The sequence below is a fragment of the Bombus affinis genome, chromosome 13 (genome assembly GCF_024516045.1).
Source record: "Bombus affinis isolate iyBomAffi1 chromosome 13, iyBomAffi1.2, whole genome shotgun sequence".
NCBI lineage: Eukaryota > Metazoa > Arthropoda > Insecta > Hymenoptera > Apidae > Bombus > Bombus affinis.
This window is the reverse complement of record NC_066356.1, coordinates 3249801-3500452: the sequence shown is the minus strand read 5'-3', so window position 1 is coordinate 3500452 and position 250652 is coordinate 3249801. Positions and strand designations below refer to the sequence as shown.

The 250652-nt window shown below is 36.4% G+C and overlaps 7 protein-coding genes and 3 long non-coding RNA genes across 24 annotated transcripts; 4 read left to right on the top strand and 6 right to left on the bottom strand.

The window, feature by feature from the left end:
* Window positions 1-14288: 14288 nt before the first annotated feature.
* LOC126923720 (uncharacterized) lies at window positions 14289-21978 on the top strand. The gene is made up of 4 exons (XR_007713282.1): window positions 14289-15123; window positions 15212-15269; window positions 15378-15551; window positions 16582-21978. It is a non-coding gene; the product is annotated as an uncharacterized LOC126923720 (long non-coding RNA).
* A 79608-nt stretch (window positions 21979-101586) lies between these two features.
* Window positions 101587-108520, bottom strand: LOC126923700 (zinc finger protein ZFP2-like). 5 transcript variants are annotated; one of them, XR_007713267.1, is made up of 13 exons: window positions 108281-108520; window positions 107385-107617; window positions 107138-107311; window positions 106219-106407; window positions 105808-106136; window positions 105103-105344; window positions 104846-105026; window positions 104550-104787; window positions 104320-104460; window positions 104122-104241; window positions 103856-104011; window positions 101985-103789; window positions 101587-101887 (listed from the first exon to the last, which is right to left on the bottom strand). XR_007713267.1 is itself a non-coding variant. In XM_050737411.1 (12 exons), the coding sequence occupies exons 2-12, from the start codon at window positions 107604-107606 to the stop codon at window positions 103556-103558; spliced, it is 2226 nt and encodes a 741-aa protein (XP_050593368.1). In that variant the 5' UTR covers window positions 107607-107617; window positions 108281-108520; the 3' UTR covers window positions 101587-103555. The 5 variants fall into 5 exon arrangements, 3 of the variants coding, with proteins under 3 accessions (XP_050593368.1, XP_050593369.1, XP_050593370.1); XR_007713266.1 differs by having other exon boundaries at window positions 101587-102634; window positions 102746-103789; XM_050737411.1 differs by having other exon boundaries at window positions 101587-103789.
* Window positions 108521-108987: 467 nt separating this feature from the next.
* On the top strand, window positions 108988-112132 carry LOC126923701 (glycerol kinase-like). Of its 4 annotated transcripts, none has more exons than XM_050737416.1 (10): window positions 108988-109417; window positions 109685-109943; window positions 110058-110275; window positions 110350-110562; window positions 110649-110759; window positions 110830-111086; window positions 111193-111398; window positions 111510-111647; window positions 111696-111795; window positions 111864-112132. In XM_050737416.1, exons 1-9 carry the CDS (start codon window positions 109337-109339, stop codon window positions 111761-111763), a joined length of 1551 nt encoding a protein of 516 aa, XP_050593373.1. In that variant the 5' UTR covers window positions 108988-109336; the 3' UTR covers window positions 111764-111795; window positions 111864-112132. The 4 variants fall into 4 exon arrangements, 2 of the variants coding, with proteins under 2 accessions (XP_050593373.1, XP_050593372.1); XM_050737415.1 differs by having other exon boundaries at window positions 108992-109417; window positions 111718-111795; XR_007713268.1 differs by lacking the exon at window positions 111864-112132 and having other exon boundaries at window positions 111506-111647; window positions 111718-111776.
* LOC126923714 (uncharacterized) lies at window positions 109518-109990 on the bottom strand. The gene is made up of 2 exons (XR_007713274.1): window positions 109843-109990; window positions 109518-109775 (listed from the first exon to the last, which is right to left on the bottom strand). It is a non-coding gene; the product is annotated as an uncharacterized LOC126923714 (long non-coding RNA).
* Window positions 112133-112191: 59 nt separating the features above from the next.
* On the bottom strand, window positions 112192-114062 carry LOC126923712 (testis-specific serine/threonine-protein kinase 3-like). Its single transcript, XM_050737434.1, has 6 exons — window positions 113690-114062; window positions 113434-113603; window positions 113079-113228; window positions 112735-113008; window positions 112444-112623; window positions 112192-112373 (listed from the first exon to the last, which is right to left on the bottom strand). Exons 1-6 carry the CDS (start codon window positions 113846-113848, stop codon window positions 112215-112217), a joined length of 1092 nt encoding a protein of 363 aa, XP_050593391.1. The 5' UTR covers window positions 113849-114062; the 3' UTR covers window positions 112192-112214.
* Window positions 114063-114346: 284 nt separating this feature from the next.
* Window positions 114347-115524, top strand: LOC126923711 (RNA-binding protein 8A). The gene is made up of 4 exons (XM_050737433.1): window positions 114347-114582; window positions 114732-114878; window positions 115021-115282; window positions 115363-115524. The coding sequence occupies exons 1-4, from the start codon at window positions 114522-114524 to the stop codon at window positions 115391-115393; spliced, it is 501 nt and encodes a 166-aa protein (XP_050593390.1). The 5' UTR covers window positions 114347-114521; the 3' UTR covers window positions 115394-115524.
* A 438-nt stretch (window positions 115525-115962) lies between these two features.
* Window positions 115963-117978, bottom strand: LOC126923705 (26S proteasome regulatory subunit 6A-B). The gene is made up of 3 exons (XM_050737421.1): window positions 117742-117978; window positions 116269-117402; window positions 115963-116196 (listed from the first exon to the last, which is right to left on the bottom strand). Exons 1-3 carry the CDS (start codon window positions 117781-117783, stop codon window positions 116086-116088), a joined length of 1287 nt encoding a protein of 428 aa, XP_050593378.1. The 5' UTR covers window positions 117784-117978; the 3' UTR covers window positions 115963-116085.
* A 10860-nt stretch (window positions 117979-128838) lies between these two features.
* LOC126923699 (alpha-catulin) lies at window positions 128839-213162 on the bottom strand. Of its 4 annotated transcripts, XM_050737409.1 has the most exons (13): window positions 212941-213080; window positions 202353-202413; window positions 178782-178971; window positions 147710-147987; window positions 141909-142151; window positions 139055-139318; window positions 138131-138382; window positions 137686-137845; window positions 137384-137502; window positions 136919-137248; window positions 133586-133792; window positions 132376-132866; window positions 130726-130861 (listed from the first exon to the last, which is right to left on the bottom strand). In XM_050737409.1, exons 2-12 carry the CDS (start codon window positions 202365-202367, stop codon window positions 132459-132461), a joined length of 2466 nt encoding a protein of 821 aa, XP_050593366.1. In that variant the 5' UTR covers window positions 202368-202413; window positions 212941-213080; the 3' UTR covers window positions 130726-130861; window positions 132376-132458. The 4 variants fall into 4 exon arrangements, with proteins under 4 accessions (XP_050593367.1, XP_050593366.1, XP_050593364.1 ...); XM_050737407.1 differs by lacking the exon at window positions 202353-202413 and having other exon boundaries at window positions 212941-213162; XM_050737408.1 differs by lacking the exons at window positions 202353-202413; window positions 212941-213080 and adding an exon at window positions 195129-197080.
* A 2825-nt stretch (window positions 213163-215987) lies between these two features.
* Window positions 215988-241453, bottom strand: LOC126923696 (myosin-IIIb-like). 5 transcript variants are annotated; one of them, XM_050737399.1, is made up of 17 exons: window positions 229309-229475; window positions 227950-228284; window positions 227504-227785; window positions 226805-227389; window positions 226355-226746; window positions 225932-226260; window positions 225283-225789; window positions 224926-225212; window positions 224506-224780; window positions 224017-224384; window positions 223770-223880; window positions 223437-223690; window positions 223151-223359; window positions 222959-223039; window positions 222325-222489; window positions 222071-222092; window positions 217026-217143 (listed from the first exon to the last, which is right to left on the bottom strand). In XM_050737399.1, the coding sequence occupies exons 1-17, from the start codon at window positions 229322-229324 to the stop codon at window positions 217132-217134; spliced, it is 4230 nt and encodes a 1409-aa protein (XP_050593356.1). In that variant the 5' UTR covers window positions 229325-229475; the 3' UTR covers window positions 217026-217131. The 5 variants fall into 5 exon arrangements, with proteins under 5 accessions (XP_050593354.1, XP_050593351.1, XP_050593353.1 ...); XM_050737397.1 differs by lacking the exons at window positions 222071-222092; window positions 229309-229475 and adding an exon at window positions 241308-241453 and having other exon boundaries at window positions 215988-217143; XM_050737394.1 differs by lacking the exon at window positions 222071-222092 and having other exon boundaries at window positions 215988-217143.
* Window positions 239891-242756, top strand: LOC126923717 (uncharacterized). Its single transcript, XR_007713279.1, has 2 exons — window positions 239891-240188; window positions 241338-242756. It is a non-coding gene; the product is annotated as an uncharacterized LOC126923717 (long non-coding RNA).
* The last annotated feature ends 7896 nt before the right edge of the window (window positions 242757-250652 follow it).

Here is a 250652-nt window from a genome sequence, read left to right as displayed (position 1 = left end):
GGAATCTTTAGAAGGCACAGCAGTTGCGCATTGATACTCTGCGTTTAGCCTTTGGACCTTCACTACATTCCTTTTTGGTCAATAATTGCTAGCATGCGAATTTCTCATTGCATACATATTACTCTAACTACGACCAACTTGTATTGCTTGAAAATTTTCTCTTCTCACATTACTTCTGTCGATCAAAATAAATTTTATATTTTATGTTTGGGAATAATTAATTCGATTCCATTATTGGAGATATTCACAGAATTATAGATAGATATAAGTGTAAAGAAAAAAGTAAAAAATAATTTCGCACGTATGAACAATCGAAACGAGTTTTAATATAGGAAAGATAAAATCGTTTGAATCTTTCGAAAAAATTAATGGAGATGGAAGAAAGAAACTTGAAATAAGAAAGAACACTATTGTAAGTTTAAAATAACTTTGTAATTCATTATATTATATGTAGAAAAATAACAGCGAGTTAAAGCAGCAGAAATAGAGGGAGTTTCTCCTCTTTTATGGAACCACCATGGAACACCAACGAACCTGATAGATGGCGATTTCATAAAACTGTTAGACGACACCTTGGACAAATCTTTTCCAAGTAGACAGGAAGTTTCAGGCTATCCTCTCGGTGTATTTGGCTCACGCGAGTCTGATTAGGTATCCAGAAAGTTGTAATCACATTAGGCCGTCAAGGGCTGTCTCACTGTTGGCTGAAAATTAATAGACGCCAAGCTCCGTCAAGTATACGCAGAGCTCTCTAGGCGTTCTTGATGATAGATTTCATGAAGAAGCCGAATGCTTCTCAGAACGTCGCATACTATTGATAAAACGTGCTCGGTTTATAGGTAACTTGAAATCATTGATTTTATATTGGTTATACAATGAGATTAAAATAAATGCATATTTTAAACACTCATTTTATACATTTTTCTATATCGTTCTCCGTTTTAACGAAATAGATAATTTAATACATTTGTTAGACGAGAAAATTTTAGATATTCTTTGTTCATTGTTTAACTTTAGACTAGTATCGTTGGGTCGTAAACTGTCTACGATACTCGAGTTAAATATTCAACGAACGATACAAAACGATTATGTTGATCAAGGTTATTTCATATCGATACATTAGAGCATTTTCCTCAGAAAAGATATCCAAATGACATGAAAACTACCGTCTGATGGATAACAGCCAAGGAACAACTTGCATGTCATTAAGCAAGTTAGGCAGTGCTGAAACCTAATTAATTCGTTTCGATACAGCAGGTTCGTGTTTCGCAATTGTTACAAAGAGTGTAGTAATTTCAATCTGCGACATTTGCTCGTGAATCGGATAACATAATTAAAAGTTGAGCAGTTAGAATTTTCAGTGAATTACTCAAACGATATTTCTTTCACGATTAGCATTCACGAGTTTTGTATCATGGATTTCTTCACCCAGGTAATAACTTGGCAACGAAGACACTTTCCATTCGAACAAATAAAAATTCTGTTATGATACAAATAAACTTTTCGTACAAATACTTTGATATTTTCCTACATTTTGTTTCACATTTACATACGTAATTGGTAATTTTCGAAAAAATTTCGAAAAATCTTGTGATAATTCGGAGTATCATCCTAACTAACTTTAAAGCAGGACAAGTTTTCAAATTTGTCAGTTTCATCGATTATCACTATCGATCCGATTCCGAAATGAACATGGAAAATTCGGCTATATAAAATAATATCTACCAGTTCATGTATTCCTCTAGAAGAAACTGTTGGATAAATCCGCCAAGTTCAACTCGTTCAATCCCCGAAAATAGAGTTGAACTTATTCTGAAATAACAAGAGAAACGTCATGCGCAAAAGATCTTAGCTTTGGTCAGTGAAACGCGCCCGAAATACGTGAGAGATTGTTCCTACTCTTTGTACGAGCCAATTTATATTAATTCAGTTTCGATATTACAGGAACAAAAATTGATCAATTGATGAGAAGTGATTTTTTCTTATACAACTCAATATAATTAAATTGATTAAAATTGGCAAATTCCACTCTTGACGTTAAAACATGAATTCTTTCGTATCGCTTCTTTTGATTGTTGATGTATTTCACATGTAATGGAAAATTATGAAACATCAGATACTAAATTAGGAATAACCAACAATCAAAGATCTAATCGTCCCAGAACAAAATGGTTTCGTTACCGGTAGATCTGTAATAGCGAACTTGTAGTACTACCATCATCTCATCAATTGAAAATGGCTATCAGGTTAGCTCTATTTATGTCAATTCCAGAAAACCCCCTATCTCTATTTGCTATTCCATTTTACCTAAAAAATTAAAATCAGTTGACATTCGAGGTTGTTTACCATCTTGGTTATGTAGTTTCGTTAAATACAGACGTTCAAATTGTTAGATATAATCACTCTTTTCCTATAACAATTAAGGTTAGTTCTGAAGTATATCTGAAGGATCTCACCTTGGTCTTCTTCCATTTGATATTTTCATTAATGATATCGATTTAATACTTCAATCTTGATTCTTTCTCTTATATGCTGATGATTTAGAAATATTTTTTAGAATTAACACTCGTACTAACCAATTATCATTGCAAAAAGATTTTAATAGACTGGAACAATGGAGTATACGTTTATTCTTGAATATCTCTAAATGTAAAGTTCTTTATTTCTATCGTAAAAGATCTCCCCTAACATTTAGCTGTACTCTCTGTGGTATCAACTTAACGTGTATTCAAACAATTTGTAACTTAGATACTTATTTTACTGACAACTTAGTCTCTTTCGATTACCGCATTCGAGTTATTATAGTTAAGGATCTTACAGCTTTTGATCTCACAAATATTTAGAATATCAAAATTAATTTATAACACTAATACTTGATTTGAAATCTGGCTCAGTAATTTGGGCTATGCTACAGTAATATGCTCGACTGAGTACAGCATCGTTTCCTTTGATTAGCAGTTACTCATATAAACTCTCCCATGCAGACTACATCTCACAACTATAAGCCTATTCTATTCTAAGACTGAAGCTTATGACGTTGGAAAAGAGACGAATTATGTCTCATATTTTATTGATTTCTGCACTTATCCGTAGAATCATACTTATTGCCCGAAACTGCTGTATCTTATAAAACTTTATGCTTCGTCTAGAACCATCATTCATCTTTTTTCATACATATCAATCGCCTTTGTAAACTGTGCAATAAGTATTGTAAATCATATTCTTCGACAACTCGATATTTTAAGGTATTTCTCTGAGTACAACTGCGCGCAAGAACATAGGTCATGATGCGTGAGAAAGTGCATATCAGCACACGTAGGAAGAAAAAAACTTTTCGGAAAAACTGAATGCTTTACCCTGTATCTAATGTAGACACGCGTGGAAGTGTTATATCTGTGCACACGCATATTTTATATTCACCCAAAACTACATCGATGTGTATACCTCGTACTTCTTTTAACACAATTTCACGTTATATATTAATTTTTTGAAAAGTTGCTAAGAAAATTTTTGCTTCAAATAAATGAGAATGTCGCCTTGGCGGCGGCTTAATATAAGGATTACGCATTAAACATGGAAACTTTGAGGATCAATATCTCGATTTCTGTACCGCTAGATTTCCTTAATTTTTAACTACATGTGTATTTTGAACACGTAGTTAAAATTTGAAGAAATTTTTAAGGAACTCATTTCCTCGAAAAAATACCTTAAGAACTCGTTTATCAACATCCTGAACTACTAATGTTATTCCAAAGGACTTTCCCGCGTATGCGTAGATGTATATTCATACACACATACAAATAAGAATGAAATTTTTCAAAGAAATTTTTTTTACAAAAAATCTTGCAATTTTGTAATTTTCCGAGCGATTAAAATTTCAGTTACAATATAGGGACAAGGCACTACAATTAACGACGATTAATCGGTTAAGCAAAACTGGAATAAAATCACCACAATATACATAAGTTTGGTGAATAAGATAAGAAGATAAGAAGATAGAAAGAAAGAGTAAATAAAAGAAAAAGGGAGAAAAAGAGGAATCGAGTATAGACAAAGGGAAAAAGCAGATAACTAGAAGCGGGTGCGCGCGGTTCGTACAATTGACGACGGGCACGGAAACGAAACTCCATTTGCTCTTCATTTTCCTGGGTTGCGTGGATGATACACACAGGCCCGAATGAATACGCCGGACTATAGCAATTACCACCGCTGCGAGAATGTACGGATCGTCGCAACGTGTTAAACGACACCGATCCCAGTAAAGTTTCTTTGATGTTGCGCCCGCGGATTAGCCCGTGTACGCGCATTTAGGGGCTGCTCGCAAGAACGCGGCTGTTCGAAATTTCGTAATGCTCGTGGAACTTGAAACCAGGACGTTATCCGGCTGTGAGTCCTATTCCAGGAGAAGTAGTTTCGCGTTGATTTTTGTCGGTGAACGGATGTTGGAAGTTTAAGGACTCTCGGAATTGATGACAGAGAATCTCGCTTTGTTGGGGCGAGAAATAGTCGAGATAACAGGGATGGAGAAGAATCCTTTGGAATACCGGTGAAGTCGACGTTAACGTGGAATCGGGATAAAAATGTAAAAAGGTATTTTCAATGTGTTCTTCTGGTTGGAGAACGCGTTACTTATAATAACGAAATTTTATCGAGACATTTTATCTAATATTATCAAAACGTTGCTATAGAAATTTTAGGAAAATTGTACGTACAGCAGCGTATTTGTACAGAATTATTGTTTTATTAAACAGTATGCGTACTGTTCGTTCCGTAACCTTTAAAACCTCTTATTTTACTATAAAGCGTTAATTTAATAGTTTAAATAATGGTACTGATGGTTAAAAGAGTAACGAGAATATTACGCGAAGTGTCGTGAAAAATTGTGCCAAGCTTTTTTACAGCGTTTAAGGATCCCCTTGAAATTTAGTAACTACAGCAATTATCGCGTATGATGAAATACACGGGCAGACAGTCGCGACGAATTAAGCGGGTCTCGGAGTTTTCTTTGATGTCGCACGCACAAACTGCAACGGAACTTTAATAATAACTAGAAACGGTTGTGCGGTTTGCTAATGACAATCACCGGTTGTATAATAAGAAACTCATAGAATATTAAATATTTTATAATTATATATTAGATACTTAACGCATCTAGGCTGCACAATTTCGTTACGTTATCGACTAATTTTTCATCGATTAATTAGTTTTCATTGTACGCCCTTTCCTATTTCCACAGACTTATACTCTGGACTATGATATTTCGAAAGTCACCTCACATTAAAATTAAATATTTTAACTCGATTATATAACTGTTCTATCTGTCACTTAACATTAACATACCAATGATTTTAGCCCCTGGAAAGCTTGACGAATCCTCGTAAAGTTTCTTTGATGCTGTGCGTGTCTATATCCGTCGATTCGGAGGCATTTATGCGCGTGTTTACGAGCAAGGTGTTTTCATAAAAATTTTACGAGAATACAGTAGCAACGGGCGGAAGTAACAAAGACGAAATATTTGAAGAAATTGTCGCGGAACGATTGGCGATCCCGTTTCGCGGGATTAAAGAGTGTTCTCTGATTCTCTGGGTCCAGAAAACGAGCGACAATTAAAACTGGAAATCGCGTTTACCGGCTCCCGGATTGCTAATGATAAAGATATTAAATTTAAATAAGCTTTCGCCGGTTTACGAAGTGAACCGATACGAGGTCCAGAAACCAAGAGGATGTTTAAGCGGCTGTACTAATTGGACACAGTTTCCAGCGGCCACTCCCTGTCCGGCCGTTAACAATTTTTCTAATTAACTTTGAAAATTCCTGGAAAATTGACCCGTCATTTTTATATATGATGTTAAGATAAGCAATGTTTCCCAGACTACCGTATTAGCTTTCTCTGTAAAGGGACTTAGCGTGTGCGTCTATGTAGAAACAGACGAAAGGAGGTTCAAGATATCACGTAAAATCTACATACATCGTCCTCCTGCAGACGAGTTTTCGGTCTCTAGGTGGTGTCAACGAGTAAAACTTCAAATATATTGTAGCCCGTTAAAAGCGGATGAAATTGTCGTACACGGTTAGATCCGCCTCCTTACAATGGCAAATGTTATCGATTTAATTTCCTTTTCCAAGCCTTCTTACGCCTTTCCCCAGCTCACCAACCGCAACACTTACTCTCGTTTTCTTCAATGGAAGGAGGGTGAACATTCCCTCTATTGTTTCCCTTCGCTTTTTATTTTTTCTCTCTACTCGCTACATATTCAACAAGACTGAAAGCGACTTGTGGTCTTTGAATATCTTACCAAATTACAGGGAGACCGATAAACAAGTTTGAACGGTTGCTCTTTATTATACCATATTACTTTAGTCTGATTATCATTTTGCTGTCTTTGCTTTTTCTTGTTTTAATGAAATACAATAGTTATATCTATGTAATTAACTATCCTCTTTCTGTAATACGATATAGGATCCCCTAATTCATTTTCGTTATAATCTAAATGTACGTCTTGCGTTGAAAGATGCAACTGCGGTTATTTATGCAAAATTAATATTGCTAATGTCGTCTAGTACCGTGTTGCTTGATGCACTACAAATCTCAAAAGAAGAATTATACAAACTATGATACATTACACGAAATTTGCATTCGATCCAAGTATTATCAGGCCAAATTTTTCATTTATCGATGTACTCAGAAGGTTATTTCAAACATACTAGAATGAAGCGATGAAATATACATAATAAGAGGACGGTTGTCCTCCGTCAGTTTCAAGTACATGCCTATTGATTTTCTCACAGGGAATTACATGGTCCAAAATTAAATCGATAACAGCTCGAAATATTTGTATATTTTAAAACCGTGCGAGACTCTTATTATTTTGTAACTTCGCAGTCGCATCGTTTCGTTTACTAACGTTCGATGGTAAATGTTAATTAGAAAGCACAGAATTCGAATGATAAATTTTGTAGAAACATCATGAAACGGTTCGAGCAAGTCGATGCAAGATACGATCCTGTTTAATATGTTATTAGTTAGTTATAACCGAATTCTCCGGTTTCGCAACTTTCATATGTCTGCTTAAGTTTTCTTCGTTTTTCTGCCGGTTCGCCAACAAAAATTCCTGATGCACGGGAAAGAATGGAAAGAAAAGACACGCTTACCGTGCTTTTTGTCCGCGTTATATTCTGTTCCATGTGCGACAAACTCCGACAGCGCATCTGAATTTTCGTATGAAAGGAAACACGCGGTCAGACCTGTTATGTCCTCGTTACTGGGTTAGGACTTTAGAAATTTGCCGGAAGCCACACCGACTTTTGTACTACCTATGCGAACTAACTTTTAACAGAGAGTATATTTCTATAAGAGTAACGCAAACGTTACAACTTAATAACGCTAATTTTATTCATTCGATTATATTTAGAAGCAGATTTTAATAGTTTCTACGTTTTTATAGTCGATATCTTTCTTCCTTTACTAAATACACATAAAGCATATACACAGTGTTCTATTTTTGCTGTTCTTACAAATATCACACAGTTTTCTGAGAATCGCAATAAGAACAATATCTTCATTCCTTTAAGGTTAATGAGATTAAAAGATCGATTTGGTTTCTTTAAACGCAAAACGCTAACATATACTCATTCGTATTCTATAATGGTTTCGAAAATTTCGATCTGTGTAGAACTTAACGATTCTTCGAATAAAAAGTTTCTGGAGAAAAACTTCTCCAAGGATTGAATATGAAACATCGTTTAACATCGTTTAATCGACGACAATTGTAATACAGAAACTTTTTATTCGAAGAATCGTTAAGTTCTACAGTAAATGATATGGTGAAAATGACAAATGTTAAGAACGAGTAAGTTAGTATAACTATTTCATAATACTTTCAGCCTGCTTCAACGATATAAAATAGAAATGCAAGTTTTATTTAATCACTGAATATGGTAGATATAATTAAGGGGGCATATTCCAAGTCGAAGGAATTCTCGAAGCTTCATTTCCAAACTTTGTCGTACAAGATACGCGAAGGGCGAAAACTTGTTCCGGTTGATAATTTTCCAATGCTTGTCCCTTTTGAAAACTAATCGTAAGTTTAACTAATAAAGAAGCATCGCGAATATTTTCTATCGATTGCCTTCGACATTTCTCGAGAAGATCATTCGACCGAGCTATCTTTTGGAATTAGTTTCCTCTCTTCGCGAGTTCCAATGGCGATCGTAGGATATTATTTTTCCCGGCACTTCGGGATATTATTTAAATTGGAATTACTTTTCTCATTATAACCCACCCAAGAGGAAAATCTTCCTTCCCACTGACTTACTTTTACTATTTTTCATCCTGGAAGAAAAAAGTTTATCTGTGACAGTTGACAACGCTGCATGGACTTTTCATCGTCCCGACGCGACGCGACGTGGTCGACGATTCCTAACTCTCTCGGGAAATCGATTGATATTTCTACGAATTATTACTAATTCTTATGTTATCTTGTTAATCAATATATTTTGTCATTTACTATTTTTCTTTCTTCCTTTTTTCTTCTTATAGTTTCAAAGTTGTAGATCATTTTCAATGTGAATGAGAAACTTTGCTCAGTGTACGTATAATTTAATTTTCTTACGTCTGTTAACGTTGAAAAATATTTAAAGTTGTAAGGTTCTTTAGTCAACTGAACTCAAAATTTCTTCATCGAAACAATTTCTTTTTACCGTTTTTGCATCATGATTCAGAATAAATGTTTTATTCCAAATATTTCATTTCGAGGATTTTTTCTTAATTTAACATAGTTCAATTATTTTATAATTATACTTTATTAATATCTTCCCGAAGTTTTCCAAAACTTGTGTATATGTATGAGAAATTAACAAATATACCTAATAAGTTTAAGAAAAATCAACTTTTTTTCTATGAATCAAAAGTATTTCAAATATGTGCTCCAAATAATTTGGGGATGAACTCATGAAAACAACAAAGTTGCAGCACTCCATTTAGCGAAATGCGTAAAGTTCGAAATGGCAAGAAACGACTGAAACAATGGATAAATTTTCTTAGATATATTCAACACTGTTTGAAGCCAATTTAAAAACACTTATCCAAAGGACATCCGTCAAAAAGATATTTAAAGAAAAAATTTTTTCATTTTTTGTTTTTAAATAACTATGACAGATGATAGAATACATGTCGATAACAATTACATCCTGCAAGAGATTCATAAAATTGTATAGAAAGAATTGAAATGAAAAAAGGTTCATTCTTTTAATCAAATAATTTAAGTAATTCAATTTTATGCTTTCTCAAGAAATTCTTGTTTAATATTTTCAATAGTTTTCTTAAGGAAAGTTCTTAAAAATCTGAAACTGTTATCTCCTTTAACTGTTGTGCCGTTACTGTGTAACTGTGTCATCAAATAAATCAATTCTTTCCATTCCGCATAGATACTTAGATACATATAATACACATAATAAATAATAAGTACATATAATACAATACAAATGCGCCTAGGAGAGAATCATGTAGTACTGATCAGCATACAGAACCGACCCAAAATTAATTCTTGCTTTTTCGCCAAATATTAGCATTTTTATTTGTATTAACAAATAGCTATGACAACTCTTTGTACGTAATACGCAACACTGTATCAACGCCGCGATGTTATTTTGGACGTAATATCTCTATTCTACCTTCAATATGAATTTCAACTCGAATCGGCTGGTACAAGCGATATCGTCGCGAGTTTTACAAAATTTATATTTAATGGAATCATTTGTTGTTATCATTATTTATCAATGTATCATTATATAATAATTATTTAATTAAATCAAAATTTAATGATGCATTACGGAAATAGAACAGCCACATATCGAGCAGCGTCTTACGCTGCATTCTCTGTAAATGAATCTTTGGCCAACAAATGTATTCTTGTGGTTCCACAATTAAGGTTCCATATGACCTTTTACCTTCCCCAAAAATTAAAACCCATCTTAGGGGACATCATTTTGGTTGTAATCGACCAACTGAAAACAATTTTAATAGAAGAATTCTAACACTGCATCCAAGAGTGGAAGCATCACTTCCGGTGGTGTATAGCTGCTTAAGGGAACTATTTTGAAGGGGACAGTGTACATTTTTCATTAAACGACATATAAATATTTTTATAGGACCAGCCTCATTACTTTCGTGACATACCTCGTATTTCAGAGCCATTATGTTAATTCCATTATTTTTGTTGTTTTAACACAGTTGTTAAAAGTTATCCTCTACAGTTAATATTTTTCAGGTAAATGATTTTTTTCTATTATGTATAGTATATATATTAAATATAATTTCCACTCCCCAGTTTTGTCATTTTCTTAATATGTTATATACATTATAATCTAAAACGTTTCCACGTGTTTATCATGCAGTACTGACAATCAGTACAGACCAAATCTTCTTTATCTGTAAGTTTAATCTATTGGCAATCGAAATTAAATTAGCTGAAATTCCACAGCAGAAAAACAACAAATGGATAGGGGAGAACACGAATGCGGCTTTGGAACTCCTCGAAAATAAGATGACCCAGAAACAGGATGCTGTGGCTTTCAATGTTCCAAAAACGACGAATGTAATAGCTGGGAACGTGTTGAATGCACAGATCTAGAAAACATTAATTACTTTATACTTGTGATATATGTATAAATAAAATTTGAATGAAGATGTGTATTCTAAACTCTAAATTTTTTCTTTAACATTGCTAATCACTGAGATCGAAAAATCTACTAATTAAATAATTGGTCGGTACTGGATGACAATTTTTCATTTTTACTCTTACAAATTATCAATTCTTATTATTGAATCTCACAAGATTAATTTATCTACTTTTAGTATGTTCCATTTATATTATAAACTTATTTCTTTTAATTTTGATTTTTACCGACTTTAGACCAAGATATAACAAAAGAACACACAGTGGTCGGCACCTCTTCTGTACTATATCTGACTCTCCTCTACTATATTTCTCATAATTCCCGCATGTATATTCCAATGTTTCAACCAATGCTTGCAATTAATACTTGTTCAATGTATTTCGTTGATGGACTGCGTACTTCTATCCTCCTACTGTATCTGCAAAATATACCGCGTAAATTACCTCCAGAAACAAAAAATTTGACAAACATTTTCGACAGCAAGCTTTCTCGCATAAAATAATAAACTAATGAAACCAAATTTCCATCTGACTGTTCGCATCGTGAAAAAGGAAAGGAAAGAGAAATTTTCTCGCCGGCAATCGCATATTCATGGCGAATCAAAGAACGTGTCATGTCGCGTCACGAAGAAATGACGGTTGTTGCTTTTGAACGTTTTGCGCAACTTCTTGATCAGCGTGGTGGTTTGCGGACCGAGCTTTCGCGTTTTTGTGGATTGATATATGAGGTGACGTTAACGACACTACTAAAAACCTCCGTATATTAGTAGCAAGTACGCACTGATGTACAATATAATATGACGGCGCGTAAAAACAGTGGAAGTGGCTGAATGTGGATGTGAATGTATCAAGTGCAACACGGTACACTGCGTTTGGTGAATACGAAATTAGGCTGTCATGGGGTAAAAAGCAAACAATCTTACAACCAACCGTTGCATCGCGGCCACACCGGCCGCTAATTAGAATTTCAAGAACGATCTCAGATTTTCACATTAACTGGAGAATAATTGACGAAAAATTTTATTAGTCTAAAAAAATTACGATTTGTTTAACAGAACATTAGGTAGGATTTGAAAATGCCCCTAATACGAAAAAGAAAAAGTGAGAACGATCGTTTTCAGCATTAATAAGTTTACCTGTAGCGGTACATGAGTCATAGGGCAAAGCTAATTACGTCGTTGTCGCCTCAAAGTACCTAGACCGCTAGGCTACAGTTAATGTAAAAACAATGTCACCGCTACCGGCAATTGTCGTCAGGTAGGCAAATACGAATTCTATTACCCCCTCCCCCCCCCGATTAATATAAATAGACCGACACGATCGCGAGCGAGACACCTTCGTATCGAGTACGTACTGAGTTTGTAGCAAGTATTTAGCGGCATCCTTTGTTTGCGAGTATTCATCCCGTGATTTTATATCACGATTTATACTTCGTAGTACGATTAACATTTACGTTTATATTTAACTTATTGGTCTCAAATACATCTGACGGTTACAACAACAACGACTCGTTATTAATCCACACGACCTTCGTCCTCTTCACATACGACAACAGCTACACCACGTAAAAATGTAAGGAAAACATCAGTGAAACTAGACCTACGTCTAAGTAAAATGAAAATTAGCAGCGAAAATATTATTTTTCCAGTTTTTCCAGTATAGTTGCAGCCATATGTATCGTTGCTATTTATATCGGTCAACAAAAATCGATTACAAAGTTATGACATTTTCTGTGTTCACTAATTTGTTTATCACGTAAAAACTTAACAGCTATAGGCGATATTTGGGTAAATGCTTTTTGATATAAAGTACGACCTTTATTAAAAGGTATATATTTCTTTTTATTTATTGTATCATCATTGGTAATTTGTAACATTTGTAAAAATTGTATATCCGAGCAACAACGGTGTATTCGTTCATAGATTGACAAAAATAATTTTCTGAAACTTTCTCAACTCCTACAATATTCAACGAGATTATATAATATTTTGAAAATGACAAGAAGGTGGCACGACGCAGTATATATTTTGAAAAATATTTCCATGCTCGTGGTGCGGTTGATTCGCGGCGGGTAAAAAAGCAGAAAAAGGAGAGAGGAAGAGAAAAAGAGAAAAAAGGTTAAAAAACAACGCCGAAAGGGAGAAATATTTCGACGGTCTTTTTGGTATCGCGAAAAACACCGGCATTCACGGTGAAATCCAGCCGTATTAATGAACGTATCACGCCGGCCGCGTACAGGTGTGATCATTAATTCTGTTAAACGGCGATAAATGACGAGGACGTTAAGTGACGTTGACCCTGTTTTAATAATTGTCACGTGCATCGTATATCGACCGAATCTGTCCGTATTACGTTACGAGAGAATAAAATGGGTAAAGTCAGGTGTTTTGCACGATGGCCAATTTATGGATAATTTCGATGGAATAACTATTTTAAGTGTGCTTCAATGATCAATTAGCGACAATAATAATCTCGTTAAAGGCCGAAAGTGACTGGACAAAAAAACAGCTGCAATCGCAATGACTACTTCTCTCGATAAAACCACAATTGAACGAAAGATAGAAAATCATATTGCGACAAAAGATTATCATTCATATGTTACGGTAAATATATTGATTTATTAAATGTGTACGCTTCTTACTGATGCAATATTGCATTCGTAGATAACGAATATAAGCATTGCGTAACTCAAATATGGTTCTAATACAAAATTAAGAAAATGATCGGTAAACGACTACAATATTTACCTATCTATTTCTTAGGTGAATGGCAAGTTTGTTGAATTATTTCTATAGCGAAAATAATATCGTCGAATATTGGAAAACAATAACCGTGCAATCTCGCGATCAATGCGACAAAAGAATTTTTTTGGAAGCTGTCCGAATAATAGGTTTATCGATGCGTAAATCTCATCATCCCACTCCAATGATTTTATTTTCTACCAAATCAATCGAATTATTTCTGTTCAATCGGTATATACACACGTATATATACATATATCCATACGTTACGTTTTGCCATTTCCACGAACAGATCTGTGACTCTAATCGATTAACTCTACTTTTCGTAAACTTCTCAATTTCATTAAGCTTGTACACAATTAATATTTAATTCTCAAAAAGTACAAGAAAAAAGAAAACAGATTACTTACTTCCATAAGTTTATTTATCGTAGGTTGTTGACACAAATAATAAGAAATTCAAGAGTTTGTAATGCTGTAATGCGATATGGCTACGATTGAGCGAAAATATATTCTTATTCCTATCAAATATCTTTGCTTCTAATGTTTATATGATTTTTCGTTTCATAAAGTTGTACCAGTCTATCGCCAATTAAATTTATCATTAGCAATGCCTGCCAAACGCTGTCACATTCAACTTAAAAGGAGTTCAAGCTGCTTGATCGTATTAATAGATTCCCGTGCATTCAACTTGAAACAGCTGACTTAACGCATTAAACGTTGTGTCTCGGTTTAACCAACTTTGCGGAACATTCGATAATAATCGGTAAATTTCTCTCGCGGCAGGCTGAAAGTTCGTATCAACCATTATATTTCGTAATATACCAACTAGAAAGATGTTTTCACTATGTGAATGCATGCTGTAACTGCATACTATAGCCTTTCTGTAATCCCCTGTAATTTAGTAGCTCCACTTCCATATATCTACATATATATCTCTTAAACTGCAGAGAAAGGTAGAGTATAATGAAGAATCAAACTCTTTGATGAAACGTCTTTTTACGATGAACGTGGATGTGAATGTGAGAGGTGAACAGACTGATTAGTGATTAAGTTATCACGATCGTTTCTCCTTTTACCGTTTCTTCTCGTCGCATGGCGTAAACCGTAAACATACATACACGCGCTTCGATCAAAATCCACATTGCAGTGTGATATCAATCTACAAACATTTTTGTCGAACCAACGGACGACGTCGACTGCTAAGACAACAAAGTATGCGCCATTTACTTACAAAATCTTACTTAATTCGAAAAAATCGAAGCTTGTACGGTTTGGAAATGCACACTGTTGTCAAAACTAAAAATTTTAAACGTGAATACTACGGTCGAATGATATTTGATTCAAGTTCGACATGTAAATATGAACCAAGAACGAAACACCCAATACGCGTCAAGTCGGTATAATAACGCGACAAAAACACGTAAGTACCATTTTGGTCCGCTTCAGAGAGACGCGGCGCCGCGTATCTGTATGCCAGTGACGGGGATGACTAGTACTGTACTGTACGTTATGGGGCCGCTGATACTCCGTCTATAATTCATCGGTGTTCGAATGCCAATCACCATTCACGCACAAATCACTTAATAGAAGACCGAGCTCCGTTCGTTCGCAGATGTTGACAGCGACCGCAAATCGTATAAAGAGTCATAATGCGAAAGCAAATTTTGACAACTAATTCTTCGCATCATAGTTTTTTTTTTCGAGGTTTTGTTACTTAATTCGAGGCCATATGTTCCATGTTATTTGTAGACGGTATTCGATCAATTAAAAATGTAATCTGTTTGTTGAAAAGGTGAAACGCAGTGAAACGAAGATAGAAAAGCTACTTCTCCGCCGATTTCGATAATTTGGTAATATGTCATAAAGCTCAACATTTTGAACAACTTTTTCTGCACATGTCACTATTGATTGGCCATAGTTTCCGAAATAATCGCAAAGAATTATCGATACCATTACAGTGAATTCTGTTTATATATGGTGACACAAGACATATGGAACCCCTTTCAGAAACAGACTGTATACCTAAAAACAATGAAAACAGTTCATATAAATATAAGGAATTTTCTTTGTGATTTCGTGTTATCTGATCACATTTACAGAAGATGCTCAAAATGGCCAACTTATATTTCGAGGTAAGCCTTTATCTACACTCTGGATGATTCCTGGTATTTACTGAATTTGTTGGAAAACTTGTTCTATTCTGAACCTTAGTATTTCAACATTTTCAATAGGTGTTTCGTACACAATAGATTCGTCATATCTCATAAACGAAGACAGAGCATATATTTATATAAATTCTTTATATTTATTTATATGAAACGAAAGATTGACCAACAACCAATTTTAAGAAAAATTTGTCCCAAACCTGGAAAAAATCTCATTTTATTTATTGCCACATTGCAAAAAACAATGTGCAGTGAGCCCGCTAACACGGACTTCATGTCGTACGCATCATAAAACTGTGACACATTTAGACAATTACAGGTAGAATTCAAACCGATAGTTATATGTACTGAAAAAGGTTGTTCAAGGTGTTGATTTCCGTAATATATCACAATAACGGTTTCACCGTTGAAGAAGGATCGTGTGCACATTGCGAATTCCGGACAACTTCTCGCTACATAAATCTAAAGAAATTAAAATTAAAACTGTTTTCGTTCCGCGCAATTATTTTGCGCGTTAGATTGTATGCGACATTCTACGCGCTCCTCCGCACAGAAAAACGCTCGTATCTTTTCCTGGCAAGTTTTTGTATTGTTCACCCTCGAATTACAGTTTTCACTGTCGTAATATAAACCGCACGCCAGGAATCACACAGATCCTGTAACAATACTTTCTTATTAATTACGATAACAATTATTTATCCTGCGTTATTATGATCCATAAAGAATGACAATGTTAATTACTCTTGACTGCGCTACGCAGTTAACTCATTCAAAGCTAACCGGTGGCATAGTGCGTAAAACACTATCTCATATATATCGTATTGGCGCGACTATTATGTAATGCTCTCCGTTAACAGTGCTTAATAGCCAAAAAAAAGTAGGAATTTTTTCTTTTTACGACGAATTTCCGTTTTTAATGGAGTCGATACGAAGAATGAGGTTGCAACAAAAGTTATGTACAATACTATATACAAATTTATATGTATTTTGTTTCTAGATTCGAATGTCATAAAATTAAAACAGCAAGGATAGGGACGTCAAGTCGATGTAACTTTCGACCATCGATAAGTACTGATTACCGATTATTTTATTGTTTGTTTATTTTATTTAAAGTCGGTTGGAAGACCAAATTTAATTTTGTATTGGAAAACGTTACTACAATTACAAGGATGATCTACAGGCAGAATACAGCTACAGTCACTGCACTTATTTGGCTCATTTTAATTGTAAGATAAGAGTGTATCAGTTTAGTATGTCCAATCTTAAGTCTCGTGAGAATAACTTGTTCTTTCCTATTACAAAGAAGTGCTGGACTTTTATCAAGTATTTTTGTTACGCACTCTATGTATATTGGATGGAGGTGCATTCTTCCTATAATCGTTTTTAATGTTTTTTATCCTATATTTAAAGAAAGTTTAGAAATCTCTGGAAGGATAACAACTGTTGTACATTTTTCTGAACTTTATTATTGAAACATTAGGACAGCGATTGTTGGAAGTATTTAAATAAGTTGACGAAGTTGCAATTATGACATCTTTAGATTCTAACTATAAGTCATAAGTTTCCTCAATAATATCTTGTACTAGTGGATCATTTATATTGTTATCAAAGAGAATGAGTTTCGAGTTAGCATAAATTACAATTAAAAATCTTTTTTGAATATCATATTTGATATAGTTTGTGACTTCTTTAATAACATAAAATATACAAGACCGTTTTGAATACTGTTTTGATAGATTGAACTGACTATATCAAATAGGTGTAATTGCAACCCATTGAATTTTCGAATCTGGCACATATAATTTAGTGTAGCATCAAAATTAATTAGTTTAATGATCGAGGTACTTGGTTGAGTTATGAGAATTGACTTATTTTCAGTATTAGGATCGATACAAATTAAAATATTTGGAACGTGAAGGATTCGTGAACATATTTTGTAATGCCGTTTTTTGAGAAGTGGAGGCATTTTGATTTTGAGATCATTTAGCACTTTTTGGGCTCTAATCCTTGAAGGTTGCGGATAAAAGTGTTTTTCGCAAGAAGAGTGTTTCTGTTTTACTAGAAAAGATGATTTGGTATATGCTATCGTGTTGCTTCGTAGATATTGTTACAAAATTGAGAGCTAGTATCATTTGACGGAACTCGAGAGTGAAAATTTTCTTTGCTTAAAAGATTACAGATTTGTGATTAAAGCAAAAAGCACCAGTGATTACCCGTCCTCCAATATTATTTATAGGCTATAGTATACTTAATATCCATTTTTTTACATAATAGTAAATCAGTGAATCATAGTGCAATTTTGGGCGTATTAGAGCTTTCGAAGCGATGGAGAGGACAGTGTAATCAGCCCTTCTTCAATTCCTTCCTGTAAATATTTTTGATTAATATAACTAATCTTTTAGCTAGTACAGCTGATTTAAACTTTTTAATATGAGAGAAACAAGTTACTTCTGACTCAAAGATCAAACCTAAGACTCTAAATTCTTGGCTTTGCTTTAGTTCTTCATTGTCTAAGAAGAGCTTAATTTTGCCTTGATTGCCGACAGTTCGCAAATGGCTAAAAATTAGGAAGGTAGATTTTGTCTTGGAAAAAAAGAATCTAATGCTTCAGAAAATTTTTGGAGATTATCAAGAGCTTTCTGCATCGATGGTTGAGAAGTTTCTGAGGGATCTTCTAATTAATAATAACGTAATATCATAAGTAAATATTGTCATTTTTAGCGGTTTTGGTATTATAGTTATTACTTCATTAATAATGATCAGAAATAATGTTGTGCTCAAAACCCACCCTCATAATATATTATTTAAAAATATTATATTATTTAAGACGAGCTCTAATAAATCTTTAATGTAAAACGTTGTTGATACAGTTGAATATATTACTTGTAATTTTTTAGTTAAAAAAATGTCTGATAATCATATCTTTCCATATTGTATGCTTTTTCGAGATATGTAAGCATACAACATGATCGTCTTTATTTTCTCGAGAAACCATTGTGTACATTAGATCCATTTCTTATGGAGCATATTTTCAATACTTCTGTCTCAATTTCTTTTAATTGTTTTCTTCTTAAATTGTTTGATTGTGTCGGTTTTACATAATAAGCATATCTTGATTTGCGATTGTATCGTTGATTTTATCGATGCTAGAGAGGTTATTGGAGTTTTCAGTACTGTCAAATCTTGTCCGTTTGATAGACTTTGGTTTATTTCTAGTAGTATCAGTTTCAAGGAGTGTATCTGTATTTTCAGTAGCTTGATTTGATCGAATGTTGTGGCCTATATGTTATTGATTTTGTAGATTTAAAATGGTTGTATGTACTTACAGTTTCTTCTGATGCAATACCTAATAAGTTGATGTTATCGCTCTCCGTATTCGTATAGTTTCTTGCTAAATGTCCCTTTTATTTGCATAACAAACATTTGAATACTTTAAAGGATGAGTAAATTCAATAAACGGCATTTTCGTGTTCCATTTTGATTATCTCAGGTAGTTTGTGAACCTGCTCCGGATAAATGTAAATATATCTATGAAAACTGAGAATGTGTGAAGAATTTTTCTCAATCATGTTTGCTCTTAGGAATATTATAAAGGAGCCTTGTGCATATTCAAATTGCAATAATGTTTCTAGTAGTATATGTGGATATCGTTAGATAGACATTGGACAGTATGATTATCTTGTACTTGTTTAATAACTGTCGAACTTGAAGACTCAATCTATTTATTTCGATGATAGCGTAGTTGTTGGTCATTTGTTTAGCTATTCCTTTACCAGCAATAAGAACGTAAATTTTTTTATTGGAGATCCTTGAAATAAAACGTACATTTCTTGGATTTGTAATTTTCCTGATTGCAAATGCATAATTTTTTATTTGAATTCTGCCTTTGGCTTCGATAGCTGTAGCTTTATCTTTTTTGCTAAACAGCCACCTTCAACGACGTTCTTGTAACCGACGATTGACTGTAGGAGATTGAATGGAAACGGTGCCTATAGGTAAATGACTTCCGTAGTCAGAGGCCATTTCACAATTTTCCTGTACCGAGGTGCAATTTATCTAGTGAATGTATTATTTTCAGCCACTCACTGATCACTAATCACTAGTATTTTAAATTCACAAACCGTATATTACTATGGAATCACTTCGACAATTAACCGAATGCACAGAACTTGTGGAAAAAAGAGAGTATTACTATTTAGTTAGTATTATTATTTAATAGAATAAAGTATTATTCCATTAAAATCTATGAAATTCTGTTTACGATCAGTATGCACAAATCTGTGTTATATTAATCTGCGCTATAATTTATCCTTGTTGTTGATATCACTAGTGAGCAATTTGATTTAACTAAAGTCATGACGAATTATTTAATCAAACATAATGAATACTGGGTAATAGGATGGGAAGGTAATATGAAGGAAGATGGCTACAGATAACAAGGACAACTTGAGACGAGGCGACGAGCGACGAAAGAAAGACATAATCCGGATTACGCTTTCGTTTCGAGGATGGTAGATTCTTAATTATCGGATTTGAAAGTATATGAGTATGTATGTATATATGCCAGTTGAGTCTGACGGAACTGGGACTCAATTAAAAATTACATGGTCCTGGATTAGAATTTCAATAAAGTTTCAAATTACTGTTCAGCCACCCAGATACAGAAACGATTATATGTACGTACTATGTATACGTATATATATAGCAAATATCGTAAAGAAGAAAGAAAAGTAACATGACCGAAAGAAAAGTCAATTTTTCAAGAAATTGATCTCAAGTAGAAAATGTATCAATTAAATTAATCAACCATTTAACAGTGAAAAATCTATTTTCCTTTACGATTTAGCTGAAAAGTTTTGAATTTCGGGGGTCTAATAAAATATCGTTTACGCGCTTTGTTTAATATTAAGGAAATGATTAAAATATATATTACTCTCTATGTATTATATAATCGTAATTTTATATAATCGTATTATTACCCATCATTCGTAAGACTCGCGTAAGGACTTAATGGCTAATATGTACATTAATTTTCTCCGGTTAAAAGTACTCGAAACTTTCAGACTACAAATTCAGATATATTCCCTAGTCTGCCATAACAAGAAAACTAACAACGAATCAACCATTTTTCCAACCATTCCATTCGTTTTAAGCGATGTTCAACGTGGTTATTGAAAGAATTAATGGTTTGCATAGTTAATGTGATTAAGAACGAGTCGTAAATTATCAAAACGAACAAACAGTATTGTATAACAAATTATTCCTGATTTTACACATGTGCGCAGATTGTACAAAGTAAATATCCGTGATTTCATTAGTCATGATAAAGAGAAAAAGCAGAATTTTTACGCTTTTAGATTTTTTCATCTTTTTCAATTTTCAAGAACAATGAACATATATGTGTATACGTGTATGCACAGTAAAGAGCATAACTGAAACATTGTTAAGAAATTTTGTATGAATCGTTATTTATCGTTTACTTTTTATAAACACTTACATAGATCTGTCCAACTTGGATAAAAGGATAATTGATTTCTCTCCTAAAATAATAGATATATTATTAAGGATATAAGGACGACCGATAATATTATCACCGCAAGACGAACGAAGAATTGTGTGTCTTATCACATCTGATAATGTTTCATGTATCAGTATAGCTGCAAAATTATTGAAACAACAGGAATACGGATAAACAAGTGGACAGTTCGAAGAATTTTTATAATGAAAAAGCTGATTTTAAAACTATTGAAAGAAAGAAGAAGTCAATGTTGTCGAAGAAAAATATCAAACTTCATTTGTCATTTGCCAAAAAATATCAAAATTGGACAATTGCTGATTGGGAACGTGTAATTTGATCGCACGAAACAAAAGTTAACAGAATTTTCTCCGACAGAATCTCGTGGTACTAAATTCGCAGAGGCGAATCTCTCAAACCACGATATGTGAAGCAAACGGCAAAATATGAAGGTGGTTCCATTATATTCTGAGACAGCTTTATAGCTTTTGGCGTTGATTCACATTACATCGAATTAGTGGTATTATGAACCAATACACATACAAAGATAGTTTGCAGCAGTGCCGTTTACATGCTGTTGAGAATATGCCAATTGCTGAACAATGTGTAATATTCCAACATGATCGAGATTCGAAGCATACAACCACAAGCGTACAAGAGTGGCTTAAAGACGCAAAAATTTTTGGCGTTGGAATGTTCCGCTCCAAGCCCCAATCTCAACCCAATTGAGAATCTATGGTGATTATTGAAGAGGCGTCTGCGAATACGATGTACCGTCGACGTCAATTACAAAATTAGAAAACAGAATTCAGAAACACTGGAAAAAATATCTTCAGAATATCATGAAACAATAGAGCATTCTAAGACGAATTAATTAATGTAGTATCGTGGGCAAAAGGCCCAAGATATCGGCCGAACCGTATACAAAGTGGCGAGAGCCGTGGCGCCGTCGAGTACATCAATGTGTTGTCGGTCCTTTCAAGTGGACAGTTTTGTGGAAAGAGCCTGCGTGACCCTGGCCACGGGGTTTCGGGACACGTGTTCGATGGGACGAGAAAAGACAAAGAGACGCTAAGGGTAGAGTTAGTTGAGACGCCAGCGAGAACGAATGCAAGAGGCGTGCAGTATGAGTGGAGAAGCGAGTGCGTGCGAGTGCAGATGCCGAAGACGAGAGTTGTAGAGTTGCTAGCGTTGTAGAGAGATCGAGTTGTTAGTTATAGAGTTATAGAGAGTGATTTGAGCGGAATAAGACTTTTGTGTTTTAGTTCAAGTTGAACATTTATTGTTCTCTGTCCAATTAATCTTTGTTATTTTTATTTATCTTAATAAATAGTATTAGGAGAATTTTACAAACCTAAATTATCCTAATCCTATCCTTTTTCCGATACTACATTAATATATTAATGTTGTTCTAAAAGCGAAAGGATTATGGACAGGATATCGAGAATATATTTGAAATGTTGCATCATTAAAAAGGTAGTGTAAAATCGAACCATTAATTTTTTTACAAATTAAAAAAAGCAGATTATTATGTCAAAAAAACGTTTACATTTACCGTAAAAATGACATTGTACATATCTTTTCTTTCATTTTTGTTCCTAGTTCCGCCTGGGCAGGCGACCTAAACGGACGTGCGAAACAGTGCTCCAGTAAAAGTGCGACAAGAGGGAAGAGAAAGGGACAAAGTAAATGCCCATCTACAAAACGTGGAATCATGCAGATTCCACCAATAAAAATAGTTAATTCAGGTGAAACATATTTCATAAATAGAGCTACAGACTTTACATATGTAGAGAAAAAAGACGATATTATGGAAACAACCCAATCCGACGGGGAGGAAAACATACCAATACACCAGGAAGAAAGCTGGACGGTGGCAACCTCCAGCAAAAAACGGAAGGTAACCCCACTCGCAAGCGCGAGGAAAATTGATACATTTGAAAAAAAACAATGGCTACAAGATATCAAGCTGCATAATCCATTCAGCGCACTGCCAGAAGAGGCAGCAACGGACCCAACGGAAAGTCCGACAAACCGCATTCTCAAACCACCACCGATATACATAGATGCGAAAATAATCGATCCCCTCATCGAACTCCTAAACAACACTGCAGGGAAAGACAACTATGTTATCAAACAGATAAAAATAGACCAGGTGAAAGTGCAAACCAACACCCCAGAAATATTCAGAAAAATTACAAGATCACTAAAGGAAAAAAACGCAGCATATCACACTTTTCAACTCAAAACTGACAAAAGCTACAAAGCAGTAATCAGGGGACTACGCCCAAAAACAAATACCGGAAAAATAAGTGAAGAACTGGCAAAAATCGGACACCACGTAAGGACAATAAATAACATCAACAAATACGATACCAAACAACCATTACCGCTATTCCTAGTTGAACTAGAACCTAGAAACAACAACAAAGAAATATACGATATAGAAAAATTACTAAACACAATAGTAAAAGTGGAGCCACCTAGACATAAAAAAGAAATCTCACAATGCATAAGGTGCCAACAATACGGACACACTAAAAACTATTGCAATAGAACCCCGGCATGCGTTAAATGCGCAAAAAATCATCTTACGATACACTGCCCATCAACGGGAAAAATAGAGGAGGTTAAATGCTACAACTGCAACGGAAAACACCCAACCAGTTATAAAGGTTGCGAAGCTAGGAAACAATTACAACGCAAACTGTTCCCGCCCCTACGAAGCAGGACAATCACCAACACACAAGCCCAACAGGACAGCACAAAACCCGAAATAATACCAAATACAGAGCAAGCAACAAACACCAAACCCATCAGCACCAACACCATTGGTAGTCGAAGCTACGCGCAAGTAACCAGCCAATCGACACACTCAGACAACCAATACCACAACAATAGTAACAACGACACTACAGAAATCAAAGAACTGCTCAAACAATCCATAAAGAACACCGAAATGCTAACCAGAATGATAAGCGAACAAAACGCAGTACTCAGACAGCAAACCCAACAAATCACAGTAATGCTACAACTAATTACAAACGTGCTAAGCAAAAAATAAAAACGGACACTCTAAAAATAGCAGCCTGGAACTCAAACGGCCTACAACAACGGGCCCTCGAAATTAAAACATTCATATACAATAACAATATAGACATACTACTTGTCTCAGAAACACACTTCACTACAAAAACCTACATGAAAATACCATACTACACCATATATGATACCAAACACCCCTCAGGAAAAGCGCACGGAGGGACAGCAGTGATAGTCAGAAACGATATCAAACATTGTCTACACAGCCAAGTTAACAAAGAATATTTACAAGCAACCACTGTTACAGTTCAAACTAGCAACAACTACTTCCAGTTGTCAGCAGTATATGTGCCTCCGCGACACAAAATAACATCACAAATGTGGGAAGAATACTTCCAGGACCTAGGGGACAAGTACATCGCAGCGGGAGACTACAACTCAAAGCACACGCTATGGGGATCAAGAAACACTACACCTCGAGGCAGAACACTGGAAAAATACATTAGAAATAATAACCTCAATATATTATCCACAGGAACACCTACATATTGGCCGACTGACCTGAACAAAAAACCAGATCTTCTGGACTTTGCAGTTACAAGGGGACTAAACACAAATAAACTAAAAATGACAACCAACCTCAAGTTCAGCTCCGATCATACACCCATAATAATTGAATACAGAAACAAACCAATACACTATAGCAAACCAGAAACACTATGGAATAAAACCACCAAATGGCAAACTTTCCAAGAAATAATAGAAAGCAAAATAAACTGCAACATCCCGTTGAAAACTCTTGAACACATAGAACAGGCAGTAGCAACATTGACAGCAACTATTCAAGAAGCAGCAAGGACAACCTACGCAACTACAAGGACTACACCCGAATCAACCAGCAGACAAACAATAACAATCCCGCAAGAAATACTCGACAAAATTAGAGAAAAAAGAAAAGCGAAAGCAGAATGGCAAAAACACGGAACTCGAGAAAACAAAAAACACCTAAACAAACTTGCAAAGGAAATGAAAAACAAAATAAAGGAGCACAACCATAACGAATTCGCAAAGTTCATAGGGACACTCTCCACACAAGAGAACACCAACTATTCACTATGGAAAGCCACGAAAAAAATAAGGAAGCCAATAATACCCGTCCCAGCAATCAGAAAAGCAGATAACACATGGGCAAGAAGCAACGAAGAACAAGCTGAAGAATTCTCCAACCACCTTTGCAACACATTCACACCACACATTATGAACAACAGCAACCTCAAAAGTCATACGGAGGAGGATCCACAAACCACTTTGGCCACAACCGACAAGGAATACACCATACCTAAAACAACAGCACAAGAAGTTAGAAACATAATTGATAAAACAAAAAACAACAAAGCACCAGGAATCGACCTGATCAATGGTAAAATCTTGAAAAACCTTCCGCCAAAAGCAATAAGACTAATGACAATAATATTCAATGCAATTCTAAGAATTCAATACTTCCCCAAACCATGGAAATTGGCACAGATCAAAATGTTACATAAACCAGGCAAAGACCCGCATCAAACTGCATCTTACAGACCAATATCACTGCTTCCAGTATTTTCCAAAATACTGGAAAAAATAATATATTGCCGGATAAAAACAATAATAGAGACAAAAAAACTAATACCGGATCACCTATTTGGTTTCAGAAACAAACACTCCACGATAGAGAAAATGCACAGGCTTATAAACGAAATAATAGTAGCACTAGAAAACAAGGAATACTGCACAGCCCTCTTTATAGACATAGAGAAAGCATTCGATAAAATTAACCATGAAAGTCTACTACAAACAATTAGGAAACAATTCCCGGAGCAAATACACGAATTAATAAAATCCTACCTAAGCAGCAGAAACTTCGTAATAAAAATCAAGGACACATATTCTCAAGTTAAAGACATCAAGGCCGGGGTACCACAAGGAAGCGTCCTAGGCCCAATACTATACACATTATACACGGCGAACATACCAACAACTACCAGCAGCACAGTATTGACATTCGCGGACGACACAGCTATACTAGTCAGGCATACTAACCCAGAAACGGCAGTCAAAATACTACAAGAACATATCATAAAAATAGAAAATTGGCTACAAGAAAAACAAATAAAAGCAAACCCCAATAAATGCAACCATATCACATTCACGCTACGAAAAAAGGTACCACCAAACATCCTATTGAACGGCACGCATATAACACAAACAAAGCATGTCAAATACCTAGGACTCCACTTAGATACACAACTCACATGGAAACTACATATCAAATCAATAGTAGAAAAAATGCAGAAAACAAGGAGACAAATGCATTGGCTAACAAGCCGAAAATCCAAATTATGCATAGAAAATAAATTAAAAATATATAAAACCATCGTAAAACCAATCTGGACGTACGGAATACGATTATGGGGGACGGCAGCAATGAGCCATATAATCAAAATAGAGGTAATACAGGCTAAAATCCTTAGAACAATAGTAAACGGACCTTGGTACGTCAGAAACGAAGACATACGGAAAATACAAATCAAACTACAAATACAATAAAAATACAAATCAAGAATAGCAACACACCCAAACCGGCTAGCTGCGGAAACGTACAAAACCATAAACATGGACAGAAGACTAAAATGGAAGCACCCAGCAGACCTTATAAAGGACATAACCTAGCATACACGAGGATGGTACCCCGCTGGGGGTAGCCACCAACATGCTAATTTAACTGTTAAAACATTCCACCAAATGTCCAAATTGGACAAATTGTGAATTTCAATAAATAAAAAAAAATTTTTTGTTCTTACTTATAAGAATAAAAAAATTACGTATACAGAAACTGCAATTATTGGTTCAGTTATACTCTTTACTGTATATCTTTTGTGGGAACGAAAAGCACTTTATTTTTTCTTAGAACGATAATTCATTGAAGTTTAAAGATAACGTTTCTGTTCACAGTTCAAGTTCTAAATTTTGCTTCAATGTGCCGTCGGTCCTTCAAGTGAATAGTTTCGTAGAAAAGGCCTACGTGACCCTGGTCACGGGCTTTCGCGGAACACATGCTTGGTAGGGCTAAGAAAAGACAAAGGGATGCTAGCCCATGGGGTATTAGTTTAGTTAGAAGTCGTACAGTGGGAGTTGAGAAGCGAGAGTGAGCGAGTGCAGAAGCCGGAGAGTGTGAATCGGCAAGTTGAGAGCCGAGTATGCTAACAAGACGTATCACAATATTGTAATCAGTTCGTTGTTTTGAATATCATTTGTTAAACCAAAACATCATTACTTGTCCTTTCTCTAAGACCCATTTTAGTTACTACATATATAACAATAAAAGATGATAAATAGATACCAAGCGGATTTTAGAATGCGTCACATATACATGTGTGATGCAGAGATAGTGGAAAGCAACTAATGTCACACATATGTGACGCGTTAAATAGCTACATAGTTAAATACCTACATTTGCCAACTACGCAACGTTACGGTAAAAAAGTTAATAATGCACCATGCAAATGAAACAGGAATAAAAACGAAAAATGCACGGTGAAAGCGAACAACAGAATTTGTTGCATATTACGTACTGTCTTTAAAATGCTTGAATTTAAAAGTTTGAATGGGAAATTATTGTACCGTGAATATTGTATCAGGGTAAAATTCGTCTTCCATTTCCCATGCATTTTAAATAAACTTTTTCTCTCTTTTCTCTCTGCCTCTATTGGATTAAAAAACTTTTTTAACATTCATTTAATCAAACCGAGCGAAATATTTTCCAAAGTTACAGGGATATCGAATTAACGTTTAATTATTTTAACGGGCAATTTGCAATTTCTATAATACAATGCAATTCGAGTTGATGATACATTTATGTGTAATTTTCTATGTTTGCGATACAATTACTATACAGCCACTTGCAATATGGAATACAATTGTCACGACATAAATGTGCTCGATACCAATTACTTAACAAACAAACTGAATCCTTCATTTCATTTCTTTTTCTCGGCAGTATCTTTGCCGAACGAAACATTTATTTGAGAAAACAAATAATGTTACAAATACGAAAGATTTCGAACATGCTTGCTGTTAATAGCAACGAAGAATTTCGACAATTTCGAACAAAATATGCGTTATAGATAGTAAACGATGAACAAAATAGTAAAAGAAAAGAAACAAAAAACTTTAATTTTTCAATGCACTTACTTAACATGACAAACTTACAAACTCCCCAGGTACTTCACACGATCCTAATAACAATGAACTTCCGTTCTTGTGAAGCGCGGCAAAGTAGAAGTAATGAATCCAAGAAGGCTTCTTAAGCTAGTTGAATGTTTATCCTAGTCAACTAAATATTTAATAATACTACGAGCAAGCTTTTAACCCGTAGGTACACACCGAGCATGGGTCATGAATCTGCTGATTTATAACATTATACTATATGACTAAACTAATTTTCAAATGACTGGAAAAAATGGCATGACTTCGCACGTAGTATAATTGTATGATGCAAATTATTCGTTATTTTATTTTTTAAATTCATGGAAATAAAAATGGGAAACTCTTCTTCTCGAAAAAATTTGAAAGAGAATCTTTTCGTTTCGTTTTGTTCTTCTGAAAGAAGTGCATACTTTGGGAAAGAGACAAGATTTTCAAAAATAGGATAAGAAAAATTAAAACTGATCATGTGGAATCGAGTAAAAGCCATAAGGTCAAGTCGTAATATATACATAGTAGCTACTTGTACAACGTAATGTAATAAAATGTGTTAGGAGGTTGACTATGCCGGCAAAGCACTCCGTGCGTTGAGAATCGAAATAAGTTGAACTTGTTGAGTAACTGTTTGATTGTTCATTCTGAGATGAACAAAGAACTAATGGAAATGACACATAAGAGACAATATTACTTTCCACAAAGAATTTCCTACTTTCTCAAAAGATTTATGAAAATAGATCAGAAGACATCAACACGATTAAAATTGATTTTAAATCGCGATTGACTTTATATCGATTTGTTGAATGTGTTGTTGAATAATTCTAATCTTCTTACAAATGATAAAAAAAAATATTTTATTACCTTCGGATTTTTCGTAAAATTACACCCTACACAATCTAACGATAGAACCAATTCGATGGAATGGTATCCAAGTATCGAAATACTTGAACAAGGTGCTCCTTCTTCCAGTTAAACAGTTTCTGTTTCAACGACCGGAGAAGTAGAATCGGCCGTTCCTCTTGAACAGGTAGATAACGCTGAAAACCAGTAGGCGAAGGTTGGCCGACAATTTTTTGGAGAGTCGGTCCGGTCCCGCAGCTCGTGAAAGGTGTAAAGATAACGGGTCGTTCGAAATGACATACGCGACGCGTACGTCTTATGGGTCACCATCGTCCCACGTAAGAACTCGCTGCGATAGTTAGAAGCTGACGGGTGGCGTTCGTCCGCGCGGCCGCCGACTCAATGTACCAGAGGAAATCGCTGACTTATGGCTTGAAGTCGTAGCTTTTTTCATAAACCCCCAGTCAACCCCCAACCTCGCGTCTCTTTTACATTGTACCCAGATTTCAGCGATTAATTTTGCCCCATTGTGTCGTGGCGCATCTCTTGCCACCGCCAACCTGTCCACCCACCGCTCTCCTTGCTCTATATCTCTCCCTTTCTTGATCGCTCTTTCCACCTAGAATCCCTCTCTCTTCGTTTTCCGCACTGCTACGTGGTAGCAAGCATTTTCAACCGCGGACCAACCCTCACCGACACATCCTCTCGACTCTTCCCACTGCCGCTGCGATCTACAGCCTATGCCTACTTGCTCTCTACAGCTGCACAGTCCGCATTGTCATTGGCAAACAAATCTCAATGGTAGTATTAAAAGTATCCGCTCTAATGGAACCTAGTATCCGTTCTACAAAAATTCTCGTTCCATCTGTATGTGATTCCCTTTCCACCATCTCTCCTTCTGTCTGTCTCTGTCTGTCTGTCTGTCTGTCTGTCTGTCTGTCTGTCTGTCTATTTGTCTGTCTGTCTGTCTGTCTGTCTGTCTGTCTGTCTGTCTGTCTGTCTGTCTGTCTGTCTCTCTCTCTCTCTCTCTCTCTCTCTCTCTCTCCTCTCTCTCTCTCTCTCTATCTATCTATCTATCTATCTATCTATCTATCTATCTATCTATCTATCTATCTATCTATCTGTCTATCTATCTATCTATCTATTTATCTATCTATCTATCTATCTCTCTCTCCACCTTTTGTTTCGTACGCTAACCGTTTCTTCCTCTGCAGCACACAGTGCTCTGCAGAGATCGTGCGCGTGTCCGTCTGTGAGTGCGTGTTACAGAGAGTGGGGGGCACGTGCACGCGACCTGAGTCGAACGCATGCGAAAATTTCTGCTAACGTCGGGATAATTACTCACTGATAGTCGCGTGGTAATTGTCTGCTGTAATCTATGGTTAAACGTAAGTGGTGGAGTAGCGGATAGTACGTGGGCGTCGATAGACAGCTCGATCTCGAAGGACTCTGTGATTATTACGTCGCCGTTGACTGTTTCGCTTCCAAGCTGCCGTCAGACTCCAGAGAAATCGATTTTCTAAGGAATCGCGTGTTGCGGAAGATTAGCGATTGCGACATGTACGACGCACGTTTCCAACGAGTTCTCCATCTGCGTGTATTCTTTATCTCTTTATTACCTTTGTTTTCACATTAATCGCGTCGCTTCTTATTGTAAGTTTTATTAATACAATTATATATGTTGCGGTACAATCGAATTTCAATGAGTTGTTAAGAACTGTATCCCGTTGGATGAATATCTTTCTTTTCTCTAAAATTGTCCACACTTATTTTATATAAAGCGTAGAATGAAATCTCTTTCCTCGTCTTAAAAACTCTTAGCTGGTGCTTCCACCGTAAATTAAGATAAATTACGTAAATGATTTACATTTTTTATCTACTTTCCATATACATATGTATATAAATACATAAACATATGCAGTCTAATAACTACACAGTTTCATGTTTAAATAACATTGTGCTAGAATTTAGAATGACTATCATCAATTCAAATAGCTTGGATATTAATCGACGCTTTAGTACCCGTAATATATCTGACGCACAAGTGTAAAGACTCTTTGATTATGGCGACTTATTGCTCGCGGGTGTAATGGCAGTTGTCCGTAACCATTGTTTCCCACCCCCTTCTCCCGAAATGTCGACCCATTGTTTAGATTTTTACGCGAGAATCGAGGCGATCTCAATATGGGGAAATGCTTGACGTGGTTTGAATGCACGAAGGAAAGCATTCTTAGCTCTTCTACCCCTGCCTTGTGCCGTTGCTTGTCGTAAGAAAACAGAGAACAATAATCCCTGTTTCTTTCTTTTCTACGTTTTACGAGCGAATAAGTATGAATCTTTTGAAACTAAAACGCGGTTTTTCTTTCGACGAATTCGCTACAACTCCACTCAAACATTATTCACTTCGTTGGATCTGTGATAAGAATTGTGTTAATATCTTTGACATCCCGTTTTCCGTACTCTTTATATTATGCCACATGATAAGAAGAGAAGCATCCAATGTTCTGGCGGCTTATAGTTTTCACCGAGAAAAGTAAAAACTGCTTAATTTGCAAGCTTTGAAAGCAATCTTTTCGGTGTAAAAGTTACCATTGTGCTTATGAAAACCTGAAATATGAAATTGAGTAAGCATCCAGAATTGAATTATTAGAAATACGTCAAACTGCCGGATGACGCTTATTCATTAACGATAACCTATGTTGATCGATTATTTTGCATTCGTGCCAAACGGTGAACGGTATCATAAGCTCGTTTAATCTTCCAATTTATACTTCCATATAAGTATTTTATTATATAAATATTATATAACATAGTATATATAATAAGTATTATACTACATAATTCTTATACTTTGAAGTTAGTACTTTATCTTTTATCGTTTTGTATATATGCATACGCTTTTAGCATTTTGCAGTTGTATTCGTTTCAACTTTGGATTTCAAAACTTCAACATCACCTTCCTTCGTTCTCACTTCTTCCCTTTTTCATAGAAGACACACAATATACACGGGTAAGAATCATTTCATAAAAGTCCCTAAGAACAGAACGGACAACAGGAAGTAAAACTTACTCGGGGTCGATTATCGAAGTCTCCGGGAAGCGAGTAAATCCCGAATGGGTCGTTCAACGACAGCCATAGTGGAACCGATAAATAATGTAATTGCGCTTCTGTCTTCTTGCTCTTTCGTATATGCGGCTAGGTACAATATCCATCCACGGGAATACAGGCGCAACCTTCCCATAAAACGTCAGGATCTCACCAAGATTGAGATCGTAAGATAGCTGACAGTTCTACCGAACTGATGCGATGCACACGACTTCAGATTGATATCACGTTCGCAATGTTTCTGTATAAACATAAATACCGTAGATATGTTTTGCCACATTAAAATTTATCTGACAATTTCTAAACATCGCGTTGTTACTTTCATTTTAAACACTTTATTTATTATTGACTAAAATCAATTTATTAGTCACGAAATCCGTTATAATATTATAATAAAATCGTTCGATTTCGAATGCACTAACCAAGAATTTTCTACAATTGCGAAAGTGCAATAAGTGCCAAAAATGTCACGTAAAATAAAAAGCAGGAGGCTCGAACGAAAAGAAAAAAATTAAGGTAACAAAAAAAACAAGAGAATTTATTTCTTGTATTCTGAATTTACACTGACTGCGATTTTGTTCTGAGCTCCAGCCGTGACTTTCCAAGACTTCCGAATTCTGTTACCCAGTATCTATTTGTTTCGTCACTTTGCATAGACAAACGTAATATATCCTCTTGTAAACGGGCAATACTCTCTTGCTGTTTTTGAATGCTATCCAATATTGTTCGCAACGTTGGATCCGTTGAGGTAGAAGTTTGAGATTCGTTTGTCTTAGACATCTTCCTGCTTTCGGGCGAAGATGAGTCTTGGCTACTGAAGCTAGATTTTCTTTCACGGTAACGTACGAAGGAATCCAGTTTACCTTCCTTTGTCACTTCACTCGGTTCGTGATAGTTACTTCGTTGTTGCGGATGACCGTAGTCCCAAATAATTCTATCTTCCGTAGATGATGAATGTCTTTTGGTTTCCGAACAAACACTTTTCACTATCCTGGCAGTAATCGCAAGTAAAGTGCAATAAAAAATGGAAAATTCGTTAATACAGAAATTATCATGTTCAAAACTTAACTTGTCTTCAATATTTTTTAAACATTTCGAGTTTTAAAGTTATTGTGTTTTTCATATTTTTCCTCCATGATCCTCAATCGTAATTCCAGATATAAAACAAAATACTATAAACCACAAGTACCTATATCCACGATTTAGCGTCTACGTGAAATAACTTATTCATTCGTATTGTATTAAAAAACATGAAAGTAATAACAATAATTATGAATATCGTGTTTGTCTTTAATTTTTTCTCAAAGACGTTACTCTTTAACATTCCAAGAGAATCGAAACGCTTGGACAACATTTTTCACGAGAAACTACGGAACATTTCCAGAAACGATGATAAAGGAACTCAATTAAGCGAATCCAAGTTCCTCAACAAAAGTAGTCCGGTAGCGGTTTGAGTCGTCGAATTAAAAAGGAGTCTAAAGGATAAAACATTCCGCGACAGAAAATCCGAGAGAGTTCGATCGCAGAGAAACGGAGAGGAAAAGAAAAAAGAAAAGAAGAGAATGACGTAGATATTGGTATTGATTCGATCGGCTCTCTATTGTTCGTTCGTAGTTTTCAGGCCGTTCTCTCAGGGTTGATCAGACGACAATGGGCTTGTTAATTAAACAGGACAGTCCTTCTTACGCGTTACCTGAAACCCTCAGACTTCATGGGTGTCCTTTAACTCACCGCGACACAGACAGAAAGCTCTTATGCAAACCGCAGAGTCCGAGCTGCTCCGAGTCGGAAGAAGCTTATTATGGTCATTTGCCTTCCCATTTAAGTGGGGGTACTGAAAATTGTCGTCAACCCTAAAACGACGATGTTGGTACTCGGCAATGACAAGCCAACTACCCCGTCGTACAATGTACCATCGAGTTTCTAGTAAAACGAATCCGTAAGATTATATATACGAGTTACCGCCAGACACGCCAGGTCTTCGGCGGTTGCTCCCCTTTCCAGATTTTAACTCAATCGTTTACCTACATTATCCAGCACACTAATCGTTGCTTTGCTTGCTATTTAATCTTTAAGGAGCACAAATTTCAAAATGAACAACCAAGTTCTTAACAGAAGTCTTGGAAAAATTATTTAAATTAAATTTGAAATTTTCATTTTAGCGGTAAACTTTACATATATATCACTAGGTTTACGGGACCCCACAATTTGACGGATTTCGAACTTTGAAATGAAATATCTCAAAACCCATAGCACCAATTTTAACCATTTTGCATCGTAAATTAATCATTTCATCTAAAGAATTTATACACAAAATTATTTTTTCCTAGGCTTTCTAATTTTTGAAATCTGTATGTAGTATAGCTATCACTACGGGACCCGTCAAATTGACGGGTAAACGAAAATACGCATTTTTCATTAAAAAATCGATTTATTCAAATTAAGTCTGAATATTAGGCTTCACGTTTAAATAAATTATTAATAAATAAAAAGTCTTTTTTTTAAATTATCACTAAAAATATAACAATAATTTTAAAGGTACAGGGTAATCATATCTATTTTTTCTTTTTTTTATTTATTTATTGAAATTCACAATTTGTCCAATTTGGATATTTGGTGGAATTTTTTTAACAGTAATATTAGCATGTTGGTGGCTACCCCCAGCGGGGTACCATCCTCGTGTTTTTTTTTTTTTTTTTTTTTATTTATTTATTAAAATTCACAATTTGTCCAATTTGGACATTTGGTGGAATTTTTTAACGGTTAAATTAACATGTTGGTGCTTCTTGCCCATGTGTTATCTGCTTTTCTGATTGCTGGGACTGGCATTATTGGCTTCCTTATTTTTTTCGTGGCTTTCCATAGTGAGTAGTTGGTGTTCTCGTGTGTGGAAAGTGTCCCTATGAACTTTGCGCATTCGTTATTGTTGTGCTCCTTTATTTTGTTTTTTATTTCCTTTGAAAGTTTGTTTAAGTGTTTTTTGTTTTCTCGAGTTCTGTATTTTTGCCATTTTGCTTTTGCTTTCCTTTTTTCTCAAATTTTGTCGAGTATTTCTTGCGGGATTGTTATTGCTTGTCTGCTGGTTGATTCGGGTGTAGTGGTTGTCCTTGCTGCTTCTTGAATAGTTGCTGTCAATGTTGCTACTGCCTGTTCTATGTGTTCAGGAGTTTTCAACGGGATGTTGCAGTTTATTTTGCTTTCTATTATTTCTTTGAAAGTTTGCCATTTGGTGGTTTTATTGCATAGTGTTTCTGGTTTGCTATAGTGTATTGGTTTGTTTCTGTATTCAATTATTATGGGTGTATGATCGGAGCTGAGCTCGAGGTTGGGTGTTATTTTTAGTTTATTTGTGTTTAGACCCCTTGTAACTGCAAAGTCCAGAAGATCTGGTTTTTTGTTCAGGTCAGTCGGCCAATGTGTCGGTGTTCCTGTGGATAATATATTGAGGTTATTATTTCTAATGTATTTTTCCAGTATTCTGCCTCGACGTGTAATGTTTCTTGACCCCCATAGCGTGTGCTTTGAGTTGTAGTCTCTCGCTGCGATGTACTTGTGCCCTAGGTCCTGGAAGTATTCTTCCCACATTTGTGATGTTCTTTTGTGTCGCGGAAGCATATATACTGCTTACAACTGGAAGTAGTTGCTGCTAGTTTGAACTGTAACGGTGGTTGCTTGTAAATATTCTTTGTTAAATTGGCTGTGTAGACAATGTTTGATATCGTTTCTGACTATCACTGCTGTCCCTCCGTGCGCTTTTCCTGAGGGGTGTTTGGTATCATATATGGTGTAGTATGGTATTTTCATGTAGCTTTTTGTAGTGAAGTGTGTTTCTGAGACATGTAGTATGTCTATATTGTTACTGTATATGAATGTTTTAATTTCGAGAGCCCGTTGTTGTAGGCCGTTTGAGTTCCAGGCTGCTATTTTTAGAGTGTCCGTTTTTATTTTTTGCTTAGCACGTTTGTAATTAGTTGTAGCATGACTGTGATTTGTTGGGTTTGCTGTCTGAGTACTGCGTTTTGTTCGTTTATCATTCTGGTTAGCATTTCGGTGTTCTTTATGGATTGTTTGAGCAGTTCTTTGATTTCTGCAGTGTCATTGTTACTATTGCTGTGGTATTGGTTGTGTGTATGTGTTGATTGGCTGGTTACTTGAGCACAGCTTAGACCACCAATGGTGTTGGTACTGATAGGTTTGGTGTTTATTGCTTGCTCTGTATTTGGTATTATTTCAGGTTTTGTGCTATCCTGTTGGGCTTGTGTGTTAGTGATTATCCTGCTTCGTAGGGGTTGGAACAGTTTACGTTGTAATTGTTTTCTTACTTCACATCCTTTATAGCTGGCTGGGTGGTTTCCGTTACAGTTGTAGCATTTAACTTTTTCTATTTTTCCGGAATATGGGCAGTGTATAGTTAAGTGATTTTTTGCGCACTTGACGCAAGCTGGGCTTCTGTTGCAATAATTTTTAGTGTGTCCGTATTGTTGACACCGCATGCATTGAGGTATATCTTTTTTGTGTCGTGGTGGTTCCACTGTTACTATTGTGTTTAGTATTTGTTTGATATCATATATTTCCTTGTTGTTGTTTCTGGGTTCCAGTTCTATTAAGAATAGTGGTAATGGTTGCTTTGTGTCGAATCTTGTTATATTGTTTATTGTTCTTGTTTGATGACCAATTTTTGCTAACTCATCGCTTAGTTTATGTATGTTGGTTTTAGGATGCAATCCTCTTATGACAATTTTATAGCTCCTTTCGGTTTTTAGCTGATACGTGTGATAAATAGCATTTTTTTCTTTTAATGCTTTTATAACTTAAGTGAAGAACTAGCAAAAATCGGACCCCAGGTAAGGGCAATTAATAACATGAACAAATACGATACCAAACAACCATTATCGCTATTCCTAGTTGAACTAGAACCTAGAAACAACAATAAAGAAATATACGATATAGAAAAATTACTAAACACAATAGTAAAAGTGGAGCCACCTAGACATAAAAAAGAAATCCCACAATGCATAAGGTGCCAACAATACGGCCACACAAAAAACTATTGCAATAGAACCCCGGCATGTGTTAAATGCGCAAAAAATCATCTTACGATACACTGCCCATCCACGAGAAAAATAGAGGAGGTTAGATGCTACAACTGCAACGGAAAACACCCAGCCAGCTATAAATGATGTTAAGTAAGAAAACAATTACAACGTAAACTGTTCCCACCCCATACGAAGCAGGACAATCACTAACTCACAAGCCCAACAGGACAGCACAAAACCTGAAATAATACCAAATACAGAGCAAGCAACAAACACCAAACCCATCAGCACCAACACCATTGGTAGTCGAAGCTACGCGCAAGTAACCAGCCAATCGACACACTCAGACAGCCAATACCACAACAATAGTAACAACGACACTACAGAAATCAAAGAACTGCTCAAACAATCCACAAAGAACACCGAAATGCTAACCAGAATGATAAGCGAACAAAACGCAGTACTCCGACAGCAAACCCAACAAATCATAGTCATGCTACAACTAATTACAAACGTGGTAAGCAAAAAATAAAAACGGACACTCTAAAAATAGCAGCCTGGAACTCAAACGGCCTACAACAATGGGCCCTCGAAATTAAAACATTCATATACAGTAACAATACAGACATACTACATGTCTCAGAAACACACTTCACTACAAAAAGCTACATGAAAATACCATACTACACCATATATGATACCAAACACCCCTCAGGAAAAGCTCACGGAGGGACAGCAGTGATAGTCAGAAACGATATCAAACATTATCTACACAGCCAATTTAACAAAGAATATTTACAAGCAACCACCGTTACAGTTCAAACTAGCAGCAATTACTTCCAGTTGTAAGCAGTATATATGCTTCCGCGACACAAAAGTACATCACAAATGTGGGAAGAATACTTCCAGGACCTAGGGCACAAGTACATCGCAGCGAGAGACTACAACTCAAAGCACACGCTATGGGGGTCAAGAAACATTACACGTCGAGGCAGAACACTGGAAAAATACATTAGAAATAATAACCTCAATATATTATCCACAGGAACACCGACACATTGGCCGACTGACCTGAACAAAAAACCAGATCTTCCGGACTTTGCAGTTACAAGGGGACTAAACACAAATAAACTAAAAGTAACATCCAACCTCGAGCTCAGCTCCGATCATACACCCATAATAATTGAATACAGAAGCAAACCAATACACTATAGCAAACCAGAAACACTATGGAATAAAACCACCAAATGGCAAACTTTCAAAGAAATAATAGAAAGCAAAATAAACTGCAACATCCCGTTGAAAACTCCTGAACACATAGAACAGGCAGTAGCAACATTGACAGCAACTATTCAAGAAGCAGCAAGGACAACCACTACACCCGAATCAACCAGCAGACAAGCAATAACAATTCCGCAAGAAATACTCGACAAAATTAGAGAAAAAAGAAAAGTGAATGCAAAATGGCAAAAACACAGAACTCGAGAAAACAAAAAACACCTAAACAAACTTGCAAAGGAAATAAAAAACAAAATAAAGGAGCACAACAATAACGAATTCACAAAGTTCATAGGGACGCTATCTACACACGAGAACATCAACTACTCCCTATGGAAAGCCACGAGAAAAATAAAGATCCCAATAATACCCGTCCCAGCAATCAGAAAGGCAGATAACACATGGGCAAGAAGCAACGAAGAACAAGCTGAAGAATTCTCCAACCACCTCTGCAACACATTCACACCACACATTATCAGCAACAGCAACCTTAAAAGTCATATGGAGGAGGATGCGCAAACCACTATTATCACAACCGACATGGAATACACCATACCTAAAACAACAGCACAAGAAATTAGAAACATAATCGATAAAACAAAAAACAACAGAGCACCAGGAATCGACCTAATCAATGGCAAAATCTTGAAGAACCTTCCGCCAAAAGCAATAAGACTAATGATAATAATATTTAATGCAATTCTAAGAATTCAATACTTCCCCAAACCATGGAAATTAGCACAGATCAAAATGTTACCTAAACCAGGCAAAGACCCACACCAAACGGACGACACAGCTATATTAGTCAGGCATACTAACCCAGAAACGGCAGTCAAAATACTACAAGAACATATCACAAAATGCTTGGAATCCTTTCGCCAAAAAGAATACGCATCCTTTTCTTGTTACGACACACTTTCAAGAAGTGTTCCTCTTCACTATCCGAAGATCCTTCTATCTCTCCACTTTCAATGTATTCAAAGCTTTCACTGTCAGCTTCGCTTTGGCCTAATTCATACTGATCTTCTTCGGAGGTATCCTCAGTACAATCTTCATTGATGTTGATATTTTGTCCAATATCTTATTATATCTCTTGAATTTACTCATGATTGCTAGAAAAGGGGGATTGTTCAAAATAAGAAAATACTGTGCCCAAATTCAATTATCCTATTGTAAATACTTACAATAAGTGGAGACAATAATGGGAAATGTGTACAATAACTGAAACTTTTGCACACTATCTTTGAAAAACGGATTGTTTATGAAATCAGCTAAGCAGTCAATTTGAGGGGTCTCGTAGACATAGATATACTACGTACAGATTTCAAAAATTAGAAAGCCTAGGAAAAAATAGTTTTGTGCATAAATTCTTTAGATGAAATGATTAATTTACGATGAAAAATGGTTAAAATTAATGCTATGGTTTTTGAGGTATTTCATTTCGAAGTTCGAAATCCGTCAAATTGGCGGGTCCCGTAAACCTAGTGTTAATGTTATTGTTATTTTTTTAGTGATAATTTAAAAAAAAGACTTTTTATTTATTAATACTTTATTTACACGTGAAGCCTAATATTGTTCCTTTCAGACTTAATTTGAATAAATCGATATTTTGAAGAAAAATGCGTATTTTCGTTTACCCGTCTATTTAACGGGTCTCGTAGAGATAGGTATATACGAAACGCCCGTAAACCAAGTGATATATACATATACATATATGACATATATATGTCGGGTTGAGGGTAAGATCGGAGGTGTGGGCGTGTAATGAATCTTTACCAGTATTAGCCATTGTTAAGGTACGATCCAGAGTTTATTGGCACAAGTATGGAGATGTGAGATTTGACAAATAACTGCGGCGGTTAGGCACTCGCGATGCTAATGACAATAGTCTTAGGTCCGATAACGAATCCGCGGACAACGGGACTCTTTACTCTTTACTCGTCGGCAACGTCTAGGTTGTACTCCCAGTTAACACGTGGAGTAAGCACTCTGTCGAAAAGGTACCTCAGTTGATGAGATCGTACTCGAAACCCTCTCTCCGTCACGGTGATGCTGTTTAGGAAAAACTACTCCGCTCTCTCGCGGCACCAGGTCTTTTATATTCGTGGAGACAAGTCTTCGTTCGGAGAGTGAGGGAAAGTGCCGTTATTGTTAATTGGTCAGTCTTCGGAAGTGTCATTCGCGGAAAAGACTGTTTACCTATTTTCGTTAATTAAGACTTAAGGTTTATGACAGGTCATCAGGCTGGCTGAAGATATTTTGCGAATATGTCTCGACAACCGGCAATCGACCCAAAGAATAGGGTCTGCGTATGACGGACCACGAGACAGAAACCGTTAGTATGCTTACTGTCGAGTGCCGTTACAACTATTTCTTTTTATGGAGGGCTATAGACTTTTTCCATGATTTTGTTAGACAAAACGTTCGTCCCTTGACCGCGGCTAACTCATTCTCATAGATTTCAGACAATTACAATCGGGCTGAAGGACGGTGATTGCTTAACTACGGCTATGGTAGAATCCAAATTACAATATTAGGGGTTTTTCCCCGGTTTCAACAGGAAGGCTCCGGTGTCTCTCCATCTCCGACATATATGTATGTCGGAGATGAAAGAACGCCGGAGCTCCTCCTTGGATTCGCGGGAATACCGCAACTCTGTAACTTGGATTAAACAAATGCCGCTCCGATTGTTCGAGATTTATGATCATGAGCTTGGGCTCGAGGCGACAATCAGTCGCCGAACGTAGCCGCGGTCAAAGGGATGAACGTTTTATCTAACAAAGGCACAGAGTAACCCTATACCTCTCCTTGAAAGAAATAGTCGTAGCGATACGTGGCAGTAAATACTTCAATAGTTTCTATCCCGCGGCCCGCCACACACAGATTTTGTCCTCCGGGTAAGATGATCGCCGGGTGTCGGCATGCCTTTGTGGCGTATGTTTAGCTAACGTGAGGACCCGCTATAGATCTTAAGATTTAGTCAAGCGAAGTCCGTCAAATAGACTTTGTTGCAACTACGGGAAGATAGGAGAAACCTATCCTCCACGAGCGTTGCCCCCCGTCAACAACCTCCCCTCAAGGGCGGCCAGCATCTCTTTCAAAACGCCGATATGGAGATCGACCAATTAGCAACAGCGCTAATTTCCCTCTCCTTTGGAACGAAAGCTTTCTTTGACGAATCCGAGGATCTCATATCCTTAGACCCACCCAATATAGTTTTCCTCGACGACATCGTCGAGACGGAGAGTCATTCTTTCGTACGATCTCATCGACGAATGACAGTGCCACCTTACAACCAGTGAATACCTCACATCTAGTTAACAAAGAGTTAGACTTGAACTGTGCGAGAACATACGTTTACCATCCCGTGACCGCGGATTCGTTTCGAACCTAAGGTCATTATCACTAGTGCTACGAGTGCTTAATCTTGTTAATAAGCCCGTGCTAATAAACTCTCCATTGTATCACGACAATGGCTAATTCTAATGAAAATTCATTAAACGCCCATCTCCATAATCCTGACTTCAATCCGACATGTATATACATATATATGTCAAAAATGATTTTTACGATTGCGCCAAAAACGTTACGCGCAAATTTTAAATCAACGAAATTTTGATTTAAGAACAATGAAACGAGCTGAAACAACTTAACAAATGTCGTTCCAGCGAAATGGAAAAAAGAATTGGAAATAAATAAAGGAACATCTGCGTCAGTATCTTTCTCGATTTGGAAAGTGAACAATCGTGGGAAAAGCGAAATTGCGGGGATCGAAATGAGGTTCGCGTCACCTTCCGTTCACGCGTCACAAAGCGTTGAATTGATCTATCCCGCGCGTGAGAAATCGATCGACCATGAAGTTATTAATTTCACCCCCATTTTACTTTTTCTTCTTTCGTTTCAACCTGTCTTGCAGAACGATAAAACTGAGAGTCGGAAGTCATCGATTTGACGCGTACCAAGGTACAAGTACAAGTACTAGACCGATGAAATCCAATGATAAATTATTATTCTTGATATTGATGATTTATACGCCTTGACGTGTCAACCAGTGAAATAAAATCCAAAGAGACAAATCTTAGAAACATCACATTTACTATTTTCAAATTTATATCGATTTGTAACAAGCTTATGACGAAAATATCTCCGTTTTTGTCATCCGTCGATGACTTTTAAAATATAAGGCATAATAGAAATATTATAATAAATGACGTTAGAATGAATAATACAGTCATATACATAATATTATTAAAAATTTGTGCGTAGACAGAGCACCCTATATGTTTCAATATTTGAAAGAACTGAAATAGGAAACTTTAGGGAAATATTTAATCCAATTAACGCCTGATTGTTTTATTTTAGACGTTATACAGCTTTGTATCTATAATAAAAGTCTATAATAAAAAGGGATCTGTAGTAAAGGAATGATATAGAGAAATAAGGAAATTTCAAAGAGAATATTTTCAATACATAATTTTACCGCGGGCGGTAATTTTGCGGAAAATTAAAAGTTGGAAATAGTAAGTTTATTGCAAATAAAAAGAATTCTTTTTCCCGTGAGGTCATGATTAATAACCAGAAAACAGACAAGCAGAAAAACATAAAATTGCATAAACGACCCTTGATACGATACAACATTGTAGGTAAACATTCTTTTCTGTATTATTTTCATTTCAAACATTATCATCTCATAAGCTCTAATAACATATTTATTTTACAGAGAATTGTTGAAATGCATACGACGGAAATTTCGCTGAAAACTTGAAATCGGAAGTCAGTTGAAAATTAAAAGGTCAAATGAGCCGGGAATCGTTACTACACAATGCCTTCTTGTAAATTTCAATAAAAACATGCCCCTAAATAATCCTGGAAACGATCTCTGCCCTATAAACGTCCGGCACATTTATGGTGAGTTTGCTGGATGAAACGCAGTTGCAATTAATGTTTACTGAAGTAAATTAATTTATTTGTCTATCTTCCTTAGAAGGAACAATAAAGTGTATGTTTTTTCGCCGGCGCGGCGCCGTGACTGTGTTCACCCACGCGAGCTGTGTAATTTCCTCTTCTAGTTTATAGGAAACGTAGAAAGGGGAACTTTGTCTCTCGTTCTGCCGCGCACATTGTGTAACAGGAGCGAATTTTCAAAGAAAAGACTCTCCGTGAAAGAGAAGTTTTATATTGCACCGGCTATGTAATGTGAGAAATCATAATTATGCGTTTCTCCCGGCAACAATAGCTGCTTACGTGTCACGATCGTGTGACTTTTAACTATGTACTACCACCATCTCCTTCTCTTTTTCCAGTGTTACGAATTGTTAGCACACGAGTCGAGCAATCGTTATTCAACGTCAAAATATTTCCTCTTTTAAATATGTATCCTTCCAACATAATACAAATATTGTATTATGCAAATATTAACTATGTTTGTTCTTCTTTATTTCTTTTCTGTTTTATAAAGCTGGCAGTTAATAAGAAGGAAAACAAAGGACAACGCGTCTCTCGTAGATAGAATCTCCCTCCTAGTCGGATGATTAATTTTTCTTTTTTGCTTTATTCTTCAATTTGAAAAAATAATGAAAAATCTGTTTTCAAAGAGCATAAATTTTGCAATAATGCAGTGCCCGTTGACCAAGCCTTTTTCGTAGTTTGCGAGAAATATTAACCTGGGAAGTAAATATTTCGTGCCGTTCAATATTTGGTAATGTAAATATTAAATAAAGCTGTAAGCTTGCAAATGAATATTTCAAAGGCAGAAATGTTTCGAGAATCGATATGATTGGCGTTCTCCGTTTATGTACTTATTACGAGAAAAATGCATATAATTACACAATATGCGTAATCGAAATAAACGAAGCAATGACTTTTTTATTCGATTCTTTCATTCTTTATCGAGATAATACAGTATGTTGCACGAAGACAGTCATTGTTTAAACACTGTTTAGCATGAATTTATTCAATTTCTGTGATATAATTTCGAATAAATTTCAAGCATAAACTGAAACACGGTTAAACACATTTTGCTTTTTATCGCGAGAAATAATTCGATTACAATCAGTGATAGTCGTTATTAATATTTCGTGAAGATCGTTTAACCCAATTTTGTCTTACTGGCGGTAGATCGTAATCAACTTACTTCGTAAATTTTCAAGACTTATAAGGCTTGTCCTTTCTTTTTTGCGATCAGTTTTGCAATCAGTTTCGCGTTCATTTTGGTATTAAATTCAAAACGTTGTTCATTAAATCAAATCCTAATTAAAAATTGCTTGGACGCAAGGTTTGCGACAATCCTTGATTTTTTCCTTTAGCTTTCAAATAATATGTCAACAACCATACCGTACGATATTTGAACAAAGTCAGCCCTTTTCCCGAAATTCAGGTGCTTTTTGCACCAAGTCGAGAGAAATAAAAAAAATAATTGTGGCCGCGACGAATCGAAGATCGCTCGAGAATGATCTCGGCGGTCAAGTTTGTCGCGAGACAGAAGGTTTCAAACTGTCCGCGACAAGGTCGGGGCTAGGGGATGGGTTCAGAGTTAAAATCCAACGAGATAATATTTCGATGATATGCCGAACCACGTCACAGCTGCGGCACACGAGCGACTGTCCCTCATCCTGCGTCATACAAGATTGTTAAAGCTGAGATCGGAAGGAGAGATTGCGGGAGGCTGTCTGTGCAAGGCCGGACCTGGCGTGAGGCTAGTGGTGAAACAGCTGGCACATACTGGCGATGGCGACAGCCCGCCCGTCACTAACTCAACCTGGATACACACGCGCCATGTGCGCCAGATACAAACTTCATTGATGTTGGGTGAAAAGAACGACTGAGACTTCCGTTATGCCGACGACGCGTCGCTGCCTTTGCTCGCCTCCGGACGCTCCCTCAGACTTGTTCCGCTGGATTAACACTTTCACCACCACCACGAAAAGAAAATAGTACTTGTCAATTGCTCTTTTCAATCTTTCCTTCCACGTTGATGTATCAACGATAAATAACCAAAGAACAGGTCTCAGTATGAAGCGTGCGTTTTTTTTTTTTTATTCAAATATAATATATATGCGTTTCTCTTACTCATTAAGAAAAGTATATAGTTTCCCCATCGAAATTCACAATGTCTATCGATACTACTATCTTAAAAAAATTTTGTTCTCTTCCAGATTCTATAAAGTATGGAAAATTCTACGGAATAAAAGCAATGCCTACTTCAACAAGCGTTTTAACGGTTAATGGTTTAAAGAACGAAATTCTGCAGCTGTTGTTCGCATTGTATTACAATTAATAATATATTTTATAACAAATTTTACCGGAATTGTATAGAATGTTAAATTTATATGTATAATAAACCTACATTCACGGATGGGTCGCCAATTTTTTCCAAAATAACAAAGGACTCTTAACACTCTTCCGTCGCATAGTTGGTGTGACACGCAAAATGAATCTCACGTTTGTTTTAATAAATGCCTTTGCAAAAACAACTTCGCATGTGCACAGCTTGCGACTTTAATTATACATGGTACTGTTGTCTAATGAAAAGTGTAGATAGGTGAAACTTCCCATTTATCTCACCTACAAAACTCTGCTTTAGCCGGCGATTTCTCACAGTAGATTAGGTACATGCTTTGATCAACCATGATCCCCATTATCAGAATAAAAACAAAGGGGTATCTTCTCATTCCATGATTCCCTATTGGTTAGTGCGAAAAATAATGAAACAATGCGAAAAATCTCTCCCATAATTGCCAATATCTATCTTTTCTAGCTAGCATCGAGTAAATTGAAATATTCCAGTTTATTGATTTTACAATTATTCAATGGTAAATCGTTTTCTATTTATTTCTGTTTCTTCGCTCAAGCTATTTATTTTCCTAGCTTTAACGAATTACGAACAATTAAATTTATGCATTTTATTTCATTAGTCGTGTCCATTAATCGCTTTTAATTTGTAAAGTTTAAGTCCAGCTGCATTCATTAAGTCGTCGATTAATAGCAACTGCAAGTTGTATCGAATAACAGTAATTAATGTCTTAATAGCAATGAGTACATAATGTTCGTATAATTTTACAAGGACTTCTTTGCCCAAGTTAAAAGGTACAAAAAACCAAAAGTTACAAAAAACATATATATACTATATATTCAATTTCAAAATGTTTTATCATGTTTAGGAAAATGATACATTTAAATTCGAGATACTAGTTTAAACGATATTTATAAATATCTGAAAAAACATGGAAAAATTGTAATCAGATGGTAGGTTAAATACAAATTGAAGACTAAGGAACGGGTGGTTCTGATGAGCAAATTAAGTAAGTAAACGATCATAATTTACGTAGGGAATCTAACCAAACGAGACTCACACGAGTAGTATATGGAATTGATATTGCCGGCCATTTCTCAGTAACGATCCACTCTCTCTCTCTTTGAAAAATGACCATATCAGGGATAAAATTAAATTAACGAGGAGACATTAAATTTCCGTACAGCTCGATGCAAGCTGTAGGAATCAGACTTTAGGGGGCAATTGTGATTGAAGTAACTTGTCGCCTTCAACGCTCGATAATATCAATTCAAAAATTCACATAGAAATGTAACAACGTTTATAGCTATTATAATTCTGGTAATGTTTTAACATGACATGAATATTTTTTAAGTATTTATATTATACTTATATTATACTTTATATTTTATATTATACTTTAAAGTCACGTCTCGTTAATACTTTGCATAAACAATTTGTAGTGATACGATCAAGTTTTCATAAGATATTGTATTTCTAACTATTATTATATGTGTATCTTATTATTTAATTTATAATTATTTTATTTATAATTATTTAATTTATAATTATTTTATTTATAATCTTTTGATTTATAATCTTTGTAATTCTTCGATAATTAAATTTTCCTAATGATACCAATAATCTTAGAATCTATAATGCTAACCATCGTAAGCTTAAATAAGAGAACAGTTTTTCAAGGGTCGAGATTTTTCCAGACGCTTATCTTAATCTTGTCAATTTTTGACACATCAGCAGTTTTTTCTTAAAGACGCTCCGAAATAAGGCCACTTTGCTATTATAGATATGACATGACTTGGTTTCCGACTTTAAGTAGTGATTTCGTTCTGCTGTCTACACTGCTACTGTTCCCCTGTTTCGCTATAACAGTTCTTTCGTCATCGGGCAAGACCCGTGACAGTTAAGGCGAAGGAACGCATTCCGAAGAAACACGTACTGATCGTAAAGCTTATACGAGAATTGCACAGGGCAAGCGTAGATGCGACGACGCTGTTACATCGTAAAGCTTTGTAACGATGTTATACTTATTTACTGCTGTTAAATTTTCTACCTTTTTCGTAACAGGGCGGGGATTACAAAACGTCCACGTTGAGTTCGGGAATTTTTCACATTTATTATGGTAGTGTACGATGTCATATCGTTTAGTACGTAATTGTAACACCATCACATCAAAGTTAAAAAATAACTACGAAATATTATATATATTACCGAAAAAATGAGACAAACTTCTTAAGAATCGATTTTTTTTTTAGATTTTGCTTCATAATTACAAAAGGAAACTATTGTTACTGAAATCGTTGAATTATCGTTGATATTGTTTCAGTTTCCATGTGCAGCACATTTCATTTAATCTCATATTTTTAATTATTACGATTACTCCAATATTTCGTTATATGCTGCTTTTTACTGAATTTTATATTGATATATTAAGAGATTGCAATTGAAGTTTTCAAATAGTGTGGACACGAGCAGAATTTTCGATAGATTTCTGCTAGATTGCGCGAATTGAAAGCACAAGATTTATGTGGGGCAAACAAGAAGTCCTGACTGGGGAAAAAAGAGAAGTCAATAAACAGAATTATTTATCACACGTGTGTCAAGGCAACCTTACGAATCTCTAAAGGATACGCGTCCTTTCTGCGTCTCGTCGAGCTTGTTTCCGCCTTCTCGGTTCGTAAGGTTCTAAAGAACGAGCAAAGAAGGAAAAATATATGGGAAGGTTGAAGAGACCTTCCATGTACGAGGCTCTTGGTGCGTATACTACTCTTTCAAATTTGTCGAATCTCCTACTTACACGCGCCTTAAAAGTGCGAAAACACGCAAGCCCTGTGATCTTACGGAACGATTATAATAATGAAAATTTATGAAATCTAGGAAAAGGCAATTAAGAGAATGAGCATTTCGAAAGAACTTGATTATGCCCCCTAGTCTGCGAGTTTGTTGTTTCCTCAAACTTATTCTTTTTTTTTCGTGAAAGTTGCAGAGGGTACGGTTTCTAAATCTGAAATCTTTTATGTTTGAAGAAGCCAGATTGTACGTAGGCGAGTGAATGTGACGATTCTTTTTGTTAAATATAACAAAATAAATTGGAGAAATGAAATGAAAGAAAAAAAGAAGAAAGAATGATGTGTAAAATACGAGCGGTATGTGGATTCCTTTGCAGAATTGTCAGTCGGGCTCCTTTCCCGGTTTCCCTGGGCTTGATCGTTATTCAAATTTCACACAGGAGTGTATCCGACTTTTCTGCATACTCTTACGTATCCCGGACGTGGAAAGTCACAGATCTGAGGCTGAGAGAAGAGAAATAGGGTGAAGATGTCAGAGCGGAGCAACGTCACCACCTTACTTTTTCGGTATTTTTGAAGGAAGATAGATATTCACTTAACCTTCCGAATTCTCAGCATTCATATATCTACATTTTATTTATTCTGCAATACAAGTAAGTTGACAGCATAGGTTCTAATAGCGACTAACGTTAATATATATTTTGATACATCAGCTTGTAATACCGATTGTTATACCGATGATATGATCTTTGATTTCATTCCTGATTCATTTTGTAGTTCAGTTAGTCACAGACACCCTGTAATCTTGATTTATTATATCGATCTATAATTGCTTTTAATTCTCGGTTATCGATAGAAAAGAGTCTATACAAACGATCTAATAGTCTGTAATATACTTACTCCATTTATAAATCTAGTTTACGAATCTATGTAATATGTATCAATTTAAAAATTCTTTTCTCGATCTTAATGCTCGCTCTCTGAAATGAAGTGTCGTTAATTCTGATATTATCAGTAAATATCTGTTTTAGATTATAGTAATATCCGTTTTAGATTATAGTAATAATCTAAAATGAATCTCAATGGAACGAAGTAACTGAAATCGTGAGACAAAAATATAAACTCTCCGCAACGATTCAATCGAAAACTAAATCACTTCAGCGGTGACTAACCCCGTTGAGAACAACCAGAAATAAAGGTAAACCTAAGTACCTAGGTAGCTGCCGAAAAACATTTACGATTCTCCATACAAGGTTCCGCACCCTCGCGAATTACATTTACAAGAGCTAACAGAGGCGGGCATCGTGTCTCCGACTTGCCAACACAGGATACGCCTTATTCGTCCGAAGAAAGCCCAACGGAGTTCCTGAAGGTAGATGAGGGTGCGATGCGACTCCGTATACCTCTATCGTGCGTACGCCACCCTCGTACAACAGAGACCGTCCACACCGATGTTCGCACACGAACCGTTCCTCACATCTGTGTCTCGGGTTTTTACTGGTCTTGGTGTTCCATCATGCCAGTCGTCAGGGCGGCGGCTTATCTCTACGAGCTCTCTTCGAGGAGACTAAAGTGGAGTGAGCCATATCCTCCCACTTCTCTTTCTCTTGGCTTAGTCGTAACACAGTACCGCACCGGCGCGGCGGCGAAGCGATGACGTTTCGGCTGCTTTTATACCGGGCCACCGATTTCTCCGACTCTAACTTAGTATACTTACAATTAAATAGTATTTATCTGCGACGAATTATTACCACCCATCCGTCTCTTCTTACTCGATGATTCACTGCTGCTGGGTAAAATAGAGACCGATCCACCAACCGTCCACTTATTTCAGGATTAAGCCACCGAATTACTTTCAGATTTAAGTCTCGTCGATGAAAATTCTAAGGTTTCAAATATCTGAAAATATTAAATTCGTTTTTTACAAAATTTCCGAATTTTACCAAAATACATAATCGATGTTGCATTAGATAAATGTACAGGTAGGACATAACCTCTTTGATGTCGATGATTTTTTAATACGTAGAGGAGGAAGCATGATCCTGAACAATTTTGTCGTATGCATTGACGTTCCGTTACTGATGATTGGCTTTAGTTTCCGAGATATTTGCGACAAACTGTCGCTACTACTGTAGAAAATCCTACGTTGAATAGAGCGTCTGTGATGGTGTAAGATATAAGCGGCCGGATAAACTGACTTGGTCGAAATCTTCTATTAGTGTATACAAATGCCCTCATTTGGGACAAGCTTAGGATTAGAGCCAAGATAAAAATTCATGTACAAGGTGCATGTACGAGATTGTAAGAAATGTTTGTTATAATTCAATAAAAAATGATTATCATCAATGTATTGAGTTTGGATTTGAGTCAGTATTTTCAATTCGGCCATCGCGAGGCAGTTGGCAATGCTTGCATAAAATGATAAACATACTATTTCATAAAATAATATCAATTATTCATTCGCCTATTATTTTTATAATTAATTTGTGATTATATCAAGCAAGCATTTGCGGCCGCTTGGCGACAGATTGAAAATATTAACTCAAATCCGAACCCAATACTTTGATGATAATCATTTTTAAGTGAATTATAATAGGTATTTCTTGCAGCCTCGCATATGCAGTTGTGCTCGCGGCCTTTAAGCTCGTCCAACTTTCGTGCATAAAGAGAAGATAAGTGGCCAGCGGCCGGCAACCAATGCTGACGCATATATTGCCACATGCGCATAACTATAGGCAAAATTCATTGTGTGGTACCAACATTCTTTTACGAATATCTCGGAACTAAACGAGACCGCCGGCTATATGTATAAGAAAAAGTTGTTCAGTATCATGCCTCCTTTACATATTACAAAAATTATCGAAATCAGAGAGGTTAAGTTTTGTTTGTACATTTTGTTCTTTCATTTTTTGGAATGCAGAAGATGAACCTCCATGGCCTCTATGAAATTAATCAGCTTGACGGATTAGAAAATTTCTGAATTCGAAATTGGCACGAAATTCCTGGTATTCGTTTCAGGCGATTGATTTTGAACTTGACAGAAAAAATACATACTTACCGACTTTTAAATATTTGCAACTTTTCGTCGTTGAAAAACTGTGATTTTCGTGGCGTAACGAGGAAAACCGGCGAATGTTTCTCGACGAAGTGCATGTCAGTGAGATTAATTCAAATACGAACTCGATTTCATTCGATGGAATTTGCCGCACTGTCTTGTTACGGCGCGGCGCGGCAGTTTTATCATCTGTAATAAATGTTTATGGCACGGACAGGCCCATTCCCTTCTTTAGGAAAATTCGAATTACATGTTCTTCCTTACTCCTGCTCGGGCAGCCGAGGAGGACGGACGTGTCTAGACGGTCGTCCTCTCCAGGTATAAGTGAATAGGGAAAAAGTGCTTCAAAGTAATAGTGCTGCAAAGTGATAGTGAGGAGGAAATAAAATAGCAATGCAGATACCAACTATAAACATAGCAACAAAGGGAGAAACATATTATATAAAAAACAAACAAATTAACATGGAGACAGAAGAAACAAAAGAGCAGCGGGGACAGGAAGAGAGCAATGCAGATTATGAAAGATACTATCAGGACGAAAGGTGGAAGCTAGCGAAGGCTAGCAAAAAACGCAAAACAACTCCAGACATAAGTGCCATAGGAAACCCAGCTACAGAAAAGCAGCGATGGCTGCAAGAATTACCATTAAGCAACTCCTTCAGCTCCCTAACGGAAAAAACAGACGCTGACCCCATAAATAAAACCACAATCCAAACAAATCATATTACAAAACCACCACCAATTTTTGTTGAGGCCCAAATAATAGACCCGTTCATCGATCTACTAAATAATCTAGACGAGAAAAACAACTACACAATAAAGCAAACAAAACTGGAACAAGTGAAAATTCAAACAAACACCCCAGAAACATTTAGGAAAGTTATAAAAGCATTAAAAGAAAAAAATGCTATTTACCACACGTATCAGCTAAAAACCGAAAGGAGCTATAAAATTGTCATAAGAGGCTTGCATCCTAAAACGAACATACATAAACTAAGCGATGAGTTAGCAAAAATTGGTCATCAAACAAGAACAATAAACAATATAACAAGATTCGACACAAAGCAACCATTACCACTATTCTTAATAGAACTGGAACCCAGAAACAACAACAAGGAAATATATGATATCAAACAAATACTAAACACAATAGTAACAGTGGAACCACCACGACACAAAAAAGATATACCTCAATGCATGCGGTGTCAACAATACGGACACACTAAAAATTATTGCAACAGAAGCCCAGCTTGCGTCACATGCGCAAAAAACCACATAACTATACACTGCCCATATTCTGGAAAAATAGAAGAAGTTAAATGCTATAACCGTAACGGAAACCACCCAGCCAGCTATAAATGATGTTAAGTAAGAAAACAATTACAACGTAAACTGTTCCCGCCCCTACGAAGCAGGACAATCACTAACTCACAAGCCCAACAGGACAGCACAAAACCTGAAATAATACCAAATACAGGGCAAACAAAAAACACCAAACCCATCAGCACCAACACCATTGGTGGACTAAGCTACGCTCAAGTAACCAGCCAATCGACACATACACACAACCAATACCACAGCAATAGTAACAATGACACTGCAGAAATCAAAGAACTGCTCAAACAATCCATAAAGAACACCGAAATGCTAACCAGAATGATAAACGAACAAAACGCAGTACTCAGACAGCAAACCCAACAAATCATAGTCATGCTACAACTAATTACAAACGTGCTAAGCAAAAAATAAAAACGGACACTCTAAAAATAGCAGCCTGGAACTCAAACGGCCTACAACAACGGGCCCTCGAAATTAAAACATTCATATACAGTAACAATATAAACATACTACTTGTCTCAGAAACACACTTCACTACAAAAAGCTACATGAAAATACCATACTACACCATATATGATACCAAACACCCCTCAGGAAAAGCTCACGGAGGGACAGCAGTGATAGTCAGAAACGATATCAAACATTATCTACACAGCCAATTTAACAAAGAATATTTACAAGCAACCACCGTTACAGTTCAAACTAGCAGCAACTACTTCCAGTTGTAAGCAGTATATATGCTTCCGCGACACAAAATAACATCACAAATGTGGGAAGAATACTTCCAGGACCTAGGGCACAAGTACATCGCAGCGAGAGACTACAACTCAAAGCACACGCTATGGGGGTCAAGAAACATTACACGTCGAGGCAGAACACTGGAAAAATACATTAGAAATAATAACCTCAATATATTATCCACAGGAACACCGACACATTGGCCGACTGACCTGAACAAAAAACCAGATCTTCTGGACTTTGCAGTTACAAGAGGATTAAACACAAATAAACTAAAAATAACACCCAACCTCGAGCTCAGCTCCGATCATACACCCATAATAATTGAATACAGAAACAAACCAATACACTATAGCAAACCAGAAACACTATGGAATAAAACCACCAAATGGCAAACTTTCAAAGAAATAATAGAAAGCAAAATAAACTGCAACATCCCGTTGAAAACTCCTGAACACAGGCAGTAGCTGTGAGACGTAGCTGAGCAGAACACTGAACAGGCAGTAGCAACATTGACAGCAACTATTCAAGAAGCAGCAAGGACAACCACTACACCCGAATCAACCAGCAGACAAGCAATAACAATCCCGCAAGAAATACTCGACAAAATTTGAGAAAAAAGGAAAGCAAAAGCAAAATGGCAAAAATACAGAACTCGAGAAAACAAAAAACACTTAAACAAACTTGCAAAGGAAATAAAAAACAAAATAAAGGAGGACAACAATAACGAATTCGCAAAGTTCATAGGGACACTCTCCACACACGAGAACACCAACTACTCACTATGGAAAGCCACGAAAAGAATAAGGAAGCCAATAATACCAGTCCCAGCAATCAGAAAAGCAGATAACACATGGGCAAGAAGCAACGAAGAACAAGCTGAAGAATTCTCCAACCACCTTTGCAACACATTCACACCACACATTATGAACAACAGCAACCTCAAAAGTCATACGGAGGAGGATCTACAAACCACTATGGCCACAACCGACAAGGAATACACCATACCTAAAACAACAGCACAAGAAGTTAGAAACATAATTGATAAAACAAAAAACAACAAAGCACCAGGAATCGACCTAATCAATGATAAAATCTTGAAAAACCTTCCGCCAAAAGCAATAAGACTAATGACAATAATATTCAATGCAATTCTAAGAATTCAATACTTCCCCAAACCATGGAAATTGGCACAGATCAAAATGTTACCTAAACCAGGCAAAGACCCGCATCAAACTGCATCTTACAGACCAATATCACTGCTTCCAATATTTTCCAAAATACTGGAAAAAATAATATATTGCCGGATAAAAACAATAATAGAGACAAAAAAACTAATACCGGATCACCTATTTGGTTTCAGAAACAAACACTCCACGATAGAGAAAATGCACAGGCTTATAAACGAAATAATAGTAGCACTAGAAAACAAGGAATACTGCACAGCCCTCTTTATAGACATAGAGAAAGCATTCGATAAAATTAACCATGAAAGTCTACTACAAACAATTAGGAAACAATTCCCGGAGCAAATACACGAATTAATAAAATCCTACCTAAGCAGCAGAAACTTCGTAATAAAAATCAAGGACACATATTCTCAAGTTAAAGACATCAAGGCCGGGGTACCACAAGGAAGCGTCCTAGGCCCAATACTATACACATTATACACGGCGAACATACCAACAACTACCAATAGTACACTACTGACATTCGCGGACGACACAGCTATACTAGTCAGGCATACGAACACAGAAACGGCAGTCAAATTACTACAAGAACATATCAGAAAAATAGAAAATTGGCTACAAGAAAAACAAATAAAAGCAAACCCCATTAAATGCAACCATATTACATTCACGCTACGAAAAAAGATACCACCAAACATCCTATTGAACGGTACGCATATAACACAAACAAAGCATGTCAAATACCTAGGACTCCACTTAGATACACAACTCACATGGAAACTACATATCAAATCAATAGTAGAAAAAATACAGAAAACAAGGAGACAAATGCATTGGCTAACAAGCCGAAAATCCAAATTAAGCATAGAAAATAAATTAAAAATATATAAAACGATCATGAAACCAATCTGGACGTACGGAATACCATTATGGGGGACGGCAGCAATGAGCCATATAAACAAAATAGAGGTAATACAGGCTAAAATCCTTAAAACAATAGTAAACGGACCTTGGTACGTCAGAAACGAAGATATACGGAGGGACCTGGGAATCCCAACGGTCAAGGAAGAAATTAGCAGATACTCAGAAAAATACAAATCAAGAATAGCAACACACCCAAACCGGCTAGCTGCGGAAACGTACAAAACCATAACCATGGACAGAAGACTAAAAAGGAAGCACCCAGCAGACCTTATAAAGGACATAACCTAGCAAACACGAGGATGGTACCTCGCTGGGGGTAGCCACCAACATGCTAATTTAACTGTTAAAAAATTCCACCAAATGTCCAAATTGGACAAATTGTGAATTTCAATAAATAAATTAAAAAGAACATGTTCTTCCTGAGCTGTAAACCTAATGACTCCGAGGTCAGGTAAAAAACCCCGGGAAAAGCCCAGTCGGAAAGGCACGATGGACAGATGAAACCCAACAGCTGGTAGGGAGAGTCAGCAACATAGGAGGACAGTTCATCATCAGACATTGTACCGTGCGGGTGAAATACTTCACTCCTAACAAGATCTTACCACCGCCGTATTCAACAAGTGGGAATACAATGCTAGATTACTCTAACACTCGATTTATTAAACTTCCTTCACCTTGAGCGTTAATTCATTCCAGGTACGCTATATCGACCGATCGGTTTGACCTGACCAGTTGCTCTTTAGTCGTGAATTCGCAACAGATATCAATCGAGAAAAGAAGAAACACAACGCTTGAAAGCTTTGATAATGAAACAAACGTCTACCTGTTAGCAATAACGATATCGATTTCTTAGAAATATTACATTGTGTATATATAAAAAATTTATATTTAAAATTCTTTGTTATTAAAATTATGTCCTCTTCTTTATTTAAATTTCTTTAAAACTCTTAATACAGAGAATCGTCGTTCGCATTCACAGAATGCACGATATAAATTAAACTTAGTTCAAGTGATGAAAATATTCAACGGTCGTTTGCCAGGATTTTCTCTTAAATTGGTCGGAAATGTGATTTGCTGATTATTTCGTATGGGTATCGAAAAGGTACTTTTAAGTTGTAATTCTGTGAACTGTAAACTAAAAGTTACAGGGTAGTTTCATTAGCTGGCGTGCTTCAAAATGGATTACATGAAAAATTACAGTTACGAGAGAATATTATAATCAAATTGGACTGATTTATCGATTATTGATTTCTTTCCCACGGTAGAGCAAAAGATACTCTGGCATTTTTAATTTTTATTCGTCGTGGTTCGCTATTGTTCTAGATATTATCTGTAATTATATCACGAAAAAACCAGTATACTTTTCGAATAGAATTAACTACTACATAATATATACATTTTACAATGCCATCCTTTTACTATGATGCCATTACTACTATATACTTCTTACTACTATATCACCTATTCACTACCTACACCTTAGATTACACCTTACCTACTTAGATTACAATCTGAAGATTATTTGAAGTAGTCTACCTAACCATAAACCATATCTACATAAAAATCTAAATATCTGCTTATTCTATTTACGTAATAATATAAATGTAATAATGGGAAAGGGAAGGGATATTGTTTGGAGTATGAATCCTCTTCACTAGTAAAATTCTATGAAATATGTGTAGGCGATAAAACATGGAAACCTCTCTCGAGTATCCGTGTCAGTCATCGGTGTACGCGGCCGACCGTGCGCCGATAATCCAAACATTCTCCAACATCGAAACGTTGATGATCAGTTCGTCACATTAAATAGCTCAGTAAACGAACGTGACTCGTTCTTTTTTTACCATTATTATATTTTTTTACCATTTACCATTTACCCTCTCTCTACATATGTATAATTACTTCCTAATTGGTAAAGCTCAAACATTACTTCGTAATATCTAGCCCTTTTCGTTTGTCCACATCCTTTATTTCTCTTCATTTTTTGTGCTTCTAGCATACATATTTAAGACGCTATAAAATATTCAAATATGTAAATGAAATGTATTTTCTGTAAATCGATGAATCCGAAACAAGCTCATGCATTGGATTAGTATTTAAAAAAAACTGGCACCTCTGAAATAAGAACATGAATTTATACATGAAAAATGAAGTACTAATTATCAATTACATTAACTCACTATAGGAAATCATTTATATCTTTTTAATCAAAACTAGTGAGGTGGAGATAGTTATAGTTGTGGTGATAGTGCTACTGCCGATGTAGAGGCCGAGATAGGTTCTGCTGCTGGTGTAGATTTCGCTGTTGGGGTACTTCTGCATGTTGGACTACGTTCACCGGGATTTGAACCCGGATCCCGAACGTTTGTAACCTCAGGCGCTAACCACTGCGCTGCTGTCACGTAAACTTGAACGTTGGATGATAAAATAAAAAGATTGAGCCGTAACACAACTATCAACTTTGTTTTTATTAAACTTTATTATGAATTCAGCAATCACAATGGAATACACGCTGAATTAACATACATAAATCACAATTCACTCCATCAACTTTATGTAAAACCTAGTTACACCGATACATTATGTACGCGACTGGTCTAAGGGTAGAAACTCGATAAAAAGATGTTGAATATTCTAAAGATAGAGATTGAGTGAGTTTTAGTGGCGATACTGTGTCTGAGGAAAGCTAGGGGTGGGTGTGTCTAAGGACACGGGACCATCGGATTTGTTGATGACAATTTTGGTTAGGAAAGTGAGGGTAGACACCGCTTCCGATTGGATAATAAAATGTTGGTGGACCAGGAAGGATTTTAGCCGCCCTCAAGAGAAAGTTGCTAACGGAAGATACCGAACGTGGGGAAAACCAACTTTCCCGTGTTAGCCCGTAGTAAACAATAAATGTAAAAGGGACACTTAAAATAAAAGATACTTGTATGGTCTGAAGGACCTTAACTATGAAAAATGCCATGATCCATGGTGGGTCCTTAAGACTATTGAGCGTACGCGCCAAAGATGTGTAGACACCTGGCTACCATCTTGCTCGCGATGTAGTCTCTGATGTAGATTGATGTTACACTGCCGTCGTCCGATTCTAGTTGGCGTCGAGTGCCGCTACAGTACCCCCTTACCAGTGATAACGTTTCTTATATGTGTAGTAAAGCATCAGCCGTTTGTTGTCAAACCCGTGCAAATGTTGCGCGAAGTTTTCGATGTGGCGGTGGATACCTGTCGGTACGGTGCAGGGTGCTCTGCGTACGATCGTAGGCCTCTGTTCCTCTTAGGTATGACATGTAGCACAAAGGTGATGCCCATGGACTTTGCACTGGCTACATCACTCCTGGCTCGGTCATCATCTTGTATGTCACCTGCTTTGCACGTGGATCGGAGGTGAGGCGTCGAGGTTTGCTAAAGATGGAAAGGCCGTTCTGTGTGCATCGCAGCGGTAGATCCAGATTGCCACTGTCTTATATTCGCGATGATGGAAGTCTCGGTAGCGCTATCACACGGTCACCTCTTTTCGCTGTCGATCACGTTGGGGTCACCAATTTGAGGTGTAGTAAGAGTAATTAGTTGTGATGATAGTGCGCTACTCCGTTGGCTGTAGCAGACCGAGATAGGTTCTGCTGCTGGTGTAGATGTCGCTACTGGATTACTGCTGCATTTTCTTCTCATTTTTGTATCGTCACAGTTCGCTGTTGACAGGTTCGCAGTATTGGAATCCTCAAACGACGCCATGGAAATCGCAGACCCGCCGTCAAACCATCAAGCACAGCGAACCCCCCCTCCCCCACCAATATTTGTTAATGATGTCATCGACATCCAGACAATGATCAAGTCTTTAGAGAGATATATTTCCAAGGAGGACTACAACTTGAAGATAACCAACAACAAAGTCAAAATCCTGCCGACGAACCCAGAAGCTTACAGGAAGCTTACCAAGATACTTAGGGCCCTGAAAGCCAACTTCCACACCTATCAACTTAAAGAAGAAAGGCCTTTCCGGGTGGTGCTACGAAACATCCACCACTCCGCAGACATCGACGAGCTAAAAATCGAACTATCAAAACTCGGCCACGAAGTCATCAACGTCAGCGACATAAGGCATAGAGTCTCGAAAGACCCGTTATCCCTATTTTTTATCGATTTAAAACAGAAACCCAACAATAAGGAAATCTAAAACATCAGTCGCCTAATGAACGCTATCGTAAAATTCGATCCACCGCAAATCAAAAAGGAGATAGTGCAATGCAAAAGGTGTCAAAGATACGGGAACACGCAGAAATACTGCAACCATACCTTCCGCTGCGTCAAATGTGCAGGTACATACCCCACCGACCAGTGCAGTAAATCACCGGAAACTCCAGCGAAGTGCATCCCACTGTCAAGGTGACCTTCCTGCCAACTACAAAGGCTGCTCAGCCTACAAAACACTGTACTCAAACAAGTACCCCAAACTTAGAACAAGAGAGGTAACCTACCAAACACCCAGCCCGCCAAAATTCACCATTACCCCAATTCCCTCAACCAATCAAACACCCAGTCCTACCAAATTCACCACTCCCACAACTTTCTATGCCCAAGCGGTACAAGGCACTCAAAATATACCAAATAGCCACAGGGATCTTCCTCAAAATAGTGCCCCCACCTCATCTAATACAGACAACGTCTCTAGGCTTGAAAAGCTAATAGAGAAACAATCAGAGCAAATAAACAATTTGCTATCACTATTAACACTCATCATGGATAAATTAATACACCCCGACACAAAATAAAACCAAGACGCATAGCTCTGTGGAATGTCAACGGTCTAGCGCAACGCAAACTTGAACTAGAACTCTTCCTAAAACACCAGCTAATCGACATAATGCTCATATCTGAAACCCACTTCACCGACAAAAACTACCTGAACATAAACGGATACAAGTTCTACCATACCCAACACCCCAGCGGAAAGGCCCACGGCGGCACCGGAATCATAATCAAATCAAACATTAAGCACTACGAACTTCCACCATTCCAGAAATTCTACCTCCAAGCAACAAACGCAGCAATAGAAGACTGTCATGGTACAATCACCACTTCAGCTGTATACTGCCCTCCCAGACACTCCATCGCCAAAGAAGACTTCGACAATTTCCTGGACACCCTGGGCAATAGATTCATAGCCGGAGGAGACTACAACGCTAAACACACCCAATGGGGCAGCAGACTGGTTACAGTAAGAGGCAAAAACCTCCTCAACAGCATAATAACCAACAACCTCAACTACCTTACCACATACGAACCCACACACTGGTCCACCGACACAAACAAAATACCCGATCTCCTTGATTTCCTCATAACTAAAAATATCTCGTCAAGACAAGTCCAAATCAATTCCTCGGCTGATCTCTCCTCTGATCATTCCCCCGTGATAGTAACAGTCAGTTCAACTATCATCGAGAATACACCTAATGGCTCCATTCATAACCAACACACCAACTGGCAGCTCTTTAGAGAAGTCTTTGCCCACACAACTTCAGCCTCAACCTCACTAAAAACCAATGAAGAAATCGAAGCAGCCACGGAATACCTAAACACGAGCATAATAAACGCTATCCGTTTCTCCACACCGGCAAAAACGTCCATCAGCAATCACGAATACCCCCAGTACATATTAAAAAAAATAGCAGAAAAACGTAGACTAAGAAGGATATGGCAGACCCATAGAACACCGGAAGACAAACGCAAACTAAACAACGCAACTAGAAAACTATCCAAAACCATAAAAAACTACAATAATGACCGTTTTCACAAATATCTCGCCAGCTTTTCCCCCACAGCCGACTCTAACTACTCACTATGGAAGGCCTCCAAGAAACTCACGCGCCCCCCACAAATAATACCTCCAATCCGTCGTCCGCAGGGTGGATGGGCGCGTAGCCCTATAGAAAAAGCCAACCTATTTGCCAAACACCTGACTGAAGTATTCAAACCCCATTCCTCCATAGCTGCAGCGGACGTCACCGAATACCTGCACACTCCCTTCCAAATGTCCCCTCCTATTGAACCCTTCACTTCTGCAGAGATCATAGAAGCAATCTGTCGCCTAAACCCCAAGAAAGCAGCAGGTCACGACCTAATAGGAAATAAAGCAATCAAGGAACTTCCCATAAAAGGGATTGCACTCATCGCATCAATCTTTAACGCCATCTTCCGCCTTGAACACTATCCTAAGGCGTGGAAAATCTCACTAATCACCCTCATCCCCAAACCCGGTAAACCAATATATGAAACCAGCTCCTATCGCCCAATCAGTCTTTTACCTACCCTGTCTAAACTATTCGAGAGGATGCTCACGAATCGTCTCCTTCCACTCCTAGAAGAATTGAAATCACTCCCAGATCACCAATTCGGCTTCCGAAAACAACACTCAACAGTAGAGCAAATCCACCGCATAACCCACATGATCAGCCAAACCCTTGAAAAGAAAAAATACTGCTCAGCGGTATTCCTAAACATCCAACAGGCATTCGATAAAGTATGGCATGAAGGGCTACTCTACAAGCTTAAAAAAATCCTACCCCACCCATACTACTCCATCTTAAAATCCTACCTAACCAACAGACAATTCATAGTTAAATGCCTAGACGCCACTTCCGCAACATTCCCAATAGAATCCGGCATACCACAAGGTAGTGTCCTCGGACCCCTACTGTTCTCCATCTACACTGCCGACGTACCCATATCAAACGAGGTAACAATAGCAACATTTGCCGACGACACAGCACTATTAGCTACCCACGCAGACCCGGCAATTGCCTCATCCACTCTCCAGCGACGTCTCGACTCCATGGAAAAGTGGTTCCAAAAATGGGGCTTTAAAATAAACGAAAAAAAATCCTCCCATGTAACCTTCACGCTCCGAAAACAAACCTGCCCGCAGGTCACCATTAACAACACAATAATCCCAAGCAAGGACTCCGTAAGATACCTGGGCATGACCCTGGACAGGAGGTTAACTTGGAAAAAACATATCTCAGAAAAAACAAAGCAACTAAAGGAAAAACTAAGAAAATTCTATTGGCTCACGGGCCGACGCTCCAAACTAAACATACAGAACAAAATAACCCTCTACAAGGTCGTAATAAAACCTATCTGGACCTACGGAATCCAACTATGGGGAACAGCAAGTAACTCCAACATTGAAATACTTCAACGCTTCCAATCGAAAACGCTAAGATCCCTATTAAATGCACCCTGGTATGTTACCAACGAAACAATCCACCGTGACCTCAAGATACCTACAGTCAAAGATGAAATAGCAAAATATAGCTGCAGATATAGCAAAAGAGTCAACTAACACCGAAACCCCCTAATCACTGAACTACTTGAAACGATGGACCACATTCGCAGGCTGAAAAGACACTACCCGCTAGACCTAAACGACAGATTCAATTAGTTATTTAATAATGTAATATTTACTTATTTATAATACTTACTCACAAATTATACTTATCTATAATATGTATCAACTTATTATAAATACTAGCCATGTTACTGCGCCACGCCAGAAAAATTGCTGAAAATTCTCAACGCGAGAATTGATTGTAATTTAAATAAACAATAAAAAAAGGGGGGGGTCACGTAGGCCTTTTCTATGAAACTATTCAATTGAAGGACCGACGACATATGGATGGGCCCGACGGCGCCTCGGCTCTCGCGACATTGTTTATGGTTTACTTTTCTTAGGCCTTTTTGTCCACGATACTACATTATTAGATTAAAACTGAAATAAAAATTGAAAATTTGAATATTAAGATAAGAGAAAAACCGATTATTATAAAATCATATGCCTTGTCTTTTAACATTTACTATCTGTTATTTCTTATTCAACATAATGAACCGAAAGATATGCAAATATATAATTTTTTGCAGAATTTTTGTTACAAATGATCGATAATCGCGAATGAACTTCGATACATGTAAACAAAATTCAAATATTTATAAAATTCTACATTACTGTTAAAAGATTGAAAATATTATGGTCGAAAAAATTGTAAAAATTATGGTTTCAATAACGAACAACCACTACTATTTATTCCAATAGTGATAAATTAAGATTTAACTGACACTTAAAATAAATTAGCAGGTACTTTAAAAAGTAATATCAATTTAATGATTTAATGAAAAAAATTTCAAGCGTCCATAGCAACATGAAGATATTTCATTATGATATTTTGTTACACGTATCGATGATATTGTCACGACCGGTATACTTCAAATCCGATGGACCGATGATGGAGATAAAGATGTGGCTGCCTTGGCGACAATATATATCGCCGAAGTGCCTAATGAGTCATCTATATCCTAACGGTCCTGCCGCCGAATGTTCTAGAAGCGTGGCAACGGTCACGTACGCCTACAGGGTAGTGGGGATATTGAGGGATGACAAACAAAGAAGAAACAGATCCCACCGAAAGCCAAATTGTAAGAGCTTCAGTCTTGGAAAGTCACGGCTGGAGCTCAGAACAAAATCGCAGTCAGTGTAAATTCAGAATACAAGAAATAAATTCTGTTGTTTTTTTGTTACCTTAATTTCTTTCTTTTCGTTCGGGCTACCCCTTTTTTATTTTACTTGACAATATCACTCACAATTTCATACGTGTATATATATATGTCGGAGATGAAAGAACACCGGAACCCTTCCTTGAATTCGCGGGAATACCGTAACGTTGTAACTTAGATTAAACAAATGCCGCTCCGATTGTTCGAGATTTATGATTATGAGCTTGGGCTCGAGGCGACAATCAGTCGCCGAACGTAGCCGCGGTCAAAGGGATGAACGTTTTATCTAACAAAGGCACAGAGTAACTCTCTACCTCTCCTTAAAAGAAATAGTCGTAGCGACACGCGGCAGTAAATATTTCAATGGTTTCTGTCCCGTGGCTCGCCACACGCAGATTCTATCCTCCGGGTAAGATGATCGCCAGATGTCAACATACCTCCGCAGTATATGTTTAGCTAACGTGTGGACCCGCAATAAATCTTAAGATTTAGTCAAGCAAAGTCCTTCATATAGACAAGCAGTCTTTGTTGCAACTATGGGAAGATAGGAGAAACCAATTCTTCCATGAACGATGCTCCCCGTTAACAACCTTCCCAGAAGGGCGGCCAGCATATCTTTCTAAACACCGATATGGAGATCGACCAATTAGCAACAGCGCTAATTTCCCTCACCTTTGGAACGAAAGCTTTCTTTGACGAATCCGAGGATCTCATGTCCTTAGACCCACCCATTATAGTTTTCCTCGACGGCATCGTCGAGACGGAGAGTCACTATCCGGTACGATCTCGATGACGATTCAAGTAACTCTCGGATACGTAGTGATGGCCCCATGCATTAACATTGAGTACAACTTAGACGCTAAAGAAGAGTAGAGTTCGTCATCCCGTTGACCGTGGATTCGTTATTGAGCCTAAGATCGTTGTCATTAGCTTCTCGAGTATCAAATTATCGCGATTACTTGTCCAATTCCAACATGGTCATGTTTGCACTAGTAAATATCTCCTCTATTGCATAGTGATCACGTCTAGTGTCAATAGGGATTCGTTTACGCCCTTAACCCTAACTCTAATCGTAACGCCAACCCGACATATGTGTAGTATCCAAATGGGTCTTAGAGAGAAAGGACAAGTAATGATGTTTTGATTTAATATATATATTTCGAAGCAACGAAATGATTACAATGCTGTTCTACGTTCTATTCTCGCATGCGGCTTTCTGCTTCCCAATTCAAGCTCTGCCCACTCCGCACACTCTACACGCTCTGCACACTCTCCACACTCTACACGCTCTGCACGCTCTGCACACTCTGCCTTTTCCCGTTCCTCGGAACAGGTATCCCGAAACCCCCGTGATCAAGGTCACGCAGCCTTTTCACGTAAACTGTCCACTTAAAGGACCCAACGGTACATTGATGCTAAACGGTACTTTGTTTACAGTTCGGCCGATACCTTAGGCCTTTTGGCCCCGATACTACATATGTATGTATGTATTACATTCGTAATAAAGTTCTGTATTTTAGTACTCATAGTAACGTTAACACTAACAAAGGAATATGACTTATAGCAGTATTTTCAGTAACAAACGCAGTAAAAGGGACACTGAAAAAGAAACAGTGCAATCATCAAAAGGGCTACTAAAATTCAATAGTCATTCATTCTACATGAGCAACAAGGTGTGAGTGAAACAGAATATTCTTCTTCTTGTTTGGAAACCTTAATTTACTACTAATATTTGTAAAACGGAAAGTTCTCAAAATCAAACGCGAAGAAGTGCTTCATTATATCTACAATATCAATTAATTTATCATTTACAAAAGAGAAAAAGAAGGAATACACAATACTAATGGTGAGGGATCCCAATGCAACCATTTAGGAGGTTACTAATGAACGATCACATTTGTACAGCTCTTGTAGCTGTATCGAGTGATCCAGGAACAGTCTGCAACAAATGCAATGGAAGGACTTTGAGAATTTTGTAAATGTAACTCTACTTAACAAAACGCTATCATCACAACGCTAAAATGAAAAATAATTAGAAATCGCGATGGAATAATATCGTAACGCTAATTCTTAAAGTGAATTCAATGAAAATTATTTATTATATGAATATTTACTATATGAGACAGCTATTTCAAATACTGTGATATTGAAACTCGCAACACTATAAAATTAATTAAAAACTAACATGTTCATAATCTAATTTTAAACAATGGAAAGCAGGATAAGATCCGATACGTATCATTCTCTAAGGAGTTCTAAAAATTCATAATAAAAATTGCAAAAGACAATTGAGATATCGTAACTCTATTCGCAACTCTAAAGCAAACACGATTATCATTTTTTTTATTTATTTATTGAAATTCACAATTTGTCCAATTTGGACATTTGGTGGAATTTTTTAACAGTTAAATTAGCATGTTCGTGGCTACCCCCAGCGGGGTACCATCCTCGTGTTTGCTAGGTTATGTCCTTTATAAGGTCTGCTGGGTGCTTCCTTTTTAGTCTTCTGTCCATGGTTATGGTTTTGTACGTTTCCGCAGCTAGCCGGTTTGGGTGTGTTGCTATTCTTGATTTGTATTTTTCTGAGTATCTGCTAATTTCTTCCTTGACCGTTGGGATTCCCAGGTCCCTCCGTATATCTTCGTTTCTGACGTACCAAGGTCCGTTTACTATTGTTTTAAGGATTTTAGCCTGTATTACCTCTATTTTGTTTATATGGCTCATTGCTGCCGTCCCCCATAATGGTATTCCGTACGTCCAGATTGGTTTTACGATGGTTTTATATATTTTTAATTTATTTTCTATGCATAATTTGGATTTTCGGCTTGTTAGCCAATGCATTTGTCTCCTTGTTTTCTGCATTTTTTCTACTATTGATTTGATATGTAGTTTCCATGTGAGTTGTGTATCTAAGTGGAGTCCTAGGTATTTGACATGCTTTGTTTGTGTTATATGCGTGCCGTTCAATAGGATGTTTGGTGGTACCTTTTTTCGTAGCGTGAATGTGATATGGTTGCATTTATTGGGGTTTGCTTTTATTTGTTTTTCTTGTAGCCAATTTTCTATTTTTATGATATGTTCTTGTAGTATTTTGACTGCCGTTTCTGGGTTAGTATGCCTGACTAGTATAGCTGTGTCGTCCGCGAATGTCAATACTGTGCTGCTGGTAGTTGTTGGTATGTTCGCCGTGTATAATGTGTATAGTATTGGGCCTAGGACGCTTCCTTGTGGTACCCCGGCCTTGATGTCTTTAACTTGAGAATATGTGTCCTTGATTTTTATTACGAAGTTTCTGCTGCTTAGGTAGGATTTTATTAATTCGTGTATTTGCTCCGGGAATTGTTTCCTAATTGTTTGTAGTAGACTTTCATGGTTAATTTTATCGAATGCTTTCTCTATGTCTATAAAGAGGGCTGTGCAGTATTCCTTGTTTTCTAGTGCTACTATTATTTCGTTTATAAGCCTGTGCATTTTCTCTATCGTGGAGTGTTTGTTTCTGAAACCAAATAGGTGATCCGGTATTAGTTTTTTTGTCTCTATTATTGTTTTTATCCGGCAATATATTATTTTTTCCAGTATTTTGGAAAATACTGGAAGCAGTGATATTGGTCTGTAAGATGCAGTTTGATGCGGGTCTTTGCCTGGTTTAGGTAACATTTTGATCTGTGCCAATTTCCATGGTTTGGGGAAGTATTGAATTCTTAGAATTGCATTGAATATTATTGTCATTAGTCTTATTGCTTTTGGCGGAAGGTTTTTCAAGATTTTACCATTGATTAGGTCGATTCCTGGTGCTTTGTTGTTTTTTGTTTTATCAATTATGTTTCTAACTTCTTGTGCTGTTGTTTTAGGTATGGTGTATTCCTTGTCGGTTGTGGCCATAGTGGTTTGTAGATCCTCCTCCGTATGACTTTTGAGGTTGCTGTTGTTCATAATGTGTGGTGTGAATGTGTTGCAAAGGTGGTTGGAGAATTCTTCAGCTTGTTCTTCGTTGCTTCTTGCCCATGTGTTATCTGCTTTTCTGATTGCTGGGACTGGTATTATTGGCTTCCTTATTTTTTTCGTGGCTTTCCATAGTGAGTAGTTGGTGTTCTCGTGTGTGGAGAGTGTCCCTATGAACTTTGCGAATTCGTTATTGTTGTGCTCCTTTATTTTGTTTTTTATTTCCTTTGCAAGTTTGTTTAAGTGTTTTTTGTTTTCTCGAGTTCTGTATTTTTGCCATTTTGCTTTTGCTTTCCTTTTTTCTCAAATTTTGTCGAGTATTTCTTGCGGGATTGTTATTGCTTGTCTGCTGGTTGATTCGGGTGTAGTGGTTGTCCTTTCTGCTTCTTGAATAGTTGCTGTCAATGTTGCTACTGCCTGTTCTATGTGTTCAGGAGTTTTCAACGGGATGTTGCAGTTTATTTTGCTTTCTATTATTTCTTTGAAAGTTTGCCATTTGGTGGTTTTATTCCATAGTGTTTCTGGTTTGCTATAGTGTATTGGTTTGTTTCTGTATTCAATTATTATGGGTGTATGATCGGAGCTGAGCTCGAGGTTGGGTGTTATTTTTAGTTTATTTGTGTTTAGACCCCTTGTAACTGCAAAGTCCAGAAGATCTGGTTTTTTGTTCAGGTCAGTCGGCCAATGTGTCGGTGTTCCTGTGGATAATATATTGAGGTTATTATTTCTAATGTATTTTTCCAGTATTCTGCCTCGACGTGTAATGTTTCTTGACCCCCATAGCGTGTGCTTTGAGTTGTAGTCTCTCGCTGCGATGTACTTGTGCCCTAGGTCCTGGAAGTATTCTTCCCACATTTGTGATGTTCTTTTGTGTCGCGGAAGCATATATACTGCTTACAACTGGAAGTAGTTGCTGCTAGTTTGAACTGTAACGGTGGTTGCTTGTAAATATTCTTTGTTAAATTGGCTGTGTAGACAATGTTTGATATCGTTTCTGACTATCACTGCTGTCCCTCCGTGCGCTTTTCCTGAGGGGTGTTTGGTATCATATATGGTGTAGTATGGTATTTTCATGTAGCTTGTTGTAGTGAAGTGTGTTTCTGAGACAAGTAGTATGTTTATATTGTTACTGTATATGAATGTTTTAATTTCGAGGGCCCGTTGTTGTAGGCCGTTTGAGTTCCAGGCTGCTATTTTTAGAGTGTCCGTTTTTATTTTTTGCTTAGCACGTTTGTAATTAGTTGTAGCATGACTATGATTTGTTGGGTTTGCTGTCTGAGTACTGCGTTTTGTTCGTTTATCATTCTGGTTAGCATTTCGGTGTTCTTTATGGATTGTTTGAGCAGTTCTTTGATTTCTGCAGTGTCATTGTTACTATTGCTGTGGTATTGGTTGTGTGTATGTGTCGATTGGCTGGTTACTTGAGCGTAGCTTAGTCCACCAATGGTGTTGGTGCTGATGGGTTTGGTGTTTTTTGTTTGCTCTGTATTTGGTATTATTTCAGGTTTTGTGCTGTCCTGTTGGGCTTGTGAGTTAGTGATTGTCCTGCTTCGTAGGGGCGGGAACAGTTTACGTTGTAATTGTTTTCTTACTTAACATCATTTATAGCTGGCTGGGCGGTTTCCGTTACAGTTATAGCATTTAACTTCTTCTATTTTTCCAGAATATGGGCAGTGTATAGTTATGTGGTTTTTTGCGCATGTGACGCAAGCTGGGCTTCTGTTGCAATAATTTTTAGTGTGTCCGTATTGTTGACACCGCATGCATTGAGGTATATCTTTTTTGTGTCGTGGTGGTTCCACTGTTACTATTGTGTTTAGTATTTGTTTGATATCATATATTTCCTTGTTGTTGTTTCTGGGTTCCAGTTCTATTAAGAATAGTGGTAATGGTTGCTTTGTGTCGAATCTTGTTATATTGTTTATTGTTCTTGTTTGATGACCAATTTTTGCTAACTCATCGCTTAGTTTATGTATGTTCGTTTTAGGATGCAATCCTCTTATGACAATTTTATAGCTCCTTTCGGTTTTTAGCTGATACGTGTGGTAAATAGCATTTTTTTCTTTTAATGCTTTTATAACTTTCCTAAATGTTTCTGGGGTGTTTGTTTGAATTTTTACTTGTTCCAGTTTTGTTTGCTTTATTGTGTAGTTGTTTTTCTCGTCTAGATTATTTAGTAGATCGATGAACGGGTCTATTATTTGGGCCTCAACAAAAATTGGTGGTGGTTTTGTAATATGATTTGTTTGGATTGTGGTTTTATTTATGGGGTCAGCGTCTGTTTTTTCCGTTAGGGAGCTGAAGGAGTTGCTTAATGGTAATTCTTGCAGCCATCGCTGCTTTTCTGTAGCTGGGTTTCCTATGGCACTTATGTCTGGAGTTGTTTTGCGTTTTTTGCTAGCCTTCGCTAGCTTCCACCTTTCGTCCTGATAGTATCTTTCATAATCTGGATTGCTCTCTTCCTGTCCCCGCTGCTCTTTTGTTTCTTCTGTCTCCATGTTAATTTGTTTGTTTTTTATATAATATGTTTCTCCCTTTGTTGCTATGTTTATAGTTGGTATCTGCATTGCTATTTTATTTCCTCTTCACTATCACTTTGCAGCGCTATTACTTTGAAGCACTTTTTCCCTATTCACTTATACCTGGAGAGGACGACCGTCTAGACACGTCCGTCCTCCTCGGCTGCCCGAGCAGGAGTGATTATCATTTTATCGCAATTGTAATTCAAACCACAATCATTCGCGACATTACTAAGAACAATCGCAATTTGCCCAATGTGATGATGGACTGATATATACATCGGCCAAAAAAAGCTACCACTGCTACTACTATAAATACTAAAAGCGATCATAGTGACAGAATGGTAACAAGAATAACTTCCCATGCTCTGGAGCCAGAGGATGAGGTCATTCCACCAGTTGCCCTCTTCTATGGCATTTTGCCGCGTCTCTTCGGCTTATAGCCTCTTCTTTCTTCGGGTACAATGCCCGCTGAAACTTAAATTTAAACTCGAGTCTGTCTAATCGCAAACAAAAAAAAACTTATAAAGGTAAAATAAAAATATAAACCACGGGAACTGATTCAACTGCACATGGATTGACCAACGATCACAGCAATGATCGTTGCCCATTCGCATGTGCGTGCTCGAGCAATAGATGAACGTTCGAACCTATTTTGACCACAACCGCGAAATTCGAAAAATCGATAGGCAAAACCAGGTGAGAAACTGCCCTACTCGTACCAGTTTCACGGTCGATTTTTCAAATTAGATTTCCAGAAATAAGTTCGTCATTCGAAAACGCGCCTACCCGACCAGAGACTGTGCCAACCTGTCCTATCTACCTATAATTAATTAACAGATACGCCAGAAAGACATTTATCCTACCTAGTCCTACATTTAAAACATAGCAAAACAACACATTCACTTCACGATTCTCACACAAACACTTAAGAACCTACACAGAAAGAACGCCCCGGAGCGCCTCCGACTTTCGAGCTTAACATACAACATGCACACTCTAATTTACGTATTATTCCCCTAAAATCGACTCGCGAAGGCTAGTGACCATTACGTAAAACATAATAAAAGACGTCTAAAGAAATTATATTGTTAAAATAAATGTAAATAAACTTTGAATTATAATTATAATTATAATTGACAGCAACATTAACAGTGTGGTTATACTTAATTGTGTAGAAGATGAATATTATCACAAATTATGATTGCATTGATGCAGAAATTGAATTAATATATGTGGTATCTTAAATGGGGTTTAGAGGAAGGACAAGTAATGATGTAAATTCGACCAATCGCAGAGACACGCAATCGCGAAGAAACACATCAACGGGAGTCGTAAATTCCCGTTACGATTATAATAATCGACGCCGCGAGTAGATCGATCCCCTGATTTCCGTTAAGACAAGAGGGGTGGTTGAAATGATATAACTCCGTGATTAACAGTGTTATAACTTATATATTTTCCAACAACTTAATATAATCACATACCTTAGTAATGTAGCTGAGTATGAGGATTGCCTTGATCTTGCTCAGATTCTGACTGACAATCTGATAGCTGAAGGCTCTCGTGTTGTAATAGACCTAGCGATTGATCAGATCCGACTTTGACTGAATCGAATCAACAGAATCAACCGAATGACCGAATGAATAGACTTCGATTGCTTGACTTCGACTGCTTGACCTTGACTGTGTGACTTCGACAGGTTGACTTGAACTGCTTGACGTCGACCGTCTGACTTGACTGAGTGACTTGAACTGACTGGAATTGACTTCCCTTCCGTGACTGTCCTTATGTACTTACGGAGGAAAGCTCGGTATGTGGGTGGTTTTTGAACGAAGGAAGCTGATTCGTTGCTCATACTTTAACGTTAACGATTGAAGATGGGAGATGTAAGCACCCTACCGGCATGACTCATGGGAAAATCCAGACATTTCTATTATATATGTCGGAGATAAAAGAACACCGGAACCTTCCCTTTGGAAATTTGGGAAGATCCCTTAGTACTGTAATCCAGATTTCACCATAGTCGTACTAAGAAATTGTTATCATTCGATCCGACTGTACTTATTCGAGATTTATAATAGTGAGCTTGGGCTCGAGGCGACAACCAGTCGCCGAACGTAGTCGCGGTCAAGGGATGAACGTTTTGTCTAACAAAGGCATGAAGTAATTCTATAGCTCTCCTTAAAAGAAATACTTGGGACAGGGCACGACGGTAAACGTTTCAATGGTTTCTGCCCGTGGCTCGCCACACGCAGACTTTGTCCTTCGGGTAAGATGATTGCCAGATGCCAACGCATCTTCACAGTATATGTTTAGCTGGGCGAGGACCCGCTACGAATATTAAGTTTCAATTATACAAAGTCTTTCAAATGGATAAATAGCCTGTGCCCCAACTACGGGAAGATAAGAGAAATCTATCCTTCCACGAACGCTTCCCACTGGCAGCTTTTCCCAAGGACAGCTAACGTCCTTCTTTAACCACCAACATGGAAATTGACCAATTAACAGTAACGTCAATTTCCCTCACCCTTTGAACGAAGACTTTCCTCTGCGAATCCGATGATCTAGTGCCCTTAGGCACAACCATCATAGTTTTCTTCGACAGCGTCACCGTGACGGAGAGACACTCTCTTGTACGATCTCATCAACGATTGAATTGTCATCCTTATACGTAGTGATTGCCCCATGCATTAACATTGCGTACAACTTAGACGCTGAAGAAAAGTACAGTTCGTCATCCCGTTGACCGCGGATTCGTTATTGAGCCTAGGATCATTGTCATTAGCTTCTCGAGTATCTAATTATCGCGACTACTTATCCAATTCCATCATAGTCATGTTTGCACTAGTAAATATCTCCTCTATTGCATAATGATCACGTCTAGCGCCAATAGGGATTCGTTTCACGCCCTTAACCCTAACTCTAATCTTAACGCCAACCCGACATATAAATGCCTGGTTTTCCCTATTATATAATTACCGGGTTTTCTCGTCATAACTACCAACTATCTCCGTAATTTTTAAGAACGTACAATAGACCTAAGAACTTTTTAAGTACCAGTTATAAACCGAAAATACTTGCAGGATTCAAGGTTTCTGTAAGCTAATGAGAGTCGATTTATGGTGGGGCCTTAGGTTTATTGAGGGTTTCTCTAACGGTGTTTGGGCCTTGACGGTCAGATAATAAAGGACGTCGCGCGGACCTTTTCGCGCGACGTAACAGATGTTTTGGCTTAACAAGTAATATTCAATACAACGAACTGATTACAATATTGTCGTACGTCTTATTATCATACTCGGCTCTCAACTACCCAATTCATACTCTCCTGCTCCTCCACTCACACTCTCCGGCTTCTGCACTCACTCTCTCTGACTTCTCAACTCACACTCTACGATTTCCCAACTAACTAATACCCCATGGGCTAGCATCCCTTTGTCTTTTCTTAGCCCCACCACGCATGTGTGCCGCGAAGACCCGTGGCCAGGGTCATGTAGGCCTTTTCTACAAAACTATTCACTTGAAGGACCGACGACACATTGATGACCCGACGACGTCTCGGCTCTCGCGACATTGTTTATGGTTCGATCGATATCTTAGACCTTTTGTCCACGATACTACATATATGTCTCAACATTTTTAATATTTTAAGTCGTATCGAATGAGAAAAGCGACGCAATTCCATAGCCTAACTACACACACACAATGTGGAAAATACATTGTGTACGATACATTAACAGATCATCAATCGCTGAGAAATTTTTACATTAATTATGGTCACCGTGCCCAATGTCTTTCTCCCATTCTAGTAGCATCTTCTTTTTTTTTTTTTTTGACGTGGAGGAAATCTGCACGGACACCAGGCCGCTTCTGGGGGGAAGCGACGTGGTAGTGCCGAACTCCAACCGACTAAAACCTCCACGATGACCATCCCGACTGCTATCGACAGAGGCCCGGGAACCGGTGCGAGCGACACACCGGACCCCTTCCGCGCACAGAATGCATCGTCTCCGGAGCCACCGTGCAAGGCAGTCTGGTTCTCCTACCGGACTGCTTGGCAGTACCGAGGCGCTGATCTATCAGCGCCTAAGTTTGACCCCCACCGGAAGTTGCGACTGCCCTAGCGCGCCTCGTCCAAGCACGCCCGCGGCGTCTGCCGCGCTCTCGTTGGTCGATCCTCTCGGGGTGGGAGTTCCGCACCCTCACCCTCTCCGCTGCCTTCTTCTGAAGCATAACCTACTCACAGAAGGAGATCATGACCCTCTTTCCTCTCTCGCTCGCCAACAAGGAGGATCGCCGGCGGCGAGAGATCCCATCCGATTTCCACAATGAGGTCGCGGCGCTGCCGCGCCCACGCCGGACAGTATTCCAAAGTGTGCTGCGCCGAATCCACGCTCGCATCGCAGTGGTGGCAACGCGCGGTCGCCTCTTTTCTGATTTGGTGCAGGTATTCACCAAAGCACCCGTGCCCGGTGAGCACCTGCGTCATCGTGTAAGTCAGAGGGGTCCAGCCTCGTCCAACCAAACGTCCCAGTTTGGAAGGACGGCCTCGAGGACCCTTAGTCCCGGCGCGCCCGCTCTCATGTCGAGACTGGCGCGCCATCTGTCGAGTAGGGCCCGTCGCGCCCGACCATTAACGTCGGCGGCCACTGGGTCGACCCCATTCGACAGACTCCGAGTGTGGAAGTAATTCTCGCGACTCCTTAGTGCCTGCAGTTCGAACGGGGGAAACCCGGCGATCACCGCCACTGCTGTCACCGAAATGGTGCGGAAGCCCCTCACTACCCTGATTGCCACCGTCCTGTGCAGCCTCCTGACCTTCAGGAGACTGCGGCGGCTGGCCATCGGGTCCTCCGCCCAGATCGGAGCTCCGTAGAGGAGCCTCGATCGCAACACGCCGGCATACAGCCGACGCACTCCGATACCGGGATTCCAGTATCATCTGGACACTTGAATGAGATCTTGACAATGAACGCAGGAAGATTAAATCTAAAAATTCTGATCTAAAAAGATGTCTAGTTTGTCTAATTTGTATTTAACAGACTTAACAATATTTAACGTATTTAACATTCTTTGATTTTACATTTTATTACTTCGTTTCAGACTATAATAACTCTACTTTATTAATTTAATAAATCTGAAATTTTAATATTGCACAAAAAATAGCATTAATTGAAAAAAGACTAAAACTTATTGAAATGGAATAATCGACTCTAAATATATTACTAAGATAGAAATAAGACAAAAATCAGGCAATCTTTTCATCACAGCACATTTTCGAAACTGCAGAAGCAGTATCATACAGATCTATTCGTGTAGATATTTGCCATTTGCAAATATTTATACTGAATACTAATATACATATTTATAGGTACCATGAATACGTTCTCAAATGCATATGTTTAAAATAATTATTAAAAAACTAATTATTGTAGTCGTGATGTGCAGGAAGGGCTATTCTGAACTAAGAAATAAAGGTTTGAAAAAGAATATTATTACTCACGGGTATAAAAAATATCCGCGCTCATTATTCTCGCAAAAAATTCTGCATAATACAACCAGTCATCTGTGTCAGTTCGGACCTTTCATCCTACGACATGATTGAATGACTGCAGAAACAGAAATGCATGCGCTCACCATTAGAGACGGAAAACATTACCATCGATACTGCACTATCCCAGCGAATATCATCAGGAATACTAGCATCAGGCAGGAACCGTTGAAAATCCAATGGTGGAAATAGAGGTTATGAAAAATTTGTTATAAAACAAAACATAATATGTGACTGCTGATTAGTTGAAAAATTGGAGATAGTGAAAAACGGAAACTTATTAAATTTCTATCTGTAGCAATGATAAAGATTGAAATTCTAATAAACTGTAATAAGTATGCAGCAAAATGAAACTCTAATATTAGAATTTGAAATCAAAAAAATTGAGAATTCAGTGACTTTTGATACGTATCAGACAATTTTACTGTAATTGAATGTTAACACTTTAAGGCTTTATTTCAATTATAAGAAACATTTATAGCCTTTTAAATTATCAGTAAGTTTTATTTTGTAATTGACCTCTTAGGTATGGTTGAATTTTGTGTTCCTCTGTACGGCAGAATTTGATGCGTATTACGCGTAAACGATACGGCATTGTACTGCTGTTCTCTACGCAAGCACATTGGAATGAAGTTTTTGATAGTTATTATATATATTTTAAAGCACGGTACGACACATAGACCCACGTCACAGTTTTCATACTCATAGCGCGATAGTGTTTTGCAAATTACTCTTCGTTTTCTATTTTGAAGCCACATTTTGAGTTTGAAGATGTTAAAAGATTATAAAGATACGAATCGGCATGTTAACAAGAGCATCTAATAATGGTATATTTATTTTAATGAAAAGCAACAATTGATACTTGACACTGGCGTATCAATAACAAAGACTATATATTCTGTCTGTATATTTTCAACACTGTTATAAAACGTTGTGAGTAAAAAAAAGTATGAAACAAGACAAATGAAAAAAATCATTTAGTTCAAACGGTGAGCGAATGAGTCGGTAGAGTAAACCACTATAGTGGCGCGTCGTAATATGACATCTCCGAAAGCCGCTATAATGGCGCATAGTACCTAAGAGTACCAAAAAGAACCAAAACCAACCAAACCAAACCAAAAGAAAGAGTACCAAAACTTCTATGATGGCCAATCCAAGCGCATAAGGAGGGGACCCTGGAATCCCCGATAGTATTCTATACCTGTAGTCACAGACTACAGCGCGATGTGCCGCCATCACACACCGCACTCCATCCCTGGAGCTGCCGTGCAATGCTACTTGTTTCCCCAGCTGACAGCCCTGTGACACTAAGTCTTACCCTCCAGCTCGTAAGATCTACCGGAAGGTGAGGTCGACGTGCGGGGCGTCGTCCAGGATTCTTTCGGGGAGGGGGGGGGGGGGGTCCCGTTCCCCCTTCCGCTTTGCTGTGCTGTGGAGCATTACGTGCTCACAGAAGGAAACAACCACCTCTCGCTTACCAGTATAACCTTTAGGGCGACGAGAGATCCCCTCCTCGGGCAATGCCACAGTGTTTACTGCGCCGACCTCACGTCCCTCCTCCAACAGTGATGGCATCGCGTAGTCACCCCTCTGTGTCTGCCTTCTGTATACTCACCGAAGCACCGGTGCCCCATACAGGAGCCTCGATCGCATCACTCCGGCGTATAGTCGTCGCACCCCAGCACCCGGCCCGCTCCGTAGAGGTAGCAAGAGCCCTAAGGCCGTCAGCCTCGACAGAGGACATCAGGCGTCGAAGTAGGCGCCGAAGGTCCAGTGGCTGTCGAGAGTGAGCACCAGGTACTTCACTTGGAGAACACCTTCAGCCCCAACCCTAATCGTGGCCACCACGCCCGGCACCGCCACTTTCGCGAAATCAAGGGTCCTCCTCCACGCCAGATGAGCATCAACGTGTCATTGGCGTAATGCGTCAGGGCCATGTCCGGCGACATCGACGTCTGGAGCACCGCATCATAAATCCGGCGCCAAAGGAGCGGCATTAAGGCCGACCCTGCCAAGGGTTAGAGCAGGGGCTCTATCGCATGGCCTTCTCCATAAGAGAGCGGACCCGACCGATGGCGTCGACCGTAAACCGCCCCCTCCGAAAACCATACTGTCTCTACTGTTGTCCGGGCATCCCGCGAACCAGGTGCGCCTTGAGACAGGCACTGGCTACTTTCCCGAGCAGCTTACCCGTCTCCTCCAACAGACACAATAGCCAGAATGTAGAGGGCGAATCCGGGCAGTCGCGGTTTTGGTAAAAGGACCATCCGTCCCCCTCTCCACAAGTAGGGGAATTTTCAAAAGGCCAGGCACCTGCCGAATAGGCGCCTCAACCTCGAAGCTAACTCCTTGGCAACCCCTTTCCACAGACAGGCAGGGACGTCACCCGGACACGAGGCTTTAGGCATCCCCATTCTCCCGACTGCACCAACCAGCTCCCCCTCAAAGACCTACCGTTCCGGTTTACTCCACGCGCGGAGTACCCTGGGATCGCGACAGCTCTCCGCCTTTGGGAAAGAAACTGCCGACGACCACATCTTGGAACTGAGGGTCCATTCCTTCCGTCGTAGGAAGCGACCAAGGGTGGAGTTTATTCAACACCGTCTTGTACAGGTGCCCACATGGATCGGAATCCAAGGTGACCAAGAGCTCGTCCCAGGCCCGTCTCTTTGCCATCAAAATGACCCCGTGGAGGGGGTCATGATTAAACGTGTTGTTGATTAATGACTAGAGTTGATACTTAGTGTAGTCAAATGTATTTAAAATTATTTGCAGTACAGACTTAGTCGTCGTTCGCTCAGTGTTGCTCGATCTGTGTATACAAGGTAATGCTTATGTTCGCTCGATACTAATTCGCTATAAGAATGCTCGATACTGATTCCTAAAGATCGTGTTCGTTTATATATGTCGGAGATGGAAGAACACCGGAACCTTCCCTTTGGAACTTTGGGAAGATCCCTTAGTACTGTAATCTAGATTCCACCATAGCCGTATTAAGAAATTGTTGTCATTCAATCTGACTGTATTTATTAGAGATTTATGATAGTGACTTCGGGCTCGAGGTGACAACCAGTCGCCGAACGTAGCCGCGGTCAAGGGATGAACGTTTTGTCTAACAAAGGCATGAAGTAACTCTATAGCTCTCCTTAAAAGAAATACTTGAGACAGTGCACGACAGTAAACATTTCAACGATTTCTGTTCCGTGGCTCGCCACACGCAGACTTTGTCTTTCGGATAAGATGATTACCAGATGTCAACGTATCTTCACAGTACATGTTTAGCTGACCGAGCACCCGTTATAAATCTTAAGTTTCAGTTATATAAAGTCCTTCACAAACAGACAAATAGTCTTTGTCCCAACTACGGGAAGATAAGAGAAATTTATTTTTCTCACGAACGACGCTTCCCGCTAGCAACTTCCCCTCAAAAGGGCGGTTAGCATCTTTTTCTAACCACCGATATGGAGATTGACCAATTAGCAGCAACGCCAATTTCTCTCGTCTTCCGAACGAAGGCTTTCCTTGATGAATCCGAGGATCTCGTGTCCTTAGACACACCCCATATAGTTTTTCTTCTGTAGCATCATCAGGATGGAGACTCGGGTACTCTCTCGTACCGAAACGAAGTATCGTTCTTACACGCAGTGATTACTCCACGTTTTAACATTGAGTACAACTTAGACGTTGACGAAAAGTAAAGTTCGCTATCCCGTTGACCGGGAATTCGTTATTGAGCCTAGGATCATTGTCATTAGCTTCTCGAGTATCTAATTATCGCGATTACTTGTCAAATTCTATCATAGTCATATTTGCACTAGTAAATACCTCCTCTATTGCATAATGATAACGTCTAATGACAATGAGGATTCGTTTCACGCCCTTAACCCTAACTCAAATCTTAACGTCAATCCGACATATATATAATGTTCAAATTCGGATGATCTAGGGATCGATTCTAAGTCTGAAAATCGAGTTTATCGTGTAAATACTTAAATGAAATACAGGAGTAAACAACAATGAATAGCAGTAATAATTAAATAAACAACAACCATTTAATAACAATGAGGTGGTATATGTTGTCCGTGATAGTTGTTGTAGTTGCTGGGCCTCTTCCAGAGTAATTGTCGCTAGGGGCTGTAGATGTATGCAGGCCGACTGAGATACCGAGATAGGTTCTGCGTACGGGTGTAGATGTCGCTGCTGGGGTACTGCTGATTTTTCTTCCTAATTTAATTGCGTAGAAGAAAAATCGGACTCTGGTCGCCAGGATTCGAACCCGGGTTCCGAATGTTCGTAACCTAAGGCGCTAACCACTGCGCTGCCGTCGTCCGACACTATTTAGTGTCGAGTGATGGCATTTGGCTTGTCGAGTGCCGCCACAACAGTAAACAATAAATAACAAGTTCTGTGCACAGTTTACCCGAAAATCGAGAATCAATTTTCAACGTCCTAAACTAACACTCTTCCTCGCTCAATCTTCAATACTCTAAATAAAAACTTCCTTCTTGTGACCGTGTCTATTTCTAATGCTCGAAATCCTTCTTCTCCTCTAACCGTCCATCTGTATACTGACTGTTTGGCAAATCGGTTATCCGTAACGACAAATAAGGTCACATTGTCCGTTAACAGAGAAAGTTCTTTTGTTTATCCGCGTTTGAACTCTTAGGAAGTTTACATATATACTGGTCGGTTATATTGTTTTGTCTGGAGTTTGTTTGTTATTACATTTCGTATATCATAACGGTGTTAATACTCCAAAGCAAAACAACAACATGAGTCAACTTCGATTCGAATTGTCCTATCATTTATGTGCCGCTACACCCCGTTACAAAGACACACACGCCTCATGGTAGGTCCCGCACAGTGGGCCCAACCACCGCCTCCTGGGGCTGGCACGCTGGACCAGTGCCTCTCTAAGACGTGCTATGTCGCCCGACCGGCAGCACATCGCACCAGCGCGGCGAGGCATACCACGCTTCGCAAGTGCGCGTGCACGTCCCGCCTTAGCCTGTCCGCCTCCACCTCCGCAGGAGGATCCACCTCTCAGGTAAGGACATCCATGCCAGCCCTAATCCCAGCGGGCGCCCCGGCCTCCGCGTCCTGGACGGGACCCAAAGGTTACGTTCGTCAGGATGTAGAGACGGTTGCCCGTTTCCCTTCTACCCCTTCTCCCTCCACCCCAGCGGTCTGCGTCTCCGTCATCCCACCGGCGTGCTCAGTGGGCGGATGGGGGCTCAGGAGCGAACATTCTCGCCTTATCTCGGGAAGTCGACCCCTCTTCCTCTTTGGCAGCCTCGTTAGGAGCCGCACTTCCCATGAGGGGCATGGACGCCGTTCGTAGAGGTCGCCAATGTCGGAGCGACTTCCTTTTTGCGTCCCTTCCTCCTCACGACTATTCTGAACTCGTCCTCATCCGTCGATGGTTCAGCCATTGACTATGGAAGGTTAACTGAGGCTGAGACCAGCGCACGTAAGAGCACTTGAGGTTTTTAGAGGTGTTCCGCCGCGCAACACATCTGCACGCCATCCCGCGCAGCTTGCCCACCAACGGTCTACGTGTCGTCCTTCGAACACTCCACAGGCCTAAGGACCATAAAGTTGCAATCCTAGCTGTATTGTTCGCACACATGATCTAAGCCAATCTGTTTGCCAGAAAAGACTTTCTAATCCTAGAAGTGTTTTCAGCTGGTTTTTTAGAAGAGTCCTTGGGTTTATTACGCGCTCTTAAGAATTCCGGAGAAAGCGGGTAGTGGCCTAACATAAGATGGAAATGCCTAACGGAAAAGTCGGGTTTTCCCAAAAAACAAAGGCATCAAACTAGCAACGGTAGTAGGAGGTTCCGTCCCCTCTCATCACTCATCAACATCGACTAACCAATGGATATCGCAGATCGTTGCCCTCACTTCACGAACGAAAAGTGTGAGCAACGAATCCGTTTTCTTCACCCAAAAAACCACACCCACACGAGCTTTCCTTCGCAATTGCACGAGAGCAAAGAGTCAGTCTTACTCATTTGGTCATCCGGTCAATCTTCTTTATACAGTCAATCGACTATTCAGTCGCCCTTGTACACGAACTTTCTCTTCTAAGAATAATCCTTCTCTTCGCTATCTGTATCTTAAGTAACGACGTTATTACTTTGTGTCATTGTATAAATCGTTTGAAAAATATATATCTTTTATAACTCTGCGAATCACAGTGTTATACCACAACAACTACCCCTATTATCCTAATCGAAATACGGGGATCGAACTATTCGTGGTGTCGATTATTCTAATCGTAGCGGGAATTTACGACTCCCGTTGACGCGTATTTTAACGACCGCGTCTCCCCGCGATAGCTCGAAAATACAAGAGGTGAAGGCGATCCTCTCCACCTCCTTCTTCTCCTGCACAATTTCCGCATAATAATTTCGCATAATTTCCAATGTTGAGACCGCCGACTTTATGTCAGCCACGCACTCCAACGAGTTCGCCGCCGGCCTCTTTCTTTTTTCGGGGGCCACAATCGGAGACTCCAATTCCGTTCCTGAGACCGTCTCCTCCGACCCCGAATAACTCGGCTCTATTGTAGGGAGGTTCTCTTAACGTTGAGGAGGGTGAGATCTGACGACATCTCCGCGGGGACAGGAGCTCGTCCCCGAACCAGCCCGGATCTCCTGCCCATACGGTTCCGTCGGAGTCCCTTCCAACAGCCGCAACGCCACGGGGCATCATTCCCTCACCAAGCGCAGTAACACAACTGAAGACCTGGTAGTCTATCGCCAGAGGGCCGCGGTCATAAAAAGAGCGACGCAGCGGACCCGCTTTACAACCCGCATTCACGCATCGTAAACGTTATTGCTGTTTGCAGTCATGTGCTATCAATTTTATTCAATTTTTTCGCTGGGTCGTCATCGTGAGTTCCAGTCCAGACGCTACTCACTCTTTTGCACCCCATTCCGATCAAAGTCGATGCAGGGTGATGGGGATCCCCAATGTTACTGTGATGTGAATGGTGTTGATAGGCATGGCGGAATAGAACAATGACTTATTTAATCGTCTTTACTTTCATCTTAGTCTTGGAAAGTCTAAATAATTAAGAAATTATCTATTATGAAATATGTATCAAATATATTTTGAAACAAATATAAATTGTATACCAAATGTTACTCATGCTCGAACGAAAAGACGATAGAATTGTTCATACACAGCTGTCTTAGTTAAAATAAATTAAACATCACCAAATTTCCATGAAAATTCATCGGGTTGATCATTGATCGTCGTTGCATCCATATATTAATATTCCTAGTCCTTCTATATTATCCCTGCTATCGATGCAATAACCTGCGTAAAAAATAACTAGAAATTAAAACAAATGTATAAAGTAATTGAATGAAAATACAATAAAACTCAAATTTTCATACAAAAACTTACCATAGAAGCTAGCAGTAACAATATCATTTAGTAAATAGACAACTGAAGGAAAATTGAATCAAAAAATATCAAAAAGACCGCTTAATTTAATTGTCTTAATGTTCAATGAATCGTTAAATGAACGTGTATTTATCAAACGATATTAATAACGAGATATAAACTATAGTAAAAAAGTAATGAAGAAACGATGTCACCGAAAGCACGCCACTTACGGGTTAAAATATTATAGGTTATCAGCACAAAATGATACAACTGGAGGACTACGCAACTTCCAAAGCGTTGTGAGGTCGCACGAGTCAGAGGCACAAGCAGATACAGAAGATACAGATACAAGCAGATACGATCTACACAAAAAAAAGTGTGCATCTGCAAGAACATTCATCTTCCACGCAGTGCTTAAATAAATTTCAAACAAAGCATACATCACGCAATATTTATATTCTATACAATTCTATACAATATTTATATTCTATATTATATTCTATACAATGATTATGTCACGTAAAATAAAAAAAGGGGTAGCTCAAACGAAAAGAAAAATAAAATGTAACAAAAAAATACAAGAGAATTTATTTCTTGTACATTGAGTTTACACTGACTGCGATTTCGTTCTGAGCTCCAGCCGTGACTTTCCAAGACTGAAGCTCTTACAATTTGACTTTCGGTGGGATCTGTTTCTTCTTTGTTTGTCATTCCTCAATATCCCCACTACCCTGTAAGCGTACGTGACCGTTGCCACGCTTCTAGAACATTCGGTGGAAGGACCGTTGGGATATAGATGACTCGTTAGGCACTTCGGCGATATACATTGTCGCCAAGGACGCCACATCTTTATCTCTATCATCGGTCCATTGGATTTGAAGTATGCCGATCGTGACAATTACATCGATCTTTATAAACATCGTGCAATAATTCGTAGCTCTACTAGCAGCATTTGGTATCAAAGACACATTTGTCTAACTTGCAACGACAGAAAGAAAATGAAGCTACTAACACTGCATATATAATTTCGTGTCTTGCAAAAGGGACATACGAGCCGTTGTACTAAACTGTTTAACATTCTATTTTCGTAACACTAAACTTTTAGAAATATCGAAAAATTATAATCTCCTAGGTACCTGAACTAAATTGCTCTTACAAGTAGGAAGAAACTAAAGAGAAACCGCAAGCAATCAGAAAATATTCGCGGTGCGAACGTACAACTTCGTGATTTCTCGAAAAAATCTATCGCCCCACGCGAAGCGTAATATCGTGGAGAGATTGTCTAAGAAATATCGGGTGAGCTATAAACAATGTTACGAGAAAGCCTAAGAGCCGAAAGGGTCGGGAAACTTCAATAGGCCAAACAACACATCAAAGTATCGTCGGTTCTTCAGTCGAATAGTTACGCGGAAGAAGGCGTACGTGACCATGATCGCGGATGATTACGGAACACGTACGTGATGGAGGTATGAGAAGGCGGCAAATAGATGCTTAAGGGAAAAAGACGAATTAATCGGCAATAGTTAATTGAGAGTTGAGTTGTGAAGAGTTAGTTAGTTGTGAGTCGGGAATTGAGTTGAAAGAGTTGAGTAGAGGGAGAGAGTTGCCGAGTTGTTATGAGTAGTAAACTATTAGTTGTGAGTTGTGAATTATCAACTTAGTTGTCTTAGTTATATTACACTACTGCATTAAGTTCACGTTAAATAACCATCGTTTTCTCTTTAATCCGCTGTAAATAGATCCATTTATCAGTAGATTTATCATATAAGATAGAAATCATTCAAAATCCTAATTTCTAATATTTCTGAATAAATAATTCCATAGTACAGAATGAGCTCACAACAGATTTGACATAGGTATCTCTCTTATGATTAATTAAAGCTAAAATACACGCATCGTATGGTATCTCACGACATCCCACGGCGTCCACGGCACCCCTAGAGAGAGGGGTATTAGCTCAGTATAGATCACCAAAACAGTTTTGAATAATCCAAACTAGACTATATTAAAGTAATTTTTAGCTTGATATCGTTTTTCAAATAGTAATACTCGGAAATATTAATGTATGTCGTTTCCCAGTAGCAATCTAATGTTATTAAAATTAATGTTACATTCATTTTCTAATATTCAGAATAATATTTTATGTATCATTATTTGGAAAACAATACCAATTAGCGCGACCCACCACGGAGAGGTAACTACACTCTGGTCCCATTTACGTAAAGAGTTTTAAGCATCAGCAGCAGGAGATGTAAAATTATTTTATAGCAAAGTTTTATTATATAGTAATGTGTATTGAAATTTATTAATTAAAATAGGTATAGTATCATTATCATCGATGAAACCAAATCATGCGACTTACTAATTGCAGCACACCAGAATGGATGATGAGATCTCGTTGCCTTCGATCAAATTGCATTTACTTCCTCAATTCCATGAATACGGTTTGATCTTTGGCTTTGAGTGAACATGAAGAATTACATTCCATTCATAGACGTTCAATAGTTAGACTTTGCATTGGCACTGATTTATATGAAATAGATAAATAAAAAATTAAATACTGTATTTAAAATTAAAAGATAAAACTAAATAGAAATAAAATACCATTCCGAAGACTTCAATGATTTCGTTCATATTAAATGAAACAAAATAAATCAATAATTTAATCACTGCGAATTGATGGCATATAAAGTAAGAGCATAATTACTTTTAATTAATGGGAACATATTGTTATAAATTATTGATATAATTGTTGAAAGTTAATGGAGTAATTATTTTAAATTAATAATAAATTGTTATAAATGAATAGCGTAACTATTATAAATTATTAATTTATTTGTTGTAAATTAATAGTTTAACTGTAAGAAATTAATAGATTGTTGTAAAGTAGTAGTTTAAATATTATGAATTAATAGTATAAATGTGAATTACGTCAAATTTGAACGTAAATAACTGGAAATTATTAAGTTATCGCATAACGAATACCACTTTCTTTGATAAGGAAAAATCTTGTTTAAAAGACCGATTCTTGTACCTCTTGAATGGACTTATATTGTACATTGTACATACCAGATATCAATAGGTTTCGTCATCTATACCGGTGGTTTTAGTAATCCCTGTCTTTCTCATGCTACATGTATATCGTCAAACGAAATTCTTTTTTTCTGAATATTTTTAAATCTAATCTTCTTATGAAATTAATCAGTATATGGCTTCTTTACGTGTACGATTGATGTAATTGAAGTTGCTTCCGTGGAAATTCCTCATTGGATTTCTATATATCGTTTGTAGTGAGGTCTTGGGGTTGTTTCTTTTCCAATCTTCACGAGTTCGTATAATGTATCAACTGTGTTGCTTTTGCATTAGAATATTGTTGTAGTCGTGCACTGTGTTTTGTGGCCTATTTATTGACTTCATTTTTTATTTCTTTTATTCCTAAATCTCTATGAATTCCCCTTGTACCTTGCTACATTTGTATTTATTATTAGTTTCTTATTTTCGAATCGTAATATTTTTAGGTTTGATTTACTTGTACAACTCCATAATTAGATACCATAAATCCACATGGATTTTATCGCCGCATTGTACTGAAGTAATTCATTGTATAAAGATAATTCTGATTTCCTGTTTAGTAGCAAGTACATTATTTTTAATGCTGCGCCTGATTCGCGCCGTGAATAGGAAGTAAAGTGTTGATCTTAATACGCTGCCCTGTGGAACTTTTGCTTTGATTTTTTGTAGTTCAGTGTAGTCATTTTCTGTTCTCACTATAAAATAGCGATCGATTAAATATGATTCTATTAATTTGCAATAATTTTTTGGTATTTGTTGCTTTAATTTTTACAAAAGACCTTCGTGCTAAACTTTGTCGAAGGCTTGTGACATATTTAAGAAAAATGCTGAACAGATCTTCATTCCTTCAAACCATTTTTCGATAGTGTTTGCTACTCTGGTAAACTCAAATTGGTGGCTGGGATATAGATTCTGCTTTGTAACAATTGACATAAGGATTTTCAGGAGTAGCTTTTCGAAGAATTTAGATATAATTGATGGAAGTGATATTGGACTGTTTTTGTTTATTTCTTCTACTACTTTCGTTGGTAATACGTATTTTATGGAGTTGTTTTTCATCTTTCGTCTTTCATCTTTTTCTAATCGACTAATTACATTGAAAAACATTTTTAAACATTAAACATTATTCAACGAATATGTTTGCATTTCGTTTATCACTTTGGAGTCAATTCTCCGCCTTGTTTCTTATTAAAGATACGTATATGTATTTATGATCATTTTAATTTCTTTATTGCTTCCCATAACGAATAGTCCGTTCTCTCGTTATTGTAAGACTTTCTATGTATTGTGTGAACTCATTTTTTATTTTTTGCATTACCCTTCCTAGTTTAAATAATAGTCTATTAAATACTGTTTTATCTTGAGGATGTCTTAATCCTTACCAACTTTTTCTTGCTCTGCGACTTTCGATGATTAATTCCTTAGCTTACCGTCTCATGAACTCTTACATTTGGTAATGCTGCCCATGTTGCTCGTTGTAAGTTTTTCAATCGCGTCATGTATCATCCGCTGTTTTATGTTTTGCATTTAGTATTATTCTGTCTTCGAGCACTTCTCCAAATCGATCCTAGTTAGTATGTTTATTTGTTAATGCTGGTTAACGAACATTTAGAAGCGAATAAATCAGTCACGACACGATATACAAACAACTCCGGTTCATTCCGGTTTTATTCGCTTCTTAGCTATTACATTACTTGATAAAGAAACGCGGTTCGTAAGCAAATCCTAAGGACAACCGCTAATCTTTATTTTTCTTCTTCTTCTTTCTTTTTTTATGTAAGACAAGTAACGATTAGGCTAAGGTAGGATAGGCGTGGCTCGATTTCTCGAAATAGAACATCCACCGCGCTATCGGCGGTTATCAAACGGTGGTGATTGATGAAGCTCCGGCTTTTATAATAATTACTCGATTATCCTCGTATTAGGCCGTAATTGTTTACCGCAATTTGGACGGCTAAACATGCAGGGAAGGCTACAGTCAACTCATATTTCGAGACGAAGAGCAACACCATTCTCTCTCTCTCGATTAAGCGTAATTGATTGTTGACGGCGAAATCAAATAGCGATTCTGCTAAAACATAGTTGAAAATTATTTTATATATGACGTTAATATTATTATGAAATTACATTGAACTAGTTTGGAACGAATATTCACATTTAAAAATAATATATATTTTGACAATTTACTGAAAGAAATATCTTCGAATATCAATTTCTTGTAATGTCAAGAGTCGGAAACTGATTTCCTTTAGTTTTAGTTTAGAAAGTTAAGAATTATATTTGTCGGGAAAGTTCCTAAAATTAATGAAGTTTTCTTTCTCATACAAAAGCGATATTATTAGAATTAATATAAATACAAAATTAGTGAAGAAGAATAACGATACCCAAGGATATGAAATCTTTGTGGAAATTTCTTATTGTTGCATGGTTCATTTCCTTTATGGAACTTAGGGGATTTACGAGATTGTTTTAAACTTCACCCTGTATGCCCTTCATCCTATTTAGATATCCTTTTTCGATCAAAACTCTGACAGCTTCTTCCTATAGTATCTCAATGGAGAAAATCTCTCTCAATCACTTCATCTTATCTCTTTACTTTCCAATATTTTACATATATTCTACCTTTGATACTTCAATTCAAAGAGAAACTTTACATCGTTGCATCGAATAGGAATAGGAAAGATAAAAAATGAATTTCAAACAATGGCGATAACAATTCAAGTAGTCAATCAAAAATATCAGTGTATCTTAAAAACTACAGTAATAAAAAAAAGAAAGAATTAAAAAATTTCTTGCCTTATAAAATCTCCGTAATTACCAGCGGAAAAGATAAGAAAAAGAACTAGAGCTTGAGGTGAAAGATCGACCGATGACTAGGTTGGAAAACGATTTTCTTTTCTCTCCGATCTAACTCGTCCTTTAATGACCCAGCTGTGTGTATAAACTCTAGGTAACCATTCTATCGTTGACCAAGACGTTATACGCAATGTAAAAAGTGCAACAAATGTTATTACCACAGAGAGAATAGAAGCTCTAAAAATTCGTAATTTTGTTCTAGATCGTCTGGATGTTTTCTCGATGTACTTTTGATAAAATAATAGTCGAAAAACAAAAGAAAGAAAAGAAAAAAATGATAAAACCTGCGATGCTCGGAAGAACAAAGACTTGATGAATAGTCAGAAGTAAATAAGTGGATAAGCGGTAAGTAATTGGAGAAAATATGATAAAACGGATAAGACTGACAGAAAGGGAAGATGATTCGCGTTATTGATAACAAAAAGGATGGAAAATAAAGAACGAAAAAAAAATTGAAGCAGGCAAGAAAAACTTGTCGAAAATTTGATTCCACTATGGCGTCTCATTCAATGAAGTACCTAAAATAAAGTGTAGGGAACAAATAAGTCGGTAGAAGTGAACTAAAGACTAAAAAATTTGGAAAAAATATCCGGAAAAAAGTAAATATATAAACTCTCGTTTTGAGCACGAAATCCGTAATTCGTAAAAATACCAATTATTTTGTAAACAGCATTCTAGATACTCTTATTTAATTCTCCTATCTAAAATTGAATAATCGTTAGCATAAACAATAAACGTAGAATTTCGGAGGCAAAATCACACCTTATTCGATGTACGTACTTCGAGAAACGCACTATTACGATTAACACGTACGATTTCCCTCAAACGCTGATGATATTTAATGCACCAGTGCATTACACACTCTCGTGCACGCAGGGAAGAAGCCACAGTCGGCCCCGGAGGTAAAATAATAAAACAATGCCTGATGTATTTCGATTATATACGTTGGAGCAGAATGGCGAAAGGAAAGTAAGAGGGTGAGATCGAGGGAGCCCCGGTAAAGATATTAGGTAGCAGGTTCGAGGAAGCACGGAAACCCCATCAGCCCGTAGCTCGTAAATTTCCCTGAAAGCTGCCGAAACTCTCCTCCAGTAGGCCTACATAAGAATATACTGCAGACTAGTTGCGGCTTCAATCCGCAACTCCTCCTCCTCTATCCTAGTTCTCCACTTCTGCCAACGTGACATGGCCTTTGCAGCAGAGTAGAAGCTTCGTGTTACTTATCGGGTCCTTCGCCTTTTTCTATTCGTTTCTTGGGCTGATCCACGTTGACTGACGAGACTCGATCAGAGATCCTAATGTCGAGTCGGCTCGGTGAACGACTGACAACGAAAACTTCCGCTGGAGGAACCTCTCGTCCTAGAGACAAATCATACTCGGCCGAAGGTGCTCGACTCTCTTACTTTGCACAGTCTGATCAAACCAAATCTTTCAATATCTTCTCGAATCTTTTTCCTTTTTTTCTTTGATTTCTTTTATCGAAAATTCAATTATATATAACTTGCCTACTCCTTTAAAAGGAATCCTTTGTGGCTAAACTCGCCACGTGTGCTTTAAACATTGGTATTAATCAGAGCAAAGGGTGACACGTCTCGCTCCTTTTTTACTATTATGCGTATCAATAAATTCTCGGTTCTAAATTGTGACATTTCTTATTTTATTTATTTCTTTTTTTTTTATACCACGCCCGGTATTTATAACAAAACTTTTACCAGGACTAGGCAATTTAGCATAAATTTGAAAAATTTGATAAATTGAATTTATAAAAATTAATGAATAGAACGAACAAACTGAAAACGATGATCATGTGTCCGTATATATCATGCGTGTGTGCGTTAACCATTTTATTTCCAATTTATTTAACAACATCAAATATTTATCTGACGATTCTCTTGCTTCTGACAAAAATCGATACGTACAATCGGTCTCATAAATATTCGAACTAGTATTATAATAGTAAGATACTAGCATAACTTTGACTTCTATATTCTACATCTGAAGTAAACCCAGATAAAACAAGAACAATGTTTCGCAGCATGTTGAAGTACTACAGTATATAGATATCACAAAGCAAAAAAATTTTAACTTGAGACAAACCATTGTTTACATATTAAAAGTATTCAAAAATATTCGAGTGCTTTATAAATTGACGTTAAAAAAATTAAAATGGCAACTTTTTGTAAAAATTTAATATTTTGTTCGATGTTACCCTGTAACAAAAAAAGTTATACTCGCCTGTACACGATAATCTTATTCTTTAACGTTACTTTATCATTAACAAGATAGAAAATAAGATACAATGAAAAGGGAGGAAAATAATGAAACAGAAAACTCTGCGAATGTTTACAAATTCTTGAAGAAATTTACAAAGTTCCAAGGCTTTCTTTGTTCGGTATTATACATTATAAGTATTAAAGGAAAACTTATTATAAGGGGATGTTTTTAACCTATAAATCTATAATGTAATATCGTATCTTGCGGGTATGTAAATAATTACCTTGAATAAAAAATATCCCGATAAGAAGTTCACCTGAATATTAGCGAATGAGCATGCCAGCGATCATCTTGATATGTGAAAATTATTTCTCTAGGAAGCTTGATTTTAATGGACTACCCGGATCGGAAGTTTTCTTACAGCCTGCGGCTACGTTCAATAAGTCCTCTCCTGTTCGTAATTTTCCATCGATACGTCTCGCGAATACAGCGTGTTCCATAGAGCATACTTAGATGGAAAACTGAAAGATATTTAACCTTGGATTACTACCACGTTCCCTACTCACTTTGTCTTAGCTACTGCTCAAATGTGATACCTCTTCATTATTTATTCGGATACTTTCGGATAGGTAATTTGCCGGCACGGGGAGCCGAGGAGTATTTCATCGTTACTGCCAATACAGTTCCGCAATAATTTCAAGAAAATCAAATTTCATATAAAGTATGTTGTAAGAATTGTATGCGAAAAATGAATTTTATCAATAAATAACCATCTAAAAGCGAACGCTCATACGAATTCAAATTTCCTGTTCGTTAATGTGAAAAGAATTTTTATTTTATAGTACTACACATCTTATGGAACGACCTGTACGCGGACGAGCGTGCGACCCAAGCACACGAACAAAGACATTCAACAACCTTTTAAGAAATTCTTCAGAAAAAGTTGGCAAACCCTCGCGGATACATAGAAAAAGGTCTGTACACCTTATTCTTGCACTTTACAATGCGAGAAAACTGCCACATGAACAATGTATGTATAGCAAAATAGAATTGTTTAGATTTTCTACGCACGATTATTATTATACAAAACACATTCTCTTTATTATTTAATATCTGTCTCTCTCAGAGAAAATATTCAATTCTTTATTGAATTCAATTCTTTATTCAATTCTTTATTATGACAGAGTAACGTAAATATGCATATATCGCATACGCGTATCGTAGGGGTAGAATTCAAGGAAAAGATAGCATAATTCTGATTATTTTAATTCGATGCAGCATCCTTCCAATCGACTCGCTTACAAGACCAACGAATCGCCTGTTCACGTATTCAACTTCATTAATTCGTTGATCCGTCGCGGCGTGACGCGGCAGGTCATCGAAACAACAAAGGATTGCCTCAGATCAAGTCTCCGGCTTGTCCCCTTTGAAATTATTTTACAACAAACGAGAAGTTACGAGAGGCCTTTCGAGAGGGCGAATCTAAAGTCGATATCGAGTTCCCCTTCTGTCCCCGTTGCTGAATAACATGCATTAGCCTTTCGCCAGATTAGAGAGGAACCGGAGGAGTTTGTACCGTCCAGTCAGTCTGGCTCGTAACCCCGATGAAGATAGTAAAAAGAAGAAAAGACAAAGACGACCAACGGACACGAATCCGGAAGAATGGGAATCGAAGCGAGGACAGCAAATAGATAGGATTAGCATATTATTTACTCGTGATATCCGACCAGATTTGAGCACAGTCTGAACTTGAAATCTTCTTTCGAGGGTAGATACTTTTCGCGGCAGTCTCGCTTCATTAAAAGTCTTGCATCTTTCGAAGAAATTCCTTGGACACGTTCGTGTCTCTAGCATCATACCCTTCCTTTTACGATGATCTACCAGGGATTTTCCTTTCGACACTGACGAAAGGCAAGGCGAAGTGACGTCTTTCCAAGATGTTTGCGAGCGTCGACGTGAAGCACGTAGCAGGGCAATCGACCGCGCCAGTGGGAAAAGAAAGTCACATTCATTCCGAGTCTAATTTACCGTGCAGAAATCGCGGTGAATGCCATTAACGCCGGCAATGACCCCATGTATACCAAAGAACCTTTATGCTACGTGCCTGCCAGGTGGAAAGTACGAAGAGCCTTTGGCTCCGAGCCCAAAGATACCTGAAATTAACGCGCTTCACGTCCTTCTTAACGAGGTAAATAGGATTACATGATGAGATGTGCCGATCGATTGTTGCGGTTCACCTCCTTTCCACCCCTACCCTCAACGTATGTGTAATAATTTATTAATTCAGCTGGAATTCATGCAAGGATAAATTCATGTGAGGATAGTTTATAGAGGTAGATATAGCGATAATTTACGGTTGGCTCAAATTTCTCTACATTAAGTATCGCGTATAGAAAGAATTGTAGTTATTGAAAAATGTATCGATCAAAGAACGTCTCCGACAATTTTGAAGGGCTCGTCGTTTTATCGTGTTTTGGAGCACCTCTGGCAAACGAGTGGCCATCTGGAGAAGACACTAGTTCAACTTTCTTTCAATTGGAATCCGTGATTTCGCTCGGAGATAAAAAGGATAAATTACTTCCCTGGCGAGTGAAAAAATTCAATTAAAAATGGGGAAACTGCGGACGACAGATGGATTCAAAGGACTAAGCACACATCTGCAGGCTCCGACGACATTGAGAGTTAAACGTCGCCATCGTCGTAGTAGTCATCGATGCTCTAGGTATGTGGACTTTTGCAGAGATTTGCAAGAAATTCCTATAAATTTCCTGTCTGTACGTCCTTGACAACTTCTTGACTTCTCGCGACGATGAACATTTCCTATGAGAATCCCAATCCTCATTCTCGAATCTCAAAGAAGGAACCAGTGATCTCAATGTTTTCGTCGATATAATTACGTCATTGCCAGCCGAGAACAGCTTTGCGAGAAAAAGAGAAAAGAGAAAGAAAGGGGCATCCGCAAATTTTACTTTTGCTCGAAAAGGGAGTAGTTTGATGGTCGAGTACCAGCTCATCGGTGCGATTCATTATCGGGACCCTTATGAATATGAAAGACCATTAATAATATCCCACAGGCATGATAACACGCTTTTGCACTAGCTACCGCGATAAAAAATGTATGTAACGCGGTGCGATATACGTCTACCGAGCTTTCCGTTACTTCCTACACGGTTCCGTAACGCGCAAAACCTACAAAGGCTTTGTTTTGCAATAAATGGGAACTTTCTGTATAAAGAACTACTATTACTAATATTGGTTGATGATAATTTCAGTTGCTTGGTTTGAATTACTATGGCCAACGGTTTCACGAAATCTTTTGAATACCTGCTCTTAGAATGTTAATTATTCTCAAATTTTCAATCTGTCGAATATTTCCCTCGGTATTGGAGAAATATATGATAGCATAAAAACCCTTAATACCAATTCTAGTTCTGGATATAACGGCATTAAAAAAAAAGCGGAGGCTCTTTTAAATTCTGCGCATTTATCATGTCCAGGAAATCTCTGTTTTTCGGCATCACTTTCGTATCCTGAAAACTTTGTATAATTAATACCGATCCCAGAAATCAGTGATTTACCTCCTGTTACAAGTTATAGACCAATTTGCATTCAAAACGTTATGCCTAAAATTTTCGAAGATTTCGCTATTTGTAAGTTATCTTTCTTCTGTAAAAATATTATTATCAATCAGTAACATAAGTTCTTTTACGGATGTTTCGCTGCAATTCATTTGGTGGAATATTATCATCATATTTCGGATTCCATAGAAGACGGTATGCAGGTTGATGTAATTTACATTGCCTTTCATAAAATAATTAAAATTGTCAATCGCTCGATGCAATTATTATCTCTAAACTTATTTCTAAATTTCCAACATTTGGTATCAACGGTAATCTACCAGCATGGCTTGCTGGATTTATTAGGAACAGAGTGTGAATAGTTAAATTTGATAACTCTTACTCAAAATTCATTAATGTTAAATCTTGAGTCCCTCGGGGGTCTCATCTCGGACCCTTACCTTTTAACCAAGGTTTTCCTATTTTGTAAATATTTGTTATACACTGATAATTTAAAAATCTTTCATTCCATCTTCAATCCCACGTCTACTCCCTTAATTTAGAATAACTTATCTAGATTACAGGACGGGGTGTTTATTGAACAAATTATCCTTTAATATAACTAAATATAAAGTTGTAAGGTTTGTTGTACGTTAAAGAAAGTTATCTATATCTGTTCTCAAAACAATACAATTTTATGCTCTCCTGACTCGATCCAGATTCTTGGTATTGTCTTCTCCACAGACTTAAATTTTATCGAATACTATAAAAATATTATCTCTCGTACCTTTAGGTCTTGGGAATTTATTCAAAGAACCTCTAAATTTTTTCCGGATATGCGCATGGATATGGTCTTAGATTATTGTATTGTTCCTTAGTTAGACCGATTCTGAAATACGGTTTCATAATCTGGCCTCCTTATTATAAAACTCCCTACTATAATTTTATTCGCCTTAGTGCTAGATTTAATAAATCCTTCCTATCCCTCGCCACGAACATGTCATAATTACGAACACTTAATATCAAGTGTCAACTTTACAACTTTTGAGAATAGGAGGAAAGTATTAGACGTTTTATTTGTTCATAAAACACTCAATGATTTAATTACCTGTCCTAATATTATACAAAAATTGTAACTTCATTCCGCCTAAACACTTGCGTCATTCTGAATTATTACGGGTCGATTATTATCGTACATTGTATGGTTATTTCAACTATATTAACAGAATGATTAATTATACTGATCTTATTTAATTATTCTGATCTTTTCTATCAGCTGCCTCACATACGTAAATATTTGTAAATATTTACAACCTCATATCTCGCCTTGATTTTTATCTGTCCCCGCATCTCTGTGTTATTTTTCCTTTTATACTACTTTGCATTTCATACGTGTATAACCTTCTTTTCTCTTTCACAATGAGCTTTTCCGTCAAATAAGTAAATAAATAAATAATCTTCGTTCTTTTGCAAATTCAAATGTTTAAAAACGTTTCAAGTACGAATAATATTTTATAGTTATCGACAGATATTTTATTAATTGTATTACCGCACATAACGAAAAATTGTATTTTAAATTAGCACTCGATTTTGTTCAGATATCGTCGATAATTAACACATAATTAATTAAACGGTTAAATCTGAAATGTAGAATCTGGGTCAAGAAATAAAATCATTCAATATATGATTAAAATACATCGCAACAACGTTATTGAGAATTATTGAGAATGTTATAAGTGAAAGAAACTCGTGTAAAAATTCAATTGAAATGCAAAAAAATTTTAAATATGGTATAGTTGATGTAACTAACGAACCATATAATAGAATATGTCTAATACACGAACTGAATTAACGCAAAAGTAACGCTTATATTAAATTTAATAGATCTCTAATTCCAATATGAAGGAATGGATGTGAAATATAATTAACATTTATATCTGAAAGATGCGTGATCTGTAAAATATCCTGTAATTTCGTCATGACCCCGAATGTCGAAAATGCTAAAATCGATTTCCATATTTTATTATACCCACGTGTGTTTTCACGTATCGTTTAACGTTATTGTAAATATAAACATCCTGTTTGTCTGTATCTACGAAATGGTCGTAAAAAATTATTCTAAGTTTGTATTGAAAATACATATCAGATCAATATGCAATAAAATAAGAGTTCGAAAATTCAACGTCAATTTTTTTCAAAATTAAACCGTATGTACTTCTTGAAATGTTCTTCGAAATTGTAAGGTTCAAGTTAACTGTAACTAATGCACGAGTCTCTTTTCGCGATGATTACTCATGAAATTAATTTTGTGTAACTTATTTGAATGAAAAGTAAGTGAAATTGATAATTACTTGTTCGAAAAACTATCTACATAGATCGCTGTACGGTGGGAAAGTTGCAGAAAAAAACGTGATAAATCATATTTTCCATTTTGTATATGAGAATAATTTTAAGATTCGATAATTGTCGATCAATTGCATGTTACCGAAATTGCCTTTCTATTTGATTTTCGAATCAAATATGTATCCTTACTATTCTCCTGAACATTGCAAAAATGTATCAACTATCATAAGTTACTTCAAAACTTTCAAGATTCATTAGCTACTGTTATTAGTTATTTTTAAAAACCTTGTATAATTGTACCTAACAATGTTCGAAATTATGTTCGATGGTATCAAAAATGTTTTAGATAAAAGTTAAGTATGCCTGAAATGTTATTCATTTATAAAAGATGTATATAGCTCTCGAAATTCTATACAACTTTTATTTAAAATATCTTTCGTATCATCTGTAACATGAAAAATATTTCCAGATTACTAAAACTATTTGATTAGAACATTGATTGATACTTGATTGATAAGCGTTTATTATTATTAATATTATAATTAGTCAATACTATCGTCATTGCCACCTAATGACAAAATCCGCAATCACTTAGTTGCTAACCCAATATTTGATAAGATATGTTTTCCTTTACTTGAAACATTGTCATTCGTTACGTCAGTTGATTTTTACGCAGTGTTTTCTTGTAATTTTTGTCTCAAAGAGTCCTTTATTCTCTTGAAATCTCTAACGCGAATCCGCAGGGAAAAAAAGTAAGTCGCGAAAATGGTTCATAAATCTGGCGAAAAGCTCGAACAAATGTCACAAAAATCTCGGGTGCCAGCAACTTGAACCATCGTGTGGCGTGATACGTATTGAGCTCTAGACGATGAAAATTCCGACAACATCCAACGAACTTGTATTCTTTCGGCAAGTTTTCGATCCTACAAGTACACTTCACTTACAAGTAAATCAGAATAGGATCAAAGGATCCTAGGATCGACTCGACATATGGATAGGTCGGGCCTGTGCTCGTTTCTACCTCGTCGTATGTTTTCTCGTGACGCTTTTGTGTATCTTTCATGCACGACGTTGGTAAAAAACAAATCTCTCGGGAGTTTCGTTCATTCTGCACGTGATACTTGAAAAAGACGGTACTCTGAAATAATACACGTGTACATTTGCATACTCTGTACACGTAGCGTAAAAATAAATGGAAGGAGAAAAGGGGAGAAACGAGCAAAAGGAGACATCGGGATACGAAACGAAATCGTGGAAATACGAAGATAATGCATATCACCGTGATTAAAGATATAATGACCTCCAAACAGAAGAATACCAATTGGACATTGATATCTGCATTCGATTGATAAATCAAATTTGTGAGATACTTGTTCGGTAAATGAACTTATGAGCGATTTTCTAACTTTCAAACGTTCAACTTTTAAATCTCCGAACATGTCGTCATCTGTCTATTCACGCTATACATTTTTTAATATTGCTGACGTACAAATTATTAATTCGTAAAATATTTTACAAATATCTTAAAAGTTCCTGCGAGTTAGGTTCAGCGAAATTTACTTTTTAGAGAAATTAAACTACATCAATAGTTTTTTTTCAAAAGTCATACATGATTACAGATTTTATACTTTCATTGAATTTCTTGCCGAATGCGAAAAAATATTACTTGGATTTGTTTAAAAAACTGCTTATAAAAAATATATAATATGTAACAGCATTTGTAAATAAATAATTCCTCGTAGTAAAATTTAAGTGTAGGATTTGAATGTGTATTCAGGCCCCGCAAAATTTTTGAACCCGCCCCGCAAAAGGACACGCCGGCCCTGGTCTTCGTTTATCATCACGTAATTTACACATATTGTAACGTAGAGATGTAGAAAGCTTAGAGAAACGCTGGTGCTTCCAAACTTCTTGTTGATAGTATATGTATGTACATACATATATCTAACGATTTTTTAAATCTTTAGCTAAATTTTCATCCGAGAAAGGACCAAAATGTCTCCTAGAATTATTCGACGAGCACGACATTCAAGTTCGTCAACTTTCCTTATTAAAATAAGTTCGCAAAATGCGATACCGCTACTATTATAAATAATGTATTATAACGTTGCCATTACAGAATGGAGTTGGAGGTCTTGGATAAGATTCATTAAAGATTCATTTTGGACACGACGTCTAATCAGAGTAGAATACCGCGATAATACATACATTTGCATGCAGTGCGTGTACACGGGAAGAAGGAAAAAGCTTAAAGAAAAAGATTCGGATTAGGAAAACAGAGACACCACAAACGTAAACAAACGAAATCTTCGTGAGTGAAACAGATATTTTGCGGAAAGATAAAACGACAATGAGGAAATGCAAAAGAGACATGTTGATATTCCGCCACTAACGACGCGATATTTACGAGAGCTTTTTGCCGTGCAATCAACCAATTTATGTTTAAGTTTTTCCTTTTAGTTTCCTTTATAGTTAGTGATTATTATTAGTGATAATTAGTGAATTAAGATTATTGAAATTTTGTGCGTGCATAAGAGTGTTCTTTTCTCGACAATTCTGCAAACATCTTATTTTCATTAATTTAAAGTTACTTATAATGTAACAAAAATGAAATGATTAACATTAATTTCATCAATAAACAATTAGCGTTTTTATGCATTTGATGAAACATTGATGACACATTAAAATCACGGTTTTCAGACAAGGCAATTCAATTAGACTTGTCGATTAATTAATGTGAGAAGCGTCGTGTATTCGTGCACTTGTGGAGAATGAACAGAGAATTCCTAAGCATCTTATGCAAGTAAATTATTCTTTCAAAGGGAAATTGCTGTAGATCTTTTCTAAATTTACACAAAGTTTCGATCTTATTAAAGCTTTTACTTAAATTAGTTTAATTCGAAAAGGGAACATTTCCTATTATTGAAAGATAAAAAAACCTTAGGATTTTACTTCATGTTACCGCTCTGTTTAATAGTAAAGTTTTAGAAAACTTAAATTATAAAACGTTTTTGAAGGAAATTCTTGTAATATCCTTGTGCACTTTAAAATTTCGGACAGCAAGATATAAATCAATCCAAATAACATTTTTGTATAATCGATTCGTAATTAGCCATGTGTAATTCCAGAAATAATGATTATTTAACGAGAGACTACTAAGATCTCATTCCTTTGTGAAAAATTGAATATTCTTAGATGTTATTGTGTTAGTTCGTTTTGAAAGACCGAACTGGATAAAGAGGCTTTGAGGGTGCGAATTCTCAACACAGAAACTGCCGGATTCGAATATTATTCACACTCAATTTAACTTATTGAGAGCCACGAGATGCTGCTTGATGGCTCAAGCTACAATAGCGTAACAATTAATCGCTGAATGGAGTATCTCAGTCCTCCGTAATTTCCTGTCATTTATCAAAACCATCCCCTTTGCGTTTCTGCAAAACACATGCACTACTACTGACATCTATCATTGATAATTACGGTAAGAATTGATCCCAGAGTTCATTTAACTAATTGTCTCTAAATAACTTATCTTGAATGTTAATCGTTTAATATCAAGTAGACTTTCATTTGTTTATCATCGCATATATTGCTAACAAAAGAATGAAGAAAAAGACAATGACTAAGAACATTATAATTTTATTTAATTGTACATATTTGTATTAATATTTATAAAGAATGTTACATAACTAATAATACATAGAAATTAAATACGTAGTATGATGTCATGTCTATAACAAATATTATTCTTATACGGTTTGTCATACGAGATATTACACATAAAAACGATGCAATATATTGATTTCAAAAATTCAGAAAGGCGAATCTTCGTTCAAATTTTGTATGGTACTTTGAAGCATTTAAATCTTAAATTCTTTAATTCTACTGCTAAGGCAGGTTCTTGGGTATTCTTCCGAATGGTCCCTGAGCAGAACAAAATTCAATGAGTATCATTGGGACGAGGTAATTAAGCTTGAAATATAAAATGTTGCCCTTGAAAGGTTATACATTCGAAACGTACTATTAAGATACTCCGTTCGACATTTTTCACGAAATTAACGGCAGTAGCATGATATGCAACCGTGGATAAACTATTCGAATAGACCGAATCATTTCTACGTACAAATCAGGCCCTTTCTTCTTGCCTTTCTTCCAATCACGAAAACATAAACCGATTATGTCACTCCTCATATACGATATGTACTCACATATCGCTGCTTTGCTTTGATAGTGACACATCTCAAAAAATTTAAAATTTATTTTATTCAATAGGAAGCCTACACTATGTTTCTATTTTTATCATGTTAAACCGTATATTTATATTTTTAACTACCAGTTTTACATCAGATGGCAAAATCATTACGTATACCGTTATCAACCAGGCCTTAGCTTGCAACAACACTGACCTATCTTCACCTGTTTTGTAACGCTATAAATGGAAGGTTGTACTACTTTCGCGAATAGTGGCATATCTCGTATTAAGTAAGCCTTATAATGTTGTTGAAATGGGTTACAAAGATTTCTTTGTAAATTTTAAAACGCCCTCTTTTAAAGTTTACAATTTTTTAATTGTGCCATCATCAAAGCAAAACAGCGATATATACTTACATAATTCTCTTACCGGTTTTTGTTTCACGCACAGAGATATCCTCAGCCATCTTTATCTTAAGCCTAAAGACCGAAACATCAATAAGCGAAAAAGATTAAAGACACATTAAAAAATATCAACGTGAAGTTTGTGTTGACATTAAACGCTTTTGAATGTAATATACATATACGTACCTCATTCATACCCATATGGTTATATGTATTAATTGTCGAATGCACCGTGTGTCTAATAGCAATGAAGATCTATTACATGTAGAGACCTGCATCTTCCAAACTTATAATATCCTGAAGCTAAAATCTTATATTTCAAATCTACTGTCTCATCCCATATCAGCTAAATTTCGTCTCGTTCGAATACTTTTCGGTAGTATAGCCAGCATGTTTGCTACGAACTACAATTTATGTTAAACGCGTAAAAAAGTATTGATATCAAGAAAATTAATACGATACATTTAGTGAATTATGATGAAAGTTATTAGAAGATATACAAACATATCTACTAATAGGCACTATTTACTAATTTAGTATGAAACTAACGACTAATTTTCGTTAATTTAACTTGAGTAAATTGCTCATGCACAGTGACCATTATAAGATACGAAAAGATAAGAGTCATAAACATAAAACGCGGCTTAAGAGAAATAAATTACAATTAAAATGATACTATTGACTGATTTGCGTTATAAATAACCATATAGAATATCTAGTTTGATATTACTATTTTTAAACATCATTTTCATGTACTCTGAACAATTTCTTCCACCTTCATTTCCATAAAAGTAAATTGAAAACGTTAAATGTTATATTGTGTAATGAGTTTAAGTTTTTTGCCTTTTGCTTCGATTACAGCTAAATACAAAATTCAAGTTTAATCGAAAAATAATATATCAGTTTCTTCAAAATTACACGTACTTAAACTTAAAGATTTATTAAGAAGCGGACTCCTTATTAAGAAGCTATAGTACATCACAATGATACAAAAATTCACGTGTTTTGTACTAAGCTTAACCAACTTCGGCCTTCACCACCAACCGATGTTGGAAATCGAATTTGTACTAATCGTACAGCATTTTTCTCTTCTTCCGCTTCTTTGTACTCTGAGGTAGTTGGTACAACTATTGTTTCCCCATCTTCCGTTTCATTATAGTTGTATACCTCTTCTACTTGCTCCGAATCTTCAGTTTTACATTCCATTACTTCATTTTCAGCGAAGTTCATCTGAAAAATATCATCTGTTTTGATCTGCACGATATACTACGTTGTAGCATATAATTTGGTACATACTTCTCCATCTACGAGATGATTTACTTCCTCATCCGCAACATTTTCCTCTGCCGGAATATTTAATACATCTTCTTCGTTATACATTTGATCCTCATTTTGCTGCTGTATGATAACATGATCTTTTAACTCTGTCACATACAGTTCAGTTTCATCCAACTAGAAAATAATTAAAATATAAAGGGTATTAGTTACATCTTACAACATAATAAATATATGAAAAATAAAAAAAGGATAAAGAAAAATGAAAAACAAACTTATTTAATTACCTGGTCATTTTCCGCTTCATCTACTAAAAGTTCCACGTTGCCATCAGAAATTGTTATAACTTGATCATCTTCCGTAGTGAGACGCGGTTGATTCACCACAATGGTATCATTTAAGTGTCCCTAAAAAATATTCGTATTTAGATTAGTACTGTCGCAGAATTTACAGAATCTCATCGTTGTAATATCATATCAGCTCACCTGAGTCTGCATATGAGCATACAACAAAGGTTTTCTCATAAAACCCATACCACATACTAGACATTCATACGGCTTTTTATCACTGTGTATAAACCGATGCGCATTTCTATTATCTCGACTATTAAATGCTTTACCACAAACCTGAAATGTTACAATACAATTCCAAAATTAAAAAAAAGACATCGTCGATATTAGTAATCATTTATAATAATCATTTTCAGTACAAGTACCTCGCAGAGATAAGGTTTCTCTCCAGTATGTATACGCATATGTTTTTTGAAATGTTCGGGATATACAAATGTTGCTGTACATATATCGCATTTGTACGGTCTTTCACCGGTATGAGCTGCTTTTATATGATAGTCTAATAATCTCCGCCGTTTAAATCCTTTTCCACAATCGTCACATTTGTACCGTTTATCATTATAATGCGTTGCACGCTTGTGCGATTGTAAATTTGATCGTTGACTAAAACGTTACGAAAATATAATAAATTATTTTTACATTTGCTAATTAATAGACATACCTAAATGTAGCTCCACAAAATTCACACTGATATGGTTTCTCTCCAGTATGTGTCCTTTCATGGTCCCTTATTTCAGCTTTACGAGCAAATGCTTTACCACATACTCTACATATGTATGGCTTGTAACCAGTATGTACTATATTGTGTACTTCTAAATTATGTGGTGAACCAAAGGCTTTCCCTGTAATTATTGCCATGAATACCAATATATTTTTAATATATAGGAAATTGAAAAATGAAAAAATAATGAATCATACCGCACTGGTGGCAAACATACTCCTTTACACCATTATGAGTTCTTTCATGTTGATTAAGATTTTGTTGGCTCAAAAATGTTTTGTTACATTGTGAACACTGGTAAGGACGAGGTCGTATTTCATGTGTTTTTACGTGTGCTTTATAAGTATATTTTGAAGCAAAATCTTTACCACAATTTTCACATACATATGGACGTACACCTGTATGTGTATTAATATGTTCCTCCAATAAATTTTTAGAACTACAAAAGTAACAAATTGCAATATACACTAGTTTACACTATGTGAATACCATTTAACACTAGAACTACCGATAGTTAACACAAAGCTATTTCTACCAAAACCAGTCAAAATCACTGGTCTTTGAAATATATAATAATAGAATATTTATAATATTAATTAATTATATTAATTATAATTATATATATAAATATAATATTATAATAAATATAATTATATATATAAATATAATATTAATTAATAGAATATTTATAATATAATACATAATAATAGAATATTTTTATATTTATTGATTTATTACTTTCTTACAGAAGAAATTCTATGTTATGTAGTACATTTTTGATATTATTAATCCATCTGGGACCATGATCTCTAAACGAGGGTTGATACATTTATAAAATTGTAGAACCGGTCATTTTGACTGGTGTGGTATTTCTAGTGTTAGAAATTGTAGTTTATATCTACCTGTATCGTTTACCACAAGTTTCACACGGCCAACATTTCGATTGTGGATAATGTATTCTTCTATGAACCCTAAACAACCGCAAATTACTAAATATTCTATTACATGTTTCACACTGAAAATCTCCTTCCTCTTTAGCAACATGATCATCAAGATGAATAGATAGTTGATTTCTCTTTTTAAAGTCATCTCCGCATACATCGCAAATATATAAACGAGTTTCGTGCACACTCCTCACATGAGCAATAATAGACTTTGCATCTCCTACAGCTTTATCGTCTTCATTTGTACATAACAAACAGCTATATATAGAGCCATCTCTAGTAACAGTCTGGAAAATAAATGAATAATCGCAGATTATCATTTCACAGTAATATAAACTACTGATGAACATATTATTTATCATTTCTTACTCGCTCTTGGGGAGGTTCAATTTTTGGTGTAATTTTTGCTCGTTTTATCCTCTTTCTTTCTTCAGTACTGCTTGTTTCTGGTATGGCCTCAACTTTCAGAATAATTTCCTCTGGTTCACAAGAAGGTTCCTCTTCTTCTTCCTCTATTCTTTCTTCTTCCCCTTCCATCTCTTGAATTTCTGATTCATCCTTACATAAATTTTGAAATATTACATGTATATGTATATATATATAACTGGAACAATCCATAATATTAAAATGACAAAGTATAAAAAAGAATTTCATTAGAAAAAATTTAATGATTTCCAATGATGTATCGCATGGTGCATGTGTCTTCTCTGAAAGTAAAGGTATTTCAAAGATTTTAAGCTTGTATCTACCTTCATAAATAAAACTATATTTTTTTTTTCACCATTCAATGCATTTTTTAATTCTCTACAAAGGAGAAGGTATTTGGTTCAAGAAATGATTCATTTAGAATATATTTTAACTTGATGGAAAACAAGAAAAACATAAACCAAAAGCTAGTGAGTTGTTCTTCTCTGTCTTTCATACAAAAAGTTTTACAATATTAAGATTAAAATATCTTTTAAACCAATCATTTTTGACCCAAGTACCTTAATACATTTTTGTAGAGAATTAAAAAGTACATCGCATGGTGTATAAGAAAAGCAAGTTCCATTTAAAAAAAAATATAAATCATCCTAAAATCTCTGAAACGCCGTCACTTATGTAAGATGCACAGATACCATATGATGCACAACTAAAAACCATTTAATCTCTTTTAATAAAATCTTTTTCATCTTTTACCATTTTAATGCTATTGTTTATTTAAGTTGCACGGATACCCTGTACATATATATATTATAATATTTATAGTATATGTATATGTATAACTAGTTTTTACTTTATTCATTACCTTTTGTATATATCTAATTTCTCCGTCTGTATCCTGACTTTCTGTATTTTCTATGTAATCATGATCATTATATTCTTCTTCATTTTGCATATCAGATATCTTTTTAATAGTTTTCTTATAGTTATTAAATAATTCTAATTTTACCTCTGTCAGTCGACTTTCAAGTTCATCAATCTATAAATGCCAGTTATTTTCTTAACTACCCTTGTATAATTTTCTATAAATCAATAATTGATATCTCATTTACCTCATTAAATAATTTATAGCATTTTTTACATATGACAAGAGAATGTACATTCTCTTCGTTCAAATCTGTTTCTAAGACAGTACAAATAGCATCTACAAGTGATTTTTCTGACGATGTTACAGAATTTTCATTAAAGATTCGTATACTATTCCTAGTAGATACACCAACTTTACTGTTACATATCAAACAATGAGTACTATCTTTTTCTGAATCAGCTGTCATCTTTTTGGCAACTACAAAAACAATGCAGATATTAAAACATTGGTTTAAAGTCTCAATAAAATGATACAATAAATTGCATGTTAGTACTAATGTTGTCACTTAGTGTATATATAATCATTCCTTCCTTTTTAATTGGATACATTAGTAATTTTCAACATCGTGTTTAAAATATAGTATATAAAAAAGTAAAAAATGTTTAACATAATACATTAAATTATACCGTTATTCTATTTAAAAAGAGCAGTTGCGATAGTTTGCATGTCACGGAATAATTTTTAGCTTTCATGATCGAGTAATGTGAGCAGGGGCAAAATATCCGTTAAAATAAAATTTTCTCGATAATCTCTTCTTATGTAATAGCACGCACGGTGTATACCGAATATTGAGAATAAGAATGCAACCATCGATATCGTTGTATCCTCGAACAATAAGGTATCTGACGATTCATTCTGCAAGCGAAGGAACAAGAAATAATGTGTCGAAGCACAATACAATGAGATTGCTTCCGTTATAGCATGGAACGAAGCATTCTGTTCTTCGCTCGCATCGATAAGTAACCGCTAAAATCCAATAACCCTAACAATAACGTGCGAGGAACAGTAAACAAAATATTTGCCTGCGTTCCTCGTCAAAATGAAGCCTTATAATAAACGTAAAAAGTTGCCAGCACTGACTTGAAATTTTCGTGTCTCTGTTCGAACGATTGGCAGCGAGCGAAACGGTAGATGGGTGTTGATGCCAACGCCATTTAGGTCCTCATGACAGATAGAGCGGTTGGTTCCGATGAAAGTATTACGAAAAATACACGCCAAAACAGTTGCCACTTTTTAAAACGCAAACGACAATTTGATGTCGTCTTCGCGTTAGGTGGAGGTGCGCGATTGCGTATGTATGCGTTGAATGCCCTCTATCGGATCCTTTCTACGCGTAATCCAGCCATATTTTACAAAATTTCCAATCTTACAAAATTCATAAAATTTGAAAAAATACACTAACAATATTTAAAAATATATATATTGTGAAGTAAACGCTTATTTAGCAAAAATTTTTCATTACTTTATAAAGGAAAAGCTTATTCGCTTGACTATTTATTTTGTATAATACTACTTTTTATTGAATTTAAGTGATCTAATTGGAAAATTTTCAATTGATATAACAAAATATTTTTGTTATTCTCCTTTCTATTAAGTTATACAGATTAGTAACTATATTCGTGAAATGTATTTAGTATAATATTTCTGCATGTAAATGAAGAAGGATCATTTTGTTCTCTTGGCGCTTTATCAAAACATTCCATGAACCAATCACAGTATTTTCTTCATAACTCGTTTTTTACTCTGTAGATTGACGTTCAAAATAAGATATACTTTATGAGATATCTTGACCACCGATAGTTTTTAAGTAGTAGTGCACCATTCTATGTTAAACATATCCATGAATGGAAACCGGTAATCAGTTTGTGAATGCGACATACATCAATGCATAAAAGTTGTTCTTTGACGAGAAAGCGATCGATGAAAAACTGTCAGCAACGTGCGAGTGGTTGAAAGCACTTATTTTTATCGAATGATTCCTTCAGTTACCTAACTTTATAATGTCATATTAATCTGAAACCTTTCACTTGCTAATTTCACATTCATGATTGTGACACTTCATTTAAATTGCCGGCTGATAGCGAATAAACAAAAACCTGTGATTACTAATAAACCGTTCGAGCAGTCTTTTATGAGATGAACAAAAATGAGTCGACAAGTAGATATGGACCCCTCGTCGGTGCAATCGATGAAGGGACAAGTAGTGCTAGATTTTTGGTATTAAAAACTTGATTATCATATAATTAAATTATTCTAGTGTAGTATCTCTAATGTAATAATAATTTGTAATATTTGTAATAAACAAAGTAATATATCGTTTGGGTCATAATATACATTATATTTATTGAATCTACTTTTACTAATATATTGAGAAACGGCGTGGTGATTAATTGATCCTCCCAAAAAATATAAATAACGCATCATTCGATGTACATTCTTTATATTTCTATCAATGATTTACTAATGTGTGTACTATTATTTTAGGTTTTTGCTGCGGATACTGCCGAAGTATTAACATATCATCAGGTTTCGATATCACAATCATGTCCAAAAGAAGGATGGGTCGAACAAGATCCTGCAGAAATATTACAAGCAGTCAGGGAATGTCTTAATCAGACTATATTTAATTTGAGGCAACTTACCATTGATCCTAGTGATATAGTTGCAGTTGGTATAACAAACCAAAGAGAAACTACAGTTGTATGGGACTCTATTACTGGAGAACCATTATACAATGCTATTGGTAATCATTGATTCAAGATTTTTTACATACACAGTTTTCAATCGTATATATCAATATCAACAAATCAATAATTACATATTAAGAAGAATAAAATTTAAATTTATTATCTTATAGTATGGATGGATATGAGAACAACTTCGATCGTGGATGACATATTGAAAAAGATACGTAATCAAAATAAAAATTATTTGAAACCACTTTGTGGCTTACCGATTAGTCCATATTTCAGTGCTTTGAAATTAAAATGGTTACTAGAAAATGTGCCTCGTGTTCGTGAGGCTCTAGATCAAAAACGTTGTCTGTTTGGTACAATTGATTCTTGGTTAATTTGGGTCGGTTCAATAATAATTGTTTATTGTGAAACGTATTTTAATATGAAACATAAAAGCATTTTATTTTTTTGTAGAACTTAACTGGAGGGACAAGTTTTGGTGTCCACGCCACTGATGTTACAAATGCTTCGAGGACAATGCTAATGAATATTACAACTTTAAAATGGGATCCAACATTGTTATCATTTTTTAATATACCTCCAGAAATTTTACCTGAAATCCGTAGTTCGTCAGAAATATATGGATATATACAAGATGATATTTTATCTGGAGTACCAATATCAGGAGTTAATATTTCTTATAATTAATGTGTTTATCAATAAAATAGTAATTATAGATAGATATTTATACGTAAATATTTATACACACACAGTGTTTAGGTGATCAGCAGTCAGCGTTGGTAGGTCAAATGTGTTTACAAAAAGGACACGCAAAAAGCACTTATGGCACAGGTTGTTTTCTCTTATACAACACGGGAACTGCTGTAAGATTAACTTTAATATTTTTTAAAATATTTTCCTTCATACCTTGTATATTGATAAATTATTTTGAAGATTGTAGATTCGTCTCATGGATTATTGACAACAGTCGCCTATCAGTTAGGACCACAAGCAACACCGGTATATGCTCTTGAGGGATCAGTAGCTATAGCTGGTGCTGTTATTCAATGGCTGAAAGATAACCTTGGTATACTGTCTGATGTGAAAGAGTCTGAATCTCTTGTTGAACAAATTCCTACTGATAATCGCGTTACATTTGTGCCTGCATTTGCTGGATTATATGCTCCATATTGGAGGAAAGATGCAAGAAGGTGAATAACATGATAATTAAACATTATAATTATTCGTTAATATCAAATTAAAAATCTTAATTAATTTTGTTATCACATATCTCTTGCAAAGTATTTAATATTTCAGTGTTATATGTGGAATTACTGAAGACACTAATAGCACACATATTATAAAGGCAGCTTTGCAAGCCATTTGTTTTCAGACAAGAGACATTTTAGAAGCTATGAAAGAGGACACAGGTTTAATTTTATCTAAATTGTTGGTAGATGGTGCTATGACTACCAATAATTTGTTAATGCAAATGCAAGCAGACATTTGTGGAATTCCAGTTGGTAAGTGGATTCATTTTTTATAAAGACTTTACCTTTTGGGATTAAAACAAATAAGAACAAAATATACGAGCAAAAGAAATACCTGATTAATTAAAAAATTTTACAAGAAAGTGAGGCCTTTAATGTGTGAAACTACTGCACTTGGAGTTGCAATTGCTGCAGGAAATGCAGATGGTATACGTAAATGGGATGTGAAAATAGACGCCGCTGTACCAAGCGACACCTTTCTACCTTCGATAACTGAGAATGGTATGTTCAATATCTTTTCGAATTTTTGGCTCATTTAGTTCGTTAAAGATATGAATCATGTTTTATTTAGAACGAGATATATTATATTCTCAATGGAAAATGGCTATCGATCGTAGCTTAGGTTGGGAACCAGTAACTGATACCAACGGTACGTTTTCATCTTGGTCTCAAAATTTGATTTTGTTAATTTACTTGAAACGTTACGTTATTTTACAGACGATACAAAGAATATCCACAAAGCAACTGCTCCTGGTATTTTTGTGATAAGTACGATACTTTTGCTTATGATTGCCAAGTATCATTCTATGTTATGACTGAATGAGTACAGTACTATGTACTGTATTTGTCTCAGATTATGCATTTAGGCAGGTCCTGTTTGCTAATAAATATTTGGACTCTTATTTGATATTAACTATACTGGTCATATTAAACCTTGTAAGTATGAAGAATGAACTAAAGAACAAATACAAATAAAAGTGCCATAATATTGTGATAATTTTAATATTAAACGAAATACGGAAAATCAAGAAAATGTCCTTTGGAGTTTGGAGATAAGAGACTTGAAATTTATTTCAAACAACGGTATCGATTGCTGCTTTCATCTGAAATGCTGAAATTAGATGACCGAACGTCGGTAACTGACGCTCCAATACCAATCGCATGCCTTTTTGTTCCTTTGTTCTTTTCACTTGCTATTTTCTTTACACTAGGTACTGTAGCAATATCCTTCGAAATTATATAAAATATATTACTAACCATTAGCACAACATATAAAACAAAGAATTTGAAATATTACTGTCAAAATGTCGCTAGTAGAGGTCTGGGCAGTAACAAGAGACGTAGCAAGCCAAACATCATTTCTTATGTGATCAATATCCAACCGTATTCGTTGCGATACAAGTATTCGTGAGATAAGTGAACGACAAGCTTGAGATACGTTTGGTTCTTTAGGAAATATAACTTTATTTTGTACTTGCTATATCGTAAAAGAAAGAAAATGAAATAATATGGTAGAATTCTTACTTAAGCATATAAAATTTTAAGTTGAACTAGATTCTATTACTTTCTCTTTAATGTACCTGGGTACCTTTAGAAGTTGGCTGTAATTTGTATCATCAAATGGTAGTCGACCATAAACCATTGCATAGAGTACTACTCCCATGGACCATACATCAGACAATTGAGGTAAATATGGAACACCCTTTAATATTTCTGGTGAAGCATAAGCATAGCTACCACAGAAAGTTTCACTTAACGGAGCTATACCGTTCTTCGATTTCATTTGTCCACGTGCGAATCCAAAATCGGATAATTTGATATTGAAGTTCTGATCCATTAAAAGATTTTCGCATTTGATGTCTCTTAAATAAAATTATGTAGTTAAATGTGATATGCGATATTTAATATTTTTTCTTTTCGTTAAACTTTTACCTATGTACAACACCACGTCCATGACAATAATCGATAGCTTCTAATAATTGCCGAAACCATCGACGGCTACGAAATTCATCGATAAATGTATCACGCCTTATCATATCCAATAAACTACCGCATTGAGCATATTCCATAATTATATAAACGCTAAATGTTAAGTATTTATATAGATTATATATATGATCAATGAAAAATATAAGACACAATTATGTTTTTAAATGATATAATGATAAAATAAAAAAAAAGTTAACTAAGTATTTATATAGATTATATATATGATCAATGAAAAATATGAGACACAATTATGTTTTTAAATGATATAATGATAAAATAAAAAAAAAAGTTAACTAACCGGTGAGTTGTTTCAATTGCTTGAAGAAAACGAATTAGATTTGGATGTTTTAAACCTTTAACAACTTCTATCTCACGAGGCAAAAATTTTTTTAAATAATCTCCGGGTGCTTGAAACTTTGAAACAATTTTTACTGCTACTTGGCAATCATGCCGATTAGATTTGGCAATCTTTCATTACAATTTTTTTTATTAATAATTGACTAGTTATTTAATATTGACTTTTTTAATATCAATAAATGGTTTACATAACATACTTTTACAGTGGCATACGAACCGGTACCTATTGTTTTACCAAGAATGTATCCATGCGATTCGAGAATAGTTAATTTCTTTTCTAATTTTTCATCATTTTTACCTTCCACGGCTTTTAATAAGGATTTCGGAGAGTTATCTGTTATTGGTGCAGTTGCCATGTTATGCGTAAACAATTACTGTACTATATTATAAATTCAAATAATCACTATGAATACATGATTATGTTATTTTCTTTGTATTTTTACGTCGGTTTCAGTACACGTAACGACGTCATTTTACTTGTTGAGTTACATGTTTTAATGGATTTTTTAAGGAAATTTGGTATTCCATAATTTGTCAATTTGAACGCTAATGGATTAAAATTTGGCATGATGCTCGTCATATATATATCCAGTATAGCAAACATTTGAAATACGATTGTTATTGATATTACGATGATTTTATGAAAAATATCATAAAATAATATTTTTTATAGTTCATGGGTTTATGAGTTTCATCATAAGCAATTTTTAGAAGATTATTACATATAGTTTATAAAATAGTTTTATCTTATTATCAATAGTTTAATTTTTTTCAAAATAAAAAAACAAAATTAGGGATATTTATATCTTACATAAATTGTTTAAGGACGATGTTTTCTAAATGGTAGAAATAAAAACTAGTAAAAACATACATCTAGAATCTAGATAATATGTACTTAATGATTGTCGACTATTGTGTCTAATGTGAGTCGTGAATCATCGTGATTTGTATCCATTACATGGTGGTAAATACGGTGATACGGTATTTGATCAAGGTTACTATTGTAAGAAAACATTTAACAATTTAATTATGGCAGATGTGTTGGATATTGATAATGCAGAAGAGTTTGAAGTTGATGATGAAGGCGATCGTAAGTTTAATATTTTATCATGAGTTATACATAAGCGTGTGACATTTGCTATAACCTCTTTACTGCGTGATTTCTTTTAATATGATTTAAGTATGTCTTTATAGTAATAAATAATAATTTTTGATAATATTTCTGCTTTCATTTATTAGAGGGTATTGCACGTTTAAAAGAAAAGGCAAAAAGGAGAAAAGGTAGAGGACATGGTGCAGAATTGGTGTCCACTCGTGATGATGTTGGTCATTATGAATCAATGAACATTGTTGAGGAAGACGATGATGAACCAGGTCCACAAAGATGTAAGAAAGCATTTTAAATACTTTATATTTAACAGAGTACTTGTATAATTTCCTAATAAAAAGCTATTATCATAATAAAAAATAATAAAAGTGAAATTATTAAATATTTAATTTTGAGACATTTATAGAGAATTTATTATAGCTGTAGAAGGATGGATTTTATTTATAAATTCAGTACATGAAGAAGCACAGGAGGATGACATTCAAGATAAATTTTCAGAATTTGGACAAATAAAAAATTTACATTTAAATTTGGATAGAAGAACAGGCTTCTTGAAAGGATATGCTTTGGTAGAATATGAAACGTTTAAAGAAGCTCAAGCAGCAAAAGATGCTTTAAATGGGACAGAAATCTTGGGTCAACCTATTTCAGTTGATTGGTGTTTTGTAAAGGGACCAAAGAAGTAAATATTTATTAAAAAATTTAGTATAAAAGTATTTATTAAATTTAAATTTGACTAATAAATTAATTTTTTTATTACAGAATTAAGAAGAGAAGCCATAGAAGACGATGAAAAAGAAGATTATCAAGAAAGATTTTTATTTCTCTTATGTATGATTACTTTGAATAAAGATCGTTTTGTACTTGACAGATATTGTAAAGACATAAAATATTATAAATATAGTTTGCAGAAAATTTCATAAATTGTAGAAGTTCTATCCATTTATAATTAATTATTGAAAAGGATTCAACTTAGATTTATAAAGATAGGAGCTTATACAATTTAAACATATATATATTTATTTAATATAAATTTGCCAGTAACTAAACTTTTAGTATCGTACATAAAATTTATGGATTACAATAGCAGATAATTAAAATGACAAATGTAATTTTGTTTTCCCATTTTCAGCAAGCATTTTTAAATTTATAAATCGGAAGTTAAGTATATAGGGTGGCTCAGCTAAATCTACTTTATTTATTGTTGTACAAAAAAACTTGTCAGGACAAAGTTGTAGTATTTCAAATGTCAAACTATAACATTGTCCTCAGAAGTTTTTTCGTAGAACAATAAATATGAAAGTTATTTGGGTGATCCTATTTAGCTGGGCTTTCCTATACATATAAAAACATCCACAGGAATTTTAACATGCTCGTATTGAGTCGTTTATTTAATAAACGAGGTTATTTTGTTATTGACATTTAATTTCATTTACAGTCTCTATAGTCATTTATTATAGAATGTAACTTAATAAATAAAGCACATTAGGCATAATAGTTGAGATTGGCTTTCTTCTTTGCTTGAACTTCATTAATAGCTTCCATTAAATCTTCGTGTGTAACTGCTGTTGCATTGCGTCTTAGTGCTATCATACCCTATAAAAAATGAAGAAAAATTGATCTATGTCTGAATTATACTATTACTATTAAATATCATAATGTATGTACCGCTTCAACGCAAACGGCTTTACATTGAGCGCCATTAAAATCATCGGTAGATCTTGATAATTCTTCAAAATTGACGTCCGGAGACATATTCATTTTTCGCGAATGAATTTGCATTATACGAGCCCTAGCTTCTTCATTTGGATGCGGAAATTCTATTTTTCTATCCAAACGACCGGATCTCAGTAAAGCTGGATCTAAGATATCTACCCTATTTGTAGCTGCTATCACTTTAATATCTGCAGTAGAACTAAATCCATCTAATTGGTTTAATAATTCCAACATAGTACGTTGCACTTCTCTGTCACCAGCTTTTTCAGAATCAAAACGTTTTGTTCCAATTGCATCCAATTCATCTATAAAAATAATTGCTGGTGCCTTCTCTTTTGCAAGCGAAAATGCATCTCTTACTAATTTTGCACCATCTCCGATAAACATTTGAACTAGTTGGGGTCCAGCTAATTTCAAAAAAGTAGATTTTGTTTGTGCAGCACAAGCTCTAGCTAATAAAGTTTTACCAGTTCCTGGTGGTCCATACAATAATACACCTTTGGGAGGTTGGATACCAAGATTTTCAAATTTCTCTTTGTGTGTCATAGGTAAAACAACAGCTTCTATCAATTCTTGAATTTGTTTGTCCAAGCCACCAATATCTGAATATTGTTCCGTAGGTCTTTCATCCACTTCCATAGCCTTTACTCTTGCATCATATTCAGCAGGTAATGTTTCAAGGACAAGATAGCTATCTTTATTGACACCAACTAAATCACCAGGTTTCAAAGCTTCCGCATCAACCAATCCAATTACAGGTAGAAAATATGTTTGACGAGTAGAAGTTTTAATAACTGCACATTTGCCTTTCCTTTGTGCATCTAAATCAACAACTGCACCATCTTCTTCTCCCATATTTTGGGGGTCCACATCTAGCAACTCTATAACATTAGATACTAAATATGGCAAAGTTTTATTTACTTTAATTTTTTCTGTATTCTCTTTAATTTTGTCATTTTGTGCCTGAAGTTCATGAGAAATACGCATTACTTCGCTTTTCATAATTTTAATCTCATTGTCTAATAAACGTGTACGGGATACAATTTCATCTGTAGACATTCTCCAAACATCTTCACCCAAAGCTTCCTATAAGAACAATTACAAAAATATTCATTTTCACCATATATAATTAACTTGATTTTAGATAGTGTAAATTGAAAGTACTTTTAGAAATAAATTTATAATAGTTTTTTAATATTTATCGGCTGAAATTTTTGAATATAAATAAAAGAAGATTGTATTTTTTGCAATATTTTCTTGTTTCACAAATATTTTAATAAATGTAATAAATCTAATTTGTATCAAATCTTGTATGTTAAATACTATACGAATCATATCATATAAAAAGTATACGATTCTGGAAGATAATTTAGATATGCTTGTCATTCCACCTTAACCTATAAGAAATAAATGTGCGATCTATACCTCTCCATCCTCCCAGAGAGATTTGTCCTCAAGGGTAGCCATTTATTTAAATAAATGTATTATTTTTAAAACGATAAAAGTTCAGAATCTTTTATAAATTGATGCGATGCGGAAAGTTTGCTGAATTATGAAATTCACTAACCACTTCCACTAAGTTCATAAGTATTTACAATCTATATATATGTAAATATAAGCAAAAAATCAGCTAAAAAATGCACACTAAGAATAGGGCCCTCTAGCAGGTAGCGGCTGAACTATATGCACATTTCTGACGCTCTTGTTGGGAGAACATACATGTGCACAACGAGAAGGGAAATGACTAGTGAAGGATAAGAACGAAAAAACATAAATTGTTTAAAAGTTTAAATAAATATTACAGATAAATTGTTCTTTTTATTGTAATAATTACGGAAAAGCCACTTTGAGATCATCTTGAAAATGATTATATAATACGATAAAAATGAGATTATTTATTGTAAAATAATAATATAAGATGTATTTAGAAAGAATTTCAACAAATCCGAATAGTTTAACAGCATTTTACAATCTTGTTATCTATTTTATAATATAAAATGACTATTTTGACCGATAAGTTTTTGCTCTCGAATTTTCTCAGAAAATGGCTCCGTTTTCAAAAATTTCAAAATGTTTCAAATATATTATTTTACTCTCTTATATTATTTTACTCTCTTAATATTTTTAAGTATTTACCAATTTTCTTGAACGTTTCTTAAATAACTTGTTTCTTAAACTTGCAAGAATTAGAATGAATTTGAGGTTTATGGCCGTTGGAAGAATTTAAAATGATTAAACGTTTTATTCACTTACAAACTAAGTATATTTTAGTTATTCAATTCAATTTACAGGTTTACAATAATTGTACAATTGTATGATAAGTTTATAATTTTCTGTATAATAATTTGTGTAATTGTGTCAATTTAAATTAATTTGTTTCCGTTACTTGACTAATGGAGCTAAAACAACTTCTCTCGTGTGAAAATAACATATTTACAAAACTTATAAGTGTTCGTGATACGGCGCAGTATTTTGCCGCTGATTTTCGAATTGTCAATTCACCATTAATCATAAAATACTAAGCACCTGCTTTCCGGTCAACTCTATATGGTTCAGTACGAAGTACGAACGCACATTTCCCCTGTCGCCATACATTCGCACGTTCCCCCACCATTAACCGTTAGAGGCAGTAATTGGTGAAGCTTATTTTTGTCTGAATTTTTCCCATGCTCGTTGGCGATCTTCCTATTCACCTTGAGATTCTTTCTATGTTGATGGCGTTTCTATGTTTTCTTAATCTATGCTTCAATAAAAATAGAAAAATTTTTTTATAAGAATATTTCTACTGTTTTTCGAAGGAACATGAAGGACCACAAATACTTACATAAAATAAAGTATTTATCACTTTATACTCTTGTATAGCAATATAGGAAGAAATATAGGTAAGAGGAATTTAATACTTTTCTATACGGAGTAACGAGATACATCGACCAACGAATAAAGAAATGTAATTCTATTAAAAAAAACATTGTCCTCCATGTATTCACCTGCAAAGAAGCTAATAACATCAAATTATGTCCTTTTCGGCGTCATTCAACTCTTGTTTGAAAGTTTCTTTTTGTAATAATTTGAAATCATGAAATTAGGCAAACAATTTTGTAACAATTTGAAATCATGAAATTAGGTGTTTTATTCTATTTAAGTCAGACCACCATACGTGCTAGGGAATAATTCTGTTTATTTATTAATATCGCGTTATTTACTTTGATCTGACCGCGAAATGCAGATATATTGTCCATAATGTTAATGGAAAAGCTAATGGAGTTTTAACAATATTTTTCAAGAGAATGGTTGAAGTACCACCCATGATTCCTGTGACAAGCTTGGTTTTCGTGATAAATAGAATACGATGCAAACGAAAAAAAATTTGATCTTGAATTTCAAGAAATTTTTTTCAACAGATTCTCACCGACCCGAAGGTGTAGAAGTAGCCTATGTCAGTGACGACAACATGTATTATTCTCTCCTGTACATTTTTTAAAAAATGTATTATAATTTACTTATTTGTGAAACCTAGATATTTCTATTTAGAAGATAACAAGATGGACGAGGTGTAAAATATCATTTTTTTATTTTTTTATTCCATCTAGAAATTTTGGGAATTATCGATAGATCTGACATATTCAATGCTTTTTCATATCCCACATTTTGTGAGTCATCTGATCCTCTTACCATTATTTTATCTCGAACTCATAATTATTATCTTTATGTTTTTTGTATATTAATCAATTTTTTTTAAATAAAATTAAATTATGACACGGATATTAAATTTCTAAGCACAGGTATCCATCATAATTTTTGGGTTTATATTTCTCACTATTTCAAAGGTTGATTAAGGAAACTTTCAATTTTTTGGTTACAATTATTTATTTTCAGTTGTCCTCTGCGGCTTCAATACATGAAATACTTGATATACAATGATCCAATAATGTTCATTAAATACGAAGTACGAAACCTATCTACGCTAAATTCGTCTACGATCGATATCTTTTGCCGTATATCGTTGATATAAATGAAACGTTCGGTAATAAATTATCGCAGGTAGGTAAGCGTTTTTTTCTTTAAATTTTCAATATTCTTTCTCATTCTCTCTCTCTCTCTCTCTCTCTCTCTCTCTTTCTCTCATTCTCAACTATTACGTAATTTCACACATAGTAGCTTAAAGCATAAAACCGAACCTACCATGGATAAAACGAACCTTCTTCTATTAAAAAAATCTACAATAGAAATCTCATATCTCAAACCTTGCGGCTGTTTCTTCGACCACTCGTGTCCTTATTACAAATTAATCTTTCAACGAGGAAACATTAAGCATCGTTGGGAAGACCGTATGAACTATGAAGGCGTGTGTTCAGACGAAATTATACGAAATATTTTATAATTCGCAAGTTTTCGTCGTCTTTGAACGATCTATTTCGCTAAGAAGTCACGGCAAAGAACGAAGCGACGCTGTTTGAAAAATTTACCCCACATCGTGCTGGGGCCATTTTATTCTTTTCTTTGTATTTTTTCCTTTTTGGTTTTTTGTTTTGGTGACAATCACAGCCCCGCGTTGAACAGTCGAATGAAGAGAAGAGAAAAAAATTAGTGACAGACTCGATAATACCTCTTTTTAATGGCATTTGATTTCTCACCTCTGCTAATTTAATAATCGAACCGAACCCGTATAATTCAGTGATCGAACGATCGCAATATTATAGGTTCTTAAATTGATCGAATTTCACGACTTAAATTCCTGATGCGATGAATCGTTAGAACTGGGAAAATTAACTGTTAAATGAGCTCGATCCATTATTTCTTTAATCTATTTTAGAATCAAGTTGGAATATTCTATTCGCACTAAATAGACGATACAGATTCTTATTATTCGACTCTCACCGCAGACTATACAGAGACGAACGGTAGAATATGGAAGAACGGTAGATAATATCGATTGAAAGAAGTAATTGAAATAATATTATATTTATATCATATCTTCGTTGTTGTTAATGACAAAAATATTATTCTTTTCACTTTCTTCAAATAAAATAGAGGAGAGTAAACTGTATGAAAATATGAATATTTAGTCATTCGGTTAAATCTTCCTACTAAATTGAACGCTGGAGGTTTTACTATATATCGGTAAAAGAAGAAAAAATTGTTAATTAATTGTAAGTGAACTAAACATCAGTTGTTTCGTGTAGGCAACAAATGGATCAATTTGACAACTTCCCGTTGTCTCTGTTTTCTCTAATTATTCCTTTGTCCATTCCTGAATCAAAATGATCACTTCATCGACGTAAGATCAGAGATTCACTCGCGAGACATAGGACTACGATACCTTGCTTAAAGATATACACAGGTATAGATATCAAAAAGAAAGATTCTTCATGAAAAAGTTGTCGAAACATAAGTTTATCCTTTTTTCTTTCTGAAATGGGTGATCAGATTCGTCACGAGCTGGGGTGAAAACAACGGCGTGCGCTTTTCGATTCTTCGTCATATAAACGTTCAAATGCATGTGGTTTTCTTCTTGTATTTGAACACGATTGAGTAGAAAAATTGCACAAAAAAATGGAAACTTAACAAGTTAAAATGGCGAATGTAGTAAATTATTTCTATATAACAAAAGAAAAAGAAGTGATACGTAGTTGCAATTTGTTAAAAAATGGCATAAGTTTTCGTTGAAATATATATTGGAATAACGCACGACTCGAATTGCATGTAATTTTTAAATATTATCACCGCTTGCCGCGATTAACGTTATATACTCTTGTCGAGGGGCTCGAAGTGGACACTCGGTATGAAAATGATTAGGCAAATATTGAAACATCCGAAAAATACGTCACACGATTTTTTTCTTTGTTGTCAAAAGCGTTACAGAGAGAGAAGAGATTCTATACGACTACGGCTTCGTGCACATTTACTTCGTTTTCTCAATTGACCGTCTAGTGAATACTGAAGTTTTGTCAATCCCCAGAGAAGTAACGTTAACAGCTACGTATACATATGTATATACATATACGTATATTTTTTATTTTTTGTATTTCTTTTCCTTTCTTCCCTTTTGCTTGTAAATCGTGTTGCGTAACATATGTTCGACGACTTTAATCGCAGAAATTGCAATTGTGTTTTAATATCGATCAGTCGCAATAATAAAATGTAGAAAAATCTATATTTTATTTTTTCGCACTGAGACCACGCGTTGTATAATAATACCTTTGCTCTTTTTTCTTTAAATGTTAAATAGTTACGCATAAAATTGAATAAAGATAAAGCTTACGACTTATTTTTGGTGTTTGCGCGCGCGTCTCTTCTTTTTCCTTTTTCTCTTTCAATTATAGATTAAGAATCAAATCTGTTGAGATACATCAAGTAGAGACAGATTTAGCTACCGAACGAACTCTATTCAATAATCTATCGATGTTTTTTTGTAGATATATTAATTATTATAAGCTCATAATATACACGTATAGTATATATACTTGAAGAGAGCTTTCGAGTGATTTTATGAAATACGTTATACAAAGAGTTACAATTAAAAAGAGAGGATCGAATAGTATGTCTTATTTGCTTCTTTTTCTTTACATTAATTAATGTCCGCGTTACTGGTATATTATCTTTTTATGGTTACAATATACGGTCAAAAATTCAGTAGTATCTGGTATGTAGTTTTTTATGTGGGAAGTTGCAAGTGAGCGAGAAGCAAATTTCAGAAATTAAAAAGTTAGCGTTGTTGGCGCAACATCACCGATTCTCTTTCTTTTCACCTCCCTCCCTTTTTTTTAAAAAGACTATGAACTATATTTCAACATTTTGTCCGAATTCTTATTAATACATTAACATACTGACAATTATGATGGAACAATAGCTATAGTTATACCTGGTTTATATGTATATTGAATTATTTAGAACAAAAATTATTTCTATAATACTAAAGTGATATCTATACGTTTAAATTTATCTTTTTTATTGGATATTTAGTATATCAATTGTTATATTCTATGTTAGTTTAAAAGACTATTTTGTATTTTGTTATACAATTACGTGAAGCTCTTTTACATCTTTCTATTGTAATATTCAAACCATTAAAACTCCAATTAAAAGAAACACGCTTGTCATATTTGTACTCACTGTTCAAAGAAAACTATAAAATATTATTAAATGCTCATAAAAATAATAGTCAAATCATATATCACATTTCTTCACATTTTTTCATATAGTTCATAATTTCTTAAGGAAGGAGAAAGAAATAGCACGATCGTCGCATCAATAACACTGACTTTACTTTCACGTCGTCTACGATCAAGCAATCGTTCGACTCGACAAAAATTGTCTTATTCGACCAGAAAAATATAAAAAATTCCTGGGGAGTCTTAGATCGTTTACGATCTTAACATCGTCCGGAAATTCAATTATGTCACGATTGAATAACGTCAAAAAATATAGACATGTTCCTGTTATCAAGTGCGCACGTTCTATTAGAATCTCAAACATTTGCTAGAACAAACGTGAAAGTAATTACCCGAAATTATTGTCATCGATATTTATCTAAAATCTGACTAACGTAGGACCAACAGATCAGAATGACTGATGTACGAAGCATGGTATCTACATCATCTGCTCGATCGTTAAAAAATGGAAAGACTAAGATTGTAGAATCGATTGTTCGCGATTTAAATGCGATTGTCTAGTAATCTAGTGACTTTTGTATTAATAATTATTTAAATGTTCACTTGGTTAATAGTTTGGATGTAACCGTGATCGATCGAATACTCGGAGAATAATATACCGATTGTTCAGAAAGTTTTTAATCGTCTCTTTCAGTTGGAGTTTTAATACATCGAAATGAGTAAGAAAATGTTTTTTATTTCTTTAAAAATCGGCACGATCTTTCCGGACAAACAAAACATACAACGTAGATTTGAGTCGGGAATACGCTAACGGACAAATTTATGGAAAACAGATTCAAATAAAAATAAAAAATAAAAGATCTCAAGGAATTTATAAAATAGAAAATTGTGCGATAATTTAGGTATAAATGGACAACTTTTACCTGTTTTGTTTTTAGAGTTATACTAATGGATCGATTAATTGAAAAGACGAAGAAAAAGAACAAGGAGAACAACAACAACTCGGACAAGAAAAACATGCGAATATCTGATCGTTCACTTTTTAAATCTACGAATCACGTTTTTCTTCGGTTCAGATGCTTGTCACAAGGCTACTTGGTTTTTTCATACCGGCTTTCACTCATATTATCTTTCAGTTTCTTTTTTCTTTTGTCGTTTTCTTTTCAAGAAAAACAGGACACAATGAAATATCAATCATCGATAATATTACACCAGAGGCACGAAATAGTCCAACTAACAGCAATCGTCGGTATTTAGTATTTAGTATTCACGTAATGGTACATATTATGTGTATTATGTATATATAGATTGACATTAAAATTTTCACTATGTACATTGTTCGTTGCCAGTTTTATGTTCTGTTTTCCTGTTTTTGTCGAGAGCATAAAACAGTTACAAAACGAACGTCGTACAGGATATAAATAAGTACATACGTATGTATTTTGCGTATACAGACGTGACACGCGCGTGTGATTTCCAGTAAAAACGTGTTAACATTTAGAAGAAGATAGGCACAATCGATGGGAACGATGAGCTCCTAGAAAATGTGTCTCGCGCGTTGCTTCGTGTGACAATCGTTGTTTTCGTCAACGAATTGGAACGAACCAAATCTAATGACAATTAACGAATACCTCGTTTCTCCTTTCCTATCAGCTTTTCTCGCCGATTTTTTATTTTTTTCTAAGATGTTGAATTCATTTTAATTTACATATATGCCGACAAATTGGGATTGATCAATGATCGAAACGCAGATAACACCTAAATACAATATCGTTAATCCACGAGTAGAATTTTTTCCTTCTTAGGGAGGTATCTAAGCTACGAATTGAGGTAGAATTACATATGGATACATAGAATAAAATTACAAATTCGAGACAATGTATAAGTACACGGGGGTGGGGAGAGAGAGAGACTAATGAGACGTTCGAACAGCGATGAACGAGAAGGGTTCGTCAATCGTTTCTGGAATACGAATGCCAAGCTTCTGGAATATACAATAGTGTCACGACTGTGAATGCTAGCCATATAATCATTATTGTTGCTGTTAATATACTTAACGATATTATCGATACACGTTACACTTATCAACTGACCTCTATACAACAACTAGAATTTCGATCAACTATATATTTACTATCACCATTGGTATTAATGTTAATGTACGACGAGAACTCCACTTCAGATAGGAAACAACGAAGCCGATCCAACGCAAAACTGTGCTATCAGATCTCGAATGAACGCACTATCGAAGATCATCGTTTCGAATAATCTTAATGTAGAAACCGAATTTACAAGAGATAAAGATGTATCTATACTCTGAAATCTGTTGGATTTCTAATAGAAACACAATAGAAGTATAGAAAGAGATACAAGGTATATGTATACGTATAACGAAAGTTGTAGAATTGGCAATTGGGATGGTCTTTAGTTGCGGTAATTCGGCTAGAGATGGACGTTGCCCAGAAGAGATAGACCGCAGATGACTTTGCAAATTCGCAACTAAAGAAGTAAAGTCTCGACAGAAATTCGTTTTGTCCTCTAAATATTTTGGATACTTTTGCATATTTTCTTCGCGCAAAACGTATGAATCCAATGTTGCGTCTAAGTTCAATTCTACTTGTCAAAGATCAGTGTGCGTGAAACATATTCCTTCGATAGTAAGGACTACAACATTCGTTCGAACTTTAAAGATATAACTAACGGTGGAATTATTTGAAAAGATTCAGATCAAAATTGAAATGCTTTCCTTGAAAGCCTTGTATGTACGGTAACTCGATCGACAAAACACCTTCATGCCGAAGGGAAAGTTTGGTTTCCTCGACCTGAGACCTGAGACCTGAGACCTGACGATAGAGCTCCGAAAATAGTTTCTGATTATTAACGATATCTATGATTCACACTAACTTGATTCGATAATGAGATGATCAACTGAACGCTTACGCGGAAATCCGCTTCTTTCGGTTTCCCCTTATAAAATATTTGTGCTGTTTTATAGAAAAGAAACTTAAGCTTACTCCTTAACAACTGATCGAGCTCTATCATTATCATATACTCTAAAAGACCGCGGATAAAGTATGATACAGAGTTTGTACAAACGCGTCACGTACGTGTGTTACAACTTATAACAAGTCGGTTATTATATTCCTGCGAGGTTACGCGTACGCAATACGAGAACGCGGATTCGCGTAATTACACCCTAGGAACATCTCGAGGATCTATCAACGAATTCTCATCGATCGGAGGCTTCGTCGATATCGCATGCGTCTCATTCGCCTACGATCGTTCCGAATCCTTGTCAATTCCAACGTTACATCGGTCATATTTTCAATCTCTTTTGATCGGTGAAGTAAAGTCGATCGATATTTCCGTAAAGAGAATACATTAATATCGTTTCAAATTATCGCGATTACATTCGTATCTGGAATATAGCACGACTTTGCATCATCGACATCTACGACCCTTTTCTCTTCATACTCTTCAACTCCTGTGATCGGTCACATTCTTTGTGCCAACTCTGTATAATACATACAGAATCGATCTTCTATATATATATATATATATATATAGATAGATATATTTGTAAGTACGAGAAATGCATGACTGGTCGACATTTAGCCTGCGTATAACTTATGGCTCTATGTACAATTGATTTTTACGTTTCAGTCGCCTGTTGAATGCAACGTTACTAATGCTAATGCTAATCGTCAAAATCGTTACTTCCGTGGCAGAACGACAGGTTCATTTTTAAATCTCTTTGGGCTTGGCTTCGTCTGGTTCGTTGAGAGGAAGCTCGTTTAACGTCGTTCTGTGGTCTGTATTTACGAATACGCATAGAGATTGGCGGAAGATGACGGGAACGGGTTCTGACTGTTAATCGGATCCAATGAAACTCTGAGCAACGATTCATGCCCGCGTCTTCCGATTTCTAATGTCGACTTTCATAGCGTACAAAGAACGCATGGGACAATATGTCGGTTCAATATTTATACGGTACAGCGTAACTGTATATAATCGTAATGCATAATGTTCAATGTGGATAGAAATTTGTTGGACCGTCAACTGATGAAATAAAAAAACGTAGCGAATGTTGCTCGTGTACAGTCATCGATCGCGATGATTCTTCTCCATTTCGATCCGCTTCAGGCCAAACCCTAAAGTCAGACCCCAAAGTCGAATCTTGATTATTTTCCGTTTCTCCGACGAGAGGGAATGAACAGACGTTTCGTCAGCGGTTTCAAAGACGACTCTGCGTGGAAGTATTACAATTACCAGCACGATTTTCATTTGTGACACCTTCGTCAAGGCGGTTGGCTTGGCTTGACTCGACTCGGCCTGATCAAATGTTAATTTCGACACGACACACGCGTTTTCGGAAGAATGAAGAAATATGTTGACGCATATAGGGTTTGATCGAGTGGAGCAATCGATTCGTTTTAAGTTAACGGAGCTCGAGCCACGAGATTTCGGTTATCGTGCTTGTCTAACGGCGTCTTTGCCACAAAGTACGTCCCTGACCGCCCTGCTGCCGCCCCCAGGTCACCCTCGATAACCACCTCCTGCCCCATCATTCAAGCTGTGCTCTTGCTCTCGTGATTTCATCATTCGCAAAATCTGCAGCTTACATTCGACAGTCAATTATTAAATTATTTGGTATTCGAAAGTGTAAAAAGCAAAAGTCTCGGATCATGAAACGAATAGTCTTCGTTCTCGCGCGATATTTCTTTGCGTGGAATTTGATTATCCCGAGTTATTTTTATCGAGGCTTTTAGCGTATCAAATGTGCGAAGTTGAGGAGAATACCTTTATACATATGTAGAAAGAAGCGATTTGAATTTAAAGCATAAAGAACAATCTTTTTGTAAAATTAATCCTGTATAACTTGAAAGTAATTTATGTTTAGTAACATCATATCATTTTGATCTGATGACTATTGTTATAAGTAAACCGTTTCTTTAATAATGACGCCGAACGAATATTTGGTATAGTATTATAATATAAAATCGCAGAGGTTTGCGTTCTCCTTAGCTTCCTAGTGCGACGGTGTAAAAAGTTTGAAAATTCAAAGAATCAGATTCCAGGCTTCGTCACGCATAGCCATTGTTCAGGTAACAAGCGAGACTGTTTGTCTATCGAAGCGTTTAATACCTTGCCATACGTTAATTGGCGAGATATTAGTTAACTGTTGAACGTCAAAAGCGAATCTTGAGAAGCGTAATGTCTCGCAGCACGTTGCGTTAACGGTGAAAGATACATAACGTGACGTGACGTAACAAAGAAAGAAAGTGGGGAAATTTGTTGAAAAATCAGTTGGTGAGACGCGTAAGCGGATGTTTAAAAGACATTTCGATCGAGTTTATTGTCGTTGCACCAACTTTTCTACATGGAAGAACGAGTTTCTTTCGTTTTAGAATTTTCTTTTCTTTTTTTTTTTTTGCATATGGAGTCGTTCAGAAATTCTCGAACAAAGAGACAGAGAGATGATTAAAGTCAGTGCAGCAAAAGACAAAACGACTTGTTAACGATGAAACGTGCTGCGTTGAAATTTTTGCTTCGCTGCCACTTGAATTACACGTATGTATATCGTTCGATAAATCACACGGAAAGTTGAATGAATTTTAAAGCAGCGGTAGCAGCAGCAACATATATTACGATAGATGTACGCATACTGTCACGGACGAAGAGAACAAATTACCTACGCAGATCGTTGTTTCGGCGAAAGGATTTTTCGAATAAAAGCCGCGTAAAGCGACTTCTGTTAACGGCGTTAATTATTTCAAACAGTTTTGCCGTTCGCTTATCGGACGTCGATTTTTCTGATATGGCTGCATTATTGCCGCTGTAAACATTGAATTCATCGCACAACTCGACGATGCTTTAGAGTCTAAATCGCTCGTCTTGCTCGTTTTATTCATAGATACATTGCAGGATAAAATTTACCGTATGATGAAATTCTAAAGAAGAGAGTAAAAAGGGTGCAGGAAAAATTGTTCGTTTCGAGTGACGTTCATTTTACATTTCGTTCAGCTGTAAATGGGTCGTGTTCGGAGCAAACACGATTAAACGTACGCGTCGAAACACGTTTAAGATAATTTTATGCGATTACATGAAAATTTTGGAAAATCGAAATAGCCGTTACTTTCCTAAGGAAACAGTTTTTTCGTATATCTTTTAAAATGCCAACGAACGCGCTTTAACGTTCTTTGTGTTCTTGATTTTTTGCACGGTTTGACGCGTGCGCTTTTTTGTGTAAAAGCGTACCTAAATTTCTTGTGATTCCCTATTGGTTCCTGTCATGCGTTTCATGGCAGTCACGCGAAGCGACACGGAACCGTTTCTCGAGCGGAAAACCCGTTTCATTTTCTATATTGAGCAACGCAAAGATTACGCGTGTACCGTAACTAATCAGTGGAATACATGTAGCTTGTGCTCGAAGCAAATTACGATTGAGAAACGTACACGTCGATAATCTAAATTCTAAATATTCCCTTTGAAAAGCAAACGCGCTTTCAAAGTCCACTCGTCGGATACAAATATAATGTGCTCATAAGAAATTACACGGTCAGCTTATCTCCTAGACAATCCTTAGTTAATCAAGGAACCAGTCGATTGGTAATTTTGGATAGCACCGGTAACATTTGAAATAAGATTGAATTTCTTTCATTCGTTAATCGAAACCTGTAACTTGTAATGAAGGTTTCATCGAACTTTATCGTTCGTTTCGGCCAACATTTCGGAACGACCAACATTTCATTCGATCATATTTGTTTGTTCGATATTCGTTCCTCGACGTGATTCGATGAACGTTTGTTCTTTGCTAAAAATTGCAGACTAGAATAATCGCGTGTGTTCTAAAAATATTGGTTTGAAAATATTCTGTTCTTTCGATGGGATTTCTCGGATCTATTTGTAATATTTTGCTACAACATGACTTTAGATAAACATATTTTTTAACAAGTAGAAGATAATTATTCAAACGTAATAGAATTTTTTAAATTCGGCATTTCTCTCGACGAAATTGACATTTTGATGCTACGTGTATCATTCGTGAAATAAGGCTTAATAAATAAGAAACTTTAGGAACCGAATAAACATAAACGATTGGTTGCTAAGATTGGAAATCCCGTCGAAAATCTGTAAGATTCCGTTGGGATCTCGAAGGGAATCGAGGGAGCCCGACGTGTACGTTTCGGTGGGGCAGGCGAGGGTTCTTCCTAGAAAAGTAGAAAGGAAACCCGAGTGCGGCGAGCGTCCCCCTTGGCCCGTCGGGCCATCCCAAACTGTCAGACAGACGGGTCGCTGCCGGGGGCGGAGCCCGCCTTGCTGCCGTCGACACCAGCACCACCACCGTCGCCATCGGCGCCTGCACCCTCTCCGCCCCTGTACGGCGAGCCGCCGGCCCCACGCGCCGACAGACCTCGGAAATCCAGGTTGTACTGAAAAATAGATCCAAAACTACAGATTATCCACTCTGTACATTTTTTCTTCCTTTCCGTCGATTCTTCCTGATCACGGAGATAAGCATTGGACTAGCTTCTCGATCGATACGTCGGACCAAAAGTACTTTGGCAATACACCCTTTAATTATACTCGCGTGTCTATTTATCGCAGACATTCGCAGACATTCGTAGACATACAAAGTGTATTTATTGCGCCACCTCTCTTCCATGATCTCCAAGTCGATATAAACTACGAATCTATACGTGTAAAAACAGTTAGAAATACGTTGCTCGGTAAGATTCTTGTTCCTCATTGTTAATGGAATGTCATATCTACGCCAATCGAGCGCATAGATGTTTAAAATGTTGACTTAAAGCCTTTTGACTTAAACGTAAAAAAATAATCAAGATATCGACTCGCAACAAAAAGGCAAGTCAATAACAACTGGCTGGTTTTTATTCGTTCGTTTTAATCATATGTAAATTCAAAATACTTTTGTCCACCGTATCGATATTCCATTTCATGATCGTTCGAAGTGTTTTAGTTGCAAATGGGTTCGTTAGCGGTCGTAATTGTTAATGATGCACTGTGATCATGAAGAATGAATCGTTACTTGTTTATAAAAAGTTGATGATTTGGAAAAATCGGAAGTCGTTATGACAAATTGTTACTCTAATGAAAATTGTGTCAATTAATTTGGTATGTTAAAAAACAAGCGTTATATTTTACAGTTTACGGTGTGTCAGATATGATATCGATAGAGAAAGAAGAAATAATGAATTCCGTTACACGGTGAAATATGGTATTGCATCCATTCCTGTAAAGATAGCTGAAAACAGGAAACTAGATTGATTAAAAGTTCCTCTTCGTGCCGTGAACTATGCCAAATCGATATTCGACGGTGTCACTGTGTAACTTGTCGATCGAAGCGAAGCTGTTCAAAAATTGGACCATGAAAAAAACATCTGCAAAGTACAATAAGAAAAACAAGAAATCGAGCCAACTTATTAGAGCAATAAAACAAAGACTACGCGTAAAATGCATCGCATAAGAAAAAGCGGCGCCGGGAAAGGGGAAGGGGAACGCGTTTGTCGAACACAAATGATGCGAAAACGATCGATCGTACTAGATAGAAGATGGAACAATTGGATCGTTTGGTTAACGGCATTGCAATGTCATATCGCGTTAGATATTTTACCGTTTCATAGAACAATTTTGATCTATAGCCGTACCTCGAGGACTAAATTCGAGGACTAAATAAATGTCATTTTAACTTCATGGAAACCGTGGAAATTCAATTAACTTATTTCCCGAGCAGAGTGTACATATTATTCGAATTTGGAAAAGTTCTTCGGTCGATCGTAATTCGATCATTGGCGTTCGTTCGAATACATAGTAGCGAGGCGAGAAGCAGGCTGACAATAAGCGAGAAAGTGAAAGGGAAAAGAATGAAAACAGAAAACGGAAAACGGAAAACGAAAAACTCAATGGGTGGAAACCAAAATCGAACCTGTGTACAACAGAAAGAACAGCGCTTCTGTAGCTGTGCGTGAAGAACACGTGCGACCTTCGGGGTGCGAACGAAAGTCTGTGTTATCTCGGCAAGGTGGCGGCGTGTCTTAGGTGCTGCAGCTGTGCCTGTTGTAGCTGCAGCTGCAGCAGCTGTAGATTCTGTAGGCAATACGGAGCCTGCGGCCCGCAAGTGGAAGTCGTGATGGGTGTCGAGTATGGAAGGACCGATGGATGAACGAAGGATGCGGAATTGCGTGTAGCAGTACTGGTGGAAGTGGTATTTGGCAGGGTGTTGTAGTTGAAGAGTGGAAAGCCCAGATTCGCACCTCTTAGAATGTTGTGTAACTGGGCCGAAGTTAACGGATAAGGTTGTACGTAGGGACTGGTGGATGGTAACAATTGCGGACTAACTGGATACAAGCAATCCTCTTCAGCTAGGCCAGGTATCGTCGGACTGAGCTCCATGTACTGCGGCATCGTGACATTGTGCTATTCGACGAATGCATGGAAGGATACATAGAACACACTTTACTGCGTCGCTTACTATATATATATATGTATATTATAATACTGTGTAGTTCGCTTGTGCGAATATTTACGTTAGCTTTATTTTGCCTCCCAAGCAAATAAATTTAAAATCTGACGAGTAATAATTATATCGGAAATACACAAGGAATACAAACTGGAAAATTTTCTGATAGGAACAAATGAGGTGTAAATAAATTGTTTTTGTTGTTTCTTCTTGTTTGAATCCTCGTGAGAAATGCTCCACGTTAAGCGAATATAGTTAAAAAGACAAGTATTACACAGAGATATCTTCTCGTAACTTTGCAGTATTACATGACATAATAGCTAAACAATTATGTAAAAATGAAAACATATCACTTTCACTATCGCAAAGCCAGCTATGATAAAAAATACTGCCCAGTCTTTTGTTCCTTCGTTCAACGAGTTATTTCTACAATTTTAATCAAACAAAATACCTCCTACAAGTGCGAGGGAACGATAAAGACTGAACACACACATACGTATTTCGTTCTCGAGCAAAAGAAAAACAGAGAAAAAAGAAAAAGAAAAGATGAAAAGTGAGGGAAATACTAAACAAAAGATAAAAATGTAACGTGACTAAAAGGGCCAATTGATGTGGTCGACGCTAAAATTTTTCTTGTGCATGGTATAAGATGAAATAACGCGCGAGCGTATCTTACCTTTGTGGCGCAGACGAAACACGTGGTCACCACTTTCGAAATCACGTTCATTAAATTTTTTGTCTCTTGTATTACGTTATCGACTTTGGTAAAGGTGGCGGCTTTTCCAACGGTGGGATTCTTCACGGTGAATTGAAGCTGCTGCACATACGTTGGCACACGATCAAGATTTTCCAAGAGTTCTTTCTTGTGCGGTCCCCCTGGTACCTGCACCCATGCACAACATCGTATACAATCTTACGTCTTCGTTCGTATCGCAAGGCAAACGTAATCGTGATTCGTTTCCAACGACGTGATCAGATATTTCAAATCTAGAAAATTCATTTTTTCAATTTTTATATTTGCCATATTAGCATGTTATGTATATCTATAATTCGATGTTGATCTAACTCGAAGCATGGGTCGTGTTTTGAAGATAAGAGAAATGTTATACATATTTGTTATTTCTGTGCAAAATCTTCCTTTGTTATCGAGAGCGCGTAATCGTTAATAAATTGTGTTTTTTGTGTTGAAAATTTCTGCAAAATATAAATTAGAGTAATTTTTTAGTACCTAAAAATTTTTGCACAAAATACAAATTGATTGTATAGGATCGTATAAAAGACGATTCGATTAAATTATTATTTTTGTATTTTCGCTATTTCATTACTAAAGGAAACGACGCGATACGATACGATATAATACGATCCAATTTCTGTTGGAGAATCGTTGAAAAACACCAATTACATTTGCCCTGCGAAATCATCGTTATACATTTGTAGCGAAGTCGAATAAATCTTTAAAGCAATGCCTGATTCTATTTTTTATCGATTGACTAGTATAATAAATACTTTAAAATACGTATATCTTGGATATTTGTAAAAAGATTGCATCTAGTAAAGTTAACAAAAGACATTTTCTATTCGTCCTAATAGAACACAATGCAACAAGTTTGAAAAAAGAACGTGTCTGCTGTTCGAGAACATTAGAGAGTGACTGTGTGAATGACAGTGAATTAGTACAGACCTTGTTGTTTTTGCAAGCTTCTCGAATGACAATTTATTTTGAATCATAATTAAGATCAAGCGATACGCTTTTCTCAAACGATCGCAGCTAAAATGAACTTGAAATAAATAATTAATCAAACGTATTTCTTTTTGAATTTGAGAATTTCTTTCATAGAAAATTATTTCACGTACTCCTTTCGATGATAGAGTCTCGAAAGTGACGAAGAATGAGTGACTTTACGTGTCCTTATGCGAGTAAAATGCGTAGTAGTATTAAGTGACGCGCTTTCAATTAGAAGCAAGTTACATGCGATTAAAATACTTTTTTATACGACTATGTGTCATAGTCGTAAGACTTATCTTCACATGTATTTTAATCTTAATTTTTTGTAGCGAACAAAGTAACAAAGTAATATCGCTCTAACGGGGAGATCCCACGAAAATAGAACAAAATTTCATTTTAGCTGCCATTTAATAATAAAGTGTAAAAAAAGGTCGAATCGGAAGCTGGCAAAAACTGAGACATAATAGTCATGCCCCAGATAGTGGAAGGAGGGGGACCACAATGCACATAGACGTCGTCCACAGACGGAAGCATTCCCGTAGCATCTAAAACACACCTTACTAATCGTACACAAAAAAAGTCGTAAATGTACGTATATAAAATTGGTTTTACCAACAAAATAACGATCATAGTTGATTTGGTGGTATGAGACGTGAGAGATTCAACGGTATGTCTACGTTTCAAAATGAGAATCACAATCCTGCTGCAGAACTTATACATACTTCGTTAATTATCAGAGTCTGAAAAAGTTCTGGCTATTGAACTGATTAATCTAAAGAACTTTTATTTTCTCAGCTGGAGCTTTCTTAACGAACGTAAAAACAAAACACGAAAAATATTATAAATGTAATCGTAGTTACGTACACTTTCAAACAACGAAACTCGAATATACTTGATCATTTCAAATCTCGATTGTATGAAACTTGACATTAAGAAGAATACATATCTACCGATGCGACAATTATCGTATAGCTGTTTTCAATATTAATCCGTAACGGTATAAACACGCGAGCTATAGAAATTATTTTCGATTACCAAATTGGGAACAACGTAATCGTTTGATTGCCTAGCGAAAATTATTTTACCGCCATGTAAGTCACTATGAAAAATGCAACGTCCTTCCTTGTAACGAGAACGAACAAAAGCAATGTATGAGGTACAAATATACTACGTCATTCGAGAAAAACGATTGTTTGGGATAAATCATATCAGGTATCATCGCACGATTTTGCATAGCACAGTACTGTTGCGTATAGTAAAGTAATAGAACAATAAAAAGATAGTGTGTAGTGATGTAAAGAGAAACACGAAAACACTTAACAGCAATTGATGAACAATGAGTTCGCAGAAAAATGAGCGGTATAATGCACGGCAATGAGAACGATTTATACAAGGCGAACGTAATCTCTATTAGCCCAACAAGGGTCTAAAGTAAAGAGAGAAAGAGTTACCTGGATGGAGGCATTCAAAGAGCGAGGGTCAAAAAAGGGTTTCATAATACAAGAATATATATTACAAGGTTAGCGTTTTTGTTGACTTTTGTTTCAAGAAAATATAGAAAGATCAAAATGGTTTTGGGTAACTATATATATATTCGGCCTAGCTAGGAGGGTCGAAAGGGCAGCAAACGTGTTAATTCGAACATGTCTAATGCTAATATCTCACGGCCGAGCTACCCCCAATCCATTTCTAACATTACTCCGTACGTTACATTTTTCCCATCGATTAAAATATTATTTATTCTTGAAAATATCGATCAGACACAAAAAGAGAACTTATACAAACGTATGATACACCGTAAACAAGAAGAGGAATTTGTCTGGATTCGACGTAGCTCTAGCGTAGCAATTACATAAAAATGAAAATCAATTAGCGAAATCGAAGTAAAAATATTTCCAATATAGCGAGGATCAAAAAACTCGGAATCAAGTCCAGTATAGAATCCGTAATAATAATGATGATGATCATGAGAATAATAACAATAATGATAATAGTAAACAGTAATGATAACAAATAATAATAACAATAGTAATAATAATAATAATAACAATAACCACAATAGTAATAAAAATAGTAATAATAACAATAATAATAATAATAATAATAAACAATGATAAAAGAGTATGATTATAAAGTAAGAGTGATGATGTTCGTGTATACGTGTACGTATAGGTGTTTCCTGTACTCATACACGTATATACATAACATCTGAACATCAGACCAATTAAAAAATGTGTATCAGTTTTGTTCTGAATCTACGCTGCCTTAGTAACTGATACATACCTGATAGCTGAATTGTCTCACAACCTTGTACAATCTGTTCGCCTCCTCGGCGAAATACTCAGCTTGGGTGAATAGATCTTGGGTGGTTTTCAACGCCCCTTCACCTCTGGTGAATTGGTACATCGAGAATGCCATCGAGGACATGTTCTTCGCGCGTTTCACGATGTCGTTGTTCTCTTCTAGGGCGCTTCCACTTTCCTGCCATTTCTCTGTTTCCGCATCCATCTCCGAAGTGATCAGCTTCATCTCCAGACCTGCCTTTGCGATCTTAGCCTGCTCCTCGCTGTCCAATTTTACCGGTTTCAGTGGTTTGCTCGTTGTACCGTGTTTCTGAAATAAACAAAGACATTAATCTTATGGGATGCAAATTCGAAATTATAGATATTCAAAAAATATTAAATAATAATAATAATAAACTATATCGAGTCAACGATTCTAAATCATAATATGAACAAATTAACTTACTCCAGGTCGTGGTAAGGACATATAAACTTGTTTTTCAGGTCGGTTTTGATTCAATTCGAGTACGTCTTTCGCCACGGTGGTCACGTCAGTCATAAGCCATTGCCACATGTCGGCAAACACTGAAACACGTATCGGAATGAAATCCAGTATTTTTCTCCATGTCCTAGAGATTCTAGAGAAACGAAAATGACTTTGGATTCAAGGAAGAGTATCTAAATATACGTATCGTTACGGAAAAACAAAGAGTGGAATAGAAATTCCTGAGCGGAATACTAGCGATTAATATGTTACGAGTAATCTACCTTCTAGGTTTTCCTTAGCGATTTTACTGGTAGGATGTCTCGCTAAAGTATATGCCGCTGTCACCACTTGGGGACCGTATATTCTCAGGTTAATTTCGGTAAACTTGGCTGAAACTTGCAACGATTCCGAGAGCGCAACGTGTCTCAGCATTTTGCACACCTATTAATCGATATGTTCGAAAACGTGAATTATCGATCGCTAATGATATCGTTTAGATTTCGATTGCATTTCAGAAAAAGACACTGCCGATGATGAAGATTAAACGAGCTTTACCGATTAGCTGATTTTCAAACACCTTTCATTTTATGTTTAGTATTTGATCTTAAGATCGTAGAAGAGTAAATTTTCTAAAGAAAACTGTAGAAAAGCGAAAGGATTCGAAATCTAAAGTATGAGAATTTTTCAATGAAATATTCGATCTTGACGTCAGAATCGAATACTTACTTCGAGAATGTGTTCAATGTACTCGCGAAATTTTTCGTTGCTTTCTTGAAGAAGATATCTGTCATTGGCCAAAGCGACGTTCCTGATCGTTGAAACAAGTTCCTGACCCGCTTTAGTTACCTGTCCAAGATCGGCCGCTTGTTCCATCGTGGTCGTGCATAGCTGCTGGCGAAGATCCCTGGTGGTACGTAATACTCCCAAGACAGCTTGCTCCATTTCAGAACTTGGAGAACCACTGCCACCTTCGTAATTCTAATACCAGATAATAATAGTAGTAATAGTTTTACTATTTTTCTACTCCTTTGGTATACGTACAATTATGATTTTAGCAAAAGAAATTGTCTCTTTGGAGGCATTCGCGATTTTAATCAAATTCAAACATCATTACTATAAATCCAGCACCGAAGTGTCTTGATACCTTCAGCGGTAGAGTATTCCTTTCTTGATGTATCTTTTTTTTATTCATATGATCGATAGAATGTAAGCGAGCATAAAATATTTCATTTAACGTATCCTAAAGATGGATGGTACGTGTTTAAAGTAATTACTAATTTTACGAGAATATGCGTTGCGATATTTCTCACAGTCAGCGACAAAAAGAAGAGTACTTTCTCTTTCTTTTTAAAGAGGGAATCGCTCGCATGCTTCCTCGTGCCTATTCGCCGGTGGTAGATTCGTAACTGTGATTCAGTTTAGCAGTGTCTTTCGTTCAGATTTATAGCGGAATGTCAGCCATTTTTCGGATTATTTTTCCACGGGAGTGAATTAATGAATGAATTAATTAAACTTTTTTCTTTCTAGGAAATCCACGACCATGACATCATTTTTTCCTTGTACTTTTAGTACTTTAGTAGGTAGATCAAAGAGACTTACAATTGGTATTAAACTTTTAACAAGAGATCTGTTAAAAAAATTGACCCTTACCATACTGTTGCCGATTCGCAGGAGCGTGTTGAGTTCGAGTTGCGCTCGATCGCAAAGCAAAAGGATGTTTTCTCTGTGCTCGTGGCTCGTATATGCGCTATCAGTGAAATCCTGCGTTCTCTCAATAACGGTATCTAACGCGGCGGTGAGAGTCTCTCGACAACCTGGTCCTAGGAGAGTCATTCTTGTGGTTTCAACGAGTCTCTCGAAGTGTTTCAACGCAGAGAATGCCGTGCTACTATCCCAATCCTCCTGCTGTGGACTCTGGAATCAGTCATCGATTCAGTAAAAGATTTTCTCTGTTCTTCCAGTAATATACCATACGTACTATTTTCCGTCTGTGGATTTACGTTAACGATAATTCAATCTTCGACGTACGCTATCGTTCGAAAGTTTTCAGTCTGTTTTAATATTCTTAATATTCAACGTTTCTTTTAATAAACAATTGCTACGCGAGTATGTAAATGTACATTAATACGACGCAAATAACGCGATGTTCGATTAACTTTATTATTACGGTATTTATGTTTGTTTTTTATTCATACGTTTGCGAATGTTGCTTTTAGAAAAACGCCTAAAAAAAGAAAAAACATGCTTCGAGTTTAATTGCGCATGTAACAAACAGTTGCTATATTTACACAGGAGTATGACCTGTATATATGTACTTGCTGTTGCTATGTAGTATCAAGATATCATGCGAAGCTTTAATGACACGCCATACCTAAATATACTCTTGCCCTAAGGTCGGCATAGATACGTGTAGCTGAACCGATTGCACTTAAGCAAGGATAGAGAGCATTCGACTATGTAATATCCCGATGGCGTCGATTAACTATGAATTCTTCTAGATAGCAATTACTTGCACTAGATTCTTGAACGTGACCGAGCACCTCGATCCGCATTTCTTTTCAAAACTTCTCGATTATCGGTCAATCTGGACGTATTATACATTTTTCGCTGATACTTTAAGCTTTCATCCATCCTCTAGTTAGCTCTTTTACGAATATCGTGACTTCCTTCCAGCGGGAAGACGCTTGAAATACGTTAACACACGTATACCGTTTACGCGGTAAAATTGGAATTTTATGGTATTTTCGATGAAGAATGATAGAAGTTTTAGGTAAACCCTTTTATACATCGTGGTAAAACTTGCATAAGAGTTGGTCGGTGCTTTAACACCTTTTTCGGAATCAGCAGGTTTTGGTAAACTATGCTAATGTAGCTCTATCGTTATTGCGCGAGATATGTGTTTGGAGTCATTCATGTGACTTTATTATTTTTATATACAAAAAAGGTTTCTCTTATCGTTTGTTTCTCCTGTATAAAACAATGTTCATCGTATTTTCTGCGGTCAAGGGTTGTCGTATTTATTAGGTCATCCCATAAGTTCGTTCCGTTTTTCGAGCGGTTATATATATGTTAATATTGTTTACATACCTTTCTGTTTCATGAAAAAATGTAATCCCCCTCTCGTTGTACAACTTCTTCCCATTTTTCAAGTGCATTGGTCCCTTATCGCCGTATGTTTATAAATCGACACATGAAATGTATACACTAAAGTCGGCACGAATTTATGGGATGACCTAATACTATCAGCTTAATAGCAGAAAATAAGGTGATCAAAATGAAAAAGGAATTTAACCTTCGACAAAACAATTCCCTATTGTTTTATTGTCCCAATAGGGATGAGAAGATTTGGCCCGCCTTCCATACGTAACTGGCGAGAAATTGAAATTAATGCGCTACCTGCAATTTGGCACGTGCCGAAGAACATATCGCAACGTCATTTACGATATTCACTTCGGCGTCGTTTGCTATGCATGGTTCTTATGTGTGGTACGATATCAATTCGCATCACTGTCAATTCACCGCATTAATTCCATGCTGAAGATGTTCCTTAAACTTCGAAAATGCAACGAATTTCGTTCATGCAAGAGCATATCCGCCGATCCGTCGATGGTGCCGATATATCGGATCATACATGAATTTTGGAATGTTTGTAACTTTCTCCTATTTTATCGAATCCTATAGTTTGAATACGAACGTATTGGGGAAACATTTCTGTAATACGAAATATACGAAGTTGCCGATAGTGATTTGTATTTTGGTAAAAAAGATTTCTTTGAAATGTTATTTAAAAAAAAAAGTAATATTTAAGATTTCTATTTAAGATTTAAGATATTATTCCAAATATCTGCATTAGCTAATACTTCCTTAAAATGAACAAAAACTTCTTCTTTTTCTTCTTCTTCTTCAGAAATGAATTTAAATACGCGACAACCTTAGGAAGAGACTCCTCTGTCCGTCTTTGTACAGATTTCTTCTACTTACGAGAGAAATTTAAGCATGACCATCGTTACTTCAGTTTTTACAATTTCTGGCGAAGATAATAATTATTTCGTTGTTTTATCGCATACTGTAAGATGGCCAAAGTTAGTCAAGGTCTCCAAAATTTTACTCGATCGTATATTATGTGTTAAACATGAGTCAGAATTTGGCAAACGAAAGCTCTTTGGATTCGTTCCAAACTTTCGAATGTATTTCATTATAAATGTTTCTATCTACGTCGTCGTATGTTGTTACATCAAATGTATATTTACGTTTATAGGTGATGAGGTATAACAACATTCGTGGTTTCGTGGTGTCAAAATTCCATGAATATATAATCGCGGTGCAACAAATCTTTGTCGAAACCGTATTAGTGCGAATCTGTATCATATATGCATGCAACGAACCTTGACCTTGCTGTGTGTCAGATTTTTACAAATCTGTACGATCTTTATATGAACGTATTTGCATCTAAATATGTATACCTTTCTCAATAAAAATAATTGTATATTAACTAATTGTTTACCTGGGAATTGGAATAAGACTGCGATTCACTGCAATCTAATACTCCGTCTTTGACCACGTAGTGTATCAAGTCCATAGCTCTTCGCATCTGGCAGAAAACGGTGTCTCTGTTTTCTCTGGCAGATGGACATTCCGGATGCCTTAAGCAAGTTTTACTAGACGTGAGCAACATCATAGTGCTTCTCTCCAAAACTTGGCGAGCCGCAGCCATCTGTGCCCTTCGTCTCTCGTCTTTCAAGTCATTCTGGAATTTTGAAACGTTCCGTCCATTCATTCCTGTTCCACGTGTTGCTATTTACTTTGTATATCCGTAACATCGTGAACGTTATTCATATAATTAATGCGACTTTGTAACATCTAACGAACAAATGTATTTAATAACAATTATTGGTACGATCGTGCTCTGTGACGCCGTGATCTAGTGTTGCCCATTCGTTGATAGTGAATCGAAACAGACATAATCCAAGTGTTCTCTATCTTATTAGTGAAAAAAATTCCAACGCTTCTAATCTCTACCCGAATCATAGCCTCAGCCTCTCGACTAGTTATTCAACTTGAATTAACTAGCTCGATGATAGCCCAAGAATCGCGACCAGGCTCTCTCGAGCAAAACCATAATTGCACCGAGCTACCTCCTTCGTGGCAAAAGAGCATTATATCCATCCGTACTATTGACAACAAAAACACTAAAAAATGTAAACTGAAAACAACTAAAACAAACACAAACGCAAATCAGAACGAACAGTCAATAAGCGGTGTAACCATGTACAATAGATATTCAATACTAGAATCCACAAATGACTCCATGGACGTTGCAGATTCACCAACTAACCAACATATGCAAAAAAATTCCCCTCCCCCACCTATATTCGTTGACGATGTCATCGATATACAAACAATGGTAAAGTCCATTGAGAAAGAAATCAACAATGAGGAATACAAATTAAAAATAAACAATAACCAAGTTAAAATTCTGCCGGCTAATATAGAAAGATAACAAAACTGTTAAAAACCTTGAATGCTAACTTTCACACCTACCAACTTAAACAGGAAAGACCTTTTCGAGTGGTACTACGCAACATCCACCACTCGGCTAACTTAGACGAACTGAAGTTCGAACTTCTTAAACTTGGTCATGAAGTAGTTAACATCAGCAGCATTAGACATAGGATTTTTAAAAACCCGCTATCCCTATTCTTCATCGACTTAAAACAAAAAACCAATAACAAATAAATATATAACATAAACCGATTAATGAACTCGGTAGTAAAAATCGAACCTCCTTTAATAAACAAGGGAGATAGTACAATGCAAAAGATGTCAAAGGTACGGTCACACGCAGAAATACTGCAATCATAATTTCCGCTGCGTCAAATGTGCAGGTACACACCCCACTGATCAGTACACTAAATTACCAGAAACCCCAGCGAAGTGCATCCACAATCAAGGAGACCATCCTGCTAACTACAAAGGTTGCTCAGTCTACAAAACCCTATACATAAATAAGTATCCTAAACTCAAAGCCAAAGAGACAACCAATCAAATGCCCAGTCCTCCAAAATTCATTACTACTTCAATCTCCTATGCCCAAGTAGTACAAGGAAATCAAAATAACCTGAAAATCCATAGGGACCATTCCCAAAATAGTGTTCCCAATCCACAAAACACAGACAACTTCTCTAGACTCGAAAAATTAATCGAAAAACAATCAGAACGAATAAACAACTTACTATCATTATTAACACTCATCATGGATAAATTAATACGCCCCGACGCAAAATAAAACCAAGACGCATAGCTCTTTGGAATGCCAACGGTCTAGCTCAATACAAATTCAAATTAGAACTCTTCCTAAAACAACAGCAAATCGACGTAATGGTCATATCTGAAACCCACTTCACCGACAAAAACTATCTCAAAATAAACGGTTATAACTTCTACCATACCTAATATTCCAGTGGAAAGGCCCACGGCGGCACCGGAATCATTATCAAATCCAGCATTAAGCATTACGAGCTTCTATCATCCCAGAAAGACTACCTACAAGCTACAAACGTAGCAATAGAAGACTGCCACGATACAATTACCACTTCAGCATTATATTACCCTTCCAGACACTCCATTACTAAAGAAGACTTTGATAACTTCCTTGACGCTCCGGGCAATAGATTCATAGCTGGGGGAAACTATAATGTCAAACATACCCAATGGGGCAGCAGACTTGTCACAGTAAGAGGCAAAAATCTCTTGAATAGCATAATCACCAACAATTTCAACTACCTCACCACATATGAACCCACATACTGGCCCACTGACACTAACAAAATACCTGATCTACTTCACTTCTTCATAACTAAAAATATCTCGCCAAGATATGTCCAAATCAACTCCTCGGCAGAACTCTCTTCTAACCATTCCCCCGTTATAGCAAACAATCAGTTCAACAATAATCGAGAATCCAGCTAATGGCTTTATTCATAACCAACCCACCAACTGGCAGGTCTTTAGAGAAGTCTTTAATCATTCACCTTCAGCCTTAATTTCACTAAAAACAAGTGAAGATATCGAAACAGCCACGGAATACTTAAACACGAGCATAATAAACGCTATCCGCTCCCCCACACCTACTAAGACTTCTATCAGCAACCATGAATATCCCCATTACATATTAAAAAAATCGCAGGAAAACGTAGACTAAGAAGAGTATGGCAGACCCATAGAACACCGGATGACAAACGCAAACTAAACAACGCAACTAGGAAGCTAACAAAAATCATCAAAAAATATAAAAATGACTGTATTTAAAAATATCTCGCCAATTTGTTTCCCACAGCTGACTCCAACTATTCAGTATGGAAGGCTTCCAGGAAATTCACACGCCCCCCACAAATAATCCCCCTGATCCGCCGTCCGCAAGGTGGATGGGCGCGTAGCCCTATAGAAAAAGCCAACCTGTTTGCTAAATATCTATATAACGTATTTAAACCCCATTCCCCCAAAATGGCCGCGGTTATCACTGAATACCTGCACTCTCCCTTCCAAATGTCTCCTCCTATTGAATCATTCACTTCTGTAGAAATTATAGAATTAATCCGTCGCCTAAATCCCAGGAAATCACCGGGGCATGACCTAATATGCAATAAAGCAATCAAAGAACTTCTCATGAAAGGGACGTACTCATCACATCAATTTTTAACGCAGTTCTTCGCCTTGAATACTATCCCAAGGCCTGGAAAATATCACTGATTAGTCTCATCCCTAAACCCGGAAAACCAATATTTGAAACTAGCTTCTATCGCTCAATTAGTCTTCTACCTACTTTGTCAAAACTATTCAAGAAGATGTTAACGATTCGACTCCTTCCACTCCTAAAGGATTTGAAAACACTCTCAAATCATCAATTCGGTTTTCCGAAGACAACACTCAACAGTAGAGCAAATCCACCGAATAACACACAATATCAGCCAAAGCCTAGAAAAGAAAAAATATTGCTCAGCGGTATTCCTTGACATTCAACAGGCATTCGACAAAGTATGGCATGAAGGGCTTCTATACAAACTTAAAAAAAAATCCTACCACACACCTACTACCCCATCCTAAAGTCCTACCTAACCAAAAGACAATTCATGGTTAAATACTTAGACGCTGTTACCACAACTTTCCCAATAGAAGCGGGCATACCCCAAGGTAGTGTCCTCGGACCCCTCCTGTTCTCCATCTACACTGCCGATTTACCAATATCAACAGAAATAACTATAGCAACATTTGCTGCTATTAGCTTCCTACGCAGACCCGATAATTGCTTCATCCACTCTCCAGCGATGTCGAGACAGATAGAGACAGATACAGTCGAGACTCTATGGAAAAGTGGTTTCATAAATGGGGCTTCAAAATTAATGAAAACAAATACACTCATGTAACATTCACGCTGCGAAAACAAACCTGCCCTCAGGTCACCATTAACAATATAACAATTCCTAACAAGGACACAGTCAGATACCTGGGAATGACTCTAGACAGGAGATTAACGTGGAAACAACACATTACAGACAAATCGAAGCAACTCAAGGATAAACTTAAAGATTTTATTGGCTCACTGACCGTCGCTCCAACCTAAGCACGCAGAACAAAATTACACTCTATAAGTCCGTAATAAAACCTGTCTGGACCTACGGAATCCAACTATGGGGAACAGCAAGTAATTCCAACATTGAAATACTTCAACGCTTCCAATAGAAAACGCTAAGATCCCTAATAAATGCACTCTGGTATGTCACCAACGAAGCAATACATCGCGACCTCAAGATACCCACAATCAAAAAAGAAATATCAAAATATAGCAATAGATATAGCAAAAGAGTCATCAAACATCGAAACCCCCTAATTACTAAATTACTTAACACGCCGAACCAGATCCGCAGGCTAAAAAGACACTACTCGTTAGACCTAAGCACAAGATTTAACTAGATATTTAGATCAAGTAATATTTACTTATTTATAATAATTATTTATAAATTATACTTATCTATAATAAGTATTAACTTATTATAAATAATTAGCCATGTCACTGCGCCACGCCAGAGAAAATTACTTATAATTCTCAATGCGAGAATTGATAGTAAAATAAAAAGTAAATAAAAAAAGAAAAAAAAATGTTGCGAGAAAGCCTAAGAGCCGACAGGCCGAAAGGGTCGGGAAACTTGAATGGGCCAAGCGGCCCATCAATATATCCTCGATCCTTCAGTCAAATAGTTACTCGGAAGAAGACGTACGTGACCATGATCGTGGGCGGCTACGGAACATGTACGTTGTGGAGGTATGAAAAGACGACAAAGGGATGCTTGAGGGAGAAAGATGATTAATTGTTAGTTGTTAATTGAGAGTTTAGTCGCGAGAAGTTAGTTGTGAGTCGTCAGTTGAATGGAGAGAGTTGAGTGGAGAGGGTTGAGTCGGGGGAGAGTTGAGATTAATCATTAGTTGCCGAGTTGTTATGAGTTGTTGATTGTTAGTTGTGAGTTGTGAATTATCAATTTAGTTGTCTTAGTTATATCACATTACTGCATTAAGTTCACGTTAAATAACCATCGTTTCCTGTTTCAAGCACTGTATATAGATCCATCTATCAATAAACTTATCATATAGGATCATGATTCACATTATGATCATGATAGGATGATAGATATGACATGTAATGAATTTCGCTATTATTGTAATTAAAAGAAACATGTACCGGAAATTAAAATTTTTAGATTTAATCGATATAAGCAAATATATATATATATATATATTATAATATAGATATATATATCCATTATATTTATTATATATATAATAAATATTTTATATTATATTTATTTATATATATATATCATATTTTATATATATATAATAAATATAATAGATAATTTATTGACAATTCGACACCTTAGGGTGGCTGAAAGATTACAGAAAGTAGCGAAAGATATTCTCGGAATACTAATTATAAAACTGTCAAGAACATGATTCACGGCAAACGAGGCAAATAAATAAGGGTTAATGTAGTAACGATCAATGTCGTCCTGTCTCATAATCGTGCATCCTGTTTAACGTGACTAACTCAGGAATATTACACATCTTAAAACGAGCCTTCAAGCATTTATTGATAACAAAACAAAGAAGAAGAATTCTTATCGTATCCATTCCATGAAATACTATCCGATGGAAGCAAACGCGATAGCAAGATTAGAAAAACTTTTCTAACACAGATATTAATTAGATATAATTTATACATCGTATAAAGTTACGATCAAGATAATTACTTACTTGACGATCACCTGTTAAGTGTGCTAATTCCACCATCTCCGCCCCGAACTGGCTAAACGCCTTCACAAATTCGGTAAAGTTTGAAACACTTTCGAGACGGCCAAGACTACGAGCCACTTTCTTCTTTGCAAGAAGAAGTTGTTTGACCACGACGATGTCAGCCAGAAGGAGGACCTTGGTTACAGAACCAAGAAGGCATCTTGCAGCTCTGACAACAGACCCTCGGTCAGCTAAACTGTCCTCTGTGGCGCACTCGCATAATTTTTCGATCGCCGAGCCTGCAAATTAAATTACTTCCTTCGTTGAATTTATTCTGCAATTATAATTACCGCTTATTATTTTTTGAGTATATAAATTAATAAATTTTTTACATATTTGCACTTTATACTATTTTTCTATTCGATTTTCTTTTAAATTAATAACATTATACTTAATACACTTTAGATTTTTGTTAATTTAGGATAATGATATCACGATACAATCATATTTAATAAAATTCGAAGAATACATTTTTTTATCTTTTTTTTTATCTTTTTTATTTTTTTATCTTATTTTTTATCGCGAAAGATAACGTTAATATAATAGATTTAAATCTATTCTGAAAATCGAAGAAGACCGCAGAGATGAAATGCCTAGGTTTACGCAATAGATATAGCTGTTATTATATATATTAATACGTGTTTGTCGCATATAAAGATGTCTAAAATCAGAGTGGCATAATTATGCACAATTAATCACTTATTCATCAAGCTCTTTTCTTTCAATAACGTAATTATACAATTAATTACAACTTCAAGCGTTCTATCCATATTTTATATAACTATGAACCTGATTTTAGTTTTAACAACTTTGTTATCGGTATAATTGCGAATATTCAATTTTTTAAAATGATGAACATAACGATGTGAATTACGAAGGGCGAGTGAAACTGGAATTGAACATTTAATCGAGCATCTATGATGCAATCGCATCGAATACAAAGTACAAGGTTAAGATTTGTAAGGATTGTATCTACATGTTCTCGGATATATACGTAGGATGTTCTATGTAAATCAATCTCTTGCACGCGCACACATTATACCTACGATTTCAAGTCGTTTGGCTGTTGCTACTATACAGTTAGCCGCTGATATCATCGGCCTCCGACAATCGAATTTCCTTTCATCTAACACGATGAATATTTATTATCTTGTAGAACGTGTTCAACGTGTGACGAAGAATATCGATTACATTTGCTTTTCTCATTTTTCACTCGAAAGATAAACTGAACGTCGGCTGCTATAATTGAAACTTCGAATTTTGTTCTTTAATTCCTTACCGTATATTTCTATGTCTGCCGCGTGTCCATTTTCATTATGTCGGCAACCAAATAGTTAATTTTTCAACTAAAATTTTGCAGATCCAATGACCACTATATACGGCAACAGTCGGGTCTTTTTCTGAAGATTATGCAGTCAATTTGTATTATGTAGTAGATTTTTTTTTACCGAAACCCAGTTATCACAAATATATCGCGGAATATGCAAAACGATTAATCGCAAAATTTTACGGCTATAACATTTATAATCAAGTGCTTTTAATTATCTGCCAGACGCGTCGGTGTCTGTAATTTCCTGTAAAAGCAACATAGCATGACCAACTTTATTCTTCTCACGAGAGAAACGAGATTTCTCAATTTAAGCTGATGTCGTGATATATCCCTTGCCCGCGTTATTTCTACCCACAGCTTCCCTGCTTTCCAATTAACATTGTAAGAAACATAACTACAAGTTTACGATCGTTAAATTGTTTTTCTTTAATGTTAACTTTCATCGGTAATAAATCGTGTGCATTTCATGTTCTTTAATGCGAATTATGAAGCTTGCGCTTTTTCTTTTTTCCTTTCAAATCTGATGCATTTTGGTGTTCTAAAATAGTTTTTAGTTTCTTTTAAAATTTGTGTGTAGAGATGTTGATTCTTGATGAAATGATATGCAAATTATAGCTATATAGCTATATAGACTATTACGATATAGCGTATGACGTTATGTAGTATTACGATATAACGTATAACGTTATATGATATAACGATATAACGTATGACGTTATGTAGTATTACGATATAACGTATAAAGTTATATACTATATCGATATAACGTATAACGTTATATACGATAACGATATAACGTATAATGTTATACACTATAACGATATAACGTATAACGTTATATACTACTACGATATAACGTATGACGTTATGTAGTATTACGATATAACGTATAACGTTATGTAGTATTACGATATAACGTATAACGTTATGTAGTATTACGATATAACGTATAACGATATATACTATTACTATATATCGTATAACGTTATATACTATAACGATATAACGTATAATGTTATGTAGTATTACGATATAACGTAAAACGTTATGTAGTATTACGATATAACGTATAACGTTATATGCTATACCGATATAACGTATAATGTTATATACTATTACGATATAACGTATGACGTTATGTAGTATTACGATATAACGTAAAACGTTATGTAGTATTACGATATAACATATAACGATATATACTATTACTATATATCGTATAACGTTATATACTATAACGATATATACTATATCTATTATCTTATATCTACTATAACGTTATATACTATAACGTTATATGCTATTACGATATAACGTATGACGTTATGTAGTATTACGATATAACGTATAACGTTATATACGATAACGACATAACATATATCGTAACATATATCGTTACAGGCGTGTTCAACTTTGGTTATAAATAAATTCCAAAGTCATATCTACACGACACGAGAACGACATAAATTCTCTGATTTTGGTCTGAGATAGAATCTCGATTCTAAAGATACGAATTCTGAAATCCACTTTATAAATCTCCATATAATTTCTTTCAGTCTTCTATTTATCTATTTCGTCCATGTACAATTTTATATGTGTTACCGCTTTTTAATTTCTTCAGGCATCGTTTTATTAAGACCGCTAAAAATTAAAACATTTAAGAAAAATATACGCGCTTATAAAGATTGTATTTGTCTGAAGTATATCTTATCTTTGATCGTGTTTCGATCAGAAAAGAAGTATTACCTAAAAGTACAAATATATGTAACTCAAGGTATTCTCCGAGTGGTTAATATATTAATATAAATGATATATAATAATTAATAATATATAATTATATATACATATGTACATACATTTGACAAATATTCTAGATAACGTCAAATATATAGCAACTTCTTTATAAATATTCTCTGAGGAAATTTACTTCGTAAACTATTTGAAATTTAATTTCTTTCGCTTTCTAACATCGTAAACCAGTTGCGAATCTTTTGAATGTGTACTGCTATACAGTATTGATCGATATTCCACGCAAATATATATAATAATACAATTTTTAATTAATCTCATGTTCCATCAATGTGACCTAGTTGCAACGAACGATTATCGTGGATATTTAATCGCCGATTGTATTAACGACTAATCAATTATCAAATCGTCGATTAGATGAACGTTTCGCTGTTAAAAATTTCTTCGTGAAGTTAATATTTAGATCTGTTCTTAATCCTAGTATCAATCGGCTTTAATCGTTAATAACATTCGCTTAATATAGTATAAACATAGTATGCGAATAAAACAGGACGTTGATTGCATTTCGATCAGAAACCAATGACAGACGATTAATATTTTGAAACAACAATTTATTGCGTAACATGTTGAAAAATGAAAATAGAAAAAATACTTTATGACAGGATTAATGGTTTGATGATAAAGAAAAACGCGTAATAGTTGTTCTTATGAAACAAAGTTCAATTTTTATTTTATTAAAGAGTCATCGCAGAAACTATGTCATTTTAATATCGGAATACATACTTTTTTCGAATCTTCCTCTTTAATTAGAAAATTGTATCTTTTTGTCTCTCTTTTTATTTTCCATGGCCGCTTTTCGCTTACGGTTCACTGCAAAGTAGCGCAAAGTTTCACGTTTCACGGACGCCGAAGTTAGGATCGTTGATACGGCCATAAATTTTCACCCCTAGTCAATGTCGACAAAAATAAAGTTTGAAGATGTGTCAGTTCAGTTGAGAGGAACAGGAACCATCTACCATAGCATACAAAACTTTTATAGGGTGTAACGTTTCTAATAGAATTCGTCTCGTGCTACAGTTTTGCCTCGTTATTTATCGCGCTCGATATACTTTTGTTGGCTTATGATATTATTCGCGTCGACTTATACTTCTTTTTTATATTGATGAAAAAGTCTGTTACTACTTTCGTATAATATAAAAGTTATCCCAAAGTTCTCTGTTTACTCCGTAATCGAGAACATTACAGTTATTATAGATTCTTTTAAATCTGTGAAATAGAAAAATCCGTGCAAGCATATTTTTAATAAGGAAGAGATTCGTATCTGAATTTCCACGTTTTATCATTAGACTATCGATCGACAGTCACATAAAAACATCTTTTGGTTTATATTGTCGAAGGTGTTTAACGAAGCGTTAGCAGACAGCGTTTTTATACTTGACCATTTTATCCAGCACTCGAAAGCACGAGCAGCAAACGAAGTAGAAGACTAGATATGCTGTTGAATCGCCGGCTAAATCTATCTTGTTGTCTCCCCTCGACATTTTTCGTTATCTATGATTAAATCCTAATTCGATCGTGCTCGATTTTCACAAAATCATTTCATCTTTTAAACTATGAAGATCTTGAAATTTTATATGTATTGTTTCTTAAACTTTAAATTTGTGAATATATGTATACCTAACATTATCTAATGTATACAGGATGAGTCACCTAAGAGTTTAAGCTGAAATACTTTTGATACTACTAATTATATCGAAAAATGTTTCAGATAAAAGTTGAATGGCATATTCTGATGTTATTAGTTTTACAGTAGGTGTGTGCGTGAAGATCACGTGAAGGTTAACTTTGTTTTTTTAAGTGAAGTCATATATTTTTTAATACATATTTATCGATGCAGCTCGAAATTCTCTATAAAAAACTGTTGATCTATTTATATCGAAAAACTATTAGTTTATCAGATATTCTAACTTTTATTTCGCAAAACTTAACGTATGGAAGGCAAGGAGAACAAATACAAAAGTGGTGCCTCGTGTCTTTCCATATCTTTCATGCGATAAATTTTACAAGATAAAAGTTAGAATATCCGGTAAAATAATAGTTCGTTGACATAAATAGATCAATAATTTTTTATAGAGAATCTCGAAGTGCACCAATTAAAACAACTTAAGCCCACTTAAAACAACAAAGTTAACCTTCACGATATTTTTCTTATTTACGCTTATAGTTTTATACCCGACACAGTTTGCCCGGAAGATATCGCGACATTCCATAATGTATCGTATTTTTTTGTTACATATTCGTTTCGTTCAAATTTAGCGCGACGTTATTAAAAAAATTTGACGATTCGTTGCGCGAAATGTTTCACCGTTTATACTCTGACAGTAACCTAGAAGAGATGACTTCGCGTAACGTAATCAGTTCAGCTGCCTTGATAGAGAAACCTTAGGACGCTTTATGCAGATCGAAAATCAAGTACGCCATGCAATCCCCCTTGACCCAATTTAACAATCGCACAAGTGCATTGCATTGTTCCGATTCGATATCGTTCGTACTATTTTCTATCGTATCTTGCGAATGAGCACATTGTTCGACGGAAGGGAAAGCTTGCGCATACCGCAACCAATGTATCAATCTAAAGTGCCTACACCATCCTATGTACATACATATTTTTTACGTATACTCGTCCCACTAGTTTCCAATTGGACTACGTTCCAATGTTAACGAATTTCGATATGTAATCGATACAGTTGGAAAAATTTACCTTCGTTGCTCCCTTTCCGCGTACATTCTATTTCGATTTTATCTACTTTATCGATTTTATTACAAAAAATTAACGCTTTTAACGATCATGTATGTAGGAGTAGGACGAATTCAGTGTACAAATAAATATTAATTCCTAGTATCTGTTCATCGTCGGTCTCGAAGAGCGACGAGACAACGTTTGAATATTCGATTTATCGAGCGATCGATTCGTATGAACTCGTGTGAATTGAATTTGATGTCGCATCGAGAATTAAAAAATGTATATACATGTCGGAGATGGAAGGACACCGGAGCCTTCCCTTTGGAACTTTGGGAGAACTCCTTAATACTATAATCTAGATTCTAATCATAGCCGTAATTAAGCAATTGCCATCATTCAATCCGATTGTATTTGTTCAAGATTTGTGATAATGAGTTTAGGCTCGAGGCGACAACCAGTCGCCGAACGTAGCCGCGGTCAAGGGATGAACGTTTTGTCTAACAAAGGCATGGAGTAATTCTATAACTCTCCTTAAAAGAAATACTTGGGACGGGGCACGACGGTAAACATTTCAACGATTTCTGTCCCGTGGCTCGCCACACGTAGACCCTATTCTTCGGGTAAGATGATTACCAGACGTCGAAGCATCTCCACAGTACATGTTCAGCTAGCTTGAGGACCCGTTATGAATCTTAAGATTTAGTTAACTAAAGTCCTTCAAACAGACAAACAGTCCTCGTTCCAATTACGAGAAGATAGGAGAAATCTATTTTTCCACGAACGACGCTTCTTGCTAGCAACTTTCCCTCAAGGGCGGCTAGCATCCTTTTCTAATCACCAACATGGAAATTGACCAGTTAACAGTAACGTCAATTTCCCTCACCCTCTGAACGAAGGCTTTTCTCCACGAATCCGATGATCTCGTGCCCTTAGACACACCCATCATAGTTTTCCTCGACAGCGTCACCTTGACGGAGACTCGGTACTCTCTCGTACCGAAACGAAGTATCGTTCTTACACGCAGTGATTACTCCACGTTTTAACATTGAGTACAACTTAGACGTTGACGAAAAGTAAAGTTCGCTATCCCGTTGACCGCGGAATCGTTACTGAACCTAGGATCATTGTCATTAGCTTCTCGAGTATCTAATTATCACGATTACTTGTCAAATTCTGTAATAATCATATTTGCACTAATAAATATCTCCTCTATTGCATAACGACAACGTCTAATCCAAATGAAGATTCGTTTCACGCCCCTAACCCTAATCATAATGTGAACCTGATATACATATATAGATTTCAGTTCCGCCTGTGCAGGCGACCTAAACGGACGTGCGAAACAGTGCTCCAGTGAAAGTGCGGCAAGAGAGAAGAGAAAGCGGCAAAGTAAACGTCCATCGACAAAACGTGAAACCGTGCAGATTCCACCAATAAAAATAATTAATTAGGAGAAACATATTTTATAAATAGAGCTACAGACTCTACATATTCAGAAAAAAAGGCCGATAACATGGAAATATCACAAGCCAATGACGGGGATAACGAACCAACACACCACGAAGAAAGCTGAACGGTGGCAATTTCCAGCAAAAAACGCAAAGTAACCCCGTTCGCAAGCAGGAGGAAAACCGAAACACTAGAAAAAGAACAATGGCTTCAGGATATCAAACTGCATAAATCATTTAGCGCACTGCCAGAAGAGACAGCAACGGACCCAACGGAAAGTCCGACAAACCGCATTCCTAAACCACCACCAATATACATAGATGCGAAAATAATTGACCCCCTCATTGAACTGCTAAACAACACTGCAGGGAAAGATAACTATGTATCAAACAGATAAAAATAGACCAGGTGAAAGTGCAAACCAACACCCCAGACACATTCAGAAAAGTGACAAGATCACTAAAGGATAAAAATGCAGCGTATCACACCTACCAGCTCAAATCCGACAAAAGCTACAAAGCAGTAATCAGGGGATTACACCCAAAAACAAATGCCGACAAAATAAGCGATGAACTAGCAAAAATCGGACACCAGGTAAGGTCAATAAACAACATTAACAAGTATAATACCAAACAACCAGTACCGCTATTTCTAGTCGAACTAGAACCTAGAAACAATAACAAAAACATATACGATATAGAAAAATTACTAAACACAATAGTAAAAGTGGAGCCACCTAGACATAAAAAAGATATCCCACAGTGCATAAGGTGTCAGCAATACGGCCACACAAAAAACTATTGCAATAGAACCCCGGCATGCGTTAAATGCGCAAAAAATAATCTAACGATACACTGCCCATCCACGGGATAAATAGAGGAAGTTAGATGCTATAACTGCAACGGAAAACACCCAGCCAGTTATAAAGGTTGTGAAGCTAGGAAGCAATTACAACGCAAACTGTTCCCGCCTCTACGAAACAGGACATACACTAACAGTTCAACAGGACAGCACAAAACTCGAAACAATACCAAATACAGAACACGCAATACACACTAAACACATCAGCACCAACACCTTTGGTAGTCGAAGCTACGCGCAAGTAACCAGCCAATCGACACACTCAGACAACCAATATCACAACAATAGTAACAACGACACTACAGAAATCAAAGAACTTCTCAAACAATCCATCAAGAACACCGAAATGCTAACCAGAATGATAAGCGAACAAAACGTAGTACTTAGACAGCAAACTCAACAAATCACAGTCATGCTACAACTGCTTGCAAACGCGCTAAGCAAAAAATAAAAACGGACACGTTAAAAATAGCAGCCTGGAACTCAAACGGCCTACAACAACGGGCCCTTGAAATTAAAACATTCATATACAATAACAATATCGACATACAACTTGTCTCAGAAACACACTTCACTACAAAAAGCTACATGAAAATACCATATTACACCATATATGATACCAAACACCCCTCAGGAAAAGCGCACAGAGGGACAGCAGTGATAGTCAGAAACGATATCATACATTATCTACACAGCCAAGTTAATAAGGAATATCTACAAGCAACCACCGTCACAGTTCAAACTAGCAGCAACTACTTCCAGTTGTCAGCAGTATATGTGCCTCCACGACACAAAATAACATCACAAATGTGGGAAGAATACTTCCAGCACCTAGGGGACAAGTACATCGCAGCGGGAGACTACAACTCAAAGCACACGCTATGGGGATCAAGAAACACTACACCTCGAGGCAGAACACTGGAAAAGTACATTAGAAATAATAATCTCAATACATTATCCACAGGAACACCGACATACTGGCCGACTGACCTGAACAAAAAACCAGATCTTCTGGACTTTGCAGTTACAAGGGGACTAAACACAAGCAAACTAAAAATAACACCCAACCTCGAGCTTAGCTCCAATCATACACCCATAATAATTGAGTACAGAAACAAACCAATACTTTATAGCAAACCAGAAACATTATGCAATAAAATCACCAAATGGCAAACTTTCAAAGAAATAATAGAAAGCAAAATAAACTGCAACATCCCGTTGAAAACTCCTGAACACATAGAACAGGCAGTAGCAACATTGACAGCAACTATCCAAGAAGCAGCAAGAACAACCACTACACCCGAATCAACCAGCAGACAAACAATAACAATTCCGCAAGAAATACCCGACAAAATTAGAGAAAAAAGAAAAGCGAAAGCAAAATGGCAAAAATACAGAACTCGAGAAAACAAAAAACACCTAAACAAACTTGCAAAGGAAATAAAAAACAAAATAAAAGAGCACAACAATAACGAATTCGCAAAGTTCATAGGGACACTCTCTACACACGAGAACTCCAACTACTCCCTATGGAAAGATATGAAAAAAATAAAGAAGCCAATAATACCCGTCCCAGCAATCAGAAAAGCAGATAACACATGGGCAAGAAACAACGAAGAACAAGCTGAAGAATTCTCCAACCACCTCTGCAACACATTCACACCACATATTATCAACAACAGCAACCTCAAAAGTCATACGGAGGAGGATGCGCAAACCACTATTATCACAACCGACAAGGAATACACCATACCTAAAACAACAGCACAAGAAGTTAGAAACATAATCGATAAAACAAAAAACAACAAAGCACCAGAAATCGGCCTAATCAATGGTAAAATCTTGAAAAATCTTCCGCCAAAAGCGATAAGACTAATGTAGTACCGGGGCCAGAAGGCCTAAGGTATCGGCCGAACTGTAAACAATGTACCGTTGGGTCCTTTAAGTGGACAGTTTACGTGAAAAGGCTGCGTGACCTTGATCACGGGGGTTTCGGGATACCTGTTCCGAAGAACGGGAAAAGGTAGAGCGGGCAGAGCGTGGAGAGCGGGCAGAGCGTGTAGAGCGAGGAGAGCGTGTAGAGCGAGCAGAGCGGGGAGAGTGTGGAGAGCGTGCAGAGCGTGTGGAGTGTGCGGAGTGGACAGAGTTTGGATTGGGAAGCAGAAAGCTGCATGCGAGAATAGAACGTAGAACAGCATTGTAATCATTTCGTTGCTCTTAATAATATATATTAAATCAAAACATCATCACTTGTCCTTTCTCTCTAAGACCCATTTGGATACTACACTAATGACAATAATATTCAATGCAATTCTAAGAATTCAATACTTCCCCAAACCATGGAAATTACCACATATCAAAATGTTACATAAACCAGGCAAAGATCCGCACCAAACTGCGTCTTACAGACCAATATCACTGCTTCCAGTATTTTCCAAAATACTGGAAAAAATAATATATTGCCGGATAAAAACAATAATAGAGACAAAAAAAACTAATACCGGATCACCAATTTGGATTCAGAAACAAACACTCCACAAGAGAGCAAATGCACAGGCTTATCAACGAAATAATAATAGCACTAGAAAACAAGGAATACTGCACAGCCCTCTTTATGGACCATGAAAACCTACTACAAACAATTAGGAAACAATTCCCGAAGCAAATACACCAATTAATAAAATCCTACCTAAGCAGCAGAACCTTCGTAATAAAAATCAAGGACACACATTCTGAAGTTAAAGACATCAAGGCAGGGGTACCACAAGAAAGCGTCCTAGGCCCAATACTATACACATTATACACGGCGAACATACCAACAACTACCAATAGTACACTACTGACATTCGCGGACGACACAGCTATACTAGTTAGGTATACGAACACAGAAACGGCAGTCAAATTACTACAAGAACATATCACAAAAATAGAAAAGTGGCTACAAGAAAAACAAATAAAAGCAAACCCCAATAAATGCAATCATATTACATTCACGCTAAAAAAATACCACCAAACATCCTTCTGAACGGCACGCATATAACACAAACAAATCATGTCAAATACCTAGGACTCCACTTAGATACACAACTCACATGGAAACTACATACTAAATCAATAATAGAAAAAATACAGAAAACAAGGAGACAAATGCATTGGCTAACAAGCCGAAAATCCAAATTAAGCATAGAAAATAAATTAAAAATATATAAAACGATCATAAAACCAATCTGGACGTACGGAATACCACTATGGGGGACAACAGCAATGAGCCATATAAACAAAATAGAGATAATACAAGCTAAAATCCTTAGAACAATAGTAAACGCATCATGGTACGTCAGAAATGATGACATACGGAGGGACCTGGGAATCCCAACGGTCAAGGAAGAAATTAGCAGGTACTCAGAAAAATACAAATCAAGAATAGCAACACACCCAAACCGGCTAGCTGAGGAAACGTTCAAAACCATAAACATGGACAGAAGGCGAAAAAGGAAGCACCCAGCAGACCTCATAAAGGATATAACCTGGCAAACGCGAGGATGGTACCCCGCTGTGGGTAGCCACCAACATATTAATATAACTGTTAAAAAATTCTACCAAATGTCCAAATTGGACAAATTGTGAATTTCAATAAATAAATATATAAAAAAATATATATATATATGTCGGGTTGGCGTTAAGATTAAAGTTAGGGTTAAGGGCGTGAAACGAATCCCTATTGGCATTAGACGTGATCATTATGCAATAGGGGAGATATTTACTAGTGCAAATATGATTATGATAGAATTTGACAAGTAGTCGTGGTAATTAGATACTCGAGAAGCTAATGACAATGATCCTAGGCTCAATAACGAATGCGCGGTCAATGGAAGGACGAACTCTACTCTTCTTTAGCGTCTAAGTTGTACTCAATGTTAATGCATCAGTTTGCTGGTGAGTGCCGAAGCGTGCAGACGTGTGTCCAGTGCTCTGTGAAGTTCACAAAACTACACGTGACGCCCATCTGTCGAAAGCGAATCCAACAAACCTACCTAAGTGTTCACACAGCCTCTCGACTAGTTCTTTCATACTGAATTAACTAGCTCGATGATGGCCCTAACATTCCAAACAGGCTCTCCGGAGCTAAATTATAACACCGCCGTTCTCCTCCCCCGTGGCAAAGGGGAAACACATTTCTCTTTGCAAACGACCAGCACACGAAAAAACGCAAGCTGGAACCAATCAAGACAAATGTAAACAAGAGTCAAGCTAAACCACTAGCTAGCCAAGTGAACACCTACAACAGATTCTCAATACTGGAGACTACGGAAGACTCCATGAATACAACCAAAACGGTAAATAATCTCCATACCCAAAGAATTCCCCCTCCCCCGCCAATATTCATTGACGACGTAATCGACATCCAAACAATGATAAGGACCATTGAAAAAGATATCAGCAAAGAGGACTACAAGTTAAAAATTAACAACAACCACGTGAAAATTCTGCCGACCCACCCAGACGCCTATAGAAAACTAAGTTGCTAAAAACTTTGAATGCAAAATTCCACATATATCAGCTCAAGTAAGAAAGACCTTTTCATGTGGTGTTACAGAATATCCACCACTCAGTCGACCTAGACGAACTAAAGTTCGAACTTCAAACACTTGGCCACGAGGTAACCAACATCAGCAACATTAGACATAGAGTCACAAAAAATCCCCTATCGCTATTTTTCGTAGATTTAAAACAAAAAGAAAATAACAAAGAAATCTACAACGTCAACCGGCTGATGAACTCCATAGTTAAGTTCGAACCACCTCTTGTAAAGAAAGAGATAGTACAATGCAAAAGGTGCCAAAGGTACGGCCACACGCAGAAATACTGCAATCATAACTTCCGGTGCGTAAAATGTGCAGGTAGTCACCCCACTGACCAATGCACTAAATCCCCAGAAACCCCCGCGACGTACATCCACTGCCAAGGAGAACACCCTGCGAACTACAAAGGATGCTCAGCCTATAAAACACTACATAATACTAAGTATCCAAAGCTAAGACCCAAGGAAATGACTATACAAGAACCAAGACTCCAAAAACTCACTACACCATCAATATCCTATGCTCAGGCAACTCAAGGAAACATAAACAACTCGAAAACCCACAGTGAACACTCAGAAAATAGTGTTCCCACCCCACAAAACACAGACAACTTCACCAGACTCGAAAAACTTATCGAGAAGCAAACTGAGCAAATTAACAACTTGCTGTCACTACTCACACTCTTCATGGACAAATTCATACGCACAGAAGCAAAATAAAACCAATGCGAATAGCTCTGTGGAACGCCAACGGTCTAGCTCAGCACAAATTTGAACTAGAACTATTCTTAAAACAACAGCAAATCGACGTAATGCTCATATCTGAAACCCACTTCACCGACAAAAACAACCTCAAAATACATGGCTACAACTTCTACCACATCCAACACCCTAATGGAAAGGTACACGGCGGAACAGGGATCATCATCAAATCCAGCATTAAGCACTACGAGCTTCCATTATTCCAGAAAGACTACCTTCAAGCCACAAGCGTAGTAATAAAAGACCGCCATGGTACACTCACCGCCTCAGCAGTATACTGCCCTTCCAGACACTCGATTGCTAAAGAGAACTTCGACAGCTTCCTTGACGCCCTAGGCAATAGATTCATGGCTGGAGGAGAATATAACGCCAAACATAACCAATGGGGCAGCAGACTTGTCACAGCAAGAGGCACAAACCTTTTGAAAAGCATAACCACCAACAATCTCAACTACCTCACCACATATGAACCCACATACTGGCCCACTGACACTAACAAAATCCCCGATTTACTCGACTTCTTCATAACCAAAAATATCTCGCCGAGATATGTCCAAATCAACTCCTCTCTGAACTCTCCTGAACTCTCTTCCGACCACTCCCCCGTAATAGCAACAGTCGGTTCAGCAATAATCGAGAACCCACCTATTAGGTGGGCCATTAGGCCTTATTCACAAGCAACTCACCAACTGGCAGCTCTTCAGAGAAATCATTAATCGCTCGACCTCTGCCTCAATCTCACTAAAAACAAAGGCAGATATCAAAACTGCTACAGAATACTTAAATACGAGCATAATAAACGCCATCCGCTCCTCAACACCTACTAAGACTTCTATCAGTAAACACGAATATCCCCATTACATATTAAACAAAATTACAGAAAAACGAAGACTAAGAAGAGTATGGCAAACTCATAGAACACCGGACAACAAACGCAAGCTAAACAACGCAACCAGAAAGTTAACCAAAATCATTAAAAAATACAAAAATGACTGTTTCCAAAAGTACCTCGTCAATTTGTCCTCCTCTGCCGTCTCCAACTACTCACTATAGAAGGCTTCCAGGAAACTCACGCGGTCCCCCCCCCCCCCCCCCCCCAAAATTCCCACCAATTCGCTGTCCGCAAGGCGGATGGACACGAAGCCCTATAGAAAAAGCCAACCTCTTCGCCAACTACCTATCCAACGTTTTCAAACCTCATTCCTCCAATTCCACTCCTGAAATAACAGAATACCTGCATTCTCCCTTCCAAATGTCTCTCCCCATTAAACCTTTCATTTCTCTAGAGGTTACTGAATTAATCCATCGTCTGGACCCCAGGAAAGCACCGGGACATGATCAAATAAGTAACAAAGCAATTAAGGAACTACCTGTAAAAGGGATTGCACTCATTTCTTCAATCTTCAACGCAATTCTTCGCCTTGAATACTACCCCAAAACCTGGAAAACGTCACAAATTACACTCATCCCTAAACCTGAAAAACCAATACACGAGACTAGCTCCTTCGCCCAATTAGTCTTCTACCCACTTTGTCAAAACTATTCGAAAAGTTGCTAACGAATCGACTCCTTCCACTCCTAGAGGATCTGAAAACCCTGCTAGATCATCAATTCGGCTTTCGGAAGCAGCATTCCACAATAGAGCAAATCCACCGAATAACACACAATATCAGCCAAACCCTCGAAAAGAAAAAATACTGCTCAGCGGTATTACTTGATATTCAACAGGCATTCGACAAAGTATGGCACGAGGGGCTTCTTTACAAACTTAAAAAACTCCTACCACACACTTACTACTCCATCCTAAAGTCCTACCTAACCAATAGGCAATTCATGGTTAAATATGCAGACGCCATTACCACAACTTTCCCAATGGAAGCGGGCATACCTCAAGGCAGTGTCCTCGGACCCCTTCTATTCTCTATCTACACTGCCGATTTACCAATATCAACAGAAATAACCATAGCAACATTTGCCGACGACACAGCGCTATTAGCGTTCCACACCAACCCGATAATAGCCTCATCCACCCTCCAGCGAGGTCTCGACTCAATGGAAAAGTGGTTCCATAAATGGGGCTTCAAAATTAATGAAAAAAAATCCACACATGTAACCTTCACGCTGCGAAAACAAACCTGCCCACAGGTCTCCATTAACAATATAACAGTTTCCAACAAGGACACAGTCAGATACCTGGGCATGACTCTGGACAGGAGATTAACCTGGAAACAACATATCCTAGACAAATCTAAACAACTCAGGGACAAACTCAAAAAATTTTATTGGCTCATTGGCCGTCGCTCCAACCTAAGCACGCAGAACAAAATTACGCTCTATAAGACCGCAATAAAACCTGTCTGGACCTACGGAATCCAACTATGGGGAACAGCAAGTAATTCCAACATTGAAATTCTCCAACGCTTCCAATCGAAAACGCTAAGATCCCTATTAAATGCACCCTGGTATGTTACTAACGAAACAATCCACCGTGACCTCAAGATACCTACAGTCAAAGATGAAATACACAAGTCCAGAAGCAGATATAACACAAGAGTCAACAACCACCACAATCCATTAGTCACCCAACTACTGGACACGACGGACCAGATCCGTAGACTAAAAAGAAAATACCCTCTAGATTAAATCCTTAGATTCTACTAGAACGAACAATATAAAACTATTATAATCCATGTCATTGTATCACGCCAAATGAAGTTACTGAAAATTCTCGACGAGAATTGATAGTAAATATTCTAAAAAAAAAAAAAAAAAAAAAAATGGTTGCAGCGAGAGCATGAAAATATGCTATCATCACCTACATTTCACTAGAAACGTAGGTTTTGATCGCATTTCGACAGTTATTTGGGCATATATAACAGCGGTACATAAACAACGCAATTGAATCGTCCTGCAGTTTCTCATGTAAATTCGAGAGCATGAGATTACAGATATCGCAGCACCGCAATATAGACGCATTGCGTATAACCCAGTTCACCGATTGGTAGATCGATCCCATTGATCCTTTGCCGTGACAATAGACGTAGACAAATCAATGACTCTACAGGGTCCATTTCTAGATATTATTAATTAACGATAGGTCTAACACCTGCTGACGATGTCGAAAACCATTCCGCAAACTATTTGTGTACCGTTGGGATTGCTGCTACGATAATTAAAATTTCAGAAGAATTGTCGTAATCGATAACTTGGCGATAATAATGGAAAAAATATTGATTCGTCGAGCCAAGTTCCAACGTTTCATCTGGTTCGCCGTCTTTAAATCTCGCGATAAATTTTCAACTTTGTCATTGTTGTTTTGATAGAGGAATACAATCACATAATCATCAATAAAGAAATCAACGACATTAAACGAACAGTGTGTCTCCAATCGTTCTGCTCACTCAACGAATTATTGCATTATCGTATACGAGTTGGACCAGAAATTATGAATATTATAAGTACACGAGTATATCGCAAAAAAAGATAAAGTTACCGAGCTTGCATCTTCGATGTATGCGGAATTATTAAGCCACAGATCTATCGAATGTACATGTATATTTACACGGAATATCAAGTGAAATACGCTAACGTTCCTTCCGGCTTCTTGATTAATCCTTTAGGAACATACATCATATATGTTGCAATATGAAATGCACTGCCAATAGTGTACGTGACGCATGGCACAGATATTAAATGATTTAAGCTCCATTGAAAATTCGTCTTGCATACGAAATGAATCGAACGTAGCTGAAAATATGCAATTGTGTTCACGTTGCGTCTATTCTCGAATTTATTTTCCTTGTTCGATAATAGAAATGTTACATCGTCTAAAATAATTGTAATCTAAAGCAAGAAGGCAATTTCTGAACGAATTACTCGTAGAACAAAGTAGCGAATGGAATAAATCTCTTTGTAAGTTTTAATTTACCTTTTTTCTATCCAAAGCTTTCATTCATGTTTATGATTAAGCGTTTTGTTGTTTCTACAAGTCAATGATAAACGCGCTCGTGATTTTAAATCGTAGAAATATTCGAAAGGAAATTTAGAGAGGGAGAGCGAGCGGGCTACGATTTATAGACGTACGATTTAATTAAAAACGATTTACTACAGGTTCATTTTTTGCGATGTTACGCAAACGTAGTTTTAAGCGTTTAGTATAACCTTATAAAAAATAACCGCTTTAAGCTCCACGCTCGTCCAAGTCTTGCGATGAAAATACTCCATCACGCTTGCCGAGAGCTATAAGTGGAAATTCAGCAAAGCTCGACTTACTTAAGTATCGAGAGATTTAATGATCGAGTCGAGTCGAATAAATTCCTGTCTTTCGTAAGTGTGTTTAAATTGTTGGGTTCGTTAGAATTTTCGCGATCAGTTTCAGTTAAAATCGTTTTAAAAAGATATCTTAAAAAATAACGATCGAGTAGAATTAAACAGATACTGGAAAAGGAAATGTTTTGGAAAGACTTATGTCCGGTTATATCGATGTCTGGGGAAACGATGCTCCCGGCCTGGTTATTAGTTAGAAAATACTCAGGGGTTAATAAATGTTTTGCACGTTACTTGACCCGATCTTAAAAGGTAGACGGGATAAAAATAGCAGAGTGCCGTCTATCGTAAGAGTACACAGACTGTGGAAGAAGTTACCGTTCATCGTTGATCGATGTAGTTATTAGTGGATGACGACACAGCAACCGCTTCCTTCGAGAGAAAGGCAAAATTGGAACTTCCAAATATGTATGTGCTACGCTTTTCGATTCCTTTTTGGTTAAACCTTGACTTGTACGATATAGAGTAAACTTATTATATTTTCAAGAAGGAATAGAACGAAGACGTTAACCAACCGAGAATTTGGTATTGCACGTACTTACTACTAAACCGAATGAAAAGTAATCCTTTTGTTTCACAATTCGTTACGCGTCATTCGTGCAAGAAAATCCACTAAATTAGCCTAAAAAAAGTCGCTAAAAATCATCGTCTAAAATCTAAATGGAGAGGAAAATAAGACATAAACCAAAGCCAGTGATATTAATTCTGAGCGTAATTTATCTATGAATCTACCTATAGAAACAACGACGTTAAAATGCTAGGTGGTCAAGGAAAGGAGTTGGAAGGCAAAGGCGATCGCCTGCCTATTCCTTTGTCTTTAACAAGAATACCAAGGAGATATTATAAGATGGCTTTATTCGAAAAAAAAACGACGCTGTTCACGACGATATATCGCTTGGCATTTCGCCACTTTCTCCAGCCGTGTTGCTGGCTCTGCCTTACTTGCTTTCCGCTCTTTTCGGCTCATTTTTGTCCGTAAAGCACTCCAAGACTATGAAACATTTGATACAGCTCTGTTCCATGGTAAAGACTGCAATTGGAGGTTAAACTGTCTTGACGCTCGCTTATACGCTCTTTTTCCAGGTGCAGACATTGCAATTCAATTCCAAACGGTTCAACGAGAAAATTCTTCTTCTATCTCTTCTTTTCTTTTATATATATAGTTAATCTGTCCATACACGTACTTTGCGGACTTGTATTGTAGGTTGTAGAGCACGATCTAAAAATTTGGGAAACCTCGTATATGGTGCAAAGCTTCCTGCGAAATTGATATATTACGCAGCTTAGCGGCAAATACGAACTTTTCTTTTTACTTTTTGAAACAAAATTCAAGATACGAGTCATCCTGCTATAGGAAAATCACTTTTCTTGCACGTTCTATACTCCTCTGACGTCCGTTTGGTATCGTTCCATCTTCATAAGATACTCGTTAAATTGGCGAAATATTAATTGATTCGTGAATAAAATCGAATGGAAGAAGGGTAAAGGAACGAGTCGTTTAAATCTTCCGTCCAGGTTCTACCATCTTCAAACTTTTTAGCATCTTTGTTTTTCTACTCCTCTACTTTAACTCCACGCCTTTTGCCCTTTCATTTAACATCGTCTACCTCTCGACTTTCGACCTCGTACTACATTTTCTCGCGTTATTCATTTTCCTGATACCAGCTGCCTATTGTTCCACGCTAGATCTGAATTTTTCAGCGGCTAAACGAGCTTAACAAGCGCGAGAAACATGCAAATATTTGTTCCGTATAAAATTTTTAAGAAGATTCTCGTAGCTTCTTTGTCTTTTGGAAGCTCTTATCCTATTGATTCTTGTGAAAAAGAAGCAAAATTAATCGCGCAAACAAGATCTTCATGAAGACACTTTCAGATTTCATATTATACAGGGAAAATCGTTTTCAGGGAATATTTACATATTACCAGGTATGTAAATATGAAACCGGAATTTTTGTATAGAAAATACACGTTTATTATATGAAAATGATTAAAAATATTTTATTCGAAGTATTGCCCATCGCTAGCTATACATTTTTCCCACCTGTCTGGCAATTGGTGGATGCCACGCCAAAAAAACTGTCGCTCTTTTGAAACAAACCAGTCATCAAGCCATTTTCGTACATTTTCGTAAGAAGTGAAGTGCTGGTCAGAAAGTGCGCGTCCCATCGATACAAATAAATAGTAATCGGATGGAGCCAAGTCTGGTGAGTAAGCCGCGTGCGAAAGTATTTCCCAACTGAACGCTTCAATCGTTTCCTTGACCGGTTTTGCTGTATGTGATGGTGCATTATCATGAAGCAAAATTACTTTGTGTTGCCTTTTTTTGATATTCTAGTCGTTTTTCACGCAAAGCTTGATTCAAATCGATTATTTGTTGTCGGTAGCGCTCAGTATTAACGGTTTCGCCAGGTTTTAACAGCTCATAATAGATCACGTTCCACGTTCCACGTTCTTCGTTTCTCACGTCAAAATTGCCACTTCTGAATTTTTTAAACCACTCAAAGCACTGTAATTTACCAAGAGCATGCTCACCGTAAGCTTCGGCAAGCATTCGATGCGATTCTGCAGCAGTTTTCTTCAAATGGTAATAGAAAATCAATGCTGTCCGCAAATCGTAGTTTCCAGGCACAAAATTCGACATGTTCAACGCTATTACAAACTATGCTGTTGTATGAAACTTGTATTGTTCTGAGTTGAAAATGTTTGTGAGATGTCAACAAAGACTTTTGGCATCAATGACGCAGTTTAGTGATAACTACACTATCAGCTAGGGCCATCTATAGGCAAATTCTGGTTTCATATTTACAGACCTGATATACAGGGAAAAATGTTTTCGTTCGAGAAAATAGAAAATAAACATTTCGTTTCGTCGTCGTACGATTAGCATTTAAAAACCAAGATTTTCATTATACGAAGAAGGAATTACAAGTACGAAATTTATATGGTAAATCGGAAAAGAAAGGAGGGACATGAATGCTACTTTTGAATTTATCGACGATTATTGCTAGCGATTTAAACTAACTGGACTACGGGAAATGTAGTTGGTGCCGTATAAAAGTTATTTCACCCGGCATGCAATGTCGCTCGTAAATACACATCTTTAAGAGGCGGTCGCCGTGGCCAGCTGGATTCATCCAGTGAATTTTCGAATCTGTGTATTGTAAATTATCGTTCACCACGGACGCAATCGTTCTTGCAGACGAAATCGCCGCAATTTCCTGTAGATCCACGTCCAAACTCGCCGCCGTTCCTATTAGAGTCCCAATTAGCTATTAATCATGGTCTAATTGCCATTGCGGGCTTTATCAATGCGTATTTTCCAATGGGACGAATCAATCGAATTTTCTCTGAATTTATTCACTAATTTAACAAATTATCTGAAAATAGAATAATCTGTAATTCCAAGTACGTCACTAGCACCGGAACTATTCGGTTTGCTCGGTAAATAACCGCGTATTTGGAGTTGATATGATTTTCAGTTAATTCGTTTTAGAGTTCGCGTCGCGTCATGCAAAAAACATTTGAGCATATTCTCGTTCCAAATATTCGATAAGATTATATAATTTAGTGAACGTTTGCTTCGAAGGATATGTCATGGCATTTATCGGATGTTCCAAATAAAATTAAGCTCGATGGTGTTATTTTACCAAAAATAACGAGGCATTTGATGTACTTTGTTTATTGATTCGAATTAATTTAATTAAAATATTTGGTTCGGAAATTATATTCATTCGTATTAAATTGTTCGCGAAATATTTAGATCCTCATATTCAATGCATTAATAGTAGTAGTAGTGGAAGTATAGAATATATCGAATTTTTTTACAGAAAGATGTTCGACATTTATGAATGGATTAAGAAGATGAAATGTGAAATTGAACCAGCACATGAAGATTTATTTAGATACACTGCGTGTCATGCCGCATCCTCGTGTCATGCCGCATCCTCGTGTCAAACCGTGGCGAATTATTTCCGCGATATCGTTCGTAAAACTAAGATTTGTCGTAATCAAGTTTATGCCTGATTTTAGCCAGAGATTAGCGTTTTTCCATTGACCTTCGTAAATTTTAACATTTTCAAGGTAATCTTCCAATTCCAGTAATTCTCGATTTTACATTTCCGAATTTAGAGTACTTCATATTTCGTGAAACGATCAGAGCGTATCTACGTACTACGTCGGTAGCTACAGAATTTGTTATTGATTCGTAACACGTAGTATAGAGATTGTAAAATTAAAAAAGCTCGTGGCGATATTTTTCTGGTTGTTTTTCATCCAGAGAAGACGTTGCTCAAGGCTCCATTTGGGATAGCGAAAAATCTTTCAAGGACTAAGGAATATGGGTCATCGCGTATTCGCTTTATACATTCGAGATACTTTTTGGCATACACCCTGGAAAAAGGCACGAAGGAGACCTCACGTTATGAAAATATGCTTCTTGATTTATCCTTGAATTATGTATATGGCGTATTGAACGCCATTATTCAAAATGCAAAAATATTAGGTCATCCCATAAGTTCGTTCCGTTTTTCGAGCGGTTATATATGTTAAGATTGTTTACATACCTTTCAGTTTCATGAAAAAATGTAACCCTCCTTTCGTTGTACAACTTTTTTCCATTTTTCAAATGCATTGGTCCCTTATCACCGTATGTTTATAAATCGACATATGAAATGTATACACAAAAGTCGGCACGAACTTATGGGTGACCTAATACGATTCTTTAATGACTTTGTCCAACGTTACACGGGAAAACATTCAACCTGACAAATGTTTTCCATCCTCCCGTGGCTCCATGAAATAGGTGAATGCATTATATTTTATTTGAATTTTACATCGTGCTGTTTTACGACATTTTCATCTTTTTCCATCGAAATACATCTCCATTTCTCTTTGACGATTTTACCAGACCATTCGTTTGTTCTAGTAAAATCGGAAAACATTTACGAATGAGTTCTACAAAACTCGAAGTTAGTGCCACAAAATCAGAGAAATATTTTGGTCAATTATATCATAGATCGATATTTCGCTTAGTTCTTCGGTCTTGTATGTTTTAGCGCAATAAATCAATACAGGGCAAATATGTTACCAAGTACTTTCTCGAGAATTGTTTTGCCTTGAGCGGAAGAGGATATCGCGACTTTTTCTCCTAGTAGTATTATTACCGGTGCTTTCCGTAAAGTTGCATACGCGAGTTTGCATTTATGTTCTTTTAGCGACGATATTCAAAGTTTTCAGCCAGAAGTGTTTTTTTGTACGTTACGAAAAACAGACGCAATGCTTCAATATGGAAGATAGGCAAGTATATATCGAACCATTAATAACACCGCAAATTAAATGTTATTTACGCATCTTACTTCAAACTTACTTAAAACTTAAAACTCTTAGTGATTATGAGTATAGCGATCACAGGGACGTGTAACCTAACAATGTTCGTAAATATTACGCGTAAGTTTTAACAAGACGTGACAATGATAAATGCGTTCCTCTTGCATTATCCTACCATTCTCGCCTATGCTCGTTGTTAGCTTTTCAGGTCTACAGCAGTCATCGCTTCGAAGGGTATTTGCATGGAGCAGTCGTAGAGAGGACGGAAATCTGATCGAAATCTCCGGGAAAACTGGAGAATTCGGACAAGGAAGTTAATCAGAGTGAAGGCCTAGTGCCTGTGGAAAAAAACGCCGAAAGCGCATCGCGCGAGCCATTTCAAAGTGGTAGTGACAGGCGGTAGTGACAAGCGCCGGTATAAGTGGTCATTTTGTGCGCTCAATGGAGGAAAAAGGACACAACCGTGGGGGAGAATAAAGAGGCGGATGAAACCATGAGTGGAGGGGGCGAAGCGGAGTTAGCTGCTGAGCCTACACACGTCGGCAACAGAAGTATGAGGAAGACGGTCCCTCTTAAGGAGGGCCTTTTCTGCTCCGCACTGAACACGGGGAGCCTACGGCTTGAGGAAACGACGGAGGAAGAAGAAACCTCCGCCGTCGAAGCACCCCGCGTGAAGAAAAGGAAGACCGGCAGATCTCCCGAGCTCCCCACGGAATTGGCCGAAGAGATGAGGACATCTACTACGTCGGACATAGGAGCAGAACTGCTCCGTCGGGCTTCTGAGGTGACCAAGGTTGCCGAGACATTCTGCAACCTCAAGGGCACACACGTGAAGATGCTGAGAGAAGTGGCGAGGTCCATTATCGCTGGTGCAACAGAGATGGTAAGAACGATGGACCCCACCCCTGGCGCCTTCGCGATAATGGAAAGATACATAGCAGCATTAGAGGCGCCAAGGACAGCGTCTCTCTGGCCGAGGTTGGCATCAACACGGTAAGGATGCGTAAAACTATGACCGGAGGCGTCGTTCTGGAGGTCTCCGAGGACCCTAAGAGGGAGAAGACCGCTGCGCTCGCATCACGGCTGACCCGGACGCTGGATCCGAGCAAGGTCCTCGTGACGACACCCTTCCGAGCCGCGGAAGCAAGGGTGACCACAATAGACCTTTTGGCCACCAAGGAGGAAATCAGGAACACCCTGGCGAAGGAGAGTCCTCAAAGCGGAAGACGTCCAACTGGGAGAGATCCGCCTCGCTCGAAACAGTCTTGGATCCGTGTGGATACAAGGCCTGGCTGGTGCAGTGAGAAAACTGGCCCAGGCTGGCAAGGTCGCCATAGGATGGTCGATAGCGAAGGTCGAAGTCATCGAGTGAAGACCTTTGCAATGCTACAGGTGCCTGGAGATTGGGCACATAAGCAAGACATGCACCTCTAAGGACGACAGGGGGCACCTGTGCTACAGATGCGGCGACTCGGGTCACCAAGCTAAAGGATGCACTGCCGCGAACCCAAAATGCCTGCTTTGCGAGGCGCACGGAGCACCATTGGTACACAGGATGAGGGAACCGGCCTGCGCCCCCCCCCCCCCCAAAAGGAAACAAGAGGAACCATCTGCGGATCCGCGGTCGGAAGTGGCAACGAAAAAGGCTCACCGTCACAGGAAACCCCCGACCCTAAGCCCGCGAGCAAGGAGGCTGGCACGGAAGAAGCCATGGAAGCGATGACCTTAGGTGATTGAGAAAATGCGCATCCTTCAGACCAACTTGGGACGGTCAAGACGAGCGCAAGACCTGCTCTACCAAATCATTCGGGAGAGCACGGTCGCCCTAGCGGTGGTGACCGAATCATAGAGTTCTGGATGCTCCGGACTGGGCCGGAGATACGGACGAAATGGTCGCTGTCACCTGGACGTCAACGCCGTTCACCCACGGAGTCCCGCTGAAGCGCGGCAACGGATACGTCGCGGTCGAGTGGGCAGGAATGATGATGGTGGTCGTGTACGTGTCACCGGATGAGCATCAGCAGCGGATGGGCAGCGTTCAAGGAGTTCCTGGACGGGGTTGGCGACTGCGTCAGGCGGCACCTTCCTCGGCAGGTGCTCATCCTGGGAGACTTTAACGTACACTCCACGGAATGGGGAAACCCCAGGACCAACGCGCGCGGTAGCGCGCTGTCAGATTGGACCACGAGACTTGGACTCCTGTTGGTGAACAGGGGCTCGGCCAGGACCTGCGTGGCGTGGAGGGGGAGCTCCGTCGTTGACATCACATGAGCTTCCCCCGATGCATTCAGGTGGATTTCAGGCTAGAGAGTGGCCGAGGAGATCGAGACACTCTCGGATCACCTTTACATATTCATGGAGGTGAAAGACACATTTGGACTTGGAACTGTGACCGCAGGCGATGGTCGCGGCCCGCCGAGAAGAAAACGCGCGCGCCCACCACCAAGGTGGAAGATCAAGGAAAGGGATGACGGTCTGCTTCGAGCGGCCGCAATAGTCGCTGCCTGGAACTGGGAGGCCTCGACGACACCGACGGAAACAAGCGTGGAGGACGAGGTCGAGAACCTCCGTCGAGTCATGACGGCAATATGTGACACGTTTATACTGCCAACCACGCTGGACACAGGGCGAAGCAGAGCCGTGTATTGGTGGACTCCCGATATCGCGGAGCTGAGGGCGAGATGTGTCCGAGCCTGAAGACGGTACCTGAGAGTTCGCCGCTGGTGACGAAGCGACGAGGAAGAAGTCTCCCTGCGCTACCAAGCGTACCACATGCTATGGCGCTCGCTACAAAGGGAGATCAAGATCGCCAAGGACCGTGCCTGGTCAGAAGCAGTCGAGTCCGACCTATGGGGAAGGCCATACAGGACGGACACGAATCCTACGCGCGAAGGGCTCTCTGACAACGACGGAAATGGAACCAGCGCTGCTGCTGCAGATCATTGGGACGCTCTTCTTTCTCCAAGTGCGACAGAATTGTCGCGGGAAACAACCTGGACGGTGAAATGGACAGACGACTGAGAAGTCATGGAGGAAGAGCTGTGAGAGGCGACCAAAAGAATGGCCTCGCGCGACGTGGCCCCGGATCCGGACTGAATTCCGGGCCGGGTCTGGGGGAAGTGGTGGGGGTCATGGTTCCCAAACTTCAGCGCCTCTACACAAAATGCCTCAGAGAGGGAGTCTACCCCCGGTCATGGAGGACAACGAGGCTGGTCTTCCTCCGTAAAGATGGCCGACCGACGACTTCGCCGCCGGCGTACCAGCAGATATGCCTGCTGGACGAGGTCGGCAAGCTCCTCGAGAGAGTGGTTGCCGCCCGTCTGGAGCGACACCTGGCGGGGCGGGTGCCGGGTTGGCACGATAGCCAGTGCGGCGTACGGAAGGGACGCTCGACAATTGACGTGGTCAGACACGTAAGGGCACTCACGGAGGACATGGTTTCCCAGGACGGCGTGGCGCTGGCGGTCTCTCTGGACATCGTCAACGCGTTCAACTCCATGCCATGGGACAGGATAGTGGCGGCCCTGGAACACTTCAAGGTTCCCAGCTACCTCATTCGGCTTCCCGCAGGGAGGACTTGTCTGTGTTATCTTGTTATGTGTGTCTATGGGAGCTGGCAAACCCACGATCTCGATGCCAGAGAGGACCGTCGGGACAAGTGTCCGGCTTACGTGAATCCCATCTGGAACTGCCGAGCACGGTTAGCAGGTCGCCGGCCGGTAGTGTCGTGGCTGTACATCCACACGATAGTCCCACCAATGACTAAGGATGGTACCACGGGCGTCGAGTGAAAGCGCGGAGGGAGTAGCGATCCCTCTGCTCGGCCAATTATGAGTTTGGACTCGTGGTGGCAGCGGTTGATGGCCAAGATGCTGGTAAGAAGGCCGATTTAAGAGGTACTTGGCTCCCCGGAATGGCCTTCGGTGAGTGAGCAGCGTCACACCTTCTCCGGAATCGTCCTGGAGAGACGGAAGGCTTAGAATGTGCCCCGTTCGACCTGAGACGAGCGACAGCCCCTGCCAGGTTTAGCTAATCCAGGTGGCAAGGTACTGGGTGCTTTGTGCGCTGGTTAGGCGTAACCCCAACCCCTATATCCCTAGGGGTGGCCGGGTACTGTATAGAATTTTCTCCACGGAAAGCACACGTTAGCAAAGACGAGAATATTACTACTACCTCGTTCGGCTGACCTGCGCCTACCTCGACGACAGGTGGGTATGCTACGCCACCAAGGAGGGGGGGGGGGAAGACGGCCCGTTGAGCGCGGCGTTCCGCACGGCTCGGTGTTGGGACCGATCCTGTGGGTCATCGCGTACGACGAAGTACTGCGTTCCCCGTTGCCTCCAGGCGCGGCTATAGTGTGCTACGTGGACGACACTCTGATGTTGGTCGGAGGTCGCGGGTGGCACGAGACGTTGCGCATCGGCGAAATGACAACGGCCTGCGCGATTCGTGCTGTGCGCGAACTGGGCCTGAGGGACTCCCCTGCGAAGTCGGAGGCCATCTGATTCTACGACAAGAACAGGTGAGGGACTCATCCGCCCGGTCTGAGCATAAGCATGGCAGGCGAAACCGTCGGGGTGGGATCGCGGGTGAAATACCTGGGTCTCGTCATCAACAGCCAGTGGACGTTCGAGCCGCATTTCGACTTCCTGATTCCGAAGGTGTCGGCGGCTGCTAATGCCTTGTACGGCCTGCTGTCGAACATCGGCGGGACGGGAGCCGCGGTGCGCCGACTATACGAGGGCGTCTTTCGGTCCCGAGTAATGTAAGGGGCCCCGGTATTAGCGGACGATTTGATGACGAGTCGTCGCAACATCCTGCTCCTCAGGAGGTTGCACAGAGTAACCGCCATCAAAATCGTTAGGGGATACCGAACGGTGTCCCACGCGTAGGCGACCGTTTTGGCCGCGTCTCCCCCGTGGGAGCTTCGGGCGTTGGTGCTCATGAGGAGATACATCCACATGAGAGTGCGGAACCCGGGAGAGGACTCGACCGAACAGGTGGCCCCAAACGACATAGGAACCGCCGAGGAGGACACGTGAGACCAGTGGCGATCCCAGCTGATCAACGTGGGAGGCGAACATCAAGGCGCGAAGGCGGTCCTCTCAAATTGGGAGACATGAAGAAGCCGTCGCTGCCTTCCGCTCAACCTACAGGATGACCCAGGTGCTCGCGGGACACGGCGTGTTCGGCCCTAATGAAAATCAGACGGGAGACGACGGACATCTGTCACCACTGCGGTTGGGCAGGGACACGGCGCAACACGCGCTGGAGTTTTGTCCGGCGTGGGAGTTGCCCTGTTACATCCTGCGTCACGTCATAGGCGAGAGATTGACACTACTCTGCTGTTGCCGATTATTAGCAGCAGCGGAGTGTCCATGAGGATTTCTCCACACGCAAAAAAGAAAAAGGTCTACAGCAGTCGAATAAATATTAACCATTTCCCGGTTTTCATTGTTTTTCACCTATTACCCGTTACTCGCCTACACAGAACAGCCATTTCCAATTTCAATGAAAATTCCATTTAGCTTACGCGTCCATTTCCTTTTTCTTCCAGGACATTAGATTCTCAAGGTCTCCGAAATAAAATATTAGTCGTTTCACTTGTAAAGATAAAATGCATCGAATAAACTTTTACAAGAGTAAATAGCACAAAGATATTTATACAATAGTACATACCACAACTTAAAAACCTTTATCTTTATACGTACCTATGTCTCTACTTTTTACAGCATATTTAATATATACGTCGATATTTGAATCGAAAGGGCAATTTCACGACATCAGAGAGTATCGTAACGTCTGATACTCGGTGATTATAATATTAGGTCATCCCATAAGTTCGTGCCGACTTTTGTGTATACATTTCATGTGTCGATTTATAAACATACGGCGGTAAGGGACCAATGCACTTGAGCTTAGCTGATCGAGAACAGGCTAGAGCAGATTTTCGTGGGTATAAAATCGTAATATAGTGAACACAGTGACTTCTAACAATAAAAAATCATGAGTGAAATACGTATCCATTTTCGACATCTCATGTTATATGAATTTCGGAAAGGAAGTTCTGTAACAATTGCCACGAAAAACATATGTGCTGTTTACGGAGAAAATGGGCTTTCATCTCGCACCTGTAGGAAGTGGTTCCAACGTTTAAGAGCTGGGAATTTCTGTTTAGAAGACGAGAAACGCTCCGGGCGTCCTCCTCAGACAGACGAAGATAAAATTCGGGATCTTGTTGAAAAATCACGAAGTTTGACAGTTCAAGAGATGTCAAATGTTCTGAAAATACCTAAGACAACGATTCATAGGTGTTTAAAAAAAATGGGGATGGTGTCAAAGTTGAACGTTTGGGTGCCCCATGAATTTACGAAACGGAACCGTCTTGAACGACTGACTGTGTGCATGTCATTACTTGCGCGTAATAAACATGAGCCACTCCTTAAACGTCTGGTAACTGGTGATGAAAAGTGGATATTTTACGAAAACTCTGAATGGAAACGCAGCTGGTCCCAACGAAATCAGCCACCTCAACGCTGTGCAAAGCCAGGATTACATCCACGTAAAGTTCTTTTGTGTGTATGGTGGGATTATAAAGGAATACTCTATTTTGAACTTTTATCTAGTGGTGATACCATTAATTCAGACAAATATTGCACTCAATTAGAAAAATTAAGGGAAGTACTAGCTGAAAAATGACCAGGTTTAGTGAATAGGAACAACGTTATCTTCCATCACGACAACGCTAGACCGTATGTCGCGAAAAGCGTTACAAAAAAATTGTCTGAATTTAATTGGGAAATTTTACCACATCCCCCATATTCCCCAGACATTGTCCTACCTGATTACCACCTGTTCAGAGCATTACAACACTTTTTAGTAGATAAAAAATTTGAAAATATTGACATTTTCAAAAATAGCTTAGAAAATTATTTTAAAGAAAAACAAGAGAACTTTTATCGAGACGGAATAATGGCCCTACTAGAAAAATGGGAAGAAGTTGTACAACGAGAGGGGGATTACATTTTTTCATGAAACTGAAAGGTATGTAAACAATCTTAACATATATAACCGCTCGAAAAACGGCACGAATTTATGGGATGACCTAATATTTCCAAGTTCCCAACTACTTTCTTTTACTTCGTCCCGCTCTGTACATAAATATATTTAATTTTCGAAATATTGCGTGGACGTCGCATCGCGTTGGATCGTACGAAGTATACTACAAATAAAGAAACTACGATATAACGCTGCTTTTTCGTGAGTTTCGCAGACAAGGGTATTATCAGAGATTTTATTTCCAAACGAATAGAGCTACTAGTGAGTACCGATGCGACAGTGTCACAGACTATCAAGAGAGCAAAGTAGACCGAAGTCAAGCTGGAGTAAAACTTGTTGGAAGTAACAATGACTAGGTCTCTCTGAACGTCAGCACGAGCTTGAATGCCTGCTGAGAGATATCCTTTCAACTTTTAGAAGCGACAACTCGTGACAAACGTCTTTACATCTTCAAGCGGCTTTAAAATCTTCGCAGAAATTTTTAGGTCACCTCTATTTAGTTTAGCTTAAAAAGTTTTGGCGATCTCTCGATGACCGGTTACTAACGCGACAAACATGAACTTTCGTTTGTTGCGTGAAAATCTTATATACATGTAGATGGTCTTTAACCCAGTGTTAAAGGACGGAAGAAATAATTTCCTGCATATATGTATTTCCGGCACGTTAAAGTACAGAAATGGAAATTAACAATTTTTTCCTATGAATTATGTTCGATAAAAGTCGAAATCTGAAGAAATAACGCCTGCAACGTGATTTCTCTAGTCTCGGCTCATTCGTTATATGCATATAACGGCAAATCAAGTATAGTCAATAATGGTTTATAGACAGATTGCAGACAATGACTTACCAGCATCTCTTGCTCTCTTGCACGCCTGGTACATGTCCTCCCTGATCTCTGGATTTCCATCCGCGATGGTTTCGCCAACAGTGACGAACCTCTCTACTGCCAGATTCACAGCTTGTCCGACTCTGGCAACAGCACGGAGACTTCTGTCCGAACATAGCGGACGTTCTCTGTGCGACACTAACGTAGAAATCTGAAAACGAAGAAAGACGGATTGGTAACATCGGACAAGCAATGTTTTAAGGATATCGCCACTTTTACAAACTTTGAAGTTACTATGTTTCTTAATTACTACGTTCGGGATCGACTACGATATGTATCTTGAAAAAAATTACAATCGAAGATAAGAGCTATCAGAGAAGTAACTTTGTTTAAACAAATGAAAAAATATAATATCCCGTAGAAAAAACATTTCTTTGGAACACGATAGAATGTTTGCGTGGCTGCATAGATGATAAAACAACTAGTGAATCTTTGCAATCCAAACGATATTTTTCTAAGAAATTATGCTCAACGGACTCCTCCTGTTAACGAGAATAAAATTAGAGTATACATTTGCCTGGCTGAATTCCAGGTTACCATTCTAGTCGTGAATGAAACAGCCATTTAAAAAGCAGCTGGTCATGCAGATTAACTCCGGTAAATTGGTTGAATTTTCACGAATATAATATATAGATTCATGCATCACACTCAAAGACCGATATGTTTCATAGAAACGAACGAGGTTTCTAGTTAATTCCGCACCAACAAGGATTTATTGATGATTTCACTATATTGGTATACCTTATAACGTTTCGCGGGCACGAAAAAATGTCCACGAGGAAAAACTCGTGGATATTCGGTATTACTTGAACTTTGCATAAATAAATGCAACTTACAGGAGCGCAATGCGAGAAAAATATATTTTAAACAACTTCATCAGATACGATTTACGAGTTTTGAAAAGCTAATAATAATGTATATCCGATGCCTTTTTCAGTAGATAAAAATACTATTCTCGGTACATAAAAATGACCGCATCGATCCTCATCGTATCAAGCACGTCTCACTTGATTTGTGCCCATAGAAAGATTAATCGTAATTAAAAAAGGTCACGCAACATCTTGTCCCGTGTTTTTTCCTTAATTACTAACCGTTGCTTTGTCTTTTGTTTAAGTTTTAAATATTAAACAGAGATATGTATGTGTGTATACTCGTATATATGTAAATGTATTTCACAAACTCCTGCGAAGCAATACGATTTACGTACTTCTACTGAATGTCATAGATTTCAAAAAACCATGACACGACGCGAAATAACTAAAGATGCACGAGTACGAGGGGTAGAACCTCGTTATTAACCAAGATTCAAGCTAGCTCTAATTATTAATGTTGCATTGTGGTGTGCGACACTCCGAAAACCAAGCATCTCTGCGATATGCGCGTAAATTCATCCACTGTATGTTTAGAATGGGAAGTATCCACGCTCGGATTGTATTGTCTGCTGGCTAACGACCAGACAGAGATTTTTCATTCTTCGCCTCCGTATCCTCCACGTAAATGCCGAACTTTGTCTGTATTCAGAAAAGCTGCATGAGAGTAACCCCGTTAGCCAGCCTATAGTTCTAGGCTTCGCCGGATTCTCCCTGTATATATCTCACTTTCTACACAATTAGACAATGTATTTTAGTCGACCAGTCCTCTTTAAACGATTTCGCCAACTCCACAATCGGAGACAAGTTAGGAAAAACTATAAGGGTATAGAGAACGGAGCCAGTTTCCAGATCGAAGGAAGCTCAAATCAGAGGTAAATCGGGGGCAGGAAGAAGAAAAACGCAAGGATAAAAAGAAGGGAGGCGAACGAGGAAACTACGTGGTAGGCTAAAGAAACGTATCTAAAGAAATAAAGTGTGAGAAGGGAGAAAACGAAAATTAGGCCACAGTCGGAATAATTGTAGAGATTTACGAACAGTTGAGAGAACAACAATTAAACGCCTATATAAAGAGATAAAAAGACTAAGAAAAGGAAAATAGTGAATCAGGCGAAGACCGTAAAGCATCTGGATGCCAGGCAAAGGGTCGGGGAGGCAGAAGTAGCAGCGATGAAAGAAATGAAAGAGAAATTGACAGGGAGAAAAAGGGGGAGCAAGGGATATTGGGAAAGAGATGAACTGAACTCGGGGGTATTGTTTCGCGACGTGAATGCGCACAATCGAATGATCGCCTATACGTACTTGCGTGTACACATTGATGCAGGCAAGAGTACAAATACCAACACCGAATAGCAAATACCGATGCAATCTCTGCCCACGTATCTACAATCTATATACATATGTACATATGCGGCGTTCGGTTCATGATTCGTATTCGTAGATCTGTACTTTGGAGCATTGTTAAATGTCCTGTATCGAGACAGGTGCAAAGTGACGATGTGCGACGATGTGTACAGCTCGTTTCCTCTCAACGTGTTCATTGTGGTCGACTGCGTTTTTTTCGTTTCAAACCAGAACTTATACCTCCCAAAACTGTCGAGCACGTGGAAGATTTTAATATCGCCGTGGAGACAAAATAAGAGACTGGCCAAACAATGACGACTGTTGACTGAAATTTCAACTGCGAATCAGACAGCCTCTCTGGTTCGTGTTTTTCCCTAGGATCGCGTTTGTTCCCGCAATTACTGCCGTATAGTTTCCATGGAAAGGATAAAGGACATCTCTGTTGTGACATGACAGTATCTCTTTTTTTATTCTTGATACTATGCAGTCTCTAACTAACAACCCTTCCGTTAAATATGCAGGTATTTCACGAAGTTCGGTTGTCATCGAACTTCTCTCTGTATTGCTTTATATGCAACGTCATAAAAAATAAAAATCCGAAATTTTTAAATCAAAATTGGAGAAAGAGATATGAACAGACACGTGGATCAAAAAATTAATATCTTTCGAATAATAGACGATTTCGTTTCCCTTCTTCTTACGATACACAGTTATAATATTAATAAATGATGCGATTATCGCATTGATATTAATATCGATTATTCTTTTATCCGTAATTTTCTATAATATATTATATTAAATTAGGTTCGGGTAAAACTATACGAGGATTGCATACTTTTAATCGTAAGCATTAGTGTATATTTCTATTACAGTTGAAAATGTGTCGTAATTTAAGATCCGATCACTCTGAATTCGGGTAGAAAATTCTAGAGAAAATTAAAAACTAAAAATTGACGAATATACGATCTATACGTCAGAAAATAAAGTCGTCCGGAGAATTCTCCAGAATTTAACATATCGCGTTCTTGAACGCATTAATATCACGAAAATAACGTCGGTTCCTAGTCGGAATTACTATTTAAGAATACTTTTAATCTCTGACGCCATCTAACTTAACATCACGATGAAAATTTTCCACCGTAAGGTCGTACGGTCGCGTGGGGAAGGAACCTCATAAATTCATTAGTTCGATATAAGTAGGCCACACATCCAGCGACAGGACGGAGAACAAATTCTTCGCATAAGTTCATCTTTCCTGCAATAAGAAAGTTATTGCATACATGGAATTATGCGAATCGCGTGTAATTTGTTTATTAGAAATCTTGGATGGGTCTTAGCTATCAATCTCATGACTCCCGCGATGAAATTAATGGAATTAATACCTCGAGCAGGTGCTATATGCAGAGAAAATATTAGAAATTTAAGAATAAAATGATTAGTAAAGAAATAATGCAAAGCAACTAAGTAATTTTAAAGCCAACAGACTCGAACGATATTCTTAAGCTGTTGTAACTTTAATTCGCTTAGATCATTTGCAACGGGACTGGTTATAAAATAAATTCTATTTCCTATTAATATCGTATAAATAAAAATTTCACGAGTCAATTAGTTGGATAGCATTGATCGCATCCCGAATTTTATCTATCGCGGATAGAATATTATTTGATGTTGGATGTGCGATAATACACGGTATTTATGAGAACCTCTATGGCGAATATTTTGCATCGTGATCTTGCGATTCCCGAATGTACAAAATTAGTGCGAACCATTTATCAGACAGTTTGCCGACGTTATTAATAATAGTTTTGTCGTATTAATTCGAATTCAAATCGAACAAGGTTGATGCATAATAATTCCCGTGGTAGTTCGAATTAGCGTTAAATCTTCCTGTACGATGGAACCACGAAAAGGGTTCCACAAATTATGTGAAGCATAACGTCGCGAATCGTACGTTTTAATCAGTTCTCCAACTCTACTCAGTTCATTTTTCTATCTAAAAAGCCAAGTTCACGAATTAACCAAGTTTTCTCAACCCGTGAATTCCTTTTACGAACAAATTTCTAAGACTTCCTAATTAATGTCCCCGATTTTGACGCGTTTCTCTAACGTCCTCGTGAATTATTTCCGTCATCAACCATAATCTTTTGTCTTTCTTCCCTCTTTTCTTTTTCTCTGTTTCGTCCTTAAAAAAAGATATTGATGTTGTTAGAAGAACGACTGATAAGGGAACAATTGTTATACGTATTAATCAATGTGGACGGTATGTAACGCTGGCCGTTTATGTAAAATCGGTAATTTTGCACAATAAGCGATAAATACAATGTGATAATAGTTAATCAGTGTTTACACATGCATCGACTTGATTTATAAATAATGTAATTAACGAATTAAGTAGTTAATATGGAACACGTTGTAATATCGAACATGTCAATGACGCTGTTACTGATGATGATGTTGATATTTGATGATATTTATTTTGTAGCGAAAATTAAGAACAAGACAATAATAGCGAGAAATGAATTAAATGTATTCGCTGTTTTCGTTAGAATCACGAAGAGATTGCACATTCATTTTCGTGTTCAACGTGTAAAAGACAAAGAAAATTGATGTAATATACGTTTAAAAAATGAAAGATATTTTTTTACAAATTTCTTGTGTTCCACGTTAGGTGCTACTTTTTTAACTTGCCGCATTGGCTCTTTTTATATTTTTATATTTCATATTTTTTATTAGCTCAAGATGCTTGAGAAAACATGTTTCTCTGTCCAGAAATCAGGAGTTTTATATTACGTGTAGTTTTCGACTTATAGAAAGAATATACTTGTACTATAACGAGAAATAGTTACCATAAAAAGAAAGCTATTGTTTCTAATGTTAATATATCACATAAAATATGAATTGATTTTTATAATATAAATGAATCCAATGGAAAATTAGTCTTCCTGTTAAAAGTTGTAGATGATGTAAAAAATTCCACAAAAAAATAGAAACGATAAACTATAATGAAATAGAGAAATTTATATGGGAAATTTCGCGGATGCGATTAATCAAACTGGTTGCAACGAGATACGGAGAAAACGGAAGTCAGGGAGAACATGGCGGTTTAGAACGATACCACCTGCAGTGGGTCCTGTGAAACCGCTGTAATTTATAGTGCAAAGACGAACCTTGTTGTGATGGTTAGCTGTAAAAGATCGTAAATATTTAATCTGGCGTTAATCAGGGCTGCAGAGTCTCTCAAAGTGAGAGGTCGCATGCTCGTAAACAATCTGATATTATGATATTTATTTTTTCAATACATTTCTTCTTTTCGCTATGGAAGTCACTGAACTTTTTAACGACTCGCTGCTCGTTACGCTACATGCCTTTTTTATGTGTGCGATCGTTTGATTTTTTCTAATGTTATGCTTTCGTACGCATAGAAAATTAATACGCATTATAGAAAATTAATTCGCAACATATACACGACACCAAAGTTTGATCGTGTGTTTGTACCTGGCATATTCAATTTATACTTTCATTGATCCTTTCGCCTCGATAAATTAAATTTGCCAAATATGCTAAATATTTTAAAACAATGCAACAGCTAAATAGAAAGTGATAATCGATAGTTATCATCAGAAAGGATGGCAACGACGTAGAAATAAAACGTATTCGGATGTAGAGTTAATTAAGAGGATAGAGCCTCTTAGAACGAGTGGCCATTGGCTTGTGCATGATCTAACCTTCGACATTTCCTCTTGATTTTCCCCCTTTGGTCCCTTCTTGTACGTATTATGCGATTACTCACGACAACCCCTTGGTTTCTACTTCTACCCTTATAAAAGATGCATGAGCTGTGCTTTTACATCGTTCACGCCATCCGTCACAGTGCTTCCTCATTTCGCCATTTTCTACTCAATCGCGGTTTAACCATTCGTACGACATAGTTTCAAGACATTCTTTCCTTTCACTAACGTTGTTTATGCATTATTTATCTTGTCGGCGTTTTATTAGCGAAATAACGAAACAGCGAACGGCAGCTTATTAAAGTTTGAACATCTGATATAAATCTTTCGTTTCGTTCGCTTGAATCTTAATCAGGATGAGGATACAATTCTGGTTGGAACCCTGATTTTATTTTCACTTGTTTACTAATTTTGTACGATAAGCGACGATTATATTTGAAATTTCATGTATTGTTCCATCGAGAAAGTTAAAATTCTTATTTATTTATACTTTCATATTTTTATTAAAATACAGTAAGCTAAATAAACATTTCGCAATTGTATACAACTTTTCTGACGTTATATTTTATAAGCGTATGGCATATAACTTTTCTTTGGCGCTTTCGTTGAAAATATATCATAAAAGAAGAAACGTTGAACAAATGGTAATATAGTTTGAGTCATAGAAAATCTCAGAGAAACAGTGACAATGCTTATTCAGTAAATTTTAATCATGGAAGGGTTCAAGCAAATTCCATGAGATTGAAAAAGGTATAGAGAAAAAGTAGGAAAATTACGGAGACTGTAAATAAAAATGCGAAAAGTTTCGGATAATTAAGGATTAAGTACCGAATTATAAATGACGATGAATCTTTTAGCTCTAATTTTTAGCTCTAGTTTTACTTGAAGAAACATTTTACCGACACCAACCTAATAGCAGCAGCTCCCTTGGTCTCGTGCTTTTATTCTACAATGTAAATTTTAGCTCCGTCGAAATGGCACGCGAAGATTTTCCTTGAAAATAGCCGAGCATGATGCCGATTTCATCCAATTTTCCTGCCATCATGAAAACAAACAATCGTGATGGGAGATTCGATGTAATCCATTAAATTGCTCAAATGGAAAAGCACTACGTCAGTTTCACTCAGATAAACGACGGATGACTAGGAGTTAACCAGACGCCGCTCTACCAGTGCAGTCTATTTCATTGCCGTAAAACGAGAGTTTAGGGAATCGATGGAAATGAATTACCCAGTCAATTTACTCCTGTCATGCTTCTAATTTCCGATGCTTATCCAGTACACTGTCGTTTGCTCTTTTTGTTAAAAATCTAAAGGCACCGTTCAAGGGAAGAACGAAATTAAGAAACGACGAAACTATCTCAAACTTCGCTCTATTCCTGGCTAACTAGACCTCACCAACTAATTTCACCTTCGCAGAGTTAAGCATATCATTCCTTCACGTTTAAACTGAACGAGTAGTTAGTATATCACAAGGAGTTTTGTATTGTTCTTTTGATTATCTATATCAAGGGGACAAATAAGTACACGGAAAAGAATACCTTTTTGTCGAGGGTGGAAGAAATGATTCAAGTATAATAATAATACTCCAAGCTTCGTATATAATAATAATAATTGATGATCACGAGACCGACATCTCAATCGCAAAAAATTGCACGTTCATAAATTAAGTTGTAGCACAACTAAAATCGCAGACTATAGTTTTAAATTTATCCACAATACCTTCCTTGTAACAAATGGATTGTTACAAAGAACAGTGTCCGATTGTAATGACAATATTGTTCACATTTACATTAAATCTTGATAAAATCGATTTGTATGAGAAGTAGCCTTGGTTACATATTAGACTTATATGTATACAATGTAAGAAAATACGAAGATCGAACGCCCGGGCTGACAAGCTGTCTTTCATCATCTTCGGCTATGAGAAAAGTAGGCGTCAACATTTAAGAGCGCTATAAATTAAGCCCTCATCCGCATGGTGTGTGGCCCAGCGGTCCCAACGTCTTACGATTGCAATTGCCTGGGTTCTAGGAAGAGATAACGAAACCACATGAGGGTGTCGAAAGTATGCCCTCTCCCTGGTTAGAACACAAGCTAGCGGGCTCTGACCTTTTGCGCGGCTGCGACGCCGAGGGTACTCGACCATTCTTTGTACAATCGTCACCACGGTCGAACGTAAAAATAAAATCACGCGAGTTCATTATTTTCCGAGCTTACAGAACGTGCTGTAAGCGGGACTACCGTGAATTCACTTTTAGTGCTTCTTACATATCAGAAGTGAGATTCGCTTACGTGCTATAATGCGAAACATTTCACAGTGATCGCGTGCAGTGCGGAGTGCGAAAAAGGAAAAATAGAGAAGAGGGAATAGAAAAGGAAGAAATGAGCGAATCGGTATTTCGCGGTGCGTCCGTTGCAAGTTCAAGAAACATGGTTCTTTCCTGAACGTCTCGTCAGTACGACGCGAAAATGCGGAAAACGTGAAAAATGAAGACCGAGGAGCACGGTTGGCATGGCTGGAACGATTGGTGGAGATCCTTTGTTCGCGTCCGCGTTCTCGATTGTTTGCGCGCTCGCAACCGCGCTCTTGATCGTCCGCGCGTTCGCGTCCACGCTCGCCGCATGGGTGTCGTAGGACCCCGGACAAGAACGGTCGATTAGAACGCTTGGAGCAAATGCTCGTGCATCTGAGCCACCGCTCACACTCGCGGCCACATACCCGACTCGCCGACGAATCATTAATCTCCGTATTCGTCTTCATGAAAGACGAAGTTGTAGTGATTGAACAATGGGTCTGACATGTGGATGAACTTGTCAAGTGGTATGATTGGGACGACTTGTCGGTAATGCGGTTGATTGCCACGCGACTGTGACCTCAGGAAGTGGCGTGACACCAATATCATCATCACCTACGCGCAGACGAAAGTACTGCTGGTGGCCCAGTTCTTGAAGACAGTGCCATTTAGCCGTCTGTTCAAGGAGGCAGCATCGTATGAAGCACGGCCTGGGCAGAACTTAGAAGATTATTGTTTCCAGAAGCCATGCAAATTGCGAAACTTAGATATCGATATACCTGATAAATATCAGGAGAATATGGTGATCGGCGGTATGCCGGACGACGCTGTTGCCCGCACCGTGAGCTCGGCGAAGCATTATGACTCCAACGCGTTATACGCATTTATGAGCACCCTTGGCGACATGCAGTCGCGAGGGCGGGTAACGCGGGGTCGTCCAGTGTCGATCACGTCGAGAGAATCAAGGCTGCGTCCGACGGCCATCGACGGGGACCGTCGGAAGGAGGCGGAACGACCGGCGACGACCAAAAAAAGAGGAAAAGGGCGTCTATTGACGACCAGTGGTAGGTGTCACAGCGGTGCTCAGAGATAGAACACATCGCGAGGCGGTGCCACAAATCCGAAAAGGAGGGTGATACTAGCAAGCAAGAAAATACTCTCGACCGTATAAAACCGGTGCTAAATTTATATGGATTAGCATAAGTGTCAACGGGAATCAAGTAAATAGCCTCGTTGACACGGGTATTGCGTGCACCGTGATGTGCTCGTCGGTAGCCAGGTAGTTAGGTGTTGCGACGAGGGTTATCGCGGATGCACTGCCTCGAATGTTTGCGCGAAAAACGATGGTGGAGAATAAGGTGGCTCGCGTGATGATCGCGATCAAAAACGTGAAGACCAATGTGGACTCGTTCGTAGTTCCTGACAAATACACGCGGCATCTCGTCATCATCAGACAGGACTTCAGATTATAAGATCATGTAGTCATGATCAAACGTGGAAACTGTTTGATATTTAACGAGAGTCCTACGTTCGGGCGGAAGAAAATCACGACGGGGAGGGATATCGGGTTCTGCGCACGTGATCGCGAAATTCAAGTTGTAATTTGGTGAGATTGAGAAAGGAGCGCATCGGAAGTGTGTTGCGTTGATCGACGAGTTTCGTTGTTGCACGTTATCGTCAATGCGCGAGTTAAGAAAAACAGACGAAACGGCGCTCAAAATTAAGCGCGCAATGGACGCGTCCGTGTTGCCTCGCGGAGCTGGAAAGAAGGACCAACGAGAAATGGTCAAGAAATTCTTGAACAATAGAATCATTTTGGAGTCGGATTCGCCGTATGCAAATCCGATTACCTTAGTGAAGAAAAATACGAGCAATTGCAGGATATGTGTTGATTATCGAAAGCTAAATGCCAGATCGATCGATGTCCAAATCGACAAGTTTGGGGGTCCTAAATATTTTACGGGCCTGAATTTGGCATCCGGATGCTATCAAGTTTCGATGGCGGAAAACTCCACTGCGAAGACGACATTCGTAACGCGAGAGGAGTACTATGAGCTTTTGCGAATGCCTTTCAGACTAACGAACGTCCCTGCCACGTTCTAACGGCTTATGGACAAGGGGATAGAGTGGCTGTGGCAGCTATTATAGACATTACGAACGTACGGACTCACCCTCAACTTGGAAAAATGCTCTTTCTTTAAGATGAAGGTTAAGTACCTCAGTTGAGAAATTGGCGAAGAGGGAGTGCAGCCGGGATGATAGAAGGACGAAACCGTGCTGCAGATGAAGGTGCTGGCAACCATCAAGGAAGTGCGGCAATTGTTGAGACTTGCGAGTTTTTTCAGGAAATTCATTCAGAATTTCGCAAGGATCGTGGAGTTGATTACGTGACTGACCAGGAAGGATGTTACGTGGTGTTGGGGGGAAAGGCAGAAACAGGATTTCCGTGAAGCGAAGAGAATGTTGACCACGATGATTTTCGATCCGAAACAGTTAACAGAACTACCTAAGGATACGAGCTCCTTAGATGTAAAAGCAATGCTTATACAGAAGTAATAGGATGGAGGCATGACCATCGTCGCGTACTTCAACAAACAGATCACGGCGGACCACCACACTACCATTTTTACAAGTTGGAAACGATGGCGGTAGTATTGGCGTTACGGTACTTCAGAGTTTACCTACTCGGCCTTACTTTCAAGGTAGTCGCGAACTGCAACTCTTTGAAGACGACGTTCTCGAAGAAAAATTTATTGCCCAGGGTCAAACTTTGGTGGTTGGACGTACAAGAATTTACCTTCGATATCCGCGCCGGAACGAGAATGGCCCTCAGTAAAAACCCGCTACCGATATTGAATTTTGCGTACGTGGATATCACGGAGGCCGATTGGATAATGGCGGCTCAGTTGCAGGACGAGCAACTGGCACACGTCAGAAAGATCCTGGGAACGAATGATCGGAACCCTAAAACAAAACAGTACTTCGAGGAGTATACCTTGAAAGACAACAAGGTATACAGACAATACCTAATGAAGGAAAGGCATGTGTGGTGCCGAAGAACGCGCGCTTCCAGATATGTCGTCTCTACCACCACGACGCGGGACAACTGAGCGCAGAGAAGACATTGGAGCGCATAAAGCGAAATTACTGGTTCAAAATGCGAAAACTCACAATGTGCACAATTAATACACGCTTTCACGTACTTAATGACATTATAAGCACATCGGGGGGAAAACAGTGCAAGCTAAACATTTACATTTATATATACATATATATATTATATATAAAACATACACACACACACATATATATATATATAATATATGTAATATATATAATATACTAATAATATTTAATATTATTAGTATATTAATAATATTTAACCATACATGATGTACATTCTAGTTAATATTCTGAAAATCCCTGGAAACAAGATTATCTGTTAATTAAAATTCTCTAGAAATTTAGGCTCTTCTTATTCTAGGTGTACTAACGTATTCGTCGATGTTCTTGTAAAGAGAAACCTGGCTTGTCACTAAGATGACAATTTTGCATGATGTTCCTGTTCACGATACTACTATGTAAACAAAGATACAGCGTGCAGGGTTAACGTAATCCGTTTATCCATGATTGGATTCCAAGTGATTCCATAGATATGCCACGGAAAACGATTCGCCGTCGCTATAACGACCTGTACCTCGCTGAAATCGATGCCTCTGACGATTCGATGAAATCGTATTGTAAAACGATGTGATCATTAACATGTGACAGTTCATTCGAAAGGTTTGGATTATCAAATCTATACGTTAATATCGAAGAAATGTTAGGAATTTATCGATAGATGATCAAAGATACTTTGATTCTTTGTTCGTGACAGTATTTGAGTTGTTTTGTAACAAAAGCTGATATCAGCGAGAACATTTTCGACATCGTTATGTACGAAAACATTTTTATGTTCTTTAATAAAATAGGATTACTTCCAAATTAATTTTGAATATATAACACAACGCTACTTTCATCGTTTTATCTGAATTTAAAAAGAAATATAGAAATTGTTGTGAGGATTGGTGGAATATTTTTAAAGCGACCAGATTTCTTTTCAGACGTGTATAAGAATAACTTCAGATCGAAAAAACTTTATGCTCAACTTATCGGAGGAGAGATTACATTGCGAATATCTTGAAACATTATACAAACAGTTAATTGACATCAATTTCTTATGGATAATTGGAATGGATAATTTTCCAGATAATGGAAAAATGGATAATTAGAACTTCGTAATGAACTATTTAGAAACTAACTACCTCGTTAAGTAATTGTCACTTTGAAAATATAGGATATAAAACATTTATGTAATTATATCGTCTAGATATAACAATTATAAAACGTTCAATATAAGTATTGTTACTTAAGAGTAACGGTCATGCTTCATAGACTATAAGGAAACGATAACGGATTAAACGGATATTTCTCTACGAGTAATACTCTCTATTATTTATATTCTTTTAAATAATATTCTTCTACGTTTCCTATTATGTAATATGTACTCTCTAGATTACCGTTAATTTTTCGAACGTAAAATAGAGATAAAATGTATTCAGTTAAGTAATTAATAAGATAAGAGCTTAGAATGTAAATGTATTATAAATACGATGCAAGCCAGAAGGCATTCTAAGGAATAGTTATAATAAAAGAAATAAATAAATAAAAAAAATAAACAGTACAGTCTCATAAAAATATAAAATAAAAATAAACTTATAAAAATAAAATTCATAAAACTTCAAACTTATGAGAATAAGTTACAATAAGATAGAATTCCTTTTATTGTGTCCCGTTATTTCTAAGTAAAGATTCTTTACGATATCACTAGATAATTCTATTCTATATTTAAATTTATCGAAAACTTGTTTGTTACGAGTAGATTGATCAGTGCCTATCAACGAAAAACTATAGAAACGCGTAAATATGTATCGATACATGAGAAAAGAATATTCAAACTTAATAATTCAATAATTCAAATATTAACGAGCCTTACGTGTTGTAAATAATAAAGTATCGTAAGAAACTTGATTTGATTTTGCAAGCAACACGTAAATTTTTTACTCGATAAAAGTAATAAATGCGTTCGTTTTAATAAATTGTAATTAATAAATTAATAAATTAGTAAATTCTTTAATAAAGAAGAATAAATATTTCAAATTATATCATGTTTAACCACTTGGAAATTATATAGAATATAATTTCATTCTCCGTTCTTCTCGAAATAAAATGACAACAACAAAGATCGAGCATTAGAACATGTTGGACATAGGGCCTAATAATTTTTCTCGATATGAAAAATATCTGCTTGCTATGTCCCCGAGAGAAAGTAATAAGTAGAGTTTAATGGTAGACTTGGTACGAAATTCACTTCACCGAGATGACTTTGCTATACCAGCTTAGTTGCCTTCTCTCAAGTAGGAAAGACACAGAATAGCGGAGAAAGGGCGGTTTCCTCCGTTGGGGATTCTCCCTAAAAATGAGAGGGTTCGAGGGGTTGGTCGAATCCAGATAGCGGCTGACGAATCTACGAGAACTGTGTTGTGAATAGTGCTTAAAGATATATTTAATCAAGTTTTCGCCATTATTCCCACGATATGAAGATTCATGATGCAATCAAAAGTAGATCAACTAGCATAATTATCGAGAATTTTTTAATTCTCAATTTTGCAGCATTTTGAAACAAACTGTACTTTTCTATCGGTATAAATTATCTTAAGCTCGGAGAGAAATACGAAAGAATCGTTGTTAATACAAAAATGAATGATCGGCACATAAAAATTCTTCCAAAATACTTCGACGGAATTCGCATCGTTGAAAGTTGTTGAAATATCCATAGTTGAATGGATTTTCTACTCGCATCGATGATTACAGATATATCTTTTAATGTGATCTCGTGGTCACTATCAAATCATGTTCATTTCACGTACATCTCGTCCCTTGTTGAAATTCAAAATGTTAGCTGTGTCTCAAGTTGAAATTAGAACTAAATAAATCTTTTATCGCGGTAGATACTATAATATCCTCAAAGACAAAGTTGTTTTAGATGTGAAACGCGATAATATTGACCATAATTCTTAGTGAAAAAGGATTAATAGTTCTAGATTAGAGGTGGAGATTAAGAACGGAAATTACGACGAAACTGCTCGGAAACTGAACTTTCCTCTGAAACAAGACATTCCGTTACCAAGATCGGTAGAATTAGGCAAGCACCTATTTCGTACACTTCGATTTCAAATTCTTAGTGTGTTACACCAATCAAAAGATAGCTTAGAGACGTCGTTATTTTGCAGAAGCAGAGCCGTCGTTTCATCTTTCTATCTTTCTAGATCTGTTTTTCCCACTTTATCTCTTAATCTCGTTTATTTCTACTTTTTTCTTTCGGGTTTTTATTTGATACACGTTTACTGACAAAGTGATGCATCGCATACTTTATGTTCTTTATGATACGTCTAACAGATTTCCGTTAAAATACGGAATTTCTAATAAAATGTTTGTGAATGAAAGTTTCACGGAATTGAAAATATCGAATTTTAAAAAATCAGTATAAATATAATATATTACACAGATCGCTTCGTAAATTTTGTTGTTTTTTATTATCGATTTTCAACGAAGTGTCGTTACCTATTGTTATCATTAGCCATACCATTTTATACCATACTATTTTGTAGTTGTCTATTTTCTCAATTGGTATTTAATTTACGTTAAATGCAAACTTTAATAAGGCTAGGATGCTAAAAGAATAATAGAAACCGAAGACCTAAAACAAGAGCATTTGCGAAAATATTAATTAGAAACATTGTTTTTGAAATCGCGGTAGGGGAATGTTGATTACCAAATTTTAATCGAGTTCCAAGTCATTGAGATTTTAGCTAATTTAGAAAAATTGCTTCCTAAATGACAGGGCTGAAGGAGAATATATCAGTAATCGAATTCGTAATCCTTTAGTCTTAATCCTTTATTTCACGTCAAATTTTTGATAAAGAAACAAAACCTATGAAACTACATAATAATCGAATTGAAAGAATTCCTCTTGCTTGCAAAACCGTTTCATTTCTTATCGTATGTTACGATAATCATGATCAGATGTAATAATTCAGTTTACTCGTGGACTGTATCGAGGATTCAGCAAGAATTTATCGAGAAAGTTTTACCTAACCGATGGTTTCAAAGCTGTTCTACCATTCTAGCTTGTTTTCTCATTCTTGTGTAAACGCTTAAGGGAATTATATTTTTAGATCAATCATCGCGTTCCATTCTAAAATGAACGTTATCGTTACTGGACTTATCGCTGGTTTCAAATTCGTACGAAAAATATTTTAACTTAATTATGTTGCGGAAAGAACAATAGGCAGATCATTTACTTCCAAACTATTAAATAAAATATTAGTTTAAGTTACAAAGAAACATCGCACTTGGATTCGCGCAAAGATCCGCTTTGTGTCACGACCGTGTGATATAGATACAATGATAATGATCGTATAACCATCGCGAATTAATTATAGAGATTTGAGATGATCTTACTGCGATTCTTTTTATCGGTGGAAATCATAAAGGACAGTAAAAATGCTGTTGCTTGTTTCGTTAATGTAATCTACAATCTTTAGAGTACTATTCGATTATACGCTATTCAAAATTTTTTGATCACAGTTAATGGAAGGTATATGCTTCTAGTAATTGTGTTCATATGAAAGAAAATAAGTTTTTCTTTCAGGTATAAAATGAAATTCTTTGAAAAGAAATATCATTTGCTCGTGTGGTACTCGGACGTATTAGTTTTTTATCTTAAAATTGCTCGTAACTATTTTTATTTTTTAAAAACGATCGGGAAGCATTCGAAACTTTATCGATTCTTCCAAATTTCGTTTCAATCTTTGCGACATATTTTTTGAAAACACATGTTTATCGATTTATCACGATTTCCACTTAGATTTCGCCGATACAATTCAATCTTTGTTCGACGTGTCATGAATCGTTGGAAATTTCGATACGGCATATTAAAAGCAAAGTACTAGATTATCGTAAAACATACCTGACGATCAGGAATCATGTCACAGTCGTACATGCTTCTGTCACGTCGATAGAATGCGGCAGGCATGTAGGCAATTATAAATGACGATCAGGCTCGAACAATTCGATTTTCGTCTTCTTTCTTTCCCTTGTTTTATTATTTACGATTTAATATCTACTTTTATCTTTTTACATATATTACGAACTTTTTTTATTATTATTCCTGTCGATTTGCCTGCTCGTTCTCTCGCTAATTTCTCTCTCTCTCTCTGTCTTTTTCTCACTCACACTCTTTGTTTCTATCTTACTCTCCGTATGATCAAAATATACTATGAATCATCAACATCGTTAAGATATGTATACTTTCCATTTATATATATGCATATATACACATATATAGATAGATATACAAATATATATATGTATTTATATACATATATAGATTTCTATATATAGAAATATTTAATCTCTCTCGGTGCAGGTGATGTCGTTCGTTAACAAGTGTGTTCTCTGCTTCTTCGTTAGAATTACGATAATTTTTACTATTTATCTCTTTGCTTCGCTAACATGACCAGTTCCGGAAAAAATGGGCTCGGCTTTCGAGCCGAAGAAGAACAAAAATAGGCGTTCATGTATATATATGTATATCTACAGGAAGATCACTGTTTTTAGGCTACTACCACAGGCTCAGGACTTGTCTCCCACGAAAAGTGGTACGATGAACCCCACTTTTAAAGTTTGTCGTCGCTCTTCAAACAGGGTTCATGATCCGCAACACGCAGCAGACTAACTTTCCACTGGTAACTTCTCTTGCGTATTAACAGTTTGCCGTCCACTAGATAGCACGATGCCAGGTTAGCGTGAACCGGTTACCAGATTTTCACATGGTAATGGAAGGGCACTGGTTTTAGGCCTCGTTCTTTTTCTCCTATGATTCAAGATGGAACGACCAAGTCATTGACGATATCGCGAGTTGTCCAATTTTCGCCTGATCGATTTCCCACCGATCACAATAACCAACGGAATTCTTCGTTTCTCAGAAATGGTGTCAGACACCAGTGGTCGAATATCCTTGACTTCCGTCGGCTATGATGACATTTCAAGTAATCTCGAACCTCTATTTATTGAATTCCTAAACAACGGTTTCGCATGCAAGATCGTAGGTTGCCGAGTCTCGATTGATATTTCCTGAAGCAGTGAATCTTTTTTGCAGGGAGGAAACCGGCACAAGGCTTAACTCCCTTCACGGGCCATAATCTCCGTTTGCCACGCAATTCTTCGTCAGCCGATCGTGTGTGAGTTATTCCTCGTTTCTTTTACGATGTAACACGCCTGGTTTTGTTCGTTTCCTTCTGTAACTGTGCCGTGTGATATAGAGGGACGAAGCGACGACAGAGTAGAGAAGCGACCAGAACTGCGATGACGACGATGAGGAACAAGTTGAAAACGAAGTCGGCAGTGACGATGACGACAAAAACGACAAAGATGAAGGCGATAACCACTCGTTGCGTGTGTGCGGCACGGTCTCTCGCGTACGCGTGTTCACAGTGTGAGTAGACATGTGGGTGCCTCTGCGCGGTTGGTATTTTCTACGTGTGCGCCCGCGTACGTTTCCTCGCTCTATATTATGTATGTTATATTTTTCTCTCCGTATGAGTATATCTTTATGTATCATATATACAGATACACCGTACGTCGTGGCGAATTGTTTTATGTGTGTGTAGACTCATACGTGCAGAAGAACCGTGTCCACGAATGTATCTGCGTATGTGTGCATGTATGTGTGTATATACATATATATATATATATATGTATGTATGTATGTATGTATGTATGAATGTCGTGTGTTTGACGAGTGTGCTGCGAGAACGACAGACAGAGTGCGTGTCGCTTCGAGAAACAGGTACCGGCCTGTCGAGTGCCTAGGGGAAGACTGGACTGGAAACCGACACGGTGGCAGCAGGACCACGGGGGCGAGGGTGTTTCTCCCTCTTCCATACCCTCTCTCCCTCTGTCGATGTTTCTCCGCCCTCCGTGTGCCCTCCGTGCGCCCTCGCTGCTTCCTCTCTTCGTTACTGGTGCGCTTCCTCTCTTGTTCTCTCTCCCTTTCTCCCGTGGTCTCTGCGTGAAACGTTGGAGCACAGGCGCGCTGACTCTCTCCACCGACCGACAATCAATACGTCGGCAGGCCCGCACTTTCGCCCGCGAAATCGTAATTTTCACAGTTCCATCGTTCTTCCAGTTTCCGTATGCCGATTCCCTTCTGCGTCGCTGGGATTCATTTTCGTTTTTCTATCGCCCTCCACCACCGACCATTCTCTATACCAGATTTCCACGTTCAACGTTTCTATGGTGATTATATAGACCGGAATCTTACGTCACTTTTTAATTTTTTCACTTTTTTATTAACTTTTTTCTTTTCCGTAATGCTCACTCGAGCGTAAAAGCGCGGGAATGTCTTGGTTACGGATCGACAGCGACGAGGATAGGAACATTTGCACCGCTAGTTTCGAATCTTTTGTTGGTTCGTCAACAATAGCCAGGCTTGGTTGTTAATTTTTCTCAATATCGATCTTCTACCTCGATATCGCCTTTCGTTACAGTCGAATCTTCGATCGGACCGAATACCGAAATTTCAACACTGATTCGACCTATATTTCTTTCTTTTGGTCGAGAGATACGATAGGCGTTGTACGTTGTATAAAATTACATTTGCGTATATCGGTGAAGCGAAGTAATTTTGACAATAAGCTATTTTCTATGCGACTAAGCACGTTCTGTTCCTAATACAATTCCTGTAAGCAATTTGTCCAAAAGGAAATATGAACAACAAAGTCGCAACAAATCTTTATTAATCGACATCGTGCAAAGGATCGTTATATAAATTATACAAAACCATAATACTTATTTATCCAACTAGTGTTCGTAAATCTGGAGCTGCAGTTCTTCACATGTTCGATGAAAATCTGGTGACAGATATTCGATTATCGAACCATTAAGAGTATTTTGCGTCACTGGCGTGGGTCAAACCAAAGATAAACCATTTGGCTCGCTGATTTTTTCTTATCATAAATTTTCTTATAGGCGATACGGATAACTTAAGAAAATATCAATAAGAAACGAAAGCGCGCGTTTAACGCTGTTTGACTCGACTTTCGTTGGTGCAAACTAATTATTATCGAGTTCGCGTATTACTAGCACTTGTTTGATGATGATTTAATCGTTTAGGAAATCGAACAAGTTTGAAAACGAATTAATCTAGAGGACGACTTACATAAAGCATTTAAAAAGTTCTGCGACCAATTTGAAGCTCTAATAACTTTCACACTGGTATGTAGTATATACTAGTATATATAGTACATAGTATACTTTTTAACAATTATCTAAAACGATCGAAATATGTTGACTTCATTTTTTGGCAAAATAATGTCGGTTTTTTTCGTGCTAATGTACAATTTCAAATCGCTCACGCATTACTATTTGTAATAGATTGAGATTACTACCTTTTACGTTTTTTTCCAAAATTGGTTAATTTACATTCAGCTTCGCTCAGAAGCTTCTGAAATTTAAATGTACCTACCATGTATGAAAGTATCGGACCATAAAAGTGAGTTCTCTTAGTTGCCCGTACAAATAAATAGGATTTTAAATAGCAGCGAAAGTAGCGAATTTATTTAATAATTTCTATACAAGAAGCGTCTTTATGAAGCAGCGTTAGATAATATTACTACAGAACGGGAATTATTATAAGACCAGGAAGTGCTATATTATTATAATCATGGAACAGCGATCTCATATATCTCCTTGCAAGGATAAAATGGAATCGTAGAAGCCAAGCGTTGCGAAGGAGATTTCACCGCAACGAAATACGAAGGGAGTATCACGTAGAATTAAAAATATATTTTGCGAATAGAGGAAAAAGAAATCACATGCAAAAAAACTAAAAATTCAAGTCTAGTCTCTTTAAATTATACGAACTACGTGTATACCGTCACCATACAAATTACCAAATCCGTTCTGTTTCTTTTTTAATTTTTTTCATTTCATGTTGAAGTTAAATACGAATAAAAGAGAAAAGAAATTTATAAAGTCGTAATACACAATAATACGTTTTCCAAGCATTTTCTTTGGCGATAACATATTCAGAGATATAAACAAAATTTCATTTACATTTTTAAATTGGTACAGGAAATCAATCTGTACAATTCAGTAGAAAGAGATTGTGCGTGATCGGACATATGCAGTTACAAGATTCATACGAGACGAAAATTTAACACATTTTTTCTGTCTAGTTTGAAAAATTGAGTTTTAAAATATATCTAAAATTATTCGGTTCTTAAAGAATGGTCCAACTAAGAAATGACGTATTTTTATCATTCTCTTTCTCTTCGATGTAAAAAGGTAATGAAAAAATACGTATCAAATATCTTCCGTAAAACAACATCACATACAAATAGATTCCATCATACATTCACACTTACAAAGCTTCTCTTTCTCTCTTTTATAATTTCCAATATATGTATTTCGTTACAATACTTTTGTATTGTTTATAGGATCTTGTTTGTTATTTTGATAAGAGAAAAAATGGATCCTGTACAATTGGACCGGTAAAGAAAAATCGCAAAAGGGAACGAAGAAATTTCAGAAAAGAAAGCGAAGCTAAACGCCAAAATGAGACAAAAGCGGTACGATTTGCAGAAGGAGAACACTAAGCAGGAACGTGACTGTTGTACATATTTGTGGTAGCTTTACGGCTCGAAGGTTTCTTCCACTTGTGGAAGCACGCGAGAAATAAGAAAAGAGTTTTCAGAGAACAGTCTATCGCAAAACTAACGCTTTTATTGTAATTCATCGCAAACGATAATGTCTTTTCTCTTTTACGATAACAAGAAGTTCAATTTCTTTGTATCTATCGAGGATTAATATTTTAGATCCAATAGCTACTCGATTATACAGTAAAAAATACATGAATAGAAAATATGTTTCGGAGTAGTAATGAATCAGAAGATGTGAACTTTGCAGGTTTCGTAGGGAGTAGGAAGTCGGTTTTTGTTTGATAGTGTAATGATAGAGTGCCAATGTATCTGCATCGACTAGATATGTACGTACCGTGCCATGTGAAAGATTAGGGGAAGCAAATACCTTAAAGCAAGTCATCGAAAACGTCTTTCCACGGAAATCTATGTGCGACACTTTCCTACACACTTCGCGCGACACGTGAGAGAAAACGAGAAATTCCACGCAGTTGGCTTACCTATCACCTCTACTTAATTAAAAAGAAGGTACATATTGTGCGGAATAAAATTAATACCGTTTTATATAGGTACATGTAAACTGTCATGTTAGCCATCTTCAGAACTTTTATTAACAATTCTAATAATGCATAATAATACGTGGGGTGAATCGATCAACCTTAAAGCGAATAAATTGAGGTTGTATTTGAGAAAAACATTTCATATGCTCCAACTTAATATTACATGTAATATTTAATTAACTTTCCAGAGTAACAAACAGCTATGGGCTTTGCATTCGCGCTTTCATTTTCCGAATTTCTACTGCATATATGTAATATGTATACTATACGGTGCCACGGCGGCTCTTTTTTATGGACCTTTTATAGTTATAACATACTACGTATGTATCACATACAGTCGATGTTTTATGTGTCACTAGGAAAATAATTAATGGAGCACGACTTCGAATCGCCAGTTAATAAGATACTTATTCACAGGAGAACCCTTCGATTCAATCCTTTTCGAAGCATTTACTGTTTGCGATCGGTGCTCTTTTGCCCACTGTACTGCATTAGCTAATTTGTACGAAGAACAAAAAGGAAAAGCTTTCGTCTTTTACAAGAAGCAATTTTTATAATGAAATTTCCCTCGAGCAAGACAATGGACGCATTGAATTGTATGATAATTTGAGGAAACATCGTTTGGAAACGGGACGTGCTCTTAACGGAATTTTACTTTTTTATTACATAGATCTTATGTTCTAAATGAAAGAAAAGGAAAGGAAAGAAGAGGAAGGAAAAGAAAGGAAAGGAAAGGAAAAGAAAAGAGAGGAGAGGAGAGGAGAGGAGAGGAAAGGAAAGGGGAAAAAAGAAGTGGAAAGGAAAGGAAAGAAAAAGAAAGGAAAGGAAACGACAATAACAAAGAAATGAAAGTAAAGAAATAGTTAAAACGGTTGTAGAAAAGAGCGCAAAAGTAATTATAATAATAAGAATCGACAGGATGTTAGATCGGAAGAATATTTAATAGATATTCAGTTATTTCTTATAACTTTGTCAAAAATTGAAATTTCACGTAGTATAAAACGTACGCAAGAGTTCCATTTGATCAAATCCATTTTACGAAATTACACTAAGAAAATCGAATTTAAGGGGTTTTACGAGTATATCTTTGAAAACATATTCTTAAAAGAAATTAAAAGTTGAAAACTTTTTTCGAGAGAATTCAAATACCTTTCTGATTACTGATTTTGATTTTATATTACTCTTAGACATTACTGCCAGGTATGTTAAAAAAATATATTGTTACACGAACAACGACTATTAAAAGTTAATGATATGAATTCTGTTTCAAAATTGGTCGCATAGCTCTGAGAATTTTCGGCTACTTTCCAATTACGATACGACTTGCGTCGAAGTAAATTTTAAAGACATAAAATTTGAGAGGACAAAAGAGGAAATTAATATTTAAAAGTTGTACTACTTTACCGAGGAGCATCGAGAAATCTCTCCGGCGAACGTAACGTAACAGTATAGCAAACCGAGCTTTATATTGAAATCATGCTTCGTTCGTCAGATAGACTACTCGAACAAAAGTAGCGAAAACAAAAATATTCGATAATATATTAGAAAAACACAAATATGGCGATACAACGGTTACAATTTTCTCCCTCTTTTTTCTAATCATACACAACAATCGACAATTAACGCTTTCTACGGATCTCTATGCCAATGTAACAAACCATTTCCAACCATTTATGCTTTGTTATTCTTTTTCGTCTCTAATTACATCGATCTAGAACAGTATTGCAACAAATTTTTGCGAAAGCTTGGAAAGAAATATTCAGTTGAGTTCGGTTTTCTGTCTATTCCTTTCTTTCTTTCTCTTTCTCTAATACGTACACGTAAACAACATCATTGGATAATACCTCTAATCATCTAGATAATTCTAATAGTGTTACACCACATGTAGGTAGCGATTATGTATCGGTGGAACAATGTCCACTAAACACTTACCATGGAAGAACCCATTATACCTACGAACTCAATTCGCCTGTCGAAGATTGAGAAGAAGTGCCTAGAACACATATATCGTACATTCACGTTGAGTGAAAAATCATGATCTCGTGCAACCGCGCTGATTTCTTGTTCGCTCTACTTTCTAGCGTAAAAACAAAAGCGACGCTATTTTCCCCTGTACGGTATTTCTGGCCGTCGTCGCGACGCGTTGCGGCACGGCGCGTTGCGCCACAGAGCATGAGCTTTGATTTTATTTTCGCGACGAAGATTTCGACATTCTCCAGAAATAACGTCGTATATCCCTTCTGAAATTCGCCATAATGTGAAATGATATTACCCCAGTATATCTTTGCCGCGTTATCATGGAATAATATTTACGGTATTATTATTACGTGGAAACACACACTTGAGATACGTCAAATACTCCATACGCGACAAGTGATGCGATACCTAATAAAGTAGCCTTCCCTTTGGAAATGAAGGGCAATAAAGTACGAAGGGAAGCTGTCGCGAGAAAGTTTCATTATAAAAATATTAATCGCCATAGTAAAAGGATTCTTACATTTAGTACTTGCTTCATGTACCGAAACATGAATATATTTTTGCAATTTACACTTACTCGTGTTGTTTTCTGTTAGCATGGTAAAATGCTATTAAAATATTCCGCTAGAAATAATACCGAAGAAGCAAACAGCTGAACATTTTTTTTCAAAGTCAAGAACAAATTGCATCTAAAGAGAAGAAGCGTTAACGGGCAAGGCTTCGAAGAATTGAAGAATGAAAATGCAAAATTCAACTCGTCGGGAAAATTTATTCGCGATAAAAAATGGAATGCGAATTTCATCGGATGAATCTCATATATCCAAAATCGTTCAAAGTTTATACCGACACCGATGATGTTCTGATAAGTGAGTTAAGAGTATGAAGTACGAACGAAACATAAGAAAGTTTCGAGTTTTCTCTTTCTAGGCGACCCACTTCGCGAAACGAGACGATCAAATTTGACATTTTTCTTGTTTGATATGTTTGTCATCAACGAACACAAACCTGCTATTATTGTGTAAAATAAATCACATTTTTCTCTCTCCGTTGCCTTCTCTTCATTTTATCAATATCCCTTTGTTTCCTCGTTTACTTTTGTTCCATAGCTTATTCATTGCACCACTATCACGTAGAAGAGAAATCAGGCCGTTTCGTTCTTGAGAAACGTCGTCCTAAATAAGACGTCCAAGGAAAGGATTACGTTCTTGACATTTTGATTACACTATTGATTCTTGCAAAAATAAATAAAGCAATAAATAAATCTTGAAAAATATACTTAAACGATCATTTGGAAATCGACGATAATTCTTTAGTAAATCTTTTTCGATTAAATAGTTTGAAAAAGACATTATTGCTCGTAAAATTATACCGGTCGTGTAATTACGAAAAAGGAAATGTCGACAAAATTTTATTTCTTCCCTTGCACTGAAATTTTAGTCATAGGAAATGGTGCCGAATTATCGTTGGATGTGAAAATGAGGATGTAAAAGTTTGCTTAGTGAAGAAGGGAGCTAAAGGCTATTTTAAAATAATTATAATTTCCTGATCCAGAAATTCGTACAACCGTGTTTCATAACTTCACATACTACAACATTTATGAAGTTTCCAATGTGAAATTAATTTTACGCGTACCACAATTTGATGTTGTTTCAACAGGCAGTTATCATTAGATAAATAACATTTAATTAAAGCAAAAGATATAAGTACGAACGGTACGCCGTTTGTGCTCGTTACTATAAAATTAAAATTGTGCAAACTCCGCATAAAAATTTCTAGATTTCCAATTTATAAATTATAAAGATTGTTCGCACTATTAAATTTGTAAAAAAATTAAGCGCGAATCGTTATAAATTTGAGCTTCACCATTTAAAATTTAATCTTTTATGAAAAATAAGGTTCACAATATTGTAAAATATTAATATATCTACGTAATTTATAAAATACTGCTACCGTATATTATATGCGAATGATTGTAAGAAAAACGAATATTGTAGCGAATACTAGAAAATGCAGGTTTTGATATTAAATATGACGTAAAATGCAAAATTCAACCGTTTTATCGCGTCTCATTGATTTATGCGCGATTGATGCGGAGTATTATGAAATCTCTGCAGTCTGGAAATTAAAATAAAGAAAAACAAACAACTTTGATATTTTTCAGTTCGCCAGGAAACTATACAACGGTTTCGATCTCTTTACCCTATTCAGATGCTTTCCTCATTGTCTGTTCTAGTTTATCTCTCGTAATTTATACGTTTCTTTGGTATTTCGCGTTTTCATTGCCAACAAGAGCCAACTTTTTCATTGTTGTATCTTCAAATTGGGGAATGTTGCGGTATGTGTAGGTGTATAATTCGCTTGATTATGATCTGTTTTTATCAAAAATTCAGTGGTAAATTGTTATCCTTAAAAAATTTCTCAAATTTGAATTTGTAAATACGGAAGAATCATTTATTGTTTGAATTCCATGCTAAAGATCATAACAATTCGAATATCGACGAATAAAAGAATAATTATCAAGAATAATTTAAAGTCATAATTCAAGTTTTTAATAGTACATTCTTTTAGATATTCATATAGATTCTAGAGATTTATATTATACTCGAATGCTTTGAAATACAACTAAAATGTCAGATTAGTTTAATGTTAAATGTTATCAAAATAACATTTCGATAGAAACGAAGTAAAAATTGTATGAAAAATGTTAATGCTGTAATTTAGTTGATCGAAAGGTATCGGTGCTTTAATATCAAAACGTGTCTTCTGGACATTCCATTTTAATATTAGATGCAGTGTCAGGTACTCACTCTCGTATTACTTTGAAACTAGTAGGTTCTATTAGGTGAACTATTAGGTTCACAAAATGAAACAGTTTACATTCAACCACTGATGCTTGTACTTTTCTACTCTCGATTCGTATCTATCGATTCTATTTCGTTTTTACACTTAACTTAATTACTTTTTTTCCATTTATTATCGAATACGAAATATAAAAGTAAAAAATATATATATATATTTTACTTTTATATTTCGTATTCGATAAATTAATTAATTCGATAATTTATATATATATAATTGGATTGGTAAATTTTGAATTTGTCAAATTCGTAATTGATTAAAAGATAATGACGCAAAGATTGCACAAATTTTACTTCTTAAGTTACGATTGGCCCATATTTTCTCAGCCTACGAACTTTGCTGCGAACGCTTCGCGCTTATGCAATCTCGATTCAGTTTCCTTTAGAAATCCAGAAACGTCATGAATACGCTTCGGATTTTCATTGAATGATCTTCCCTCAGACGTTATTACGATCGGTAAATCAGTGAACTTTCTCGACAAAACACGTCACTTGCGTAGATTTCTCCTTTCTTTTTTTTATTATTCTTTTCTTTTTATCGGAAAGTAGAAGAGAAGATTGGAGCAGGCTGTCTCAAAATGTGACTTCTTATTTTTTATGTAAATTGTGCTAGAAATTTTTCGAACCCAATATTTTCATTATTTTGTATTCATTACGAAAGAATTTAATAAGTACAATTTTGATTATGTATTTGTAATCTGCTTTATAAATTTAGTAATAGAATCTTTCCTCTGCTTGTTTAGATTAATAGCGATAATGAAATGTTCTCTCATTTATGTTTATTTGTTCCCCTATCTTTGTTATGACTGGAGATCATGCAAAAGCGTTGTGCGACATAAAATCCTTATACGCCATTCATTTTAGATAAGTAGTAATAAGTAGAAAAGGCTGGTAACTTTTTATTCCAGTATAATGGTCTCCGATACGTGCAGTTTATTGTGCTGGATCTAACACGACCGACGATAGAAACGACGATGAACGTTTTGAAGTGGTGCGCGTTGAAAATTGAAATTTGTGGCATTCCCTTTTAATGGACTATCACGCTCGAAAAACTGCATTACACTGCTTTTAATATAATTGCTGCGATGCTATAGTCTGTTTAAAGCCTTTTATTGTGGCTAGGCGGTTAAGAAAGATCTATGTTTCCAATTATGGAATTTATTCCCATTTGATCATGTTTTTAAGCGAAACAAAATCATGTAAGATAAAGAATAGATACCTTTTTTAAACTTCATCTTGATTTTGATTATGAAATGGCGATCGAAACGGCTTACAAGAAATGAACCGAGTATCTAATTTATGAGAAACAAATTTTCCTTAAACTTCGTTAACTCGATAGGCGCGTTGTAGGTTTAGGAAAGCTCGAATGAGTTTTTGTTGGAATACAATTTTACAAGGGACATACATATATGGTAATCTGATAAACTGAATTTAATTTATATATATAGGAAAATAACTGAAAGTATTAGAGTCTATCTGAGAAAATTCAGGTTGTTGTTTCGTACAAACTTTCGCCATACAAAGAGACAAATGAATACTGAACGTGCCACGTGAACAGCTACAACTGGTTTCCTTTGAAACTGTTGCAGAAATATCGGCATATCTTTTCTTTTCGTTTTAAATTACATGATATAAACAATTAACTCTGGCATAATACTAAGATTTTATCATGTTAATGGGGTATGGAATAATTTGAAGTCCAATGTATACGGTGGATATTAACCCTTCTTAGCTCTAGCAAAACATTAATCAAACTTTCACTATCACTGGATAGATAATATAGACCGACGGTCAATATTAGTTTGTTCGATGGCTTCTGGCATGCTTGCTTTGCATGCGGACGAAAAATATGTTTGTTGCATAAGCAGCGAATTATTTGTTGTTGGATGTTTACGTAAAACTTTAAAGAATTGTATTAGATCCAAAGTATAAATACAAGGAGACTACACTGATATCAACTAATTATTTCGTGCAATAAATTCCGTTCTTTATAGACATATTGTATAAATAAAGGACATTATTGGTTTAATTAGAAATTAATGCGATTCTTCAATGGGAACACCATATTGAATAATATTACGGGAACTCTGTGCAAGCTCTGTGTTAAAACTCCAAGGGCAACAGGAACGTGAAAAAACTGGAAACGGTAATGAAAGTAGTGGGAAGAATTTTAATGAATGATTAAACTTCTTGAGCACATAGCCTCAAGTTGGACTCACTGAAAGTTTCTTATGTATTTCAATTTCATCATTGCGCCTCTGAACTTTTCATAAATATATGAGAAAATCTGAAAGGTAAATACTGTAAAATGCTTTAAGGAAATTTCAAATTTTATGCAAAAAGATCAATGATGATGTTTGATGAAAATGCTGCAAGCGCAATATAAGCAAAATAAAAGAAATTAGAGTAAAAAATTGTAATGTCTAACGACATATCTGCAGGTCTTTTGCTTAATGATGAAATTAAAAATCGAAACAAGTAAATAAGTACATCCCTGAAGGATATATTGATTGTCCACAATACATGACAAAACTACACTTAAACTGAAGAGCTCTCTTGTTGACTAGAAGCTTAAAATTTATTAATTAAATCTATTAACAATGTAATATATAATAAAGATATACTTTAACTGTCTATAAACTTAATTGATTTGGAATTCGTATACTTAGAACATAGCTACGTTTTCTACATTTATTATATTTTCTTATGACTATACACACACACACATATATGTATATAAAATATTATTTATATATAAATTACTTTTTAAAATAAAATTCGGACACTTGATGCTCGGAAATAGACAAAATTTGCAAAATTGAGATCGTTTCAATAAAATCATTTAATTACCGTTATATTATACATCATTATTAAATTTTCTAAAACGTTTGGGGTTTATAGTGACTTCGCCGAGAATCTTAACACCAATGACTGCTTTTTGAGGTCGTAAATTACAGTTCACTGCGCACACTTGTCGCGAAAAGTTCTGTCTTTCCGTGTCTTCAATCGCTAACATCTGAACGATCGAAAGTACGAAAAGTAATTTTTCAGTGCAAAATTTACCGACAAAGTCACTGCTTAATGGGATTTGGTATGTGCACGAGAAAATTGCTTCCCGTTATTCGAACCTAATCCATAATCGGTTTGTTGAAAGAGACAGTAGACCGAGGTATTAATTTTAATACGTACCACTTTAAAACTCCTTTAACGAAAAACGTAAATTAAGAATCTGTTTTAAGCAGAAATGTAAATCATACTTTTAGGCCTACGCGTGTTTATATTGCGTCTTTGCAAACAATTTTTATGAAATTCCTATTCCTAATTTTTTTGAGCACAACAGACAATGGAGATTACAATTGAAAAATTCCAGGATGTATTTTAAATTCATCTTCTTATATGAATAAAAATAGGAAACGTGTTTCATAAAATCGTATAAAGATAAAGATATAAAGCATAAGCAACCCTGTTTATGCATGAAAACTTGAAGGAGATATGTCCGTGGTAAAAGAACATTTTAAGAAGATTTACGACCAAGTTAAATAAGTTTGTTGAAATACTGGCAAAATATCTTTTGAGATGTTTTAACTCCTTACGGCACCATTTATCTGTCAGAATTTCTCGTATATATATATATAACCATGGACAGACATTGCGGAAGTCTGTGGTCGTAGTTACTGATCGTAACGTGTCAGTAATGGGTCACTGTGGGGTTAGGTCGAAGATCGAGGTTAATTGAAGTGTTCGAGTATGTCACTCGAGAAACTCTCACCAGATATTGGTGGCTTACGAATGTGTCGCCGACTTCTCCACTAAAAATTCTTTTTTTTCCCTATTTGACAAGTAGAGACTACGATATATTTCTAGTATTATAACGTACTTTTATCAAAGTAAAAGGAGAGGGAGATGATATGAAATTATTAAAAAAGTTATTAAAGAAAATATAAAATTATTATTTTGTAAGAAGTTCACAAATCATAAACAAATGTTATACTACAGTGATAGACATCAAACTAAATATAATCATTTATAACAATTTGAAATAAAGCAAGGATAAAAGGAGTGAGGATAACAGACAATAAAATTTCACATTTACAATGGATTTGAAATATATTACGCGAAAAAAGCATTTGAAAAGATAAATATCGTGGAATAACTTCAAATATGTTAAAAGTATGCAAAGTATTCTGAGAAAATTTCGAAAGGTAACATAAACCTGAGTAATTTAAAGTTCAATCCTATCTTCCTAATCAGTCGAGTAAAACATATTGCAATGACTTCATAAATCTGTCACTTAAAAGTAAACTGTCGTTATATTCTTTACTTACAAAAAAAGATCTTTCAAAGTCGTAAAATAGTTTAATTTTGTAGGTAAAAAACGTACAATAACAGTAATAAGCATACAACCATAGGAATTATCTGAAGTAATACATACAATAAAAAAAGAAAATTGGTCGAACACTTCTTTTAAAATTTCGTATGGAACTAAAATTTTACGATGTTGATATCAGTCGGCAGATTACTCTATAGTTAGTGTCTAATTTGCATTTACAATTGACACGAATGATGGACAGCCTGCAGTCTCAATCTTAACACATTGATGATATTAAAACCTGAGTTCAACAGTGGAACCACGATTAATTGAAGTGTTCCAGGAATTTTTCTTTAATTTACCTTTCGTAATAGCGATGACGTGAAAAATACAACACCCATAATTACCTTTTAACTTTTAAATTTACTTTATAATTATTTTTTAAATAACAACAAAAATTCATGAATTCTTATACTTTGTAACTTGTCAGTTCTTTTAATGAATTTTATTCTTAGATTTGAATGACAATAGAAGAATCATAACAATTCGACGGTTTTTTAAAAAATTAATTGCAACAACCTATCGTCTTGAAAGAATTAAGCAAGGAAATCTATTTTATAATAATGATCGATCGATCGAAGATCCGTGGAAAAACCTGAAATAAGCAGGGGAAAGTGAAATAAAAGAAAGGAATGGGCATTAAAGGAAATAATCGTGATTACCAACGAATAAAGTAGGCGATGGTCAATAAAATATTGACTGCAGTTCGACTATCACTCTAACACCGGATGGGAAGAATAGACTGTACGAAAAGTATAGGTCGAAGGTCTCTGTCAGAGGATAGAAGTAGATAGAAAAGGGAAAGGGAAAAGTAGAAGAAAGATAGGAGAAAGAGGCAGGAGGTGGCTAGACGGAGCTCTAACAAGTGGCTGCAGCCCGTAACGATCGCCTTCTGTGTCATGCACCAGACACTCGCGTGCTTTTTCTCTAAGAGGTTTAACCAATACACACCAATTTCCCGTTTCTTTGTGACCATACGTGTGCACTAACATTAGGAAATATCACTTAATGTGACACAAAGGTCGTTCATGACCGACTGATATTTCGTTCCCTTTTGACTTGAAATAATTTTCACCGTGACACTCCCGCAAACGGCGGTTGGTTAATTGGACCGGTCGATCACTCCTATTACCTGACTATCCATAAAGCACTTTGTCACATATCAGTTTTTTTAAACACGCCATTTTTTCATTTTACTCCTAATCGTCTAAGCTCTCTATGGAAATTTTTGAAATCGAAAAATCTTTCAACGATGCTGATAGATTTTCCTAAAATTATTCAATACCTTCTTAAACAAAATTTTATAGTAATACTATATAATTAAATATATTCACGATCATCGATATTTATGAATCTACTCAATATAATCATTCAACCTTTGTGGTATAGAACTACCAAGGCAACCATTTGAAGCTGCTATAAGTAATGCAAAAAAGCTAGACCGTTGATTATTAAATTAAATGGATTTTCGATACAAAAAATTCATTCGAATCTGTTTATTTGTTCTTCTGCTTTTGACAACGATGTTTTCTTATGAACAAAGTTATTGTGGAATTCATGTTTGATTATTTCGTCTTATAAAGAGGTGAAGATTTCAGATCACAGCGATACAAGATTACCGTCAATTCAAATTCCTTTTAAAGCCACGTACCCTTTGAAATATGCTCAAAGAGGAAAACGAACTGTATTTCATTTAATTAAAGGAGCAGTAATCCTTTGATATTTGTTTTACAAAATATGATTAAATTGTAATAATATTTTTCAAACCTTTGGTTCGGCGCCTTTCTTTTAAATTAATATAAGTTCCAAATCTATTAATTACCTAACGTTATTAAAAAAATTTACCCATTTGATTAAATTTACAGTTATATTTTGATAGTGTATAAGAAAATTTAAAGAAAATTATCCAATCCGACTTGCTGCAGGGAATAGACACGATATTTATAGAGAATCAATTCCACAGCTATGAACAGAGACTATTATAAACGACTGAAAATCTTTATGACCCTTTTTCATTTCTGAAATCAGCGACAGAGGCTAAAGGCGTTTCTTTCATTAATTACGGGACTAAAGTTTGTCACGAAATGGCCTCTGTAATTAAACATATTTGGTTCTATTTTTCACTATACTACGCATTTCCTTTATCTTTTTTCTCGTTTTCTATTTTGTAAAATAGAAAATGAAAAAGGTTGTTGACGGAATATGTTTTTGTATTTGGACTGATTAGATTTGTAAATTTTTAGGTTTTATTGAAACTATAATTTAATCTAAATGTGTATTTGTCATGGTGATATAATATGGTCGGTATTTTGTGCATTAACCCGATCGAATTCATTCGATTAAAACTTTTCACAAATTCGTCCAACGTGATTTGACTTTTATAGCATGCTTTTGCATGTGTGCTTCCTAGCGTGTACCGACGGCCATGCATACAAATTATAGGGTGTATACCGCAATTACACACAACGAAAAATTCGTCATAATTTTATGAAAACTCAAAATTGACGCCACGACACGAAACACAAGTCATGTGATTTCCGATAAATGCATACACACACATACATACATAGATACATATATATATAGACTATATATATATATAGACATATATGTAGCCATGATTAGAAGAGTGAGAATAAAAAAGGTGGATAACAGAAAGAGACAGAAGAGAAAGAAGTATGTATATGTATGTAGTACCAAAATATCTGTTAGTTGGAGCGCGTGGCAGCCCGGTCGCTGGATGATAGAAAGCACATGCCCGGCGTGAGAACTGTCAAATACAGTGTTGTTTTTATTGAAAGTAAAACCATGGAGGCCTAAAAAAGGCACTTCCGTTAAGATCAAATCGATATCGCAGGAATGGTTAATGCTGCACGTTCTCTATCGTAAGTAACACTTAATCCCCCGCATACACACTCTTTGTGTATATCTATCCCGCTCTTAAGAGCAACCGGCACGCTTGTTTGTCCTTCTCTCACGTCTTACGAGTTCTACTCTTTCTCTGTCGTGTACACGGTTCTCTCACTTACCTATGAATACATGCATCGTTTGCGTTTGTACACGCTCTTACACGTGTATGATGATACACGTATACGCAGAATGACGTATAGATGAACACGCACACAAGCATGATTATTCTATAGATGATACCGAATACCGTGCAACGGTACAAAAAAACGTAACGCATCGAGGTAAGCCGGGGTAAGACCTTAACCTAGCGCGGTTAAAAGCCAGGAATGTAAGCGGCTCAAATAAAAACCAAGTGATTAGAGCAAACAAACATTCTTTTTCTCCGGTTTCCGATAAATTGTCTTACCTGCTTTACTAGTGGGTGTAGTGTCTGTTCTATGCTACGGGTCTTTATCTCTAGGGTGGCTGGGTCTACGGGGTCGGGTGTCGCCATGATTCGAACACAACTCCGAGCTCCGTAGACTCGAACCGAGCCTAGAGGGTTCGTTGCACCCCTCTTGCTTCTCGTGCGTCCACACTACCCTCTCACAACACTCGTGCGTTTCCACTTATTTCCCTAGATGCCCCTCTATTCGAATTACTAGCCAATCGTTGCGTTGCTAATCGGCGACGCCAGCGACATTCAGTTGCAACGGTGATATACCTGCAACTTCTCGTCGTGTAACTATGCAACCAAGTTTCAAGAAGCTACGGTAGCACCATCTTCCGAGTTCTAATGGAGTTACCGCATTTGGATAGTGCTCGTTTATTGCTCCTAGTTCTCCATGTTTTAATCGCTTTTAAATCGGAATTTTTCTATAAAACTGAAAGAAAGACAAAATACAGTACGCGTAGAATACAGCGAGGATGAAATTTTCGAAGCAGGATTATATCGAAAAGAAGGTATGCAATTTTGAATCTGTTAACGGCTTGCGCGCCATTAACAGAAATATGAAAATGGAGCATTGCGTTAAACGCTTCGAAATCTCTTTTTTAATATAAATTTCAAACTAATCTCATTGACAAAATACAAATTTTATTAATATATCAAAACCTTAGACTTGTACGTATGATTTACCGTCCTGTCTGTTGTTACACCTACGATCTCCCACTTCTATAGATATATTGTGTGAACTTAAGAAACGCAAAATAACACGAATGAAGCGAGAAAAGACAAGAACGAAGTAGTAGGGTAAATATCGTGTTACCCCAAGAACGACGTGGTAGGGTAAATATTGCGGTACTCCGAGAACGGAGTGGTCGGATAAATACTGTTACCCCGATACTGAAAAAGAACGTTACAAATAAGTCCAACAACAAATGGGGTGATGTACCCCGGCACAGAAAACATACATATATTGAGAAGGTTGTAATCCGAATCAGAGGTATTAATGGCTCACTTCTTGAACACGTAAGTAAGAAAAAGGGGTACGAAGTCCAACAACTTTTGAAGTGTTTGCTAGTGTTGCGTGTGAAAGATGTAGGAGTATTTTGACCGAATAGTTGATTACAAGTGATGTTCGGTGACAGTGATATCGAGGAGGAAAATTAGTGATAGGTGCGTCTAGAGCACGAGACAAGTGGATTCGTTGATTGTAATTTTCGGTAAGGAAGCGAGGGCAACGACCATCCCTACTAATTGGATGAAAAAAAACTGATAGGTAAGGATGGGTACTGGCCATCCCCTACCAAAGATCGCTCACGGGTTGAATCGGCCTTCGAGTGTTGTACATGAAAAAACCCGCTTATCCCGTGTTTTACCGTAGCGAACAATAACTCTGTGGCAGCACTCGACGACGGAACTTTCCGATGGCTTCGCGACACAAAGCGCTATACCATCAAAGCGTAAGGCCGATATGCCCAATGTACCATCGATATCCCTACGGTTCTTCCGTCGAATATTCGGAAGAATGCATACGCGGCAACGGTCGCGGGCATCTAACAAACGCGTGCGTAGTGGGGATATCAAGGGCAACGAAGGAAAAGAATCTGTTCGGCTTTGAACAAAAGATTCATTCCGTTTCGAACAGCGAAGTGCGAAGGGTCTAGCGTAACAGCGAAGCAAACACATTGAAGAAGCGTGATTGTTGATTGTTGACTGTTAATTGTTAAATAAACTTTATTGTTGAACATCGAGAGTATTTCTTGGGCACTTACATCCAACTTCAACTCAATCCCAAGGAGCGTCTCGACTTAAAGAATTGTAGAAATTAAGGATCTGGACAGTATGTTGACAAATAATCAAAAAAAGGCTAAATCTTAGGACGGTAAGAGGCTTGATCGTAGTAAGGAGGATTTTATAAATTATTAAATGATTTTATGAATAGGAAATGGTAATATATGTTTGGGTCACAGGACGTAACATATTGAAAATGTAATATTGAATATTGAAACTATCATGAAGATTTTCATAAAGTAGTTTTGACACAATTAACGCGTTATTTTATCAACAGAAAATTATCCAACTATTCTTTCTTATAGAATTAAATTCAGTAAATATTTCATAAAATAAATTTGCGACTTATATCAAAATATTAAATAATAGTTCCGAAAAACAAAACTCGAAATAAATAGAACCTATATGTTTAAATAATAAATGTAATAATAAATAGAAGTATATTTTTGCTTCTATCAGAATTTTATTTACAAGCAGTATTTTCGAAATACATACTAGTATTAGGATTTAATAAACATTTGACAATAGCGACTAATTAAAACGTATTCGGAAACGTTTAATAGGACGAGATGCTAATGAACAAGTTTATCAATAGATTATATTGGTGGTCGTATTTGAAAGTTATACGTACGCGTCTAAAACATAAATATTACGATGAGACATTGTCAGAAGTTTGTGAACATTTATTTTAAAACTATCGAACACATCTAACTCTTGTAAAGCTACACATGACTAGTTCTAAATGAACAATATTTTTGAGATGTATTTCGTTAAGCAGCAGCAGTTGATTGTATCAAACAAATCAATATCTCTTTTTTCATTTATTTGATACAAAAGATCAAATTATTGAGTCGAACGAATAATGAGAAATAAGTATTTATAAAATAACTCGATAGATGACAAACGTGTTATCATGAATTACAATAAATTAAATTCACAGAATCTGTTGTATTTTATTAATATTCTTTCGTCACAAATGAATTCTTGATACTTTAAAAAAAAAATTCAAAATTCTACGAATAACTAGTATTCACAAAATTTAACGAAACTAACTAGTTCGCATAAGTTTAAAAATTATTAGATACGGCTAATACCTACACAATTCGTTAAACGATCCGACTCACATATTTTCAGCTTCATATAGTAATAATACTGAAAAATATCGGTTGATAAAATTTACGAATCATTAATACCTTGTCTTATGTTACGTTATATTATATCGCGTTATATTAACTGTCATCTTCTTCGAGTATCTTTTGCCATTTCTGTGCTTATGTTTCCTTAGAAACATATTTTTTAGGGAATTCGTATATGCGATTGATAATTATTCTACATCGTCTAATGGTAGTCTAAGTGCCCGTAGAATATTTGAAAAAACATGTCTAAGAAAGTTTGAACATTCGGGCATCTCATTGAGGTTATTTTTTTGCGTTAACGAGCTTATTTTGATTTGGTGCGAGCGGTGCTCTTCTTTTCACGTGTTTTTCAGTGACCTTGTCCTTTGATACCGAAACTCCGTTGCAAGCTAAGCTGCTGCCCTTCCTTTTTCTTAAAGATTCCGTAGGAAGGTATTCAGCTGGTTTCAATAGCTGCCGAAAATTGTACGGTCCATTGATATCTTCTGGATCGTAATCTACCTTAAAGATTTCTTGTCGCTTCTGAACGACGACAGTCGGTTTGAGAATTTGTCTGAGATCAGCTGGGATCCCAAACGTATCCTTACCCAGATCTTTTCTCGCAGCTAATCGACCATTGATGGCGTTCTGACAATTAACCAATCGGTTGATTCCCTTTTTGCTGTCTACGTTAGGTGATCGATGTTTACTTAAGTTGTCATTTTCTTTCGTAGGCTGTATCTCCTTTACACGACCATTTATATTATTTTTAAGGCCATTGTTTAATTTTGAAGGTTTGATCAAATCATCTCCCACGACCATTTTATTTATGAACAGACCATTTTCACAACCACTAATGATATTTCGGTATCCGTTACTGCAAGGTGGGTATCCACTGACTTTGACCAAATTGTTTGCCGATGAATGTTCATTAACCGAGTTTGAATGGTTATTGATTGTGGTTTCGTGTCCGCTCGCGAGGCCGTGATAATTATTTAGAGGAACGTGCCCGTTAACAAATGCCGATCGTCCCATTGGAAAATTAGAACCTCCCTTAAACAGGTTCTGATGAGCATTTGCAGCATGATATCCATTGACGATACACTGCTGACCACTGATAGATTGTTGACGGTCATTTACACCGTTGTATCTGTCGATGTATTTGAATCGTAGGCCATTTGAATGGTTGATATTCGAAGAGTCGACTGTAGGTTGTTTACAGCGCGGATATCTTTCAGGGAACCGCAAGTCTTTGCCAGCCGCGTGATTAGTCCTTGTACTGTAAACAAAAGAATCGCTTTAAATCGAAGATCGCCTAAAATATCGATCTTTCGTTATCGATTTCAAAACTACCGATTTGTAAATGAAACTCAAAGAATGAAGATAAATAATGATCTACGGTATCGGAATATGTACTTCAGAAATAGTATAGACATCTTTTAATTCGAATGATAAAAATTTTATGGAAATGTCGGATAAAGTATTTATTTTTTAAATATTTCTTCGATCGTACATGTTTTATTTTTTTGTACAGCTTTTTACGATCTCTCTTATATTTTAATTAGAATGTATGCATCAGAAAATAAGTTTTTGTTTTTATAAATTACATAATTTAAAGTAACTAAAGTATGTTAGTCAAAAGTGTATTAAATGAAGAAAAAGATACATCATCTGTGAGGTCTGATATACTTCGAATCGCATCGAATCTGTACATATATATATATAGCAAAAAATTCGAATAACTTCGAACGTGATTCGAAGCTTAAAGCTGTTGATAATCTTGATAAGTCTGGAGTCTTAAGTCTTGAATTTTGGTATATCCTGGTCGTTTTAGCGTGTTTTAGCGTGTTTGATAGCGTGATGAGTATTCAGTATCTTACCACTTTTTGATTACTTTGGTTCAAAGTTCATTGACATAAAATATTATAAAAAATTCAGGAATATTGAGTTATCATCATTTATTTGTTACTCGTTTCTATAGTTTGTAGCTTGCGGTACATATTACGAGTGTTGATATAGAAATTTCTCAAATTTGGGAGAAAATTTATGAAAATGATAGGTTTATTGTTTATATATATATTAATTGTTTAATAACAAAATCGTATTTAAAGTTAATGTAATATTATGTAATCCACAATGTAATATACTATATATGGTATAAAGTAATAATTATATTTAAAGTTAAATAAGTTTATAATTATAAATAATAATATTTATTTAATATTAAAATTGTATTCAAAGTGGCATGTTTTAATGTTTTGTTTGCTATAGATCATAATTCCTGCCTTCGAAAAATCTCTATCGCGTGGCATTAATGTGGCAAAACAAGACAAAATTTGCTAATTAGCAAAAGCAATTTTGTCTTGTTTTGCCATATTAATGCCACGCGAAAGAAATTTTTCGAAGGCAGGAATTATGATCTATTTGGGATATTTGGATATTTTATTTTTCCAATGTTGTAATGGATCTGAGATGTAACTGTATTGGCCGTGATAATTGTAGTAGAGAGTTGCTGGCTGTAGATGTCGTTGCTGGGGTACTGCTATTATTCTTCTAATTTAGATACGTGGAAGAAAAATCGAACCACGGGAGCGCGGGATTCGAAACCCGGGTCCCGAAACGTTTGTAACCTAAGGCGCAAACTACTGCGCTGCCGTTACCCGTTAATAGTTAGTGTCGAGTGACGGTATTTGTCATCGAGTGCCGCCACAGATCTGAATATCTATTAACACAACTTTCCGTTATAGAATCTTCACTAATCAAATTTTATCATATTACTTCGTTGTCACAAGACGTTCATAGTGATGTATTATTAAGATGTAGGTGGAATATTATTAAGGATTATCAGTGTTTATCTCAAACGAGGTACTTTCAATATCAGCTACATCTGAAATCTGATCTATGACTAATGTCTTTGCTCCATCCACCCCTCCCCTCCCAGTCTACCCTCTCCCATCCCTTCCCAAATAGGCTAACGAACTGTCCTGTTTTTGCGACCAGGCTTTCAGGACATAAATTAAAATATCGCACATAAGCACAGCGCAACAGCGGTTTAAATTTAAGTTACAATAATAATCTTAAAAAAAAAAAAGAAAAAAAATGTAATAATGCATGGCTATGTCGTACCGTCGCGTATCGGTACTTTTGCCTGAAACATCCTACAACCAGAATTCAGCGTTTATTCTGGAAAAAAATCATGTAAAAAAAATATGTAAAAAACCTGGAAATAATAAACAAAGATTAAAAAAAAAATATATGTCTTTGCTCCTTCAGCAGTTTCACTAAACATAAATTCCTCTTGAGATATTTGTTGTTTTAATTTTATGACTGAAAGATTCTAACCATTCAATTTAAGACAAGTGTGTAATTGCTTCATGGCTATAATAACTTTAGAAATCGAGATATCGGATCCAGTATTGAATTCTATGATGAAAGAAAGAAATGGTTGTAACATAAGCAAAGTTTTAGCTAATGTATTTCGCTCATTTCTAGTTAGTAAATCGAAGGAAATGGGGGAAAGAAGATAGTGTTGATGTCATTGCTTGTATTTATTATAATAATCCATTAAATATTTCGTATCTTAAATTCCAACGTGTCTCGATTTTTAAAATTAATTTATATTTTGGTATGTTCGATAAATTTTGCATTTGGAATACTTGTCTTTTGCTAAGCAACTAGATTTAAGAGAAGGTTGTATTTTTGATGGATAGTTATTAAATTGGGAATGGATCGGAATTACTTTTTTTACAACTAAATAAAGTATATGCAGAATATGAAACGGTAAATATACAAGTAAAACTGAAACTTTCCGATTTCGATGATTTTTTAATATGTAATGGGAGCGTGATTCTGAACAATTTTTTCCTATACGTATGATCGGCAGTCTCGCTTAGTTCCCAAGATATTCGCAAAAATCTGTCGATACCACTACAGTGAATTCTGTTTGTGGTTGTGCGCCTGCAGTAGCGTACGCGTCAGTGTTGGTTGCCGCTTATCTTCTATTTATAAATGAGAGTCGGACGAGTTTGAAGACCCCGTGATAACTATATATGCGAGGTTGCAAGAATTGTCTCTTGTAACTTAGAACTCAATTAAAAGTGAATATCAATGTATTGGGTTTGGGTTAGACTTTTCAATTTAGTCGCTGCGAGGCAACGCCGAATTGAAAAGTCTAATTCAAACACGATACATTGATTGTATTCACTTTTAATCGAGCTAAATTATAACAGATGCTTCTTGTGTAATTGTGTACGAGATGTAATTGTGTACGAGACCTTTAAGCTCGGCCGATCTTCGTTTATAAACAGAAGATAAGCGGTCAGCGGTCGGCAACCAAACTGACACATACACTGTCACAGTGACGCGCAACTAGAAGCAGAATTCAATGTCTATTACCGGCAATAAGCTTACAATATATTTCAAAATTATCGAAATCGGAGATGAGTTAACTTTACTGAAGTTTTATCTTAGTTGTAGTTTTCGATATATTCATATAATATTCTTGCTGAACTTTTTACTTAAATATGACCTCACGTTTCTCTTTCTAAATACAAGTAAATAAGAATCTCAGCATAGCTACTAGAGAGCATTATTTTAGTAAATGACAAACTTTCTTTCTTTGATACTTTGATTTTAGATTTGGATGAAAAAATCCATAAAAAACATTCCAAACAAACAACATCCAAACAAACATAAACAACGGTATGTAACCGTTACATACATTTTTATGGTAAACTATTCTTTATACTAATTAGAAATATTTCGAGCTATATTATTTTATCCTGAATCACTTTTTGATCAATTAGAAAGTCTATTAGTTCCATTAATATTAGTGAACATAAGGAAAGTCTGTCATTTACCGAAGCACATGCTTTCAAATAGATAAGCTAAGTTTCTCTTTTATTTCCATGTGTTTAAAAATTGAAGTCCGAGGGGTAGTATAAACCCATCGCAGCACGAACGTATAATATAAATATAATCATATCCGTACATAAACTTACATTAAACTAAAAGTTTTAAGAATATTTATTTATATAAATATCTCGAAAACTAAAGCCGAGCGGCAGTTATATGAATAAACAACGAATAAGTCGCTACATATGAATAAGTGAAACTGATCATAACATGTGCCTAATGACATATTTGGAGTTCATTGAAATCGGCGAGGCGTGTTCCGTTCGATATACGTAATTACGAAGCATTATTATTATTATTTATAATTATTAACTTATTCACCTTAAAATATAATTGCTACTTTATACCATATATTATATTATATTATCTTTTGTATTATATACGATACTATATCAATTTCATCAATACGATTTTTTTATCTAATAGCTAATAACTAATGTATATGCAATAAACTTATTTCTGTCATAATTTTTGTTCTAAATTTGAAAAACTTTTCCTAGTTCGTTATATGTTTTTCCTCGCATTCGCCAGGTTTGTATCAGTATTCGTAATCTGTATTGCAAGCTATAGAAACGAGTAACATAAATAAATGTATTTATGATAACTCACATTTTCTGGAATTTCTTTAATATTTTATGTCAATGATACTATTTGAATCAAAATAATAAAAAAGCAGTAAGACATGAATACTCATCACTGCAGTCTCATGTAACACGTTGGTCGATCATGCACGTTTGTTATCCGCGTCTACATTACTATTATACATAACTGCAATATACAGTGGGTGGGTTCAATATATGTTGTTGAAATTTTCATTACTGTTTTCTACGTAATTTCGACCAATTGCAACTTTTTTACAATTTTTTGCGCGTCATTTAGTAAACTAATCCTTCTAACTCCTCAAAAGAGATCAAGTCGTCTGGCCCAATTTTCAAACAGTTATTCCGTTTTAAAGTGTGTAGAATACTTTCTACGTTCAGTATACGTTGAGTCACATCACGTTATCAAACCCTATCGCGGGCCCTAAGACTTTCAAGACATCGAAAACGATCAAGACTTTCAAGATTTCCAAGACGATCAATTATTTATCAAGGATTTCAAGACTTTTAAGCTTCGTATCCTGTTCGAACTGATTCAAAGTGTCTCAGATCCCATCACTAGATACGTGTGTAAGATAAGTTGGTTTTCTCTGATATTTACATAAAATCTACCCTAAAACGATTTCTAAATGAAATTAAATCTCTGAGACAGGTATGATACATACTACGGATGGCATAAGTTTATAGTTTTACCTGGAAGTTTGCCATGATACCTCTGGCAAGGTACAGAAACACAACGAAAGATTAGTAAAACTCGATTGCTATCGTACAATGATTAATTCAACGATACTGCCTATTTACAAGAACAATGTATTGTGAGTTTGACAAGTAAAGAAACGAACGTAATGATAACTGTCTGTTTGAGGGGGAGTGTTTCCATTTTAGATGGAAAACTTAAGCTTAGACAAGAAGACAATAAACGTCTAATTGAGAAAGTTTGACTTTACCCCACTCTGCCCGAGTTCTCTTGTTGCTGATCCTCGCTCGGATTTCTCAAAGCTTTGTGCCATATATCCGAAAGTTGTTGTTCCGAAGCTATCGCAAAGTCTCCCTGAGCTTCCAAACGTTCTCTCCTCTCGGTATTCACTTCCAGAATCTGCCCAATTCGACTCCTGAGATTAGAAATAAAGCAATAATTTTCATGCGCAACATGCGTTCCTGCTTTCTACGTCACTGTTTTACATAGGTATAGTACACAGTTCTTTGATAGTAGGATACGCTAAAACCTTGCTAAAGTTCGAAACTGTTTGTTCGCTTTGTAGATGTGTTGGCAAGGGACACATTTTCAGTGTAACTAACAATAAGATTCATGGTATAAGGATAATACAAATAGCCCGTTTATTTTGAATATTTTAGTGAATTTATGGCCCAAGTGCTTTAAGAGGATATTCTGTATTCTAGGATAGAATAGGATTTTCGATAAAAGATTATGGGATCTTCAGTGACGATGTTAATGTAGATCTCTACTGCCTAGTACTATGATATTCGAAAAAAGGTCGAAGAAGATTTTACAAATATCTACAGGTGTAGTGCGAGGTAGATAATAATTTGATAAAATCTTCCTGGTATCTACGAATGTACCTCGTCAATGGGTGAAGGTCATTTTCTAGCTGTATCAACGGTAAGTCCCAGCCAACTTCTTCTTCTTCGAAGTCCGAACCACTTCCGATGCGAGTGCCAAAAGCATTGGAAAATTGAGCATTCGAATTTCTCATTCGCTCGAAGAAAATGAGAATGAATAATCGATCGCGTCAGTGCATTATGTCTATTTACCTGCTCATCTCATCCTTCAAGTCACGGTAGTATTTGATCGTTTCTTCTCCATCCACTTGATTGCCACTTCGATATTGCATGATCGGCTGCACCATGTTGAATCCTTCGGGTCGAACATAATCCGGTGGCGGTTCTTCTATCTCGTTTAATCGGACTCCTGGCTTATTGTGACGTAGATTCTTGTGCACTTCTTGATTTTTCATATGAACCTTCGACACCGTTGGAATAAATGAAACATTATGCGTAAGTGGAATCAAAGTTTTTATCTAAAATTTCGTTTACTCACGTTTTGAGAAAATTGTATAAGATCAGCTTGCCTTAATTTATGATGTACCAGATCTTTTGTCGGAGGTTTCCTTTTTTTCACTTTTTCCTTTTTATACCACCGTTGGACTATAAACGCTGCTTCTTCGTTCTTTAAACCTTCGCGCAGTAACGCTTTATGTGCCTCAAATTTATCATCGTAGTTGTTCAAGATCTTCTTGAAACGTTCTTCCAGTTCAGGTCCAAAGCGTTTGCGAATTGTGTATCCTCTGAAATCTAACGACAAAAAGAATTTGTTACATTAATTTCTATGAAATTCAACGTAAATTTATGCTTTTATCAGGATTAATCTTACGACTTTGTATGATAGCTGCAGCATCATCTTCCTTCAACTCTTCTTTCGTAGTTTCATCCTCCTCGTCTTCTTCTGTCTGCTTCTCAATCTCCACCTTCTCTTTCTGTTCCTCTGTGAAACATATTAAATCGATTCGTTTTATATTCTTTTCAATGTATAATGTATGTTGTGAATTTTATTCCCCGAGAGAAATCTCAAAAAAACAAAAAAACAAAACAAAAAAAAGCAAAGAAGGAAACTCATATACCATGCATTTTTTGTAGAACAGTTGCTTCTTCCTCTTCTTGTTTCTTCCTCATTTCCTCTAAGAAGTGCTTCCGCGATAACCAGCCACGAATATGACGTTGTAGTGTCACAACAGACACGGCGAATTGCCATTTCTGCTTTTTAAATCTGATTCTAGCGAGCCATCGACGAACACACGATTGAACCATAATGATTTTCTTCAGCTGTTCCTCGTACATCTTCGAAAGGAACTCGACATGATAGTATTTCAAAAAAACTTTTGTTCTGCCCAATGCCCATCCGTCCATTTTCAAACGGATCAGAAAGAGACGGCAATTGTCACGATTCGCTACCACACGTTCGTCGTATCCAAATGCTAAGAAACAATATCTGAAACATACATAATTTTTAAATCAAAAATATTTAAAACAGCCCGTTTAATTTTTAATATTTAATAAAGACTGATCTATGAACTTTGATTGGATTAATATTTCGAAATTGATAGGAGTACCTTTTTAGAAATTCGTTGAACGATATTCTATGCGAAAATCCATTTTGTCTGATTCTTATTGTCTCCAAGACCCCGGTATATCTCAATTGTTTCACGACTTTCTCTTTATCGAAGAATCGTGGGCTCTTAGAGTCGTTCGGTTTTATGCATCGTACGAACTGTGGCGACCCAGATACCATCTTTTGGAGTAAATCCATAAGGGAGTAACGGAAGTAAGTTGCTACGGTTTGTTGAGCTCTGGATTGTGACGCCAATCCCCGACTGGAGTACCGTTCCTAATGCAATTTACAAACAAATTTTCATTTAAACGAAATTTCCAGCAATTTTCAATCTGTAAGATCATCGCTGCGACGGCGTTGTTTTCGAGTTGTCAGCGTTGTCAAGCCTGTATAGTTTAATCGAGTAGCTAAACCTAAATACCTTTGTATTCTGATTCGACTGTGACAATTTTTTTGAATCAGTCTCGTGAACAGCCGAATACAAGTTGCCAGTTTTCGTGATCGGACATTGGAACAAGAAACGGACCATATCGTACTGAGATTGCCTGATCAGCTGGATTACTTCAGGAGGTAGGAAATTCCTGTTCTTTTCTAGGAAACCTTCTGCTTGGTAAACTACGCGACCCGCAAAATGATGGACTGCAAAACAAACTGCGTCCGATTTTGGCCTTACGTAGAACTTAGACTTGATATTGTTGTGAAATTTCTCTGTAATATATGTACAATAATTATGGAATGCATTACTTTTATCGAAAAACAAAAAATTGGAGATTCGTACCGATTAGGGATTTATTGGTGGCTCTGGGAAATCGACTTTCTTCGTCTAATAAAGCCAAAAGTCCCATAGGTTTGCTGAGTAACATATCTAAAACGGGTCTGTTGTCAGAGAACTCGACCAAATCTACCGGTATTCCTTCCGCCATATATTCTTGTTGTTCCCAGGTGAAAATATGCTGATTGAAGTAATATTGTATCTGTTCGTTGGCGATGTTGATGCAGAGTTGCTCGAAGGAGTTCCTCGGGAAATTTTCGAAACCAAATATATCCAGCAGACCGATCGCCAGCGGTTCGTAGTTCGGTGAACGATTGAAACATAGTAAACAGTTGATTTGATTGACCATCCAGTCAAACAATCGACCATACAATCCTTTCGCCATCGCGTCTCTAGCCGCACACGCTTCGGCTACCGTATTGTTACGCGTAATTGTTTCTCCCCTGGTCATAACGGAATTTGATGTCAATGCTTCCAAAAGATCATTTTCTTCCACACCGAGTAATTGCGAAACTGAAATGTGTTTCGAAGTTTATAAATTTCATAAATTCTTCTTCGAAAGAGTACTTCTTCGCGAGAGAAAAAAGTAAGAAGAAAAGGAACGAAAACGAAAGAAACGATAATTTAGAAGAGATAAATTTATTGGTAATATTACCTCTGTGTAAAGGTGTTGTATCAATCACGCGGCTTTTGTTATCGGTATTATCCTCGCTGGCTACTTCACCAAACTCGATATCACCGAGATGAAGTATCGCAGCCAGAATACGATATACTATGTCCACTTCGCTATCTTGAAATCCCAGTAATTTAAAACCGACTTTTAGTTGTTGAAATTTATCGATATGCGTTTGAGATGTTTGACTTTGATCTGTCAAATATCGATGATGCTTCCGAAGGTTCGAATCCAGATAGAATTCTGAAAGACGATTGTCTGCCTCCAGACCATCGTACATGTAGTAAAATATATGGAAATTGCGTTCACCTCTGTGTGAATCAACGAGATCAGAATGTTCAAATTATTACATAGCTTCAACGTACAATGTACATATCGATAAATACATGATATACAGAAACTTACTCAGCTTGAGCTACAACGCGAGATTGCTCTAACAAATATACGTATATTCTGGCACCAGTGACTTTACCACCTTTAGTCATGGTTAAGTCAAGATATTTGCCAAATCTCGATGAATTTGCGTTAATCCCAGTAGTCGCATTACCGAAAGCTTCCATTATCGGATTTATCTGAAGAATTCTTTCTTCCAAATTACGATTAGGAGCTTTGCTGAGGTAAACCAATTGTTTCAGCAGCAAATTCGCACTTTCCGTTTTTCCTGCTCCTGACTCCCCGCTAATTACAATTGCTTGATTTTGTCGTTGATGTAGCAATGCTTGATACGCAGCATCAGCGACGGCGAAAATGTGAGGTGGATTGTCCGATCTTGCCTGGCCTTTGTATCTTTTTTGTTCCTGCATAAATAACTTGAAACTTAAGAAATTTCGATAAATAGAGTTTGATGATACTTACGATGCCTGTATACAGTCCCAAATTTGTGAAAGGGTTAACAGCTACAAGTATATCTCCGATATAAGTATATATCTGAGTTTGTTCATATCTGTGTTGTAACTGATCGACGATTGCATCCTCCGATAACATGTCCAAAGCAGCCAGGTCGTCCATGTACATTTTTTCTGGCCTAGCTTTCCGATCGGTCTTCAATTTGCCGTGTTTGGTCGTTACTTCGGGCTGTCTATGAACTTTTCCATCAGCTCTTTGACGTCGGATCTCCTCTTGCAGTTCGTTTCTAATCTTTTCTGCGTTCGACTCGATATTCATCAATAAAGGATGCTCTTTTAGTTCGCTGGCAAAGGGCCTGTGCTCGAGATCTTTCACCAAACATTCCGTGATGAAGTCGACCAACTCTGGAGAATGGATATCTGGATTCTTGAGGGACGGTGGTGGATTTCTGGGGATTTGAAAGAGTGCCCTCATAGGGTGCAGTTCAGATAGGGGTGGATCGCCCTCTGCTAGTTCGATTGCCGTGATTCCAACTGACCAAACGTCGCATCGAGAATCGTAAGAAGAATCAAGTTGTTGTTCGCAAGCTATCACCTATTCGTAATTTGTAAGATTTCACATTGATTAATGTCGTATTTTGATAAGACGATTGAAATTTTTGATAATCGAAAGATGACTTAACGTTGAAGAAAGAATTTTGGAATTTACCTCAGGTGCCATCCAGTACGGTGTGCCAACCGAGGTATTTTTTCTGGCGAGGGTAGCAACGAGATGCGAAGACACGCCAAAATCAACCAGTTTAACGTGTGCATCTTCGGTAAGCAAAATATTATGTCCCTTAACGTCACGGTGCATGCAATGATTGCTATGTAAATAAATTAGTGCCTCCACCGTCTCTGCGAGGATGTAACCTATTTGGTCGTCCGTTAGGCGCCTTCCTTTTTTTTTCAGGCCTTGAACGAGATCGGTCACCGACCCTCCGGTGCATAACTACAATCGGAACGTTTTATAATAACTCATGTGAATTTTTTTTTTTGGAAATTTCAAAGCGGTATCAAACAACGTTTAATTAGGTAACGATATTGATGTATTCGACTGTATATTCGTTACGCTTTCCTGTTTACATTATAAGACGAAAATTAGTGCAACGATACCTCCATGACGAACCATAATTGATCCTCTTCTTGAGCAGGTTTAGCTCTTTTTAAGAACAAGCCATGAAAGAGAGGAATATTAGGATGGTGGCTTAAGTCTCTCAGCACCAGATACTCTTCTTCGATTTCCTCGATATTGTCGGCGACGTTCTCCAAAATTTTAATTGCAACTTTATTGCCAGATTCGTTGCAATACGCGCTGTAAACTTCTCCATAGGTTCCTTCTCCGATTAATTCTTCCAAGACGAAGCGATCTCTAGGATCTGGTATCACGTCAAAATTTACGTGCTGACTCAGACCGTGGTACGCCATATTGGTCCCTCCACCGGTCATTTCTGAAACAGGGAATTATATTTCTACATTTTATTTGTACAAGTAAAATTAGTTAATTTGTAAATTAAATTACATTAATTAGTAATATTAAGTTAGTTAATAAATTAAATTAAAAAATTAGTTAATTTTACCATCTTATTATTAATAATACACATTGATAATAATGCATAAAAATTATATTAATATCTTTATTACGTTAATGCCTTCAATTATTATTACGAATATAAATTTCAATTCTATCGGGATGTAATGAGTATGGTACACTCAAATCGTGTATGAATATATGAATGATAAATCGTGAATGAAGTTAATAACATAACGTGCTGCATTTATCGGTAGTTTTATACGAGATGATTCCTTGTTCGAGTCTTAGAAAGTTGCGGTGAACCACGAAGAGAAATGTTGTCACTGCTATACCGTGTAAGTATAGGGCAATAAAAACATTTCTTGGAACTAAATCTTTCCATAGAAGAGATAGATAAAATGTTATTGAAAATAAGTCACATTTTATCTTGTAATACTACAAAAGAGCAAATAGATGAAACAAGATAAAGTGTGATCATCGAAGAAGTAAATTTATTTAGTATTAATAATATTGAAAGATTGATTTTTACCGAAGCTTTAGAAATCAAATGAATATGTAGTCTTGTCAAAATAGATATATTACAATGAAGATTTATATATATCAGCGTAGTTAATTATATAACATATTCTCTTATGGTAATCGAATTTACGCATTGCCAACTAGTTACATGAATGAAACAGATAGAAAAATTTCAGTTGTTTCGAAACATACGCGAGTTTGAATTCACAATTAAATTAATATAAATTTCTTTGGTTAAGGCACCTATAACAATAGATAATAATCGACGATTATGCAGCTCTATTGTTTTATAGACTAATAAAATTTCACTGAGTTCAAAGTATAGAACACTTTCTCTCCCTTATCGAATTTACCAACAATTGTTCCACTGCACTTTCTATATTGTTCGCCAAAATTTTTCCTTGACGTGAATTCTTACTGACCAATTATATCACCCATTTTGGTAATCGTTGTTTACGCTGGATATTTTAAAATTCTGAATGCCTTATTTAAGGCCCTAAATAATTAAATGATGCGCCAGTGATTATCAATAGACACTGTTAACTTGACCAGGTGTGAAATACGACTGGGTTGTTCGTCTTCTAACCAGATACCTGTTAACTCCTTAATAGGATCAGGCTCGGTAGGACCGGCGCACTTGTGCTCACTCTCAGAAATAGGTCTCGTAAGAAGACCACGCCACGTGCTCCTCTGTCATTTTGATTTCTGATATTAATTCCATAATAGTTTGAACATGCTTACGTATATGCATTATGAATCTGATATGCACCGTGCATGGTTTTTATATAAGTAGATAAATAGATATTTTAGTCTTGTTTCACGTAACCACCAATACGTAATAAAAAAGGTACTAATAGGAAAACTGTTATTTTTTCACCGATATCATTTGTTTCGATCAGAATAAATTCATATACCTGATTGTCGGATTTCGTCTATTTTCATTTTCGAAATTATGTTAAACAACATCGTTACGTAATTTTATTGTTTTTGTATCGCTTATTGCAAGGACATGCGTAAAACGAGATTGAGTCTAATTAATTGATAATGAAAAGCTGTTTCCTGCTTCTGCATATATAAATCCAAGATATGATAATAAGTAACTTATGCCATTGGATGAAGCCATCTAAGGATCAAAGCCACTCACTCGTGGTTTCGAATGACATTTTATGACACTAAATTAAACAGGACATTTATAGATCACGGGTGTCAAGTGTGTAGTCAATGATACAATGATAGATTAAGAGATTATCATATATAGATTAAGAAATAGATTAATCAGTTTAATAATCCAGTTGGAAAAATTCGATGAATTCTATGGAAAAATTATGGCAAAATTATACACAAGAGAAATGCAATATTTCGTGTTCTCGAATATGTACATGCCGAACGAACATTGCGAACAAACTAAATGGAGTAATTATAAAGATTTGTAAAATATAATTCTTTCCAAAAAGGAAAGCTAACGTACAATTAGAATGTCTATATTGATTTGAGATGTAAATGTAAGAGCAGGTCAAAGTATACAAATAATTTCGTAATATTTTAAACGAGCATGCAGGTTTTAGTAACTGCATATGTAAGCATATGCCTGATCAGGTGCTAATTATCGTGCATCGCCATTGGCCATCTACAGTCACGTTCAAAGTGACGTTCAAGACACGTGAAGTGTGTCAAACGCATCCGATCTCTGTTTGCGTTTGGCATTTACGGAATAATTTGTTCGTGAAATTACGTTATGCATTTTAAACACCGAATTGCCCAATTAAATGTAAATCCGTGCTAAGTTGTAAGAACCATTCTTTTAACTATATGTATATATTACCTATATGTATATCGTAAAATTTGATAATTTATAATTTTACATAATCCCTTTACATTTACACCTACATATAATCTATTCTCATAATTCTTGAATTCCTTTAAAAATATGTAGTCTTTTGCAACTTTATCGGTTGCTTCTGTTTAAAGAATACACTTTGTTGCACTCTTCCTTTCTCTCTTTGCCTCTCCTTTATTTAAAATTTAATAAAATTCTACTGAAATTTCAAAATTTTTCAAACTTCTTTACATTTTACATGACAAGTCATGTCGGTTTTTTAAAGGAAAGAAATACGTTAAAAGGCGTTTATATCTTCTATAAACGAAGCAAATGTACCGCCGTTCCATAAAAGCTTTGTTTAACGATCGCATACAACCAAATTCAACTTCATTCTTCCTGAAGGTATAGATACTACTTACGTACATTGTTCGAAATTTCTTTTGTTCAAATATCGGATCCAATTTTGAACATTTATCCGAAAGAACAGCAGTTGCTAAAAAAAGTTGGCGATCAGTGTCTTCGACCTAGAATATGAGAATCCTGTCAATTTCACAGATCGATGATTTCTCTTCTGCGAACATCTCTTTCCTATCCATTTCGAAAGTAGTGCCAATTTCGTACCATCGATCATACTTATTGTTCTCGATTATGATCTCGTTTCTTTGACAAGACAAACGATTTGCCATCGCATTTTACGATGATGGTATTGTTGGTATCGATACCTTCGAGCATGGTATCACTGCTAAACAATGGTCATTTGCCATGAGGGAAGTCACGTGGTACGATAGGGGTATTAGAGCGAAGAAACCCGACGTGAAATTGGCTTAGAGTCACCCCAACTGTAAAGTAATGTCTCTTCGAGCTACATCATGATATTCAACTATACTTGACAATACCAACTATACTTGGACAATACTTGACTACGCCTAATGTGGTGTATAAGCCGGTCAAATCACGAACATCGTGGCTTCTCAGTTACAACCATGTTATTGGCTACGAAAACTTCATTATTAACGACTATCAATTTCAATTATGTTGCATTTTCGTCAGGGTTACTTCGTTGCAATTTACGTGGTTTCCTATGATGAAACGTTCTATTGGTATTTGGTAATTATAGACGCTATATGGGATACAGTGACATTTATAATGAAATAAATTGAATAAAACATAAAACGGAGTGACGAAAGTTAACTGTAATTGTACGTAAATCTGTACAAGATAGGAAGTACTTAAAAATCCTTGTAAATCATTCGTGTTTTATGTCAATTGCGAAACCTGTTAACATTTTTGTTACTAGTTTATAGGAGCAATTTATATAGAACATGAATTTCAATTTTGAATACTTTCAACACATTGTCTGGACAGCACAGAAATTCTCTAATTCTTTGAATATATAAACCAATGTCGTGTGTTGTAGGAGTAATATATTAGATAATTAATTAGAACAAAAATTATTGGACAGAGGAACTTGTTATTTTTACACCATTCAGTAATATTAGACTTAAACATCTTTCGAATGACAAACTAGATGAAGTGAAAGGTCAGAGGTCGTGTGTTGTAGGGGTAATATATTAGATAATTAATTAGAACAAAAATTATTGGACAGAGGAACTTGTTATTTTTACACTATTCAGTAATATTAGACTTAAACATCTTTCGAATGACAAACTAGATGAAGTGAAAGGTCAGAGGCTTTTCCAATCATATACACAGTTCCGCTGTCTTAATCCTTTCAGCGTGACGGTGTAACGGTACAGTGCATGCTATCAATGGTTATACTGCTGCTGCGTAATGTTTAAACCACGTACCACTCTAAACAATACCACTGTGAACTAGATATCTGCGTTAATTGTTTCAAATGTGATCTCTTTTTCAAAGGAGTTACAGATCCCACGATCTCGTATAGACATATACATAATTGTACATTGTTTAAGAAAACTTGCGTTCTAGTTTGCACAATAAGCCAGGAATATTCTATGATATTTATTATAATAGCTTATTATCGTAGTTCGTAAAATTCAGCTATTTACCGTACCGTACAATAATTTGACGGGAAGCTAGCTGGTTGCTGCAATTACGTAAAGAGCTGCAGATTATCGATTCTCTTTTACTTTTTATCACGAAAGCACCCTATCTTGTTGTTTATCTAGGTATTCTCTTTTAATAATTTATTTATTTTCTCAATGGAATATGTGTTTGGAGTATATTTGTCCCATTTTGTGTTATAGGATGATTTGCTGCACACTATGACGGGGAACAGTATATAATGCATGTCATTGATGGATCGATGATGTCTATCGTCACATGGATACACGTTTTAAGAAGAAATTAGTAAAAAATCAAATAAAATAAAATTACCTATCGATTATATTATAATTGAACGAATGATTCATCGACTACTCTCGTATGCTTTTGATAGGCGAAATAGAAACTCGTACTTGCGGCGTAACAATTTGTATTTAAATACCTCGGATGAAAATATACATATTTGTAAGAGAAACGGCACGTTAAACGCGCTAGAGAACCCTATGTAAATAAATTATAAACTTTAAAGGATCGACGCGAATTCGTATGACAAGTTAGCCTGTCTTTAACCATTGACAGGTTAGAATAACGATATACGACAAGCTACGATCGTGGTCGGTATCATTTATTATCCAGCTAAGCGGCGCGACAGTGTAAATCAACTGCAAAATTTCTCTGCGGCAACGGTCTAACACCCGACGATTCCGCAAACTAATCCGTGACCGACTTCGCTTTCCGCATAAAGCCCTTTTTATGTGGTTTGATATTTTTTTATCGTTCATCGCGACATAAAATTGGATCGTGCTTCCTCGATATCGATACTGCGTTGTTTGTCGGTGTAGAATGGAACTGCGATATTAATTCCGGTAACCGCGAAATATTCGTTTCGACGGAGCGTGTACTGGTGAACATTGAAATTATCGGTCTGCCTCGCGATCATTTCACCATGACAATCGTCATCGAACAACGAACGACACATTTTTACCATCATCTTTTTTCTCTTTCCTCCGTTTTGTTTCTTCTTCGAGGACTACATTTCTAGGGAATCATATTCTCGCGAAGAATTACGTCGACTATACCTCGATAAGAACGTGAATGGTTAAAAATCGCGGTCAGCATGAATCGGCCAAACATGCTGCGATTTTTTTTCGTATTTTGCTTTTCACATTTCCGCAATCCATCTCACGAATCGTACGTGTCACGTTACTAAGGATCGCAATTGAATTTACGATATTTTAAACCATGTATGAATGGAAGTTTGTGGCCAGTCGAAACCGTTGTTGTTCTTATTACAGATTCTTGTGAGAAACATTCCCTCAACGATGGTGTCCATTTCTCTATTATTCGTATGATTTCAAGTTAGCAGAGATTTTATAGTAATAAATTCCGAGTACCCGAACAAACAACTGTGAAGATGAGCTATTTTTTCACAAATTACACCGTATGTGCTTATTATCTGATAAAGAGTACATATTTTGCTTGCAATAATTCGTTTTAATTTCTGTAAAGTTGTTTTGAAATTGGCGATTCATCGGTGAATTCAGTATGTTACGCATAAAAAGTAATAGATTACTTCATCTAAATCATCATTACGTGACTGTTGAAAAAACATACGTGCACAGCGTTTTAAAAGATGCATTGAATTTGCGTCGTGTCGGTGCCATCGGTGACTCCGTAAAAGTGTGCTAATTCCACAATAATGCGAAGCCCTACTTTCCAACCTTTGACCACTATTTGCTTCCATACTCGCTACGCTCGAACACGACCATTATAGTTTTCTTATTAATCAGCCGTAGGAGGAATGTGAATTATTGAACAAATACCACTTAATACTATTTCCATCCGCTACATATGAAGAAACGAAATAAAAAGTAATATAGTTGGTTATTTCTTCCGCTTGGTAGGTTAAATCTCCGTTACTCTTATTTTACGTCAAATGTTACACTTTTAATATAAGTTGTGCCTGAGAAAGAAACTCGCTTTAATAAAAAGTCTAATTCGGCGCAATTAACATCGTTGAAAGCGAGAAAATTTGCAAGTATTACGATTAATTATTAGCATTATTTATCCAGGAAGTTTGATATTTAGTTTCTCGCGGTAATTTTCCGGTCGGAAATCTCGTGCTTGACGAATTCACATAACGTACTTCCTATTGTATTCGTCGCGTCGGTTAGCTGCCCGTGATGTAAAATGCAAGAATTCTCATGAAGTCAGAATATTTACAAGATTGTTGAAAAATATTCCGATTTTAAATTTCATCGTATTGCATCTCTACTTTCGAATGAACATTCGAAATTATATTAATTAACAATATAAATACAAATTCCTTATTTAGCAGCTCCTATAAAATTCAAGTGATACTTGTAGCAAATCTCGATCTTTAAAAATCGGTAAGGATACTACACATACATACAATCTAGTCACGATACTGATTCCTAGACGTGTTATCAGATCCTCGATTCACGGTTTACCGGTTTTCAAATGTTATTGGAGGAGAAACACGACATCGATACACGATACACTTCATTGAATTACCTTACTGAAATTGCATGTTCTAATTTCGGACGACAGCGACTCTACATATATAGTAAAATTTAAGCTTGCGTTTCTTAGAAAGTATACGAGTCTTCGCAGTTAGAATTTACAATTTTATAAGTATCTTAATAAACCGAATAGTTAGTTCAAATTTTGATATTACTTACCAACCAGGTAGGCACGTAAAGACATGGAGAGTCTCTGAATAAAGAATCCGAACGACGAATTAATTCGTCTTTCTCGGTTAATAGATTCAAATCAGTATGCAACTAGCGCAAATATCGTACGAAACTGTTTTGAATATTTCAGTAAAATTTATAACTTCTTTTCCTTAATCGTTCCATATGTTTTAAACAACACTTTCACCCATTCTACTTATCTAGAAAAAACATTCTGCGTGGAAGAAAGATTCATAAAAACGACGTGGCACGGCGCGGCGTTATGAAATTATTGGTAGGTAGCTTTTAACAGCGCTTTGCCATAGTGATAATCAGACCGCCTAGAAAACCTGGCAATAGCGATTCAACGAGCCATTGCTCGGTTGAAAAAAGACTCCTTTAAGACGGTGAACGGAAGGCAGACGAGTAACAATTTCTTTTAACGATCGAAATTTCCAAACGAACCACGAAGTACCGCTCTATTACGCGCGTCCAGCGTGCCGGGAAAATTCAATTGCAACGTTGGCGGACTGATGGGACAGACATAGTTCTGACTGGATAGTTGAATGGATCAGACTCATCGCAAAGTGTAAATTGTGCAATACACTTCCTACGGAACGAGTCGCGTCGATAATTACACTGGTCTTCTAATGACTGAAAATCTTCGATGAATGCAATCGCGATTCCTTTCTATGGAAATGAAACACCCACGATCATTTGGATGTGTAGGCCGAACAACGTCAGGGAATGTATTCATGGATAGACTCATGATGAATAGATCTCAGGAAACTCTCGTTATGCTTCCTTATCCGATTTATTTTTATAATTCAGTTCCTTTTTGTAGTGAATGTAATCCATTATCGTCTACGTATTTATAAACTTCAGAATCTAATTAACTTGAATCCGTTGCTAGTTTATATCTCGGTTGCTTTTTCCTCCATGTAGGATGTAGAAGAGTGGTACAGAAGTATGTGGTGTCACGTTACGGTAGCTAGGATGAAAAGAATAGTGACAACCGGAAAGGAAAAATATGAAAGATGTTCTAAGTATTAAGATAATCTACCTGTGTGTATCGTATGTTGGTGTTACGTTTTATAAGAAACCAACATGAAAACTGTTATATAAAAAAAGATATTTGATTTTTGTTACTACTTTGCTGGAATATATCATTAATAAAAAAAACATGCGCAACCGCTGGTACAACTATCGTGAACGTATGAAATGCAAGTTGAGATGAACGAGTTCTTTTTCTAGATACATAAACAAGCGGTGTGGTAATTATAAGTATTGCAATTCAGGCATTTCTTTCTCGTATTTGTAATTTGAATGTCGACAACAAAACTACGAGAAATATTTGTTTATATTTTTCTTATATTACTTTAATTAAAATCGTTTACGTATAATATAGTTAGATACATATTACCGGTCGGTAATTTTAACGTTAATAGATGTGGAATATGAAAAAGTAATCTGCGGTACGGATGGAAATGGAATGTAATTATGTGATGGACAACAATTGCACTAACAACCAAGGAAAGTAGTGTGGAAGCTATATAATTAACTGCGGAAGAAAGTCAAACCGCGTTGAAAAGACGACGATCCACAGGAAGATTCAGAGCTGAACGATCGTTTCGCAGATCATTGATCTTAGTTTCTAGATTGTCTCTTTCCCTTCTTGCCAAGTGTAATATAACGTTACTAAAAATAAATCTCCAAGCTACCAATTCTATCTAATGTTATATTCTATTGTATAAAACTAGCAAAGCAAAAATTGTATCAATGTAGCGAATTAACTCGAAGTTAATTACATTATTCGTGTTAAGAATAAAATTTAATCGATTATGATAATTTTAAACAGGCAACACCTTTTGCTCCGTTAAAAGCAATATATTTCAAATAATAGCGATTGTTGAACGTGAAAACATAGAAACTTTATAGGAATACACGAAAAGATCGCGATATTTTCCAATTTTTCTGTCACCTTGTGATATCTAAAGACACATAATTTAATTTAATTTCATTTTATTCGTGTAATTTAAGCTCGATATAAAATGTTCTTGCAGTTCGCAAAATTAAACTGAATAATGTGAAAAAACACATGCTTTCCTCCTTGTCAGTTCCTCCACCAAATGACAGTGTAATTAACGACAATTAGATGGAAACCTGCTAGCGAAAGAAATTCTGCTGCGAAAGTGACTTTTCTATTACGAAACAGTATGAATATTTCGTATTAATTTAACGCAGCTGCTAGCTGCAGAATTAAGAAAGGTACTCGATGGATTTATAATCCGTGAACACAGATCAGCGATACTGCTCTTACGTTTCTATTTAAGTTTCAATGATTTTATTAATTTGTTTGACTGACCCAGATTGTGAGATTTACGCAACGTTTCAACATCCTATTTTATAAATCATGCGAAGATCTAGTTTAGATGTTGGTATCGATCGTAGAGGAAGTGGAAATGCATTTCCTGAATGCAACGATGCGCACGAAAAGAAAAAAAAGAAAATTAACGTAATAGAATGCAACATTGTGGCGTGTAGCGACGAATTCATCATTTTCTTTTTTTATATGTTGAGTGTCACAGAATGTTACGTGATCCTTTCTGTGTAAATATAACAGTAAAATGATAGCAGAATATTTCTTTGTATTTAACCGACCCGATATGGAAAACATATAAGACTACACTGAATTCTTTATACTACATCCTTATCTATGTTATATACTATACCATGATATAATTCTAAAAAAGGAAGATTCAAAAATCGCATATTGAATCTTATTTTATTATTAGTTATAAAATAGATCCGATAAAGATAACTTTCGAATTATTATTGAAATAATTTCGCGTGAAAGTGCGGATGGCAAAGAAAGGCAGTGAAGTGTATCAAATATACCTTTGCGATACTCAAACACTAATGAAATCATTCAATAAATGGATCAGTACGGCTCCTGTACTTTCTTTTACATAATAATTTCCTTAGTCCTTATAAGCATAGCTTGGACGTTTGTTTCCTGTAATAATTTTCACGTAATCAGCGATCAACTGTCACGTTCTTATAGAGAGGCAAAATGTACCGGTCATCGTTCCACGTAAATGACCATTCATTTCTCCGATAGCGTTGCTTATTTTGTAAGTAGTCACTCACTCACTCGATGTGAAATTTTTACTAATGCATTCCTGACAGTAAATGAATCCTGACGTAGTAAACACACTATATAATATCGATCATTGCAATTTTTTATCGTTATATATTTGATTACTTCTATCGAAGAACAAAATATAATAAAAGCAATAAATAATTGCCCGTAAATATTTATTTCGTACGGAATGCTTTATAAAGTATTGAAACGTCACACACACACACATCGTATATACATACATACATATATAAGGAATATTTATTTGTATCTTATTATTATGTTTATAATTTATCAATATTTCTCGTATTACTTAAGGCTAATAAGTGTTATGTACTACGATATTTGATTAGTTCTATAATTACAGAACTAACCAACTGGTGCACATGCGTGTATTTAATAGTATTTCTGTGCTCGTTGGTGTGTTAATATCAGTCTTAAAAATAAAATGTCGCGTAACGAACTCGTATACAAAGAAGGTAAACAATTGTACATAGAGAATTGTATATGTACCATGGCTGGAAGTAAATTTCGATATTCATAATTTTTCTATAATGAAATTTCTCTCAGGCTGCGAATGGTAAAATGACATCAAAATATAATTCGAACAAATTATGGAAAGTTACGAGCGTGTGAATATCATTTTTCCATTCCCAGATTGAAAGAAATTCTATGTGAATGTTAAATTTTCCTTTTGAAATTATTTTTTCTTTTTCATTTTTCCGAATTTGTCTTTCCTTTTCGATGGAAATAGCAGAAAATAATAGGATCGGGAATGAACGAGTTTCGCATGTGGGCGTGGTTGAAAAGCTTCTCTTTCGCGATTCACAAAGGCCTGCATTAACGTTCCAGCCGATTTATAACTGGTTCCATTGGTTATTGCCATTTCTGTAATGCACGTGGGTATCAGAAGCACTCTATAGTAACTTGCCCAGTCTTTCTACCTTTCTCTGAATATCTCCGATATTTGCTTATTTTAAATATAACTGGCAAAGATCGTTCTTGACCTTTTGTTTGCGATCGCGTTCAAGGTACATACTTACTTATGTGCATGCCTATTTTCTGACTACGTACCACCATATTTAATTTTTGCATGTAGAAATCAATACACAATACATAATGCGATATGTCTTGATCATTTAATACTTTGATAAATATTTATAAGAAATACGATTTGAACGATCTGACACGTTGTTTGTTTCTTTGGTGAATGATCTTTTATCGTTCCAGTTTATAATATCGCATATATATGTAGATCTGTGATACAATCGAATATATATATTATACTGGATGCTTACATACCCCAATATATAGTGTAAAGACAATTCACTTTATCGATTACTAATCCTACGATTCGATTGTATCACAGATTTATCATAACTGCTGACCTCTACGATATAGTGTGGCGCTCGACTGCCGCGTAGTGTCATTTAACGGTTGCGAGCAAGAGCGATGCGTAGCCGTAGCGTATTGTATTGTTGACTTTAGTCGAGGCTCGGTCGTAGGGACATATTTGGCGGCTGTCGAGTAATGTAGTCGAGGCTCGTACCAAAGATGTTAATATTTACAAGACTGATAGATCGATAAATCTCTCTGTTCTACTTTTTAGCATGTACTTCCAAGGTAATAACACTCGGGTACTCGAGTTTCGAATATTTTAATTAAACTCACTTGCTTATTAGAACACCTAAATACGCATTTTAAATGTAATTTATTTTCCTTGTGATAAACAATTACATATTTCTAAAATTCGATCGTATTACTCGATTCCATATTTATCATCGTACAATATTTAATTTAATTTATATTTATGTTAAATGTCGAATATTTTTTTTAAATCTGCTGTTCGATAAAACAAAAATTGGTTTATCGATCATAATCCTAAAGATCTATCCGTATCTATTATCGATTGATTCCGTTGCTTATCAGAGACCAAAATGTTTCTTATAAATAATGATGATCGACATGAAAAGGCTTTAAAATTGCAGTTTTAATATTTTCATAGTTTACGCTTTATGGCATGAACAAATCTACGAATCGTTTCAGCTTGTAGCTTGATTTTAATTGACGCGTTTGCGAATGAATGCAAGATACATGTTATGTACGTAGCGTGCAAAGCGCTCCTTCGACGCATTCATCATGCTATAACATTTAGACGATTATTGCAATTAATGAAAACGTTACGATTGCGAGTGATACGCCTATAAGAATTACAAATAACGTAAAGTGGATGAATTCTTGGAGCCTTGTACATAATGCAATAGTAAGAAACCAGTATGTGTATCATGAGAGAATTCGCATTATTTTAAGATCATATTCTGGGGCAGGACTATCACGGTAATTGATTTAACGTCTCGATTGTTCAGTTACATATATACATGTATGTATATAATATATATTGCTCACTATTTAGGAAAAACGTAGGATCTAAAAGACATGTATTAAAACTACGTAATATTCTAATATCATACGACTAAGACCTAATGTTTTAACCAAACGAATCTTTCATATTTCTTTCAAACTGAAATTTGCTAAAAATAGAAAAACTCGATTAGGTTGAAAATGGTTCAAAATACGCGGTAGAGTAACACCAATTGAAATCCAAATTCGACCAATTATCGATCGAATAAGGCATTCGTATCGAACGATCACTTTTATGCCAAGCATTCCTGTTATAGTGATGTATGTACACTTAACCATAAAATATTTGTATGTCGATAAACATTTTAAGATGTTGCTTACCCGAATCATTGATTGAAGATCGATTTGCAGAGTGACAGAAGTCCCCGTGGTTCGCGAAGAAGACTCAGGCGAACATGATCAGGGACGCGGAATTTGAAACCAGTTGCGTGTCAATCGTAGAAAAAAAGGACCAGCTTAAAATCCCTGTCGGAAGTAAGTTCACAGCACTTAGCCACGGTGTGGTTGTCTAACCGGTACTCCGGTACTGTACATTCGAAACGATACAGACAGGATTGGCAAGCGAAGAACAGGGCACGCGGTGCTGCTTCTGTCTTCGGCTGATGCTCGCTCCTCGCTACTCGCTGCTACACGGCCACAGGAACCACGTTGGTGCCCCCTCCTTTTCTCCGTTTTTTCTTCCTTACTACGTTGCCTCTCACAATGATCCGTTACTCCTTCCGCTTGCGTCTGCTAACTTTATCCGATCGCCCGTTCGTTCGTTCCTTCGTTCGATTGATACCGAGATTTATCCGATTAATATGAAACAGCCGAATCCCTTCAAATAACAATTTTAGTTTTCCTTGTTACACGACATTTCACATTTACACGATCAAAACATTTTCAAGTAAAGATATCGAAGATTGTTCTATAGTTAAAAAGTTACGTAAAAGATTTTTTATCATGTTTTTTATCCACTATTTTGACCTCATAATCCCAACCTAACTGTGTGCATAATAACGTAAACGTGGTTATAGTCAGACCGCGAATATTTATGTAAATTTATAGTTTCGCTGTCACACAAGTATACGCTTTAAATATATCGTAGATTATCGTAGAATTTTATAAATGTTATTATCTCTCTAGACACCAGAATTCATCGGATTTAAAAGATACTCGCATATATTAACACAGTTGGTATATACCTTTCACACTTTTGTGTTTCGTAGGATATATCATCTAGGCGATTAAATTTTCATAATTAGCTATGGATTACAGCAATGAATGAAGTAAATAGTGTTCTGCGGTTCTATCTATCGTTACTCTTCTTTTCGCTCGATTTTCCTCTGTTTTTTCTGCGTATTTTCCATAACTGTATTCGCCTTGTTTCATGCGAAATGAGATGCTAATAATAGATGATAATAAGATACGCGTAAAATATAAAGTGAATTACTTTAAACGTCTGTCGATTGGATTATACGATTTAATATCCATCCTTTCCCATAATTCAAATATGTATGGTCAAATAGAAAGGCGATCTTGTACGAAAAAGTAAATGAAAGACATGGAATTTTGACATTTTCGATCAAAAATTTACTTTAAATATTTGTATAACACGTTTATATTTATTGTAATGGATACTGAAAAGTATAGTATTAAGTGACGATAACGATAAATTGTATTACTTTGTAATAAAGGTAGAATCGCTCAATTGTACTATCACTGATAAAACATCCTGTACATTCTACTACAATGGAAAAAGAATAAAAGGCCAACAGCTTTAGTTTCAGACTTTTTATGAAAATTTCATTATCCATTTATTATTTAAGGTTCATCATTAATATTTGTTTTACTCGGCATTTATGCAGTGTTTTGTCGCATTTATTACCTCAAAGTGATTAAACTTTCTAGCAGAATGATTTATCGGCGAAACTCAATAACACGCAAGGATTCGTGCGAATTTTCTTGATGGTAAGTTATTAGGCTATGACTATGACACGTTATATCGGACAGTTTCTTATCTAATTCCACGTACCAAGTAGCGCGTCAACATTTGCAAACGAGAAAAAAGAAGGAAAAAGCCTATCTGGAAAAATTGTTTCACGATTTGATGCATCAGTGCGTTCTCTAACGCGTTTTCATTCTTCTCGACTGAGTATTAACCGACACTGTACCATTCGTCTCGCAATTTTTTTGAAAACCGCGTGTTTCTGGAAGCGTGAACATTACATTCGATAAACAAGATATAACATATGTTTGTCTTTCGTTCGGATCAGTTGTATTATACTTATATATAATATGAATATACAAAAATTTAACAAACTACGATAAATGCTTTATTATGTTACATTAACGCGTAAGAATATTCCGCTGTTATATTTTTAAAAGATAGGAACTTAATTTCCACGGTTAATATAATATTACAGCGTTTTTATTATTTCTCCACATTTTTACAAACTTGGCAATTTCACATTATGACCTTTTTCTACATACAATAGGTAATTGGAATAATTTCTGAGCTTATATTGTTACATTTATTATTGTATAACCATAATTACAGCGATAAAATCTTAGATTTCACGCTAACTGTTGTTTTGTTGGGATGACTTTTCCTTTAATAATTTTGCATTTCTTTTAATATTTGAATAATTTTGCATAAACACAAACGCTCATTGTAATGTATATGATACGTAACGTCGTCTCAAATTATTCGTTTAATTTATCATCGTATGTTTTATGCGATAACTCCTCTGCTACGTATTTTTCATCAAATTATTTTATATTATATTTCAATTTTATTGCAGTTATAATTACTATTTTATTATTTGTTTTAATATCGTTCGACAATAACAGATCTTAACATTATTGATATTTTTACGCTATCATATGTATTCTATTTTACTGTAAGACTTTAGTTATCTATGCAAACAAGATAGGTTACATTCAGTGAATTAGGGACAGCTATGTTTCGCGGAACTTAATTAGTAGAAGATAATCAATAGTGCAATATAAAGAATTGCGAAATTTTGTGCAAACTTGTATTCTTGCCATATAATCAAGCAAACGCATAATAAGTAATCATTAATTAAACGAATTTCACAGAAGAGAAATTAATGTTGCAAGCAGCGTCAATTACAGAACACAAATCAAGAAGAAATTATAACGAATTAAATTGCGATTAGTGTAAAAACCTGTTGAATAGCGCGATGCTTGTGAAATATTTGCAGTGAACTAGACGGTGGAAAACAGTTTCTGAATGTTTGTATTATCTTTAATGATTCATGTGCATAAGTTTAGATGAAGTACCTCAAGTATCTGCCTACTTAGTGTCTTCTAGAAAAGTACTTAACACAATGGTAAATCGTTGCATTTTTGCTAAAGACTGTACACAGTTCCTTACTTACCTACTCTTGAAAATCGATAGTTTCTTTGTTAACTTAAATATTACATAGGTACACATGAATCTATGTTTTTTAAATCCCTACTGTCTAATGTACTGTCATCAAATAATTTGTTATTTATTTTATAATAGTTAATAGTTTTTAGTTTAGAGTTTAGAGTTTAGTTTAGTTTATGTTAGAACTGAGTACTGAACGAATAACGATAAATGTAAAATGTGTAAGATTTTTCGTAACGCACTTTTTCATAATACAAATTAACGATATTTTCAAAATTCGTTTAATACTTATTCTCTAGTATATTGGTTAGTATTTTATATGAGGTGTTAAAAAGTATCTTCACATGTCGCTATATTCGTTATAACGTTTTTCCCAAAATATTCTTTTATAAATTCGCAGTTAGTATTAATAATATAGAATTATAAACACGATTATTGCTTTAGCATGGATAGTTATGAAAATTGGTTACAGCGAAGAGAAATTTAATATTTAAACAATAAGAAACAGTTTACCACAAGATTTTTGTTATTTAATAAATTCTTAACTATAAAATAAAATTATGAAACGTATTACAAACGATACGTTATTAGATCTGTAAGAAAAAATTTATTTGATTAAACTAAATAATATTTTGATTTTTTTCTATATACACACGTATGTATAATATCATCGACTATTCGGTTACAGAGAATGAATAATGTATGTACATATGTATTTACGTTGATCTCGTTTACCAGTACATGATAAAGTGAAAACTAATTAAATATTTAAAATCACAGATAGACATCTATACTCATACAAGATAACGTCTTATTGCACTTAAAAGTATTTGTATCGATATTTCTGGTAGGAACTTGAATTAGTAGCTTTCAACATTGAGGTTTAAAAATTCAATTATATGTTTAAATATATTTAGAAATATACAAAGGTATTTATGTAATTTCTTCTTATTTTTAAAAATAATATATTAATATCTAAAAATCAAATTATGATGTAGATAAATACCTTGGGAGATCCAGCATAAAAGAGAATAAACTATTAATATAGTATGTATAATATATCAAATTATTTTATATTTATGATTGTTTGATAAATATTTATTTATAACAATTTTGGACGGTCGATACTTTATTAACATAAATTTCTTTTTGCTACTTTTGCTTATGAAATATCAAGCGTGTTTCGCATCGATTTCCTTGGTCCTCTGTTTAATACATTTATGACCAAGTAGATGGAGTAATGTGTTCTATGAAACAGTTTTCATTTTTTGTAGAAATCGCTTTTATCAATATTTAAGCAACCAAACTGATTTTTATTAAAATGTTTATATTACTAATTAATAATAAATTAATTATCCTGCAAGAAGACTATAATACATTTTTTACATTTTTACTTTCATAAAGGGAATTTTTCTAAAATTTTATAAATATAATAACAAATAAAATAAATGAAAAATTTACTGCAACCTGCCAACTTCTGCAATTCGTCCAACTAAGTTTTATTAGTCGAGTTCCGTCATAAATTGTTAACTTATCTTATTGTGATAATACGCATGATATCGTACGGAATTTTGCAAACTATTCTTTTTAAGTACAGAATAGTATAAGTAATATAACCTTTCATATCTATTTGATGTTAATAAACAATGTTCATAATTGTTTGTTCATAATTAATGAGCAACGTACTTCTCCACATTTCCTTTAATTTCATATCATCTTCTGAGTTTTCTATTTCTCTATCATAAACTTTCTATTCAATCGGTGAAAAGAAACTAAATATATACTCTTGTGATATAAAAATTCAAAAGATACATTTTCACTTTTGACTTGATTGGTTTTTACCATATTTGATAACAACATATGCCTTTGTTTACCTTACGTCAGGGCACGGATAAGGATGAAAAAGCACCATATGTTATGTAGATTAATCTTCCTCGCTCGTGTATGGATTAAATAGCAAAATTATGAGTAATGTTAGCACTATCTTTAAAAAGTTCATATGTATGTATGTAAAAGCTAATATTTAGCTGCTCTTTTTACATTGTTTTTTGTTTCGATATACATATATGCTTAGAATCGTATTCATATCGATTACATTTTAATTACTTTTTTTTTGGGGGGGGGGAGTTTCTCCTCGCTTTAGCAATCAATTATTACACGTCTCACGGTAATTCTCATATCGTGAGTATCATCTTTCATTGGTAAAGAATATTATCATTTGGATAATTTTAATTCAATCTCATAAAGAATGACAGAAAATCGTCGCGAATGTCGAATATCGCGATACGATCTGCCAAACCGGTCGAAAAATAAATTTCCGATCCGTTTGCCGTCCCCTATTCCCGCATCTATCAAACAGTCATCATCTGACTTACAATTTTATCGATCGAGAAAAAACGGTCTCGCAACGTTTCAGTCGTCAGCTGCTCGTTCTACACACCCCTTGCATAAATTGAAGAATCCTTTCACAGTCGGCGAGGGTCCCACGGAATCGGTTGATCCCACAGAAACGATAAATTCCGCTTAGCGACTTGCGACAAACTCCTAATTTCTCTGCAGGACATCGTCACCCATGCGTCACTCTTAATTTCACAAATTCACGGTAGCAAAGCAATAAGCTGGCCACCCATGGCTTCTCAATTGATCTGGACAATGCGGGACGCGATCGAATTTGTTTAATTTTTTCCTTTTCTTCCTTCTATTTGCTTCTCCTATAATTAGTGTTTTATTCTTGTTTTTATCTTTTCGGAAACAATTCGTTTATCTTGCGTTAACCCACAGTAACCGGATTTCATTCGTGTTCAAGTTTAATAGAAACAACTATTGAACAACTACTAATAAATCGGTCGCTAGTAGTGTGATTATGTAATAACAAGATGCTGATTGCATCGACGATGAAATGATGAGATATAATTAGCCGAGAAATTTTGCCATGCACATAATTAGCAATTAGTAATTTTGGGATGATAATAAATATGTTAATAACCCATACTTGTACCAAACAGCAGTAGCTTTTAAAGCTAAAAATGGAAATTTTAAGTTTTTCTTTATAAACTATAGCAATTCGGTTTATTCTCTTTTGGTATGAGTATAGAGCGGTATTCCGAAACGTATTATTGCATTAACCACGACGGTATTATTACGATTTCTAGATATTCGAGAATGAATCTCTAACGATTAATTTGATCTTCCTAACGAGCGGTTTCTTGTCTTTGTGTACTATAAATCGGATTATTAATCATAATTGATCGCTATTTCTGTATAGATATTTACATATGTATGCATATATATATATATATATATATATATATATGTATACAGATTGCTATTATTTAAGATAATTGTAAAATATGGGATATCGAAGACGATTTTTTAAAGCTTATTTCGAACGGGATATTTATTGAATTATATCCTCTTATTGAATTACATAGGGTGTTTGACAACGGTTACTGTTAATCAATATTACGATGGTAGCTTTCAATTGCTTTAATTACCTTTACTGAAACTGTAGATTGATCGTTAAGTGTTCCACATTTATACTAACGGCATCTATACTAATCGTTCTATGTTCAATAACATTTAAGTTTTCATAACAGCCGTGTTTTTCGTGGTAAAGTAGGTTATTATGCAACACGCAAACATTTCAAAAATTTACTCGGATAAGAGTCTCGTTAAAAATTTGTTAATGTAATCAATTTAACTCTTGTTATTTCTGAACATTGAACTTTTTATAATCACTAATATGTGGTTTATGGATGTTTTAACGCTTCGTATTATATTTTATATATTTATATATTTTATTACTTTTTTTACGTATAATAACGCTTTGTAGCGTAAACGCTTCGATCGGTTGTATTCAATTCATAATGAGAATCGATGATTTCTCAATGAGAAACCCCCTCCCCCTCTTTTATGCAGACTTCAGAAAAGACAGAAGGTATCTCAATTCTATGCGTATATTTTTTTTATATATTTCTTCGAATTCTCCGAGGTGCCTTGACCAATAAAGGTGATTCCGTTTGCATCTCGTCGGGCACGTTCTTCCGTTCGTCCAATTACAATATTTTTTGCATTCTTTTTTTGTAAACTACTTTTTTTACAAAAATGTATACAATTTTTATGTATGTTTATCGATTACTCACAATTGGAACGAGTTATCGGGATGAAACCTCTTGCATCTTGTAGGGGTACTCCACCGATCAGTTTCGATTGAAAAATTTTTTCACCGATTACATTGCGTTCTGTCTGGTGGTCGTTTATCTACAAACTCGTCGCTGGAAGCGATGTGAAATTGGAGTTTTTTTTACAAAATTGCCTCTGGAAGCGCACATCGTGTGCTTCTGTACATAGGCTGGTCGCTCAAAGCTGACTTGACCCGTGTCGTATCGCTTTAAGCAAACTTGGGTCGTTTCATTACATATTGGTTGTAAGAAATAGATTGCAACAGTTTCTTTGTGAAAGAAGTCGTTGTAACCTGTGTATATTTGCAAGTGCACTTTCGTCATGCGGTTTATTGAGAATTTATGTTCGGTGCTAAATCAGATATGACTAGGTCGTTTAAACCTTACATACGACCAACGGTGACGTAGTTTTGGCTCTTTGCAAATCTTTTTCGCTAAGATCAATTACAATCCTATTTAATACAATTGCGTGTAAATTATATATTGCCAAGTCTAAGATAATCATCTTTTTGAATATCATATTAATGGTGAATTCGCAGAATGAAAATTGGTGCTATAATTAATCTTTGCTGCACACCGCTGTAGTTGTATAAAACATCAATGCCCTTCCATTGAAGATAGTTGCATGACGTCACCAAGGAGAAGTACATTTATGCTATTAAACAGTTTTTCATTGATCTCGAATTCCTGCAGTCTTAAATGAATTACTTGCAAATTTTCATAAGATATTATTTATATCGCTGATTATTGATACCATCAATAGTCAGGTATATAGGTCATAGCAGTGGCTTTCGCAGTGGGTAAAGAGAAAACAGAATGCAGTTTTTTCGAATATTTGACGGCTCATAACGTTAGTTAAAGAAGTTACGTCGATAATAGACGATTTTATTATCGCGTCGACTGCAGGATTATATCAGCGTTTAACAGGTCCGACAAGCAATTTTAAAATGAACGATTTGCCACTGCCCAGCTCTTCCGATAATGAAAAATAACATTTCTTCCGTACTTCCATAGACCCGTTTTTAATATCTTTTTCAATTATTGCAGAAACTGATTTAAGTAGATCTTTCTATTGAATATTAAGACTTCGAATGCTATTAAAGAACACACTTCCGGCATTGCAACTATCTCTTACTGTTAGTCTTTATACAAATCTACTGGGTCATCGTATATTGTTTCATCGCCATAAATTATGATTGGATTTTTTGAACGTTCATTTTTAATTCCTTTTTCATCTACAGCAGCCTAGGCGAGCGCTATTATAATAACTTGCTCCGCATGAGCAAATTGTTCGACGGTTGCGCTTCTCAATATAAGCTTCAACTCGTATTTACGTCGTAGAAAACATTGGAACGAATGTTACTTACAAAGCGGAATTATTAAGTTATAGAAATATACTTCTCTATCACGGTTATTCGCATGCAAAGCTGGGCAGCCTATACAGTTGTTTGTTCCTTAATAAGAATTAAGAATTGAAACATACAATAAATCGATAGAAATAAATTACCGTCATTTGCAATCTTTTCGAAGGCGAGGCAAAATTAAAAATACTATTAATATATAGCCTATTTCCACTTCTATTTGCATAACATCAGTAATTGTAACAATTGTATCTTGAATTAGGGACAAGTTTGGTATACACATAATTCTGTTACTTATACATTATTAATATATACATTAAGTGTAATTCCTATCAGTACGGATATAAATGACGTTTTCCATTTTGGCCAAGACTAAAAAATGTTCTATGTAATTTGTGCTATAATATATTTCGATTTAATAAAATTAAATATAAACTTGTTGAAATTTGAATAATATGAATATAAATGAGTTGAAATTTTATAGGATGGCACTAAAGTATTTTACGGCATTTACCACCGTTTTCGAAAAGTTGCAGTATATTGAATATGCTGTTTAGTAGGTCAATAAGTAATGTTAACCGTTTTTGCATATGTATGTAAGTAAAATATAGACGAAATAGAAACTATGTCATACTTTTTCGCGCACCTTATTTGTATGAATACAAAGAAAATTATTTTTCATTTTTCAGCGCATTTCGAAGTTGATAATATCTTTCTGGAAAATTTTTTTTGTATTTATACCCCTTTT

What these genes read in the sequence shown, in the direction of transcription:
- LOC126923711 (XM_050737433.1), top strand. Translation starts at nt 114,522, where the DNA reads ATGGCAGATGTGTTGGATATTGATAATGCAGAAGAGTTTGAAGTTGAT. An exon ending in TGAACCAGGTCCACAAAGAT is followed by an intron (nt 114,879 to 115,020) that starts GTAAGAAAGCAT and finishes AATTTATTATAG; the next exon opens with CTGTAGAAGGATGGATTTTA. An exon ending in TTTGTAAAGGGACCAAAGAA is followed by an intron (nt 115,283 to 115,362) that starts GTAAATATTTAT and finishes TTTTTATTACAG; the next exon opens with AATTAAGAAGAGAAGCCATA.
- LOC126923699 (XM_050737407.1), bottom strand. Translation starts at nt 213,027, where the DNA reads ATGGCGACACCCGACCCCGTAGACCCAGCCACCCTAGAGATAAAGACC. An exon ending in AGTCTTATTCCAATTCCCAG is followed by an intron (nt 139,319 to 141,908) that starts GTAAACAATTAG and finishes GACTGATTCCAG; the next exon opens with AGTCCACAGCAGGAGGATTG. An exon ending in TGTCCTTACCACGACCTGGA is followed by an intron (nt 137,249 to 137,383) that starts GTAAGTTAATTT and finishes TGTTTATTTCAG; the next exon opens with AAACACGGTACAACGAGCAA.
- LOC126923696 (XM_050737394.1), bottom strand. An exon ending in CACCAATAAATCCCTAATCG is followed by an intron (nt 225,213 to 225,282) that starts GTACGAATCTCC and finishes CATATATTACAG; the next exon opens with AGAAATTTCACAACAATATC. An exon ending in TTATACAATTTTCTCAAAAC is followed by an intron (nt 223,360 to 223,436) that starts GTGAGTAAACGA and finishes ACGGTGTCGAAG; the next exon opens with GTTCATATGAAAAATCAAGA.
- LOC126923701 (XM_050737415.1), top strand. Translation starts at nt 109,337, where the DNA reads ATGAACAAAAATGAGTCGACAAGTAGATATGGACCCCTCGTCGGTGCA. An exon ending in ACCATTATACAATGCTATTG is followed by an intron (nt 109,944 to 110,057) that starts GTAATCATTGAT and finishes ATTATCTTATAG; the next exon opens with TATGGATGGATATGAGAACA. An exon ending in TATACAACACGGGAACTGCT is followed by an intron (nt 110,760 to 110,829) that starts GTAAGATTAACT and finishes ATTATTTTGAAG; the next exon opens with ATTGTAGATTCGTCTCATGG.
- LOC126923705 (XM_050737421.1), bottom strand. Translation starts at nt 117,783, where the DNA reads ATGGCTACCCTTGAGGACAAATCTCTCTGGGAGGATGGAGAG. An exon ending in CTCTCTGGGAGGATGGAGAG is followed by an intron (nt 117,403 to 117,741) that starts GTATAGATCGCA and finishes TTGTTCTTATAG; the next exon opens with GAAGCTTTGGGTGAAGATGT. An exon ending in AAGCCGTTTGCGTTGAAGCG is followed by an intron (nt 116,197 to 116,268) that starts GTACATACATTA and finishes CATTTTTTATAG; the next exon opens with GGTATGATAGCACTAAGACG.
- LOC126923700 (XM_050737411.1), bottom strand. Translation starts at nt 107,606, where the DNA reads ATGACAGCTGATTCAGAAAAAGATAGTACTCATTGTTTGATATGTAAC. An exon ending in GCTATAAATTATTTAATGAG is followed by an intron (nt 107,312 to 107,384) that starts GTAAATGAGATA and finishes TGGCATTTATAG; the next exon opens with ATTGATGAACTTGAAAGTCG. An exon ending in ATGAAGCGGAAAATGACCAG is followed by an intron (nt 104,012 to 104,121) that starts GTAATTAAATAA and finishes ATTATTTTCTAG; the next exon opens with TTGGATGAAACTGAACTGTA.
- LOC126923712 (XM_050737434.1), bottom strand. Translation starts at nt 113,848, where the DNA reads ATGGCAACTGCACCAATAACAGATAACTCTCCGAAATCCTTATTAAAA. An exon ending in GCAATTGAAACAACTCACCG is followed by an intron (nt 113,229 to 113,433) that starts GTTAGTTAACTT and finishes CTTAACATTTAG; the next exon opens with CGTTTATATAATTATGGAAT. An exon ending in CTACTAGCGACATTTTGACA is followed by an intron (nt 112,374 to 112,443) that starts GTAATATTTCAA and finishes ATAATTTCGAAG; the next exon opens with GATATTGCTACAGTACCTAG.